General features: G+C 38.5%; 6 protein-coding genes and 1 pseudogene across 12 annotated transcripts; 6 read left to right on the top strand and 1 right to left on the bottom strand.

Moving 5' to 3' along the window:
- Positions 1-2,373: 2,373 nt before the first annotated feature.
- On the top strand, positions 2,374-37,551 carry LOC127417916 (copper-transporting ATPase 1-like). 2 transcript variants are annotated; one of them, XM_051658180.1, is made up of 23 exons: positions 2,374-2,722; positions 6,825-6,951; positions 10,377-10,863; positions 11,597-12,313; positions 14,391-14,609; positions 18,427-18,590; positions 18,678-18,839; positions 20,788-20,864; positions 21,032-21,254; positions 22,431-22,664; positions 22,826-22,917; positions 23,146-23,273; positions 23,865-24,019; positions 24,332-24,466; positions 25,674-25,868; positions 25,991-26,173; positions 27,386-27,596; positions 27,990-28,136; positions 29,262-29,404; positions 29,496-29,699; positions 31,717-31,834; positions 31,911-32,013; positions 36,546-37,551. In XM_051658180.1, the coding sequence occupies exons 2-23, from the start codon at positions 6,832-6,834 to the stop codon at positions 36,817-36,819; spliced, it is 4,491 nt and encodes a 1,496-aa protein (XP_051514140.1). In that variant the 5' UTR covers positions 2,374-2,722; positions 6,825-6,831; the 3' UTR covers positions 36,820-37,551. The 2 variants fall into 2 exon arrangements, with proteins under 2 accessions (XP_051514140.1, XP_051514141.1); XM_051658181.1 differs by lacking the exon at positions 14,391-14,609.
- A 141-nt stretch (positions 37,552-37,692) lies between these two features.
- On the top strand, positions 37,693-41,653 carry sowahab (sosondowah ankyrin repeat domain family member Ab). Its single transcript, XM_051658182.1, has one exon. The coding sequence runs from the start codon at positions 40,116-40,118 to the stop codon at positions 41,577-41,579; it is 1,464 nt and encodes a 487-aa protein (XP_051514142.1). The 5' UTR covers positions 37,693-40,115; the 3' UTR covers positions 41,580-41,653.
- Positions 41,654-52,272: 10,619 nt separating this feature from the next.
- LOC127417937 (growth/differentiation factor 9-like) lies at positions 52,273-61,569 on the top strand. The gene is made up of 2 exons (XM_051658214.1): positions 52,273-52,627; positions 60,638-61,569. Exons 1-2 carry the CDS (start codon positions 52,273-52,275, stop codon positions 61,567-61,569), a joined length of 1,287 nt encoding a protein of 428 aa, XP_051514174.1.
- A 1,582-nt stretch (positions 61,570-63,151) lies between these two features.
- On the top strand, positions 63,152-66,349 carry LOC127418365 (uridine diphosphate glucose pyrophosphatase NUDT22-like; annotated as a pseudogene).
- Positions 66,350-66,392: 43 nt separating this feature from the next.
- Positions 66,393-74,991, bottom strand: LOC127418359 (heterogeneous nuclear ribonucleoprotein U-like protein 2). Of its 2 annotated transcripts, none has more exons than XM_051658952.1 (15): positions 74,881-74,991; positions 74,205-74,757; positions 73,965-74,094; positions 71,769-71,845; positions 71,543-71,682; positions 71,351-71,453; positions 71,022-71,134; positions 70,630-70,893; positions 70,430-70,552; positions 69,753-69,863; positions 69,474-69,642; positions 68,088-68,270; positions 67,887-67,948; positions 67,689-67,778; positions 66,393-67,472 (listed from the first exon to the last, which is right to left on the bottom strand). In XM_051658952.1, the coding sequence occupies exons 2-15, from the start codon at positions 74,743-74,745 to the stop codon at positions 67,428-67,430; spliced, it is 2,151 nt and encodes a 716-aa protein (XP_051514912.1). In that variant the 5' UTR covers positions 74,746-74,757; positions 74,881-74,991; the 3' UTR covers positions 66,393-67,427. The 2 variants fall into 2 exon arrangements, with proteins under 2 accessions (XP_051514912.1, XP_051514914.1); XM_051658954.1 differs by having other exon boundaries at positions 74,886-74,905.
- A 131-nt stretch (positions 74,992-75,122) lies between these two features.
- Positions 75,123-117,483, top strand: LOC127418362 (histone-lysine N-trimethyltransferase SMYD5-like). 5 transcript variants are annotated; one of them, XR_007893416.1, is made up of 14 exons: positions 75,123-75,322; positions 77,700-77,808; positions 77,993-78,132; positions 78,373-78,494; positions 78,711-78,780; positions 78,894-78,998; positions 79,277-79,339; positions 80,307-80,377; positions 81,952-82,058; positions 82,302-82,358; positions 85,658-85,752; positions 86,375-86,436; positions 87,941-88,011; positions 90,203-90,218. XR_007893416.1 is itself a non-coding variant. In XM_051658968.1 (14 exons), exons 1-14 carry the CDS (start codon positions 75,230-75,232, stop codon positions 117,415-117,417), a joined length of 1,224 nt encoding a protein of 407 aa, XP_051514928.1. In that variant the 5' UTR covers positions 75,123-75,229; the 3' UTR covers positions 117,418-117,483. The 5 variants fall into 5 exon arrangements, 4 of the variants coding, with proteins under 4 accessions (XP_051514928.1, XP_051514929.1, XP_051514926.1 ...); XM_051658968.1 differs by lacking the exon at positions 86,375-86,436 and adding an exon at positions 117,392-117,483 and having other exon boundaries at positions 90,203-90,297; XM_051658969.1 differs by lacking the exon at positions 86,375-86,436 and adding an exon at positions 116,300-116,426 and having other exon boundaries at positions 90,203-90,297.
- A 3,584-nt stretch (positions 117,484-121,067) lies between these two features.
- LOC127418363 (GDNF family receptor alpha-4-like) lies at positions 121,068-199,564 on the top strand. The gene is made up of 8 exons (XM_051658970.1): positions 121,068-121,558; positions 185,810-186,085; positions 186,831-186,911; positions 191,967-192,312; positions 194,234-194,347; positions 195,982-196,112; positions 198,639-198,802; positions 199,193-199,564. The coding sequence occupies exons 1-8, from the start codon at positions 121,516-121,518 to the stop codon at positions 199,328-199,330; spliced, it is 1,293 nt and encodes a 430-aa protein (XP_051514930.1). The 5' UTR covers positions 121,068-121,515; the 3' UTR covers positions 199,331-199,564.
- The last annotated feature ends 22,957 nt before the right edge of the window (positions 199,565-222,521 follow it).

Genomic DNA, 222,521 nt, shown 5'->3' with positions numbered 1-222,521 from the left:
TGTTAGCTCCTCTTCTTTCTATTCTATAAATCATATTTCTCTGATATTAATATTAAGAGAGATACAGTACAAAAGAATACAAAAAGATGCAGTCATATTTTGAATTCTCTCAACAACTGACTTTATAATGGTCCTTAGTAAAATCACTTTGTATAGACAATGTGGATTTGTTTGTTCACCAAATGCAAAAATTATTTTGGAGAGAACTACTAATTTCTTGTTCAGCCAACTATCGATTCATAATACATGAACATACATTTTGTTCCCATTTTTTTATTTTTTATTTTTTTTTTTTTTCATGAAGTTAACTGCTATCTTTGCCTCTGAAGTGAGGTATGTCTTGCAAGGCAAACCAGTATGTACATTGTCTTTATATAGACACACAATAGAACTCAACCCTTAACACACAAACCTCAATAATGGTGATATTCAACTCACCTCATTAAGTTAAATGATGAGCTCCTAACATTACCACACAACAACTGGCTAACAGTGGCACCAAAAAACAACAATAACATCATAAATAAAGTCAGCAAACAGCATAAAAATAAGCCTGTTACACTAACCGCATAATTTTATTAATGTTTAATGTATGCTGGGAACTTGCAAATCAGCTAAATTGTTCAATATGATTTTGGGACAACATTTGGGGGAATAGGTCTAACATTTATTTTCACTTAAAACGTTAAAGTCCCGGTATACATACAGTAGGTCAGGCATATGAGGTATTGTTTGAAAGCTTAGAATCTGAACTTTTGCATTTATGTTACACAAAATAACAAAATAAGGCCTGAAAAAATTTGCGTCGCAAATTAGTGCCCCCTAGAGGTAATGGAGTAAAAAATATTCATTTGAATATACAGTATAAGTCTTTCAAATGGTGCAAGTCATATATCAAATGAAAGCTCTCATTCTCAGGAATGTGACAGTTTATTTTGTTTCCCAAATACCACAGTTTGAAAGATTTTAAAAAGAATCACAAACTGAAATATGATTTCTGTAAGTCATCAAGTACAAATACATCTCTTTTATGCACCGATTATTGAATTGAATAATCCAATGCTATATCTTAGATGTACAGAACAAAATATTTCATCCAGCAGGAAAAGCATGCTAAACAAATCGTCATAAAAATATGTTAAAGTTTCATAAATCGTTGCAAAGATGAGGATCTCAACTTTCCAATGACTCCTGGGCTGAGCATCTTGTCCACTCAGAGGCCGAGATATTTAATGAAACAATAAGGGTGATGCATAAACTGAAATTTAGACTAATTGTCTAGACGAGCAAATCTGTGAGGGCTCAAATTTGTTAGAGCACCACCTACATTTCAGATCTGTCTGTTGATCATAAGATTATAAACACATACAATATTATTTATGAATAAATGGAGTAATTTTTTTATTTGGGGGGTTTTCTGAAAAAATTAGATCAATTTTTGGCATTTAGTCCACAGTGTGTGTGAATGGTGAGCTTTTAAATTTGAGTGTGAAAAATTGCAGACGGCAGCCCAAAAATGCAGTTTAACGAGTTAATTTACTGTACTGTATATGCTCTGATATGATATAGAGATACAGTAGGGTCACCAAATCTGACAAATCAGAATAATAGTTGCCTAAATGTGTTATCTGTCTTTTTTTCATACCAAGTTACTATAATGTTCATTAAAGGTGATGTGTGAGCTCTAGTCGTTTCTGTTTTATTAATCATATTTCTCTGATATGAATATAAATAGAGATACAGTACCGTCACCAAATCTGACAACTCAGAATTAATTGTTTCCAAAATGTGTTACCCCTCTTTCTTTCATTCCAAGTTGCTTGAATGTTCATTAAAGTGGCTCAGGTGTTGTGTGAGCTCCTCTCCTTTATATTCTATAAAGCTTATTGCTCTGATATGAACATATATAGACATACAATTAGGTTACCAAATCTGACAACCCAGAATCAATAGTTTCCGAAATGTTACTCCTCTTTATTTGATACCAAGGGACTCTAGTCTCAGGATGTCAGTGTCACAAATGTCAAATAAATAAATAAAGCAATTGCTATTACAAAGTGATAATACACAAAACAGCGAGGAGTCATACGGCTTGTCTAGAATCAAAATTCCATTTTTGAAATGATTAAAAATACCAGTCCAGTGCATTCATTTAAAATGTTTTTCATTTTACTGGAAGATTTGCTTTTGTGCTTTTGTTCAGATCATATTTTTTTAAGTTTACTGTGGCTTATTTATTTCTTCTTTCAGTGAGATAAGACTGTAAATTGACAGCTTATTTTTCATAACAACGCGCAGGTTACGCATTACTAAAGCCCTTGAATCTGCCACGACATCATGCACTACTGCGCAGTTCGCAGCGGCGGTTGATGTTCTCCAACACGCCAGAACATGCGAACGTTTTGCCGAGTGTACCCGTGTGAAAGCGCAGCATTCCGTATGGATTTAATAATCTCCCGCGTGATATCTGTAATGAGTCATAATGACACACTCTCCTGCTATGTGTAGAGATTACGCACTTTTGTTTTTAGTTCGATGTGGGCAGCTTTTTACGACAGGAGAACCCAAAGCTCACCAGAGACTGAGGAAAGTATGTGTTAGCCAGCTAACTGGGGTTGGTGTGGAAAAGTGGCAGTAAAACTACACTAACAAGTGTTAATCACATCCTATGATCCTTTAAACCTCTGCTGCGGTGATACTGGATCATCACATCGCATGAAAGGTAAATAAAAGCTCCTGTCTTGTGCTCTTTTTATCTGCTGTTCATGTTAGCTTGATGGAAGAGGCTTCTGAGACATGTTGCGTGTGGATGTTTTATAACTTCAGAAAATGACTCAAAATCTCTGCCTGACATACTTTTCTAATTTACGAATGAGAAGGTATAAAGTGTTTGTAATTAACATTTTATAACATGCCAATGTTTGATGTCATAACTGATTTGGAATTTGTAGTACTGTTGTTAAGAGTTTATTATTGAGCTCTAATCTGTATAAATAAGTGTTTATAATGGCACTATGACACATGTTATAGTTGTCATAATAAATTATAATTAAGATTTATCATAGAGCTAATGTTTTCCCTTTTAAGTTTTCTTGTGGTGTGACTAAGATGAGATAATGAGATAAAGAATGATATTAAATAACCAGTCCATTTCAAAGTTTGTATTATTATTATAATTTTTTTATGTATAATATTTAAGTTTTTATGTAATTAGAAACTCAGGCTTGTGATTGAAAAACATGTAAATATTTATTTATTCCAGAGTACGTTGCCTTGGTCACGTATTCTGACTTTAGAAGTGACAGTTTAACCCTTGTGCGTCAATAAAACAAAGTTACTCAGAGGTCCTTAGAGGACAAAAATGTCCGCGTCAAAAAATTGCCATAATAATATTATATATTAATATTATTTTCCACTTTCAATGTGTAATGTTTTTTAACCAACATCAGCCCTGATCATAACTACCAAATATTCATTCATTTTCAGGATTTTAACCCTTTAAATGCCAGTTTGTTTATATAATGCCACTGTTGTTTTTTATGAAAAAAAAAAAAAAAAAAAACACAACAAATGAATTATTTTCCACATACTAAATGCTAAGGGTATTTATTTATTTATTTTATTTTTTGGGATTATCACAATCTGGGATATGTCAGTGATTAGCAACAACAATGATTTTGATGCATTATTATTTTTTGTGCAGTGTTAAATAAAAAAATAAAAAACTCACACCAGTACCTTAAAGGACAAAAATGTCTGTGTCAAAAAAACTGCTATGTTGGTGCAGCTATCATTATGAGGACTCTCCATAGACATAATGATTTTTATACTGTACAAACTATAGATTTTATCCCCTAACCCTAACCCTACCCCTAAACCTAACCCTCACAAAAAACTTTCTGCATTTTTACATTTTCAATAAAACATCGTTTAGTATGATTTTTAAGTGATTTGAATTATGGGGACACTAGAAATGTCCTCATAAACCACATTTATAGCATAATACCCTTGTAATTACCAGTTTATAACCTAAAAAAAGTCCTCGTAGACCACTTAAACCTGCCCCCCCCCCCACACACACACACAAATTTCTCAATACACACATACAAAACACACTCTGACATCCATACCAACACACCCACACAATTTTATCTGCATCATTTAATCAATTGGCCTGCAGTGCTCTATAATACAGCAAACAGAAAACAGGGAAAAAAAGCATAATATCATAGAATTCATGATTTTGGGATCAAGTATTGCAGTTTTGATGGGTTTCAATGGGAAAATTTTTGTCCTAAAGGTCCTGAGTGTAACTATTTTGTGTACACAGGGTATTATTGATGTATTATAGGAACTGAGGTTGAAATATCAAAATTCCCCCAAAAATACACACCTTTGGCAAAATTTATGCTGTTGGCATTAACACAGCCAAAATGATAGAAAAGACAAAAATGAAATCGCACAAGGGTTAATTCAAATGCGGCAGTAAAATACATAGTATGTTAGTGGATTAATTGTGCACTTCTATTAAAACCATGTCTTATGAAAGTTACAAGCTAAGTCTTGTTGGTCTTGGTTTAATACATAAATGACCAAAAAGCAATTTTTTTTAGACATCAGCAAGCAGTACCATGGTAGTTTTTGATTCAGTACAATGTTATTATCATCTTATTCATCACTAAACCATCGTACTGTCACAGTACCATTTTTTCAAAGGAAAACTGTTCAGTGGTTTCACTGCAGGTCTCAAAAGCTTGTACGTTAACTTGTACTGCAATACTTTGCTTGTTACCTTGCATCAGACTTTTTGTGATATGTTCATATAAAGGTTTCGCAGAGTTTGCTTTTGCATATTAAATCTACAAGTAAAGACTGTCCGATTTATTTGGTCATAATATTTCACAGTTTTTTTTAAGCAGGGACTAAAATCTAAATGTTTTTCATTTCTGTTCGTTCAGAGCAAAAACTTAATTTTTTCGTTCTGGTTCAGAAGTTCTGCTGCCTCCTTTCCAAAAGGTTATCGTTTAGAACAACAAAAAAAGAATAAAGTTCTTTTTAAAATGACAGTACTCTGTGCTAAGGGGTGGGTGAAATACCAATTGCAGTGTTGCCAGATCATGCAAGAGAAACAAGCAACCTGGTCTGCAAAAACAAGCCCAAAATAAGCCACTTGCCTGACCAAAATAAGCAAAAATAATCAATTATTTCTTTTCCTGTGTGGTGGATTTATCAGCATAGAAATCACAACAAGCAGTTAATTAACAGTTAAGTATAATTTTGTTTACAGATCTGCTTCTCAGTCAAAACCTGCATCAATTCTGCATTAATGCATTACATCTAACAATAATTCAGTGAAGACTTGAAAACAGCTGAGAAATGTACTTTTTGAACATGAAGTGGTGTAGTTCCAAAAATATGCTTTGATAAACCCTTTGGCCTTTAGTTTCATGAAAAAAGTATTGGAACAAAATTAACCAGTTATAACCGGTTACCAGCACTTAAAAATAAAGTTTTTACTCTGGAACAATTGAAAATCACTTTGGATACGTTCACACCACAGCTGAATGTGGCCAACATCAGATTTTTTCACTCACATGTGACACATACCTGTTAAATGGATGACCGTGTGAACCACCAAAAGTGCTTTGAATCTGACATTTTCAAATCCGATCAGGGCCACTTTCATATGTGGAAATAAATTGGATATGTATCAGATTTTTTCCGATGTGTCTTCTGTCTGAACTGCCAGGTCAGATTAAATGTGATTTTTTTACATCAATCTAACTGGACATTCCTCGCTTGCACGGTTAAATTACCACGTGATACGCCTGTTATGGTTTTAAAACCTTTCATTTCAAATAATATCTTTTCTAGTTAATGCATTCAGTTCCTTTTTAAGAAAAGAAAAAAAATTACAGGCTTCAACTGTTGGATTCAGCGGTTCGTTTGAATTTCACATGGTAAAAAATGCGCATGAAAACATGCAGAGTTAGATTTAGCCTATGTTACACGGCTCTTTGCTCATGTCATTCGTGCAGAAAATATAGTTTCTGAATTTTTCAAACAGTATCAAAATGCGAATGCAAGCAATGGTAGGCTAATCTGAAATAATTACAGATAACAACTCAGTTTATTGCCATTTTCCTGCTTTTCTTTGCTCATAATATTACATTCTTGAGCTTCATTGATAATTAAATTCCACCATACGACTGCAAATGACTTTGTTTAAAATAACTTTATCCATCTGGTCTTCCGTCACCTGCTGATATTTAATTAGATAGTCATTAAGTGTCCTATTTGGGTAAAAAATCATTAAAAAAAACTGCTAATAATAATTGAATACGTAAATTCATTATACATATTAAAATAATGAACATGGGTTTGTTACACGCATGCTCAGGGAGTGTTATACGTATGCAGGTTTGTTAATGAGCGTCGGCTGTTCAAACTTGTGTCTGATATGGGCTACATTTAAAATGCCGTGTGAACAGCCTTACAAAAAAATCAGATTTGAGCAGAAAATCAGATTAGGGCCACATTCAGCTGCGGTGTGAACGTAGCCATTGTTCTGGTTTTCGGTTACGTTCTGCTAAAAATTTTGTTCATTTTTGTTTTTTTGTTTTCATTCCTTGAATCGTTTTTAGTCCCTGGTTTTAAGTGCTTAATGAATCATTTTAAAAGGTATGGAAGTGGGCATGAGGCATAACACCTCACTGTTAGCAGTCAGTCAGAAAGTAGCTTGTATGTCCAGTGATTGACACTTATGTCATTTCAGTTATTTGTTCATGTTTTTACATGCCCTTCTATTTTCTGTGATCTTTCAGAGCTGAAATGGCGTTTAACACTAACCTGTGTTGTGTTACTCTGGGGGTGGAGGGCATGACCTGTGGTTCCTGTGTCCAGTCCATAGAGGGGCGGATTGGGGGTCTGCCAGGTGTCATTCATATAAAGGTGAGGGTTTGATGACAATCGGCCAAATGTTGTCTACCGCTAAAGGCGTGCTTGATTGTGAATATAGTAACGGATAATGGGTATTGTTAATGGGTTGTGCCTGCAAAGCCATCAGCTGTGACTGTAGTCACCATATAACACAGCCTTTACTACAAAATAAGAATACTGAGGGCACAAATTTTTAATGAAATGAAATACTAAGATACTGCATGAAAACTAAGATTTGTAGTTCCATATAGAGGTCGATCGATAGTAGTTTCGCAGATTCCGGTAGATGGTGGAAAAGGCAGATAACCGATTCATTGGCTGATAGTTTTAAAAATGGATTTATTGAATGCTAACATTTTTTTTCTATTCTTTCCTTACTGTGACCAATTGATATATGTAAAAATACTGTTTCAGAAGTATAGCCGCAAGACTTTGGCTAAACAATATGTGTTTAACATGATTTTAGTTTGATAAAATCGATAACTAACCATTTTTGTGTAAAGTTACATCCAATTTTACAAGATTGTTGTCATGATGACATAATGGTGTAAACCCTAAAATGACCAAACAATGATTTAATCACCTTTACAGCTAAAATAAAAAAAATTAGTTTTAACCGAAGAATTAATGTAAGTGCTTTTATAATATTATAAGCTTCACATTTCTGCCTTTTAAGCTCTCCAAACTTTGGCCCCATTCACATCCATTGTAAGTGCCACACAGTAACCTCTAACTTCGAGGGATGAATAGAAACTAATTTTTGTGGTAATAACATTCTGCCACAAATGCTGTCAATTAAGTTGAACTTGTACCGAACCCCGAATATTCCTTTAACAGATGTGACCTCCCCCAATTGGATAATACACATTTTCTTCTAGTGAATTAAGAGTTAATATTGGGTAAAATAAGTGTTCATTTCATTTCAGCAAATGTGTGTCCATTTCATTTGCTATTCATAACAACACTGGATTGGCCATCAACCACCCTGGTGTAGATACCAGTATTGGCCATTGAAAAACCCTAATTGATTGGCCATTAATCTTTAATATACAAGATTATTGTTATATCCTGATAGATCTATTATCCAAGTTCACTGATAATATGTGATATGATCACATTAGGTATTTGTACCTCTCAGAGCTTATTCCAGATCTGGTCATATGTTCTGGTTCACTATTAACTCAAGTATGTACTGTTCCAGCTGATGGGCTTTCCCACAATCATAAGGCCGTAATCAGCGTTAATTTCAGCTTTTATCCCTAAAAAAACAAATATAAACCCAGCTGGCCCCCATATTACTTTTCCAGGTGTCCTTTTTCCATGAATCATTGTATGATTCCAGACACCAGGACTCTTTGGATGGCTGACAAAGCAATCTGACAGCAAAATAAGCCGGTAATAACATTTACAAGAGCCTCCCCTCCAGCGACTGTCCCGTAATTGAAGAAATTGATTCGTATGTTGAACTTAGAGACACAACCTAATTGTTGTTGAGTCATCCTGACCTTTTCCTTAAAATATAGTTAGCGCTGCAGACAAGGGTCAGACAAGCAGATTATTTAATAATTTGTTTGTCTTAGATGCCTTTATGACCTTTGAAAGGCAGGAGCTGGCGGTATCGCTATTGACCAATATTGTAAAATGCCAAATACTGTTAATGTCTTTGTAAAACACAGAATCAAATGACATGGCTCTGTCTAAGAGCACAGTCAATTCACTGAAGACAAAAAGGCAGCTTTGTCTAGAATTGTGCTTATTGTGCGGAAACAGACTTCATATGGAAGTCAGGGTTTAAGGGCACATGATGATATGAGTGAATCACCAGTGTAAGCTGCTTGAGGAATCACGCTCACAGCGTGAGACACATTCATTTGCTTTGAAGCTCAAATGCAAGTCTTTCACTGTGTTATGATTTCATGTGAGTTGTATTGTGCAAGCACAAGCACATGTGTCCTTTCTAGTCACTGGAATGCCACTGTTCTACGAATAATTTTTATTGGGTAATGTAACTCTGTGAACTATTTTAGAAGGCGCAGATTGATTTTTTTGTAGCATAGGTGTCTCTGGAGCAGAGTAATGCAACTGTGATATTTGACCAAATTCGCCACAGTCCAGAAAGTTGGAACCATGTAAAACCGCCTTTCGTTACTTAAAGTTTTTATAATTATTGAAAAGGAGAGGATTCACACTGAAATAAGATAAGCTTCTGCTGCCTTGATACATTAAGAAAAGAGAGTGTAAAGATGCCACAAAAGCTGTCATATGCATTTCAGCACCAAAGTAAATGAACAGCGACTGATACAAAAAAAACCACACATAATCTATATTAGACTATATAAAAAAACTGATTGACTGTTCCACAGAGATCAGACATAGCTGGCAAACGTTAACTGCAGTGAAGTTGATTTTTTTTTTTTTTTTACCATAACACCGCGCTTTCTCGTGGTGCTGGACATTCCTTGTGAATGTGATCTCTGACGCAACACTGGACGCTGTGTATAGTGGAACATATGTGACTCAATTGTTTTGGGACAGATTTCTGCAACAGGCATTCGTTTGTACATATAATAATCATTTCATGTAATTAATAATTGTGAATTATTCCTTAAACAGTGATGGTGACAGAGTCTTGACTTCATTACAATGCTTAATTTTGTAACCTTCATATTCACCAGATGAAAAATTTTGGCCACAGAGGAACACGGAAGAATGATAAAAAAATGAAACAATCAGCAACAATGCTGTGGATTTTTGCAGATAACCAATACTTTCAAAAAGCATCTGTTAGCACAGATTAATCTGAAAAATATATATGTCGACATCTAGTTCCATGGTTGGAATGCTATATTCACAGCTATAAATTACCAGTATGTTTTCCAGGCATGGAAAAAAAAATTTATATTTGTTTTGGGGGGGATTTTTCCCCCAATTTGGAATGCCCAATTCCCAATGTGCTTTTAAGTCCTTGTGGTCATGTAGTGATTTGCCTCAGTCTGGGTGGTGGAGGACAAGTCTGAGTTGCCTCCGCATCTGAGACCATCAACCTGCGCATCTTATCACATGGCTTGTTGAGCACATTGCCACTGAGACATAGCGCGTGTGGAGGCTTCACGCCATCCACCACGGCAACCATGCTCAACTCACCACATGCCCCACTGAGAACAAACCACATTATAGCAACCATGACGAGTTTACCCCATGTGACTCTACCCTCCCTAGCAACTGGGCCAAGTTGAGTCACTCAGCACGCCCTGGGATTCGAACTAGTGAGCTAGCGAACTCCAAGGGTGGTAGCTAGTGTATTTTACCACTGAGCTACCCAGGCCCCCTAGAAGTTATGGAAAATTCTTGAATAATTCTACAGTGAATAATATAAAAAAGTTTTTAGTCACAGTCTGATCAAAACATTCATTATGACATTTTTTTTTTAACCTCAGGTGTCTTTGGAGCTGAATAACGCAACTGTGATATATGACCAAACTCGCCACAATCCAGAATCTTTAGCAGAGGCCATTGATGATATGGGCTTTGAATGCAGCCTGGCAAACACTACATCAACACCAGTTCCAACAAGCAAGGTCTTTATTAAAGCAGGCTTTAGCACGGGCTCAATCCAGCAGGCTCTGAGCAGACTTGCCCAGATGAAAGGAGTGGTTGGGACTCAGGAGAGCTCTGATAACCGGGGCCTGACTGTCACGTTTGTCCCGTCTCTGGTCAGCGTGGAACAGGTTGAGGAGTTAATGAGCTGCTTGGTTCCTGATGCGGCCTGCAGCCCAGCAGTCAGTCCACTGGAAGGGCCGACCTCTCGCAGCTCCAGTGGGTTGGAGGTGGTGAAAATGCGAATCGAAGGAATGGTTTGTTTGTCCTGCACCACCACCATCGAGGGCAAGATTGGGAAATTGAAAGGGGTTGAGAAGATCAAAGGTATCACACTTTTTGAAGCTTGAGACATTTGCCTTTATTCGAGTTAAGACTGTGGAATTACGATTCAAAATTAAAATATTCAGTGAATTTACAATAAAAATGCACATTAGAAAGCAAAAACTGTGCATTCGAATTTTAGATGTGTGCCAAGCACTGACAGTAACTTAGGTGAAGGTCTTTTGCCTTTGCGACTTGCTCTCTTATCAGGTTCTGGCAGCTTAAGCGGTGCGATTTAAAACACTGTCAGGAAAGCAGTTAAATTCTGAAAAGCTTATTTCGAAAGCCCACATTCAGATTTAAGAATATGGTAATCACTAATGCCTTGTAGTTCTGTTCCCCTAACTAAAATAATGTCTTTAAAATTGGAATTTTGGTAATTTTTAAGTGGAAAATTCTAATTTGTTGACAGCCCTTGTTTGTGTTAAAAGTCATTTTTATCATGTTGAACTTTCACATATTCTGGTAAATTGAATCTTGCATTGTGAACTCATTAACATTGTGTTGCCAGTAATTGTTGATAAGAAGAAGACAAACTGTGTTTCGCTTTATGCAGTCAAGGTGACATTCCCTTTCTCATATCTTGCTTAAAGGAAAACTTGACCCAAAAATGAAAATTTTGGCATAATTTTACTCAACCTCACGCCATTCCAAATAGGGATTTTACTATTCCAACTACTTGAAATTACATGACCTGAGTATTGATTTATATTTGTTTTGTTCCCTGCTTTTGCAGTCTCTCTAGACTCCCAGGAAGCCACTGTATGTTATCTGCCTTACATCATCTCAGTGGATGAGATTGTGAACCAGATAGAGATGGCTGGTTTTAAGGCCATTGTTAAGTCAAAACCTCGTCAGTTAAAGCTTTCAGCCAGTGAAGTGGAGCGCTTGCTTAATGCTCCCAAACAGACTGCATCCTCTTCAGAGGAGAAGCTTTCAGAGCCATCCACGACAGTGTTTCAGGTTACAGGAATGCACTGCAACTCTTGCGTGGTAAACATTCAGGACAATCTATCCAAACTGCTAGGAGTGAATTCAGTTGTCGTGTCCTTGGAGAACGGACAAGCTACAATTCAGCATAACCCAAAACAAGTCACAGCAGTGGAGCTACAAAACGCCATTGAGGTCCTGCCTCCCGGAAACTTTAAAACCCAGTTGGTCACTCCCCAGAAGGGATCTTCCCCTCGACCACCAGCCGAGACCATCTTGCCTTCTACCAAGCCAAACTTTCTCCAGCCGCTGATATCAGTGGCGGAGATTCATATTGAAGGCATGACTTGTGACTCCTGTGTTCAGTCCATCGAAGGCATGATTTCCCAGAAGAAAGGAGTGAGGTCAGCCCATGTGTCACTGGCCAATCATCAGGGAACCTTTGAGTATGACCCTTTAGTGACCACACCTGAAGAGCTGAGGGAAGCCATAGAGGACATGGGCTTTGATGCTTTTCTGCTTGGTGAGTGTATTCGACGTCCCGTGGTGGAATATCTGCCCTCCTACATATCTCTACTACTGACAGTAATAGGCTGGTTTATAGCTCTCCTTTGTGTTATTTATGTTACTTTTTGGTCATAAATGCCTCTGATGCAGTACTGCAGTCTTGCTCCCAGAATTGTAAAAATGACAGTAATAATCCTGTCATGATGTTTATCTTGTATTCCATTTAGCTTTCATATAATTGTATTCAGTGGATACTTTTTATTGAAAAACTGTATAATTGAACTCTGTCCTGACTGTCTGTATTTGTACGAACATATTCATATGCTGACTTCAGGTCTTTCCTGAAAGTTCCTATTTACCGTAAAAGTGCACTCAGTAATATTTGAAGTATGTCGAAGTGACTTACATTGGCTTACAGTGACACCTACTGGTGTGGATGCTGCATCATTCAAACACAGTAGTTTTCAGTTACCAATGCCTTTGTAGAAATTCACCATGCACAGTAAACCAGGATTAATTTAATCCATGAATGAAAGTGTTAAGTAACAGGACTGTTACTGGGATTAAGCGAGTAGTATCAGATGGTCATGTGATGCTAACATGGCTGCCCCCATGTAGAATAAAAGAGCTTTTATAAGGTTACTAATATGACTGAACTCTCACATGAGTGGTCATGATTTTATACATATGTTTCAAAATGACTATTCATTACTTCAGAAGTAAAAAATTACTGAGTGAACCTTTAATTACCACACTAATGTAGTGTTTAAAGGTCAACCAATATTGGATTTTGCCGATACCTAAGTTGGTGGAAAAGGCTGATAACCAATTAATTAATAAAAAAAAAAATTATAATTGATTTATAGAATGTAAAAAAAAAAATATATATATATATATTCCTTACTTACTATGACAGGCACAGACACAGAGGCTACAAGAGTCCAAAATAAATAAAATCCAAGATACAGTTTATTGTTCAACCAAAATCCCAATAATAACCAGAAAAAATTTGGATTTGTTGTTCAATGCAGGACTTTTAAATACAATCAATCCCGAAATACACCAGAGAGTCTTACTTTGAAATTGCATTTTTCTTTGCATGCTCTCGCTTTAATTTAGAACACTTAATTATCTGATCAAGATAACAAAATGTGCATTGAAGTGAGGATAAAAATATGGATGAATATAGTCAATGATGATGTTTTTATTTCACCTATATAGGCTGCTGTGTTGTTATACTATAGAACCAAGCCGTTCTAACTATAGAATCCTCTAGCGCCGGACAGAGAGGAACAGGGAGTAATAATAATAATAATAATACAAAAAACTATCGCCAACTGTTGTCATAGATATTTGCCTATAACCGATAGTTCCAAAAAGCAACTATTAGTACAGATTAATCTGTAAAACTGATATACCGGTCTACCTCTAGTCTACTGTTTATGTGATTTTGGGCAGAATAAAATAAGCACATTGGGCAGTATCATATTCATATATTTTCACTTGCTCACAAAGACAGGAAATGCTACTGCAACAAAAAGAAATGCAAAATTGATAATTTTTCTATTATTATTTTCATACTCGCACTGCCACAGAGAAAAGTAGTTTGGTCAAGCAATGTTACCTCATAAACTTGTTAAATGCATGGTGTTTTCAGGCAAGCTTCATTTTACCTGTCTAGTCCTCATCAACAGTACACAAAATGCATACTTACTAAATTGTACAGTAAATATTCACAATGACCTAATTATGATAAATTCCAATTAGTTTCTGCCATGACTTTTTAATTGAAGCATCCCACTCTTGGAAAGTCAGTGTTGAAAAGTGTTTTCCCATTGTTAAATACAACATTTTGTTGGCATTCATGTCTGCTTGTCTCATAAATTTTATAATTACGGCATGACTTGAAGGTGGCAATAAATATCACAAGCATCAGGCCTATACTTTCCACTAGACTTTTGTCTAATTAGTGCTCAGCTATTGTTATTTTATATCTTTAGATGTTATATGTTATATGTTTATATGTTCTAAATAGTGAAATCCACTGAAACCAGTCACAGCTCACTGTTAACTTTGTTCTGTTAAACAAACAGAAACAAATTCATTGGTGCCTTCTGTGGTAAAGAGTCCATCAGCGCCTTCTGTCCGAAGCTCATCGTTATCTCCAGTCTGGGCTCCTGTGAAAGAGAATGAAGTGGAGAGTGATGCTGAGCCTTCAACAAATGCAATCTCGAAGTGTTTTATTCAGATCGGTGGCATGACCTGTGCTTCCTGCGTGGCTAACATTGAGAGGAACCTCAAGAACGAGCATGGTAATCTCAGATCTTTTCAAAACAAAACCAATTAACATGTACCGTAAGTACATATACATTTACATTTATGCATTTGGCAGACACTTTTATTCAGCAGTTGAATAGGTATACATTTTTTATTAGCTTGTGTGTTCCCTTGGAATCGAACCCATGACCCTAGCGCCATGCTCTACCTGTTGAGCTACAAGAATCCAATAAAAGTACATTGTGTTAAAACATGGTCATTGTGTAAAACTTAGAGGTCGACTGATGGTGGATTTTACTGATATCGATAACTAATGTGGTGGAAAAGGCAGATAGTTTTTAAAATTGATTTATAGATTGGTAAAAAAAAAATCTTAGTCTTTCCTTTTTTTGTCTTACTATTCCGGTGAGTGTGTATATTGCACCAAACACTTGTTTGAACACAGCGCTGCAACAGCTGGCTGATCAAATCACAGACACGGAACAACAATACCCGGACTCAGTTATTATTATTCTTCGGGATTTTAACAAAGCAAATCTCACACGTGAACTGCCCAAATACAAACAGCACATCACATGCCCCACCAGAGACAGGAACATACTGGATCATTGTTACACAACAATAAAGGATGCATATCGCTCTGTCCCTAGAGCAGCTTTGGGACTCTCTGATCTCTGTCTGGTTCATCTTCTTCCAACCTACAGGCAGAAATTAAAATCAACCAAGCCAGTAGTAAGGACTGTAAAGAGATGGACCAATGAAGCAGAGCGGGAACTACAAGCCTGCTTCGATTGCATGGATTGGAGTGTTTTTGAGGCTGCAGCCACAGACCTGGACGAGCTCACAGATACTGTTACATAATATATCAGTTTCTGTGAGGATATGTGCATTCCTACTCGGACTTATTTAAAGTTCAACAACGACAAACCGTGGTTTACAGCAGAGCTCAGACAGCTTCATTAGGCCAAAGAGGATGCTTAAAAGGGTGGGGATAAAGTCTTGTACAATCAGGCCAGGAACACACTGAACAGGGAAATCAGAGTGGCTAAAACAAGATACTCTGAGAAGCTGAAAAACACGTTTTCAGCTAACGACCCTGCATCAGTGTGGAGTGGCATGAAACAACTCACAAATTACAGGACTCCTACCCCCAACCCTGTAGGGAACCAACAACTGGCTGAGGACCTGAATGTGTTCTACTGCAGATATGAAAGGCCCAATCTCACACCCCACACCCACTCTGACCTTCACTTCACACAAACACCAACACCTCCTGCAACCCCCCTCCTCTCCCCTCCTGCTACTCAACCTGCACTTAAGATCTGTGAAGATGATGCGAGCCACGTCTTTCGGAAACAAAAGATGAGGAAGGCTTCAGGCCCAGATGGCGTCTCACCAGTGTGTCTTCGATCCTGTGCTAACCAGCTGGCCCCCATCTTCACACAGATCTTCAATAGATCACTGGAGCAGTGTGAAGTCCCATGCTGCTTCAAACACTCAATCATTATTCCTGTCCCAAAGAAACCAAAAATCACAGGACTTGTCGCCCTGATGTCTGTGGTCATGAAATCATTTGAGAGACTGGTGTTGGCCCACCTGAAGAACATCACTGGACCCTTTCTAGATCCCCTTCAATTTGCTTATCGAGCAAACAGGTCTGTGGATGATGCAGTCAACATAGGATTGCATCATATCCTGCAACATCTGGACAGACCAGGGACATATGCAAGGATCCTTTTTTTCATCTTTCAACACCATCATCCCAGCCATACTCAGAATAAATTACACCAACTCTCTGTTCCCATGTCTATCTGTCAGTGGATTACCAGCTTTCTGACGGACAGGCAGCAGCTTGTGAGACAGGGGAAACTCACTTCTAGCACCTGTACAATCAGCACTGGTGCCCCCCAGGGATGTGTGCTCTCCCCACTACTCTTCTCCCTCTACACCAATGACTGCATTGCCAAGGACCCCTCTGTCAAGCTCCTGAAGTTTGCAGACGACACCACTGTCATCGGCCTCATCTGAGATGACGATGAGTCTGCATACAGAAGGGAGGTTGAACATCTGGCTGTCTGGTGCAGTCAAAACAACCTTGAGCTGAACACACTCAAAACAGTGGAGATCATTGTGGACTTTAGGAGAAACACCCCAACATTGTCCCCCCTCACCATTCTAAACAGCACTGTGGCAGCAGTGGAGTCATTCAGGTTTCTGGGCACTACCATCTCACAGGACATGAAGTGGGAGACCCACATTGACTCCATTGTGAAAAAGGCCCAGCAGAGGTTGCACTTCCTTCGCTAGCTGAGGAAATTCAACCTGCCACAGGCACTGCTGATACAGTTTTACTCAACAGTCATTGAGTCTGTCCTCTGCACTTCAATAACTGTCTGGTTTGGTTCAGCAACGAAATCAGACATCAGAAGACTACAAAGGACAGTTCGGACTGCTGAGAGGATTATTGGTTGCCCCCTGCCCCCCCTTCAAGAACTATACACGTCCAGAGTGAGGAAAAAGGCTGGAAAAATCACTCTGGACCCCACTCACCCTGCCCACTACCTTTTTGAACTGTTGCCTTTTGGCCGACGCTTCAGAGCTCTGAGCACCAGAACCGTCAGGCACAGGAACAGTTTTTTCCCTCAGGCTATCCATCTCATGAATAGTTAAATTGCCCCACTGAGCAATAACTATGTGCAGTACACAGTTTAGTCTTCTTTATATTTATCCAACACATCCAACCTCTTCTGCCATTTCATTCCTCTAAAAAAAAAACCAAAAAAAAAACCAATAACAACATTTGCACTGTACATAACAGATTTGTATTTGCACTGTACATAACAGATTGTATTAGATTTGCACTACCCGTGTGTATGTATGTATGTGTGTGTGTGTTTGTACGTATGTGTATAATTAGTTTTATTTTTTATTTGTTATTATTATCTATGTCTTGCTGCTGTTTATGTATTGTTTTGTATTGTTGTGTACTGGAAGCTCCTGTCACAAGACAAATTCCTTGTATGTGTAAACATATTTGGCAATAAAGTTGATTCTGATTCTGATTCTGAAAAATGAAGATTTGGTGTATAAAATGGGACTTTTAACTATAAACAAGCCCAAAACTCACCAGAAATCTTATTTTGAAATGACGGAGACTTGGCTCCATTACAGTGGTCTATATTTAAGGATTTACCAAATTAAGCTTTTTAAAGCCTACAGTATATTTTCATCAAATGAAGGATTTTGTGTATATGCATTTCACCAGATGAAGTTTTTTTTATTATTATTATTTATTAAGACAGTGTATGTGCTAACAGGGCATCACCTTTTTCTTTGCAAGCTCTCACTTCAATTTAGAAGACTTGATTATCTAATAAAAACTGCACTGAAGTGAGGATAAAAATATGGTTGAAGATGTTCAATGATGAAAGATTTAGATACAGCAAAGTCCCACAAGCGGTCAGTGATTGTTTTTATTTCACCTCTAAAGGCTGCTGTTATACTGTAGATCCAAGCCACTCTAACTGTAGAGGGAAAAAATCTATAGTTCCAAAAAGCAACTACTGGCACAGATTAATCTGTATAACCGATATATCTGTCTACCTCTAGTAAATAACTGGTAGAACAATTAAAATTAGAAACAACAGCTCTGATCCAAACCTTAGTGAGCTGAAAAGGCAGTTGATTCCAATAGAGTCTGACATTATCATATTTCTTTAAGGTAACAAGTTACAACTATGTAGTCTGGATATTGCACACACAAATTATGTAAAATGTTTTGAGCAACCTATGAAAATATGAAGCCTGTTTTTAAAAAAGTATTATTCAATTTAATTAATGTGCTTTCCTCAGGCATTCACTCCGTTTTGGTGGCGCTGATGGCCAGTAAAGCCGAGGTTCGATACAGCCCTTCAATCATTGATCCTCAGAGAATAGCGGAGTGTATCAGAGAGCTTGGTTTTACTGCCACAGTCATGGAGGATTACGATGAGTCGGATGGAACCTTAGAGCTTGTGGTTAGTATGTCAGCAGCTGCTCATGTTGATTTTTGACCCATTTTTCGTCAAGAAAATGTTGTGGACAGTTTGTATTTTTGTCAATAGGTCAGAGGGATGACATGTGCCTCCTGTGTTCACAAAATTGAGTCAAATTTAATGAAACAGAAAGGCGTTGTCTATGCTTCGGTTGCCTTGGCAACTAATAAAGCCCACATCAAATATGACCCGGAAGTGACCGGGCCCCGAGATGTAATCAGATGGATCGAGGTGATTACACAAACACATGCCATGTTCACATGAATACATTTGTTTATAGGATGTCCGTTCCAAAACTTAATGAGTAGTCCATCTAGACAGCATTTTACGGCTTCTAAAATAAACATTTTAAGGCAGCATCACATTTAAATTTAAATGAACCATTTTACACTATGAATATACAGTTATATTAGAGTATTACACTGTTCGCTTGGCAAAATGCTACTTTCAAACTGTAATGTGAATCAATTGTATGTCACAACTCTAGTGTGCTTCATGTAAAGAGCGCTATTTTTGTGCTACATATGTTGCACGGAATTGCTGTCTTTCTAGAGTGTTTCATATCAGTCCCCTAAAGCCGGTGCCACACTAGCCGATTTTTCCATTGATTTTCAGGTGTGATTAATTAAAAGTAATTGTCGGCCAGGTGGAGGGTGACGAAGCGTGCAGCGTCTGTCAGCGGAGGTCGTTAATCACTTGCTGAGTTAAGGGATACAGCAGCGGGAAAAGTGGTTACAACATGAAAGAAAAACATTTTCTGTCATCGGGGCGGGCTCTTGTGTTCTCTTCAAGTGACCAATGAGCTTCTTTCTTCACTGAAGAACTGACGTCAAGATGATCTGAATGTTTTCATCTGCGATCGCGCTCAGCTACATATCATCACAAATGCTGATTGTAATCCAGAGTGATTCTGTCACCATGCGTTTTTCCTGCGTTTTCTCCTACACTAAATGACTTATGAAATACGAAAAAATGGAGGCACAACAGTCTTATTGAACAACAGTTTTATTGAACGTAATGTCTTAATGAAAGCTACATATGGACATGCGCATTCTACAGCAAGCATCGAGGGGATAAATATGCAATCACACACATTCACAAAGTAAAGTTACTCTGTGAATCACCTCCTAAATCACTTTTTTTACTATGGCTTATGCTCATGTGGTACTCCTCTTGTTATTTCATGAGCTCCACGTGACAGGGAATCAGAGAGAGTTGAGTTGGTTATGTTTGTCACCCCTTCATCATTCTTAATCGGCAAAGAGACTGAGATCTCAGCAAAACAGTTGGCAAGTGTGACACCCTCGGCCAAAATCGAGTTGTTTTGAGTGTGCTAGTGTGACGCAAACTTAAAGGGATAGTTCACCCAAAAATCTAAATTCTCTCATCATTTACTCACCCTTATGCTCTCCCAAATGTGTATGAATTTCTTCTGCAGAACACAAATAGAATATTTCAGCTCTGTAGATCCATAAAATGCAAGTGAATGGGTGCCAAAATTTTGAGGCTCCAAAAAGCACATAAAGGCAGCATAAAAATAATACATACACTTCAGTGGTTAAATCCATATTTTCAGAAGTGATATGATAGGTGTCCTTTTTTGCTAGAAATTCTTCTATCTGCTCAGTAGGGGGCGATATGCGTGAAGAATACGAATCACCAAAAACACAAGAAGAAGAATGTGAAAGTTAAAGTGGAGATTGACTGAGGATGGAGGAGAATTTATAGTAAAAAAAGGACTTAAATATTGATCTGTTTCTCACCCACACCTATCATATCACTTCTGAAGACATGGATTTAACCACTGGAGTCTTATATATTACTTTTATGAGGCCTTTATGTGATTTTTGGAGCTTCAACATTTTGGCAACCATTCACTTGCATTGTATGGACCAAAATAGCTGAGATATTCTTTTAAAAATCTTCATTTGAGTTCAGCAGATGAAAAAGTCATACACATCTGGGATGGCATAAGGATGAGTAAATGATGAGAGAATTTTCATTTTTGGGTGAACTATTCCTTTAAGGCCTAGAAGACAGCAGACAGCAAGACAATTCACTAGGTTTTGGAATGGAACTATAGATTGAATTACCGATGAGAAACTGTAAAACCCAAATCACTGTACTGTAGCATGTGTTCTTAAATAGAGTTTATGAAATTATTCCTTTAAATGAACAGAGTATGGGATTTGAGGCCTCTCTGGTGAAAAAAGATCGTCCTGGAAGTCACCTGGATCATAGCCGAGAGATCCAACAGTAAGTAGCACAAGCAAATCAGTGCAATGAATATCTCGAAGAGATCTGTTTATAAAATGGTTATCTAACAGAAAATTCTGAAATTTCAAAATCACAAAGAAATGTTACAGAGAGGTGAAAGTCTCTCTATTGCCTGTGTACAAATATTCTTTGCTCTTTTCTCCCAGGTGGAGAAGATCATTCCTAATTAGTTTGTTTTTTTGTGTGCCTGTTATGGGCATGATGATCTACATGATAATAGTGGATCACATGATTGACATGTCCCATCACCATAACGCCACAGCCGAGGACAGAGAAAAGTACCACTCCACCATGTTCCTAGAGAAACAGCTTCTTCCTGGTCTTTCCATCATGAATTTGCTCTCATTCCTCTTCTGTGTACCTGTGCAGGTTTGTTACCTCTTATTTGCAGGATTTACTTATGCACTATGTGAAGAAAATGTTTCACAATACATATTTAAAGGAATATTTCACATAAAAATAAACATTCTGTGAATATTTACAGGCCCTCATGTTACTCCAAACCTGTATGACTTTTTTTCTTCCGTGGAACACAAAAGGAGAAATTTCGAAGAATATACTGGTTGCTCTTTTCAGTGCAATTAGAATGAATGGGAACTGGAAATTTTTAAAGGAATAGTTCACCCAAAAATAAAAATTCTCTCATCATTTACTCACCCTCATGCCATCCCAGATGTGTATGACTTTCTGTCTTCTGCTGAACACAAACAAAGAGTTTTAGGATAATATCTCAGATCTTTAGGTCCATACAATGAAAGTCAACAGGGTCCAAAACTTTGAAGCTCAAAAAAGCACATAAAGACAGACTCCAGTGGTTAAATTCATGTCTTCTGAAGCGATATGATCGTGTGGGTGAGAAGCACATAAGTCCTTTTTTACTATTATTCTCCTCCCTGCCCAGTAGGTGGTGATATGCCCAAAGAATGTGAATCGGCAAAAACAAAACAAGAAGAACACTTATGAGAGAAGAGCGCTTAGGGGGGCTGTTTTAAAGTGGAGATTTATAGAAAAAAAAAGGACTTAAATGTTGATTTGTTTCTCACCCACACTTATCACTTCTGAAAGCATGGATTTAACCACTGGATTACATTTATGCTGCCTTTATATGCTTTTTGGAACTTCAAAGTTCTAGCCACCGTTCACTTGAATTGTGTGGACCAACATAGCTGACAAATTCTTGAGCAAACGATGAGAGAATTTTCATTTTTGGGTGAACTATTCTTTAAAGCTTCAAAAAGAACATAAAAGCACCATAAAAGTGGTCAATATGACTAATATTCCAAGCATTGTGTTAGAAAAAGACTTAAATTTAAGTCATTATTCATTGAAAATCATTCTGAATAATTCCTTTAAGAAGCTGATCCGGTTCTCAAGTCAAAACAGGTATGGAACAACATTAGGGTGAGTAAATAAAAACACAATCTTCATTTGGTGAACTATTCCTTTACGTTTCATGTTCACCTAAAATATGCAGTTGCGGCATTTTTAATGAAAGATCTCTTTGTAGTAAGTGACCATACCTGTTTTACACCTTTTTGCCTGCAGTTTATGGGTGGGCGGTACTTCTATTGTCAAGCCTACAAAGCTGTAAAGCACCGGACGGCAAATATGGATGTGCTCATAGTACTAGCAACCACAATAGCGTTCACATACTCTTTGGTGATTCTACTGGTTGCCATGCTAGAGAGGGCAAAGGTGAACCCCATCACTTTCTTTGATACTCCGCCCATGCTGTTTGTGTTCATCTCGCTGGGCAGGTGGCTGGAGCAAATAGCAAAGGTACTCATCCTGCTTATGAATGAGTTTGCATAAAGAACGTGAACAAGCATTTCTAGTTAAACGAGCTATTCATCTGCCTGCTCATAATTAACGGTGTAAGTTTCCAATGATTACTCTGCCCTTATTTTAATTGAGTTGTATTGTTTTGTCTTTAATCGCAGAGTAAGACCTCTGAGGCTCTGTCCAAGCTGATGTCTTTACAGGCAACAGAGGCCACAGTTGTTACACTGAATGGTGATATGTCTGTGTTAAGGTTTGTCATCATTTCACTGTTTCATGTTATTACAGTGCTTGAAAACTAAAGCCTAAAACCAAAGACTACCTTAAAACATATTCTTTTGCTGCCTTACAAGCACTGGTATTTCCTTCAGGATATGCAAAACCAGTGTTTAGTTTGTGGTTGATTTAAACAGAAAGCACACTTCCTCCACACATAATAATGTGAACATTCTCTCTCTCTCTCTCTCTCTCTCTCTCTCAGTGAAGAGCAGGTGGATGTAGAGCTGGTACAGAGGGGGGATATCGTGAAGGTTGTGCCTGGAGGGAAGTTTCCAGTAGATGGCCGAGTGATTGAAGGACACTCCATGGCAGACGAGTCTCTCATTACGGGTTAGAATGGACATTTTTTCTACTATCTGATATAAATACCATGAAGGGATTATTAGTGTTCATACATAGGATTAGTGTCTTGAACTAACCCATTACCTTGAGAATAAAAAATTCAGAGTGTAAAACACCTAAGCGATCTAACTTGATTTGTTGTACCTGGTGAACAATAAATTCTATGGTCCCATAGATTTACATTGAAGAAGGGACCCGAGCCACATCTAGGGCCCAGAATATAGCAAGTCTAAAATGACCTTTGACCTTGGGCCAGCAAGCAACTACTTAGAACTGCATAACATTGCTCTGGCAACCACCAATATCACACTAGCATTTGTGGCAACAATGTTTTTAACTGGCAAGCACCACGCACAATTTCTTGTAACAATCTACAACAAAAATGTAACAATCTTATTTTGTATTTAGTTCCGTCCAGTGGATTTTAACCACTAGATTTCTAGCATTTTAGATTTGTTTGATGGAGAAGAACCCATGGATTTTCTGAACTTTTCAAAAATGTCTGTGAACTGTTTCCATTTTCCAATTTGTACAGTCACTGGATTGTTGTGGTATAATTGTGTCTTTCTTTTGTTGTAGGTGAAGCCATGCCTGTCACTAAGAAACCAGGGAGCACAGTTATCGCAGGCTCTATTAATCAGAACGGCTCTCTATTGATCAAAGCCACTCATGTGGGCATGGACACCACCCTCTCTCAGATTGTCAAACTGGTGGAGGAGGCACAGACTTCAAAGGTGCGTTTGTCACTTTGCTAACAGAACATGTTACTGATCAGACATCCATCATGCAATTTGCCAATAATAGCTTCACATTCTTTAGATTATTACAGATAAAAGCTTTCTTATTTTGTTGTAAGACACAGATGATAGTCCTTATCATTGTACTTTTGTTTTTACCTCTAATAATCTAATAATCCAAAAAGAAAAATATTACAAGGGATATGAAGTGTATGGTACTATGACAGTTTTCCAGTGTATATTTTTAACCAGCACATCTGAATTCACCTTTGACATTTGCATAACCTTTTTTGAGCTTTTCAAACCCAGGCCCCGATTCAGCAGTATGCAGATAAGATCAGCGGCTACTTTGTCCCGTTCATTGTGGTAATCTCCGTCCTGACTCTGGTAGCCTGGATTCTGATCGGCTTTGTGAACTTTCCACTGGTGGAACAATATTTCCCTGTGAGTGTGCCTTCTGCTTAACTGTGCTTGAATGTGCTTCTAAAGTTAAACAAATCTATCTGTTACCCTTCTGAATCATTTAAAAGTGTTAGGGTTAGCATTTTATTTTGCCCTGAAGTCCACTTATAATGTTAGTCAAGGTTTCTTAAATTAAAAAATGGTCCAAAAAAAAACAAAAAACAATTGGTCAGTGTAGTTTTCTGATCCCTAAAAGCTGTTTTGCTACTGTTAAACAGAATTCTATTTGTAAATGACCTCTGTTATGATTGGCTAACCTCTTTGCATGTTAAACATTACGTTGTACATTTTATTTCAAAAGAGTAAGGACAATCCTGTACTCCAGTATATGTGCACATACTGGCGTGCTGTGGTTATTTTCTTATGAAATTGGACCAGGGCCTCATTTCCCAAAAGCATCGTAAGTTTAAGTAGATTGTAGAAGCGATCGTACGGATCATCTTAGAATTACGGGCTGTTTCCTAAAAGCATTGTAGCTTGAAAAATGTCGTAGATTTACGAGTGCTGTGGAGTAATTGTAGAGCACTTAAGAGCATCATAATGACATAAACTTATGCAGACACTTGCAGGACAATTATGAAATTACACTTAATGCAAATAAATACATTTAATGTTAAGATATACAGTACAGTGACCATGATACTTTAATCTTTAATGTAGTTTATTTATATTTAAATAGATTATAATTATATTGTCTGCCTATATCAGCTACATAAGCCTATTTTTATTATATGATAATATAACATTTTATAATTTAAAATGAAGGCATAAAATGATAAATAATGATAAAAGCAAATCAGCATAAATCTACTTACTTACATGTATTTGTGTGCAGGACCACATAGGCTAGTTGGTACAAAGTGGTCGCATGATTGCATTACAAAATTTAATTCAGAGAGAATGGAGATGTTATATTTAAGGGGAAAACTGTCTATCTTGGCTTGTCTTCCCACCTTCCTCTTCTACAACATCCTCATCTTCCTGTGGTTGCCCACACCACAGCAAATGACAGATTGTAGCCTACTGCACAACATTATCAAATGTGCATGTTAAAAAGGAAAGAACGTTCGTAACTTCGCACGTAGCAAACGCTCTTAAGAACTAAGAGTCTCCGTTATCGGGAAACGCTGCCCAGATTTATATTCTCTCTTTGAATGTCTCTTGAAATTGAGAATATGTCTCTATGCAGGGTTATGATAAGAGTATCTCTGAAGCAGAGGCAGTCATCCGCTTCGCCTTCCAGGCCTCCATCACTGTGCTCTGCATCGCCTGCCCCTGCTCACTGGGCCTGGCCACCCCGACTGCGGTCATGGTGGGAACTGGGGTGGGAGCCCAGAATGGAATCCTCATCAAGGGAGGAGAGCCGTTAGAGATGGCACACAAGGTCAGAAACCAGTCCTGTCTAGTCAGTTTAATGTTTTTGTGTAGCTACGATAGTTCTATGAGGATTTGTCATGAGATGTCATGAATTGAAGGACCAGTTTTCAAATTTGTGTGTGCTTTCAGATTCAGTCCGTGGTGTTTGATAAAACTGGCACCATCACATACGGGGCTCCCAAAGTGATCCAGGTGAAGATGCTGGCGGAGGGGAATCGGATGCCGCGCTCTAAACTGCTGTCGATCATTGGCACAGCTGAGAATAACAGTGAACATCCACTGGGTTCTGCCATCACCAAATTCTGCAAACAGGTCCGTTTAATTATTATGGGTTGTTCCTCATTTGGTAACAGTGTATTTGGGTTTTGCAACAAATCTTTATCATATTATTTGCAAATTGTGTTTTATTACACCCACAGCTGTATGATTCTTGCAGAAAATAATTTGCCCCTTAATAATTATTAATAATTTGGTTGCCACTTTGAGTTCCATTATAAGTAGATTTCTGTCAGCAAATTTGTTTTTATAAACTGCAGTAAGTGACACCATGTCACTAATGCTGATGATGGATCCTAACTTTTATTTAAATTGGAATGTTCCTTTTAATATCCAAATTGTTAGGGGGCCTGGGTAGCTCAGTGGTAAAAGACGCTGGCTACCACTACTGGAGTTCGCTAGTTCAAATCCCAGGGCGTGCCAAATTGGCCCGGTTGCTAGGGAGGGTAGAGTCACATGGGGTAACCTCCACATGGTTGCTATAATGTGGTTCGTTCTCAGTGGGGCGTGTGGTGAGCTGAGTATGGATGCCTAGGTGGATGGCGTGAAGCCTCCACCTAGGTGCTATTTCTCCATGGCAACGTGCTCAACAAGCCACGTGATAAGATGCGCGGGTTGACAGTCTCAGACGAGGAGGCAACTGGGATTCGTCCTCTGCCACCCGGATTTAGGCAAATCACTATGCAACCACGAGGACTTAAAAGCACATTGGGAATTGGGCATTCCCAATTGGGAGAAAAAAATATCCAAATTGTTGTCATATATCCTAATATGACCTTTAATGGAAATGTTAAAATATTTTCTTTTGTGCAAAATTTACAGTGCACTTAAAATACATATTTCATTTCATTTCTAAATTTGAATACCTTTTTAAGCCAGATTTGTCATTACTGCAATGTACGTGCATGCATGATTAGGGTCATTAGATGCAGTAAAAACACAGCAAATAAAACATGGTTAAATAATATAAAATAAGTTACCAACTTAAACCCAAATCTGTATTTATAAAAACTCTGTAAAAAATGTACAGTAATAAATTATATTAATAAAAAAATAAAGTGTCCATATACACAAGCTCTTTCTGCAGTATTTTCCAGTGCAATTAATTTTTTGGATATTTTGTGTAGTTGACAATTTAGCTATTTTAAAGGACAGTACCTGTGTCAGACTCAGTACTCTATCGGTATCAGTATTCACGGTGCACTTCTGATTTGCATGAGACATTCACAATGCCCCCTCTGTGTTCAGGAGTTGGGGACAGACTCTCTCGCCACCTGTACAGATTTTCAAGCTGTGCCAGGATGTGGCATCAGGTGTCAGGTCAGTAACACAGAGAACTTGCTGCGGAGAGAAGACAGTGACAGCGAGGATAACCAGCGCAATGCTGTCCTGATCCAGATCAGTGATACCAGAGCCCACATCAGTGATCACCCACTCATCATGGACCCACAGCCACTCAGTGAGTGTCACATGACATAATCCCCATGGTTTGATTGGTTGCAAATTAAGCAGAAAGCGCTGTCAACTTTAGAAGTAAATTGAAATCACGTTTTTTTTTTTTTACTACTCTAATTAAGTGCCTCACCTCAGAAATGTTTGGTAAAGCTTTCCCTCCATTCACAAGATAAATCACTTAGTTTAAATGTTCACCACCTTTTTCTTGCTGTTTTAGTCACAGCTTAGAAACATCCATTAGATGTTTTTAAAGGCAATTTGTAAAAAGTATAATTTATTTTGTAATGAAAATGCATTGCAAGGGTTAAATTGCATTCTGAAATCAGTATTAAACATTCCAAGAGCATTGGCTTGAAGGCGTCTGGTAAACCGTAGTTCATCTGTTGTGCTGTTTCAGCTGTGGTACAGACTGCCTCATACACAGTGCTGATTGGGAACAGAGAGTGGATGAGGAGAAATGCACTGCAGGTGCGAGCAGATGTGGATGAAGCCATGACGGAGCACGAGCAGAGAGGACGCACCGCTGTGCTGGTGGCTGTGGACGGTGAGTGCAGAAAAGTTTTTTTTTTTTCATGTCCACCATACTTTGCTCAGTGGAAATGATAAAGCATTAAAGATGAAGTAGCCTACTCCCAGTTTAATGTTCCATGTGTCTGGAGGCCAACTGTATTTGCCATTCATGAAAGCTTTTGATAAAATAATAGTATGAAAAGTTGTCAACCCAAATAAAGTGACATTTTTACAAGCTTGTAAACAAGATGTTTGGTTAAAGGGATAGTTCACCCAAAAATGTGAACTATCATCATTTACTCACCCTTGTCCCATCCCAGATGTGTATGACTTTCTTTCTTCTACAGAACACAAATGAAGATTTTTAGAAGAATATCTCAGCTCGGTAGGTCCATACAATGCAAGTTAATGGTGACCAGAACTTAGAAGGACCAAAAAATGACATAAAGGAGGCAAAAAAGTAATCCACAAGACTCCAGTGGTTAAATCCATGCCTTGAGAAGCAATATGATAGGTGTGGGTGAGAAGCAGATCAATATTTAAGTCCTTTTTTTCTATCAATCTCCACCTTTGACCAGCCTCAACCAGTAGGTGGCTGAATGTGAAAGTCACTTCCACACCAGAATGTGTAAGTGAAAGTGTAGATTTACAGTTAAAAAAGAAATTAAATAATGATCTGTTTCTAACCCAGACCTGTCATATCGCTTCTGAAGACATGGATATAACCACTGGAGTTGTATGGATTACTTTTATACTGCCTTTTGGGCCTTCAAAGTTCTGGTCACCATTCACTTGCAATGTGAGGACAAACAGAGCAGAAATATTATTTTAAAAATCTTCGTTTGTGTTCTGCAGAAGAAAGAAAGCCATACTCATCTTGGATTGCATGAGGGTGAGTAAATGATGAGAGAATTTTCATTTTTGGGTGATCTATCCCTTTAAGATAAATCACAATTAGGTATGTACATGTTACCATGACATCATTACTTGCAGTTAGCAATTTTCAAAATTGAATCTTACATTTCTTTAAAAAAAAAAAAAAAAAAAAGTGTGCTGTGTTTGCCTCGTAATAACACTGTAATAACTGCATCAAGCAGTGTAAAATGTTAATTTGTTTATGCTGAAGATGTGTCTTTGTGCTGTTCTGTGTTATTCATAGGTGAGCTTTGTGCCATGGTGGCCATCGCAGACATGGTGAAGCCTGAAGCCGAGCTGGCTGTCCATACTCTAACAGCGATGGGGCTGGAGGTCATACTGATGACCGGGGACAACAGCAAAACAGCCCGAGCTATCGCTGCCCAAGTACAGTATGCCTTAATATTCCCTTTAATAATAGTCTGCACTGCAGCAGTGAATTTAAACAACTGAGGCTATGCTGTGTTTATGTGTCCAGGTGGGCATCAGGAAAGTTTTTGCTGAAGTCTTGCCATCTCACAAGGTAGCAAAAGTGGAGCAGCTCCAGCAAGCCGGGAAACGAGTGGCCATGGTGGGTGACGGGGTGAATGACTCCCCTGCACTAGCAATGGCAGACGTAGGCATCGCCATAGGCACCGGCACAGATGTGGCTATCGAGGCTGCAGATGTGGTGCTTATCAGGGTATGGACACTATAGTAACTGGGTTAGATGTTGTGGCTGAAGCCAGTAAAAGTCAAGGCTTCCATATGCAGCAAAAAAGGCAAAAGGTTTAAAGAAATGTTCAAGCTTCAGTATAAGTTAAGCTCAATCAACAGCATTTGTGGCATAATGTTGATTACCACAGAAAATAATTTAGACTCATCCCTCGTTTATTTGGAAAAACATAAACAGTCCATAAACATTAAGATACTGTTTTTACAGTATAGCCATAAGGCGTAATTATGAGTGATACTTAATACAGCTTATATACAGCTGTATCTCATATACAGTACATCCTCTTAAAGGAATATTTCGGGTTCAATACCAGTTAAGCTCAGTCAACAGCATTTGTGGCATAATGTTGATTACCATAAAAATTTATTTTGACTCATCCCTAGGGTTGCAAAGGGGTGGAAAATGTCCGGTAAATTTCCAGAAACTTTCCAGAAACTTTCCATGGGAAGATAAGCTGAGGAATTTTGGAAATATTGGAAAAAACTTTGGGCACTTGGCTATATACTGCTGCATCTTTGTGGCATTCTTAACATAGGTCTTTGCACAGTATTTGCAAATGTACACAGCCTTTCCTTCTACATTGGCTGAGGTGAAATGTATCCACACATCAGATGGCATTGTTCTGTAGAATAAAATTAGAAAAAAGCTTGTAAAAAACACTAATGCAGTGCCATGCACAAATATAAAAATAGTTAGCTAAACAATTGGAATATTCTGGAATGCTAAAAATATTTAACAATTGATGCTGGACAAATTAATAGAAATAGGCTAGATGAATAGATGAACACTCCTCTATCAGCATGCTAAATCAAACTATAACCTACGTTCTTGTATGATAACAGAAAACTGGCTAGCAGAAGGCAGAAGAAACAGCATCACAGTTGAGCTAGCTAGCACCATGATAGCTAGCCTCTTAAATTGTCAATGAAATGGTGTTAGCTAGCTTACATTTAGCATATCTGATTTACTGGCTAGCTAGCTACTGTATAAACACATTTTGATTTAGTATTTGCTAGTTAAACTTCAATACCATAGATCAAATATATTTACCCTAGTAATATCATCAAAACGTACTTGACTGTATGTAGTCCTTGGGCTCAAATGCAGTAGTGTGGCTTCAGAAGTCTTGCTGTAGTAAGTGGCCTGCAGTAAGTAGTGTACTGTGTGCATGTGAGGAATGCACAGGGTAGAAATTCAACTGAATTTGCATTAAATCTGGTTGTTTTAACCAAGATTATGCTGCAAGATGTTTTTTTTTTAACTACATTTAAGTTCCTTGTTATAGGCTAACTTGCATTTTTGCAAATTTCCAGTTTATTCCCATTAATTCCTGTTAATTCCCATGGAAAGTTTCCAACTTTGAAAATTCCTGGAATTTTGCAATGCTACTCGTCCCTCATTTTCTCTAAAATAAAACAAATTAAAATAAATCGAGATTACAATGAGGCACTTACAATGAAAGTGAATGGGGACAATTTTTGGAGGGTTTAAAGTCAGAAATGTGAAGCTTCTAATTCTATAAAAGCACTTGCATTCATTCTTCTTGCATTGAGTATTGTTTGAGTTGTAAAGTTGTTTAGATAGTCATTTTAGGGTTTGTTGACATTACATCGTCATGGCAACGGAGTTGTAAAATTGGCTGTAACTTTACACAGAATATACTATTAAGTGATTTTATCACATTAAAATCATGTATACACTCATATTGGTTACGTCTTGTGGCTTTACTTCTGAAAAAGTGAGTGTTTTAATGTTCAAACATTTGCCCCCAATCACTTCTATTGTAAGTGCCTCACTGTAACCCAGATTTTTGCTTTTTTTTTAAAGAAAAGTACAATTAAATTTTTGTTATAATCAACATTATGCCAAAAAATGCTATCGATCGAGCTTAACTTGTATTGAACCCGGAATATTCCTTTAATCATTCAGCTAGAGATGGCACCGGCTTTTTGATGTGCCATTTTAAACTATGTTTTTCTCTTAGAACGATCTTCTTGATGTGGTTGGAAGTATCGACCTTTCTAAGAAGACAGTAAAGAGAATCAGAATCAACTTTGTATTTGCACTAATCTACAATCTTGTGGGAATTCCAATTGCTGCAGGTAAGCTATCATAGAAAACAGAGTTAATTTCTTGAATTACTGATTGAGTTGCATTAATTGATGCTGTTATATTCAGGTGTATTTATGCCTGTTGGTCTGGTGCTGCAGCCCTGGATGGGCTCTGCTGCTATGGCTGCCTCCTCAGTCTCGGTGGTGCTGTCTTCTCTCCTGCTAAAATGGTAAGCCTTCCCGATTGTTCTACAACCTAAACATCATGAAAAAATTAACAATTTCAGGTTGGTCAGACAGCAACGCTCCTGTCAAAGTGGGCCGTTCTTAGCTAGAATAAGCTGCAGTGTGGACCAGACTTACCGATATTCAAAAATCTATCTGCAGGAGACCACACTGTAAAACAAAATTACAGTTTTAAAAAAAAAAAAAAAACTGGCAGCTGTGGTTGCCAGAATAATTATGTAAAAAATGCAGTAAAAATGTAAACAACTTTACAGTACAACCTGTAAATTTAACAGATTAAAACTTGTTTTTACGGTAGATTCTACGGTGTAGTACCGTTGTTTATATTATTAAATTATAAACTTAATATATTAACCTTCTGAATCTGTAAAAATCTGCTTTTCACTTTATAATGTATTGTTAATCACTGTAGTAATTACAGAAGGGCACATGATGACATGCAGTTCATCAATAGTGGCTCTTCCAGGAGCAATGACCAATAAACATGTAGAGACAGTGCTCAGTGTCACTCACACAAACACTAAACACCATCAGGGTAACACATGTGAAATTAAAATAATGCAGTAAACATTAACTAAACTACATCAAATATAACATAGAACACCCCAAAGTACAAAACTGATATTAAAAATAAGAAGAAACATAACTATTCCCATAAAATATAATTAAATGTAATGGGTCATGCAGGGAATTCTGGGAATTCTTTTTTTACCGTAATTTTAACAATAATTTACTGTAAAAAGTACATGTAAACATAATCTTGTTAAACATAATATAAATTTTAGCCGTTAATTATACGGGAAAAATCATTCTTTTTACATCTAAAAAATTTAATTTTTATAACATTTTACCTTAAAATTACATGTATTGTCTTTTTAAATATTAAATTGTTTTACGTATATTTTACAGTAACTACTTGTTAACTAATTTACATTTTTTTACTGTAGTATTTTTACAGTCTTTTACCGTTAAAATTACGGACATTTTTTACAGTGCAGATGTTTGTTGGTGTCACCGAAATGGTTTAAATGAGCACAATTAATGTGTATTAATAGTAGGGCTGAGCGATATGACGATATATATCGTGGCGACGATATAAAGTCTCAGACGATAGAGATTTTGCTATATCGTGTATATCACGATATGTAAATATTAATGTGCGCAGACTGGGCTTATCTATCAGTGGACAGAGCTTCGTGTGAGACATGGACAGTGTTTAAAAAAGATTTGGCAGCCGCCTAAGCAAATTCAATTACATTAATGTCGCATTTCATAAGTGTTTAATATGGTTCTTATCTGACGTGCGCATCGGTGTATCATGTGAGCGTCGCATGCACCATCTCAGGATCATGCTTCCTGATATTTACAGGAGAGCGCAGAGCGGAATCACATGCACTATTTAATCATTTTTAACCCATATTTCGGAATTTTGGCTATTATTTACCATCGTCATTACAGTTTTTCCTCGATTGATTTTACACATTTCTCCATACTCACAACACTGCTCTCAAAACAATTAACACAGCCATCTGAACACTTTACAATTGTCCTAACCAAATTGTACTTATTTCTTGATTTTCATCAAATTTCTCTGATCCAAGATTCATGCTTTCAAAACAGTTAACACACAGACAACTAAATTAAAGTCATATTCTCAAATGCACATGCCAGGTTGTCAGATCCCTTTATATGGATATCTGCTGTGTTAGTAATGTACACAGCAAAGAAAATGCAATTTACTAAATTTTTCACACAACTATCATTACTTTGCTATATATAAAAAGGGTCAAATATGAAAATTCAGAGCAAACAATAAGGAGGAAGAAGAGGACGAACAAGACAAAGATGAGGTGCAAACTGAGAAGAGGTAGAGTGGGTAAAGGAAGAGGAAATAGGAAGAAGTGATGAGAAAAGGGGAAGGTTTTCTCAACTCTTTCAGGGGTGAGCATTGAAAGACTTGAGGAAAGACCAAATGGAGATGGTGTAATGATGGTGAGCAGAGAGAAAGAGAACAGCAGGGTGGAAGAGTAGAGTAAAGAGGACAGAAGAAGCTCAAATGATGAATGAGAGTCCCTCAGACTGATCATGTTATGAATCACGATCTCTCTGAGTTCGGCCTAACGTGAGCAGATCTACGGTGACTTCAGTTTCAACAAATAAAAGAAGAGGGAGGAATGGCATTGGTCTGCATGCCACAGTCAGTGTCCACAATTACACTGAAAAATGGAAAGCAGCTCTATTGAAATACTGAACCAGTACACTTAAAAACAACCTAATCCATTTATGTTTGAGATGAGAACATAATTATATTGTGTAAAGTCCAAGTAAAATTCAACACAGTCATAAAAAAGTGATTTGATTACATTGATCTGAAATGATCAAATTGATTCGGACATCTAACGGATAGTGTTCACTCAACATAATTTTTACTGCTTTCTCAATTTAGTTAATCCAACACAATTCTTTAGCATTTGGTCACAACTTAATTTCATTGTGTACATTCCAACTATGTTTACTTAATCCAATTGTGTTGGGACTATGTGAAAAAGATTTGTTCCATCAAAGTATTTCTGAAACAGGACAGGGGATTTACATTTCCCAGCATGCTTTGCATGAGACTGGATTGGTAGAGTAAATTTAGAAATTAAGTGTCATTTGAATGTATTTCTACACAAAATGAAAGAAGTAGGAAACTTGTTATTGTTTAATGTTCTGTTATGTTGGGATTTAGATAAGTTTCTGTCATGGTTGATATTTTCCAGTGGTTACCATTGCGGAGAAGAGTGAAGCTAATGGTTAGGTCGAGGATGGGTGATTTACAATATTGTACTTTGCTGAACAGTGTGTGCATATCATGAAGCAAAGACTGATTGAGGATCAGTAGACCCTCCTCAACAGCACCACCCTTGACATACTGAACAAAAAGATATCTGCTATATGCTAATGTGGATTGTTGCTATAGCAGCAAGCTATTAAGTTGAGTGAAGTAATTGACGGATCTAATTTAAGTGAGGTTAACTCAATTCCTTTGGGTTTATGCAACACAAAACATTTAAGTAGAGCCTACATTTTCATTTCATATTAAGGAAACTCATTATGTGGAACTGATGTCCATAATTGAATTACGTAAAACCAACAAAAAATTTTTTTTTCAGTGTACTGTACCATCTGTGCTTACAGTGATGTTTACGTAGTAGGTCTATACAATATAGCAAGATTTTTTCTTCTTTACACTAAACTTCCTCATCCTCTTCCCAGAGGAAAAGCAGTAAAAAAAAATAAAAAGAAATAAATTTTGATACATTTTACGAAAAGGAAAAATGTCTTTATTGTGGATTTTTATGATAAATGTGTTATTTTAATAGTAGAGTTGTGTCTATAGCTGAAAATGTTATGAATTCAATAGAGAACACATCTGTAGTTTGTATTTAAGTATTTAGATTTTATAAATGCATTATCAGAAAAGAATACGGCGCTTCATTATGCAGTGAAATTGAATTGTTCTGCAAAATTAAGTGTCTGTTTTGTCGGCTGAGGGCATTGACAATAGTTTGGAGAAATGTGTAAAACTGATTGAGAAAAACTGTAATGGTTCTCTAAACAAGGTTAATGAATGCAGTGCATTATATCGATGAACAATGAAACCTATGTAGACACCTTAAAGTCAATTCTAAACAGTTCATTTTTGGGAGCATTAGGAACAGGGGGGATTTTATTAGATGGAAGGCTGCCTAGGTTGTATTTTAAGTAGGGATGTCGATTTTACATGTTAAATAACACATAAAAAAAAATAGTGCAATTAATCATGCCCCTGGACAATAATGAGGAATAATGTTTTTTTATGAGTTTCGGTCAGGGGGCAGTAAGTGCAACTCAGGCTGAACAGGCAATGCGCAGCTGTACAGACAAGAAACCACACTTACTGGCAGCAGAAGATGAGGATGCGTTCTTGCATTCAAACAGCTGGACAGAACGCAAGTCTGAATGCAGGGTTCTCGATGTGTTTTCATAAATTTTGAAATAAGTTTAATTTGACACAGCGTCCGAAAAATGACACAACAACCAAAGTGAGACGGTCCAAAAATGTCCATCTGATGCATTTTTACATAGACACATTCTACCTCAGACAGATTGACGAGTTCAGTTGCAAAATGGATTACTGTGGACTGTAGGCTAATGATTCAGTGATATAACTAAAATGTTCAGTGATGTGGAAATAAACAATATATTGTCTTCTAAAACCGCTTTTTGAATTTCCTAATCAATGTAATGTATTTTAATTATCTGAATTATCATATTTATTGTATATTAAATTTAAAACAATTTAAATATAAATATTTTATCATTATTTAGTGATTTGATTTCATTTGGAGGCCTTTCTCTGCAAATATCAACATATGCAATTAATTCTGTTAGTTAATCAGCGCATCATTAAATTAATTCAATTAAATATTTTAGTCGATTGACTTGATTAAAAGATGACTGGATAAAAGAAGACTCATTTACTCTTTTTCAGTTACACTAAACCCAGCGCTGAGACACTGAAAAGGCGATTTGGTGAGGTAAGGAAACAAGGCAGTCTGACGGATGTCAGTGTTCATATTGGGATGGGAGAGCTGCGCCGCCCCTCACCCAAACTCAGCCTGCTCGACCGCATCGTCAACTACAGCCGGGCCTCCATCAACTCACTCCGCTCAGACAAACACTCTCTCAACAGCATGGTCCTCAGTGAGCCAGACAAGCACTCATTGCTTGTAGGGGATGCTAACTGTGATGAGGAGACTGTTTGAAGGTGGAGGGCATATTGCAGGGAGTCGGAAGGGCTCCTGACTTTACCTCAGTGCCTGTTAGGGAGGGAGAACTGCGTCTAAGTCCAAATTTTAGTAGTTTGTTTCTGCTGCTTGGCTTAGATTGAGCTGCTTTGGTTGTCCTTTCAATAGCCATTTGCATCACTATAGAAAAGGCTTTCTATTAGTCTCTGTTTACTTTTAGAGTAATTATACTTGGTGGCCAATTTAAGATGACAATCTAGAAAAGCCAGTTAACAGTGCTGCAGGATGTCTAGGAAAAGTTGGTGAAATCAGTTATATTTTTGTGAATATTACCATTTACTAGTGATTTATTGTGTTTTATGGGAATGATTAAGTGAATATTTATTACATCATTTATTTATATTGTTTTAACATACTTTTTGTGGGACATGAAAGAATGTGAAGATTTATTATATCAGTGAACAAATGAACTCGCCGTTAGTACTGGAACGCAGTACATTCCAAAGAAAGCAACTTGCCTGCTGTCTCAGAGGGAGCAAAGAATTGTCACCATTGTGGTCGCCATCCACGTATAATCAGTAATGATGGGGCCTCAATTTAGTTACCAAGGAAACAAGACGCTAAACCATTCTAAACCATTCAGTCTTTATAAGATGCATATTCATTTTTGTTCTTCAACTTGAAACCTTTTCAGCTGCCTTTGCTATACTGTATTTAAATGTGCGCTTGTAAACTTGGCTTTTAAATGTATTCATGTTTTTTCTTTCTTCACTTTATTTCAGAACCCAGCGCTTTGTGCAAACTGAGATTGTTACTGACATTTTATGAGCAGGATATTTTTGTATACAGCTTTGTGTGTAGTAATGCCCTTAATAGATACAAAAGTATTCGACGTGTCACAGCACAGCCTGAATCAGGCTACTGAAATATTTGCTGGTTTTATGACACATCTAAGCTTTTTAATTATGTTGGGGATTTTTTATTATTATTTTGAGGATAAAATATCCATAAAGTGGGAAGAAATTTGTTCTTTAAAAGGAAGTTTTGTTACAGTGTTACTGAAGGTCAATTAAGCAATGTCTTCAAATAAAATAAGCGCATTAAGAAGTAATGATTTGTTGTTTACACAAATGAATGGCACCTTTTACCATATTTATTGTTTGTTTTGCCTGAACATGAGTTGAAGATCTGAATATCTTAAAATATTATGCACTTGGTTTCACTAAATGTGGTCTGGGACAATTCTTAAAGTAGTTTTACCACGTATTCTTTAAATAAACAGCCAGTTTTTTATAAGCTGACATCAAACGGGTTCTTTATTCTTTATTTTTTCTTAGTGCAATCTCCTGCTCACAAAATGTGTTTTTGCCATGCCTATAACTTAATATGGGTCAATACTGTCGGATACGAAAAAAAAATATTATAAATATTGGCAGATTTGGCATTCACTTCAATTAATACATGTATTGACAACTGTTTTTATTGAATTGCCACCACAGTCAAGACAGTGAGTAAATGATGTCTGAATTTTCAAGGGTGAACTTACCCTTTTGATAGAGTTGAGCGTGTTGCTCTTCACTATGATAAGCTTGTCATTGTGTGTCTGTTTTACAAGGACACTCAGTTCCTCTCAACAATGTTGTCCACACTGATCACTATGGAAACCTGCAACCAGTGCACATTCTGTGCTCTTGATGACTCAATGAACTGAACCGCTTCTTCTGTTTTTATGGATGACTCAAACGAATGGACAAATAATATTTAGAACCTATTTGCTCAAATGAGTCTAACATTAACAGGCATTTTAACTGACTATTATTGTGCCCCTTTATCCACCCACACAATCCTAATATTAACCAACCAGAAGAGGGCCCTACAAACCAAACCATACGGTTTGCCACAAGAAGTTGCATGGTTTTGCTTATGTAACAATTAATTTTTAATTTAGTTAACTAATTGTGTTAACTTTCCCCTCTAAAAAAAATTTACCATAACCACATTTTTCACTAAAATGCAATAGTTAGGCTACGAATTAAGTGATTACTTGAAAAATTATTGAAAATCGTGGTACTTACAATGCTAAGTAAAGATTAATTTATATACAGTAGCACCTTTTAAAAGAGTATTTCACCCGAAAAGGAAAATTCTTTCATCATTTACTCACCCTCATGCCATCCCAGATGTGTATGACTTTCTTTCTTCTGCAGGACACAAATGAAGATTTTTAAGAATATCTCAGCTCTGTAGGTCCACACAATGCAAGTGAATGGTGTCCAGAACTTTGAAGCTCCAAAAAGGATATAAAGGCAGCATCAAAGTAATCCATAAGTCTCCAGTGGTTAAATCCATGTCTTCAGAAGCAATATGATAGGGGTTGGATGAGAAACAGATCAATTTTTAAGTCCTTTTTTACTATAAATCTCCACCTTTGACTAGCCCCTACCAGTAGGTGGCGATACACACGAAGAATGCGAATCGCCAAAAACTTCAAGAAGAAGAATGTGAAAGTGGAGATTTATCATTTTATCAACTTAAGTCTCACAGAGTATAAAGTGCAGCATTAAAAAAAAGGCTGCTTGACAGTTATATTTTTACCGGTTTCACATGTGCTAAATGTCTGCTTACGCCATCTTCGCCTGCAGAATTTCGCCGTGAGAAAGAGTATGTGTTACCACGTCTTAAATCTTTGTGTTCTGCAGAAAAAAGAAAGACACATCTGGGATGGCCTGAGAGTAAATGATATAAGAATTTTCATTTTTAGGTGACCTATTCCTTTAAAACAGTGTTTACAAAGTGCTTTACAGACATAGAATAAAATACAAAGTAAAATGAGAGAAGACAATATTATACAATTAAAATAAAAATGCATAAAATTCAATTTAAGAGAGAAGATAATTAAATAGCTTGAGGTAGGTATTAAAATATTTGAATATTATTAAAATATTAAATATATATTACTTAAAAATAAAAAATATACATCAATTAAAATATTTAAATATAACAGTCATTTGGTACTGACACTTTTAAGCTACACAACATTTTACTTTTAATTTGTTTACACAACAGTCAAGCTAGGCTATTGGTTCAAAGCTGCTAGTTACTGATTAACTAACAATAAATTACGCGCTCAGCCTCAGCTCCATTCAATAGTGCACGCACATCCACATCCTTCAGTCATTGCGCGTTCATGTGTCGGGCATGGATCATCAGAGGGAGGCAACGCGGACTTCAGAGGATAACCGGAAACAGCAGGTTGTTGTTGAAACATCTCCAACATCTCCGCCAACAACTACTGAAAATACACCGGTAAGAACATGGCTTTGACTCAAGATATCATCTTAACATTTTTACTGGAGCACGGAGGAAAAGTAAAAAACTTGGAACTCGTGAGCAAGTTCAAAGCACTCATAAACTCCAGCGATCCCGCGGAGGAGAAACACAACAGAGATCTGTTCAAACGATTGGTCAACAACGTCGCTGTGGTTAAACAAGTCGATGATGTGAAGTATGTTGTTGTGAAGAAAAAGTACCAAGGATTCAAAGGTGAAAATGTATCATTGGATAACAGTTTGTTTGAATTAAAATCACCATGCAGCAGAGCATGCAGTACTTTATCCATACGTGATTCCAATGAAATACAAAATGCTGATATTATTAATAACAATTATTATCATTGCACCACTCAAACTATGAGTGAATGCAGGATAAGTCCATCTCTGAAAAGCGATCGTTCAGCAAAATGGGATGCAGAGGTTATCCATCCTGACTATAATGCTGCAGAGTCTTTGACAGCAAGAGTACTCAGTGTGACAAGTGATGCTAGAAGTGGCAAAACAGGGTCTGTTTTTGCTCTTGTGGCCATAAAATCGCCACCAAATCCACAACGTGAGCTGCAACTTGATGAAAGGACAAAAACAAATCACAAAGCACTAGAGGATTCTCTAGAGCAGCAGCAGTTGCCATTGGAGATGCTACCACCTCCAGTGATGGCTGAAAAAACCATGAAACTCAAGGCCACAGCATGTCATGGTGTTGCAAGAGAAAGCTTTCGGACTCCAAGAACCAAACGAAAAGAGCTAGATGCACCAGGATCGCCTCAATTGCGAAGGTGTAACAAAGTAACCAGACCTGGGAACAATGAGTCTAAAGATTGTGATATAATTCCTTTGGGATCTATGGAGCATGAGTGGCTTGTGAAATCGGCAACAGGATGCTTCCGTCAGATCTATGGCCTTCTGCTACAAGACCCTCAGCTGGCAGAGAAGCGAAATTTCATGTCTGGATTCACAATTCTGCACTGGGCCGCTAAGAGCGGAAATAGTGAAATGGTCTGTAAAATCATTGACGTTTCAAGACAGAGTGGTGCAAAGATCGATGTTAATGCCAAGTCTTATGATGGATACACCCCTCTCCATATTGCTGCCATTCACAGACATGAGTGTGTGTTATCACTGCTGGTGTGTGAATATGGTGCCAACGCTAACATACGGGATAACAGTGGTAAAAAACCTTACCGTTATCTAAGTCAAGATGTGTCACTTGACATCAGAAAGATGCTCGGAGACCCTCAAGTCCTGCAACAGAGTGCCCACTGTTATTTAGGAGATGACCATAGCCTTTCATATTTACCGAAAGGATTCAGCACCCTGAGTAAACTATTTCAGCCCCACATTGCTGGACATAAAAAGAAATACAGACGTCGACAAAGCTTCCATTTCATCAGCAATGACCATGAAGACTCCAGAAAGAACATTGCACTTAATCGCAAACTGTTTTAAAGGGATAGTTCACCCAAAAATGAATATTCTCTCATTATTTACTCACCCTCATGATATCCCAGGTGTGTATGACTTTCTTTCTTCACCAGAACACATATGAAGAAAATTAGAAAATATCTTCGCTCAGTAGGTCCTTAAAATGCAAGTGAATGGAGATTTCTCTTTTGAAGCTCCAAAAATCACAGACAGTCAGGATAAACGTCATCGGTACAACTCCAGCAGTTAAATTAATGTCTTTCTAAAGCAATACAATCACTTTTGATGTGAAAAAAGATCAATATTTAAGTACTTTTTAACTATAATCCAACGCGAGGGTTAGCTTCACGAGAGGGTGGAGTCTAAGCGGTCTCTCGTGTGACGTATTCGCGTTGCCATGATACCGATGTAATCTCACGTTCTCCTCTTGGTTGAGACATCCAGAATAAGCACACAAACGCACCATTGTGAGTAAAGAAACAGATAAATACAGATCTAAACCAAAACCAACCAACCTACTGTACAGCGTTCCTCCTCCTACACACTTGTAAACAGCGCTGCTCTTCTGCTGTGAGGCACTTGCCTCAGTTCTCACGTGTTTCAAATGCCAATGCAATTACGTCACACGCACGTACCGCTCCTGACCGGAAGCATGATTTGGAATGAAAAAAAAAGTACTTAAAAGATAATTTTTTTGCACCAAATGCAATCGTGTCACTTTAGAAGACATTAATGTAACAGCTGGTGTCGTATAGATGACGTTATGCTGACTGTCTGTGATTTTTGGAGCTTCAAAAGAGAAATCTCCATTTACTTGCATTTTAAGGACCTACTGAGCTGAGATATTTTTCTATTTTTCTTCAAATGTGTTCTGGAGACACCTGGGACATCATGAGCGCAAGTAAATAATGAGAGAATTTTTAATTTTGGGTGAACTATCCCTTTAAGGAAGCTAAGAAATATCCCAACTGAAAGTCAAAGCACTCAAAAAGACACAACCTGTTTTATGTTTGATATAATGTGTGGTTAATTTAATTGGAAATTGTACAGTGAAATCCATGCACACTTAGTTTAGTGATAATTATATATTTGTTAATGAGGTCTGTAAGTAGCCTACCATAGCTAGTTAGCAATTTACTATAATACAGCTAAAAGAGTGAATCTTAAAAGAAATATTCTGGGTTCAATACAAGTTGAGCCGAGTCGACAGCATTTGTGGCATTATATTGATAACCACAAAAATATTTTCAACTCATTCCTTGCTTATTTAAAAAAAGAAGCAAAAATCGCAGTTACAGGAAAGCCCCGCACACACATGCAGCGATTTTATCGTTTGATGTCGCTAGTCTCTGTACCGTGAAGTCGCTGGGCGTTTTTCTTTGACAATGAATCAGTTTTCTTGTCCCTAAAAATGCACACACTGCAGGGGAGATTGATTTATATAAAATGAAGCAGTGCTCATTACATCATATCATTAATAAAAGATGAACGATCTATCAATGTACGAATTAAACTCACTCAGACTGCCAACAATTTCTTTCCTGCTCATAATTTGTTATTATATGTACGTTGTTACAAACAAATCAAAGAACAGTGAAATTGCTCGCTGAAACATAACAACGCTGCTCCGTCTAGTCTGCACTCGACGGATGATGTGATCTTCATTGTCACCCTCTTCCATCCTATTGATTGTCACTCCCGAAAGTCGCTCCTCGTTTGCATAAAGTTAAACTGTTCGCCACTTTGTTGCATTGCTCACCACGCCCACATCTAGTCGGCAGAGGTCGCTGTCTCTCGTGTCGCTGGAAGTCGCCAGCTCTCATTGAAAATGAATGAGATGAGGTTGCTTTGTCGCTGGAAGTCACTGCATGTGTGAATGGGGCCAGCCTATGAACATTAAGAAAATATACATTGTTTCAAAAGTATAGCCACAAGACGTAAATATTATACATGTTAACGTTATTATAGTGTGATAATCCAATATATCCAATATTACAACTTTGTTGCCATGACAATGCAATGCCAGTAAACCCAGTGAACGATTTCATTACACTAAAATCATGTACAACAGAGATGATATCACACTAAAGTCATGTTAACACGTATAATGTTTACATCTTGTGGGTATACTTTTGAAGCACTGTGCATTTTAATGTTTATAGATTAGCCCCATTCACTTCTATTGTAAGTGCCTCATTGTAACCTCAATTTTTAAATAAACAAGGGCCGAGTTGAAAATATTTTTTTGTGGTAATCAATATTATGTCAAAAATGTTGTCAATTTAGACGAACTTGTATTGAATATTCATTTAAGGAACCGATCAAGAAACTTTCGCCTCAAAATCATAGAAAGTAATTGAAATACATTACTTTCATGACAATTAAGCACATTTTGCAAAAAAAGAAAAAAGAAAAAAAAATCACATTAAATTTCAATGTATTTCAAAAGTATATATTTAATTTATACTTTTCATTTTTAATTATTTAAGTATTTATACATCATAGTAGTATTTGCTGTACTGCCTTTTTGTAAAGAAAATGTGCTTAAATGTCATGAAAATAATGTCACACTACTATACACTACCGGTCAAAGGTTTTGAAACACGTATTTTTTATTATAATCTTTTTTTTTTTTCACATTTTTGAATAAAAGTCATCAAAACTATGGAATAACATAAATGGAACTATGGGAATTATGTTGTGACTAAACAAAATCCAAAATAAATCAAAAAAATGTTATATTTTAGCATCTTCAAAGTAGTCACCCTTTGCCTAGAATTTGCAGAAATGTACTCATGACATTTTCTCAACCAACTTCTTGAGGTATCACCCTGGGATGCTTTTTAAACAGTATTGAAGGAGTTCCCATCTATGTTGGGCACTTATTGGCTGCTTTTCTTTATTATTTGGTCCAAGTCATCCATTTCAAAAATATTTCTTTATTTATTTTATTAAATTTTAGTTTTATAATGAAATAAATTAATATGTTGGCACAACTGTATTTTTGTCTACAAAACTAATTTCAAACATTTAAGCATACGCCTTCAGATCAAAAGATTTTTAAGATCATGAGAAACATTTCAGTCAAGTGTTTCAAAACTTTTGACCGGTAGTGTATATATTAATTTTGGGTGATTTTTCATGAGATTCATCCAAAAAGTTGTCTTTAAGTTATCTCTCAAAGCACTAAGCTCTGGAAAAATAATTTATGTAATGTAATACTGTACATGAATGTAATATGTTTTAATTTAAAGAAGAGTCTATAGCATTTATGATGCTGTCTGTATACTTTTTATCAACTGAGCTGCTTGTTTTGATGTTTAAATAGCAGACTTAATTTTTCAAACACTAAATTAAATAATATAATATTATTATCTTCTAAACATCAATAAATTCATAGTGTTTTATCTCTGTAGAGGAGCTGAATGAGGTGTCTAGAGAGCGTCCTCTCATGTGTTCTTAAAAATCTGATTTTTTTCCTTTGCATTATGCATGTCTGAAATACTTTTCTCTGCGAAGAGATAAACTGTAGATCAGTTTTGAATATTTGGATAGGTCATGAGAAAATTAGGTCAAGCTTTATGCAAAAAACCATACTACTAATATAATGTATGAGAATAAACCCTCTTTAACAGTTTTAACCTGGAATTTATGTATGCTAGAAACAGCCTGGAAAATATAATGACCCCTTTGTCATAGTCAGGCAGCTATTCAGGCATGATTTCATGGGTGCTGGGGCTTAGCATAACTTCATTCAAAGCCTTTTGTCTGGTGTGCAGTGATCTGTAATGATGTAAGTGCCCTTGCCTCTCAGTCAGAGCTGTTCTTTTCCAACTGCGGGGTTGAAGGTCGGTTTTGAAAGTAAATCATTCAGAGCTGCTTTTCCCAAAAGCATTGGTGCCAATGGTCTCTACGATCAACTTAAGCTTGCAATGCTTTTGGGAAATGCAGCCCAGAGTGGTTCTCTATATAAAAATGGGCTTATCTGAGCCAAATTTGAGCACTTTAACTGTGTGCTTTCTGACTAAGACCACTATACTTCATCTTAAACACTTACAAAGTTAACATAAAATTCCATCTTGCCTCATTTTGATTAGTGATATTAATGTTTTTTTTTTACTGTAGGTGAATAAATGTTCCTCAATGTATCAGTTGTTATATTCTTGATTTTATGTGCTCAACACAATGAAACAGACCAGTAGCTCCATGTTTGAGAAAGTGAAATAATAGTTCTTTGTTGTCCTACTGCCTAATTTATGGGTCTTTGTTCGACCTCCTGGACGTTCTTCTTTTAAATTTCTCGGCCATTATAGGATTCCACGTTCACCCTTAGCATCAAACTGCTTCAACTGCACAGCTGCATTTGACCAGATATCTAGAAATTAAATTGGAATTTGCAGATAAGAAGCCTGATGTGTACTAGTTGTCATGGCACAAATGGACAAGACATTTGCTGCATATCCTTTCAAAACTGTTAAATGTATGTTCAAAACAAATAAACTAAATTAAACAGCAATATGCTTTATTTCTACCCTAATGTTATATTGAAAAATACTCAAGATATAAAAAAGAATGTAAAACAATTAGTAAAACCTAATAAAACCAGCTGATTTCTCTTTTAGCTAATGCCCAACTCAGATGTTTTTCTTCATCAATGTTTTTACCATCTGTACAAAAAGGGCCAACTTTGTAATGATTGTGCTATGCAAACATGACTGACAGAACAATTAGACTTTTAAGACGAGAAAGAGAATTGCATGTGAGGTGCAAGACAACTAAGAGGAAGACCCAAAGTGAGAGGTCTTCCTAAAGTGTATCACAAGAGAACACATTCGATGTGATGTAGATGAGAACTTGTGGTCAAATGCAGAGGACCGCATTGACTAGCACTACTAGCAATTACCCCTTTGAATGGAGTATTTAGCTTTTTTTGCTTGTGCTGACATGGCATTTTTGTTGGCCTATTCTATTCAGAAAAGACAAATGAAGGCATATTGCACCATCACATTTGTGTTTTGTTCATACACTCACAGAGAACTTTATTAGGAACACTGTGGTCCTAAAGTGCCCAACATGATCTTCTGCTGTTGTAGACCATCCGCCTCAAGGTTTGACGTGCTGTGCATTCTGAGATGCTATTCTGCTCACTACAATTGTACAGAGGGGTTATATGAGTTACTGTAGCCTTTCTGTCAGCTCAAACCAGTCTGGCCATTCTCCATTGACCTCTCTCATTAACAAGTGCCACGGTTGAAATCACTGAGATCACATTTTTCCCCATTCTGATGGTTGATGTGAACATTAACTGAAGCTCCAGACCCGTATCTGCATGATTTTATGCATTGCACTGCTGCCACACAGTTGGCTGAAAAGATAGATAATCACATGAATAAGTAGGTGTACAGGTGTTCCTAATAAAGTGCTTGGTGAGTGTATAACTTGAACTAGTGCATCCTGCTTATCCTGTGCATGTTTGTAAATGTTGGTTTCTGGGGAAAAAAAGAAATTTATATATATATATATATATATATATATATTCGGCATCATTGGGTGTGGTGTATATAGGTTGATTTTGAGGCAATTTGATTTAACTTTTATTATTTTTTTAAAATGTTGCAAATTTATGTAGCTATTGTAAATCCCTGAAATTAACATTTCTTTTGAGACAAAATACCTATTTATCATTTTCAGTTTTGTTTGAGGCCATTAACTCAAAATTTTTCAATAACTGTCCAATAAGTGAGAGATAGTATTTGGGGTAAAAAGCCCCCCATTGCAGGGGCTAAAGGCCCCTATTAAACACATTGTTTTTCTTAAGTGGAGGGAATAGATCTGTTATGAAAAATGTTCAAAGTGGGCTCACATTGACTCATCCATTCATAATAAACATTAGTTTGTTTATAGAATACTTGAGATGTAATAAAGTGCCAACTGTGTTTGAAATTAACAGGGAATGGTTGAGTTTTTTCTGAAGTAGTTATTTTGAGTAAGCATCATCTTAATTTGTTACTCAAAAAAGCATCTTGCTGTCTCAAAATGGTTTGCATTAGTTGACAAATTGTGCCCTACAACTATTGCCCCGGTATCTACAAGATAACATTTAAAACCCTCTAGGGGCCTTTTACCCCAAGTTTGTGGTAAAAGGCTCCCTCACTATCTTTTTTTAAAACTGAATTTTAATCAAAACAACTTTCAGTTATTATTTATTTTCACATAAATGATGTTGCTCCATCAATTTTCAATAAAAATAAATAATTTGTATTTACCTTGATACATTTTGTGACCAGAAAACAGCAAAATTTCCTTAAGGGGTGCCTTTAGCCCCATTGAACCCAACCTGTATAAAGTGTTTTATTGGTGTTAATGAATTTTGGAAAATAAATGAACTGATGTGTCAAGCTGCATGTTGCAAAAGACAGCTGAGTGAAGTGCTTGCAGAATGGCTACTCAGAATTGAGAAAAGCATGTAACCAGTTCTAAAATACTTTATTGTTTTTTTGATGGAAATTACAGTTATGGAATTAACACACACACACACACACACACATATGTATGATGGCAGATTCCTATGTCTTGCTAAAGCTAGTCATAGACCTTATTCCCGCTAGCGCCATCTTTGATTTTTAATGGGAATGACAATGAGGCTGTGAGGGATAGATTTACAGTCTCTTCAATGGCACGAACGGTATAAAGCGGTATAAAGCTCCTAGATCACATCTGATTTTCCACAGCTTATGTTGTCTGGAGTTCTTTGTATACTAAATGTTCTTGGACAGGTATTTTTTGTCCATGGAACGATCCAAAAACACTTTAAACTGCAGTACAGCTCATTGAAGAGACTATCTGTCTATCCCTCACAGCCTCATTGTCATCCCCACTAAAAATCAAAGATGGCGCTAGCGTAAATAAGGTCTAGCTTAAAGGTGCAATATGTAACATTTTTCATGTAATATTTGCCTTTATTTGCCAATGTGTGAACGGTTTGTAACGCAACTTAAAAAATGAGCCATTCCCGTACTTCCTAGGTTGCCTATCAAAGCCTGTAGACTGATTTTCATGCGAAGGGAGCGGGTCGCATATGCCGGGAAAATCCAAAGGATGTGAAATTTATGCGCGCTCCCGAGAGCCTCGCCTCAGACAGTAGCTTCTCTTCCGCTATTCAACAGCAACAGACAGTCTGCAACACTAGGTAACGTTATCTTAGAATCCAGCAAACGTCTGGCTCCCAGCACAACACCGACTCCCACACAAACTCCAAGTAAGCCAAAAAACAAAACAAAAAACATTTATCTACTGAATCCAGTCTGGCTAAGCAGGAACGTGATCGTGGTCGAGCGAAAACTAGAGTGAACATCGGCAGGGCATTTGATTCCTGGAGGGACTTTCATTCAGTTTTGGGGATCAAAATCGACCCTGAATTGCCGTTCTTCTTACTGGACAGGTAACTACATAACTGCAAAGCATGTGAAATATAGTGACATAAGGATTGATCTGTGTAATTTTAGCTAACTTGATCTTGCCTGCTAACGCTGACGAATTGCAAGCTATCTTGCTTTGTAACTTTCAAATAATTTCAACGATCTTCTCTTTATACTAAAAGTCAGATTAATGTCAATGTTAATCTGTAATTATTCAGCAAGGTAAACTACAATAACACATGAAATGAATGCTAGACAATGTTCAAGATAATGCAAAAAGACCCATTCATTAGTGTATCGTAACTTGGTTATACAGAAAATACAGGTGCATCTCAATAAATTAGAATGTCATGGAAAAGTTCATTTATTTCAGTAATTCAACTCAAATTGTGAAACTTGTGTATTAAATAAATTCAATGCACACAGACTGAAGTAGTTTAAGTCTTTGGTTCTTTTAATTGTGATGATTTTGCTCACATTTAACACAAACCCACCAATTCACTATCTCAGAAAATTAGAATACATCATAAGACCAATAAAAAAAACATTTTTAGTGAATTGTTGGCCTTCTGGAAAGTATGTTCATTTACTGTATATGTACTCAATACTTGGTTGGGACTCCTTTTGCTTTAATTACTGCCTCAATTCGGCATGGCATGGAGGTGATCAGTTTGTGGCACTGCTGAGGTGGTATGGAAGCCCAGGTTTCTTTGACAGTGGCCTTCAGCTCATCTGCATTTTTTGGTCTCTTGTTTCTCATTTTCCTCTTGACAATACCCCATAGATTCTCTATGGGGTTCAGGTCTGGTGAGTTTGCTGGCCAGTCAAGCACACCAACACCATGGTCATTTAACCAACTTTTGGTGCTTTTGGCAGTGTGGGCAGGTGCCAAATCCTGCTGGAAAATGAAATCAGCATCTTTAAAAAGCTGGTCAGTAGAAGGACGCATGAAGTGCTCCAAAATTTCATGGTAAACGGGTGCAGTGACTTTGGTTTTCAAAAAACACAATGGACCAACACCAGCAGATGACATTGCACCCCAAATCATCACAGACTGTGGAAATTTAACACTGGACTTCAAGCAACTTGGGCTATGAGCTTCTCCACCCTTCCTCCAGACTCTAGGACCTTGGTTTCCAAATGAAATACAAAATTTGCTCTCATCTGAAAAGAGGACTTTGGACCACTGGGCAACAGTCCAGTTCTTCTTCTCCTTAGCCCAGGTAAGACGCCTCTGATGTAGTCTGTGGTTCAGGAGTGGCTTAACAAGAGGAATACGACAACTGTAGCCAAATTCCTTGACATGTCTGTGTGTGGTTGATGCCTTGACCCCAGCCTCAGTCCATTCCTTGTGAAGTTCACCCAAAATCTTGAATCGATTTTGCTTGACAATCCTCATAAGGCTGCGGTTCTCTCGGTTGGTTGTGCATCTTTTTCTTCCACACTTTTTCCTTCCACTCAACTTTCTGTTTACATGCTTCGATACAGCACTCTGTGCACAGCCAGCTTCTTTGGCAATGAATGTTTGTGGCTTACCCTTCTTGTGAAGGGTGTCAATGATTGTCTTCTGGACAACTGTCAGATCAGCAGTCTTCCCCATGATTGTGTAGCCTAGTGAACCAAACTGAGAGACCATTTTGAAGGCTCAGGAAACCTTTGCAGGTGTTTTGAGTTGATTAGCTGATTGGCATGTCACCATATTCTAATTTTTTGAGATAGTGAATTGGTGGGTTTTTGTTAAATGTGAGCCAAAATCATCACAATTAAAAGAACCAAAGACTTAAACTACTTCAGTCTGTGTGCACTGAATTTATTTAATACACGAGTTTCACAATTTGAGTTGAATTACTGAAATAAATGAACTTTTCCACGACATTCTAATTTATTGAGATGCACCTGTATATACAATCAATTATTATAAAACAATAGCGCATCGATATATCAAAATGACAGTTGTGATGGAATCACATCAATACTTAACTGTGTCAACATATTTATAATGTACAGTCTATTTTATAAACAGCTACTGTCATCAGCCACCAAATTTAGCTAACAGCTATTGATAAAGCTAGCTAGCTAGCTAACGCCGACATAGGCTATCGTATAAATGCAGTCAATGTATCATGCAAAGAAAAGTGATTACTTCAATCTACAGTCTCGCATAGGCAGACCTATATCCACACTTTGTTTTAGCCCTGTTCCAGCACTGGAGAGTCAAATATAATATACAGTCTCAAAGTTTGTATTAAAACAATCATAACTGTGCAATTTTAATTACGCTTCCTCACCTGTCAGCATACGTTACGTCATTGTTTTGGTCGATGCTCGTGTCCCTACGGAGTGTGTGCGTGAGTGCGCGCACGAGCAACAGGTAGCTAGCTGCAGTTCACTTAACGGCCACAGGTGTCATTAATAACAAGGGTTTCTGAATCTTACATACTGCACCTTTAACATTTCATGTAGGCTATCCTAAATACACACACTTAAATTATATTTTGACACTTTTTTTAAAGCTTGATTGGAAATGATTCTTAACTAAAGTATTCTGCTCTCAAGTTATATTTACTTTGTTTTTTTGAAAAATGGACCATTTTCAATGTCAAATTTTCATGTCGAAAAGGTTCATGTTTATTTAATGCTTTGTTTTATAGTTTTTAACGTAAAAATTTGTATTTTTATAGTAATGGACTTTAGGGTGTGGATCAAGGCTAAAACAGTAAAATCAGTAGGTGCACAAAAATGCATATAAAAGTACCAAGAATAAATGAAGGCCTGATAAAAAGGTTCCAAGTCAGTTTTAATGTGACCGTCACACAACAAAAAGAAAAACAGTTGAAATCGGTTCGTTTTAGTAAAGATAAATGGGGTTGGCCTCCCCATGCTCCCCTAAATTTATGATTAATCCTGCATTTTAAACAGACTTATTAAGTATATCGCTATTCCTATTATCCGAACTCACTCATTTGTGTTAAAACTAAACCATAACTTTCTTCTAGGCTATAATCATTTGTATTTAGTCATTTTTAGCTATGGGAGGTCCATATTCAGAAGAGTAGGTACATTATTATTATTATTATTAGGCTAAATGAAACCACGTTGTTTGAGAGGTGTGAAACGAAAGCCTTTGAAAAGATGGCTTGATCCACAGTTTGTGTATCTCTACACCGGCTTTTGTGCAAAGAGTTGGCCTTGATTGCGCACACCTGTCTGTCAGGTAAGAGTGACGGAAGTTTGGTTTGGCCAAAGACTCCCAAAGTCTTCACCGGGACTGTTCCCTAAATTGACGGATTGTATTTAAAATGGCGCCGCCGCTTTCGAAAAGTGGCGCGCTTAGTTCCCTAACCAGATTCCTTATCATTATCGCTGTTATCGGCCTGTCAGTTACATCGTGCTACAACTTTGAAAACGAATCTGTCGAGCCCGACGTCTCCCTTCATCATGGCAACATCCTGAGCCCCTTGCTGAAGGCTCTTTCAGAGCAAGATCCATGGGGAGACTTTACACCACGAGCCAAACCTGACTCCAGGTATGTGCGCTACATGAAGAGACTGTATAAATTATCATCGAAACACGACAGGAGTCGCGAGGCCTCTCACCTGTACAACACCGCCCGTCTGATCACACCTCGAGAGGAGTGTCTCGAACAAAACCGAGGTATGCTTCAAATATCAGTGAAGTTTCTAATTGATTCAATCCAATATGCATAGTCTACGTATAATTTCATAGATGTATTTGCTTTAGAACCATGTGCATCAAAATTTTACATTGTTATGAGCCTATTTAGTTTACTTTTGTTCCATTTGAAGTGTCAGGTAGCAGCTGATATTGAAATTGCAACTGATCATACTATTAAAAATAAGGGTAGGATGGAGCTAAAGGCACACCATAAGGTAAGGTGACCAGATTTCTGAAATGAAAAACGGGGACATTTCTACTTTAGTGGTAAATATGTCATTGAAATTGCACATGCTACTTACCTATGATTTAAAAAAGGTGGACAATTCGGATGTTATGCATTTTGACCATGGCGAATGTAGTAATGTGATGACCTGTGGTAGCCTATATCATACTCTGTTGAATATGTCTCAATGAAATTCCGATACGCAGGTAAAGTTGATCATTTTTAATTGTCTTCTGTTACATGTGTTCATTCTTTTCTACACTGTATACAGTAGATGACACTGTCACATAAAAGTGAACTTTAGCATATATAAACAATGATTGAATATAGGAACTGTTGCAGCTGACTCCACAGCACAGGGACATCTGGCCTTGGTCACACTCTTTACATCACTCTTCTTACTCTCTTCTCTTCTCCTCTTTTCCTTCACCTTTACTTGGCGCTTTCCTAAAAGTAAGATGGTAATCTACTAATTTGCTTGCTGGCAAACTGGCAGAGGAATTTCAAAAGAAATGAGCATTTCCCTTAGCATTACAACTGAAATCATAAGAAACACTTTTTCCACATTGTAGTCATGACACAAAGATATTCAATATTGTATAATAATAATAATTATTACACTTTCACCGAACTGTTTCTATCAGTTATCTCATATGGACCTGTTTTTCTTAATTATACCTTTTATTTTGATCAACTCGTATGCATTATGATGCTTTTCTCAGTCACTTGTTTCCCAGCAAGGTGCAATGTAATCTATGCTGTAATGTGCTGATTTACATTTATTGTTGTTCTTTGCAGATAATTTATTATACAGTTCATTTATTTTTCCATGCTATTAATGTTGTATTCTTATTTTAAATACATTAATTTTATATAATACATAACAATATAACTTATTAACTGAAGCTGTTAACAATGGTGATGTTTCTTTTCAATAGACCTTTTTCACAGACTGTGATGATGCATTTCCACCATAATTATCAGCGTAAATCTCTCTTTTTATTTTATACATTTTTAAAATATTGATTGTAAATGTATAACTTCATGCTTTGTGTTATATTACCCTGTAATTAGTTTAAAAAAATGAATTACCACAGCTGTGAAGGGGTTTCTATTACAGCTGCTGAGAGAGTGACAGTAAATTTGGAATCTTCTCCCATCTGACAATCCACCGCCTTAATCCACCGCTCTCTATTCTTTAAACTCTTTTGGAAAGTCATTCGAATGTAAGAGCGGATTTTTTCTTTTGGTCTTGGAGCCAATGGCGTAGATTTGGTTTGAACATTGAAGGGGACCAGTGCCGGTCCTACCCCATTTGGCACCCTAGGCGAGACCCTCCAGTAACCCCCCTCCCACCACTAAAATTATTAGAGAGCTATGTATTACTTTTTACACAAAAAATTGTACAAATTAACACACAATACATCCTAATGTGTGTAAACCCAAACTAGCAAAAACATTCATTATAACAATGTTGGGAAGAAGTATGCAAGTGCATGTTATGGCTTCTTAAGTAGGCATCATAAATGGGTATCACTGTATATAGGAATAACTTTAATGTAAAGTGCACATAAACCAAGACAAGTGGTCTAAGATGTAAAAAAAAAAAAAAAAAAAAAGGCACACTGCCCTAAAGATCTATTCACATTGTACAGTATATTTCACAGCAGGCACATTTATAGGCGTTCATCATTACTGGAGAGTCTGGGGCCCATCAGTTACACAATCTATTGTACTATGATGTTGTAGGGGGTTTAAAATTATTTATTTTATTTATTCATTTTCCAAAAACAGCACCAAAGCATTCATTTCTGGTGATTTTAGGAGCATCATTTTCTTTAGCCTATATGCAGTATATTGTGTAGCATTAATTTCACATTATACAGCACAAGATGGTTTATCAAAGTTACCTTACTCAAAAGCCTGCTGTGGCAGAATCATGGTACAGTATGTTAAAACCGTGGTATTTTTATAATACAATAAGCCTATATCATGGTATTTATATGGTAGGCTACTCCAAAGAACATGTCCAAAAAACATGGTATTGGTTTGGTTTTGGTACTTTTAAGTGCTTTCATGTAATGAGTTTTGATACACTTTTATTTAGAAAGTATCTTTACCTGCAGTCAGGGCCGGTACTGACCAATTTGGTTCCCTAGGCAAGATTTTAGCTGGTGCCCCTTGCATCACAGCCAATTCTACGCACCACTGATCAATGTGTGTTCATACCACTGATCTGTCGATCGATCTATCTGTATTAAAGAAGGGGGGAGGCTGTGAATTAACAATGAATATTATTTCATTGAACTTCACTTTCTCATGGATCAGACAGTCCATTTGTAACTAAGGGGGTTGTTGTTGTTGTTGTTGTTTTTGTTGTTTTTTACATCATTACCATCAGAGTATTTACAAATGAAAACATTAATTTTTAACATGATTCGTTTTATTTCTATATTTACACCGAACATTTTATAACATAGCTCTACTGCTTTCCATGACGGTCTTTATTTTATTTTAATTTTAATAAAATGCTACCAGTTTTTTTTTATTTATTTTTTTACTTTTTCTTTCTACCAGACAATGATGATTCTGAGAAAACGCGCCCGCAGTTTATTGTTGTTATAGTAAGGAATGCATCTTTCATGCGCATCTGATTGACAGATAAAACACGCGCTCTTATTTCAGTGTTGATGTTAATTTTGTGGTAATTATTTTGTGGTTATTGCTTCGTATTCAGTTCAACAGCATTAAGTTAAAGAAGATAAACATTATATTCAACTGAACTGTGCACATGTATATGGCCTAGAAAATATGGCCTAATAAGCTATGTAGTGATGTTGTTGTGGGGGCTTTCGCTGTTTAGTAATATTTCTATTAAAACTATTAAAATAGTATTAATAATAATAAAAAAACAACTCTTTTGGGCGCCCCTAGCATTTGCCTATGCTGCGGGCCGGCCCTGAGGGAGAACAAATGTGGGTCCGGTGGGGGGAATTTCATCACAACACATTACACAGTGCAAAATAACAGTTCAAATTAATGCACAGATATGTAAATAAAAAAGTATATTCATTGCATACTCTTAAATATTTATACACTGAAATGCCTGTCTGCTTTCCTCACTATTAAAAACAACTGATAATTTCTATGGACGCTTTTAACATCTTCACTGACTCCACATATGACTCATGTGATATGTTAATGTTTTCTAAATTCATACAAAGGTTTTGTGTGAGAACACACCTACAGAGTGAAATTGCACGTTGTCAGCCACTGACTGTCTCTTAAGTTTTACTCCTGCAGGGGGCGCTTGACGCTCTGAACGCCGAATCCTCTATGCATCTGCATTAAAATTTAAGAACGCTTTATATCCATTTGAAGACATTTGGATACATGTGCCCCCCATCTCCCCCAATTCTACGCCAATGCTTGGAGCAAATGGGTAAATTAAAATAATATGTGCTGTGATCTCACCGCTGTTGAAGTTTACCCTGCAAACGTTTACTTCCTGGTCCTGTTCTTAATGGCAAAACTGGCACGAACAAGTAATAAGTAAAGGAAGACGAATGACTTGAAGCTGCTATAGCGAGCAGCCCCCTCTGTTGGTCAAAATAAACGGCACACGATTAACCTTGTTGCCGGTAGGCTTCAATAGGGGCTTTCTTGCCATGTATTTTCACTTAGCGGACTGTTTTGAAAGCTCAGTAAAAATGGGGACATTTCCGGGGACAGCTCCAGTCGGGGACAGACCGTCAAAAACTGGTACTGTCTCCGGAAAACTGGGACATCTGGTCACCCTGCCATAAGAACAATTAGCTTTTTTCTGGTCACAAAATATATCAAGATAGCAAAAATATCTATTTATTTTTAGTGAATATTGATGGAGCAACAATTTGTGAATGTTTTGATTAAAATCCTTTTTAAAATTGCCCCCAGGGGGTTCATAGTGATATTGTGTAGAAATGGGGGCAATAGTTATAGTACAAAATTTTTCAACTAATGCAAATAATTGAGACAGCAAGATGCTTATAAGTAACAATTTAAGATGATGCTTATTCAAAATAACTACTGCAAAGGGTGCACCATTTCCTGTTAATTTTTAAACACATTTGGCATTTCATAACATCTCAAGTATTCTATAAACAAAATATTTTCCATTGTGATTTTATCAGTCAATGTGAGCCCACTTTGAAAAAAACTTTTAGCCTCACTTAAGAGAAAAAAAAAAAAACATGTGTTTTATGGGGGCCTTTAGCCCCTCCAACGGGGCTTTTTACCCCAAATACTACCCTTTCACGGATTGGACAGTTATTGAAAAACCTTTGTAATCACTTTAAACAAAACAGAAAATAACAAGTGTTTTGTCTCAAAATAAATGTGATAATTTCAGGGATTTTCTTTAGCTACATAAATTTGCCTCAAAATCAGCCTTTAGCCATTAGACGTAATGATCTAGTGACTGTGCATAGTGGTAGTTCTTGTTGCTATTTAGTGTTTTGGGAGAAAAAACTAAAACAAATGTAACTTTTACCCCGGGGTGCCCTAGTAGTGTCCCCCACCTCATATAGAACAGCCTAATGGGAAAACACTGGCTTTGTTCGAATAGCACACTACCATAATAGTCTTACTATTTCTGCACTATACAGTATGCATACTGTGCACCGTATGCAAATATTTTGTATGCATGGAATAACTTATTGCATTTCCCAAAATGTGAGGTATGCAACAGAGCAAATTGTGCAAATACTGTGATGCATAATACAATGTGCTTGACTTGACCTTCCATTTCCAGTTTGATTGATGGACTTGAATCAGTTGTTTTCACACCAAATTGAATTAGAAGTGCAAAATATGTTTTTTTATTATTATTATAATTTTCGGGATGATAACTGGATGCCACTCATGGAACTAAACATGCACTCCTGTTTGAATTGTTTATCATTGCATAATGGGTACTGTATCGCATAATATTTTTTGAAAATAGTAGGCAGTATTCATTGTAAACTGCGCAGTAAGCAGTATGAATATTAGCCAATAACTATGGAGATGCAGTTAAAATTGTCACTCACATACTGTTCATATACAGCTCATGAGTGTCAAAAATTTACATTTTTTTTTTTAAGGGGTAATATTTGCCCTTTGGCACTAAACCCATTTATAACTACACTTAGAAGAATATTGCATAATATATCTACATTACAAAATAAGACAAAAATAAGAGGAATTCACTAAATATCTTGAGTGTAGGTTAATTTCTGACCCTGATGCAAAAGTAAATGATATAAACTGTGAATAAAATTTAAAGGAATAGTTCACCCAAAAATTACAATTTTCTCATCTTTTACTTACCCTCATGCCATCCCAAATATGTATGACTTTCTTTCATCTGTTGAATACAAACAAAGATTTTTAGGAGAATATCTCAGCTCTGTAGGTACATACAGTGCAAGTGAATGGTGACCAAAATGTTTAAGTTCCGAAAAGCACATAAAAGCAGCATAAAGGTAAATCCTTAAGACTCCAGAGGTTTAATCAATGTCTAGTGATTCAATTGGTTTTGGGTGAGAACCAGTGTTATTATAGTTTTGGATTTTTTATTTCTATTTTATATTCAATTTGTCATTCCAAATTAGTTTGAGTTTTTGTTAGTTTTCAGTTATACTGTTAGTTTTAGTTACATTTGAATTTTCTCAGATTCAGTTTAGTTTTTATTTTAGTTTTAGTATTTTTTTTTTTATGGCTGCCAAAGCTGAGTGTTTACTGGTATCATTTAAAAAGTCTAACATCATTACATTTCTCATGGCAGTCTTGTGTTACCTCTATCTAGTTGTATTATCATGTTTAATTTGGATTGTAAATGTTGCAAATGTTATAATACAGGGTGAATATGGGTAAATTGACAAAGGACATTTAAACTTAATCCCCACTGTATCCATATGAATTTCCTCAAATCATTATAAATCATTATATCATTATTAAACTAATCTTTGGGAAGTAAACAATTAAAGGGATAGTTCACCCAAAAATGAAAACTCTCTCATCATTTACTCACCCTCATGATATCCCAGATGTGAATGACTTTCTTTCTTCTGAAGAACACAAACAAAGATATTTAGAAGAATATTTCAGCTATGTAGGTCCACACAGTGCGAGTGAATGTTGGCCAGAAATTTGAAGCTCCAAAAAGCACATAAAGGAAACATAAAAGTAATGCATAAGACCCCAGTGATTAAATTCATATCTTCAGAAGTGATATAATAGGTGTGGTTGAGAAAGAGATCAATATTTAAGTCATTTTTTACTGAAAAGCAGCAGTCTCCTTGGTGATCATGATTTCAAGCTCGATTACACTTTCTAGTGCCATCTAGAACTCTGCCAACTCTATTAGTAAGTATAATCGAGCTTGAAATCATGATCGTTCCTGTAGACTGCAGTTGCAAGATGTACAGTGAAAAAGGAGTTACGTTTTGGTCTGTTCTCAAAACCGATTAGATTACTTCAGAAGACATTAATTAAACCACTTATGGACCACTTTATGCTACCTTTATGTGCTTTTTGGAGCTTCAAAGCTTTGGACCCTGTTGACGTCTGTTGTATGGACCTACAGTGCTGAAATATTCTTCTAATATCTTTGTTTGTGTTCAGCAGAAGAAAGAAAGTAATTCACATCTGGAATGGCATGAGGGTGAGTAAATATTGAGAGATTCATTTTTTGGGTAAACTATCTCTAACTTTTTGAGGTTTTAAACTGATGATTTTACTTTGGGATGTGTGGCAGAGCTCATTTCATGACCACCGGTGGGAAAAGTAATGGTAAAGAAAATGACAACAAATTTTGAGGTGTAGTACTTGTAAATGTTACATTATGATTTATGTAAAAGTGTATAAGAAAATATAAATATTAGCTTTGTAAATATTTTCTACAGAATAATTTTTCCTCTGTCCCACTTTACTGCTTAAAAAATCTGGAATTTGGTAAAAAGAGGGTCTTCGGAGGTTCCACTTCCCAGTAGTAAGCATTTCTTCATTTTTGCTTTTGACTAAAGTAGAAGACATCCTAAGCTTTCTTCAAAGGTATAATGTTAGGTTATGTGTGTTTGGATCATAATTAAAAGTGTCAAGAAATGGAAAATGTATTGCCCATATTTGCCCTATAGTATATCAAAAACTAAAATGAATTTGAGACAATTTATGTTTTTATTTTAGTTAGTTTTGGAGTTATGAATAAGTATTTTAGTTTAGTTTCAGTTTTTCTTTTTTCTTTAATGAAAATGTTTTTTAGTTTGTTTTCGTTAACTATAATAACACTGGTGAGAACAGACCAAGACATCAGCTGTCTCTTTGACCATGCCAAGCACTAGGAGGTGTAATTTACACTCTTTCGAGCTTGAAATCATGATCGTGCGTAGAGACTGCAATGGCAAGATGTGCAGTGAAAAAGGAGTTATTTTGGTCTGTTCTCACCCAAAATCAATTAGATCGCTTCAGAAGACAGATTGAACCACTGGAGTCTGGATTACTTTTATGCTGCCTTTGTGTGCTTTTTGGAGCTTCAAAGTTTTTGTCAAAATTCTCTTGCATTGTATGGACCTACAGAGCTGAGATATTCTTCTAAAAATCTTCAATTGTGGTCTGCAGAAGAAAGTCATACACATCTGGGATGGCATGAGGATGAGTAATGATGCAGGAATTTTCATTTTTGGGTGAACTATTCCTTTCAACTTTATTTTTCTGTTTCTCAGTGCTGTGTTTTTTCTCTGCAGAATTTTTCATGCAGGATATCTCCTACAGTCTTAATCGAGTGAGGTCTCAGGAGCAATTACTAAAGTCTGTCCTGCTTTACTCCTTCGACCATAACCACATCACCCCCTTCACATCGCTTTGTTATCTCGACGTGAAGGAACAGGAAACCTCAAACGATCAGATGTGTTCTCACCATTTGAGATCGCACCACTCTGTCCCCATGCTCAGCTTCCGTGTCCACACAGAGAGAAGGGTCCGTCGCCGCTGGGTGGAGGTGGATGTCACTTCCTTCCTCCATCCTCTCATCCAGTCCCATAAGAAGGAAATCCATCTGCTTATCAACTTGACCTGTGTTGAAAATATGATCCCCAGACATGGAGGCCAGATCCATAAGAGCCCAGTGGAGTTAACTCACAGGTCTCCATCCCTCCTTCTGTATCTGAATGATACCAGTGAGGTCGCCTACCAGAGAAAGGCCACACAGAGTAGGATGGTAGACCTAACATCAAACCACTGGGATGGAAAGTCCAGATCATGGGAGCCAACCTCACGTAAGAGACGTGGCACATTAAAGAGTACCAATGCAAGTCCAGAAACTAGTTTGGCAGATCTCCTCCCAATGTATGACTTTCCAACAGATGACTGTGATCTCTATGATTTCAGAGTGAGCTTCAGTCAGCTCAAATTGGACCACTGGATTATAGCACCTCACAAATACAATCCGAGGTACTGTAAGGGATCTTGCCCAAGGGTTGTGGGGTTTATCTATGGGTCACCTATACATACAATGGTTCAGAATATCATTTATGAGAAGCTAGACTCCTCTGTCCCCAGGCCTTCATGTGTACCATCAGAATATAATCCCTTAAGTGTTTTGACCATTGAGAATGATGGCTCTATTGCCTACAAGGAATATGAGGAGATGATTGCTACTAAATGCACCTGTCGCTAAAGATTAACTTATTGTTGAATCTTTTATTTTTTTGTGATACATTGCTTTGTAAAATACTGGCCCATTTTTTGCACTAGCCAATCTTAATATGAAGATGATAAATTGTTGACCACATGTATCAGATGAGTTGCAGCAATGCTTTTTTTTTTTTTCCCCCTCAACATTACCTTCTTATCTGATCTAATGTTAAGAATTTACTGATGAATTCTGCATTTCAGTTGTTTTTGTGTTCCTGTATTTTCCTCTTTTTGTTTGTAGGAGTATATTTGATTGGCTTGAAGGATATTTTTTGTTTGATGGAAAATTGTTGTTTTAAGTTATTTTCTTTTTGTTGGTGGTCTTCTCTAGCACTTTCTTTAACATGAATGGCAAACATTTTAAAGCTTCTAGTTCTGGACAGAATATGAAAAGTATAGTTCTATTGTCTTATCAGAACACTTTTACATTGTTTTTTAAAACCCGGGAATTGCAGATGGTTGTCTCATGGGCAACCTCTCTCTTCTTGATGTCCAGAAAATAAGTTGCCCTTTAATTGTGGGCAACTAGATATTGATATGTCTGTATTAACTGTATGAAAGTAGATGAGGATGTGTATCACATATTTATGCAATTTAAGTCCATGTCATTTGGTCAGGCTGGCTTTGGTTTCACAAAAAAAGTGTACAGGAGTAAATAATTCTCATATGAAAATGATAAAAAAATAAATAAAAGAAATACAGCAAACAAACTTGTTTCATTTTCGATGAACAGAACTGACTTGGTAATATCAGTGTTTTTTTAATTAGACTAAAGAAAACCTAGCTTTAAGGTTTAAGTATTTATTATAGTGTTATGTTGTAATAATAAAAAAAAAAAAAAAAGAATTATAATTCTTTGCAAAATTTTGGAAAGTATGTTTTTTTTTTTTTTTTTTTTTTTTTTTTTATGTTTTTGTAAAATAACTTCTATTAAAGTTAACTTCTATTCAAATGAATGGGAGAAATTGGCGCCCAACGATCAACAGATGTAGAAATGAAGTCCCGCCTTACAGTTAACAGAGCCAATCCCCTTTTAGATACAGACATCACCTGTCAATCAACATTAGAACACGCATGCGCATTAGCTATACAAGCTACGAATTATTTATTTATTGCTTGTTTTTTAGCGTAAAATGAGGTAAAGAATCACAATTTATGATTCCAGTATTGTCAGATTTTATTGCTGATTTGAAATATGTTCTTTGATAGTAATCTTGACCAACCGTATTTGAGATTTTGGTCTTTCTCCATTCAAGTAGATAGGAGCTGCACTTGTATGACTGGAAATATTCTCGCGATTTGCTAGAGAGACTTTGGGCTAATTCAACTATTTTGAGAGTTAACACTTTTAATTTGCCTCAGAACTGATTTCAAACACTGGCTGTGTCTCAAAACTTTGTGAGATGTGAAATTAGACATTATTTTTGGGCCTCCAAAATGCTGTGTAGATGGGCAATTCACTAGATTTTGAGACACACACAGCCAATGTTTGTTTACAGATTACTCAATATAATCAGTTACATAATTGCTAGGTCTGAGAAGAGACAGTTTGAAAGGGTTTTCTCATGGATTCAGAGGTGTCCCTGACTGTGCACCATTACAAGCCCTTGGAGAACATAAAATGTAGAAATTTCAGACAGGTAGAGCCTCTTAGCTCTACTTACTACCTAATTTTATGTATTTAGGTACATTTCTAGCAAACTGCATTTTTCTAATTGTTGTGTTATTATAATACATGGCCTCAATATTGATTGAGAGACTATATGGAATTATTGTACTTATTGTACCTCACTGCAACCTCAAAAAAACTTTTTTTTTTTTTTTTTTTTAAAGAAAAGGAGGGACGAATACAAATGATTTTTTGTGGTAACCAGCATTATGCCACAAATGCTGTCGATTGAGTGTAACTTGTATTGAACCTGGAACATTTAAACTTTAAAGAAATTGTGACCAGTTACAGAATCTAAAATATACACACTTTCCCTTATACAGTACATGTAGGCTATTTATATTTTTACCTAAATCTTGAGTTCATATCAATTTGATTATCAAATTCCCATTTATACATTATATTGTAATGTAAAAAGAAACACTTAATTGCATTTGCCCTGTATAGGGAGTCTATTACTCTCTGCACTTCCACTCTAGGTTCAATCTGCAAAATTTTCCAGAGATTGAGAAGCACATTGAAGCCATAGAGTGACAAAAGAACTGTGGCTCTTCAATGGTGCTAAATTCAGATTGCATTCAGCCGTGCTCTCTGTCAACTGCCCTGAATGGTCAACAGATGCACACAATCATCAGTGTATCAGCTCGGATAAAGGACACCTGCGAGAACAAGCCCCCCCCCCGCCCCCCCCAAACTAATGCACTTATATTGTGGTGAAGGAGACCAGTTTAAAAACTGTAGAGGGGTCCCAGAAAATTCCAGCCCCTTAGAGTAACAAAAGATGAGCAATCATGTGTGCTGAAATTACAGTTAGGCCTGACCTGTTATAAAGATTTCCTCAAGATTAACTGGTCATTAGAGGTGGGGAACCTGCAGAGTCATGGATAGGCTGAATCTTCATATCCCCAGGCCTTCCTCGCATAGCCGCTGGGGGTTTGCGCTGTCATGGCAACCTCAGATGGAGAGGTTGTCCTGTTGAAGAGAATTCAGAAGGTGGCAGAGGCAGCAGGGCTCTTAGACATACCTGGTGAGCACCTGGAGCCAAAGGTGAGATACACTAAGAGGTTTGTTGGAAATGAATAGTTGTTACTAACAAAATAGTTCTGTGGTGTCCTTAGTGAATTTTTAAGGGCTTCAACCAAAACTTTTTGGTTGACTTGATTGCTAATTTGAACAAACCCTTAACCCTGAGTGTTAAACTTTGCCACATAACTTCTCACACTGTTACACCCTCTCTACTCCGGATGCAAGTGTCGCATCAATAGCAAATCAGTTCCATTATAATCAGTGATGTTGTCTACACTGACAGTGAACAGATGCCCCCGTTCTATTGCTGACACGCTGCAGAACTGCTCCAGCCACTTTATTATCCCGCCTGTCTAAATAAAAAAAATTGTGCTTTCCAAATATCAAAGTGTGAATCTTATTGTCATGAATTTTATTTGTTATTTATTTAAACTTCTGACCATTACATGAAAGCCAGTTCCTGAAGTTTTTGGTCTCTGGTCTACTAAGTTAAATAATCTTTTGTGTCTAACCATACGCATATGCAGTTTTAGCAAGAAAAATATATATAATAACTAGATAAGTAAAGCTTGTCAAGACAAACTTTGATGTTGGCTTGACAAAGCCTTGTCTGAAAGTTAGTTTTAAAACATTGAAGTTTGAAGGATAGATAGAAAAGATAAAAATAGATAGAGAGAGAGAGACAATAAAGGCTTTGTATGGGTTTGTCTACATTTAAATTTTTGCATTTTTTGACCATTTAAATAGTTTTGGCCTGTTTGAACATTCCTCAGTGTAGGTCAATAGGATTTGGGGGATTTTTTTATTGACCACTGTATGAAAACTGAAACGCTGATCAGTTAGAGAAGTCATAGCAATACGAGTCAGAACAGAATGAAGGTCTGTGCCAAGTTTCGTGGAAGTAGCTTGAACGCTCTACGACTTAACAGTCCAAATATTTAGTCATGGTTTAGGGATTTTGAAAAAACCCTAAACCATGTCTGTAGAATAACAGTACCTTGGTTTTAAACCAGCATAATTAATTATATAAGTAAATGTTTATAGCAAGTTATTCACCAGTTTAACTGTTGCTGAAATCTACTTGAGGTCAAAGCTGATTGGTCTGTGCTATATGTAGTCAGCCTCAGGCCATTGAGGCGCATCACATTAACAGACCTGAATGATTCCTCATATTGTGTGGCTTGTTGAGCAGATGTGTGCTATTATTCATTTAAATAACCATTTTCCCCAAAGACTTTCCACAGGGACTAGAATGTGATGAGATTTGTCCGTGGGCTCTTTAACTTGGGCTAATAAGCAACCACCTAATACACCCTAGTAGCAACCCTCTACAAATCACTCTGATCACCGTAGCTTCTTCATAGACCCTGGCATGTCACATTCTTTGGAAAATGTATGTTGAAACTGCCATATGTTCACACGGTACTAATATCTCCCTGTGCCTGTAGATGGTGTGTACAGCAGTGGGTCATTGAGGAGAGCATATATTTTGAGCTTCTGCAGGGTAAAGAGAGAGCCATTGTTTCAGAAATCTCCTCTATGTGTGCAGAGATCAGTGATGATCAGTATCTGTGATGTTTGTCACTTTACACACACATTCTATCATGTACATGTGGCATACATGTGCTCCATTGACATCCTTGCATGCATTATTGCATTAAAATCAGCTTTAAAATTTCTACACATACATAGTTTTTTACTTTTTTTTTTTTTTTTTTTTTATAGATTTACTTACTCTCGCTACAGGTGAAAGTTCCTCTCAGTTCCTTAAGTAAACCTTTTTTCATGGGAATAGCGCTGAACCACACCAGTGCAGGCCAACCCAGTGTTGAGTTTTATGTTCGGTAATCAGAACTGTGTTGATTTACCCAGACTATGGTGTCTTAATCTTAAAAATCTTGAGGATGAATTGTCTATCTACAAAGCAGTGTCATTTATTCTGTCAAGGGGCTCTTTGATGACAGAGGAAATGAGAGATTTCTACAGACGTGGGGGTCCTGGGGTGCATGAATTCACAGATATACTGTTTCTTAGTCGAGCAGTAAGGTCAACTTGTATAATGCAATGAAATCAACCACACCATCCTTTTGAGCTTTTTACATAATCACTCATGAGCAAAAACATACAAGTAAAATGACAATACAAGTTGGCATAACATGAGAACTGATTACAAGACACTGTCTGAATATTTCAAAAGTTAGGCCTGATTATATCTTAGAATTTCTGACAGCTTTCATAAATCAATGCATTTTTCAAGTTTTAACATTGTAATAACATTGCTCTGGAGATCCATAGTTTGAAAGATCTTGAGGAAATATTAAAATTTAATCAGAAATGTAATATGACATTGGCAAAACTCTCTCCAGGAAATACTTCAATTAGATGAGTCCTTCAGCAAAGGGTGCAGTGCTGCTGTATCAGAGAGTGAAGCCTGATTGCTAATATACTACAGAAACAACCTCTACTAGTAACAATCAGCACAAAGATGAGTGAACACATCACTTGCTATTTGCAAAATGACAACCATGACATAATTCTGAGTTGTCTAGCATACAACAGTTCTCTCTCGTTCTCTCTCTCTCTATATATATATAAAAATCATGAATGTACTGTCTTCTATTTTGTATACTAGTGGGTGGTAAAAGGTTTAGCCATTTTCAATATACACAAAAGTTCTTGTGTTGATTGCATGTAAAATATTTTGCCGAGTTTTCTATATAATGTATTCGTTTGTAAACAGACCCCTCAGTGAATTTGAATACAGCATATTTTCATAGTTAAAATAAAACTAAGAACAAATGATCAAGACCTCTTCATTTGGCGCAAATATGCTCTAACAGTTCTGGGTTTAAAGTGAAAGTCAGTTTTCAAAAAGAATGACACAATCACAAAAAAAGGAACATCTAAATAAAAAAATAAAATAAAACAAAAGCATAGTTCATTGCTTTTGACTAAATCTTGGTGATGAAAGATGGTTAATGAAATTACAAAAACAGATCCAATCATATCATTTTTAAAGGCTAAAGCATTGCCAGCCAAAACAAAACATGGACAGATTTGGGGTGATCATGTTACCCTGCTATAATGATTTTTCATTAAAAACAGCAAAAAAGTGATTAACAAAAGCTGTGCTATGTTGAAAAGCCTTAATTTAGGTTGCCATAATTCTGGTTTTGGTCAGACAAGTTCCACTGCAAGAAGAAAAACAATGATTTAGCCCAAGTATAATCACATTTTGAATGTTGCTTATCCACTATTATAGTCATAAGTGATTGTAATTAATGGGTTTTGCTACTCCAATAATTTCTGTGAAGATAAATCATAATGCTGTGCCAACAGTTTGGGGATGGCCCTTTTCTATTCCAATATGACATTTTGGGATTTCTGTAAAATCAATGTTTTCTCACCTGTCCAGTATATGGTCTATAATACTTCCGGTATCTCTGTGGGTCGCTGCTGCATCCGTAAGACTGACCAAAAGCAGACAGATGCCGACCCTAAGACCATGATCAACACCAAAATCAGTACATCAAATATTTCAGGGTCAATTTTGTTTTTTATATCTAATGGTGTAAGAAATGCTCACTGAAGTGAAATAAACCTACATGAAATTTCTGGAATGAGTTTTGATTGTGTAACTGACAGCTCAATGGTGGTCCTCTCCATCCTTCGACAAAACAATGAGAAAATGACATTGCCTGTTCTTACCTTTGCATTCAACATTATGATTTAAGTACTGATACAATACAACAGCAGAAGTAAATTTGTCAATGCATAGCATCTCTTTCTTTTTTGCATATTATTACCATAATGATGGATGAGGTGTTTTTGGCTTCCGTGCCTGTGCTTTTTGCGTTTGGGAGGTGTGGGTAGATGGCTGCGTGCTTCCTCTTTATAATCTGTTAAGAGTTTCAGGGCCTCGTCAAAGCCAAGCTCCACAAACATAACCTCATCCAGGTGCTCTCCCTGCTCTGGTAGTGTGAAGCTCACTGGAAAACCAGGAAGAGAGACAAAAAATGGTTGCCCATTCCAGTTTTGTCAGCAGTTGCTTTAAAGGAATAGTTCACCCAAAAATGAAAATTCTCTCATAATTTACTCACCCTCTACCATCCCAGATGTGTTTGACTTTCTTTCTTCAGCAAAACACAAACAAAACGATTTTTAGAAGAATATCTCAGCTCTGTAGGTCCATTCAATGAAAGTGAATGGTGATCAGAACTTTGTAGCTCCAAAAAAATCACAAAGGAAGCAAAAAAGAAATTCATAAGACTTGTGTAAATCCATGTCTTCTGAAGCAATATAATGGGTGTGGGTAAGAAACAGATCAATATTTAAGTCTTTTTTTTGTCTAAATCTCCACTTTCACTTCTACATCTGAAAGTCACATGTGGTGCCTGTTTAGTTTCACTTTCACAACTGAAAGTTAAAGTGGAGATTTAAGGTTAAAAAAAAAAAGGAAAAAAAAGGACTTAAATATTGTTCCGTTTCTCACCCACACCTATTATATTGCTTCTGAAGATATGGATTCAACCACAGGAGTCTTATGGATTACATTTATGTTTCCTTTATTTGCTCTTTGGAGCTACAAAGGTCTGATCACCGTTTATTTGCATTGTATAGACCTACAGAGCTGAGATATTTTCCTAAAAGCCTATAAGTCATACACATCTGGGATGGCATGAGGGTGAATACATAATGAGAGAATTTTCATTTTTGGGTGAACTATTCCTTTAAGAAATGGTTCTTGTTTCTACCTCACTGAGAGGTCCTTCATGGAATACTTGTGTACTACATACTGCACACTGTTTAAAAAATAGCATGCAAAACAGTATGCAACAGAAAACATTTGAAACAGTTGTATGCTATATTCTTATCACATGACCTTCCTGCACTGCATGTAAAATTATAATGTGGTTATTTTGCATTTTTATTCCAATTTTGTAAAAAAAGATGTACATAATAAATAAAACATAAAATTGTGGTCACATTGCAAATGGAATGTAGAGCACATTGCATTATACAATACACATTTTGACAAATGTAGTACTGAGAGAAAACTTGCCTACTGTGCACAGCATACACACTGCGTACTGCAAAACTAGTATGAGAAGTACAGCAGTATGCCATTTCAAACTTATGCAAATGAATCCTCTTTTTTCTACAAAAATCTTGTTTCAGTGTGGATGTCTGACCTTTGGCCTTGAGGAGAGACATTTGTGGAATCGCCATGCCCTCCTCCTCCTGGTGCTGTACGAGACGTCTCCTCCATACTTCATCTGATGGAAAAACCACCACTGCTCTTCGCTGGTAACCACGGAAACAGAGCATCTTGTGTCGCTGGGCAGATGGATAAATGTTGGCCTTGGGATTGAGAAGAGGGTCGAGAGTGAGAACATGTATAAACAGACAATTCATTAAGCTGTACCCCACCTTAGCCATCATATTTGGACCACATATGTATCCTTCATTACCTGGTCAAGGATGTAGTTCCTCCACTTGGCTGCAGCTATTCTGATCAGCTGACTGACACACTGAGTGGCCTGTTGCAGCATCAGCTCTCTGTGATTGGCACCAGGGGGCACCTATAAGGGACAGAAGTGATTTAGGCCAATGATAAAGATCCTGTATTTCTTACTACTGCACTCAATGAACACTAGACCAGTGGTTCTTAACTGGTGGGTCACAGATCTGTTCCGATGGTGTCGCGGACAGCAGGGAAAATTGCTAAATGCAAAAAGCAACCATATAAAAAAAAAATAGACTTATCAACTTTTCAAAAGGAAGGAGAAAATGCTTCCCATGTCTTTTGTTGTTGATGTCACAGGCAGAGCGTCCAGTCAAACTTTAAGGTCTTTTGGTGCAAATGAATCAGTCATATGGTAGAAGCTAGCCAAATTAGGCAGATGCCAATATGGACAGGTTGCATTACATGCACTCATCCTCAAAAACCATGATGTTTGGAAACCAAACATGTTAATCGTTTTGCATGTTGTTGGGCTTATGCAGTTCATATATATATATAAAAATGCCATTTATGTTTGACTTTTAAGGACATTATTCTTAAAGCAAAACCAGTTAAAAACCACTGCACTAGAAGTATCTGTTATTGTGCGTCTACATAAAATAATCTTAAACAGTCTTTTCTCACCCTCATGCATTCCAAAATAGAGTTCGTACTAAGAAGATTGTAACGTTTCCGTGGGTACTGGGCCATATGAGCCTGAGCCCAGTGGGTCTTACCAGAACCAGGCATACCAACCATCATCAACACCTGAGAGATGGAAACAGAGATTTAATCAGTGTTTTTAATTTTGTTTAAGGGTCTAGAACTCTTTAAATCTTTCTCACCTCACAGTCCTTTTTAGATGCTTTTGGCAAAGGGGCACGAGTCCTTTGACCAGGAGGAAGGGTAAACAGTGTGCTGAAACCAGCGGGAAAAGGATGCCAAGTAGTCTCTGGGTCTAGATTTATAGAAACCGAGCAGTTTTTGCAAAGTACGTGGGGATAGAGAGCTTGACCTCCAAGAGTAAGAGAAGTCAAGTGAAATGCCACTCCAAGAGATCGTCCGTTCTTGTGAAATGAAAGTGTCGCCTCTCCTTTCTCACTGATGAACTGGGGAAGGAAAAGGACACCAACTGATAATGAGCCTGAAATGAATCAACCCATCAAGAATAATGTTGTGTTTTAAGTATGCATCCTATAAACGACTTTACTGTATCAAAATGAGTTTCGAAACGCACAGCAAAGCAGCTGATGACATCTCCTTCTGAGAAGGGCTCACCAAATTCCTCTTCCTTTCCTCCTGTTACTATTCTCCCCCGCCCATCAAAACCGTACGACAGCTTCACCTCTCCTGAGAGAACGAGAGAGCGCAAAAAAAAAATGAGATCAATTAAAAACCTGGGGATAAGTGGGAATCAAATATTCAGGAGAAAGAATTCTTTATTTCAAATAGTCCTTTATGTTGCTGTATAAGACTTAGTCTACACCAGTACACTTTATACACAGTTTCTATAATGTTTTGATAATAGGAACCCACCAGAATATTCTTTAATTATATTATATTCACCTAACTGAAGGCTTGTGCTGTCCAAAGACCAGCCCACTCGGAGCACGTGCAGATCGGGATCAAAACTTGTGCCTAATGCAGGTGCTGACAGACGCTTCACAAACTGTAGACAGAAATAAACTGTGATTGAATCCAAGAAAGAGAGGAAAGGCTGAATGTTACATTTAGAGGATTCAAACTTCAATTTCACACCTTGGCTTCGAATCCAACCTTTCCTTGACAAAATCCGTGGGTCATTCTACACCCTGACCAGAGCAGAGGGAATTTCTCCCAGAACAGAGGCTGTCCACTGCTTCCATCGGAACCCACTTCAAAATGCAGGTCACAGTTATCTGAAAAACACAAACATGATTGATAAGAGACTTTCTTATATTATTTAATCAATATCTGAGCTTCAAATGGATCTTGATGAACTCACAGAAATCAAGTCGAACATCTTCAAAATCTATTTCAGCATCATCTCCAGTTTCCGGCAGAGGCTCTGGTGTCTTAGCTCTGAGTAAAACAAACGAATAAACAAAAATTAGAAATGCTCAAATCTGTTTTGTACAGTATACTGAATCAGACTACAATCATAACTTCAGACAAAATTACACTCAATCATATAGTTATGGTAAGTTTAACACAATACCAAAAAAATCAAAGGTCAAACCATTACTATAAGTTTCTATATATTAGGGCTGGGAAATTGAACGCGTTAATTTCTGCCATTAATATTTTCGGTTTAACGTGTTAAAAAAATTAACACAATGAATGCAGTGTCTGCATTATTTACTTGGGCCTTCACTTGATAGGAGAAAGGTGTCCCGAGTGTTTTCCTGGCAGGCTACTCAGCCTTACATGCTCTGATTAGGGTGAGAGCGGGGTTAGGGCATCTGCTGTGGCCAGGAACACACCCAGGCATCTTTGTACAATGTGCGAAATTTCACTAATGTTTTTCCCCACTTTTTGCTGTTAAAATTGGAATATATAAATTTTCAGGAGGTACATGCTCGACTCAACTGCACATCCTCATACAGAAACTGATTGTGTGGAGCAGGGCATGCTTAGTAAGGGGTAATGTACAGTCAGACGGTTGTTATCGCACAATAAACCACGACAGGGTGATCAGGACCCCGACATGAAGCGGAAGGGTCTTGAATCACCCTGAAGGGGTTTATTCTGCGATAACAACCTGCGATAACAGCCGTGTTATAAGCGGGATAATGTACAGTCAGTACATTATCCCGCTTATAACACGGCTACAATCCAAATAAATAAATAAATGGACATAAAATATTTATTTGCGTTGAAATTATTCAATTTAAGAAAGAAATCGCTGAACAGCTGGAATCAACTTCTGGTTTGTGTCGGAGTTCTGTTGATGTTTACTTTGTAAAAATGACCATCTGACTCCTCATTATTCAGCCTATTACAAGACTACTTGCCAAATAAATACAGTAAATGCACATGAAACATTGATTTGAGTTTAAATTACTTTTATTAGCTTACTTGTAGAGATCGCACAGTGATCAGAGAAGCAGGAGAGACGGCTCGCAGAACCCGAATGAGCGGTCTGACACGTCTAAATCCCTGGATGTGCTGTTGTTACAGAGCAATATCTAACCGCTGGATGGCACCATTGAAAAATCAGAATAGAGTATTCCAGAGAGCCGTGTAATAATTCATTACACACGACGCACGTCCCAGGCATAACATACACGGGAGTGGATTCACTGAATGGAGAATGGAGACTTCTCCCGCAAGCGGTGAACAAGCCGTGTGAAAGATATGGGTAAGCTGCCATATCTCTTCGCATCGCCCGAAAACGCTCATTCACTTTCATCCGAACCACTGTCAAAAGCGAAACCTGTATGTATATTGTCTAATAATTCATTGGCAATCTACACTTAAGTTTCTCTTGCCAATAAAGTTTGATATGAATTGAATCTGCCCATTTCATCCTATTATTAAAAAAAGACCACTGTAAAACACCAGATGTTCACTGATTTTATGGCATATACTTTAATCAAAGACTAATACCTGTAAAAATACATCTAATTAACTCTCTCTGCAAAAAAATAAAATTAATATATTTTAACATGTACATATTTTAATAATTAAAATAAATGATGACTAACCAATTTCTTGCAAGGTTTTTGAGAAAGTATAAAGTAAATATATTTCTAATTAATTTGGTTATGTTTGTTGTAATGTACAGTATCATGCACCATAATTTAATCACAATTAATTGCGATTAATCAAAGAAAACTGTGCGATTCATTCGTTACAAATGTGTAATCAGTTCACAGCCCTACTATTTATGTAATGCACTAACAAAAAAGTACTACCATGTTCCTATAGTCATGTAGATAATGCCATTGTTCTGGGACATGATAATACCATGGCATTCTATGAAGTACCTTGGAGTTCCATGTAAATACATGAATATAGTAATAATACAGCACCATGGTATATGGCATAATGATCTGATCTCATCACTGTACCATGGTACCGCAACAGCACATTTTGTAAGGGTGATCATAAGCAGGGCAAAATAGTATATATATAAAAAAAAAACTTAAGAAAGAATGGCGTTCTTTCCAATAGCTATTCTAATGATCTACGTCAGTACCTTTTGTAATATATGTCCTCTTTAAACTCGTAATAATCTCTGCCCCTCTCCTCATGAGGCCTCTTCATCTCCATACTTTCCTCCAGGGTGGTACCCACTGTCTCAGGTCCATCTGGTTCTCTGTGGTGTACTGCAGGAGAGAGGCATCAGCATATATGATCATGAACAGTAACGTACCTTAACTGAGGGTGACACCTACAACATTAGTCTTAAAGCATAGGAATTCAGTAAGTGACTTACACTGGTCTTGTTCGTGTGGTGCTACTGACTCTAAAATGGCAGAGACTGATGCTGTGCATCCTGACTCTGCATTCTCCTCCTCTGTAGCAGCGGTTGCCAAGACGACGGGATCTACAATAGCAGCTGACTGTTGTAAACTGCAGTGATCTGTTATAACAGTCTGCGAGGTCAGTTGTTTTATGTCTCTAGGGGCAGTGCATGAGCAAAGCTGCTGTGGGTCAGTTTGTGTGCTTTGATCAGTGTAAGTATGCACACTCTTTTTGGAGGAACTAGTGCATATTGTAGGTGGCTCCTTGCCGTGTTTATATTCCGAAAGTTGCGGCTTTTGCAGCTCTTCTGCAGGCGTTTTATTCATCTGATCCGTCGCTTCACAAGCACTTTCCCCTTCATTTCCACTTTTGAGGGGCTCAACACCGCCTTCAATTGCAGATAAGAGCCGAACCACCAGCTCGGCCTTTAGGCCTTTCGAGTCCAATCCTCTCTCCGTTAACATGGCCCGCAACTCGGCCACTTTCAGCTTTTTCACTTCCGCCAGCAACATTTGTAAATAGACCTGTCAATTCCACATAAAAACGAAAAAATAAATAAATAAATAATAAAACAAATAAACACACACACAACTTTATTCTTGGCTCAGTTTGGTCGAACCCTCAAAACTTTGTGAGGAATCGCTCACCTCACCTCACCCGCCACAACACAGACCGCTGTAGAGAATTCAAGAGAATAAACTGAACGCTGATTGGCTGTTTAGAATAAGCTAATCGCTGATTGGCTATCTGCGTTCTTGCCCCGCCTTCCAACTCTACATTTACATTTGTTTTTGTTTTTATTAAAGGTTTCATGCCTACAATTCCTCTTTAAAGCGTTAAGTTGGTATTATTAGCTGACAGCATCGATATTTTGCTCTATAATATATATATATATATGTATGAATGATGTACAGTGTTGTCATAAAAGGCAGATTTATAAAATGCACGCAATTGGTCAGTCCTGGGGGTTCAGAGGTTGTTATGTAAATATACAACATGGCGGCCCCCATCGACGACATCTTTTCTCGCTGCGTGGATCCTGGCAAAACTAGTAATTGCGTGGAGGTCCGATTTATCGATAATGTCAAGGTATGCAGCATGGTAGAAGTGCATCCGCCTCAGATTATGTATCTTAGTCAAGTTGTATTAGGTTGTTTAGCTTTGCTTATAGAGTTAGCACCCCTCCCATCTCATCCGATGTTATGGATCAGCTGGGGATCATGTTAACTGGGGATGTGCGCGTGCATGTGAATAATTTTACTTGCCTTTTCAGCAGATTCGTTAAATGTGAATTGTCAGTGATTAAAGAAAATACGTTTTACACATAAAAAAAATAAATATTGTTATCATTATTAACCCTCTTTGTTTCATCGTCGTCTGTTCTAATAAATCTGACACCATTTAAGAGCGATTTTAACCGTTTCACAGGGTAACATCTGGTTTCCCATGTTAACGTGGGACATTGGTTTGAATGGGAACTGGCGATTACACTTGTCAGAGCAGTAAATCGCATGTGGAAGTCTTTAATTTGCAACACTAAATCATCATAGGCTGAAATGTGTCAATAATAGGCATATACTCTTAAATTACTTTCATTTATTAAAAAAATAATAATAGTTTGATAAGTTTAAGAAAATTATTGTTTGTGAATAATAGAAATGCAGGTTGGTCTAGTGGTAGTGTGATCGTAATCATACGACAAGACCTGGATTCAGTTCCCCAGTAAACATCTATCAGTTGAATTAAATTGATATAATAATATCCTTTACTTTTTAAAGGTTATGTGCATGACAATGTTGCATATGTATGATTACCAATGACACTGCCAAAAGATGATCTTTCAGAAGTGCAATTTTGTTTTTGTGTGGAGACTGGTGAACATGTACAAAAGCCAAACTGACCAATGATAAATGATCCTCTGAGAAAGCATGAGAAAGTTCTTCAGAAACAATGATTTCGTGTGTTTGGCAAAATCTTAAGATTTTATCTTTTTTTTTTCTCTCTCCCCACTTTTCTCCCCAATTTGGAATGCCCAATTCCCAATGCGCTCTTAGTTCTCGTGGTGGCATAGTGACTCGCCTCAATCCGGGTGGTGGAGGATGAATCTCAAGTTGCCTCTGCGTCTGAGACCATCAGTCCACGCATCTTATCATGTGGCTTGTTGAGCGAGTTACTGCGGAGACACAGCGCATGTGGAGGCCCAAGCTATTCTCCACAGCATCCACGCACAACTCCCCACGTGCCCCACCGAGAGCGAGAACCACACATTATAGCAACCATGAGGAGGTTACCCCATGTGACTCTACCCTCCCTAGCAACCGGGCCAATTTAGTCGCTTAGGAGACCTGGCTGGAGTCACTCAGCACACCCTGGATTGGAACTTGTGACTCCAGGGGTGGTAGTCAGCGTAGAGCTACCCAGGCCCCACGTTAAGTTTTTGTCTTAAATAAATTGTTTGACAATTAAAAAAAAAAAAGCCTATAAACTATAGACAGCGTAGTTCATAATTTTCTTCTCAATAATTCAACCATTCTCAGAAAATTTTATACTGTGATTACTGGCTGTCAGATTCGGTTGAAATTTGATAGATTTGTTTAAAACAATATAATATATTGTGTCTGTGTTTTACAAAATAGTTTTCAGTAGACCTATTAAAAGTACATCATAACCTGCAGTAAAGATACAATTGCACTTGATAAACCAGGATTTGAACCCGGGTCGATGAGTGATGTATCAGCGTGTGACTTACCACTGAATTAACGATCCAGTTCTAACTAGCAGATCACTTTGTTCATTTTCAATGGTAGGAGAAAGTTACTCAAACTGTCATTTTTAATTAAGCCATTATTCATTATAAAGAGAAAAAAAGCAATTGAAAGCTGCATAATAATATACTATTGACACACATCAGCCTATGATGCTTTAGTGTTGCATATAAAAGAATTCCACTTGCGATTCACTACTCTGACAAGTGTAATCGCCAGTTCCCATTCAAACCAATGTCCCATGTTAACATGGGGAACCAGATGTTACCCTGCGAAACCATTAAAATCGCTCTTAACGTGTCAAATTCATTAGACATGATGTCGAAGAAACAACTCTGTTTAATAATGATACCAAAATTTTTTATAATGTACATATCGTTTTTTTCTTTACTCATTGACAATTCACATTGAACGAATCTGCTGAAAAGGCAAGTGAAATTATTCACATGCATGTGCACATCCCCAGTTAACATGCTCTCCAGTTGATCCATAACACGGGCTTATAATTGCATGACACAACCTGCTGATCAATAAAGCATTTATTATTACATATTCATATTCTCTAAAGTGGTGTCAAACAAAATGGGGGGTCTCTCATTTCCAATGACAGACAGCCTTGTTTCGATAGATTAGGTATTTAGATATTTAGCTATTTAGAAAAATAATAGTTTTATTATTAATATTAATGATGTTTTCTCCAGGGAAAAGGATTATTCGCCAAAAGACCTTTCAAAGAGGGTGATACAATTTTTACTGAGCAACCTCTAGTCTCGTCTCAGTTCTTGTGGAATGCCTTGTACAAATACAGAGGTGAGTTAATACAATGCTCTTGATGTTATTTAGATTTATTGCATTATATCCAGATAATAAATCGTCTCTTTAAATCTAGTGTTTGTTTTTCACTTCGAGGTATACCAATATTAGGTACATTATGATCAATTATTGAACTATTTCCTGCGTTATCTGTATCTGCCATGGTTCTTCCCTTATTCAGCTTGTGAATACTGTCTCCGAGCTCTGGAAACAGCAGAGGAGAATGCCAGGAGGTTGAGTGGTCTGCCAGGTCTGAGTGTGCCCCATCCTGAGCTGTGTAAAGTGCGACCTGAACGACACCAGGCCTGTCCACTGTGTCAGGTATGTTCTCATCAGTATGCTGAGATTTGTTCATATAGATCATTGAGATCTACGTATATTAACATCACAGGCATTGCTTTATTATGTGGTTATAGGCAAAACAGCAATTCAGTTGCTCTTAGAAACGTAAATCTTAATTGTGTCCTTTTTATAGCAAAAGTATCTAGATGGACAAACTGACTGCCTCTGCTCCTGTATGTGACTCCTCTCTAAATGGATTTTATTTTTCGCCAACTTCAGGTGATGTATTGTAGTACTGAGTGCCGACAAGCTGCGTGGGAGCAGTACCACAAGGTCCTATGTCTCGGCCCCTCCCATGATGACCCAGATCATCCAATCAATAAGCTGCAGGAAGTGTGGAGGCGAGGCATCTTGAGTACCTAGATATTCTCTCATGTACTGAAAGTATTATGCAGCACATTAAAGACATTATGAATTCCATTGCTTTGTCAGTAATGGATTGCTTTGCTGTGTAGGCCGTTGATGGAAATGCATTCTTTAGCACATTTACCTTGAATTATATGACTCTGCTCTTGCATGTCAGTTGATTTTTAAATCCATTTTTGCATGTTGTTTAGGAGTGTGCACTATCCTCCAGAAACCTCCAGTATCATGCTAATGGCTAGGATGGTGACCACTATCAAGCAGGTCATTGTTTCTTATCTCTCATCTGTTTCCATAACTGTTTACATAAATAAGCTTTCGGTCACCTAACATATTTGTGTATCAATGCTAACAATCATTGTTATATTTTGTGACAGGCTCAAGACAAGGGACGCTGGCAGAGGCTGTTCTCTAACTTTTGTAGTCGTACAGCGAATGAAGAGGAGGAGATAGTTCATAAATTGTTGGGAGAGAAGTTTCAGGTAAATAGAAAGTTAATAATCTTTCCCTTTAATGTCAAACGAGTGTCTTCCATCCCTCATTTGTATGTACATTTTAAAGTGTTTCAGTGCCATGCTATGTGCTGCCTCATCTGCATGGTGGAACTACTGAGGGATGAAGATTTGATTTAAAATATGGAAACTTGTTGGAATTTGCACACTGGTGGCAAATTAGTGATTTAATGATGTGAATCAATATGCCATGCTCTAAACATTGTTAATTAAAAATGCCCAATAACACACTGTTTTGTTATTTTCAGGGACAGCTGAGCTTGCTGCATAATCTGTTTACCACAGCTCTGTACGATGATCGTCTGAGTCAGGTCAGACTTCCATCCATCCATCCACCCACCCACCCACCCACCCACCCATCAAAAGTGTGTATTATTCGTTGTCAAGGCTGTAGGTAGATTTTGGAACTGACACTAGAAGAGTTAACATCTTTGTTATATTTTTAAAAGAATAGTTCACCCAAAAATGAAAATGCTCTCATCATTTACTCACCCTCATGCAATCCCAGATGTGTATGACTTTCTTTCTTCTGCAGAACACAAGACAGATTTTTTAGAAGAATATCTCAGCTCTGGAGGTCCATAGAATGCCAACAGGCAAAACTTTTAAGCTCAAAAAAGCACAAAGACAGCATAAAAATAATCCATAAAACTCCAGTGGTTTAATCCGAGTCTTCAGAAGCGATATGATAAGTGTGAAAGTTTTTTTTACTATAAATTCTCCTCCCTACCCAGTAGGTGGTGATTTGCACGGATAATGTGAATCACCAAAAACAAAAGAAGTCTTCTACTGAAGAGTGCTTGGGAGGGCTGTTTGAAAGTGGAGATTTATAGTAAAAAAGGACTTAAACATTATCTATTTCACACCCACACCTATCATATGGCTTCAGAATACATGGATTAAACCATGATGGAGATTTATCGATTACTTTTATGCTGCCTTTATGTGCTTTTTGGAGCTTCAAAGTTGACTCGCATTATATGGACCTACAGAGCTGAGAAATTCTTATAAAAAACGTATTTTGTGTTCAGCAGAAGAAAGTAAGTCATACATATCTGGGATGGCATGAGGGTAAATAATGAGAGAATTTTCATTTTTGGGTGTACTATTCCAAGTGTGCACAGTAATCATCCAATGCCAATGATCTTCAAATGTGTATCACAATTCTTCACCAAGTGTAATGCTGGAAGAGCATAGTAGAACCACAGAAGGCATGAAATTAAAATAAGTCATAGTACAGATGTACTGTATGTAAAGTGAATTTGTTCTGTGCTGTAGTGGTTCACTCCAGAGGGATTTCGCTCTCTCTTTTCACTTATTGGGACCAACAGTCAGGGAATTGGTACCAGGTAAGATCCAACATATATGCACCATTACTTTGTTTTACCTGTTTTTTAAAGATGTAAACAGTTTGCTTAATACAATGATTACAAGGCAGCAATGTGTACTATATATATATATATATATATATATATATATATATATATATATATATATATATATATATATATATACATATACATATATATATATATATATATATTTCTCAAGCATTCTAGTTTTATTCTTCTACACACAATTCTGCAATTAATTCAGCCCAAACTGCTTAATGTAAAGACTTAACCACCATTCAAACATTTTGTTGATAATTTTTTAACTTTTGTGTGGTGTGTATTACATTTTGTTTGTAATCTTCATACAATAATTTAGGTTTAAAATGTAATTAAAAAAATGGAAATGTTTGTCTTCAGTTGACTTACATGGTTAGAATGTTTGTCATTCAAAATGTAACAGACAATGATGACTTAATTATAATTTGTTATACATATTTGCGTACTGAATTTTGATTGGACCTGTTTTCTGCATTTATTTGCCTACTGAATTGTGCAGGTGGATCTCATGAAAATTACATTATCATGGCAACATTTTGCAAAAAGAAATTATGTGGTTTGTTACACGTTTTGCTGCAGTTTCCCGGTGAAATGTCCAGCAGGTGGCATCAAAAGTGAGTGAAATGGTGTCGTAATCCAATGAGGTTTTAAAGATGAATGTTAACTTAAACCTAACCAGTAGTGTCCTAAAAGCAAATGAGAGGTACACACAAAACAGACATCCTTACCCCAAACCTAACCAATAGTATTCTAAAAAATCCATTATGAAAAGCATATTTTCTGAAGCAACCTCATCATTTTGTGTCACTTCTATGACACTTTTGTCTTGCATATCAGCTTGTGTGCTTGGCTGGGCTCGAACTGCAGTGTCCCAAGCTCCATGTCCAACACTCTATCAGGTGAGCTACCGCACAAACTAATCCCATCGGAATAAGTGTATTGTAGGTGGGTCTGTAATACAAATGTTTAAATGTATCATTTTTCAAATGACACGTTACAGTAAAAGTGTTTCAATATCATATAGCAGCGTGTGAGTAACAGAGTGAAAAATAAGTCTTTATAAAGTCAAAATCAGCCATTGTTCTCATGATTTGTGTAAAAGTGAATGAAACACAGTTGTTGTAGCACCTCTAGTGTTCATTTCACCAGAAAACTGCAGCCAAACGTAGAACGCTGCACGTAAAAGTCAGTTTGCAAAAATTAGTTATAGTAATATTCATTCTATGATACTAGGTTGCAATTGTGATTGTTTTTTTCTTTCTTGTAATTATTTAACCATCCATAGCCACCTTTAAACTGCCAAGACGTTGTTGTAATATTTGTTGATTGTGATACGCAGCTGATAGAAAACAAGACGCGTGCTGAGTGTCGTAACATTACCATTTCATTTACACAACCAAAGCCTAAAACCTAAGCCTACCTAAAAATTTAACACACTTATTGTGCTGCCTTGCAAGCACTGCTATGTTCTTTGGGAAATGAAAATCTAGTGTTCCTTAATTGATTTTAAAATGATTTGCATCTCTGTGTAGTTCTCTTAGTCAGTGGGTGCATGCCTGTGATGCACTGGAGCTTCCCGGCCAGCAGAGGGAGCAACTGGATGCTTTTATTGACCAGCTCTACAAGGACATTGACAAAGGTCATTTTTCCTTTTAGACTTTCACCTGTTTATAGTTTACACATACACATTGCTCCATTTACCTGAACAGATTTAATCCATATATACTTTTTGACACTCGCTTCCTCAACTGCACATGAAACAGAGACACATTTTACCACTTAGACAGCCATCGATCTGTGAAAAATATTATTGTTTTGTGCAGAACTGTGAAATAAATCAGAAAGATGAAGGGTTTCATAGATCATGTTATTTCTTTTACAGAAACCGGTGATTTCCTCAACTGCGAGGGCTCGGGTCTTTTCCTGCTACAAAGCTCCTGTGAGAATTGTCTTTGTTCACATTGGCATATGCTTTAGTTTATACAGCTGTGCTATTTTAATTTCACATAGAAGTTGATTCTGAGTGGTGGAAAGAATTGCAGGTCACCTTAAAGGAGTACTGCCCTAGAAAGCCAAAATGCAGTAACTATGGCAACACCAAAACTGAGAAAAATATGCTTCAAGTTTTTTTGACTATCAAGCCAAATGAGCAGCCGCATCTCTTCTTTTTTTTTTTTTTTTTCCCAATTTGGAATGCCCAATGAACTCTAAATCCTCGTGGTGGCGTAGTGACTTGCCTCAATCCAGGTAGCGGAGGACGAATCTCAGTTGCCTCCGTGTCTGAGACCGTCAATCCGCGCATCTTATCACGTGGCTTGTTGAGCGCATTACCACGGAAACATAGCGTGTGTGGAGGCTTCACACCATCCACCGCGGCATCCACACACAACTCATCATGCGCCCCACCAAGAGCGAGAACCATGAGGAGATTACCCCATGTGACTCTAACCTCCCTAGAAACCGGGCCAGTTTGGTTGCTTAGGAGACCTGGTTGGAATCACTCAGCACGCCCTGGGATTCGAACTCCAGAGATGGTAGTCAGTGTCTTTACTCGCTAAGCTACCCAGGCCCCCAAGCAGCCACATCTCTACATTAGGGACAAGTGGGACTAAGCCCCACCAGAGGTGGCGCTGTTGTGCAAATTGCATGGCATCATCATACATCTATTTTAAGAAATAATATATTTTCCGCAACTTAAAAGTGTTTTATGTCCGTTATACAAGAAAAAAGTATATATTCTTTTGAGAAATTCTATTATTATTAAGGTATGTTGCATAAAAGCCATTTAATCGTTCTCATTTGCTATGCGTAGGGCTAGCCCTTCATCCTCAATGTTAATCAATGGCGATCTGGAGAACGTAATGCGTATGTGCAACGAGCGTTCAACGATGGCCTGAGGGGCTAGTTTGCCTTTGCCCCTGAGCCAATCAAAAGCTTTGATCATATTTATGTTGACTGTTGACATGAGCTTCGGAAGTTACCGCTCTTGACTGCAGACCTGCGTGAAGTTCATTGGTAAGTTTTAAAAGCAAATTTGTTTCTAATGTGCTGTTGGTTGGATTAAAGTGCACCGTTCATAATTTCATTTAATTGTATGCCATTGCGTTGAGGTGTTGTGTTATAGGTGCATTGGTTTGTATTAGATTACAATGACTGTTAAATATTGGTTTTGATTTGTTTTGTTATGCTGTTCATTTGAGTTTGTGAGATAATATGCAAACCCTTTGACGATTTGCCTATTTGTGATTTACTTTCACGGTCACTTGAGCTTTTTGACGTGGATGTGCATGTCTTAAGCCCTATTCGGACGGCAATTGTTTCTCAGGGTGACGTATGTAAAAGTACATTTTCATGGCTCCTCTGTGATAAAACTCATGCGTTCGGACAACAATTAAATCATGGGGACAAGCGAGATTTTTGTCGATCACATGATTGCAGTTGTGCTTGTTATATGGAAAATTCATCAATCCACAAACTGTATGTTTGAAATTACGCTAAAGTGAAAATAACATTTTTAAAGCATGAGAGAACCATGCTGCAAAGCACTGCGGACATTTACAGTGTACATTTTCACATACGGAGCAAGCCAAAATTCTTGTGAAGAGCAATTAAACGAATCAAGAAACTGTAGGGACAAGACTGTTTATCAACGCAGTCAAATAAATCTGTCAATGGGGGTACGCAGGTTTCATCACCCACATCACCTCAGTTTTGCCACTTACCATAGCTCCTCAAATGAAATTTACCTTAAGTTACCTTCTTGCCTGTTGGTAGTCATCTTTTAAAACCGGCTAAATGTATATCTCAGTGGTAAAAGACGCTGGCTACCACCCCTGGAGTTCGCTAGTTCGAATCCCAGGGCGTGCTGAGTGACTCCAGCCAGGTCTCCTAAGCAACCAAATTGGCCCGGTTGCTAGGGAGGGTAGAGTCACATGGGGTAACCTCCTCATGGGCACTATAATGTGGTTCGTTCTCGGTGGGGCGTGTGGTGAGTTGAGCGCGGATGCTGCGGTGGATGGCGTGAAGCCTCCACACGCACTATGTCTCCACGGTAATGCACTCAACAAGCCACGTGATAAGATGCGCGGATTGATGGTCTCAGACTCGGAGGCAACTGGGATTCGTCCTCCACCACCCGGATTGAGGCGAATCACTACGCGACCACAAGGACTTAAAAGCGCATAGGGAATTGGGCATTCCAAACTGGGTGAAAAGGGGAAAAAATCCAAACAAATAAAAGAAAAAAAAGTAAATGCACATTATTCTTAACGGGGGAAACAAACACCTTTTGCACGACTATCTTTTACTCAAATTGTTATTCTGATAATATAATTGGTAATGAAAACATTTGCATTACATTATAAGAGTTTAAAATTCTTCACTGCTGTGTGAAGAAGCATTTTCACTATAGTGAATCCCACTGTATATTTGCTAGAAAAAAAATTCCAAAAGAACAAAACCCCACACAAAATACAAATAAATGCTCAATCAACAAAAATGGAGTACACATCAATATACAAATAACAGTGAAACCTTTTACAGTGTGTTGGTCGAGTGGCCTTTTGTTCTCAAGTTGTAGGCCTGTGATATTTTGATCTGATGTTGCTTTGGATGTGATTGATTCCTGATTCAAAACCTCTTCAGGTATTCAGCTTTTTAACAAAACTAAGCAAATCGCTAGTGCATATCAGTGGATCTAAGAAACGAGTGAGCAGCTGATTCCATATTACGCAATTTCTATGAATCAGAGATCGGACCACGCGTCTGTATGCGGGGGCACGTGGTCTGGTGCCACTCTCGTATATGCCGCCTCTAGTGTCCTCAACTGATTAGAGCAAAGCATAATGACACTCACTACATAGAATGTGTCAAATGGATCAAACAAAAACCGCATCGGAGATGGATTGACAAGCAAGCTTTTTTTTTCCTTCTTTTTGGAATTGAAGGTGCCGGAACGCTGTTCCGGACTGTACCAGCCCAATTTAACCCCTGCTCACCCGTAATTGTGGTTTCAAACCAACATGTCTGTCTTTTTTCTGTGGAACACAAAAGGAGAAAATCTGAAGAAGCATGTAATTAATAATCATTGTGAAAGCTTTCGAGCTTCAAAAACATGCATAAAGTAGTCCATAAGACTCATGCACTATAGCCTATTCCAAGTCTTCCTATTAACAAACAATGCCTGTCTCCTTGCTCTACAAAAATTTATGATGTAATGTAATTTCTTGTGTTGTCAAGGTAACCACAGCTGCGTTCCCAATGCCGAGGCCTCATTCCCTGACAACAACTTCCTCCTCCACCTCAGCGCCCTAAGTGACATCAGCCCAGGAGAGGTGCATGTTGGATAATAGATGCTAAAAGCCGACCTTATGAGGGGGGCCCATAATATTCTAAAGTCTTGAGTGTTTTTCTGTCATAAAAATTATAATCTACACTCTGAGAATCGGAGCAATTTTGACAGTTTGTCAGGTAGATTGAAATGACCTACATCTGCTGCTTGCTGTTCACGTTGCAGAGATGTATTTATTTCATAGGTCAGATTTGTTTATTTTAAACTTCTTAGCTAGTAAATGACAGCTTATTATGATGCGTTAACTTCACACTGTAGTCAACAAAGAAAGCTTTTCAAATGTTGTGTGTACACATAATAACAACTCATTTAAATGGTTATACCATTCAGTATTTTTTCTTGTATAGTGATCATTGTTTCCCTTAGGCCCCACTCCACAGGGTAAGCCTGGCCCGCACAACTTGGCAACCAAAAATTCAAATTCTGTTATCATATACTTTGTTGTTCAAAACCCAGATAACTTTCTTCCATGAAAAACAAAAGGAGATATTATGCAATGATGACATCTGGCACCATGTATTTTCATTGTAAGGAGAAAAGATGAAAGTGAATGGTGACTGAGACTGACATACTGACTGAGATCTCTTTTTGTGTACCATTCCAAGGAAAAGTCATTTGGGTTTTTGACATGAGTGTGAGAAAAGGATGACAGTATTTTCATTTTGGGGTGAGTTATGCCTTAATGACCATAGATATTAGTAAACAAAAATATCAATTTTCTCAGAAAGACACAATTTTGAGGGGAAAAAAGAAAGATTTTTAAATGTTTATTTTTATTCATTTTAAACATTTTTTTTATTTGCTTTCTTTATTGATGGATTGATTCCACCTTGCTCTTGCCATTAAAATAGCATTTTTTAAATAGCATATATGGCACTAAACAATAAAAATACAATAAAGAACAAATACCATAGACATTAGCAAACAGAAATTACAATTTCCTCAAATAGATAACCGCTGACACACCTGACTACATAAAAGAGCTACTAACATTTACTATTTTTCAAATAGATGCTAGTAACACCACATGGCCCATAAATGTGACCTATTGTGTTTTCAGAATTCGACAGATTTAAAGGTTTAGTTCGCCCAAAAATGAAAATTCTCTCATCATTTACTCACCCTTTTGTCATCCCAGATGTGTATGACTTTCTTTCATCTGCTGAACTCAAATGAAGATTTTTAGAAGAATTTCAGCTCTTTTGGTACATACAATGCAAGTGAATGGGTGCCAAAATTTGGAAGCTCCAAAAAATCACATAAATCAGCATAAAAGTAATCCATAAGACTCCAGTGGTTAAATCCATATCTTCAGAAGTGATATGATGGGTGTGGGTGAAAAACAGATCAATATTTAATTTCTTTGTACTATAAATTCTCCCTGCTCATTCTTCACTTTCACATTATTATTCTTGTATTTTTGGTGATTCACATTCTTCATGCATATCACCCCCTACTGGGCAGGGACAAGAATTTATAATAAAAAAGGACTTAAATATTGATCTGTTTCTCACCCACACCTAACATATCACTTCTGAAGATATGGATTAAAACACTGGAGTCATGGATTACTTTTATGATGGCTTTTTGTGCTTTTTGGAGCGTCAACATTTTGGCACCCATTGACTTGCATTGTGATGACCTACACAGTTGAGATATTCTTCTAAAAATCTAAATTTGTGTTCTGCGGAAGAAAGAAAGTCATACACATCTGGGATGGCATGAGGGTGAGTAAGTGATGATAATGAAATGAAATAATAAATGAAATGATAGTTCAATTTTGGGTGAACTATCCTTTTAAAGACATGAGGAATCACATTTTCTTTGATATTTTAACAGCACAAACATACTGTAAGTTTCAGAACTCAAACCTTCCTCACTGCAAAAAGAGCATTTATTGAAACCAAGCTGACAAAACGATGCGTTCTCTATCTCCTCCACATTGTGGTGGCACATAAAAAACTGTTTAACCAAAATTCTGAGAGTTTTCAGACCTAGTGCTCAAGGTTCCTGCCAATTTGTAAAATCTTTTTAAAAAGAAAACTGTTTAAAAGTATTTCTAAAGAGACACAATGTATAATTTAATGCCTAGTCATTATAAATGCAACAGAGTTGGTGCGTCGTTGATTGTCTCGTCTCTCTCTCTCACGATTCTCCCTCTCCTCCTGCAGGAAATTTGCATCAGCTATCTGGACTGCTGCCAGCAAGACAGGAGTCGTCATAGCCGGCACAAGATCTTGAGGTAAACAAAATCAATCCCTTGTTTAAGCATTCTGTGTGAAACAGCCCAGCTGAGTTTACCTCCAGAGAGAATCAATGGCCTTGGTCCCTGGCAGCAGCTCTCGGCCTGGAAAACCACAGGGGCTGTTGGGTTGCTGCTGGGCCTCTGCTCGCCTATTGATCATTTACCTGTCAATCGACAGCTGCTATGCTGCCTGGATTAACTAAAGGAGGGTTTGTTTGGAAACCCCACTTGATCTGTAGTCACTTTATTCCTGTGAAAAGACTCACTTGAAGCATTGAAAAGAACCGCCGACCTTCTTAGTTGTGAGGTCGGGATGAAAAACAGACCCCCTTTGGAATGGATAAATATTATTTATTACTGTAATGGAATAGAGGTGGATTGGAAGACAGAGCTGCAGATCTTCAGTGTGTTCTGATTCAGTGTAAATAATGGTTGTATCCTCTAAACACTTGGGTCTGAAAGATTAATGGTGCTGAAATGTTCAATATTGAGCATACACAGTGGATTAAACCGATACACTGGTGTTTCCTGCACAGTGCATTTAAAAAAATCTTGTATCTTTATCCTTTTATTTATTTGCTTTCTTCTTACTTTGACTGATTCCACCTTGTTCTGGCCATGAAAATAGCCTTTGGGGCTGATATGGTATTAAACAATAAGAGAATACAAAGAAATTACACATTTTCTGCACTGCTAAAACTCCAGCCAATGGTGAAAGAAAATGAATTCAACTCAAAGAGTTTTAATTGAATGTAATGAGATGTAAGGACTAGGTTGCATGAAATAATCCAGATGAACAAATAGTAATAAATAGACAACTCGTCTTTCTGTTGCTTTGTCTTCACCAGCTGCATGCAAAAACAAACGCAATGTGAACAGTGTAGACTGATTCATGAACAAATAACTCTGAGCAGATTCTTTGTAATGAATCGGTCAAAACGATGGTCGAAACGGTAAAGAAAAAAAAAGAAAAAGTTTGAATGATTTGCTTGCTGAATTTATCAGAATGGTTACTGCTAATAATATCTGACTCACTCACTAACTGGATGTTTATGACAATGTGTAGTTAAAGGAACAGTTCACCCAAAAATGAAAATTCTCTCATCATTTACTCACCATCATGCCATCCCAGATGTTTATAACTTTCTTTCTGAACACAAAGTTTTTAGAAGAATATTTCAAGTGAATTGTGACCAGAACTCAGAAGGTCCAAAAAGGACATAAAGGCAACAGTAGTAATCCATAAGACTCCAGTGGTTAAATCAGTGTCTTCAGAAGCGATATAATAGGTGTGGGTGAGAAACAGATCAATATTTAAGTCCTTTTTTTACTATAAATCTCCACTTTTGACCAGCCCCAACCAGTAAGTGGCTGAAGGTGAAAGTGAAAGTCACTTCCACATTCTTGTGGAAAGTGTAGATTTACAGTACAAATTGACTAAAAAATGTATCTGTTTCTCACCCACACCTGTCATATCACTTCTGAAGATATGGATTTAACCACTGGAGTCATATGGATTACTTTTATGCTGCCTTTATGTCCTTTTTGGACCTTCTGAGTTCTGGTCAGCATTTACTTGCATGGTGAGGACCGACAGAGCTGAAATATTCTTCTAAAAAATCTTTGTTTGTGTTCTGCAGAAGAAAGAAAGTCATGCACATCTGGGATGGCATGAGGGTGAGTAAATGATGAGAGAATTTAATTTTTTTGGGTGAACTATCCCTTTAAAGGTGAGGTGTGAAATTTTTGGACATTAAAAAACTTTTTCCTATCCAAGCTTAATATGCAGAAACAACTATACAGTAAGTAAGCCTTTCATAGGTTGAATGTTTTTCTTTTTTTTGAAAAGTATAAACACTGCGACTGTGGTGCGATCAAATCATTGCTCTGTTTGCTTGAGCATTTTGACCAGCCCGACATAGCAACAATGGTGTGAGTTTGGGGTGGAACAAACTGTTTCGTGACCAACTGCAGACGAAGGAGTATTCAGGAAACTGTTTGAAAACAGTGATTATTGTTGCAATTCTGTTTGGTGATGCTAGTGGCGCAGAAATTCACATTTACAACATTGTTTTAATAATAATAAAAACACACTTTAGTTTTGACCAAATATGGTCAAAGTATACTGTTAAAACAGAATTCTGTAAAAGACATTGAAACACCACAAACATTTTCCTCCTAATTTCAGGGAGAATTATTTATTCATCTGTTCCTGTCAGAAGTGCATATCCCAGATGAATGACGCGGATGTGACATCAGAGGATGAAGAGGAAGTGGAAGAAGGTGAGACGGAGGGAGACGACATGGAGGATGAAATGACAGATGTGTGATTATGCTCAGGTTTATTCGGCCCACCCAACCCACGTCAGCTGCTTATATGTGGACAGTTCCGACACCCTGATCTGGTTGTCACAGTGTGGAATATCTACACTATAAACAGTATAGCAGTATAAAGAAAACAACACTCAAAGTAGCAGTGCAGTTGTTTGGCTGTCATAACCTTAATATCAAAGCCTATGCAAAATATTAGCACAGTGTATTTTTTTCATGTGCATTCTTTTTTTTTTACGACTTTATTAGGTTTTTAGGTTACAGAACACGAAACAGCCACACACACAAACACACAAAAGAAAAAATGAAAGAAAAGAAAACACAGGTAAGACACGCACATTTTGTGAAAATCTTCAGGCAACAATCAAAGACAATATAAAAAAAACAACAACAAAAAAAACAATTAGGGGGCTATTTACCATGTCCTGAGAAAACCTATGTAATTGTTAGTATGGCTATTAATACTACTATCTTATGCCTCGCTTTATGATTACGTTCATTATAAATTTAAAAAATCCAGGTATTTTCCCCACTTGTAGTAATAATTCTCTATCCTCCCATGCATACTAAAGGAGAGTCTCTCGTAAGCTGCCACCCGTACTAGTTCTGAAAACCACTCGTAAGTAGATGGTTTTCCAGGCGATTTCCAGCCTCTCAAAATAATTTGTCTGCCCAGCATGATACAACACTGGATCCATTGAGATTCATATTTCCTAATGTGACTTAAAGTTCGAGGATCACCGGGAACATACAAACTGGGACAGAAGTCGAACTGGGTCTGTGATATCTCAGATATATTGTCATGCACCTCTCTCCTAAAATATTGAACTTCTGGACATAACCACAGGGCGTGAAACAAATTCCCCTTCTCCCTTTGGCAATGCCAGCAGTCTGGACTATCCCCTAGACCCGCTCTGAATAACCTACTAGGCGTCCAATAGAACCTATGCAAAATGTTAATTTGTAATTTGTGTAAAGACGTGTTCTTAAATCTCTAGACATCTGCTTGAGGTTCCAGATTATCTTTTCCCATCCTTTTTCTTCAAATATAAAACCCAAGTCTTTTTCCCATATTAATTTTAAGGTAGAACTAGTCCTATGGTCCATGTAACTAATAAGCAAGGAATAATATTTTGATTCCTCATGACCAGAACCCAATATATTGAGAACTGTCTTAAAAATGTTTATGCCAAGAGGAGGATGGACAGGAGAACCAAAAACGCTTGTGAGCATATACCTTAACTGCATATATCTCCAAAACTGATTATTAGCCAAGCCAGATTTTTAAGTCTGTCAAAAGAGATTAAGGCATCCTCCTCATAAAGATCATCTAAGATGTATATGTTTTTATCTGACCATTCCTTCCACAATACAGGGGATCTACCTATTACCAAACCTGGATTGGCCCAAATACGTGCCGACAGGCTTAAAAGGGGTCAGCCCCTATGCAGCATGAGACCTTTCTCCATACATTTTGAAGATGGGAAATAATGGGATGATTACGCCATGTCAGGGCAACATAGTTATTAGTAAAGGAGTGCACGGTATGGATGGACAAACAGATTTTTCCATAGCTAACCATGGAGGAGCTCGCTCCAGAGTTAGCATCCGTTGCCCCTGGTGTCTCAAACTGAATGCATAATAGAACAGAAATAGTTTGGGAAGACCAAGTCCCCATTCCAAGATGCATTCGGGGTTTCCTGCCATTACAAAGAAATTTCTTACAAATCCTGTTAAATCTGCTAAAATATCTGGAGTGAACAGAGAGAGGGAGGGAGCTGAATAGATAGGTATTTTAGGTATGCAATTCATTTTTAAAACATTTACTTTCCCCAGAGTGAAAGAAAGAGGGGAGCCCATCTCAGTGTATCTGCTGAGATATTTTCAAGCAGGGGGTCTAAGTTAACTTTAATGATATCCTTAAACTGATGTGGAAAAGTGATTCCTAGATATTGTATTCCCCTGTCCGGCCATTTGAATGCGCCAGCCTGAAACAATGACTTTGAACAGTATGAAGTCAGGGGGAGAGCCTCTAACTTTGTCCAGTTGACCTTATTCCCTGACAGTTTTGAAAAAGAATCAATAATATTGAGCAATACTGGAATTTAATTAGCTAGGTTAGTGATGAATATTAAGATGTCATCTGCATCAAGGATAAGTTTATAAACCAAACCTCCCACAACTACCCCGGGAAAGCTGGTGTGCTCACTTAATGCTGCTGCCAAGGTTCTAAGGCTAAACAGAAAAGTAGAGGGGAGAGAGGGCACCCTTGTCTTGTTCCTCTGCCCAGTTTAAAATATGGGGAAAAAAGCTGCTGTTTTAGATAGATAGCACAGCCTTTTTAAAGTCTGGCCAATAGTTTACTTCGTAGTTTAATGCGATTAACATTAATGTCACGAAGCGCAATATTAGAAATTGATAGTAAATAGTCAAATTGGATGCAAATGATGATTCATGTTGACTTAAAGTACTCAAGACCAGTTAACTTTGTAATCTGCTGGTAAAATCTTATGCATGATTGGGTTAAATCAGGTAGTATTGGCTTTACCATCATCCAATCATCTTTCATTTCCTGGAGTCGATACACCTGCAGTTTGTCATTGTAATTGTATCAAAGACTGCTGGAGTCTTGAGTGCTTTGCTCATCTCACTGATGGCAGATCTGTCGTGAATTGTTGCCAAGCTGATGAGTTTTGCCCCACGATTCTCTTTTTGATGTCAAGTGAGGACGATCTGCCATGTTGCAGAAGGTATGAAAATCCTGGCAATCCCATTTTATACCTCGTCATAATCCTCCAGCTTTTAATACTCTCATCCGCTGTTTATGAAATTAATCTAGCAGCACTCACTTTTGCTCTCTTCTTTTCACGGATGATGTTATTGACAATTTGTACGTGTCTTCCTCATCAGTCACATCTGTCAAAATAATTAAACATTGAGTGGAGCAGACACTAAATAAAGCATAATCAGGATCCTTTTCAAAGCAAAACTAAGCATACGTCTTCTAGCTTTGAAGATCTCAAACGTTTTTTTTTTTTTTTTTTTTTTTTTTTGGACAAACTACTGCTGTTTTTAGTGGTACTTGCATCACTATCAATAGTTACTCATACGCCTACTTAAGGTAAGGGATTTGAATAAACCCCTGACCCATAAGTATTAAAGAGCTGTTCACCCAGAATGGAAAATTCTGTTACTCTAGAGGTCAGTTTTGCCAATAATGATAACAAAGTTGGTGGAAAAGGCAGATAACTGATTAATAGTGAGATAGTTTGTAAAACACATTTATAGAATGTTAAAATTCCTTACTATGAGCTACAAGAGTCCAAAATGAACAAAACCCCAGTTGCAGTTAATTGTTCAACAAAAATCCCAGTAATTACCAGAAAAATTTAGATTTAGTGCATAACCTTCCACTTTCATCTATAAACAAGCCCAAAACACAAAAGGGACTCTTATTTTGAAATGGGGACTTTTTATAGCCTATATATTGACCAGATGAAGGTTTTGTATACATGTACAGTAATGTGCAAAAGTCTTTTGCACATTATATTTTTACAAAAACCTTTGTCTTAAATGGTTATTTTACATTTTCTGCTTTAAGTGTATCAGTAGGGAATATCAATTTTAGATTTCAACATTCGTTTGCAAATAGAATTGAATAGAAGAAGAACAAGGAGCCCTACAACAGATGGTATGGCCCCCATAGAGCCAGGATTTAAACATTTTTGAGTCAGTCTAGGATTACATGAAGAGATGGAAGCAAAACAGCCTAAATAGATAGAAGAACTGTGGTAAGTTCTCCAAGAAGCTTGGAACATCCTATCTGGCAACAACCAAGAAAAACCAGGTGTACCTAGGAGAATTGGTGCTGTTTTGAAGGCAAAGGTTGTCACACCAAATATTGATTTAATGTTTTTATTTTTTAGGTTTACTGGAACGAACTATTTGAATTGGGTGAACTAGATTAATTGGTAAAACCGATATGTTGGTCTACCTCTAATTTACTCTCAGGCCTTTCCAAACTTTTTTTCTCTGGGGAACAAAAAAGAATATGTTTTAATGAATATCTCATCACTGTGAAAGAGCTTCTCTCAAGTTATACGAGTTTGGAACGGCATGAGGGTGAGTAAACTTGGACTGAATTTTCTATTATATAATCTAGTTATACTCTAGATGTGCTATTTAATTAGCTTTATATTACTGAACCAGTGATTTTTGCATACACTGTTGGCACAATTCTCTCCCCTCAACTTTTTCTTTTTCTTTTCTTTAATTAATGATTAATCCTTATTTGGGATTATTTTTTGGGATGATCTATCTGCAAACAATCTCTGTATTCTGAACCCCTATCTGCCTCTGCTCCTCCAGATGTTGTTTCATTAAATGAGGCTATAATACAAGTTGGACATCCTGTTAGGATGAAAGAGAGGGGAATTACATGGCAGAAGGGAAAGACACCTGGGGTTGTGCCTGTGAGGAATAATCGCTGGATGCTGCTGGCAGCACAAAGCCAGCTGGGTCATGACAGCTCTGGCCAGCAGCACCACAGGAGCATGTCTGAGTCTGCTTTGAAATATTCTTTCAGAATGGCCCACTGTGAGTAATGCCACACAGCAAGTAGACTTCCTTCTTCACAGAGCGAGAGGGGTCAGGGAGCGTACCCCTGGAGGAACGGGTTGATGTAGATGTTAAGTTTGGGGAGTGGAGGAGGGCAAATCTCAAATGAAAGATAATTATGACTACAGAAAGAAAGGGGCCTTTATTCTGACGAACCCCAGGCAAAAATGACAGAATTTACATTTTAAAAAGTGATTTTAAAGGAGTCAGTAGCAGGCACATTATGAACACTTTCAGCTCACACAGACGCTGAAATAACGTAATTTACACTGTGTGATTAAAATCGGATTGGATATATTTGAAAATATACCTAGGCCAGAGACTTATCTATTTTTGCAAAGTCGGTAACTAATGAATATACATTGTTTACACTTCAAGATAATGCTAATGAGTGCTCCCTTTTTAGGGCGTAATTGACTTGCATACAGCATGTTCTTATTTGCACACATTTGTTACACTTCAGTGCATTAACATAAATCCCTGTGCTCGTGCTTCCTTGAACAACACTGCCGGAAAAAAAATATGCTGAACTTTGTGAATTTTGGTGTCATGTTAGCATTGCACACAAAATAGGAAGGAAGGCTTGCTAAGATGTAAAAAAAAAAATTGTGTGGGTGCCATGTTTGTTTGCATCTATTAAAAAGTTAAATAGCTGAATTAGAAAATCTTGCTGTACTTTTAAATAGCTTTTAGTGTTTTACAGAACTTTGAGGGAAAACTGAACACTATTTCAGTCAGCTGCTTGCAGGAATGGGCACAGTCACTGTGCAGTGTAAAGGCAGACGAGCTGTCATAATTAGGTATGCAAATAATAAAATGATGCCATCAGTGTTGTTACATTTCGAGATATGTGAACATTATAAAATGTATAGTTCCAACTCAAAATTCGGATTGCCCAATTTTCAGCAGTCTTGCTTCTGGAATTGTTTTTTCCCATTAAATTTTTTTTTCCATAGGGAGTTCATAAATCCTTCAAAAAACAGTTCTAAGTCATGAACCAAACCAACCAGCTCAGATGTGAATCACAGCATTACAAACTTTAATTTGAAACAAAAAAGTATTTGAAAATCAAACAAAAAACAAGGGCACAAGACTGTGTTCTTAAAGGAATATTCTGGGTTCAGTACAAGTTAAGCTCAATCGACAGCATTTGTGGCATAATGTTGATAACAACAAAAATGTATTTTGACTCGTCCCTCCTTTTCTTTTAAAAAAAGGTTACATTGAGCGTGTTGCATCAGCTGCGTGGGAGACCTGGGTTTGGATCCCACTTTGAAACTAGGGAGTTATCCCACTCGCATAATCAGTGACGAGCATGATTTGGAGGGTGCATTTTCCCCTCAAATATTACATTTTTACCCCACTGATGGTTAGGTTTAGTTTTAGTATTTGGGTTGGTGGGTTCAGTTTATAAAATATGCATTCCTTTTAACTGTATTAAAGCCTGTACAGTTGAAAACAACACGCTTCACAACTCGCTTTTGGCACCCCTCCGTGGACATTTCGCCTAAAATGGAGCTCACATGTGCAAGCTCAACAACATTTACCGCTTTGGCCACTGGGGACAGTGTTTTACATTTTTGGAAAGCACAGACCGATTTTAGCTAAAGAAAGTCAGTCTACTGTTTCAGATTTCACTGTGTGATCAGTCTGTATGTTTTGGGCTGAGTAATTGCAGAATTATAATATTTAGGGTTGTTCTAAACCCATAAGATGGTTGGCAGAATGATATCCTCAGTCACCATTTGCTTTCATTGCATATTTTTTTCCATACAATGAAAGTGAATGATGGCTTAATCTGTCATACTACCAAACATCTACTTTTGGAAGTTTTATGGAACGACATAAATGATGACAAGATTTGCACTTTTGTATGAAATATGCCTTTAATAATAAAGGTTAGAAAAATGTCTTAGCAGAATTTTTTAGCAATATCCATACAGTGCTACCTTGCAAGTGCTGTAAATATCAGTCTGTAAGAGTAGCATACACTCTGTGTCCTGTCACTTGGTGAGACAGGCTTAGTACGCATTATTGCAGAGTTTTTTATTATTGTTTTTTAACATATGTAGATGATTATGCAGACACTGCACAATGAACAACTAATTAGGGAGCTGCTTTGTTTGGAACCATTTCTCAAGTTGAAGTATGAAGCACATGGAAACCATCAGGAGTGAGCTGCCCAAATCTGTTAGCGCTGTGAAAGCCATGAGCGCCCAGGAGGGAGATTGTAAAGCAGAGTGACTTACTGCTCCTGTCCTGCATAGCTGATGGAAAGCTCATTTGCACAACTACCCAGACTCAGTTGAAATAAACACTGAGACTAGTGCAATAGAACTGAGTATGAATGTCTAGCAATTGATACATGGTTTCACGTCTGTTCTGGATGGCTTAATTTTCTTGAAACAAACCATTTCTGAAATATTCTTACAATTGTGGACGTTTGTCAAAAAATTCACAGGTGGGAGATCTGCCTTTGACTTTCTGCGTTCTGTAGTTTTTAGTGCAAAATATTCTGTCATCGTTTCACCTTTCTCTCCTTATTTTGAACACCAAAAGAGATATATTGTTGACTGTTTGAGCTGCTGTTTTGCATATAATGAGAGTAGGCAGTGATTTGTACTTCGAAGCTCCAAAAAAGCACCATAAAATTAGTCCTACAATTGAATAGCTGAACAGGCAAGAAGTCTTATTCACTGCTAATCTCTGCTGCAGCTCTCAATGACATTGGTTTTCCACGTTTGAAAACTGTATGTGGATGTGTGAATGAGGGCAAGATTATCAGTGAATAACTACTTACATTTTGGTATTTTCCTCATGCAAAGCTATTGTATGTCTTCAGAAGACTTGGAAAATAGTGCAGAAGTCAATTTATGGTACTTTTATGGTGCTTTTTTATCTTTTTTTGAGCTTGAAACGACATGAGGGTGAATAAATTATGAGACCAATTTTATTTTAAGAGTCTAACAAATGGATATAGGCACTTTACTGTTTTTTTTTTTTCTTTTTATTTGAATAGAAAGCCAAAGAGGAGGTTAAGAGGCAATTGTGTTCCATTTCTATCATTTACACAGTAAGAGTTTTTTTTGTTTGTTTTTTTTTTTTTTTTGTGCTTAGTAAATGCACAAAAGATTGTTGATTTCCCTCACATTCATTATTCTGCTTTCTCAACAGTGGCTTGAGACCTTTTGAAATATGTTGATATTTGCTGAAGTTGTCCAACCCTATCCAAATTTGAATCCCAGGCAATCAAAATAAAGCCTAGTTTTTCAGAAAGAACTGGAATGTGCCCACCCAGATGATTTCATCCACATAGGCCATAGCTGTCCCTCCCAGACCAAAAATGTGGTTTGACACATGAAGTGTAAAAAGGAGTTGGAGACGTGCCGGTCATTTAGTGGTCTATCTTCTTATCTGGGTTTCTAATTCTTACAACAGGTTCCTTGTTAAATGAAGCTAGTCTTTTTTTCTGCTTGGCATTTTAAAGTCAGCCGATAAAAAAACGGAGGGACACTGAACAATTATGTTTAACCGACTCTGGGAGTCTATTTAGGTCGGTGAGATATTCCACAAAGATAAGATATAACTCCCTTCTTGTCCTCGGGCGAGCCATTTACTGGGTTTTTATGTTGCACAAAAGGTCATTCATGAAGCAATCATTTCAGAAATGTTTGGCCCACCACAGAATTAACATGGAGCTCCAGTGCAACAATTGTTTGATTTCATTCGATTTTGACTTACTGTTGAAAGGACAAGAATGAGCCAATGGAAATGGCATGAACAGTTCAGTAGATGTCACTCTTGACTGATGAACAATTAACTGATGTTAGTAACTTTATGAACATAATACTCCCTTCATCTGAGGCTATAACAAATCCCAGACAATAGACTTCTGAAAAAATTTGCGAAACCGCCATAATGCTCAGGGTGGTTTCTTACTGGCCCAGGTCAATGGAGCCCACCCCCAAGTCTCTATGATATTTTGGGCCCTAGAGATTTCTTTCACCTGTTTTATAGTCTGCCGGGCGAAAATGGTCAGATCATTTAGAAAAGTAATAGCACACCTCTCATCAACAAGCTAGACGATTTGAGGTATGACTCATGTCCATAGCAAAAACAGCAGGATGAGTTACACACTGAAAATGTAACACTCAGGGTTAGGGGTTTTGAAAAATCCCTAACTTACGTATGAGTAATAGCAAACATCAATAATGTGCAGCCTGATCTCATGAATATTACTTGACCATGGCAAAATTTTTGCAAAAAGAAATTATGTGCAGTTTTCACTGCGGTGTTCGAGTGAAATGTCCAGTAAGGGGTGCCAAAAGCAAGTGATATTGTTCTCTAATCAGACAAGGTTTTTAAGGCAAATGTTAGAGGGAGGTTTTAAAGAGCAAAGCATACCTCCCTAACCTAAAACTTTAGCCTAAACCTAACCAATAGTGTCCTAAAAGCAAATGAGAGGTTAACAAAACAGACATCCTTACCCTAAACCAACACCATAACCTAACTGATAGACCCCTAAAAGCAAATGAGAGGGAAACAAAACAGACACACTTAACCTAAACCAACACCTAAACCTAACCAATAGTGTCCTAAAAGCAAATGCAAGATGAAAAGCAAATTTTCTGAAGCAGTCACGTCAATGCATGTCACTTATTTGACACTTTCATCTCACATGTCAAATTGCGTTTTTGACTGGAGATCGAGCCTCGATCTTCTGAGCCCAAAGTTCAACACACTATCAGGTGAGTTACCGCACAAGCTAATTACTTTGGAATAAGTGTGTAAATGTAGGTTGGTCTGAAATACAATCATTAAAATGTCTTGTTTTTCAAATGATGCATTTGAGTAAAAGTGTTTAGATACCATATCATAGCAGTATGTGAGTAATAGAGTGAAAAATAAGTGTTTATCAAGCCATAATGAGCCGTTGTACTTTTGATTTGTGTGAAAGTGGATAAAACGCACAGTTGTTGTAGAGCCTCTAGTGTTCATTTCAGCGGGAAGCTACAGCAAAACATAGAATGCGGCACACAGAAATCAGTTTGCAAAAATTTAAGTTTAATAACGTTCATTCTATGAGACAAGATTGATAATGTGCCATGTGTGGTTGTTGAATATTGGTAGTTGTTAACCATCATTAACAACTACCATGGGCAAAGAATAGTTGCCCTATATGAATCCAGTTGCCTATATATAGAATATACTGTGTATCTGAAACTACTTGGGCTCATTAACGAAAAGTGCTCTTTGGAAATAGGAAAAAGATTAAAGCCCAGCCTCATAATAACACAAAAGTGGATGTTTCTCTTTTAAATGGATATCTTTGTAAGCCATGCCTAGTTTCCACTGATTAACTACTCTTATATGATAAGAGCTCACGTCAACTAAATGTGGTGACACTGTCTTATAAAGTCACCTTAATTAGGAATGCTTTGTGTGACATCCTGTGGATAGAGCCGCTTCATGAGTGCACCTGAAAAATTAAATTGACTTAATTAAAAGGCTTTAGATATTTTTAGAAGCTTTAGGATTGTATTATTCATCAAAGTCAAGGCACATTCATTACCAGCCTTTGCTCTGGAAAACACGTGTGCTCTAGTTAGCATTGGATATTGATTGATGTGGGAGCCGTTAATGGACAAAGCCATAGCTGTGTTTTAAGAGCAGCTGTAGCACGCAATAACTGTGAATACTTTTCACCTGAAATTGATGGCAGGGTTAAGCAAAGGACTTGTATGATTTGTAAACAGTGACAGTGTCAGGTTTTGGTGTATTATGTGGATTCCAGGGTTGGGGAAATTTCAGAATTGGCTCCCTTTCATTTTCCAAGTTTGAATTTTAATTGAATTGGAATCGACAGGGAGAGGAATTTCTAAATTGCTATTCCAAAACATTCAACACAGGTAATGGCATGTGAAATGAAGTGTTCTGTCAGTGTTCCTGATCCTGATTTTTGTGCTTTACATTCAAGCACTTTTCAAAATCCTAAAACCTGTTTATTTTCAGTTTTAACTTAGATTTGGAATCCCAGATTTTCAATGTACACTCAGACTTTTGAAACCCACTATATAAAATAAATACACATGTCTTTAGGTGACATTTCAAACATTTATTATTAATATTATCAACATCTAATGTTTCAGGAATGTCTAAGGTTTCTGGAAGTACCCCATATGTTGTGTGTATGATCGCATATTTATGGATAATTCATACTTATTAAAAATTACACTAACTGTGCAGCAGTTATATGAATTTCTTTCATTTGCATTCTATTTTTATTCTACTTCCTAAAATTCAAATTCAGGATTTGATTTGGAATTTAAAAGTCATTATTTCAGTTCTGAACGTTGCACAACCCTGGTTGATTCTGTTCATAGTCTAGACAAAACAGCCATTAATCATATGTAGTTTGATTTCACCGTGGCCAGAAATATCATTCGTGGGCCGCCTTCAGAGTTTATCATTTGCATGACCCACAAGACTTCCCTTGTCCCCAAGGGCATAGCAGCACTCTTTAAAAAGTTGATTCGGTCCCCCACAATTTTTTCAAGTTAAACCCATACCGAGTCCTAAAGGTGCATTTGTATACAGTATGTTTCAGAATTCTTTGCATTTTGTTACTTTGGGCTGATTGAGTGACCATTCAGCCAGTCGCAGGTGAGTTTCATGAGCCGAAACAACCCTTACGTAATAGGCTGTCAGTCTGTAATCAACGCGGCTCCGTTCATATCTGCAAAGTTGCTTTCAGCAATGCTCATTTATCCATGTTTTTACCTGCACTGATGTTAACAAGAGTTATTTATCAGCATATCATTCTTGATTGGGAGCATTACATGAAATGCACTGCAGAAAAAACAAAACGAAGGACAATCCTTCTTTTAAGCACACATTGTAAGTGGAGTTTATATTAGCGCCAGATTCTTCATTAAGTTATGCTTTTTACATTATGTTTGTGAGGTAAAAGTTTGATTGGTTCTTTTCGCCTATTTAAGCAGATTACTAGATCTGTGTTAAATATGTAAACTATTTTTAATATCAGCTGCAGTTTTTTACCTCTATGTTGGTGTGCAGTCGACAAACTGTATGAAAAAGATAGATCTGCTGTGTTCTTAGTACACATGCATTTTACTGAAGTCAATAGATATGTAGACACGCTTTTTTATACATGAAAACGTATGTATTCACCTTAATTATTATAAGACTATTATTGTTGTCTTTTGATTAAAGTCATTCTCAGCAGCTCGCAAACTGTTGGTCTTGTTGTAGGTCTGAAGACATACAAAAGAAAAAAGATTAAAATTGTCTTTTGATCGTTGATTCAGTGACTAACTTATTTCACACGAGATATCACCAGGTGGCATCACCAGAAATGGACACTGAATCATTAAATGGATCTGAATTAATTTTGGTGAACATTGTCAAAACACTTGAGCCACTTGGATAAATTTAAATCCCACAATGCACAAGCACAGAGTAAAAAATAATATTGTGCACATGCACAGTTGGCATTATTGTAATTGATTAAATAATTTATTCAGGACCAGCTAGTGCTCAGTCTTTCATTGTAATGTGTAAAACAGAAGTACGCCCCTACTTGTCCCTAGTCTACTTGAATACCATTTTGTCATTCTTGGAACTGGGAACATGGGAATTATCCTTCCTGTCGAACTATTAATGGACATACCATGGGGAGGTCTGAGATGCCCTTGGGATGTTTAAGATCAGTGGAAAGGCTATACTTATATTTATTAGGAAGAGAAACAGATCTCTCATTAGAATATTTTCAGAGGGGACCGCTGTGTTTCTGGTACAGATTGGCTCTGCCCTCCAGTTATTCTCACTACATCATTACATTTGTGGCTTTGAACCACTCTTCCCCACAATTTCAACTTATTACACATCAAAACATGCCACATTGTGGATCAACTTTCAAAAGCCGTCTGTTTTGCTGAAATATTTTCTGAAAATGTGCTTTTTTTTCAAGAACATGGTTTTCTCTCTCTTCAGTTTGCATGACAAACACTTTAGGATTGTTAAACAAATGAAATGATGGATATTTGGACTGTGTTGTTGGAAGCATGTTTTCATTCTAAACAGCATTGTACACACCAGAAACATCAAAATTATGCATTCCACTAGCCATTTACTTGAGGCTGTTGATTTTGAGTGCAATAAAGGCCTCTCCTCCATGCTCTGTGTACTAAACACGCACACCAACAGACAGACAGACATGAGAGAGTTGTCAGCTTGCATGTCAAACAGTTTTATTCTCATACATATATCCTCATGTGGTGAGTGACATTTCTATTTTCTTCTTTCCTTTACTTAAAAACAATCATCAAACTGACAATAATTCAGTGTGACCTTTGGGAAAATGGAAGCAATGTTTGATATTGTATTCATATATTCATGATTTCATAATCAGGATCAAATACCCGCGGTTCACGCTGATTGAATTAAAATCGACGTAGATTGTGTTCCCTATTTTAAGAAAAATTGCATTGTGTATGTATGTAATGTCTGATGAAGTGCTATAGATTATAGAGAAAACTGCAGAAAGAGATGTGTTTATGCTAATTATAAGGAGTCTCATCATGTTAATACAACCATTTAAATAAACCATCAAAAAATGACGGACGATTACTTGTTAAAAGAAATATACATTAAATAAATCAGGTATGACCCGTTCAACAAATTCTTTTTTTTTTTTTTTTTTTTAAGTGAAATGAAAAATATGCATTTTTTTCAGTTCTCATTACATTTCATTACAGTCTGCAAATGTTGTTGAGAGATTCAGAGGGAAAGTACAATATAATTCAGTGTTGACTATGGCAGGCAAATGCACAAAGGAAAATCAATTTGCGATATTCAGTAGTATTTTTAAATGGGTCAAGACATGCCTTTTTAAAATTATTTTAATATGTTCCTTGGGGTTCACTTATATTACTAGTAAAGTTTTTTAAACAAACAAAAAAAAAACAGACATACAGTACATGATTACTTTCCACTCTCATTCCGGCCCTCTGTCAGAAACACTTTGTTTTGGTGCTGCTTCTCCTTTAAGACTTGAAAGTAAACGCCCACTGTTGTGATTGGCTCTCTGCTCTTGACTGACCACCTGCTCTCTAGTTGTCATCTCGCTGTTCACCGCTACAGGATGGGGCTGCGGAGGTGTAAAGGTGAAGTAGGCATTGATGTGTTGCTGTGGAGGCGGTCAGATACAAATGTCTTCCACAGTGTGACATCACAGTGTGGAGGAAGTAGAGAACAAGTCCTTTTGACAGCTTGGTTTCAACAAATGCTCTTTTTGCAGTGAAGAGGAAGTTTTGAGTTCTGAAACTTACAGCATGTTTTTTTTATAGTACAGTGATCTCTTGTATGTCAAAAGATGAAAGAAAATTTAAATCCTCATGTCATGACCCCTTTAATAGTCACTTAGTTGGTGCTGAACGAATACTCGATTAGTTGATTGCTTGTACGTATGTTCACATAGTGGAGACCAGGGATAGATGTCACACATTTTACTCTAGTGAATATTTCTCTATAGGTTTATTTTTTATAGTCAGTTTCTGTATAACCACATACCTCAAAGTCTTGGCTAAAAATAAAATTTTCACTGTTGTAGACCAAAAAAAAAAAAGATACAGTTCATTTAATACATATTGACCTTTTTGTGGCAACGTGCCCCTCTATTGCTCCCCACTATGAGGGGTAAGTTAAACAGCTTATTTTAGTCAAATCTAAACAGTAAAACAATTAGGAAACAATTTATGAAACAGCAAAAATGTGAAAGGTAATGTATATAAAAGCAAGCGACTGTTATAACATTTTTAACCTTTCATTTATAACATTTTAAACACTAAATAATGGTGGAAATGTTTAACACTTGCCTAGATAGAAACTGACCCTGAGAAATATTCTCTGGACTATAAAGTGTGAGAACTAAAACATAGGTCTTCCCATTTGATATAAGAACTGTGAAAAGCTGTAAGTGAAATCTGGAAATTTAAGAGTAATAAGCCTAGATAATTTTGATTTGACTATGTTAAAATGAAATATCTTCTTTGAAGAGATCACAGACACTAATGATCTGCCAAGATTAACTTTCATGCACAGCAGTGCATCTGTGTTTACACTCATGTTAGTGTCAGAACATTTTCATTACGTCTTTTCCTGCACATTCATTTAAAACGTCCCCAAAAATCAACTATATGATCTATAGGGAGGCTCAGATCTTACAGGAAGTTGGCAGGGATGAGAGCTGGAGATATGATGAAAGCTGCTTTCTGTGGCCTTGGAAAGCCATGCACGCAGGAAATCACACACAGCGCTCCATGAACAGGCAAATACCTCAGGAAACATCCAGCATTTATTTCACATAAACCTGTTTAGTGTGACACTGGATAATGCAGCTTAAGTGACAGATGCTTCTGTTTAATTCGGCAGAAGTGCTTGGACACTTTGTGGGGTTTACACTCAGGGCCGTTTGAAATCCTGATATTTTCTGCGACCCCAGCCATGCTGACATTTCCTTCTCCTTGTGAAATGCTTCCTCTTTCCCCAGAGAGAAGATGTAAACTAAACCCCATTACTTAGCTGTGGTTCGTAAGCAGCTGCAGGCTCTACTGTCTGAGGAAATAGTGACTGGTTGATTTTTGCTGGTTGAACAGCCCTTCAGGGAAAAATGGATTCTGTGCAGGTCATTTTTTCCCAACCAACTGTTCGGCTTTAGGGCCATATGGACTCCTTAAATTGCCCATGTGTGGCCTTTATGTAGCGTTGACATTGGGGGTCACACTGCTCCAAGTACCACTGTCACTTGAGTTTGTCATTGCCAACACAGTCTCATGACAATTCGTAATAATTAATTTAATATGTCAAACTGTACAAAAACATACAGCTTTTAATCACATACACACCAACCAATCTACAAAAACAATTTCAAATCGATATTTTTACACACATCAATTTTGTTCTAAACTACTATATAACACTTTCACTTAATAAAGGAAATGTTAGTGAAAGCATTTTGGTACTCATTATGCAATAAAAAGACTGTTGTATGTGAGTAACCTTATAATTATATGCTTCCCTCATCTCCTTCCAAACTGCCACAATTTCTTTAGGATTATTATGGTTATAGTTAGGGTTTAGGTTTGGGGTTTGGGTTAGGGGTTAAAATTACTATAAATCGTCAGAACGCTACTTCAAAACCCCGCTGTTTCTCTTTTTTCCATGGTGCACAACAGAAGTCGAAAATTTTGTACAAGCTAACTCGCCATCTTGTACTCTTCTTACATCTTCTTATGAGATTGGGTTGTCATTGCTTTGTACAAACAACATATAGCTAATTTAAAGGAATAGTTCACCCAAAAATGAAAATTAATTTACTCACCCTCAAGTTGTTCCAAACCCGTATGACTTTTTCTTCTGTGAAACACAAAAGGTTGCAAAGCTACCAACATCACCATAAAAGTGGTTCATTCAATTCAATGACCCCTAACATCATTGGTTCCTGAATGTCTTGTGATGGATCATGATGTGACACATTAAGCACAAATGAGATTGGAAAGTTATGACAAAAGGTTTTCAGCTAATAACAACTTAAATTTTGGCCTGTACCTCACAAAAAGCTATCGCATGGCTTCAAAAGACATGGAATATAGCGCAGAATTCATATGGACTATTTTTATGATAATTTTAGGGTGTTTTTTTGTCCTTTTTGGTGCTTGAGCATCACAATCCCCATTCACATTCATTGTACGGAAAAGACCAGGGTGAACATTCTGGAAAATATAATCTCTTATGTTCCCATTTAGCCATTTAGGTTTGTAACAACATGAGGGTGAGTAAATGAAGAGAATGTTTTCATTTATGGGTGAACTATTCCATTACATCATTTGCTGTAGACAGAAGCAAATCTAAATTGCCGTCAAAGGTTAATATTTCCATCCTCACCGGCTGAGTCAAAGAAAATGTTTCATGGGTTTTGTTTTCATTTCAACCTGACCACTGAACCATCTGAGAGAAAACACACACAGTCTGAACTTGTAGGGGGTCAGGATATTTGAACATGTGGGTCCTGGGATGTTGTGGGATGCAGGGTTGATCCAGCAGACCTTCAAAGCCACGGCTCTGTGTTGTGTGTTGGCAGAATTGTGTTTTGCACGGCTTGTGTCCCTTCTCAGGCTCACTGCAGTGCACACACACTCAGGAAACCACTGAATTATAGATGCAGAAACAGGAAATTCATTCCTCCCATAACCACTGTCTCTCAGACCTTTGACCTAATCAATTAGCTAGGCTAAAGAAGGGTTCCTCTGTATCACAAGTCATTTTGGAGTAATGGCTGGCCACTGTTGTAAAATGAAAACCAAAAAATAAGCTAATTCAAATCGCCTGAGCCACAAAAATGGGTAGATTAGGTCTGATTCCCTGTAATTTCTTCAACATGGATGTTGCGCTTTGCATGATTACGTGTTAAATTAAGCATCTCATGTGCACAGCTATATTAATAAATTAACAATTAACGTAAATCCCTGAGACCCACAGAGTGCATTTACAAATGTAGACACACAGATTTTCTTAAAAAGGCTTTTAATAGGAAGTGTACAAAAATCAATAAGCCTTGAATTTCCCATGCGGTTTGTTTTTGTGCCACTGTGAGAAGCTTGATTTTTGTTCTGCATTCTAGCTATTTTAAAGGGATAGTTCACCAAAAATCAAACTTCTGTTATCATTTACTCTCTCTCATGTTGTTTACGCAACCTTATCTTACACCAAAACCATATGACCTTTCTTTGGAGAACTTTAAAGATGATTTTTAGAAGAATATCCTGGACACTTGTTTTCATATATTTAAAGTAAAAAGGACCAGGGACGTAAAGCTCCGAAAAAAAAACAAAAAAAAAAACATGAAAGTATAATTAAAGTAGTTCATATGACTCATGTGCTTTGTTCCATGTCATACAACAGCTTAATGCGAGTATCAGACTGAAATATGAGCTGTTATTGGCTGATAATCTTCCCTGTTAACTGTTAACTGCTGCAACTGGATCAAGTCAGTAAGAACTCAAAAACTGGATCTGTCCGATTTGTGAACAAATCATTCAGACTGGTTTTGTGAATTGGAACAACCAATTCATTGAAAAGATCTGATTCAAAAGATCACGAACAGTAGGTCATGAAGCTGACATAGCTACTTCTCTCATGAACCAAAGAGGGCTAGGGCGGCTGTTGAGATTTTCAGTGCACTGAAGCGTATGGCTTCAGAAGACTTGGAATGTAGTGCACAAGTCATATGGACCGCTTTTAGGCAACTTTTATGGTGCTTTTTCTTTCATTATGGAGCTTGACAGTCCTAATATTTATTCAGTTTCATTAAATGGAAAATAGTGCATATTCTTCAAAAACTCACCTCTTTTGTTCTAGAAGAAAGAGAAGTCATACAGGTTTGGAATGAAATGAAGGTGAGTAAATAATGACAGAATTCCTTTGAGGAAAATCAGCCCCTCAGTTCAATACTCTCTCTTTCTCTATATAGTAAGGGGTCAAGGCCCACAGGATTCAGAGACCAGATGTAAATATCTCCAATCTATTCCTATCTGAGGGAAATGGTGGTCATGTTTTACAGAGAAATAATAAGCCACTTTTAAGCCTAGTACTGCAATGCAGCTTTGAAAAGCTGGACAAACACTTCTCCAATGACTCTGTTGAATGAAAGGGCACTCTGTGGTTTAAAGGAAACATAATCTGAAATGTTTATCGCTAGAATGGAGGAACTGGTTTTTCCATGTTTTCTGTAGGTTTTGTACGGGTCTTTTATCTTTGATATGAATACTTGGCATAAAAGATCAAAGCAACTGTTGATACATCAGACACTTGACCGCATGTTAATGACACATAGACGTTTACATCATGCAAAGAGAATAAGGGATATCATGTGGGGTGGTGTTACAGTCTTTATGTACAGTATTTATGAAAGATGAGCTAATATTCAGAGCTAAAGGCTGTGAGGTGCACTCACATTCAAAACTATTCTAATAACTGTATTTCATTTTATTATCACAAGTGTTGAGGCTCATCCAATGTTAAGAGTTTGAGGATAATTCTAAACTAATGTATTATCCATAATCATAACATTGGAGAGTTATTCTTTACAGACCTTCAGTCTGAGTGAGAAGCGAGCTGATATCTATAAAGTTTTATTGGTTGAATTCAGTAGTAACTTTGGTTAATCCTCATCATAGCAGGGTGTTAACAGTAAAATTGCATTGAAATGCTCTTTATATGTTTACATGTATAACCTTAAAAAACCTCAAAAGATTGAGGTAAAACATTCAAAATGTGGGTTTCAATCCTTTTACATGGGTTCCAAAAGTTTGAGATAATAAAAATTATTCTATTTTGCAATGTTTCTTATTCAATATTACATTTGCTTACAAATTATATGACTAGCATGACAATTTGAGTGAGTTTGAACTTAACATTCTATATTTTAGCATTAGTGAATGCATAAGGTATCATAAACTAACAATGAACAATATTTTATTACGGTATTTTTTCATCTTAGTTAATGTTAATTTATGAAAAGAGAATTGTACATTGTTAGTTCATAATGCATTAACTAATGTTAATGTATGCAACTTTATATTTTAAAAATGTTTACAGTATTAAAAAAAGTTCTGTTAAATTTACACTAAACCAGTGGAGGACTCGGACTAAAAAGTGGCCCTGGACTTTCTGGCCCTGTGCGGCCCACCAAACCTGGCCCACAACACACTACACCATTACACACCGACTCATTGATTAGGTTTTCCAGCTCAATTTCAATCTTTTGAGTTAAAAAAAAAAAAAAGGGAAAAAAAAAGACATTTCTGCTGACTGTAAATGTCCACTGTAAATGTGACGGGTGGATTTTTTTTTAGAGAAAGCATAATAAGCACTTTATAGCTCAGATAATAACATGTCCAAAAACTTTTTTCCCCACATACAGATGTTAGGTTAAAATGTACAGGAAAGGTGTTGTGACAAGTCAGCATTTCTTCAAAGTTTTTAAAGATCTTAATCACATTTCAACTTTTTCTAGAAGTGCAAATAAACTCTTGTCTTAGTTAATATGAGGTTGTGGAAACAAGTATAATAATAATATATTATATATGTATTTATAGCTATACAAGATCATAAAATGTGGTTTAAAATAGTTAGATTAAGAAAGTGTCACGCAGCAGGACACTGATGACAAAGCTTACAATTTCATGTTAATTACTCACATAACTACGTGTAAATGTTTATTTAAAATTAAATAAAATGAATGAACAAAGTTGGCCAGAATATGTACATATATAAATATAAACAAATATAAATATACAGGTGCATCTCAATAAATTAGAATGTCATGGAAAAGTTCATTTATTTCAGTAATTCAACTCAAATTGTGAAACTCGTGTATTAAATAAATTCAATGTACACAGAGTGAAGTAGTTTAAGTCTTTGGTTCTTTTAATTGTGATGACTTTGGCTCACATTTAACAAAAACCCACCAATTCACTATCTCAAAAAATTAGAATATGGTGACATGCCAATCAGCTAATCAACTCAAAACACCTGCAAAGGTTTCCTGAGCCTTCAAAATGGTCTCTCAGTTTTGTTCACTAGGCCACACAATCATGGGGAAGACTGCTGATCTGACAGTTGTCCAGAAGACAATCATTGACACCCTTCACAAGGAGGGTAAGCCACAAACATTCATTGCCAAAGAAGCTGGCTGTTCACAGAGTGCTGTATCCAAGCATGTTAACAGAAAGTTGAGTGGAAGGAAAAAGTGTGGAAGAAAAAGATGCACAACCAACCGAGAGAACCACAGCCTTATGATTGTCAAGCAAAATCGATTCAAGAATTTGGGTGAACTTCACAAGGAATGGACTGAGGCTGGGGTCAAGGCATCAAGAGCCACCACACACAGACGTGTCAAGGAATTTGGCTACAGTTGTCGTATTCCTCTTGTTAAGCCACTCCTGAACCACAGACAACGTCAAAGGCGTCTTACCTGGGCTAAGGAGAAGAAGAACTGGACTGTTGCCCAGTGGTCCAAAGTCCTCTTTTCAGATGAGAGCAAGTTTTGTATTTCATTTGGAAACCAAGGTCCTAGAGTCTGGAGGAAGGGTGGAGAAGCTCATAGCCCAAGTTGCTTGAAGTCCAGTGTTAAGTTTCCACAGTCTGTGATGATTTGGGGTGCAATGTCATCTGCTGGTGTTGGTCCATTGTGTTTTTTGAAAACCAAAGTCACTGCACCCGTTTGCCAAGAAATTTTGGAGCACTTCATGCTTCCTTCTGCTGACCAGCTTTTTAAAGATGCTGATTTCATTTTCCAGCAGGATTTGGCACCTGCCCACACTGCCAAAAGCACCAAAAGTTGGTTAAATGACCATGGTGTTGGTGTGTTTGACTGGCCAGCAAACTCACCAGACCTGAACCCCATAGAGAATCTATGGGGTAATGTCAAGAGGAAAATGAGAAACAAGAGACCAAAAAATGCAGATGAGCTGAAGGCCACTGTCAAAGAAACCTGGGCTTCCATACCACCTCAGCAGTGCCACAAACTGATCACCTCCATGCCACGCCGAATTGAGGCAGTAATTAAAGCAAAAGGAGCCCCTACCAAGTATTGAGCACATATACAGTAAATGAACATACTTTCCAGAAGGCCAACAATTCACTAAAAATGTTTTTTTTATTGGTCTTATGATGTATTCTAATTTTTTGAGATAGTGAATTGGTGGGTTTTTGTTAAATGTGAGCCAAAATCATCACAATTAAAAGAACCAAAGACTTAAACTACTTCAGTCTGTGTGCATTGAATTTATTTAATACATGAGTTTCACAATTTGAGTTTAATTACTGAAATAAATGAACTTTTCCACAACATTCTAATTTATTGAGATGCACTTGTATGTAAAACAAAATAAACATACCTCTTAAAGTATGTTTCCGCTTTGCAGATATTTTGCAGATTAATTGCTCATATTCTCCCTCTGTGTGAGCTTGTTGTGTCTTTATATCTGCAGTGATTTAATTCCTTCCCCAGATTATTCCTGAGAAAAAGTGAAAAGCCCAATGCATTGACAAGCGCTGTTTCTGCTATCCTTTAAACAAAGTAAGACTCAAAGACTCAAATAGCCACAAAGTAATATTTTTCATGACTTATTTTCTACATTTGTATCAGGCGGGAGCATTATTCAGCAAGCTGTACTTCAGTTCAAATTATGCCAATGACTATGTACTGCTCATAGCTTTACTGTTTGCAAATTTTATATATGCTGCTGGTATTGTATTATTATTGTTATTGAAGTTATTTGTCATTTAGTGATTATTCAGAGCTCATCTTATACTTAATATGTTGTCTTTGGTTGTCACCATTACTGTGATGTATATGTAAAATAATGATGTCCACGCGAGGTACAAAGTTAATTAGCACTTACGGATATACGCTAAAGTGTGTAAGTATTTTCAAAATAAAAGTTATTTCAGTTTTTCAAAATAAAAGCTATTGTATTGACTTTACCTTACAAAATATTTGAATATTCACTCTGTAATGGGGTCCACACGGGCATGTTGGAGCCCAGGGCGGGCCGGCCTGGCCCAAATTAACCAGCGGCCCGCTGGGAAAACAACCGGTGCTCCCAATGGCCAGTCCGCACCTGCAGTAAACTGTGGTTACCAAAAATTCACCGTATACAGTGTCAAATACAGTGACCATGCTTCAGGCATTACAGGATGCCATTTTTATGCCTGTAAATATTACAGTTCACTACCGTTTATATTATTAAATTAAATAAACTTAATATACTAACCTACTGTATATATCAAAATCTACTTTTCACTTTAAAATGTATTGTTAAACGCTGTAGTAACTACAGAAGGAAACATGATGATTTGAAGTTAATCAAAAGTCGCCCTGGCTTCCAGGAAAAATTACTAATACACATGTAGAGACATTGTACAGTGTCACTCACGCAAACACCATCATGGTAACAATTGTGACACTAAAATAATGCAATAAACATTAACTAAACAACCTAAAATGTAACATAAAACACAATGTACATAACTGATATGAAAAATAAGAAGAAACATAACTTTTTCCATAATGAAATGTGATGGTCACGCAGGGAATTCTGGGAATGCCCGAGTATTGTTTTTCACCATAATTTTAACAATAGTTTACTGTAAAATTGCATGCATTCTCTGATAAACATAATATAAATTTATTTTCCAGGTTCCATGTTTATTTCCAGGTTTAAATAAAAAATAAAATATAAAATAAAAAACATTTCTAAGAATTTCAAAGTGGTGTCAGACATTTGGACCCCCTCACTGTATATCATTTTGCGCCACACAAATGGCCGTTTAATGCTCTAGCTAAGCATTCAAGAACATTGTGGTGAGTATGCTGAATGTTAAAAAAAAAAAAAAAATGTTTATGTTATTTAAGCATATTGGTGAACTAGACACTGTCCTTCACATTATGCTTCTTACTCATAAATGAGACTCCTCATGAAAGAGGAGTTCTAGGGACTGGTACTTTTAACAGAGGTGTGGGACAGACACCACAAGCGAAAGTTCCCCATTATTTATAATGTCTCTTAGTCAACAGTGTGAAGAGTTTTACAATTAGATTTCTGCAGGGCACAGCAGCACAAACTCAACACTTACAAGACACCATCCAGTCGCGGTCCTGTCTCTGTCTTATTCGATATTGACTCACCTGTGCGTACTGTAATTGCAGTTTTTTTTTTTTTTAACATCTATTTGCTCTTGAAAACCAAAACACCATTAACAAATTTTGTGGACAGTGCTTATTCCTCCTGTGCTTAAGAGGCTTCACTTAAACTCACATCCGTTCATTGCCGGCCATCTATCTCTGGAGCCACACAGACATTTTAATGGCTGCCCTGATATTTAATGGGGCCAGTCACGGCGAGGATAAATATACATTCGGAATGATAAAACACATATTGGAGCAGCTTTTTACACATATAAAAGCTGCCCATGAAATGCTGAGAATAATGCATTATTCAAGGATGATGCCCCTCTCTGACTTCAAGGTAAAGTAAACCCAGGTGGTGTGTATCCATGAAGACGCACATGCAAGTTATTCTAAATATTTCTTGATACAGTGTCTAAATGCATTTTGTAAACCTCTTAAAGATGGTTGTATGAATGCTTTGTGTGTAGAGGGTTCTTGAAGCTGACAAGCTGACCATTTGGTCACATTGTCACACTCCAGGATGGCAGACTCATTATAAAATGCAAATGTTATCTTTCTTCTTAAACCAACATCAGCGAAAAGGTGTTTTGCTTGTTATCAAGTCTATTAAAAATGGCGAGTTAGAATGTAGAAAAGAGAAAAATATGCTTTGAAATGACTGCAAATGTCTTATAACTTGACAGAATAGGAGCAAGTATTACCAAAGTTCAGCTTTGTATTACAAAGCAGAACAGAGAACATTGAGTTATGCCGATATTTGTTAATTTGAAAATCCACAAAACTCTTCCAGCGGATTTTGCCATTTCAGTAAACCCACCAAGAAAACAAACTGTTCTAGTGTTATTGTTCCAGTGTTTGCTTTGCACTTGAGGCTTTTAGTTCAGCAGTCAACCCTTTCCAACCAAACCCCCGACCTTTTTCCCCTAATTTGTTTAATTAGTGCGCCTCATAGAAACCCCCCCCCCCCCCCAATCCCTCCAGCTGTGAACCAAGTCAGGTCAGGTCGGTCATTCCATAGTGACTGCTACAGAATCCAAGGAGATGTCCTGCGGTCAGCCCATGTTTCAGGAAACAGCACAAGCGATGGGCCTTGACTGAGATCAGGTTCTTGCCCCTACTGTTTCCCACATGCTGCCTTCGGCTTGCTCACTGGGGTTATAAAACAATTATTATTTAATTACTTATTTTTAAACAATACACAATCGTATTTGATCAAACTACACAATGATGACTCTAAGACATTATAGATATTACAGTTTTATCTTCTGTTAATGCCTGATCTTCTGTAAAGCTGCTTTGAAACGATGTGTGTTGTGAAAGGCACTATACAAATAAAAATGACTTGACTTGACTGCTGAAACACATTTGATAACTTATAGACCTTAAAATCCTTGGCTGTTGACTCAGGTGCCATCTGACTATTTTTTGCCACCAGGGGTGTTAGTGAGATCAGTGATAAATGTTAGAAAGTAACCTTTTCACCCCCAGTAAAGAGCCAAAGAGACAGTGAAGGTCCCATTATAAAACCAAATGATCTTATGAATCTAGCACCTGGCACTGGGATAGGAATCTGATCCATCTGGTATTTCACTGGGACGTGACTAATCTTTCATTAAAGGGGTGATAATGGGTGAAATTTTATGAGTCATCAGAGGCAAGACCAGCTTTAGAGGAACACCATGTGAGAAGTCCATGAGGCATTAGTACAGTGCAGTCCAAAAGTCTGAGACCACTAGTGAAAATGCTTCTTTTTTGCATTTTTTTTTTTCAAATTTGAGGGTCAATGTCGTGATGCTCATTTTAATGCCCGGATCTATTAAGTTATTCAAAAATACATAAAAAATGCAATTTTCATAAAATAATTGTTTAAATACACCTCTTCTATCATTCTGAGTTCAAAGTAAAAAAAAGAATTCCTGGGACTTTGTGGGAAAAACGTTGGCAAGAGTAGTACAAAATAATTTTTTTCAAATTATATTTTTAAAGAAATAATGATTATTTCTTAAAAAAGCAGTGAAATAAATTTGTTTTAAAATAATATCAATATTTGTTAAACCTTGTCCACCAAATCAAAGTCATGGGGTTTAACTAACACGGTTGCCATTTTGTTGTCATTTGACAACAAAACAAAACAAATATAAAACAGAGAGCCCCTTTAGACCCTCATGATGACTTTGTGTGATGTTTTAATACATACATTTTTGATTCATGCATATCAAGAATAATCTCAGTGTTAATGTATATGACCTGAACAAAATGTGCATTTTTATAAAAATGTTAAAACCTCTAATTATACACACACACACACACACACACACACACACACACATATATATAAATATATATTCCAAAGAGCATCTCCTTTTATGCAAAGGAGTGAACATGTCACAAACTTGCTTACATTTAATTAAGAAATAGTGCAGAAATGTAAGTGCAGCGTAGTTCTAGCCGGAAGACTAGCAGCTGTACATCATCGCACCATTAGCTAGGTAACTCCTAGCCAACCACATGTAAGCCATTGCTTTATAAGTCTGCTCACAATCTATCACATTGCTGTTTCAGTGTGCTAACATGGCAACCTCCACCACCCCACCACCATCAGTTGAGTCCCGTCCTGCACGGGGGTAGGCTCCTCACCCCTGCCTCCAATCTCCGGCAGGATATGACGGTTCCGAGTACAACTTCTTCGGATCGCCAGACGGGGCTTACGCCAAAGAGAGACATTACATTTCTGTTTTATATTCATCAAATAAATGTCATCTTAAATTTCACTCAAGTCTGCAAGTCTTCTTGATAGAACTGGAAATATTTCTTCTGTGCTTTACATCATAACTTTTATTTGTTATGCATTTTTCCAAACCCTAAAACTTTTTTAGCATTATTTCCAGGTTCAAATGAAACAAAAATCCTAGATTTCAATGTGGTCTCAGACTTTTGCACCACATTTTTTTTTGCCTGCAATGTTAAATGAGTGATTATGTTAATATCTTTATGTCAGATAGAGGAAAAAAATATGTCTCTGTACCAGGATGTGCCTTTTGCCCTTGTTGCCCTTACTTTTTTTTTTTTTAACTGCATCTTCAGAACAGTAGTTAGATTACAGAAATATACTGTATTTATCTGTGCGTGTGACTGCATGCAGGCCACGCTATATTTAAGGACAGACAGAACCAATGCATCGTAACCTATTCTGCACAAATGACATCCACCATCTGTTGTGGTGCAAGTGAGAGGTCGATTATGTATACGGCAATCCCACCTTGGAATCTCTTTGAATTGAAACAATTCTTGCTTGTGGCAGGTGGTTAATGCCCTTCTCTAAAACATCTCAGCCTGTTAAAATTCAGAGATGAATCTCATGGTTTCACAGCTAAAGTGGAGGATGTGGGAAACAATCACTCAGAGTTTTCCCTTTAAGGCACTTTTACAAGCTTAGTGATGGTGCTGCATGTAATGGCGTCAAGTAAATTAAATTCATTTTGGCACGTGATAAGAGTGACAAATAAATTTGAGTGAGAAACATCGTATGAGGAAAAAATAGAGGGCAAAGGGTTCACATAGTGCATACTGATTGTGGCCACTCTGGGTGTCACAAACAATAAGTGGCTCAATTGCGGAGAGTTTCGCTAAAAAATGTGCTTTATGTTTCCACAGAGTGTGAAGTAACACAGTGGGTGTAAATGATCCATTGCAATGACATCATCGTCAGGGGACAGAAAGAATAGCTGCAGACCTTTTTAAACAAGGCCAGTGTATGGACTAATGTGAGGTACTGAAACATATGTGTTCACACTTCTAATTATAAAAGAAACATACAGTATATGTTATATGTCTGTTGCAATACAAGTTTAACCATGACTGGTTGGAATAGCTGCAGAGGGCAAATCCCTTGTGATATTTAGCACTTGAGTATTATTGCCTTTTTGTTTCTTGTGTAATCCAAATTTTGTGTCTCTCTATATGTTGTTTGTTAAAAAAGCCATTTGGAATTCACCCATTGTTTTGATATATATCGCCAGCTCTAGTATTTCCGTCCTTAACAAAACTTTGATGGGGCATTGCGTTTTAAAAACAGAAGCTGAAGACAGAATTAGAAGAGCTAGATGGCATTATATGAGTCCCAAGCCTTCCTCAGAGAGGTGAAGAGGATTAATTATCTATCACTTAGTAAAAAGCTCTTCAGACAGGGTGTCTCTTCAGGCTGTGTGATGCTTAGCACGGCGTTTGTCTGTTTATTCTTTCTTTGCGGCACCCTTAGTAGACATGACAAGGGTCAGGGCAAGTCAAAGCTTGGGTAGGGACAAGAAAAAGACCACACGTGATCCTCCAGTCTAAATAAAACAGACCCTCCAAAAGACCTTCTGCCTTTGAGGCAGGATTGTGCTTCCTTGCAATGTTTAACTGTGCATTTAAATCACCAATCAAACATATAAATACACATATACGTAATTGCAATTTTGTGTTCTTATATGCCTTTTAAATTGTAAAGTTGCCATACTGCACTTAACTAATGATATTGTGTCCAGTTCAGAGTTTGCATGTTTAGCCTTGTCTGAACTGAATATCAAAACATTTGCATTAATTTTACCACTGCAGTCCAGTAGTCTGCATATAACCTGATTTGCTGTCACATGACCAGTGTAAATCTCAGAAACTCTCCACTGGTGAGTGCAACTGGATTGAGAAGAAAACGCAATAAGTGCTCTGCCAACACAGTCAGCTGCCTAAGGAGGCGGCATTTTAGGGCATCACAATCACGCCCCCGAATGCTGTTCTAAAAGGTAAGCATCTTATATGTTTTATGTATCAGCATGCATATAGTGGGCATAGCTTTGTTATTTAAAGGAATATTCCAGGTTCAATACGTGTTAAGCCCAATTGACAGCGTTTCTACCTTTTAAACCCTCCAAAAGTTGGCCCCATTCACTCCCATTGTAAGTGCCTCACTGTACCTCGATTTTTGATTTGTTTTTCTTTTTTTTAAAGGAGGTTAATAATCAATATGCCCCACAAATGCTTTCAGTTGACCTTAACTTGTATTGAACCTGGAATATTCCTTTAAATAGTTTGTAAAATAGTATGTCAAGGGTGACATAATTTCTAATTGGTTTTTGGGCTGGGCTGGGCATCTACTGTATGTTGACACTAGTTCAGTTACACCTACAGTAGTTTTTGGGCAACGTGCGGCAGCTCAAACTTTGGAATAGAGCTAAGATGTTCTTGCAATGTTAAGTTCTCAGTCCAGTTGCCCTTTGAGCAACCTTTAGTATTTCATTTCTCTACATCCCGCATTAAAACATCTTTTTACTGACTTTCAAAGTCAATTGCAAATATTTTTTATACGTTTGTTTCCTCATCTGACAATGCAAAGCCATATTTGCTTTTATGTTCATTACCTTTAAACACATCCTTTTTAAAAAATGTTGAATATGTCAATGCATTCTCTCTTTTCAAAAACACAAGTCATGATAATCCATGTCATGACATATATCTTGCTCAATGGGTGTCTCTCAAACCCTAGTGAGCTGCCTATGTAGACAGCATTTTTGGGCATTGTATTGGCAATTATATGCACTCAAATAACACGCACACACTAAGCCGATTTCACTCGGAAAGTTCCTATGATGTCCAATAATGTTGTCTGGGTAGGCAGCTTATTTGGTTTTGAGAGAGTTGTCTAGGTAGGCTGTGTCTCCTACTCTATTGAGCTGCCTAGCTAGACGATATTTTTGGACATTATAGGCATCAGGGCCATTTCTGAGCATATGGGGGCCCTAAGCGAAATCCTACTTGGAGGCCCCACAGTTAACTACACAAAATGCAAATTTTTTATATTGAATTAACAAAGCATTAACAATAAATGAACAATAAATAGCTATACAAATTAACACCAAATGACTATAAATAACAGTAGGCCTATACAACGAGAAACAACTTCAAAACATTAGCTAACTAATTGTTGCAATTTAATGCATGACAACGAACAAACACCATCTATACAGGTATATTCATATCTTACCAGTTGTCTGGGTTAGAGGTCTGCACGGGCCTTAAAATGAAGCCCGAACCTGACCCGTACCCGAGACCTTACCATTTATGTGCTGAAACTTCACCTGGGGCAGAACAATCTGGAATATACGATAAGCCTGTTTATTTTTTTCATTAATTACAAACCCAACCCGAACCTGAAGTCCTACTTGAAAAACTGACCTGAACCCGGCCCGAAACCCGTCAGGTTCTCGGGTCCCGTTGGCCCTGGGTCGGGTTGCAGACCTCTAGTCTAGGTGTGTTTATCCTCCTCTTCCTTTTTCGCTTCCAACTTGTAGATGTGTGTGTCTGTCACATCTAGCTATAACTCTCTCCTTGCAGTTATATTCTCCCTTCCCTTTCGGGCCACAAGGGGGCGCACTATAACAGTCTAAATTAGCTATAATAGCTGCCTTCTTACTCGCAGCTTTTAGTATATTTAAAAATAATAATTAAAAAATACATAAAAAAACAACCTTGCTTTGCAGGGCCCCCTGGTGGCTCGGGGGCCCTAAGCGGCTGCTTATACCTATCCATGGTTTTCCTGAGCAACCACTGGGCGGCGTCATGATGATTCTAATGCCTGTTTTCTTTGGTCTCAAGACGACAAGTAAAAACTCTCAAAACGAGCGATCCAGACAGAAAATGTATTTCAGGCTCAACTTGTGCAATTGTTGGATGTCATAACAACTTATAATAATTAATGATATCAACATAACTCACCTCTGACCATCGCTTCATGTCATCTACACACTCAGGTGAGGCACTGTCTATAAAAAAACGGTCATTTCGACTCTGTGAAGTATCGGCATGTTTTTTTAAATTTTTTTTACAAATGTCAATGTTGTCTTAGGCTACCTTAAACATTACATTACCCGCTAAAATATACGCTGATGCAAGTGAAAGCACTGGAGATCGGTAATTGAAAACAGTCGAATCGTGGAACACTTCCGAGTTTAGGAAAAAGTTGGATAGCTAGAAACGGCCCTGATAGGCATGCTCATCTCACACTGGGCTCAGCTATCTTGAAATGCATCTTCCCCCCAAAAATTTTGTCTTAGTAGGGAGCTCACTAGGCAGCTTTGAGACGTAGTCTGAGTGTATGGTAGTCTGCCATTTCAAACACAGTGACTCACAACCCAATGAGCTCCCTACCTAGACAGCTTTTTCGGGAATTATAGCCGCGCTCAGTTTACACTCTCGCATTCAGCTCAGCTGACTCTGAGCGCGCCTTTGATGCCCCAAAACGCTGTTTGGGTCTACAGCACACAAATGTTTTAAGACACAGCCCGTGCTTCTCGCTCCGAGCTCTTTCAGCGCGCGCTCCTCTCTCTCCTCAGAGTTTGATCTTCACTCAGTGAAATCTGCCCCTTCATTCACTCGTGTTCTTGCCCTCAGAGGGAACGAACGTCCATACAAGGGACGAAATAATGGCGCAGACGGAGAACTTTAATTAACGCGTTAATTTAATCTCAAGGTTTATTTTGTTTTAAACTGTCCTGTTTGACAGTTTGACACTTCGCGGAGCGGTGCGCGCGGCTGCACTAGATGTTCCATGGACATTAATCTGCTTTATTTTTTATTTTTTATTTTATTTATTTTTTAACCATTTTTAAGAGTCTTAAACAACATTAATTGATATGTGCTCTGCCGGTGATAGGACTGTTTTTCTATCATGGTAAACGCAGATATTAAATAACACGATACTTGACACGATATTTGGAGTCAGATTTCATCCGAAAAGCGCAGAAATGGATCTTATGGGAATCTACCTGCTTCACCTCACCTTTGCCGGTAGGTACCGTGCTCCATGAGAGCTTTCATCTTCTTTTAGTTCAGTTATAATTTAAATGTACCGTCATCAAAGTTGCACCACCGAGGGAGCTGATACAACGCGAATAGTTTCTTAATTAGGCCCTTTTTTTTTTTTTTTTTCACGTGCACTGCACATAAGCATCAGCTTTCTGTAGTCACGGCACGACTTTTGATTGATTTATGTGAATGAATCAAGCTATGACAAATGTGAACACGATACCTTATTTTCAGTTCATTTGAGTAATGGCGTTATGAATACATCTGGTTTGCATTATTAGGCAACTAATGACTTGCTTGTTTTGGTGTGAAAGGTTGCCACTAGTATTTAATCTGAAACACAATTAAAGTTTTAATAGGCTTTATTGGCATTTGTTCTCAAAAATATAGGATAAACATGCATGTATGAAAAAATATGAAAAAATCTGTCTGTCTGTCTCTCTATCTCTCTCTCTCTCTCTCTCTCTCTCTCTCTCTATATATATATATATACACACACACACACACATTGTATATACACAGTATATAATTATACATAATTCTATATATCCTTTATCATATATGTATGCATTGGCTTAAGGAGTCAGAGTGATGAGCTGTTGCTCTGTGTTGGGTTCATTTTATGTATTTATTTATTTTTTGGTCATGGAGCAGTGTGCACTACTTTTGTTTTAACAACATCCATAAGAACACTGATAATGTAAACGTTGTTGCTTCATACAGGATGCAACTTGTCTCTGACCTGAAATTTGTAACCTCAGTTGTTTGAATAGCCTGTGTGTTTTAGCTGATTGGATTTGTGCAAAGGATGTCCCAAAATTGCTGCTAATATAATTAGATTTTCAGGTAGACTGTCATTTGTGTGTGTGTTGTGTCTGAATCAGAAGATGTATGTGTGGCATTATAACAAGTGCATTTACATGTTTTGAAAAATGAATTCACAGATGAAACCACAAGTAGCACAACCTTGGCTTTGAGACACATTTTCCTGACATCCACTTCATATGATATGATTACCTCAAACAATATTGTGCTTTTAAAAAGCAGTGCAGATACTTTAGTCATCACCAGTTATCTAAATATGGGGGTCTTGCTAAATGGACTCAGAGCTGTCAGCTTGATTGCTCATCACACACACACACACACACACACACACACACACACACACACATACACACATGCACACACATACACACATGTTGGTGCGGTTATCATTATGAGGACTCTCCATAGACATAATGATTTTTATACTGTAAATATAGATTATGTTCCCTAACCCTACCCCTAAACCTAACCCTCACAAAAAACTTTCTGAATTTTTAAATTTTCAATAAAACATCATTTAGTATGTTTTTTAAGTGATTTGAATTATGGGGATACTAGAAATGTCCTCATAAACCACATTTATAGCATAATACCCTTGTAATTACCAGTTTGTAACCTAAAAAAAAGTCCTCGTAAACCACTTAAACCTGCCCACACATACACACACACACACACACACACACACACACACACACACACACACACACGTATATAATTTGGTAGTCCTTGATTAAAGAGTTTATGTCTAAAGAAGAGTGGATAGCATTTAGTTATTATATTTCGGGGGTTTGTATCATTTCATGTAGAGCATCAATTTAATATGCACCCACAATTTGCCTATTCATCTGTAATTTTAAGCAATCAAATATTATTCTGTAAACAGTACAATCTAGAACAGTAAAACTATGCCAAGTTATTGTTGAATTACCTGAAAGGAGAAGCAATATCAATGGTCAGCAAAATGGAGTTCCTTTAAAATGTTCCAAAGCAGTGCATTAAAATCATCCCACCAATCACAGTGATGCAGAGCGCGACAGTGACCACCCATTTTTTAAGTGGCCTTGGTTCCAGAAGTATTTTTCCTATTCATTTTTTTCCGTAGGCATTTCAGAAAATTCTTCAATAAAAACTTCTAAGCCTTGAACCACACCAACCAGCTTAGAAGCATGATTAGAAGCAAAAAAATAAAGGGTTTAAAAATATAATCATAGACAGAGGTACAAGATTGTGTATTTAACAAGATTTATTATGTAATTAACTACTTAATTAACTGCGAGTGCTGTAATCAAATCAAAAACAACTATACACTGAAAACCATTGCCTAGAAGTCATGGACTATGGTTTCGTCCACAATAATATTTTTTTGTTTGAAAATACATTGATTTTGATACGTTTATGCCTCTCATCCACTCTGAAATGGCATTTTCCTTCACCGGAAAATGGTGAAATGGCATTTTAGACATTGAAACCCGCTCTCCATAACCCAAATGTTTGGAAAACGGTAACGTTAGGAAATTGAAAACTGAGTTTCAAACGAAAATGGATTAGTGTAGATGTGGCCTAGATGTATAAAATGCTGTATATTTAAAGTTTATTGCAAAATATTCCCCAAATAAGTTGCTTCAAAGTGTAGGTAGTCTCAAATATGCCATTTGCAATATTTTGTGGGAGTGGGCGGTCACTATTAAGATCACTTTTGAGACCTTTTGCCATGAGTGTCTTGCTCCCACGAAATGCTCAGGGTCGGACAGCAAATTACTCGGGGTCACCCTCCTGCCTCCATCTGCTCCAACACAACGGTTTCTAGTGTGTTTGTGTGTGCACGTGTCTTTGGAGTGCGGGGGAGTTGGAAAGATGGGGCGTGGCTAATTCGACGGCTAGTCAGGTGGAAGTTCCAGAACAGCTAAAATCGCTTACAGCACCTTTGAGAAAGTAAACGGAGTCAGTTTTGATTTCATGCTGACTTTAACCTCCCTGGGAGGTCTGTCTTGAAAGGTTTATATGTTATTGCTAAAAATCAATTCCTCCATGGTGAAAACAAATGGAATTTTCATGTCTTCCAGAACTCAATTCAAGTCTCAAACCCGATCCCCTCAATTATGAACATCAAGCAAGACCTGTCAACCCTTTGTCACATATTACATCAATATTTGTGAACTCAGAATATAGGCCTTCACTGCTGTTCCATAGGCAATTCCACTGTCACTCAAGGGGACTGAAAAGCAGGCAGTTTGTCAAGTCAAGTCATTTTTATTTGTATAGCGCTTTTCACAACACACATCATTTCAAAGCAGCTTTACAGAAAATCATGCATTAACAGAAAATGAAACTGTAATATCTATAAAGACTTAAGGGGGTCGCACACCGGACGCGTCTGGCAGATGACATGGCACATTCTAAAATTAGAAACAATAGTTTTCTATGAAAGTACGCACACCGCCGCCGCCACTCGGCACCCAGCTACTACTCCGGATGCTGCTCAAATTTCTGCCACGCCATGAAGCGCAACTTACATATTTTCCAATAAATTTGACTCAAAACATTATCAAAGGACAAAGATTATTTACTCTAGTGTTGTTCATTCTTGAAGAAGGGAAAAACCTTGGTAACTTCTGTGTGTACTGTGTGCTACCTGAACTGCATCGACGTGACCTGTGTTTGATACCTGTGCAGTGTCCTAGCCGTGACGCGGCATGGCGCTTCTTGTCCAGTGTGCGACTGCCTTTAGAGTCATCATTGTGTAGTTTGATTAAATATGATTGTAAATTTTGTATAAAAATAAATAATTAAATAATAATTGTATTTAGAACCCCAGTGAGCAAGCTGAAGGCGAGTTTGTCAGTAATAAGCCACGGTAAAGGTGGATTCATGCTCAGAGAGCCTGTAAATTATTAACTCTATCAATGTCCATTAGCCAAAGCCATGACTGACATATGCTAATTCTGACCTTGTTGTTATCCTTCAAGGCTAATATCATTATCATTATTAACATGAAACCACGCTACAATTGATCATTAGTGGTTCAGGTTATTAGAGCATTATACTTAATAGCTTGGGCAACAGTTGAAATGTGCAGTTCAAAACCATAATTAAACTGCAGAATTCCAGCTGATAGCTTGATGATCAGCCCCTCTTGCTTTACCAATTCACTCAATGTTTCTCACTCAAGGCTGAAATGCACTCAACAGCTGATCTCTCCTCAGAGTCTGACATACATAATCTTCATTCAAAGAAATTCTTAAAGGGATAGTTCACCCAAAAATTCTGTCATCATTATCTCACCCTCATGTGTTCTGTATGACTTTCTTTCTTCTGTGGAACACAAAAGGAGATGTTAAATTGAATGTTAGACCCAGTCACTATACACTTTCATTGTATGGAAAAAAAATGCAATGAAAGTGAATAGGGACTGAAGCTAATGTTCTGCCTAACATCTCCATTTGTGTTTCACAGAAGACAGAGATTAATACAGGTTTGGAACAACATGAGGGTGAGTAAATTATGGCAGAATTCAAAATTCAAAACTACCCCTTTAAAGGTGTGTAGGTTACCACTAAAAATCAGTTTAGCTGTGGAGATTTTAAATGGCATTTATACAGTACTTCTGGAGCCCAACTGTTCTGCAACAAGAGACAAGAACTTATAAAATATATCAACACTAGACTATAGAATAATAAAAGACTAACAGACAAAAACCCTCAAAACTGTTACAACTAGGGATGGGCATTTTCAAGTAATTTTGTAGTCGAGTACTCTAACCCACAAAAAAATAGTTATTGATTACTTATAAATTAAAATGTAAGTAAAAAATAACAAGTATGACACACACAGTATGTGAAATTTATATTTTGTTTTATTAACAAACATTACCAAGAACGGTCTCAAAATAAGCTAACTTTAACAAACTATGCCTTTCTATTGGGGGAAAAAATGAAATGAGCAATAGGCATTAATAATAAAAAAATAATAATAATTAAAAAAAACAGCAGTGAAAAAACAACAACATTTGCACTCACCCTGAGCTTACGTAGAAACCAACACTGACAGCATTAAGGTAATGCACATATACATACAAATTCGGAGTCTACATTAAGGCTATCACATTTGTATCATTTCACATGTTATTATTATAAAAACAATGGTTAAAGTTGGCTTTTATAAAATGTGCTCTGTCGGTGTTCAGGGATTGAACGCACATACCGTACACATACTGGTCTGATAAGCTTCCGAGTTTCTCAGACCACTTCACATTATCTTTCCACCATAAAAGCAGATCCTCATTTGTTGGTTTGCATAAATCCAACAAGAACCGAATACTAATAGAGTGGAATTCAATAAGAATCAAAATATCATAAATATTGCCACACTTGGCTTTGCTTGAATGCACAGACGGCATCATAATTCCTTCTCTTATCCAACACCTCAATGACACACATCCACAGTGCCCCCCAGTGGACTCAATTGTAAGAGTGAGATTTGGAGAAAGAAGGGGGAAAGTACAGTATAATTCTGCATTGCCAACAACAGGCAAATGAGCAAGGGAAATCAGTTTGCAATATTCGAGTAGTGTTTATAATAGTCGACTAGCTGGTGCAGAATGATTACTCGATTAGCTGATTATTCGTGCACATCCCTAGTTACAACGCTGACTATATTTGAAAATGTATATCAAGCTGCAGAAATATGTAATTAGGTTAGTAGCATAACTTCACATAGGTTAGTTGCTCCCCATCACTGATGTGTCCTTACAGACTAAAGGCCTGAACATCTACCTTGCTGATTAGCATGCTGGACATATAAAATCTGAATTAAAGCTCTCGACTGGTTACTGCGACCTGAATGAAAGCAGTGTTCATGTGTAAAGTGTAACAGGATATGGTAATAAAGCAGTTGCATGTTAACAGATTTTCATAGGTATTCATGGTAGAGCATGGTATGCATTGATATTATTGAGAGAAATGTGTAGGCTGTTTAATGTGACAGACTAGAGGAATAAATTGGTAAAGAATGGTATTACATATAATTTCATGAATTTTATGTATTCTATTTTCTGAAGTTCCAAACTAAAATTCCAATATCATTATATTTTTATAATAGTTGTTAGGTAAACAAGTGAACAATATAAAACCACGCTGGCATTAAGGCAAAGGTTGCCTGCAGAATGTAATGAAGATTTTAAATCAAAAGTTGAACTGTATTCTCAGGACAAGGGTATTTTTTTTGGAAATGTCAGTTCGGGGCAGGCTGTCACATTTTTATTGGGTCAAGTTGTTACATATTTTAAAACATGATATAAGGCATTCATATAGTGCGATTAATCTTATGAAAGATAAAGTGCAAAAAAATAAATAAAAATAAAATAAATAAATAACACAATTAATCATGGCTCCTGTCCGTATGTAAATTCCATAATAACTAAAAAGGAACATCCTACCATTGGACCAATACAAGCTTAATGTACAACCTTGATGTGGCAGTAGGGGGCAGTCAGTGCTCCAGCTGTACAGGCAATACGCTTGGTCAAACCAATGAGAGCAACTGGCAGCACAGCCTTCAACAGATGACACGCTCTTACACTCAGAGACAGTTGGACTGAGAACAAATACACTTTTTGTATTGCAGAAATGCTTAACTTGTCTGCTGCCACAATATATGCATATAATGTAATGTACTTGAATGATCTGAATTATAATATTTATTATATACTGTATATTTATAATTATTTTAATTATATGCACAATTATCATTATTTGTTGGCCTTTCTCAGTAAATATTGATTAATTGTGGTTAATTGCAATTCAAATCATGTAATTAATTTGATTCACAAATTTAATCGATTGACAGTCCTAGTTAAACTTATTAATTATAGATTCTGTTGGCTTAAACATTTTTTATGTTTTTGTATGCTAGTTTTACATCATTGGTTTGTGTTTCAGAATTGTTTTAAGGGTAAACAATTTTGTGTGAGCCTTTACAAAAATTGACTTTCAAAAATAAACCTACACTGTGCAATATTTATTGGAATAAAAAAGGGTGACAACTAGATTTCCCCTATAAGTAAAATATATATATATATATATATAAAAAAAAAAAGTAATAACAGCAATATCAATAATTTGACAAATGTATGACAATACATTAATGGACGACAATGGAAGACAATTTACCGACTGCAGAGTGAAATGCCTTTACAGACAACATTACTGTCTCTATTTATTGCTGAAAGAATATATTACTCAGCACTGCTGCTAATACTGTATGTGTGAATTTACAAGGGTCAAAACCCATGATCTTTAAAGATGTAGCATTTATACAATCAACAGTAATTTTGTGCTGCTATAATGTATCTCATATCGTTATAATCGACCAGGCGTTTTTATTGTTGGACTTTTACTTCACATACTCGCTGATGGCCAAATAGCCAATTGATTATGGTAGTTATCAGACTTGCTTGCAATGAATCATCCGCTTTCATAATACCTTTTCTCTTTCTGGGCTGAACGCATTGAAGTCTTTAAGCAGCAGGGGTGGCTTCAGATTCAGAGTGCCTCTGTATCATTTGCACTGGCAGACAGGGTGTTAAAAGTCACAGAGGCAGAATGGGTTGTAGCGTGGGCTACCTACACTGCCACTTCTGTTCTGCTCTTTTATGCAGAGCCTTTAAAACTGGTCTTATGTTTAATTATAGATGCTCTAGGCCCCACAGTTAAGCGGGCTCTCTGCCATTCATCTAATGTCAGTCAGTTTGATGGTTTTGACCTTTCATGCTGACATTGTTCAATTCCTCACATTATCATCTGCCTACAATATTAAACTGTAATAGCTCCAAATAGTACATAATATAGGGAGTCAGATGGAGGCACATTTGAGAACTTTAAGGTTCCTTGGTTAGGATTAATCTTAGTGGCAGGTCATTTAAAATGGTTGCTGAGCAGTGGAATGGAAATTAGCCCGCAGCCTGAAACACTGTGTGTAGTGGGATATTTGTTTTGGAATAAAAGGTTAGATCACTTTCCCCACCAGTCCTGTTAAGAAATTCAGGAGATGGCCCCAGGGTTAGATGACTACGGTGTCCTCTAAGGGCGAAACAGAGGCTCATTAATTGAGTGATTGTTGACAGTTACCTTGGCATAGAGAGATTGACAGATAGAGCGCTCTCCTGGAGGACATATACGATGGCTACCTTGCATGGACTGCAATTACTAACAGTTGGCCCATTAAGACAATGTGCAAACTAAAAATTGACATGTAAACAGCATTGTCCAATAACTTTAACCTGAAAAACTGGCAATTTGGAATAAACAATTAAGAAATGGAGTATTCAGATTTTAGTTGCAGTATTGAAAACGTCCTGGTTACTTTCGTAACCTCCATTCCCTGATGGAGGGAGTGAGACGTTGTGTCGATGTAGTGACACTAGGGGGTCACTCTTGGGAGCCCCAAACACCTCTGCTTTTTTGAAAAAAGGCCAATGAGAATTGGCGAGTGGAATTTGCATGCCACTTCCCCGGACATACGGGTATAAAAGGAGCTGGTATGCAACCACTCATTCAGGTTCCCGGCCATTTCAGCGTGTAGTTCAGCGCTGTGGCAAGAGGGACACAATGTCTCTTTCCCTCCATCAGGGAACGGAGGTTACGAAAGTAACCAGGACGTTCCCTATCTGTCACTAACTCGATGTTGTGTCGATGTAGTGACACTAGGGGTCCCCATACAAAATGCCACAACTATATGAACTGTGTTACATGAACTGGTGGTGTGTGACGGCAGACCGCTGTGTGCCTCGTAGCCAGCACACCAGGCCATCACGTAACTTCCCCCAACGCTCTTATGAGCGTCGAACGTTCCATCAGGAACAAGTCGACTGCCCAACTATAGGGACAGGCTAGCCCAACCGAGGCATCTTTCCCTCTCTTTTCTCCCCAAAAAGAGTGGAATTTGTTAACTGACTGGGAGCCATAAGTGTCTGCGTCAGGGGGTGTCCCTCCCAAGGGGAAGACACCACGGAGACCACACCCCACCCAAAAAGGGGGGGGGAGTATTTTGAGTGGAATAGGTCACATGGTCTTACCGAGTCTTGTCGGAAGTATGTCATGTGGAGAGGTCCCATGGTAGGTACTACCCAAAGGGGGAGGAGTTTCTACAGAGCATGGCGACCAAGGAAGATGCAGTTTGCCGACAGGGAAACGATTTTGTGGAAGATATCACATGGGGTCGCCTTTGTGGAACCAGCACATGTGGAGCACCTACCTCAGTACAGGGGCTCATTAGCGCACGTACTGGGCCGGTCAGCGAGTTTCTCCGCAAACTCAACTGCCAGAGGGCTAAGGAGGAATGTCATCCAGGGATCACAGTCTGTGAACACGACTGGGAGTCAAGAGCACATGTCTTCACCTCAAGAGGGGGGAAAGGTGCTATGCGCAAGCGGTACACCCGGCCAGTTGTCCTGGAACTTACCTGCTCGTGCCTGCCAATACACGGGACGAGACCGGCTCAACCCGGAGATTGTAGAACCTCGCAAAGGTGTTGGGTGTTACCCAGCCCGCTGCTCTGCAGATGTCTGCCAAAGAGGCGCCACTGGCCAGGGCCCAGGAGGCCTCCACACTCCTGGTAGAGTGGGCTCGTAACCCCGCAGGGGGTGGCACATCCTGAGCCTGATATGCCATCGCGATGGCGTCAATGACCCAGTGGGTGATCCTCTGTTTGGAGACAGCGCTTCCTTTCCGCTGTCCACCAAAGCAGACAAAGAGCTGCTCGGAGCTTCTAAGGCTCTGCATGCGATCCAAATAGATGCGTAAAGCTTGCACCGGACACAGCAACGCTAAGGCTGGGTCTGCCTCCTCCTGGGACAGCGCTTGTAGGTTCTTTTAGCGCCTTGGCTTGGTGTACTTGCAGGAGAGCCATGGCATGCAGGGCGGAGGCGGCTTGTCTAGCGGCACCGTAGGCCTTAGCCGTCAGGGATGATGTAAACCTACAGGCCCTGGACGGGAGCTTCGGGCGCCCGCGCCAGGTGACAGCGCTCTGCGGACACAAGTGCACCGCGAGCACCTTATCCACCTGGGGGATCACCGAATACCCCCTGGCCGCTCCACCATCGAATAATAATAATTAATAATTTTCTTTATTTATCACACATATACATTTGCACATATACAGTGAAATTCTTCTTTTTCACATATCCCAGCTAGACTGGGGTCAGAGTGCAGGGTCAGCCATGATACAGCGCCCCTGGAGCAGATAGGGTCAAGGGCCTTGCTCAAGGGCCCAACAGTGGCATCTTGGCGGTGCTGGGGCTTGAACCCCCGACCTTCTGATCAGTAACCCAGAGCCTTAACCGCTGAGCTACCACTGCCCAACTGAAGGTAGCGAGAGCGGGGGAGCTGAAAGACCGGGACCGGGCAGTAAAAGGTGCCTCCCACGATCTTGTCAGCTCCTCATTCACTTCCGGGAAGAAAGGAACGGTGGTGGAACCAAGGAACCAATTTTCGAGCCACGAGGGTTCAGGGGAGAGTGGAGGGTTCCACTCTAGCCCGATGCTCGCGGCCACCCGGGAAAACATGTCCGTCATTTCGGCGTGCTGGGGAATGGGAGGCCGTGGGGGGATACCCGGTGGAGGTGGTCCCATTAAGGTCCCCAAATCGCCCCCAGTGCTAACCGACATGGCCTCATACCCGTAGGTAGAAGGACCGAGGCGGGGAGCCGCTGGGGTGGCTTGCTTTCTTACGAATGCAAGCCGCGACCGCAACGTTGCCATGGTCATGTTCTCACAATGAGGACAAGACCCATCCACGAACAATGTCTCTAAGTGGGCAGCGCCCAGACATGTAAGACAGCGATCGTGGCCGTCAGAAGCAGAGAGATAACAATCGCAACCAGGAATAACACACAAACTAAAACGCATCTTTAAAAAGACGTTCCGTGTGTGCCGCTCTTTTAGAAAGAAAATATACTCTTTTAGAATATACTCTTTTAGTTGTTCTCCCGAAGCGCCCAGGGGCGTTCTCTGCACTCCACGAGTGCAGAGGGGGAGAAGCTGCTGAAATGTGCCGTAGAATCCAGCAGATGAGGTGAATGAACTTCGCGGATGAATTCAGCTTCAATGAATAGAACCGCTCGGCTCCGAAGAGAAAATCTGAATGAGTGGTTGTATACCAGCTCCTTTTATACCCGTATGTCCGGGGGAGTGGCATGCAAATTCCACTTGCCAATTCTCATTGGCCTTTTTTCAAAAAAGCAGAGGTATTTGGGGCTCCCAAGAGTGACCCCTAGTGTCACTACATCGACACAACGTCGAGTGAGTGACAGATAGGGAACATGCAAACTCCATAATCAGACTGTAACAAGTTTTTGTGTCATATTTAAAGACACATAAGGCAATCAAAGCATTTGATAGTTCAGGTTTTACCTTTTTTATTTCAGTAATTCCACTGCACTGTTCCATATAAATGCAAATGGGTTAAAAAATAAATAAATTATGCAGGCACAATTATTTTGTATTTATTAAAGCATAAATTTAATTCAGTACAACAAATTTACTGAATTTATACAATTATGTATACTTACAATTGTACTATACAAATTAGGGCTGAAACAACTAATCGATATAATCAATAATTATCGATAATGGAAATCATCGACAATGAATTTCATTATCGATTAGTTGGATATTTACGGTAAGCATGGAGAAGCCCCGTCAGTGACGTCACTTCACAGCCAAGTGAAAAATGTGTTGCATTATGAAACTCGTGAAAAACAACGGAGATAAGTGGAAGCGGAAAAAACACAACCCAAGTTGTCCAGTGCACGAGAGCACTTTATAAACACTTCACAGAAGATCATAATAAGCATACAGTTTAATGTGGAGCGGTTAATGCGTCAGGTGAGTTGACAGAGTGATTGTGCTGTTTGATGCGCGAAAGTTGTTTTTCTCCAGCGCATCACTTACATTTTACTGTGATTTTCTATGCGAGCGCGCACATCCACATAAATCAAACCGATCGCAGTGAAGAAAGGGAGCTCTGCGCAATCATTTAGATTAAACTGTCGAGCATCATACCACGATTTCAGTTTCAATGTAATCAATTGTGCATCTTTCATGGATATGAGACTGAAGTCTCAGCAGTTAAGGTGTGCCGGTTTTTAAAGTATTTCTCCTGCCCATGTAAGCACATGTAATACAGTGAGCACCGGGATGAGTCTTTTCAGCGTGAGAGTGAATTTGCACAGGGTTTACAGATGACTGTACTTTATTAAACTGTATGTAATGCTGAATATAATATATAATAATGCTAATGGTCCTGATATTTGAAAGTCCTCCTGATAATGTCACATGTAATGTCTGATTTCATAAATTTAAATAAATTCATAAATTTATAAAACATTATTTTACTGGATGAGCATACACAATTTTTTAAAAGAATAGTTTAGAAACATGTAATCAGTGAAAATAAATACTATGATATTAAAATACTTGTATGTATGTAATCAGTGACAGTGTACAGGCATATGCATCTAACATAATTATGTATTTTTCAGCTGGGCAGAATTATTAATATTTCTATTAATACATTTTTGACCCACTCCATGACACACTCCATGCCCTATGGATCATTTTACTCTTTAATGATGAGCATTTTTTGTTAAGTTTTACAGGTAAATGAACTGTTTCGTATATGTCCTGAAAGTAATAATAATAATAAATTTAAACTTAACTTTTCATGATTCAGGCTTTATTCAAAGTTTTGTGAGGGTATAGAATCACAAATTCAATAATGTAAATCAAACCAAATCCTTACACCCTTTATCATATCAGTTTTTTGAAAAATCATATTTAAATAAAATACAGGTAATAAACTTACAGTTTTTATCCGATTAATCGATTAATCACAGAAATAATCGAAGATAAATCGATTATCAAAATAATTGTTAGTTGCAGCCCTAATACAAATGTACTTTAACCTCCTGAGACCCGAGCATGACTGTTGTGTGCATTTTCCATTTTCCTTTTTGATTTGTAACTAGTGGCCCCTAATAAAAATGCTTTTTTTTTTATTAATTTTTTTTGGAAGAGCAAATAGTTTTCCTAAAAATGTATGTCCTCATATGGGGACAGCGGGACTATGATGTGACATTTTAAATAATAACAAACTATAGAAAGTCAGATTTTTTTTAAATCAAATTGTTTATTACGTTTCCAGGAGTGTTGGTTATTCATGTTTTTTGAGAAGTTACAGACATTACAGCTGATTTTGGGTATTGGGCAAAGCACAAATTAAAAAACTATACAATTAAAAATTGTTTGACTTGATCTGACTTTCTGTTACAATGTTTTTTGTCTACTTTGGCAACAAAATCTCATTGTTCTCTCTTTACACAGTCAAACAAACAAGTGATAGCCAGTGCTGAAGCATTTTACCAATCAGAAATTAGCATAATGCTTATTCAAAGGAATGGCCAGCATCGTCCAATCACTGCCAACAATGTTAAAATAAAATTTTGTTTAATAAATTCTGAATGTATGTACTGATTACCATTGTGCCATGTCTGCCTACCATATTGAGTGGTTCAAACATCATCTGCAGCCTGAAACTGAAATTTTGACCAGATGTTTGGAGTGGATGCACTTGGCTGCATAGGAAAGCTATAGGATGCTCCCTTGCTCCCAATTTAGTGATTGACTTAACCTCCATTGTGCTAACTGTCTGCACTGGTCTCAGAACAGTTTGAAATGCACCTTATTTTCATCCTAATTCCGTATACAGCCTGTGAAAACCAATTTTTTCAGCTTTTGGACGAACCCATTCATTTTTGGGTTGTGAATAATGGGGAGAAATATGCAAAATTTTAAATAAATAATGCCACAATGCAAATAATGGCCCTAAAAAAGGCTGTGTTTTCTTGATACAAAAAATTTTGATTTTGAGGTGAAATTTGACCCAGACATTTTTTTTAACATATTCATGAGATTCTCCCAAACACGAATTGAATTAAAAAGCTGGAATAGGAATAGAAAACAGCTCAGTTAGAATGTAGTCTTGTTTAAAATAAGGCCAACAGTCAGAAAATTGCATTTCATGGAGATGTAGCTGGTTTCTCTGTAGCACAACTTCAAATAGAGGGCTTTAGCTGTGGGTCAGTGTAAGTGGCAGTTTAAGAGGAACAAACAACCATTGCCGGAGTATGTGCTTGAGTCTGATAGTGTGGTGAACACCGGGGGGGCTCATGTATTTTTTCAAGGCCCTCTGCGGGATCTTTGGGTTTCTACAACCATCCAAGTGCTGATTCAAGGCTAGGTTTTCTACCGATAGCCAAAGTGGTGGGATCTTTGGTCTCAGAAGGATTTGAGATGGTTGTCATATATTTTTATTTTCTTGCAATGAAACCCTCTACAAGCTAAACCACTCCTCAAGGTCAGCATCCATGGAGAGGGCTTCTTTTGTTGACCATTGACCAGACAGTGGTGGTTTTTTCTTTGGCTGGTTCCTGGGGGAAATATTCTCTTAAATTAGATGTCAGGTCATTTTCTCAACAAGAACCCTGTCGATTTTCGGTAGCAGCCAGGAACTCTGAATGTCTTTCTTACATGTTTTTTTGGTATGTGTGTTTTGTGTTTGTCTGTCAAAGTGGTTTAGATCTGTTGACTGATTATTGCCTTTTAGGTTTTTCTCCTGAAGAGCTGTTTTCTTATGGGCTTCCCGGGAGACAGCCAACTGCATTGACTCCCACATTACCTTCAGCACATTCAAATTTTGATTGTTCTCTTTTCTCTCTCTCTCTCTCTCTCTCTCTCTCTCTTTTCAAGATTTGCCCCTTTTCGGCTTAAGTGCTCTGATATTGCAGTCTAGATACTTCAACACTTTGCAACTTGAATACAAGACAAAATGTGTGAGAATTGACTTCCTTCAATTTATTTATCAATGCAAGACATGCAGTCCAAAGAGGGTTGGCCATATTCAGAAGAGGTAGGGCCATAGTGCAAACTCTGTCAAAGAGAACGAGAGAGACAAAGAGCAAGTGAGCTGAATTGTAGGGTAAAGAACTATGAGGATGTCACTGGCAGGACAGTGATGGATGTGGTTGTCTGATCTCATTGTAGATGCAACACAGCGTTTATGACAGCCAGGATGAATGAGCTCCTTTTGCTGAACAGCTAATCACATGCTACGCATGCATTATTTTCCTTTTAATCACTTACTTTCATAAACATAAATTCTGGTTCAATACCTATGGCATTTAATTACAATGACTACTCAGAAGTATACTTATATGTGGAGATGTAAATTACAAAACACCAGCTTATCACCAAGTGCAGATACAATACAGTGTGCATTTCCACTATGATATAATTTCTATTGTTACAATTGTTACATTGTCGGTGGGCATTTTAATCAATTTAATTAACAGGGTGGTGTGGCTGGGCTGATAACCCGAAAGGTTATTGGTTTAAACTCCACAAAGTGTTGATCAATGAGTACGGATGGGAGTCGTAAGGAATTTATGAAGTTTTGATGCCAAATGAATAATTATTTTAGTACTTCTGAGAAAGCAATAACAACCTAGTCTCATAGAATCAATGTTAATATAACTATATTTTTGCAAACTGTTTCATGGCAGTTTCCTGGTGAAATTAACACTAGAGGCGCTACAACAACTGTGCGTTTTTTCTTCTACACAACTCACGAATGCAACGGTTGTTTATAACTTTATTAACCCGTACTTTTGGCACTGTTACTCACAAAATGCTATGTTATGATATCAAAACACTTTTATTGTACGCATCATTTGAAAAACTATACATTTAATGCTTGTATGACAGACTCACCTACATTTACACACTTATTCCAACATGATTAACTTGCGAGGTAGCTCACCTCATAAGTGTTGGATTTTGGACTGTGAAGTATGCAGTTCGAGACCAGTCAAATATGCAAGTCAACATGTGAGATAAGAGTGTCACAGAAGCAACACGAGATGACATGCTTGCTTTCATTTCTTATTTTATTTTTGGGCACTATTTCTGGGATGTCTGTTTTGTGTCTACCTCTCATTTTATTTTAGATCACTATTTGGTATGGTTTAGGTTAAAGTTTTAGGTTAGGAATGTACATTTTACTCATTAAAACCTCCATCTAATATTCACCTTAAAAACCTTGTCTTATTATGACACCATTTCACTCGCTTTTGGCGCCCCCCGCTGGACATTTCACTGGGAAACTGCAGACAAACATGCTGCAAGGCATGTAATTTCCTATTTGTAATTACTAATTGGTCCTATTTGTCAAAATACAATAAAAATAAATACAAAATGAAAACTGTATTAGCCATGCAAGAAAAAAAAAAAAGAGTATTTCAATATGGGGCTTTGTCTGAACCAGCAGAAGAATTTATAGACGTTCAAGAAGGCTACATCAACACAAATCAGTTTTCAGTTCTCAAAAGATCATCATTTTCTTAAGTAAGGTTAAGGAGATCGTTTTCAGCTTTAGGATGAGAGGCATAAACGTAGCATAATTAATGCGTTGTTAAAAGAAAACGTATTAGTAGGCCACATCCACACTAAAAATGCATTGAAAATGCATTAATTTTGATACATTTCCGCATCTCATCCAGACTAGAATGCCTCTTTTCTCCACCAAAACAGGAGCATTTCGAATACTTCAGGAAACTGAAAATGGAGTTCTCAAACAAAACGGATTAGTGTGGCCTGAGAAAATAAATTGCTTTTAGTATTTTTCTTTTAAGTGGAAGGGGTTCTGAATGGAGCGATAATTTATACATACTAGACCTCTTTTAGTTTGCCTTAAAATTATGAAGAAATGCACTGAAGCTTTTGTTCGACTAAGGTGTACGTTTTATGATATTTCTACTGTTGGTGCACATGCCTGAAATTCTTTACCTAGGAGATCTTGGCTAGTCGAAGACCATTAATGATTGGCTTACCTGCTGATGTGTCATCTGCCCGAGACTTGACAACCTTCCGAGACGTCACCCTCAATGATCTAATTTTAAAATGATGCTGTGAATAGTATAAACGCAGGCTTTTATCAAGACACGTAAGTCCAGGTTACTTCAGGGGAATTGTCCCTGTATTAAAGTACTTAAGTACTTAATAAGTCACTTGAGATAAAAACGGCTACCAAATGACTATACTTACCAACAGTGTTGGGTAAGTTACTTTCAAAAAGTAATCCACTACTTATTACAGATTACTTCTCTAAAAATCGCAATAGGATTACTTTACTGATTACTTCATGGGAAAAAGTAATCAGATTAATAATTACTTTACTTAGAAGTTACTTACTATAACCAATCAAACCTGCGAAATATACAAATGTGACACTAATAGCTCTTTTAGTACTTTAATATTGACTGAAAACAACAAAATTACAGTAACATGACAAAGACAACAACTTGGCTAAAGAGTTCCAATGCATTTCTAAAAATGCAACTTACCTTTCTTATCTCAAATATGCTGTAGTAGTATTTTCAGGTGTGTGTGTGTCTGTGTATGTGTGTGTGTGTCTGCTATCTACAACCTTCTTAGCTGTGTGTGGCATGTATGTGTACAGTATGCTTGTTTCCCTGTGTTTGTGTTGGTGTAAAAGACATAAAAAGAATACTAATGAAATGAAAACATTTCTGAAAACATATTTGCAAACAGCTTTGATAGTAAAACCACTGTGTATTTGAATGCTTGTTGTTTCTTTTCGGTGTGCATATACAGGTCTGTTTGTGTGTGTACATGTGCAGCATGTGTGTGTTTCCACAACTTTACAGCGAGTGGACTATTTCTACCTCCCTGCTTGTGCTCGGACGAATTGAGTATCCTTTATTACTTGCGCATCTGTAACGCTATTGCATTGTGTTTGTGTTTTATTGTGTACAGTACATAAAGAACATAAAAGAGCCGTTTGCTTAGTGACGTCTTTTTCAAGATGCCGTTCTGCAAATGTTTCCACCTTGTGAACGATATAGCCCTCTGTCAGGTGGGAATGAATGCGGTTTTCCATATACGCCCGAAGCCGATCCCCTCTCCTCCCGTGGCAGCTGCAGAGGGACACACGAGGGAGGCGCACGAGGATTGGATAGAGCACAGAGATTTGTGGAGGATTTGTTCCTCCCTGCCTTACGTGCCTCTCTTCTCCAGCCAGGGCTGGAAGCATGCTAACACAGTGCTCGCTGAAATTGAGAGTGAGCTCATGAAAACTTGAAATGCTTCGCTTTCGTTTTCAATTTGAATAAACAACTACACTCCGCTGCATCCATACTAATGCTGCTCAATCATCTGCAGTCGCCTCAATACGTGTCCTCTATGCTATGGTGGTTTGTTAGAGCGCATGCTCATTAGCTGACACAGCCTCACACACAAAAGTACTAACATAGGAACGTAATACATTTTAAAATGCATTCTACTTAATATTATTGTCTTAGCAATAAATGTGTAACCCAAATAACGTCATTTTATTCATGTCTGTAACTGTAATCAGATTACTTTATTATTAAAGTAACGCTTCACATTACTGCGTTACCGCAAAATGTAATTACATCCAACACTGCTTACCAATCAGTGTGTCCATAAATGTTGAGAAAAATATCCTTGGTGAGTTCTTGTCTCAATTGCTCAGATGTACAACTAGATGAATTCGATATCCAGAGGCATCATGGGTTCAGAAAGCTCTCTAGACACTACACAAATATTACAAACTATATTTAACCCAGTGCTCCCTTCGTTTTTACTGCTAGTTCTTTGGACACAGGGTCTCAATGATTTTTGAGAAAGAGACCTCTTGGGTTCAATGGAAATGCCATAGTACCTCATATTGCCTCATAGTGATGATAAAGGTCTGAAAAAGTGGGTGCTTATTTTCCACTGTTCTGGGAATGGAAACAAACCATTACCAGTGCAGTAGACAGGAACCGGTTAGAGGTCACCTGCTTCACTGAGATGCTGCTGGATTTACAACATCTGCTAAGAGTCAGGAAGGGCTGCCACCTTTGTGCTCCATGTTATGATTAATATGGCATCTAACTGTAAAAGAAAGCTGTGCTCCAGGGTTGAGAAGTATAGAACTAAAATAAGTGACACTACTAACTTATTCAAAAACCCTCATTGTGTTTGTTGCAAAAACTGTATGGCTCTGATTAAATTTTATATTATATCTAGGGATAGACGATATAGCGACCATGCCGATTAATTGGATGATATTTGGCCATTTTGCGACTATCGGCATTGGCCGATAACCGTGTTCACTTGGACTACTAACAGAAGTGTTTACTTTCCAGTTACTTGTCAGTTTCAAAATTTACCAATAGATTTGTCAATGTTTAGTCAACACTTCCTGTTTTCAAGGTTTTTCGTTTTCAGATTTATACAAATATGAGTAAATATAGAAATTTTGTGTACATCTGATTTGCTATTGCTAATTTGTATTAGGCCTATGTGATGCTCCTGTTCTACCCCCTCCGTACGGGACTCGAACCGGCGTCTCCGGCATGGGAGGCGGGTGCGCTAACGAAGAGGATAAAGGCTACAATCTCTAGCTTCAGTTGCTAGTGCACCTCTTGAGGTCAGGAGAGTGAGGTTTATACACATTGCACACCTGGATCGGTATCGGCTCTGATACTGAAGCTTTTAGATGGAACGGTTATCGGTCCGACGAGCCCGATCCAAATCCGATACTGTGTGTTAGTCATGTTCATTACTGTCAAGCTCCAAAATGACATAAAAGAACCATAAAAACACAATTAAAGCAGTTCATATGACTTGTGCATTGAGTCATATCGCATGTCATATCCAGCGCGTCAGTGAATGGAGCTGCTCTGTTTACACACACAGACTCGCGGCTATTTTTAACCTTCACGCGGTGCGCAATATTTGAGCACTACTCAAGAACAGCATCTCACATGTAGATGCTCAATAGTTCGGTTCACTTATAATATACATTTAGAATGGCACCAGAGGTGCATTTTACCAGAATTTGAATAAGAAGTGAATTAAACTACTGTGAACTTGCCTACAAACAGACACATACAGGACTTCCTGGAGAGTTCAGAATGTCAAAATAAAAGCATGAGGGTTTAAAAGTTAAAGGTGCACGATTGAGATATATTACTATATATTACTATTATAATATATTATTATTATTATTATGATCATTTGTTTACAAATTATAATAATATTTAAGTTGAATTGGTTCCAAAAAATAACTATGTGAATGAAAAGTGGACTGATATCTTAACAACTAAATTGAACAAAAAAGAGATCTGAATCCTTTAAAGTCCAGATACAACACTCTTAAAGATTTTCTCGTCAAAAAACAGTAAAGAACTGGCAGCAGGGTTGCCAGCATGTTGCTGTAAAATTAACGGTGTCTTGCTGTTGCTGAAATTAACAGCTATATACTGTTTTTACAGCTACAGTATACAACTGTAATTTAGCAGCATAAAGCTGTCAAATTACATACTATCTACTGTTATTGAAATTAACAGCTATGTTCCCAGCATGCACTGCGGCAAGAAGAGATTACTTCGATTTTTTACTATTTACTGGTTTATTTTGATGTTGTTTTCGTTGTAGTCTAAGTTACTTGGATTTTAATGTTCAGCTCTTACTTTTTTACGTAAAAGTTTGTTAATTGTCACCAGTGTTGCGTTTTGTATGCCGAGAGTTGATATCTGTGTGTCTTGCTAACAACTCGAGTTATGCTGTTAGTTCATCAAAAACATCAAACACTCAATTTGCTGATATCATTTTGCTGAAATATCCTTGCTTTCATGTGTAATGTATCACTATTGCCACATATAATGCCATTTGCAAGGTATGAGCAGACATTCAGTCTGACCTTAGGTTTTGTTTCTCAAGTAGCACAGTGCAATAACTTGTGTTTTACTTAAACATAAATTGACTGATTGGAAGAACATAATATAATAATAAAGAAGGTCCAAGGTGCCAGCTCAAGAGATCACTAATCACCATAATGGTGACTTCAATCAAAACACAACTATTGATAACAAAACAACAACACTAATTAAACAAAGACTTCTAATGAGTCTGAATAAATAATTTTGTACGTGTTGTTTAAAACATACGTTTCAAAATGTCACTATAGCTTTCACCAAGATGATATGATTTTAAATGTTCATTTTCCCTTAATGCCTTGCATAGAACAGCTATTTACTGTAAAACTAGTAACTTCACAGTGAGCCTGCTCTTGCTCTCCCAGAATGCAACATTTTTAACAGCAAATGTACTGTATTTAAGAATCACAGTAGATTACTGTAAATTTACAGTTGGTCAGTTGTCCGATTGAACGGCCTTTTCTGTGGTGGAAATGCACGGAACAGTTTGAGAATTCGCACCGGGCCAGGAACCCGCACCTGATTGACAGGCTTTTCACCTGTCAATCATTTTGCTTGTCCTCATAGTGTTGTATTTGAAGTGGATCATTGAGACTCATAATGTTTGTCAGTTGAGGGGGCTATTGTGCCACTGTTGAATTTGACAGCCAACAAACAATGCTGCTCTTTTGCTTGGTTTTGGTCTCTAAATTATCTTTGGAGGGTGGAGTTTTGGAATGAGCGGTGTGTGACTAATTCATCGGCTCAGTCACGTGAAAGCTTCAGAATGCTAAAATCGCTTGCAGCAGCTTTAAGTAGCTTTGATGTACTGTAGTGTCTTTTTAGTGGTTTGTAGAAGTGATTGAAAAGAGGATTGGATTATTTTTTTTTTTAACCTATAAAACAAAATGTATGACTAAAATAACAAAACTAGGAATTAGGATTGGGAAAAAAATATATTTTCTAATTAATCGTAAACTTCATTTGAACATTTAAAATCCCAAGATTAATCTATGCCAAGTTTAGTACCGAGACCCCTTCACTGTGCATTGAGAGTAAAATTTTGGTTTGACTCATTCCGTGTAATGTGTGTCGAAAGACGAGATCCATGCAATCTATATGTCAATAATAATGTCTTTTTTAAACCATTTTTGTTCTTTACAGTCAGTTGTTTATTAAAAACAACAAAAAGAAACATTTCATTCTAATAAAGAAGCCTTGTGACTCCACTCTCGTTAGTATGTGCACAATCAGTTCCATTATCGACTAGTCGTGTTAAGGGTAATAATGTATTATTTGGCTCTGATATGTTCACGTGACCCTGATCAGAAGTGTTTCAGAGGGATATACGAACGCTAAGCGCAGAACTTCAACATGGTCACTATAGACAAATAGACAAATAAATAGGCTAAAAAACTATAACATGTATTGCACAAAACTATTAAAGTAAGAAAAGTAAGAAATAATAAAGGCTCCAATACAGAGCAGCACAAAACCGCATCCTGAACGCAGAATGACGCAATTCAATGTAACCGAGTTCTTCAGGGTGATCCTCGCTGCACATTCTAAAGCTCAGAATTGCCTTTTTACAGCAAATATTTATTTAAGCTGTGTCAGACAGATTCAGTAAAAGACTTTAATCTCTCCACAGCACCTCATAAATATGGGAACATAACTTACAGCAGAGGATTTAACATCCGACAGAGATCATCTTGAAATGTATTGTTGATGTGGAGCTTTGCTGTAACAACAGTGCATAAAAAGACTACACCTAAAGCACAAAAGATACAAAACTTCTTGCAGGTTTTACACAGCAATCTATCATCACGCTGTGGGGATGGGGGCATGGTCATGTGTATGTCTGTGGGAGAGGGAGAGCGGTAAGGCTCCTCACCTGGGCTGTTAATTATCATTAACACCTGTCTCTTGTTATAGTGATGGTGGAGGGAGACCTGAAAAGGCCGACAATGCACGTCAGTCGGCAGAAAGAGAGGGACCAGAGAAAAATGTTCCTGTGTGTGCGACAAGACTGCTTGACTTGTTTGTGTGTGTTCATTTGGCCACTGAGTGCCCTTTTGTTTGAGTATTGTGAACGACGCTGAAGTGTAACAAAATACTCACGTTGAGTGTTTCCGCTGCCTCCTGACTCCTCCATTTGCCCATAAAATACGAAAGTTGTTACACGCAAAAATGTAAATATATAAACATTTCACGGCTCAAATGGCCTGGATTTATTTTTGTTGTTGTTGATGAATAAATGTCGTAACTGGCAACATCGTCTTTTAAATTTCTCTTTCAATGAATGGAAAAAAAGATGCAAAGAAAGTTAATCACAATTAATCACTGAGACTGTCATTCTGCTTAAAATCTCCTTTTGTGTTCTATGTAAGAAAAAAGGCACATAGGTTTGAAGCAAATGAGGATGTGTGAACGATGACAGAATTTTCATTCTGGGATAAACTATCCGTTTAAGTAGTTTTTAATTTGGTAAGCTACGGTTTCAAAGTACCTTCCCAACACTGCAGTGCATGTTAACAGTGCACGCAGCAATTCCGTTAACTTGTTACCAAATAATGCTTCTTTTCTGAATCACACTCCAAGTTAGTCAACCATTTTATTTTATTTAAGTCTGAGAGCGTTTTACTTCAAGGTCATGTTATGCACTCACTGTAGAATTCCTATTCCAGAGATAAGTAATATAATTGGGTTTTCTCTACATAACATTTATGGGTTCAGAAATGGAAAATGTGTCATCTATCGCAATCTATGTGTCCTGTAGTCTGTGTGTTGTGCCGTGCTAAACGAGTACTTGAGATAAAATTAAAGGTGCACTCAGTAACTTTTGTCTTTGTATAATCTTGGACTTAACACTGACACCCAGCAGTTTGGATGCAGCATCATTTAAAATCAATAGTTTTCAGTTACAGATGCCATTGCAGAAATTTAGTTTTCAGAGTCAGCCATGATTATTTTAATCAGTCAGTGAAAGTGTAAAATAACAGTACAGTTACTGAGATTAAGCGATTAGTATTCCACTAGTCATGTGATTCTAACATGGCCGCTCCCATGTGCGGACCCTCTCCATGTAGAATAAAACCGCTTTTATAAGGTTACTGAATAGGGCTGCAACAACGATTATTTTGTTAATCGATTAATCTAACAATTATTAGAACGATTATTCGACAATTCAGCGATTATTGCAACGATTAATAATTAGCTCTTGACGGATTATTCAGCTTGTGCGCCGACTTAAAAGGTTGTATTAAATGTGCTTACTAACAATAAAGAGGACAAAATCATCTTTTAAAAATACCTCTAAATGACATTCACTGAATTAAAGGGAAAGAAATACTTTTTATTAAGTTTAATTCAGTAAAGCAAATCCTATTGTTATCAAGTGTTTTTGTCTTGTTTTCCATTTAAGATTGTCTAAAAATCCTTAAAACAAGATACATTTTCTTGAGAAGTAACATATTGTCAAAACATATAAAATCAAAATGTATATTGCAATACAAAGCTGCGTATTGCTTCAAAGTTTTCTTCACGAGAAGAAATGCACAGTGACATATATTATGATTCAATAAGTCACGAGCCATCACGTTATAATCTAGCTGTATTAAGCGTGTGCTCTCGAGGGATGAATGTCCCCACAACAGAGTGTGCAGTTTCAATCTCTCCCCCTTAGATCGGGACATTCGTGCAACTCATAGATGAGGCGCTGACCGCACAGAGAAATGCCAGTTTCGGAGTTTGTAGTTATTTACATGATCTGCTTCCGTATTATTTGAACTTTAATAAAGCTATAACGCATTAAACATAACTGCATTTAAGATGTAACATCAGGGTGTTTCCTTTAAAGAGCTCCAGCTCCCCTTATTCCACAACGAGAGTGTTCTGTATTCACTTATTTTGTATTTTTGCATTAAATTTCCTCATACTTTGCGATCTACATCACTTGAAGCTGTTTGGAAAGTTTAGAGTGCATCTGGACTGTGAGCTGTGTAACTCGTCCTCTCCTCAGTCAGGCGTGAGCTGCAGTACTGCTCTCACACGTCATCATTACAGTTTAATGTGATCTCATGTTACGTTAAATGGCATCAAATGACTATTCAACAATGACATTTTTTGTCGACAATTTTTTATTGTCGACATTGTCAATAAAGTTGACTAATCGTTTCAGCCCTATTACTGATATGACTGGAGTCTTCATTTTAATGTGAGTGGTCATGATTTCCTACATACAGGTGCATCTCAATAAATTAGAATGTCGTGGAAAAGTTCATTTATTTCAGTAATTCAACTCAAATTGTGAAACTCGTGTATTAAATAAATTCAATGCACACAGACTGAAGTAGTTTAAGTCTTTGGTTCTTTTAATTGTGATGATTTTGGCTCACATTTAACAAAAACCCACCAATTCACTATCTCAAAAAATTTGAATATGGTGACATGCCAATCAGCTAATCAACTCAAAACACCTGCAAAGGTTTCCTGAGCCTTCAAAATGGTCTCTCAGTTTGGTTCACTAGGCTACACAATCATGGGGAAGACTGCTGATCTGACAGTTGTCCAGAAGACAATCATTGACACCCTTCACAAGGAGGGTAAGCCACAAACATTCATTGCCAAAGAAGCTGGCTGTTCACAGAGTGCTGTATCCAAGCATGTTAACAGAAAGTTGAGTGGAAGGAAAAAGTGTGGAAGGAAAAGATGCACAACCAACCGAGAGAACCGCAGCCTTATGATTGTCAAGCAAAATCGATTCAAGAATTTGGGTGAACTTCACAAGGAATGGACTGAGGCTGGGGTCAAGGCATCAAGAGCCACCACACACAGACGTGTCAAGAAATTTGGCTACAGTTGTCGTATTCCTCTTGTTAAGCCACTCCTGAACCACAGACAACGTCAGAGGCGTCTTACCTGGGCTAAGGAGAAGAAGAACTGGACTGTTGCCCAGTGGTCCAAAGTCCTCTTTTCAGATGAGAGCAAGTTTTGTATTTCATTTGGAAACCAAGGTCCTAGAGTCTGGAGGAAGGGTGGAGAAGCTCATAGCCCAAGTTGCTTGAAGTCCAGTGTTAAGTTTCCACAGTCTGTGATGATTTGGGGTGCAATGTCATCTGCTGGTGTTGGTCCATTGTGTTTTTTGAAAAGCAAAGTCACTGCACCCGTTTACCAAGAAATTTTGGAGCACTTCATGCTTCCTTCTGCTGACCAGCTTTTTAAAGATGCTGATTTCATTTTCCAGCAGGATTTGGCACCTGCCCACACTGCCAAAAGCACCAAAAGTTGGTTAAATGACCATGGTGTTGGTGTGCTTGACTGACCAGCAAACTCACCAGACCTGAACCCCATAGAGAATCTATGGGGTATTGTCAAGAGGAAAATGAGAAACAAGAGACCAAAAAATGCAGATGAGCTGAAGGCCACTGTCAAAGAAACCTGGGCTTCCATACCACCTCAGCAGTGCCACAAACTGATCACCTCCATGCCACGCTGAATTGAGGCAGTAATTAAAGCAAAAGGAGCCCCTACCAAGTATTGAGTACATATACAGTAAATGAACATACTTTCCAGAAGGCCAACAATTCACTAAAAATGTTTTTTTTTATTGGTCTTATGATGTATTCTAATTTTTTGAGATAGTGAATTGGTGGGTTTTTGTTAAATGTGAGCCAAAATCATCACAATTAAAAGAACCAAAGACTTAAACTACTTCAGTCTGTGTGCACTGAATTTATTTAATACACAAGTTTCACAATTTGAGTTGAATTACTGAAATAAATGAACTTTTCCACGACATTCTAATTTATTGAGATGCACCTGTATATTGCAAATTACAGTTCATGTCTTTAGGAGTTAAACTTTTTAATGAGGAAAACATTACTGAGTGCACCTTTAATGGTTTTTATTTGTTTGGAATTTGATATTCATTACATTGAAAGGAAAGTTAGTGTATAATTGTGTTTCTGTCTTTTCTGTCACAATATTTTAGCTGTTCTAGTACAAAATAGTTTTGTATCTGTCATTTTAGACCCCCACCTCTTATCCACAGCATGGCTTGTTAGAGCTAAATTAGCTGGAGAAAGAGAATGTCAGTAAACATTTGACAGCTCTGTGTGAATAGTTTTTAAGGCTAGTGGCACAGAGCCAAGGACCTGCCTCTAGAGAGCATTTGCTCCATATTAGACCTATTTACACACTCTTTCACACATAGAATCAATGGGAATTAGGTTTAACTTTAAGTTAAACAGTCAAGTGAAACCAGAACCACTCTTCTAATTGGATTTCCAACAGAGTGAATGTAAAAGTCACATCAAAATTCACCTTATTGACTTTATTATTTTGTCTTTGGTCATATTGTGCATGATCAATGCCAGTTATTCAAGAAAGGCACGGGATGAATTACGCACCAAAGTTAAATACATTCAGTTAGAGGTTTGTTCAAATCAAAATTACAGTTACAGTGAAACTTGCCTAAGCACTAATTAAGCACTTTTCATGATCCAATCAAATTAATTTTCAGTTTCACTTGGAAATGTTACAATATGCTATGATAAATGCATTGCAAATTGCTTTTTTATGTTGACTTTTCTGCTAATTAAGTTTTTCAGATTAACCTGTCATCATCTTCAACTAGGTCAAAAATAACAGAAATCACATTCCAACAAAATGTTCAAATGTTCACCATTTCAACAAATCATTTACCATGAGAATAAAAATGGAGGAGTATACATCTAGCTGTGGTGTCTCAGTACATGTCACACCTAATAAGTCTGAGCACTTGTCCTGTTTGCTAATCCTTTGACAGACTTATCATGCAGCTTGGTGAGGGGTGATGAGACACTGGCAGTCGACTTGGCTTCTCCACACTGAAAAATGCATATGAAATGCATGAAAAATATCTCCAGTATAGCACGTAGCTGCAGAGGAGTGATGCCAGTGCCATATGTTTCAAAGGGCTATGGAGGCATTTTGGAAAGTAACATATGCAGCTGCTACTGCACATTACCTGCTGTGGCAGAGAGATACAGATGCTCTGTGGGCATCTGATATGAAGTGACAGAGAAGTAGATGTTCAGCTGGGGTGAAGAGTCAGCATATGGTGCAATGTTTCCATCACACTGCCAGAGGGCTGTGGAATTATTTTGTCTCTGCTTTGGCTACCAGTCTTTACACTTCAGGCAACAGAAGCATTTTTATTTTTTCCTAGAGTTAAGTAAGGGTTTTGTGGGCGTCATTCTCTGCAAGACCCAACTGTTCTTTTGGAACTGGTCTCTCTGTTTCTAATGTGAAAGTTGGTGAGTAAATGTGTAGATAGTGAATTATATTTTAGTGAGTCTGAAATGACAGTGACAATGACATCATACATGTCCGCCCACTTCTTTCACAGCATATGTGTCATTTATTCAGCAAATGGATTTTATGATCAAGAGATGAGCAATATAGGTCTCAGTATACTCTACAAGGGAGTGAGAGCTAATTTACAGCTATTTATTTCTAATAGCAAAACTTTAAATGGAAAGTAGTAGTAGAATAGTATTTTTGAAAAATATGTTTGAAATCATAGACACTCAGAGGAAGGGTCTAGTTAAGTGTATTTAAATAATTTTACTAATCTAATAAAGCAAGACAAGTAAAATAAAGTAGACTTTTGCATTTTATGAACATAATTTTTCATGAATTATGTTCATAAATGTAACCATCAATTTAGACTTGCAAGCACCTGAAGGAAATGAAACTGTGAAACGGTAGCAGTGATTCCCAGCATGTCCAACTAGTGCATTAAAGGGATAGTTCACCCAAAAATGAAAATTCTCTCATGATTTACTCACCCTCCTGGCATCCCAGATGTGCATGACTTTCTTTCTTCTGCAGAACACAAATGAAGATTTTTAGAAGAATATTTCAGCTCTGTAGGTCCATACAATGCAAGTGAATGGATGGCAACATTTTAAAGCTCCAAAATCCACAGGAAGGGAGCATAAAAGTATTCCATACGGCTCCAGTGGTTAAATCCATGTGTTCCAGTGGTTAAAACCAATATGTTCAGACACCATATGATAGGTGTGGGTGAGAAACGAATCAATATTTACATGTAAGCAATTTAAGTAATCATAAATACTCCTCCATGCCCAGTAGGGGGCAATATGCACAAAGAATGCAAATCACCAAAAACAGAAGAAGGAGAAAGTGAAGGTGAAGGAAAAGGACTTAAATATTGATCTGTTTCTCACCCACACCAATCATATTGCTTCAGAAGATATGGATTTAACCACCAGAGTCACCTGGATTACTTTCATTTTGCCCTTTTGTGGATTTTGGAGCTTTAAAATTTTGGCACCCATTTACTTGGATTGTGAGGACCTACCGAGCTGAGATATTCTTCTAAAAATCTTCCTTTGTGTTCAGCAGATGAAAGAACACATCTGGGATGGCATGAGGGTGAGTAAATGATGAGATAATTTTCATTTTAAGTTAAAAAGCAAACTGTGCAGTTGTTATTATTTGAAGAGGTTTGACTCCAATGCGATAATTATTTGTAAATTGAAAAGACTACCTTTTATGCTTGAATTGCCACAATAATAATAATAATAATAATAATAATAATAATAATAATAATAATAAAAACACCTATGGGAAATTAACTATTGGTCTGAGTAAACAGGTGAGTTTTCAGTCTACACTCAAACAGAGAGTGTGTTGTTCTGAGTGTCCCTTTGGCACAGCCAAAAGCTGCCCACTGGTCTGCCCAGCGGCAGATCTAGAATCTTTTTTTTATATAGGGTAGCAAGGGGGTGGCATACAGACTATGAGGGGTGGCATCACCAAAGCAAGTGCCCATGCGTAGTTCTTAAGGATTAAGGTACCAAGCTTAATTGCAACAAGTACTAGTTCATTAATTGGAGTCACTATCAAATTACAAATATCCATTAATTTGTGATACAACTGCACTTCCACAGGAACCACATGGTAACCATTTTGCTACTGATTTGCCAACATAAAAAAAATAAAATAAAAAAAATAATAAAAACATTGCATAACAATAAAAAAAAAAGTAACATAATTTCTATCTCCAGAGCACAAAGACATTAACCTAGTTTCCATTCACTTTTTGTTATAGACAAAGTGAAAATATGTAAACAATTGTTCACAAAATTTGCTGTCTTACAATACAATTTTTTCTATTATTTTTGGTAATTTATTTAATTTAATACAGGGAATTTTGCCAGCATTTTTTCCAAAAGTAAGCAAAACAATAATTTTATAGAATTGGGCTATGTTAGTGTTTCAAAAAAGCACACTGAAGCTTTTCTCCTAGTATTATGTATTTATTTTTAATTTAAAACATCTTTGTGCATAGAAATGATATGTTTTTTTGTATTGTGGTCTAATTCCATGACTGCTGTCTATTATTTTGAATGGTGTGGAAAAGCAAATGTAATAAATAAACGGATGGCTACCGCGATTAAATTAACCACAAAGATTGGCCATTCATTTGTTCTCAGTGCACTTGTCGATGACAAGTGTCATGACACAGATGTGTTTGCAGCATTGGATCTGTACAGGTATGCCGTTAAGGCCAATCATAACAGTGTGAGTAATGCTTCATGTACAACTAATTGTCTTTCAAGGATGCATACCTTGTTGTCTTGATTAACACAGGCTAACGATTGGGGTTAATTCTGTCATGTGACACTATATTTTTGCGTTAATGCCAATTTTCTCGACAAAAAGTGTTTCCAACCCAGTTTCCATCAGCTATATCGGTAAAAGTTTTCCCTCCATGTTCATGTGTCATGTTTTCATTGGTTTATTGTTTAATTATCCTGTTAGAGTTCTGTTTTTCATTGGTTAACTTGTTTGTCTTGTTCTCCCATGTCTTGTATTTAAGCCCTCATGTTTGCCATTGTCCGTTGTCAAGTATTGAATGTGAGTGTAGATGTTTTTGTCAAGCCATGTTTTTGTCAAGTCAAGTTTTTAGCCATAGTCAAGTTCATGTTTATGTTTTATGTTTCACGTTTGTAGTTAGGGTTATTGGTTATCACGTTTGTAAATAAACTGCACTTGGATTCTTCATCTTCACGTCATCGTCTTCATCATTGCCATTGCCAGCACTATGTTACAGAATACTTGACCAAATAATGAACCCAGCAGTTAAGCTCATATGGCTACGTCAGGGGAATCGTCCCCTGGAGGATTACGTAGAGGACTTTTGCGATCTGGCCTGCCAGGCGGATTTTAATGTGGTCGCCCTCAAGGATATTTTTTGGGTGGGTTTGAGTGAGCCAATCTCCATTTTGATGCCTTCCCTTGACGCAGTTCCCTCAGCCTCGCTCAGTATATCGACCTCGCCCTGCAGATCATTGGTTCCACGTTCACTGTGGGGGAGGTGGCCGCCGAGCCAGAGGTCCACGACATGGCCGCCGACGAGCCAGAGGACCACGACATGGCCGCCGCTGAGCCAGAGTTTCACGTCATGGCCGCCAAGCCAGAGTTCTTCATCATGGTCGCTGAACTAGCGCCATCTTTTGCCCCGAATCATCAGCCTGCTCCATGCCACGTCACAGCCACACCTGAGCAGTTGGACTTTGAGATGGTTCCCACTCTTATACCCACCCTTAGTTCTCCTGAGCAGGCAAGGGGAACTTTCGGCTCTCTGACCCTGCCTGGACCCTCCGAGCCCTGGAATTCCCCTTGGCCTGTCAGTCCCTCGACATTGCCTCAGCTCTGCGTTCCCTCGGCTCCACTGTGGTCCTTCAGCCTGTCGGCTTTGCCAGGGTCCCTCGTCCCTCCTTGGCTCTCCGATCCTCTGGCTGCGCCTCATCCCTCCGATCTGTCAGCTCCACCGGGGACCTCCTTCCCTACGGCTCCACCTTGGTCCTCAGTCCCACCGGCTCCACCTCAGTCTTCCGATCCCCCAGCTCCCTAGTTAGGGTTATTGGTTATTACGTTTGTAAATAAACTGCACTTGGGTTCTTCATCTTCACGTCGTCATCTTCATCAATGCCATTGCCAGCACTACGTTACACTTAGCTTGAGATAAAATTTGCAATCTGAACTAAATGTCACCAACTTGCAGGCCAAATTGTTTTATTTTGTTAAGTGTACCCATGAATGGAGAGTGCATGCATATCCCATGTTATTCTGCTAATAAGGTCCTGTAGGCCTATCACCTTTGTAACAGCTGGAATAAGCCATTTGAAAGGGAACATTAACACAAAGTTACTCCTAAATAAAAATTAACTGTAGGAAAATTGTACTATGGGGGGCAGTGCTGCGAAACTCATGAATATTAATTATTTTATGCACAGTAAAAGATTCTTTTAAATCACCTGTTTTGATAAACAGTCATTCTTAATGACTGATTCAAGCACTCAAATATTTTTTAATTTCATCTCTACAACTGCCACTATCAGTCATGGGATGTTTTTAGTCAGTAGATGAACACATTGATAACACTTCAATTAAGAACATGACTGATTGGTCTAGTGGTAACTTTTTGCCTCTAGTTGTTAGAGGTTCCATGTTCTAATTTGCCCAAATTTAACTTTTTCTTTTAAACCAGGATTGCATCTGCACTTTAAAAATAAAATGCAAAAAAAGATGCTGGAAGACGAGAGTAGCGGAAACAGACACATTTATTGAAAGTTCTGTATTTGAAAAAACTGTGAACTCCGAAGCTCAGACAGCGACAATCACAGACAACCACAAACTCTCCACTCCAGCAGCGGGAACCCATAAACCAGAGCACAGGTGACCGAGATGGCACAGCTCATGAACACTCGTCACACAACCCAGCCATGGAACACTCAGTTTATATAGGAAGGAAACGCTGGTGCGCCACATTAATAATCAGCTCAACTGGTTACCCCACACCTGAGAGCAATTAAGAGAGAGGGAGAAAAAGACAACACACATGCTCTATATACACACACGCAAACAATATTTTGCTTTTCTTTCCACTGGAAAAGAGCACGAGCTGCGGAAAACACTGCTGACACTAAACAACACTGATAACATCTGCAATGAACACTTATCATAACATTCAAATAACTAATTCCAGTGCTGGATCACCAATCAAAACACACACACAGAGATCAGATGAAATAGAAACTCCTACTCAAGAACAAGAGATGTTTCATCTGGATTATACACATACTTGACGAAAGTGCTGAGGACATGTCTCAAATTGATAAATGACGGCAATGTATCTAAGAATCATATAGTGAAGACTTGAAAACAACTGAGAAATTAATCTTTTACCACTTTTTTCTCCATGTATTTGCTAAACAAAATGCAAGTTCCCAAACACTGTACATGTGCTGCAGTACCAAGTGCGCGATTGGCTGCTGCTTTAACCAATCACACGATTGACTGCTGCTATAATCAATCACGTGATTGGCTGCTGCTGTAATCAATCACACGATTGGTCTGTGTAGTCATTTGTGCATTCAGTGAGAGTCTAGGTAGTTTGAAATGAATAACCCCTACACAATGTCAACATCTTACATTTAGGTTTCATACATTTGTATACTTATACTGGGGTGGCAGATGGGGTGGCGATACCTTTTCTTAGGGTGGCAATTGCCACACGATGCCACCCTGGTAGATCCACCCCTGGGTCTGCCAGTGTTTGGGTAAACCAAAGACAGTGCCTGTTTTAAGCAGTGGACTTTTCACATATTAGTTTGTAGATATACCCTAGGTTTTACATATAAACCTATATAATAAATGATTTTGTTCAGATAATGTAAAGAGGGAGTCATACCTCACTGACGGTTTAAAATGGCATGACGGTCTCATGTATGCTCAGCTTTCAGCAGATTTACACAGCCATAAGCACGGCAAGGCCAAGCAGCGCTATCTTTTGACATCATGAGAAAAATGAGATGGCCTTGGCGGTCCTCATGATGAGAAGCCATGAAATTACCACTGCTTAAATCATTAAAATAGCCATAAATTAAAGCCCAGCCTGAGACAGATGAAGAACATTGAAGCTATTTTACAATAACGCAGGTATAGGAAGCTACATTAAAGGGTTTTTTGAAAGCTACTCTTTCTTTAAATGAGATAAACAACAGTCATGGTACCATTTAGAAGAAGTACCATTACTAACAATTACTGTGGCAGTACCATATTACAATGAAGGCATTGGGTGGTAATACCTACCATATCTAATAACTTCCATACATACCATGGTACTGGTATATATCTCTCCCCTGGTTACATGGCACTCCAAAGTAACTTTTTGTTAGTGTAGTTAGCTACATTATAAATTACAAGAAGTATGTGGTTACATGGAATTTATTAATCACAAGATCATATTATTTAAATTTTAATATTATTTTTTATTTTAAAGTCAGAGCTGTAGTTATCTTGCACAAAAACAATGTGTATAATTGTACAAATATTTTATTTTTATGCATTTGGCAGACACTTTTATCCAAAGCGACTTACAGTGCCCTTATTACAGGGACAATCCCCCTGGAGCAACCTGGAGTTAAGTGCCTTGCTCAAGGACACAATGGTGGTGGCTGTGGGGATTGAACCAACAACCTTTTGCTTACCAGTTCAGTGCTGTAGTCCACTACACCACCACCACTCCTGCATATAATATAATAGTTATAACAAATATTATATTATAAATATTTCTGTCTAATTTAAAATTAACTATCTAATCTACCCAATACTTGTGTGTAGTGTGTATTTATTTATTTATTTATTATTTTCTCCCCTTTTCTCCCCAATTTGGAATGCCATCAATCTGGGTGGCGGAGGACGAATCTCAGTTGCCTCTGTGTCTGAGACAGTCAACCCGCGCATCTTGTCATGTGGCTTGTTGAGCGCGTTACCACGGAGAGTGCATTTGGAGGCTTCACGCTATTCTCCGAGGCATCCACGCACAACTCACAACGTGCCCCACTGAGAGCGAGAACCACATTATGGTGACCACGAGGAGGGTACCCCATGTGACTCTACCCTCCCTAGCAACTGCTGTCCCCTTCCACATAACGCGGCGGTCAATGCGGCCCCATTTCGCGGCCGGCCCACCGGGAAAAGTCCCGGTTCTCCCAATGGCCAGAACGCCACTGCCCGAGACAGACGTTTTGTGTAGATCAGACAAAAGGGAAGAAAAGCCAGTAATGAGGGAACTCTCAAGTGCTTGCTGACAGACTGTGCACCGTTCATTAACTTGTCATATTTTTCAATGCCAAACAAACCACGTTCACACACCGGCACATTGCTACTCTATAATTAGCTTGAATGGCTGTTTTTGGATGTCTCACTACAACCTTCGTAAAACACAACCAAAGTGCTCTGAATCCATTAATTGTTCATAATGAAACTTTCTGAAATGTCATTACAAGCCCATTGATGTTGAACGTGGCAGAGTGCTTTAAATGTTAGCCATTAAAAGGCTGTAATTGTGAGGCAATGCTAGCCAACATTGTTGCAATTAACAACTTGCCATGTGCATTTAAGTAAGCCACTTTTGAACATAATGATACACCTATTTCCTGAACACAATGGATGAATCAACTCTTCGGATCATTGCGTATTTATACAGACATGCCTGAAATCCATAAGCAAAGAGGGAAAAATCTATCCAGACATACTGATGGACTGTTTATTTCCCCATTTCCTTCAAATTATCCATTATCCATTCTAATTTTACAAGAATGTTTTCATTACCAATGAAGCTACAGTATTTACCATATTTGAACCTGGTGTCCAAAATCTAAGACAGGTGTCTTTTGGCAGTGCTGCCCAATCTGTCAAAGACTTAACAGGCAGTGCTTTTTGCGTACCTCTTAAGAAAACATGCTTCCATGGCACCATAACTTCATACCCATAAATCATCAAAACTAATTCAAGTGACCTTTAGACATAACCATATTTAGTGGCTACAATGCTTATTTCTTGAACAAAATTAATCATGTTGTAAAAAAATAAATAAAATAATGGACATTTATAAACTAAACTAAATTGAAAACTTAAAAGGTTTTCAACCACTTGCAAAGGATATATCTGTGCTGCCTTTAAAAAAATGATCAGATGAAGACATCATAGTAGACATGATGTTACGCAAACATTTGATTGTGACGATCCTGGATGCCTTCCTACCTCCGTATGCTGGAGGATTTTTTAGCTTTTGGATAGTCTTTGTTATAAAGTTTTTTTCTTCTGAAGGGTTCGTTACATAGAATAACACTAGCTCACCTCCTGTGCATGGTGAAATTTTAGATTGTGATTGGTTGCTGTATGCTAAAAATATGAGCTGCTTTCTTATTTTAGAGAACTGTTATAGTGGTCACTTGTTTGAGAGAGAGAGAGAGCGAGAGAGAGAGAGAGAGAGAGAGAGAGGGGAAATAAGAAAAATGAGGAAAACATTTTAAAGTTTCATTTTAACTTTAAAAGTAGGAAATTATTCTTTTTAGTAGCATAATTTTCTCCTGGGATGTTGATTAGAAAGATATTCCTGCTTTCTTACCAGACACTGATTGCTTTAATACAGTAGTTTTGATAAGAGCTTCTACACCATATCCCTCCACTCACATGTGTTTTTATGTTGCCACTGAATATAGTTATCTTGATTTCTGATGGCTGTGGGATTCAAGTGCTTTAATGCAGCAAGTCATGATAAAACCTGAGAAATGTGTGTAATTGAAGCCATGTGGAATGCCGTGCAATCCCAAGGGACCGGTGTGACGGATAATGTGCTCTGAAACATCTCCGTTCCCTCTGTCGGATGACCTTATAGACGCTTAGATTGGCTCATATTCTCTCTCGTTTCCGCTCTATTTATATCTGTTATTTGTTTCGGTGTAGTTCTTTTACAATTGGTTGTCACCAAGAGCAAACTCACAAGATTCTGTTATAGATCAGAGAAATAAACAAATGAACTATGTATTTTCAACACAACGATTTCAGAGAAACACGACAACTTATATCAAGGTTTCTTTTTTCTTTCTTTTTTTTTTTTAACTAAATATCAATGTTATTTACTAAACGTGTTTCTTTCGCCAAAGGCCCTGGCAAATTTAAAGGGAAAAAACTCTTTCATTATTTGCTCATCCTCATGTTGTTTCAAACCCATTTGCAGTTATTTTTTTCTGTAGAACAACACTTTTCCATACAGCAGTTTGTGCAAAAGGGAAAACATAACACCATAAAAGCACCCTATAAGAAGTCCATATGACCGTGTACAACATCTGATCCAATTTTCATGAAAGCTCTAATTCTAATCGCAATTTTCATGCCAGCGCAAAGCACAAGTGGGTGTGGGTGGGAGTTTTTGCGCTGTTGTGGGTGTATGCGTGCAAACTGTGGGTGTATTGAATGTTAATGAAGTGCAGCAAACCACAATTTGTTATTTTCCTGAGAAATATATCATTGCGTTAAGATGTTTGAGAACCACATCTTAAATCAGCGCAAAGTTTAAACTCAGTTCCTGCATTTGCAGTTTGGAGATTCCACCAGCAGGTGGTAAGTTCATGTCCAAACTCTGAAAATATAGTGGAACATCAAATTATGTCCATGACAATCAGAGTTGTAGCTGTCTTAAATGAAACAAAAATATATGAGATTTGTGTTAAACTATCAATAGGTCATGGTTTATTTTTCAATTATTATGTTTAAATTTACAATTGTATTTATGATCTAATTTGTAATTGTATTTTTCCACCTGTTGTCATAGATGTGAAGCTGCAGAGAGTAAAATGTTTGGAATTGGAGTTATTATTGTTTGACTACTTCGTTATTTTTATTTTTGTTTTGTTAGAAGTGTAATTTCAATTTAGAAATATTCTTGGTTTATTTATTTCATGTTTCAATAAATTAATTATATTTTTCAAAATCAAAATAGACCGGTAGAAGTGAAGTGCGTAATCACTGTTAATACTATAGCAATGATTTGTGTGTCAGTAGATGAAAATGATTAATAATACATACATTCTCTGTAATTTAATGGAGCCTACATCCAAATTCTGATGAGAATCACATTTTCGATGTGTAAAAAAGGAGCGTATCACTGTCATAGAAATATGCCTTACATTCATCAAGGATGCAGTTAATGCACAAAAGAACATCATTTTCAATTATTCTAATTCATTGCATACAGTCAATTTCAGTAACGTGCACAGACCTTAGCAGGGACAGGGGTGGAAAGATAAAAAAGGGCACTGTTTTTAAAAAAAAAAAAATTTTTATGAGTAGTAATTATAAATACTTAACTAATTTCTTTGCTTTTTGAGTATTTATTTTCTTGTGTATATATATATATATATATATATATATACTGTACATAATTTTTTCAATGTTTCCTTTATCACAAATAATAGCCTATTCTGTTATATTTCTCAGAAAAAGCACCATGGTAATACACTTGTTTATTTGTTTATTTTCAGACATGGTCTGTGATAACCCAATGTTTTTGACATGTGTCATAGTAAAACCATGGTATTTTTTAAAGTACCTTTGAGTACCATGACAATATCATGAAATATGAACATGATCAATCATTCAGTACCATGGCATTACCCTGGTAACGTGGTGCATGGCGCGAAGGCACGATGAGAAAGTGTTAGCGCGAGGCGATCGACTGTGTTCCGCGAATGCTACAGGGTCCTTGAATAATGTATAACGTGCAAGGAAGAGCAGCCAGTGGAGTTTCTGGTGCCCCCCTAGCATATGATGGTGTCCCCCAGGGACTTGGTGCGTAATATGCGTATAGGGAGGGCGGTACTGTGGAAGCTTAATAGTATTTTTCTGAAAGTGATTAGTCTAATGGCTTATTAGTTTCAACAAAACCAAACTGGCTTTGGCTGAACCTGACAGCTCCTTCAGTTTATGTCAATATTCTATCAAAGACGAATTTAATTTATATCACTGAAAGCACCGTGACTGCTCCCATTATAATGAATAAATCTGTCTACATTAGTGGTATGCGATGTCGGAAATGTGGTAGCAATCGAATATTATTCTTTTGATGAACTAATAACAAAATACATGGAGTGGACTTTTTATCTGACCTGTTACTCGTCCGAGGTAATGGCACTTTGATGTTCCGGGGTGAATTAAAAACTGCATTTTTTGTTTCCTTGAAGGGCATTGCTGCGGGAAGGGATGCCACTCGAAAGCTCGTTCAAACAAAAGTTTGCACACCTACTGCCCCCGTTCTGTGCATGTCACAGGTCCATTTACACTACGAACTTCTTATGAATGTGCTGTCTTTGTTTATACCACTGGTGCTTGAGGGAATGGACTATACAATAGGATGCAGACAATGGAATAAACAGAGAAAACCTCTTGACCTAGTCCATTTGAATGTTGCTCAGGCGATTTCGCCAAACCCACTTTTGCCAAGACTTAGCGCATATGTCACGAAACACAAGAGATCCAATCACAGAGGCACAGTTCTCAAAGTTTATTAGTAACAAGGATCAAGTATGAGGTGAAATAAGCACCGGAATGGACCCAGCACTGACAGCAGCATGAAGAAGAGGACTGTATAAGTGGAGATGCATGTGACGTGGTCGTGGAGATGTATGTAGAGCGAGGAACACCCAGGCAGAAAGCAGTCAGTCCAATGGCAGGTGATGACACAGGAGATATTTGAGCTGGTGTTATGGTTCAACTGGTTTTCATGTTAACTGGTGAACTTCTTCCGTTTTACACCAGATGTGAACGACTGCCGGTTGATTCCGAAAATCATGCTTCTGACTCAATATTTTGCTCTCCATTAAATGTAAACTTTCTAAATTATGCTGGCATCATTGTACAGATTAAAATAAGTGGTATTATTAGATCGAACGGCAGAAGCACGCAAGATAAAAAGTAAAAAAACACTCGCAGAGGCAGGAGATTCGAACCAAATTTGAACTCGCCCATCAATAACATGATTAGCGCAACACTATAGTGCATTATCACTTTGAGCTACTAGATGGCGTTGTGTAACTGCAGCATCTTTGTATTCAAATGTGTGTGTTTTGGTTTGAAATTGTGCACATGATCCAGAAAAGTGTCCATGTTAACTTGTGCCTCATGTTCACACTGTGATGGTCTTGTCCGATTATGACATTGTATGAAATAGGAACGTCATTTTCTCGTCGAAACACAGCACCCAAATATTTTGCAACATCATAAAATCAATCAGTCATTGAATGAACAAACTGCCAACATTATTAAAGCCATACTGAGTTTGTTTGTTATTAGTGCGGACATGCTCAGTTGGCTATTAGATTAACAGTGACATTAATGTAGATCAGAATCATAAGATCAGAAAAACAAGTAGCCACAATTATCCATTGTTGCCCACTGTCAAGGAATTTACCTCACTGTCATTTCAACATTTCAAACTTCAAAAAGGGGTATTGATTAATTTTATACTCAGATGAACTTTCAAAGCTCAGTAGGGCTTGTGGAGAACATTCTACACACAGTGGGTGAGTAAAAGTGGGGATGGGGATGTGTCCATATTTATGTCTGAATATATTCATAGAGAACACTTTACCCTCAAATACTTGTTTTCCTCCCCAGATTGGATGTAGTTATGAACTGGGCCAGTGGCACTGGCAGTGTTGGCAAGCCACCAGATCAGGATCTCTTGCCCTGCCATCCTACAGCTGTGTTTTTTTAAATTCTGTACCACTATACAAGAATACAGTTGCCAATGAAATGGGTAACATCTGTGTGCAGTCTTTTGTGTGTGTGTGTGTGTGTGTGTGTGTGTGTGTGTGTGTGTGTGTTTATTTAGTTAACTCAGGAAAAGAACAGTTATGTGGTAAAGGAGCCTGATTAAAATGGTTTCAGCAGATTATCACATTGCCTATTAAAAGTCTTTAGTGATAAAATGAAAAGAGGTAGATGACATGACACACAATACTATTCCTATTACATTGGAGTTACTGGCCATGACAATGTGTTTTAATTGGCTTTATTTGAGCAAGACGTTTTTTACATTTGGGGTAGTAAACTGTCATTGACAACAATATTTGGGTGCAGCGTTTCGACAAAACAATTACGTTCATATTTCATATAGTGTCATAATCGGACAAGACCATCATAGTGTGAATGTGAGGCACAAGTTAACATGGACACTTTTCTGGATCATGTGCACAATTTTACATGACACACACTCATTTGAATACAAAGATGCTGCCAGCTCTGAATGCCATCTAGTAGCTCAAAGTAATAATGCACTATAGTATTGTGCTAATCATGCTGATGATGGTTGAGTTCGAATCTCCTACTTTAATGTGTTTTTTTAATGTTTTTTTACATAACAGCGTTCACAGCTGGTGTAAAATGGAAGAAAGTCACCAGTTAACATGAAAACCAGTTGAACCGTAACACCGGATGATCCAAAACCCCAGGCAGAATGCTTATGTAATATATTTAAGATACAAATGTTGAACTGAGGTTGGCTAACGTGCTAAAGTTAGCGGCAACACATCATGTGTGTTTGAAATGTCACTTCCGTCAGCTGTTAAATGGCGAATGCTTCCGTGTAGTAAAAAACCATTAAGTGTTCCGTTTGGGATGATACTACACTTTGAAAATTCATACACTACATGGCTGAGTGCATAGTGTATATTGTAAGTGTATAGTGTATAGTGTGTAATTTGGGACCTAGCTAAGGAACAGGTGCCGTCGGTCAGATGATGAGCAGCGCGAACAGGGTTCCTATGGAAGCGCTGATCCCACCTGCCGGGCGGCACCTGTGACACACGAGGGAAAACAAATAGAACAAGCCGGTGAACTCACCAAGACTGTGACAGCATGCTCGCATGAAAATACCACAACAACATGGCCATGCCCAATGCCTTTGCGCTTATGACTTAAGGTATAGCGCTGCACTAAATGCTAGTGCTCTTAAAATAGGGCTCAAAGTCTTCTTAAGCCATATGTTAGCTTTACTTGAAAAAATTACTGAAATTTAAGGAATTATTCACATTTATCCCTCTTTTGATGCTCTATTTGCGTTTAGATAGAAAAAAAAAAAAAAAAAAAAAAATGCATCAAAGCGCCGCACCAGGTTTGACGCCACTGGATATTTTGTTTCTCTTAACTAAATGTGGCAGTTTGAATATACTGAATGACATTTGAGAGAAAATTCACAACTTCAGAATACTTATGAATACTTGCAATAAAGCAAAGTCATATGGACTACTGTTCTAATGGTGCTTTTTTTGTGTTCTTTTTGGAGCTTGACAAATGTCTCTTGAGCTTCACAGAAAAAATAACAGCATACAGGTTCGGAATAGGGTTGCGTGGTATACTGGTAATAACAAAATATGTAAAATGGTACAATATCATCTTGCTAATTACGTTACCATATTACAGTATGGTGCTATAAGCAGATTTGTAATGGATGTGACATTATTTTAGATTAAATCAATGACAATTTGACAATTAATCAAATTCATATCTTGATATGGCCAAGTGTGACCATTAAACAGTGGAAGGATGTCATATAGGGCAAATTCCAATCGAAAGTGATCATCCCTATGCCCTACTCACTACGAGGGACAGAGCTCTTGATATGGGTTCTTTGACAGGAGCATGGCATTACAGTTTGAATGTACCCTTCACTAAAATCTTGTGAAAGGGTCCTTTGTGAAAAGATTAAATTTCTTACTTTTGTTTGGAAAGACTTTTCGAGTGGTGTCCCCCTCCTGAAGTGCCCTTCAAGGATGCAAAAATGCCATTTGGAAAATTAAATAATATGCAGCTTCAGAATGAACGATAGGTGCTGCTGTGCTCTCTGTCATACTTCACACACATTCGCAAACAGATAGCATGTGATGCACATAATGCAGTGTGTTTATTGTATGAGCGGCTGTGAACACAAACACAAACTTCTACAGTGCAGTTCTGAGATCTCAACTCGTGGGTATTTCAGCATTTCATTTAAAATGCGGAGCTTATTAAAAACTACCACATAGGAGGAGCTCAAAGGTCAGTCAAAATAAAAGTTCAGCCAAAATAAAATCTTAGTTTAACTGGATGCGTGAAATTGAAGACATTACGACAGAAAAATATTAGTAATATATAGAAAACAATTATATTCAAAGTAATCCCAATAATACTACTAATAACAATGGTTTAATGGTTTTATTATTTCTTTCATTATTATTTATAATAATAATAATCACTGTTATTACTAATTGGCCTATATCTTTAGAGCGAAAAAATTCAAACTTAAAACACATGGACAAAAGAACATTCTGAGGTCACATGCAAAATTTCATACATTTTTGATGTTGGGGCGCTATAACTTAAGAAAATCCTATTTGTGCCACTGTGTTTAAGGCAGTTAGGGTTAGAATTAGGGTTTGATTTAGGGTTAGGTTTCCACAGGATCTTTCCTATCAAATCTGATTATTTTTGTAATTTTTCCATATGTTCTTGACCCCCGATAATTGCCGCCATAGAGGCTATTTATTTGTTGCCAAAGTATAGATTTATTGTCGATACCAAGGTACCAGGGCTGGTATCGTACCAAAGCCAAAATTACAAATTGATACAGTGAGTAAATAATGAAAGAAATTTCATTTTTGGGTGAACTATCCCTTTAAGTAAGTTCAGGTGAAGAACTGGGATCAGCTGTCAGTAAATTATGCAGCCTCTAAAAACAACCATTAGACAATTATATGCGGCTGATTTGCGATGTTTCTGGGTTGGTAATGTTTTATGCAGCCTGGCCAGCAGCTCAGAGGATGACAGAGATCAATTTTTGACAGACCTCTAAGAGTCTCATCAGTCAGAGCACTCATCTGTCTTACTGATGTGACACTTGCCATGCACAGGCTTGCCCTCTGCTGCTACAATTGCCCTCGGTGACAAAGAGCCTGTGATGAAGTCTCTCAGCCTGCTTCAGATTCACACCAGTTCCATTATCTACCATGACAGCCCATTCAGCTCACTTTTTGAGCACTACACATGACAATTTGGAGGTGAAATGGAATACCAGTGGTCAATTCTATAAACACATACAGAAATCAGGGGTCATGTGATTAAAATTTGAGCTAATCACCATAGACACAGCAAGAAATAGTCCTGGAAACAGCATTTTACATATTTGAAAAAATGTCCAGTTAAGAAGTGGATTATTTCCAACATGATCACATAAGAAATCGACTTGTGCTTCCGAAAGTTCATGCACCCTGAAATCAACCCCATTCAGTCGAATATTGGCAAGTGTCATCCCTCATCAGACATTTTAACATGAATTGTGAATACATTTCCCTTTAGCAACACTGATAGCATGTTGTGCGAGCGACCTCCAAGACATGGGTTCTGGTCCTGTGGGAACCAGGAAATAATTTTGTTCACACATGCAATGGTGAGCGCAATTCAGAAATTGCATTTTCTCTCTAAAATTACATTTTTACTCCACTGATGGTAAGTTTAGGTTTGGATTAGGGCATATGGTTAATAAAATCTGCATTCCTGTTGACTGTATTAGCCTATACCATTTACATTTAAAAATACAGCTCACTTTTGGCATCACTCTGTGGACATTTCACCTGAAAACTGGAGCTCACACGTGCCCATACATTAAACAGCACTTCTAGTTTCAGCCACTGGGATTAGTGATTCGAATTTAGGTAACATTTGAAAACATTCAACATCTATATTTCTGGCTATTTAGTCTATCATAATGATGAAGCCAATAACCTGTTTATAAACGGAGTGCTGGCATGAGCATATTTGCATAATAAAGAGGCTGAGCTCAATTCTTACCCTGACAATCGCTCATTAATGACATTAGTCTCTCGCTGCCACACAACAGCCGCAAAAAATTAGATGAGTCACACTCTTCCTCTCTCCCGCGCACAGTGAAGGACAATATGCCAATAAGTTAATTGCAACCATTATCTACCAACAGGTTGTGTTGCTACAGAATTGTCATTGTACCCTGTCTTAAGATAAAAGCCTGTTGTCGGGGAGTTGTTGAGCCTGAATTTAAACATAAAAGAATGTCTACACCTGATTTTAACAAGACGTTTTTTATTTGTTATTATTAATGCTTGTTTTATAAATTGGCAAAATGGTTCAAATTAAACACTTGCTCACTCGGAACACAGTCTCTTCTGAATGAAAAATATAGGCCCCCAAACATTTTATATACCCTGACTGTAGTCAGTCAGCCTGATCTCACAGTGAAATCGGAAAGAGTAGGTCAACATTTCTTTAGCAAAAATTAGTATATTCAACTGAAATTTAAAACACTGCCCCCAGTGGCCTAAGCGGGAATTGTTGTAGGGAGTAAAGGCACGTGAGAGCTCCATTTATGTCCAGGAGAGGTCGCCAAAAGCTAGTTGTGAAGCGAGTTTCTTTCATCTGTACAGGATGTAATACAGTGAAGAGGAATGCATATTTCATAAACTGAACCCCACAACCCAAACCCAAACCCAAACCTAAACCTAACCAATAGTGGAGTAAAAATGTAATGTTAGGGGGAAAAGTGCAACCTCTGAATCATGCTCGTCACTGATTATGCAAACGCAATTACTTCCTGGTTTCAGTGTGGATAAGCTCCCAGGTCTCTCATGCTGCTGATGCAATGCACTGCCGGTAGAGCCACGTGGGACAGTAAACACACTGAAACTGATGCAGAAATGTCTGCTGGCGATTGCCGCATGTCAGTATGTCATTTAGCTTGGCTAAATGGTTGGAATGTTGCTTTTCACCTTTGGAGGAAGTAAATTGTGTGTAACTAATTGCAATCTTTCTGCGTTCCTCCTCCACAAGGCAGTTTTCAGGTTCTCTGTGGTCAGTAAAAAAAGAATGCAGTGGTTTGAAGAGTTATTTGCTTTATGCGCCTGTTGTCCTGCATCTTGTGGTGCTAGACTTTGGCAAGTGGCCCAGAACTCTAACTGTTGCGATGCAATTTTTTAAAAGTAAAGCTATCAATAACCTGTAGATAACCCTCACCCCCACATGGCCAATTGCAATTTAATGAGATTACATTTGTCTTTTGATATCCTCCATGCAGTGATGATGTTGAAAGTTGTTTCAAATGCAGCATACAAAATCAGATAAGTTTGCTAGTCTGGGTTGCCGGAATGAAATCTTGAATCACACTATGAGTAGTGTTTTTTGAATTTTTCAATATTCTAAATATTTTAAAAATAATGTATACTTACATGAGTGGACGAGTATACTCATATCAGTCTTAGAAAAGAGTGGCTTAATTCTACATGGTGCTGGGCGCATATTCATGAGCGCCGCCATATTGAGATCATATGACTAGCCAGATTTTATATGCTTATCTCCAAAATACCCTCTAATTGGGCACTTTTACTCACGGAATAAACTAAAGGAATGTTCCGGGTTCAATACAAGTTAAGCTCAATTGACAGAATTTAATATAATGTTGATTACAACAGGTAACAAGTTTTGACTCGCCCCTCGTTTAATTAAACATCGCTGTTACAGAAAGGCACTTGTGTGAATGGGGCCAGTCCACAAACACTATAATACACACTGTTTCAAAAGTGTACCCACAAGACATAAACACTATATGTGTTAACATGATTTTATTTTGATACAATCTCAGTTCTATATGATAAAATCACCTGTAGGGTTTATGGGCGTTGTGTCGATATGGCGGTGAAGTTGTAATATTGGATAAAACTTTGCACTGATAAGGTTAGTAAGCGATTTTAGCACTCTAAAATGATGTTAACACATAAGTTTTACATCTTGTAGCCTTACTTTTGAAACAGTGTGTATTTTAAGGTTTACGGACTGGCCCCATTCACTTCCATTGTAAGTGTCTTACTGTAATCGCAATTTTTGAAATGTGTTTTTTTAAATAAACAAGGGACGAGTTTTGCTTTTTTGCAAATATTATGCCACAAAAGCTGTTGAATTAGCTTAACTTGTATTGAACCCAGAACATTCCTTTAATCATGATCACCGGTAACTGGGAACATCTATATTTGCAGGATACTGCATCTATGTCGCTTACTGTCAGCACAAGATACACATTAATATTACTGATTGACCTTTAAAAACACTTGATTGTGTACTGTACATTTGAGTTTAAAACAAAAGATGGTGCATCATGACACGTAAAAACAAAAACGTTCCAACGATCAACGAAGCTGACTGCAGTGGAAGACAGTTTGCAGAGCAGTTCCCTATCTGTCACTCACTCGACGTTGTGTTGATGTAGTGACACTAGGGGTCATTCTTGGGAGCCCTCTGCTTTTTTGAAAAAAAGCCAACGAGAATTGGCGAGTGGAATTTGCATGCCACTCCCCCGGACATACGGGTATAAAAGGAGCTGGTATGCAACCACTCATTCAGATTTTCTCTCCGGAGCCGAGCAGTTGTATTCAGTGCACTGAATTCAATTCCCTCCAAAGACACACCTCAAAACTGCTGGTTTTACGGCGCATTTCAGCGGCATCTCCCCCTCTGCACCCGTGGAGTGCAGAGAATGCCCCTGGGCGCTTCGGTAGAGCGAAAATAAGAGAGTATATTCTAAAAGAGTATATTTTCATTCACAAAAAGAGCAGCATACACACACGGAACATCTTTTAAAAGATGCCTTTCCGTTTGTGTGTTATTCCTGGTTGCGGTCGTTATCTCGCCGCTTCTGACGGCCACAATCACTGTCTTACGTGTCTGGGCACTGCCCATGCGGAGACATCATTCGTGGATGAGTCATGTCCTCATTGCGAGAACATGACCATAGCAACGTTGTGGTCGCGGCTTGCTTTCATAAGAAAAGCAGGCCACCCCAGCGGCTCCCCGCACCGGTCCTTCTACCTACGGGTTTGAGGCCACGTCGGTTAGCACTGGGGGCGATTTGGGGACATCAATGGGACCACCTCCGCCAGGTATCCCCCCACAGACCTCCCATTCCCCAGCACGCTCGCTTGCCCCGATCGGGCCTCACATGAGACCGCTGGCCCGTCTCAGCACAAGTTCAACTTCTCGTTCGGAGCTCGGGAAGATGATGAGTTATCGAGCGCAGCATCGGAGAGCGGGCTCATCCAGTCTGACGCAGAGGCTTTGGCTGGGCTTCCTCCTTCGGGAACGGTCGCCCAGTCTCACGCCGACATGGAAATGATGGACATGCTTTCCCGGGCGGCCACGAGCGTCAGGCTAGAGTGGAACCCTCCACCCTCTCCTGAACCCTCACAGCTCGATGATTGGTTCATGGGCTCAGGGCGCCGCACACGGCCACGCCCACGCCCCACCACCGTTCCTTTCTTCCCGGAAGTGCATGAGGAGCTGACATGGGAGGCACCTTTTACTGCCCGGTCCCGGTCTTTCAGCTCCCCCACTCTCACTACACTCAATGGTGGAGCGGCCAGGGGGTATTCGGTGATCCCCCAGGTGGATAAGGCACTCACAGTGCACTTGTGTCTGCAGAGCGCCGCCACCTGGCGTGGGCGCCCAAGGCTCCCGCCCAGGGCCTGTAGGTTTACATCGTCCCTGACAACTGTGGCCTGTGGTGCCGCTGGACAAACCACCTCCGCCTTGCATGCCATGGCTCTCCTGCAAGTACACCAAGCGAAGGTGCTAAAATAACTGCATGAGGGTAGTTCTGACCCGGGATTGATGCAGGAACTGCGCTCAGTGACTGACCTCACTCTCACGGGTCTCTCGGGCAGGTGATGTCCACCCTGGTGGTCCAGGAGCGCCACCTTTGGCTAAACTTGTTCGAAATGGGAGAGGTGGACAAGGCACGGTTCCTTGATGCCCCCACTTCCCAGGTTGGCCTGTTTGGTGACGCAGTTGAGGACTTTGCACAGCAGTTCTCGGCGGATGAAGAAGCAGACGGAGGCCTTACAACATATCCTGCCCCGGCACGGCTTAACACCCCGCACCCTGTCTGCTCGTCGCCAAGGGTGTCCTCCTGCAGCAACAACACCGGCTCCGCCGCAGCCTGCCCCCATGGCCCGGCTCTGGCGTGGAGCCCTCCGCAGGAAGCAGACGCCACCTGTCTCGCGGCCGGCCGCTAAGAAACCAAGGAAGGCTTCGAAGCGCCCCCCGAGATGGGCGACACAGGTCTGAGGAGACCCACTTCTCTGGGGCTGGAATCTTTTGTCGCCGCATGCCCAGGAGGCTGCGGCACCCAAAAGCCTGACAAAAGAATGGTTCCCTCGTCTCCTGGGTCACATATTCGGTGCGCACGCCCATCTTCATGACCACCGTCCACCGTACCATTTTGGCAGGTATGGCGCTCCAGCGGCGGACCCCCTGCCCCTGTGCGCCCAGCTGTGGCACAATCACGCCCACATTGGATTGGTTTCAGTGGATTACGGGGACGAGATTCCTCCATCCCCCTCCTCGGCCAATCTTATGGTGGGCGGCAGGAGCCAGGTAAGTGCTTCGATGTCCCTGGACTCAACACGGCCACGCGGCTCGAGTCCCCTCGACATGGCACCTCGAGCTCTGCCCCGCCGCGAGGCCCCACCCACCGCTATGTCCGACATGATCATTCGCTTGGTCCTCCTCGCCCGGAGTTTGGGCGCGCGGCTTGCGATTTCCAACCCTTCGCGATGGCTGACCCGGACTGTCTGACTCGGCTATGCGATTCAGTTCACCAGGCGCCCGCCCAGGTGAAGGGGGAGAACACCGCTACCTTGCGTGCATAAATTGCTACCCTTCTGTGCAAGGGCGCGATAGAGCCTGTCCCTCCAGCCGTGATGAATAAAGGGTTCTAAAGCCCTTACTTCATCGTACCAAAGAAAGGCGGTGGGTTGCGACCAGTCCTGGACCTGCGAGTACTGAACCGGGTTTTGCACAGACTCCTGTCCAAGATGCTGACACAAAAACGCACTCTAACGAGCGTCTGGCATCAAGATTGGTTCACGGCGGTAGACCTGAAGGACGCGTACTGCCACGTCTTGGTCTTACCTCGACATAGACTCTTCCTGCGGTTTGCCTTCGAAGGCCAGGCGTACCAGTACAAGGTCCTCCCCTTCGGCCTGTCCTTGTCCCCTCACATCTTTACGAAGGTCACAAAGGCAGCCTTTGCCCGCTAAGGGAAGTGGGTGTCCGCATCCTCAACTATCTCGATGACTGGCTAATCCTAGCTCACTATCGAGGGCGTCCTCCTCAGTTCGGTGCTGAACTGTCGGAAGGCGTTCAGACGGAGGACAGCGGTTCCACTGAAACTTTTTCAGAGGCTTCTGGGGCATATGGCATCCTCAGCGGCGGCCACACCGCTCAGGTTGATGCATATGAGACCGCTTCAGCACTGGCTTCAAACTCGAGACCCGAGATGGGCATGGCGCCGCGGGACACATCACGTGGCCATCATGCCGATCTGTTGCCGCCTCTTCAGTCCTTGGACCGACCTTGCATTTCTACAGGCAGGGGTTCCCCTAGAGCAGGTCTCCAAGCGCGTCGTGCTTACAACAGACACCTCAAAGACAGGCGGGGGCGCCGTATGCAACGGGCACACAGCCGCCAGCTCCTGGACTGGCCCGCGGCTGCGTTGGCACATCAACTGCCTAGAGTTGTTGGCAGTACTGCTCGGCCTGCAGAGGTTACGGCCATTGATCCAGGGCAATCATGTGTTGGTCTGGATGGACAACACAGCAACGGTAGCATACATCAACCGTCAAGACGGTCTACGCTCACAACTAGCCCGCCATCTCCTTCTCTGGAGTCAGCAGTGCCTCAAGTCGCTACGAGCCACTCACATCCCGCAGCGGATGCGCTGTCATGTCAGGTTATCCTCAGGGGAGAGTGGAGACTCCACTCACGCCTGTATGCCTTGAAGTGGCGTCTGTTCGCTAAGCGGTGTTCTTCCCGACGTGAAGACCCCCAGAGATGCGCAGTCGGATTGGTGCTTCCCTTGTCGACAAACTGCGTCTTCCTTGGGCGGAGGCCCCTCTGCCCCCGGTCACCATGCTCTGTAGAATCTCCTCCCCCTTCGGGTAGGACCTATCATGGGACCTCTCCATATGACATACTTCTGACAAGACTCGGTAAGACCATGTGACATATTCCACTCAAAATACCCCCCCCCCCCTTTTTGGGTGGGGTGTGGTCTCCACGGTGTCTTCCCCTTGGGAGGGACACCCCCTGAAGCAGACACTTATGGCTCCCAGTCAGTTAACAAATTCCACGCTTTTTGGGGAGAAAAGAGAGGGAAAGAGGCCTCGGCTGGGCTAGCCTGTCCCTATAGTTGGGCAGTTGACTTGTTCCTGATGGACTGTTCGATGCTCATAAGAGCGTTTGTGCTTATTATGCTCATAAGAGTGTTTGTGGAGGTTATGTGTCGGCCTGGTGTGCTGGCTACGAGGCACACAGCGGTCTGCCCGTCACACACCACTAGTTCACATAACACAGTTCAGCTAGTTGTGGCGTTTTGTATAGGGACCCCTAGTGTCACTACATCGACACAACGTCGAGCGAGTGACAGATAGGGAATGTCCTGGTTACTTTCGTAACCTCCGTTCCCTGATGGAGGGAACGAGACGTTATGTCCCTCTTGCCACAATGCTGAACTACCCGCTGAAATGGCCGGGACCTGGTCTCGGCTCCTCAACACAAAACCTGAATGAGTGGTTGCATACCAGCTCCTTTTATACCAGTACGTCTGGGGGAGTGGCATGCAAATTCCACTCGCCAATACTCATTGGCCTTTTTTAAAAAAAGCAGAGGTGTTTGGGGCTCCCAAGAGTGACTCCTAGTGTCACTGCATTGACACAACGTCTCGTTCCCTCCATCAGGGAACGGAGGTTACGAAAGTAACCAGGACGTTTTTCTGCTATTGTGTCATATTTTTTAAGTAACTCTACATACATCACAATTTATATGGTATAGCAGAATATGACACATTTCTACCATTGTGCGGCATATACTGTCATACCGCCCACAAATAGTCTCAATTGTTTACTCTCAATAGTCTTTGGAGTAAAGCAACAAAACAAATGTAGGCTTTCATAAACATGCACGAACAAATCCTCAATCAGGTGCAATGAAACTTATCTGATCTAAAGTCCTGAAAGAAATCTGGTAGCTGAGTAAACGGGAATTCAAAAATGTTTGTTTTCAATGGGGGGTTTTGGGTTTCTATAGGGAACTGCATGCATGCCTGCCTTTATGTGAGATTATGAGAACACGCCTCATACTATGTCCACAGATAAATCACCAGCCAATGTTTTGTTGATAAAAGTGAGTCATAGGGAACAGGCATCTACCACATGCAAAATGTATGATTAAAGGAAGGCCCCTGTGTTCAATTCATAAGGACAGACCGATTAGCATTTGCTTTCCAGAGTGATCAACATTAAATTAAAATGAAATTGACAAGATTCAAGATCTATTTTATACAGTCTGTTAGAAAACATTAGGTAGCCTTAATGTTATTCCCATTCCGCTTGCATCTGATGCAGTGCTTGAATTGGAAGAAAAAAAGTGCAGGTACTCTCCTTGGGGGGGGGGTTGTTAGTAACATATTGTAACTAACATGTTAATGTGAAAAACAAAACTGTTAATAATATGCATTTATTTACATTAAAATAGTATGTAACTACATTAAAAAAAAGGTTTTTATCAACATTTTTAAGGTCTGAGGGCCTGGGTAGCTCAGCGAGTGTTGACGCTGATTATCACCCCTAGAGTTGCGAGTTAGAATCCAGGGTGTGCTGAGTGACTCCAGCCAGATCTCCTAAGCAACCAAATTGGCCCGGTTGCTAGGGAGCGTAGAGTCACATGGGGTAACCTCCTCGTGGTCACTATAATGTTTGGTTCTTTCACTCGGTAGGGTGCGTGGTGAGTTGTGGATGCCGCATTAACGCGCTCAACAAGCCACATGATAAGATGCGTGGATTGATGGTCTCAGACGTGGAGGCAACTGAGATTCGTCCTCCGCCACCAGGATTGAGGGGAGTCACAATGCCACCACGAGGACTTAGAGTGCATTGGGAATTGAGCATTCCAAATTGAGGAGAAAAGGGGAGAAAATAAAAAAATGTAGAGAGAGCGAAATCCACCACCAGTTGAGGAAGAAACAGCTACAGAGGTAGCTAGCTAAGATATCTAGCATAGTTAGATGGCAAGTCAATAGCCAAACAGATTATTCATAGGCTTTTGTCAATAAATAAACTGGAGTAACAGTGGAATTTTAAGTTACTTGTTTTTTTGTAGCAGAAGAGACAGCTGGGGCAGCAGAAGAGACAGTCTCACTTGACTGTCATAGAGGGACAGACATTCAGAGAGGGGCAGCAGGGCAGGTACTTCCCATAGGGGCAGCAGGGGAGACAGCCTACCCTGAGGGAGGGACAGCAGGTGATTTTGATAGCAGAGAAAGGTGCAGTAGGTCAGAGCAGTTTCAGTTCAGTTTTTGAACTGCATTAGGGTGTACTCACACTAGGCGATCTGTACCGTGCCCAAGCACGTTTGACCCCCAAAGTCCAGTTCGTTTGAGTAGTGTGATCACACCGTAACGTGCCCGGCCTCGGTATGCTGAACCGTGCCCAGGCCCGCTTGAAGAGGTGGGCTCGGGCATGGTTCAGTTGGACTCATTTAGTGTGATCACTAACCGTGGCCAAGCATGGAACTCGAAACATGACGTCAATGATGCGACTTTTTAACAAACATGGTGGCAGAGGTGCAGTGTTTACTGGACATTTGGGCAGGCGAGAGTATACAGGAACAACTGGATACAACACAAAAGAACTCTTGAGATATTTGGTAAAATTCGTGACTATCTTCGTGCTCGTGGATACCAAAGAAACATTGAGCAATGTCAAAGCTGAAAAAACTGTGGGTTCAGTATCTGAAGGTACGGGATGCACTCCGTAAATCTGGCAGCTCATCGGACGGAAAGGATAAATTCCAGTGGTACGATGCTGTCGACAATTAGGCATATGAGAGGGCCGTGTGTCACCGCGCCCCAAACGATTCCAAATAAGCCACAAAGTAAGTAACTTTACAATGATGGACTACAATGTGCTGTGCGAGAGCGATTTTCTTCCTGTTTTTTTCAAAACAAAAAGTCGCATCGTAATGACATAAGTGTGCTCAGGCCTGGAATGTTAAATGCAATGTGAGTGCAGGCCAGCGGGGGAGTGGGGAGGGGGGACAATCGTGCTTGGGCATGGTACAATGCAACCGGGCCTAGTGTGAGTATGCCCTTAAATTCTGTCTCGTTTATCATGCTTTGTGGGTGTGACTTTTTTTGCCTTTTCATCACCATTCATATTTATACAACCAATGTGTTTATGATTAAATTACTACTAGAGCACAAAATTGTTTACAAGAGCACAAAGTTCTTCATAGATTTAGCATCTTAATTTTGCTCTCAAAGTGCACCAGATTGATGCATTTAACTTTAAAATGTACACAATTTTCTTATGGGGGATCATGCCCTCTGACCACCCTAGAGGGTCTGAGGTCCACCCACCACAGTCTCACAAAATCCTGTGGGAAACACTGTTATGGCTAAACTATTTATTAAAGCAGAGTCAGACTCTCCACAACACCTCTCAAATAAACTGTTATGCATAATAACAGGAACACTGATCACAGCAGAGCCGTCTGACAGTGAACAAACGGCGCTTGACGGCTGTAGCAGCGGTGCATTAAAGGACTAAACGTAAGGAATTAAAAAGACAAAACTTCTCAGACAGAAAACCTGTTAGTGTGGAACTTTGCACAAATGTAACTTCCCATATTTATCTATTAATCACTGTAGCATTAAGATAAACATGTATTTTATTTATTAAAATTATTATTATTTTTTTTTAATCAGGGAGACGATTTTAAAATCGAGAATCACGATTTGTAACAGAATCTATGTTTTTTCCACAGCACTAGTATTTCCCCTGGAACTGACTTTTGGAAATTGCTTCTCTATCATTGTACAAGCAAATCTGTCTTTGCTCTGGGCTGTATTGATGTGTTGCATACAGATCGGTAGAGTTGTAATTCCTAAAATTTTCTGAACATCTTAAAATGTTGTGCTGTCTCAATTTTCTATGAGCAATTTATTTCTCTTTGATGTCAGTAAGTGGTTTTTGTGCCAACTGAGTAATTTTTGCCTGCGCTGGTCTTTCAGCTTTCGTGTGGCGTCTTGTATTTTCACTTGTTAATATTTAAAGCCCTCAAACTTTTGATTGGGTGTTCTAAATTTAAAATACTTTCTTTCTGCTTTGTGCATAATTAAACTTTTTTTGTGTGTTGGTTGAAATGTTTTCTCACTGACTTAGGAAAAAATTGTCCAGTTTATTCTCGGTGCTTGATGTACAGGTCAGGAATGTGCTGCTTGGCCTTCATTAGCCACGACCTCAAATATGAGCTTTGAATCCAACCTCTTTCAAGATTCATGCTGTCTTTAAGTTTTAACGAATACTATCATCATGCCTCAGCGTACAACTTCTCATACTTATGATGCCGACAATATCTTGGCAGATATTTATTTCTCAGGCTTTAGATGCTTCAACTTGCATCCCAATCTTATGTTCTTCCTGGTCAGGTTGTTTGGAAATATTTAATACATTTTAAAAGTTAAAAAAATTAAATAAGACTTGTAAAACATACAACAACTTGTACCATATGTAACCAAGCAGAAATCTACCAGTTGAGCTGGCAGTGGACTTAACGAACTCACATGAGGTAGGCCTATAAGCGGTAATCCAACTATAGCGTACATTTACATGCCACCATTCAGCAAATCAGCAAATGGGCCTAATGATATGTCACCTAATTAAAATTCATAAGCCATGCTGAGGTTTACTGTGGCTCTGGACTAAATGAGTGTACAAACGGTAAGAAGTAATTCTGCTACGGCTAGCGCAAACTTACCTGTCTGCAAAGCCAAGCTGATGAGTTTAATCATGTGTTTGTAATACGTGCCAAGTATAAATGTAATCTTTGTTTCCATGTTGATTTCAAAATTTTTTGAAAGACATTTATAGCATTTAAAAAAAAAAAAAAAAAAAAAGACCAAATTGTGTTGTAACCATCAATAAAAGGTATTAAAATACTTTCATTGCACCTTGAATACATGAGAGTGTACACAAATTAATCATAATTTTTTTTTACAAATATCATGACTTTTTGAGTCAGGACCATCAAGAAGTTTTCTTAGGGTTACACCATATTACCATATGATATTTATAATGATTTTTTTATTAAACATCTAGTTTAAAGTCTTGAGGTTCTTAAGGGGTTCTTTCTGTTTTTATGTTTTTTGTCAGATGACAACAAAATCTACATGTTGGTTATACCACATGACTGATTTGGTGGACAAAAGTTTTTCAAATATTAAATTTAAATATAATATTTTTCCTGCTTATTTTTTTAAAAATAAATATGAATAAAAGTCTGCCAACATTTTTCTTCTTTTTTTCTTTCAGTCAGCTTTTAACGACACTTTGATTTAAAAAAAACTACTGATTTTTTTTTGTACTTAAAAAAAAAAAAACTAAAAATTACTGTCTCTGAATGGTTACATCACATTACATTTTTGACTTTAAGATCCAGAAAAAAATATCAGAATGACTTTGAACTCAGTAATTAAAAAAATGTTCATCATAGAAGAGGTGAATTCAAGTAACTGCTTTGTGTGAATTGGATTTGTAATATTTTTCAATAATTTAATAGATCTGAACAAAAAAAAAAAATGACATTGACCCTTTTAACTGTCTAGAAATATTAAATTTAAGTTATTAAATTCAATTTAACTTTCAAATGTTACAAACTTAAACCCTTACAAAACTTTGAAGGTGTACACAAGAGGACAAAAGAAAGTAAAATCGAAAATTATACTCAAGGTTACAGAAAATTTTGAAACGCTGTTTCCATCCAAAGCAATTAATCATACGAATGAATGAATCTCGTCTGTATAACATTTAACCCTGTTTAACACATTCACTCTGTCTGTTTATAATTTAACTGACATTCAAACCTGCAGAACAACATCATTTTCTTTGCTCAAAGGGAGCTTTCTCTAAAGGTATAAAGGGGCTCTGTTGCTGTCGTCTTACCAGAGTCCATTCATTTTAATTTCTACTCTCATCCTTTCTGAAGTGGGCCATTAGTTTGGTGCATCTGGGTAACTGATCAGCTAATCTGTCTTTGATTTATGTGCAAGGAGAAGTGAGGACTTAGCATTGGGCTCTGAAGGAATTGATTACTGACATGGTTAATTGGCTAAACCTATCGGTACACTGAGACAGGCTTATTGGAAATGTCAAATCAAGCTCTTAATTTGCATTCATGATGTATGATGTCTATTCTGGCTTCTGCCAATGCAGCTTTAGCTCACTCACTTGGAGAGCTATGGAAAGAGGCTGGGGTTTCTCACTACCCTTGTAATCTTGGAATTGACCATCTGTTTTCCAAGAGGTTTGTTTGTAGAGAAACACTGCTAGTCATAACAACTAGTTTATGGACACTCTTTCATTAGATTATTCCAATGGGTCAAGGTTTGGCTGGTTAGCATGGTCCAGTTAGCTCTTGTTGGTAGCCATAACTAAATTTGCCAAAATAGTAAGTTTGACATAGTCTTTAAAATATTATGAATCTAATTTGCATGTGGTAACTCTGAAATCAGACCTGATAGATAACTCACTATTAGCTTGGATGAGATATAGGCTAGTCCATGTAGAATCATAAGCACATGCTGATTTGGAACACAGACTATACAAAAGTACCATTCATCTTGACAATCACAGGCCCACTTTGGGGTCTCTCAGAAAAAGCTTGCCATTTTTGGATCAATAGAACTCTTGCTGAGCAATTTTGCTTCTCGGTTTATACAATGGACAGAGCACCAGCTGCTTGAAATATACTGTTTTTGTTAGTGTGTGTATGTGTGTATGTGTGCACTGTGCACTTAAGTGTAGAAGCAAAAAACTACCTGCATTGTTTTGCTTGTTGAAAGTCGAGTCTGTAAGCTTTGAATTGGCTTGATGTGTTGTAAATGACAACTATTAACTACAATAAAAGTGACTATAGTGGAACCTGATTACTGTACATCATGGCCTTTTAAACTGAATTAATTATTTGTATCAAATTACAGTATGTTACCCTATTTTACATGTCAAAGCTAGAGTATGTGGCTGCAGTGATGTTAAGCTTTAACTTTGTCTGAAGCAGTCCATTCAATTGTGTTTTTAAAGATAATTTGTCTAAGAAAAGAATATTATTTAAATGCAAAAATGTTAGCATACATTACAGGATGCTTTTATACATGAATGTAGCACATTGTTTAAAACCAGTGCTTATACTAGGGCTGCACGATATGGAGGAATAATGCAATAAGCTGTTGGAAAATGCGATATGATAATCCTATGATGACGCCATCATAGCGTGCAGAACCCCCACAGCCCAAATAAACTGAAGTTTATTGGAATAAAAAAGGACCATCTATCCTAGAGGCCACAAACATAGTTGTCTTTTGTTCCAAATTGTAAATAGACTACGTATAATATGTAGATTTATCATTGGCTATGTAACAGATATTAAAATTAATCTTCAGTTATTTTTATTTTTTGTAAAAAGCATATGAATAGAAAGTGAATTTCATTATATTGTGGGATATCCTAATATAATTTGTGTTGTAAAATATTTTATTTTATTTTTACACTGTAACTCATGTTTGTATTAATTTCAAAATTAGTTCATTCAATGTGGGATTTTTATTTTGAAAAACATTATGTTCAGAAATGCTTGCCGTAGACTTTGGCTTTCTGCTTTGGTTTAATGTGCTGGTTGTCAGTACGTGCTGAACTTGAGACAGAGGAATGATTTCACAGGACAATCCATTAATTTGATAGCCTTCGATATAGCCACACAGATGACAAATTCAAACAAAAAATCTTGTATTCATGCTCTTTAATGATGCATGTGACAGATTGCGTTAGCTGCTCATTTAAACAGAGCGGGGTGACACTTTTACAAGTGCAAAAAGTAGAGCAAAAATACCATAAAAGTTGTAGAAATAGACTTGTGCACTCAAAGTCTTCTGAAGTCATACGAGAGTTGTCTAAGGAACAGATCAAAATTTAAGTCGTCATTCACTGAAAATCTTGCGCTCTGACAAAGCTTTCAAATCACTTTCAGCTTCCGCTTATTCAAACTCAACGTTTCGTAATCTGTTATGAAATAGACAAGAACCAATAGTGTGTGGAATTATTGACCTCAGAGACATGCCAAGTTTGAAAATGAGCAAGCATATTACTTAATTGTATTACAAATAAGACAATAATATATGTATTTTTTTAATTTACAGGCTCTTTAATAAAAGCAGCCTATTATACTGTAATAATAATCATAATAACAAAAATAATAAAACTACTGCACACTCAAGCTTTGCATGCAAAGCAAATAAAATGGGTTCACTGGCTGGATATTTAGTTTTTAAGTGTGAAAAATGGAATGAGCATCAGTGTTCAGGTGCAAATTATGTTTGCTGGCAGTAAACATTCAAAGCTCTCAACATTCAAGGGTTCAACATCATTTTCAGGGAAAAAATATAAAGCTTTTACGTTAGCTAACAAAAATGATTAGATTATCTCACGACCTAGTTGCTAACGTTACATTTTCACCTTCACACATCTCTCTCTGCACTCGTCTACATAAGCAAACTGCCTTTCTAAGTGAGTGGCTGAAAAGTGGTTGGATGAATAGGCATTCAATGGAACCCGACAGACGCGTCTTCAAGCAGAGAGAGCGTATTGGACATACAATACTGTGGCCTGTATGATTACAGGTGTGAGAAGGACAGATTTTGAGCGAAACACTCCCTATAAGTTCAATAATACACGCAACATATTAGCCTCCTTTGAAAACATCTCTTTGTTGAAATTGTTTTTCTCTTTAATTTGAACATGTAGGGCTTTAGAGGAATGTTTCGGGTTCAAAACAAGTTAAGCTCTATCTACAGCATCTGTGGCAAGGGTTTAAAAGCAGAAATGTGCTGCTCATATTTTGGTTAAAGCACTCATTTTCAATCTCTGTTATGCATTACTGTTAAGTTACTTTTGTAATTCTTGTGATTTTTCTATGTAAATGGTCCCTTTTGGGCATCCTTGCAAGTTATGGGTTTATTGACTTTAATTGGTCATGACTGGACATTAGTAAACAATTATATCACACCAGTCTCAAGTTAACACATATATTGATTTGTGATTATATTTTGGAAGCAGTGTGTATTTTAATATTTATCCCAGCGACTTCCATTAAGTGTATTTCTGTAAAAAAAATAATAATTGTCAAATCATTTTACAAACTGAGATGAGACAAATTATTCTTAGTAAATAGGGTCAATTTTAAATTAATGCAACTTTAAATTTCACATATTATAAGGAGATATTTGATATTATATATAGTATTAAAATAATATATTATATAATTATTATTTGATATAAAAATTATATATTATATATTTAAACAAATACCTATAATACCTATAATACCTTTAATTATGATTTCATGTACAGTATCATACAAAACAATTAAAAGCCACATAAATGGTGCTCTGTAACTATATTTATACTCTCTACGAGTGTCAGATCTTTGGGTAATGAGGAAAAAAATCACATTCATCACGGTGTGCAGTTCTAGTCATTAGAGCAGAAATTATCATCACACATTACAGAAGCCAGTCCCAAGGGCCAGTTGCTCAGGGCTTAACAAACAAGCTCTTTACGTCTATCCCATATGAATCAGTTAAAACATGGCTCCTTCATGGCCACAATTTCCAGTCATTAACGAAAATCTCGAAAAAAAAAAAAAAAAATAGAACTAAATTACACATGCATAAGGAACAGAAGTTAAAACGGCAAATGTGGCGTTTCTCATTAATATGCATCTTAGCCTGGTGAGAGTGGGAAAACAGGAATGTATAATTGAAATAATGAATTGTCTCATTGCATTTGGTTTGATCAGAGTGTGGCGTGGCTGCTTTTTTTAATCCGTTTTCCCGCCCTAATCCCACTCAGCAGCACTAATGTTGAACAATGCTCCAATAAGATATAGAAGTCTCATTTTGCCTGCTGTCATCTTGATTTATTCTCATGTCTGTACTAGTCATGATACATCGCCTTCTCATCCACCACAAAACTGTCTGCATATGGTTGCATCTGTTAGAGGACTCTTGAGTTTTTTTGCTTACAAAATATCAGCCCACAGGTTCTTCTATTCCCGACTGTGGCAGAAAAACATCAAGCTATCACAGACATGCACACCAACGGATGAAAAGTCACGTAAAAGTCATGCAGTGCTATTCAACAGTAAGCTTTTAATTTAGGTTTGGTCTAAAAAAAATTATATATATATATATATATATATATATATATATATATATATATATATATATATATATATATGGTTCTGATTGAACTTTTTCTTTAGTTCAGAACACAAGCACATGCATAAATCTGTTAGATGTTGAAATAATGCATTTTCTCATTTTGTCTGAATGTAGTTCGGAGCCCTTTTCTCCTACAATTTAATCAGTGGATGAACAGATGGCGTGGCAACCTGTACTTTCATTTAATGTATCTGTCTGACACAGGAAACAACTCTTAGTTTAATGGAAATGCTGTAAATCTGTCTCTCTTGGCAATGCAAATTTATATCTCCAGAATTAGAAACTTGTCATGTCACGACATCAAATATAAAAATAATTTAAGTGTCCTAATTAGCTGTTTTTTTTGTTGTTTTTTTTTTATAGAATAAATGTAAATGCATATGTTAGATGTGATCTGTGATTGGTTTAAATATTTACCACATTCTTTTTATGTAGCAAAACATACAAAATGAGTACATAACAGGAGATACATCAAGAGGGGTATAAACTAAGAAATACATACATAAGCACTTACATAGAGAATACAATAAAGTGTCAAACACCGACATATAAAAAAGGAATACATAACAGGAGAACTACATACATAAACAATGTATAACATTTATAACATATTATACAGAGTGTGAAACACATGCACATAGAAAACAGCACACAGGGAGATTTTAGACTTTAAATATGTTATATTGTACATATGTAACAATTAAAAGAAGGGCAAGGAGGAGGCTGGAAATGGCTGAACAGTCAACATAAACTTTAATGATATAAATGAACTTTAAAACAACATAAAACATAAGGACACAGACACATAGATAGCTGTGCAGTGTGTATAAACCTCACTCTCCTGACCTCAAATGGTGCACTAGCGACTGATACTAGAGGCTGTAGCCTTTAGCCTCCTTGTTAGCACACCCGCCTCCCATGCCGGAGATGCCGGTTCGAGTCCCGTACGGAGCAGGTAAAACAGGAGTGTCACAATGGTGCCGTGACCCGGATGGGAGTGAGGTTTAGGGGGGTGAGTGTAATGGTGGCCAGCTGAAAGATAGCTGTGCAATGTGTATAAACCGCACTCTCCTGACATCAAGAGGTGCACTAGCGACTGACGCTAGAGGCTTTAGCCTCCTTGTTAGCCCACCTGCCTCCCTTGCCAGAGACGCCGGTTCAAGTCCCGTACAGAGTGGGTGGAACAGGAACATCACACACACACACATGCAGCGCGGCCGCGTGCGTCTCTCTCTCGAACCGGCATCTCTGGTTCCCCTTTAGCTCACTCTCCCGCTGATCAGCTGATTCAGTGCCGGCCGTGTACCCTCATGGCCCGACCACGCCCTCCTCCTCATCACGGCATATTAACTAGGTCTACGGGTTAGGATATACAGTATATGATGTATTACCAGTTAATTATTATAAAGAAAGAGACAGATAAGAGAATAAAGGGAGAGAGAAAAGTGAATGACAAAGGAAATGTAATATGAAAAACGTGTTGTTTAGTAATCAGTGTCATACCAGATATTTAGCAATGCAAATCAGAACAAGTGAAGGCATAAGTTACACCCCCCCCCCCCCCCCGCAGAATCTGTAAGATTTCTGTTGATTTTTTGTATGACTGTATGATTGTTTTTTAGACTTCATCAGAAGTTTTTCAGACATCAACCACAATGGCACAGAATGTTTCAGTAATCTCAAGCACATCTTGAGATTTAGGCCTCTCAAGAACATTTTATTGACATAGTTTGGCCTTTAAAAAAACATGAAATGTCTTGGCAAGTGTTGTTTTTTGTGTGTGTGTTGATTTCCTATTGAAACAGGAAGTTGGGACAGGATGGATCAAACGGACTCATCCCTATATATAAATATAGCCAATAGCCTTTATTATACATCATACATCTAGCCATGAGCCATAATTTGCTGTTTGCTAATGCTATGGTGAGGGGACTTTCTCAGTCATGCAATATGAGTCATAAACCTTCTGGTCCATTTTCTTGGAAGAAAAATGTGTATATCTTATAAAAGTTTATTTGGTCATTTTTTAGGAGTGCGTTAGCATAAAGATGACCACAAAGTTAACATACATGGACTGAAAGTCACAAAACTCTCATTTTGATTTCATGGGATCTTTATATAAAATTGTAAACATAAGAAATACACCAATTTATATAGGGTGTACTGTAGTATAAAACAAAACAATTTAGAGCAGCATACATCTGTAACAGACAATACTGTAGACCAGCAGGCTATAGTTAGTTAAATTCAATAATTACATGTGAACTCAAGGTGGAATGATTGTATCCAATGAAGTGCAGGTGTTTGAGAGTGGTCTGTGAAATCTGATGGATATTTGATAGGCGTGTTACCTGGAGATGGAGATGTTTGTGTCTGCTGATCTCTGTTTGTGATGCTACAGTAATACTTACTAGCCACCCAAGAGCGCATTTTTGCTGGTTGTTTTCTCTCCTAAAGATCACAGACAGATAAATTTTTTTAGTGGAGACTGGGGAATCATGTAAAACATTTTGTACACTCAAACTTTTTTATCTCAAACTTTGATATAATATTCCCATATTTATCTGCTGCATCTTAAATTAGTTTTGAAATCTACTGTGTCAAAGTATCGGATCTGTGGGGGGCCTGGGTAGCTCAGCTACCACACCTGGAGTCATGAGTTCGAATCCAGGGCGTGCTGAGTGACTCCAGCCAGGTCTCCTAAGCAACCAGATTGGCCTGGTTGCTAGGGAGGGTAGAGTCACATGGGGTAACATCCTCGTGGTCGCTATAATATGGTTCGCTCTCGTGGGGCGCGTGGTTGCCACGGTGGATGGCGTGAAGCCTCCACACGTGCTATGTCTCCGCAGTAACGTGCTCAACAAGTCACGTGATAAGATGCGTGGATTGACGGTCTCAGACGCAGAGGCAACTGAGATTTGTCCTCCGCCACCTGGATTGAGGCGAGTCACTACGCCACCACGAGGACTTAGAGTGCATTGGGAATTGGGCATGCCAAATTGGAGAGAAAAAGGGGAGAGAAAAAAAAATTATAATTTTAAATCTATGATGTATTTCTAAACTGTGCATTTTAATTCTTGTTGAAACAAATGAGTTTCCAAAACATTCCTTTTAATTTCTGGTTGCTGAGTTTCATTATTAACTTCTGTAAAAATAATTAGTGATTTCACCTTTGTAGCTAATTTCTAATTGGTTAAACTGATGGTTAAATTGACTTGGGAAATTTTACAAGAACTCTTTTATTAAATTGAGACTGTGTACTCTAGCTTTGCAGGTATTGCTGTCTGCAGGGAGAGACTGTCTAATAGCTGGTGACACGTGTTCCAGTGATGAAACCTGCAGCCCACGTCTCAGGACCCTGCGTCAGTGTGTGGCGGGTAACGGCAGCATGAAACTTGGCCCTAGAGCCCGAAGTCAGTGTGCAAACGCAGTCTCTGCCCTGCTGTCCAGCCCTCTTCATGGCTGCCAGTGCAGACGAGGCATGAAAAGAGAAAAGAACTGTCTCAGCATATACTGGAGTCTACATCAGTCTGGCATGCATGGTGAATAACACTTTATATGTTAAGGTGTTAAAGCCACCCTTGAGACAGTCAATTATTTAATTTCAATTATAAACCCTTTTTTCCTTGTAGAATACATTACATTTCTTGTATTTCGAGTCAAATAATTAACAATCTCATATTTTCCCTCTCTGAATATTTAAATAGGACAAATAAATTGGATGTACTATGTAGGCACACTAAATGCTCCTACCCCAATCCTCCAAGAGCATTTATGAAAAAAAAAAAAAACAGGCCATTCAGAGACCGGCCATGTTTAGGTATGAACACCTATTCGGTATTTAACAACTTGGTCCACCCTGTTAATTACGGCAAAGTTTTAAACGTTTTTTTAATTCTAACAGTTTCTTAACCAGATTTCAGCTATTTTTCTGTCACTGAACGCAAAACAGCTGCATGACATGGCATAATCATAGCCAATCATAACATATTTGATGTTTATTAGGGGTGGGATTTTGGACCGTTGAGATTTTGCAGTAGGCGGGGCTATCAAATGATTGACAAAATGTCCTTTTGTTGTCGCTTGTCGTTGCTGGCTAGGACAAAAACATTGATTAACATGGAAGACATACCTTTTAAATGTTCACTTTTATCCTGTTGCACTACAGTTTGACAAAACAAGTGGACTTCTGGGAATAAAATATAATGCTACTAAAGTTATATTGTTCTTTAAAAAAAACATACCAATACAATTTAATTGCTGAAACTACAATGTTTGTTTTTGCAGGTCTAAACCTGGTTGAGAACTATCCATATGAAACAGTGGAGAAAGGGTATGACTATGTCCGTCTGGCCTCCATCACTGCCGGTGAGCTTATTTGTTTAATGTGACGCACCAGCCTTCAACCTTGACTTGATACTTTCAAAACAATGCTTTATTAACAATAGGCCTGTAATAATATAGCAAAGATACAATCAATTCTGAATATGCTTTTGAATGAAACAGAGACTTTTGTGAGAAGAAATATAATTTGTAACTTGCCGTACGTGTCAAGGAAGCAAAACACTTGGAAAAAATGTAGTAAAATGTTGCTTGAATATTTCATACTGGTGTATTTCTTTATCTAGAGCCTTCTTGTATTGTGTCTGACTAGAATGGAGCCCAGGGCTTTCATAAAAAAGGCAGGGTTACAAAAAATTTAAATAAAAACACAGGGACCCTAGTACAATAATATTCATTCCCAAAAATGTCATGGTGTCCCAATGTCTTATTAGCATCACATTAAAGTGTAAATGGGGCTCCACTGTTGGTCATTGTGTATTAGCTTCATCTGATGTGTATAAGACTTGCTCTGAAACTTGTTTCCATTGTCATCTCCTTAAGTTATACACTTGTTTTTGTTCAGTTGTCCCATGTAATTAGTTGTAGACTTTGTGTTTGTTTGTCAAAGCTCCTCTTCAGTACAGGAGTTTTCAGTCAACTCTGCAAAAATCAACAGAGCTGTTTGGTGAATGATGTCAACAGGCTTTGGCTGCATTCTTGGCTGTTCTGCGATTATTAATCGTAATGAAATCGAAAGAGACACCAAAAGATAGGGAGAGGAGGGCCTGATTGAGTTTAGGTTTTACTGACTGCAGCATTAACCATTTTGTGTGCCTATCCGCTTCCTCACAGTGTGGTTTGATGTTGCCCATTCAGTTTGATGATGGCGATCAAAAGGCTAAAATGATTTCTTGGAACAACCATTTCCAAAACATTCCTTTTAATTTGTTTTTCTTCAGTTTAATTCTTGACTTACCTTCTGGAAAAATCATTTTCGTAATTATTATTATTATTTTTTTTCCTATCTGGTTTTGCAACTTAATTCGTGACCTATTCTCTGAAAACAAGTCTTATATTGCACAGATTTGCTTCTCAAGTAAATATCTTGTTTTAATGATGTTTAGATATTTTACTGTAAAATAGGATAAAAAATACTGATTATGAAAGTGGTGTTTTGCAGTACGTCATGAAACATTGGCAGTGTTCATAACCAATGTTCCACTTTTGTTCTAGCTGAGCAAATCCTATTTCTATTGGGCAGAACCTTCGGCCACGGGAGCAGAATATTATATATATATACATAATATCAGATCTGTGCATAAGACTTTGCAGAGTAAACGCAGTGTACACAGCATATATATTTTATATATATTTTTTTAAATTAAGCATTGTGTATATATATATATATATATATATATATATATATATATATATATATATATATATATATATATATATATATCACACACACACACACACACTACCGTTCAAAAGTTTAGGGTCACTTACTCATTCTTTATTTTTTATTTTTTTCCTTCACATTTTAGAATAATAGTAAAGTCATCACAACTATGGAATAATAGAAATGGAAATATGGGAATTATATTGTGACTAAAAAAATCCAAAATAAATCAAAACTGTGTTATATTTTAGCATCTTCAAAGTGGCCACACTTTGCCAAGATTTTGCAGAAATGTACTCTTGACATTTTCTCAACCAACTTCTTGAGGTATCACCCTGGGATGCCTTTTAAACAGTATTGAAGGAGTTCCCATCTATATGCTGGGCACTTATTGGCTGCTTTTCTTAACTATTCGGTCCAAGTCATCCATTTAAAAAAAAAAATTTTTTCAAATCAAATTTTTTTTTGGCAATTAAATTAATATGTTGACACAATTATATTTTTTGTCTGCAAAACTAATTTCAAACATTTAAGCATACGCCTTCAGATCAAAAGGTTTTTAAGATCATGAGAAACATTTAAGGCAAGTGACCCCAAACTTTTGAACGTTAGTGTATATATATATATATATATATATATATATATATATATATATATATATATATATATATATATATATATATACACACACACACACACACACACACACACACACACACTGATCAGCCACAACATTAAAACCACCTGCCTAATATCGTGTAGGTCCCCCTCGTGCCACCAAAGATCTGACCAATCGAGGCATGGACTCCACAAGACCTCTGAAGGTGTCCTGTGGTATCTGGCATCTGGCACCAAGACGTTAGCAGCAGATACTTTAAGTCCTGTAAGTTGCGAGGTGGGGCCTTGTTGGTCCAGCACATCCCATAGATGCTCAATCGATTGAGATCTGAGGAATTTGGAGGCCAAGTCAACACCTTGAACTCTTTGTCATGCTCCTCAAACCATTCCTTAACAATTTTAGTGTGGCAGGGCGCATTATCCTGCTGAAAGAGTCCGCTGCCATCAGGGAATACCGTTGCCATGAAGGGGTGTACGTGGTCTGCAACAATCTTTAGGTAGGTGGTACGTGTCAAAGTAACATCCACATGAATGCCAGGACCCAAGGTTTCCCAGCAGAACATTTCCCAGAGCATCACACTGCCTCCGCCGGCCTGCCTTCTTCCTATAGTGCATCCTGCTGCCATCTCTTCCCCAGGTAAACGATGCACACACACCCAGATGTCCACATGATCTAAAAGAAAACATGATTCATAAGATCAGGCAACCTTCTTCCATTGCTTCATGGTCCAGTTCTGACGCTCACGTGCCCATTGTAGGTGCTTTCGGCAGTGGACTGGGGTCAGCATGGGCATTCTGACCGGTCTGCGGCTACGCAGCCCCATATGCAGCAAGCTGCGATGCACTGTGTGTCTGACAGCTTTCTATCATGGCCAGCTTTAAGTTTTTCAGCAATTTGTGTTACAGTATCTCTTCTGTGGGATCGGACCAGACAAGCTAGCCTTCGCTCCCCATGCACATCAGTGAGTCTTGGGTGCCCATGATCCTGTCTCCGGTTCACCAGTTGTCCTTCCTTGGACCACTTTTAGTAGGCTCTAACCACTGCATACCGGGAACACCCCACAACACCTGGCGTTTTGGAGATGCTCTGACCCAGTTGTCTAGCCATCATAATTTGGCCCTTGTCAAAGTTGCTCAGATCCTTACGCTTGCCCATTTTTCCTGCTTCCAACACATGAAATTCAAGAACTGACTGTTCACTTGCTACCTAATATATCCCACCCCTTGACAGGTGCCATTGTAACGAGATAATAAATGTTATTCACTTCCACATTAAAAAATGTATAATATCCTATTATGGTATTGAACACACCCCTTTATTTAAAAAGTTAAATATTAATGTAAATGTAAACATATTAAATAAAAACAATGGCAACACTCTAAACACTGCTTCATGTTTTAAATTATTCAGGTTAATAGGTATAACAATAAAGTTGCCAAAGTACTAAGTGCACTAAGAACAAAGTAGGCTAAAATAGCAGAAAGGTCAGTGGCTTTCTTTTCAGTATTGTTGTTTGATTAATATTAATAACAGACAGCGGCAGATCTATTAGGCTGCATTAGTGTGTTTACACTGCAAAGTCTTATACACAGATCCGATAATTTTATTTTATTTTTTTTTCTCCATCTTTTAGAATGCCCAATTCCCAATGCGCTCTAAGTCCTCGTGGTGGCATAGGACGAATCTCAGTTGCCTCCGCATCTGAGACCATTAATCCACTCATCTTATCACGTGGCTTGTTGAGTGAGTTACTGCGGAGACATAGCACGTGTGGAGGCCCATGCTATTCTCTGTGGCATCCATGCACAACTCACCACGCAGCCCACCGAGAGTGAGAACCACACATTATAGCGACCACAAGGAGGTTACCCCATGTGACTCTACCCTCCCTAGCAACTGGGCCAATTTGGTTGCTTAGGAGACCTGGCTGGAGTCACTCAGCATGCCCTGTATTCGAACTCGTGACTCCAGGGATGGTAGTCAGCGTCAATATTCGCTGAGCTACCCAGGCAACCCCACAGATCTGATATTTTGATACTTATTTGTTGCAGTTGTTTGTATTCAGGTAAAGAGACTGTTTATGTTAATCACTCGTGAGACAGCATTGAATATGAAGCACATTTAACCATTCAGGCACGCAGCAACATTTCCGCATTCATCAATAGCACTCGTGCCTCATGGTAAAAGCAGTATGTATTTCATTCAAAGCTTCAGCTCCATACTGGAAAAAAAAGAGCATTCATATGGACTCCAGTTGAAACTCAGAGCATGCATTTAGCTCTGAGTCAGGACACTTGAGTCATACACTTGAGTCTGCAATCTGTGCGGATGTTTTTTCTGTCAGCACAGAAGGAACACTAGAAGTACGTGGCCACGTGCGTGTGACTACCTGACAGATATTGTTGAATTAGCTGTCTTGAGAAATCACAGCTGTGTAAAGTTGGGAATTAAGAACAGGTTCTTATTTAGAACCATTTACATTTTTTGTGACTTTTGCTTCCATTAACGATTTTCGAGCATTCGCAATTCTGCCTATGCTTATGCAACACCGTGCTAAAATAAGCTACTAAATCAGCAGCTTGAAACATACAGCGCAACCAGTGTTGTCCAATTCCCGAATAAAAGACTTTTATGAGCCGGTTCATTTGAATCTACAGTGCGAAACGTACAGTGCGACTAGTGTAGTCTAATTCCCGAACGAATGACTCATATTCACATATGAAATGATCTAAACATTTGGTAACAGACTGATGAGGGCAGATGATCCAATAAGAATTACATTTCTTATCTCCAAATATGTCCTCCTCAAAAGTACTAAGAGAATCATTAATGGAACCATTAAGGAATCAGAACCAGAATCATAAAAATTCTTTAAGATTCCCATCCCTACCTGTGTTTTTTTTAGCCAATCAGAAATGCTTTCTGCCTGTGAATCATCTTGCTCATTTGGGGCTGCTGACATTGGGTTGGCTGACATGTCGTTGGAGAGGAAATCATTTTACATAAGACATTACTTAATAATATGAGGGTTCTTTGCTGAATGTAATGTGCTTTGAAGAAAATTTTTAACTCTCTGCAGATTCCGAGGTTGGGATGACAACAGTAAACCGTTGCCTGGATGCAGCCAAAGCTTGTAACGTCGACGACGTGTGCCAGAAACTGCGCACCGAATACGTGTCAACATGCATCAAGCCGTCCACCAAGTCGGGACTGTGCAATCGGTCGAGGTGCAACAAGGCCTTACAGCGGTTCTTCGACCGGGTTCCACCAGAATACACCCACGAGCTGCTGTTCTGCCCTTGTAGTGACATGGCCTGCTCGGAGAGACGCCGGCAGACCATTGTACCTGGCTGCTCTTATGAGCAAGAAGATAAACCCAGCTGCCTCTCCCAGATGAGGATCTGCAGGGCCGACTATGTTTGCAGGTCAGTTTCTGACGCCTCTACCCTCTCCAGGCTTGGACAGCCACGTACAGTGTGGGTGGCAGGATAAACAACAACTCACCTTGCATGCACTCTCTTCTATAAGTAAAGAAAACCTTGGATGTTGTGTAGCTGTCTAGAGAAAGGAGAGTACTTTTCTATTACGAATGTTAAGAAAAGAGCTTTTCTTCACATTTCCTCAAAATACTGAATTGGATAAATCTGCAACAGACAGACAAATCGTGTTAAAGGAATTAAAGGAATATTCTGGTTCAATACAAGTAAAGCTCAATCGACAGCATTTGTGGCATAATGTTGATTACCTCAAAAAATAATTTTGACTTGCCCCTCCTTTTCTTAAAGAAAAAAAAAAAAAAAGCAAAAATCTGTGTAACACTTCTCAATGGAAGGAGGAGGCAAGAAGCAAGGTTTCCTGGTTCAGGTAGACGTTTTATTCCCTTCTGTGCAACAGATTCACTCTTTCAGGGTTTTCACTCAGTTCAATCATTCACTCTCAAAAATAAACAAACTTCTTCACAAAACATTCAGTAGCTTCAACATGTAACGGAAACAGTTTGACCATGCTGCACACTTGTTTCTCTCTCTCCCCGACTGCTGGCGGTGTGGCTCTTTTAAGCCGCTCTCCCTGTGCTCACTGAAATTAGAGACAGGTGTTAGACATAATTTAGCTCAGGTATAAGCACCCTTACCGCTTTCTCTCTCTCCGGAGAGATGCTTGACCACGCCCCCGCTGCCACAATCTGGTTTATAGTGAGGCACTTACAATGGAAGTGAATAGGGGCCAATTTTTTTTTTTTTATGTTAAAATACACACTGTTTCAAAAGAATAATTTTTGTGGTAATCAACATTATGCCACAAATACTGTCGATTGAGCTTAACTTACATTTAATATTCCTTTAAAATTGATGATTGCTCACCCTCTTTTGTCTTCTGAAACCTATATGACCTTTCTTTTTTCTGTGGAACACAAAAAGAGACATTTTGAAAAATATACCAGTCACTCTTTCCCATGCAGTTACAATGAATGCGGACTGGAACTTTTAAGCTAAAAAAAAAAAGAATAAAGAAGCAACATAAAAGTATTAGAAAAAGGTTCCATGCAACTACGTATATTCCAAGTCTTCTCAATCCATATGATAGCTTTGAGGAGGAACAGACAGAAATTTAATTTGTTGTTTAGACAAGGCTGTACATTCTTCAAAATGTATCTTTTGTGTTCCACGGAAGAAAGAAAAAATATGGGTTTTGAATGATGAGGTGAATTAATGATGACATAATTTTCATTTTTGGGTGAACCTTTCCGTTAAAGCTATGACAACCTGAAATGTGTTTAATAAGCTCAACTGGTAAAACCGTTCCTGATAAAATACCACAATTCTGCATTAAATTTTGAGCAGTACAGATTAAATAAAGCAGGATTCAGTCCTCATTGGGCCTTTCATCAAGAATATTACTTCCAGCTTACACTAGATTGAGCATTCTGGATCCTTAGATGACATACAGTAGTGTCACACGTATTGGTGTTCAGTCTCTCAATATAAATAATGTAGAGAAAACTATCTGTTCATGATTAATTGGTGATAGAGACAAATAGAAAGAAAAACTAATCAGTTCTGCTCTAAAACAAACAAACAAACAAAAAAAAACTCATTACTTCCAATGAGTGATTAAGTGACTCAGTGGTGAGTGAAGTTACACTAATCAATATGGTATGATTTTTAAGATCACTATTTATTAAAGGCATTGTCATGGCCAGTGGTATTTAATGCATGTCAGTAATCATCATTGCTATGTCATAGCTCATCAGAAGAGCCATTTACAGGCACAGACATTCACTGCTGTCTGCTTGGCTGCTGTCCATACATAATATGTATTACATACACGGTACTGCTTGTCCTGCAGGTCCCGTTTGGCCCAGTTTCAGTACGACTGCCAGCCAGACGAGCAATCTGCCACCAGCTGCACGCAGGGAAACTATGCAGCATGTCTTATTGCCTATACTGGACTGATAGGCAAGTTAGTTTTACCTAAAAATCATGTCTAAGTTTTTGATAATTTTTTTGCAAAACCATATGGTAAAGGATGTGTACAGAGTGCATGCAGTGAGAGAACAACACGGTAATCTTTTTTGTAAGGAAACAGAAAACAAGGGCTCATAATGGGGATAAAAGGCATCTCCTGAGGCCACGCCCACTCTAATCCATTATCTTTTGCAAATGTTTTCAGTTTCTTAATGTCCTAGTTTTCTAAAAAAATATGTGGTTCAATAGAGCGGTTTCGTAAGTCTCAGTTTTTGGTGGAGGAAAAGACCGTTCCAATGTGGATAAGAGGAATAAGGGGTTCCTCTTTTTCACTCTTCTTCACACTTTTGGTGCAATTAAAGGAGTCTGAGTTTGGTTCTTGTAGAAGGGACCCTTTCAAAAAGAGGAAGTGTTTTAGAATGTTGCATTATGCTTGTTCAAATATACTGAGAAAACATACTTTCCTCTAAATATTTTTTCTAACAACATTTTATTTGTCAACATAACACCAGAGATTTTAAAATAAAACTTGGAAAGAAACAACACAGGCTACAAAAATATCTTTTGGGGTTTTATTCTGACTGCTGTCCCATAAAAAGAACAGCTGTCGATGGGGCCGTATTGAAAAAGCGAATAAAAAAATATCAAAATATAAACTGTGAAGAACAATGTACCAAGTGAGAATAAAAATAATTCGCTGAATTTCAGCACAATGAAAAATCTGTTCAAAAATGAAAAATGAAAAATCAGAAAAATCATCATGTTCAGATCAAAAGAAAAATTAGCTTAACCATATGCTTCAACACATACTTAATACATGCTGATATCACTCACAGCATTTTATGCATTTAAGTACTTGCTTAAATCACTCAAAGCAGCTTATGCATTTAACACATGCTTAAATCACTCAAAGCATTTTATGCATTTTTAACCAGGCTTTAAGGACATGTATAACAGTTTAAAGCAATCAAATTCTCATTACACGTATTCACTTAATTGGAAAACACTCTGGGCTATAAATCATTAAATAAGACATGATTAATTCTAAATTTACATTCCTAGTCCTTAAATGTATGCCAAACGTGGTCAAACTCCACACATGCAATTCAAATGCATCCTTCAAAAATGATCCATAACAAACACTCAATATTAACATACAACTCGTCTGAACACATATTTAATGCAATTTAAAAGCATTTAAAGTTTTGTGTAAAATGTGATATTTACCCAAAGAATTATCAACCGATGAACAAAACTGGGAGCTCTCTTGCACAGCGTTTGTTTTCACGTCTCTAGAGTATTGGAAAGCGGGTGTTGCAAAAATCTTAAAGGGGCATTTCCAATTTATGACTAGAGTTAAATTATTATATTATATTATATTATATTATATTATATTATATTATATTATATTATATTATATTAAACACTTCCATCGCATAAAAAGTATTTTTAAAAAGTCACCATCAAGGGTTCTTGAGGTTTAAAAAATCTTTTATATGTTTGTAATATTTGGATTAAAGGAAATTTCTATGCAATATTTCTTTCTTATATAGTATACTGTATTGATGATTGTGTTGTGGGAAATCACAAATGTTTATGCTCACACAGGCCTTTTGATATTGCAGGCAGCCCAATTACCCCAAACTATGTGGATAACTCCACATCCAACGTGGCTCCCTGGTGCTCATGTTCTGCCAGTGGCAATCTGAAAGATCAGTGTACAGAGTTTCTGGACTATTTCACAGACAACATCTGCCTCAGTGAGTGAATGCTGCTCCCGTACATCATCTGTATAAGCTGTCATTTCTGTGTTATGAGCATCTGACTGGTGAAAGAACCACTGTGTGTGCAGAGGAGAGGAAAATAAATTTCTAGTTTACGTTAGTTAGGTTATGTTTGGTTATGACTGAACATAGTCAATGCGAAAACTGATATTTCTCATAGTCAAATGCAATACTATGTAAATGCTATGCTAATGCTAAAAACTAGAGAAAATTCTGCTTAAATAACAGCAACACATCACCTTGATACTGAACATATTTCATTAATACCTGCATGTTTGGATGGATATTTACATTTACATAGCTTGCTCGCTGTGAGCAAAGGCCATTTTTACATGACCATGTTCATTGTCACATTCAGTGCAAATGAAGGCCATTGCAGTTGGTAAGGTGGGAAAATGTATTCAAAGGGTGGAGACATTTTCTTATCAGGAGACTCTGGTATGAATGTAATTGTATTCAACTGCCCATAAAGCCTTCTTTAATGAGGTAGAAACTTGTATTAAAGTTGAATGTCCTTCACAGTAGCACATTACAGTGCGTGTCTAGTGTGCTCTTGCTATTAGTCATACTTGCTACTTTCTTATGTCAGATCAAGCCAGCACACCCCTTCCAAACAGAAATCCAAACCGTCAGTTCGAAAATTTAAAAAATCACCTCATCTGTCTCTCATGGCTTGTGTCTTGAATTTCCATTTGAGTAGAAGCAGGGCACTGTTTTTGAAAAGCATTTTAAAAATATCACATTTTCAAATGATCTGTCTGTGGTTTGAGTGGGGATCTTTTAAATCAGATTAAAGTCTCAATAGCGGGGTTTTATATGTGTAGAATGTACAACTATTGTATATGTAGAAATATGAGCTATAGTTATTTTTTTCTCTCTCTCTCTCTCTCTCTCTCTCTCTCTCTCTCTCTCTCTTTCTTTCTTAAAAAAATTATATCTCAATTAAATTCACTCAGATTATGCCAATAGCTGGGTATCCATGCACATGTTTTTATGGGCATTTTGGGATATTGCATAAAAACTGCTGGATGGAAACACCATGATGCAAATAAAATCTCCAAAAATAAGCATTAAAAACGTATACGGTTGCTTGAGGTGGATACATGTTTTACTCAGTTAGAAGAAATGCGCATAAACTATGATGGAAACACGAATAAACTCCTGTTGAATGTATTAGGAATACAAGATGCACACCAAAAAAGTCATGTGACTGAATAATTCTTTCATAACTGGACTAACCAGCAAACCAACCATTGCATCTGAAATGTTGCTCTGGTCATCCTGAAATAACGGTGTCCTGAAAAATCCAAAGTCTGCAAAGAGTTTCCAGAACAAATAAGTCAAAAAATATCTTATAGATCTGCATGGAAAATTCTTAAGGATGGATGAACGCACACACGTAGCACTCTTAGAACTGTGTGACCTGTTGTTGCTCCAAGACATGAGACACGTTCTTTACAGTGTTTTGTCTGTGTGCTCTACACCGCGAGTATTTTGTGAATAAAAGGGTCACAGTGGCTACAATGTATCTAGAAGTCCCGATTTTGATCTTTTGAAAACATGGAATTGAAATGGAGCATTTCTTTTTTTTTCTTTTTTTTTTTTTGCAATATTATTTGCATTTTTTAAATTCACAAATTAGATTAAAACAGCTACTGATTCTGAACACAATTTTAGGCTCACAGATGTAAAGTTCTTCAAAGCTGATTTGACATGATTAACATGCTTTTCCTTCTGTATCTGGTCCAGCCTGCCCATTTAAAAAAAAAATAAAAAAAACTTAAGAAACTCAGGCACAATTTATATTTGTTACAAAACTAATTTCGAACATTTGAGCACAAGTGTTTCGATGAAAATGTTTTTAAGTTCAGGTCCCTTTACATTTGTTGTGTTTTGAATGTGGTCCTCTTGAAGTTCAATTAAGTTCTAGGCCAATATTCATTAAAGACTTTAGCAAGTTTAAAGAGTTCTCTAGAGTGCAAAGCATATAGTTGTTCCACTTTATTTCAGAAGCCTCAAGCATACATGAATCCCTTGAGTAATATCCAGCCCCCTCTCGGCCACACATCTCCATCCCTTTCCCTGAGTTTCTGAAGGTCCTTATGTATTATATATCATGATTCATCAATAAGGTCAATATTCTACTGAGTCCTGTTCAAACAGAGATCTCTTACTTCAAGTAACTCCTCAGACAGCCGAGTGGCCTCTTGGAGTGAGGAATGGGAGCGGATGAGACTGATGTTTGGTCAAGCCACTCATCTGTGAGTTAATGAGAGGATGTGGAGAGGCAGGTGCAGCCACGTGGCCTGAGTGGAATACTGAGTGCTCGGAGTCTCTATTCACATCCAGCAAATAGAAACCGCCAAACTGCTCTCACAGACCAGAATTCAAATAAGCATCTGATAACAGAACCAGTGGCGAATGGAAATCATGTCTGTTTCTTTAGCCGAGTCAGAATGTCTTCACTCAGAGCTGTTGGCCTCTTGTCTGTTACATGAATAGGAAACGCGCTCCAGACATTTGGGAATGAAATGGACTTCATGCCCACTCCCACCCAACCGGCACGGCTAAATCCTGTGACGGACAGAGGGGCATGGCGGACAACTCCTGTGTTTGTCACCATGGATACTGAACAGAACGTTCTCAGCCCAGCCAAACCCACACAGGTGAGATTTAGAGATGGGGAAATGTTTGGTTTTTATTGTAGTGAGGCCTCAAAAGGACAGACCTCTTATGATAAGTTGTCGATTTCTCTAGAATGTATTTCTCTGTTTGCTGTCACACAAAGCAAACAAAATTATATCAGCTACAGTAAGATTCAAAGATATGGTAACAAGCATGGTAAAAAACTATAGTAATACCATTGTATTTTTTGTGTGTGTATTTATAATAGCAATAAGGTGCAATAGACAATAATTTGTATCATGGCAACAGCAATATGATAAAAAATTACCAATGTTCAAGGGCAGTTCGATGTATTTAGAGTTTTGAATTTCTATTTGTATTTTAGCAATATTAATTAAAATCTAGTTTGATTACGTTTTTTTGTTCCTCAGGACTTAAAGGTGAGGCTTTGGTCCGACTCCACTGCGTCCTTTGACACACACCAAAATTCAGCTCATGTTTTTGCTGCGGTATCTCTGCTTGTCAGCATTTGTGTGTTTCTAAACTTCTTACTCAGCTGCGATCAGTAAGTGGATCAAAGGACGTTTGGGACATCTATTCTGACAGGCCCATGATTTTGGACCAACTGCAACATTTCTTCAGCTCCAGAGCTGGAGAAACCGGCCATAATGGCCTCATTTCTCTGACATTGAAGTCATCGTGTTATCTCTGTTTTTGTGGAATTGCCTGTGAAACCTACGGAAGGGAATTTGCAAATCACTTTTGTAGAAATGAATGTGGTTAGTCGAACACAAAGGCCAGTGGAAAGCATACCTGTACATATGTACATAGCATCACACAGAGTCAGTATGAAACTGTGCTGTTCATGAAGAGTTTCAGTGTAAAATCATATATATATATATATATATATATATATATATATATATATATATATATATATATATATTGGGCTGGTTTGGGAGGGGGAAGGATTTCAAAGAACTGAATCCTCTGAGTTTCTAAAGTCCAAATTACCTGCTAGCACTCTGAAATGAATTTCTGATGAAATCTGGAAAGGAGAGAGGGGAAGCTCTTTCTTTCTTTTATAGTTCCTCATGCATCCATTCAACCATTTAGACATCCCCTTCAGCAAAACAGGGATTTAATATCATTCTGTTCAACTTGACTGAGGATAAGACACAGGCTATTTCTGATCAATAATGGAGTGGGATATGCCTTTTGGTGGAAGTAAACAATATTGTTCCCAAAGCTCATAGCAACAGTCCAAATGCAGAATGTTTTACCGGGACATAAGCTATCCCTGTTTCACCTGACCACACTTCAGAGATTGATTCAAGACTCAACAATTGTCTTAATGCATCACAGCACTTGTGTCCCAGAACAGTGAGTCTTATTCACCAACCTTGCAAACATATGTATTCGTGCGTAAAACCTATGTAAAGCATTTTCAACAGTGAAGTTTAAAGCACATTATGCATATTACTAGCTGTGGACACGTGCCCACAAATTTCGAATAATCCAGATTCATCAACATAAGAACGAGGGTAAGAGCAAATTTATGTGCGTTCTCACCTGTTGTAACCTGTTTGGTGGAAATTGTTGTGTTTTCTGCACACATACGTGAGAACATGCTATAAAAGTATTCATGAATGAGACCCAGTGTCTTTATGTCTTATATGGCATCTTTATTAGGCTATCAAAGCAAAATTGGTTATGATTATGAATCTGAGGGCAGGTTGCATAAGATATGGGGTAATATCTTTGCTGAAAAGACCATCATTGTTGATCACCAGCTTTTGTTGTGTTTTGGGTGCTGGTCCCCTAGCATGGGATGCTGGTGTATTAGGCTTTTAAACTAATTAACCAGCTTCATTTGAAAGACCAGTCTCGTCAACCAGTGTCACCAGCTACGTTTTGCTGGTAAAAAGCATGCCTATTCTGGTCCACCATCTAGACCAGCACCAAACCTGCACTAGCCACCATAAACCAGTCTAGACCAGCATGGGAATTGCATGCTGATTACACTAATATTTTTTAGTAGGGATATGGGGTAAGATGGGCATTTTGGGTATGCAGCGGTCCAGCATCAGCCCCTGATAAGAAAGTCTTTGATATTTCTAAAGGAAAGCTGTGAATCTCATTATGGAACATTCTTTGAGGCATCATATGTCACTAATAAAAAATGCTGGTTCATATAAAGCCTGTTTCTGTACCTTTGTGACTCGAAAATGTAAATTTAACTAACTGGCACAAAAATGTGGAAAAGTTAGTCAGGTGAAACTCCACTGGGTATGTGTCAAAAACATGCTTGGGGCCAAATGTGTGGTGAAACGATTCTTTGCCTGACAGAGAGATTGTTTATGGTCAGGTAAATCAAGTGAACTTTGGCAAGGGGATTATTTGTATCTCAAGAAAGAAAGAACATTTCATCAAAGCCTGAGCATGCTAAATCAATTTATTCTGCATAGATAATATAGACATTGCATGTTAAAATTAGTTTTTTTCCTCATCAATAGCAGCATACAGCTTTTTGCACTTTTCTAGTCATATAAGGAATCCATAATGAGGAAAACAAGTGTTTTTCTCCAGATATTACAGGGATAGTTCATGCAAAAATTGAAATTCCCTCATCTTTTACTCACCCTCATGCCATCCCAGATGTGTATGACTTCCTTTCTTCTGCAGAACACAAATTATGATTTTTAGAAGAATATTTCAGCTCTATAGGTCCTCAAAAGTAAGTGAATGTGTTCCAAAAGTTTGACGCTCCAAAAAGCACATAAAGGCAGCACAGAAGTAATCCATAATACTCTAGTTTTTTAATCCATATCTTCAGAAGTGATATGATAGGTGTGGGTGGGAAATGGATCAATATTTAAGTATTTTTTTATATAAATTTTTCTCCTTGCCCAGTAGGGGGTGAAATGCATTAAGAATGTGAATCACCAAAAACACAAAAAGATGAATGTGAAAGTTAAAGTTATTGACTGAGCAGGGAGGAGAATTTATAGTAAAAAAGGACATAAATATTGATCTGTTTCTCACCCACACCTATCATATCACTTCTGAAGACATTTATTTAACCACTGGAGTCTTATGGATTACTTTTATGCTGACTTATGTGATTTTTGGAGCTTCAAAATTTTGGCACCCATTCACTTGCATTGTATGGACCAAAAGAGCTGCGATATTCTTGTAAAAATCGTAATTTGTGTTCTGCAGTAGAAAGAAAGTCATACACATCTGAGATGGCAAAAGGGTGAGTAAATGATGAGATAATTTTGAGGTGAACTATTCCTTTAAAATTTCAAGATGTCTTTAGTTTTGATTTAAATATAAAGGAAAAAAAAATATGTAATGTTTTGAAGAGGATTCTGATTAAAATAACTCACTTTGAAGATCAGTCAGCTACTATCATCATGGTTTGTTACTCAGTTACTCGGGATATTAAGAAAACTGCAGCTCGTTTTGGCCTCATTCCATGTTATGAGGCAGCTTTGCCATACCAGTCCTTTTCAGCAATATTTATTGATTAGGTCTCAGACACAAATATGGATTTCTTTAATCAAAAAAGGCGCATATCCATATTTTTTTTTCATCTATTTTTCCAGTTCATTAGAAGTCTTAACTTTTTAAATACAGAAAGGAATCTTTTATTAATATTTATGTTTTTGGCCAAAAAAATAAGTACATTTTCAGAGAAAAGCAAGCAAAACACCACAGTCTAAATACTTGGTAACATTAACCCTTGCATGGCGTAATTTCACATGTGTTGAAAACTCACATGCACCCCACAAAATGTATACTCATAATTTATACTCATTCTGCATCTGAACATGTCTGTGCTATACTGAATGTACACTAAAGGAACTACAGTATTTTGGTTCCTTGTGATTTAGAGCAGAGCACACCACACTCTATTTTGTTTGCTTTATCTGACATTTGAAAACAGGCTGCAACGCCACAACAACTGCATCGCAAATTAGGCTGGTTGCAAAATATTTACACTAAACCCAGATAATCACAGTGCAAGGGAAAAAATCAGTTAAATCTATTTGCCGAGCCTTGTTAAATGGGGTTCGTTTAAAAAAAGAGCCAGAGGGCCCATCCCAAAAGGGCGCAGTGCTATAATACAGCCAAGCAACTCTCCCGCACACATCCTTCCATTTTCAACCCCAGGCCGTTCATTGATCTGTCTGAGTGTAGACCCACACCATCATGCAATGATTCATCTCAATATGCCACCGACATCTTTATCAAAAGTAACTGTTGGGTACATTTATCTGAATTCACACTGAAATGAAGTATTTAAGAAGGTTTCAGAAGAGCACTAGGTGTAAGTACCCAGGTCAGAACAGCACAATAACATACTACTTGAACTATTTCTGCTGTATATAGTGTATACTTTGGACAGTATGCAAATATGTTGTGTGATTTATTTTTACACAATATTGAATTAAAATACAAAATAACTGTATTTCCAAAATGTTAATTGGATGACACTCAAGTGCAACATGAAGTCATGTGACAACAATGTAGCATACTACAGATTAAAATGTTTATTGTGGATTAATGCCTGCTGTTCATGCCAACTTACTATTTTCAAAATAATAGGCAGTTTACACTATATTTAAACTTCATTCAATAAAGTTTAACTTAATATGTGTGAGATTAATGCATGTTTGCATATACTGTATGCAGCACAGTTTTACCCTTTCTGCTTTGCTTTAAATAGAAATAGGCTCAGTAGAGACACAGGGTGACAGGTTATACGGCTGACATTTATTCTCTTACATATCGTGTAAATCCATGTACCCTTTATCGTTAAATTCCATATATTACTTCACAGGGTGAAATATGGGTACTTATGTAGTGTGGCTGCATCTGTTAAGTTAATCTCACAGAGAGAATGCCAAAATATGTGGGGTTTCAAAATGAATGGTTTACAAAGCTCAAAGGTGTCCAATCCTCTGACATCTCTTGTGTAAATTATGGTCTGTAGCCATTCCATGGTATTTACGATTTCATCATGGTTATCACAGAAGACTATAATGTGTCACCACACACAACAGCGATCAGTTTCAAGAGCTGCGATCAGGTCCCTTTTGATGTATCCATGACTTGATTTTAATTAACTTTCAAGATGGTTCCTACAGTATTTAGATCCAGACTGATCTCACAGTGAAATCAGAAACAGTAGGTTGACTTTTTTGGGGGGGTGGGTGGTGGCTAAAATCAGTCTGTGCTTACCTAAATGTGAAACACTGCCCCCAGTGACCAAAGCGGTAAGTGTTGTTAGGCGTAAGAGCACATGTGAGCTCAATTTTCCACAGAGGGGCGCCAAAAGTGAGTTGTTTTCAGCTGTGCAGGCTGTAATACAGTGAAGAGGAAACTGTACTCCCCAACTCAAACCCCAAACCTAAACATCAGTGGAGTAATACATTTAATGTTAGAGGGAAAAATTAAACCTCCAAACTGCGCTTGTCACTGATTATGCGAACATGATTACTTTCTGGACTGATCACAGGATCTGAATGCAGGCCTCTCACGTTGCTGTCGCAACACACTTCCGGTTGCTCCACAGGGGAAGTTTAACACACAGGAGCCGATGCAAAAATTTTGAATAGGAGATGCTGATTGTCAGTGAGTCGTCATAATGTTGCCAATCCTAGGGTACCGGTGTCATGATAAATTGTGTCCTCCTAGTGTCCCCAGGGGGTAACCACTCAGGACACAATGGTTTTTCCATCATAATTGCTGGTGGTCATATAAGATTCTAAGGTGTGTAAATATGTAAAATATTTTGTAATATTGTGGTTTAGTAATTCTGTAGAATATGGAAGCTAACTGAAATACACACAGAACAAGACATTTTTAATTTCACGACCAATAGCTGTGGTTATATACTATTACGAGTAACAAGTTATTTAGAAGTCATTAAATGTCATAATTACAAAGTTATAGTGACATACATCATAAAAGGACTTTGTAGGATTTTTACTCAGGCAGTGAATATAGTACTCATTAAAGTCCTATGAGCCAATGGAATCGCTAAGACGTCAGATGCAGACTCTATTTTACGGGCGGACACAATTCATCACGACACCGGAACTGACGGAAACAACATGCCAACTTCACATGCGTTCATGGTGTAGAGCCTAACGTATCCTGTAATAGCCTGGAAAATGTAGTAATCACTGAACTAAAATGGAGCTGGATAGTACAAACTTAAAACTGAAGTGTGTAAATTTTTTCTATATTAAAATAACAAAACAACATTTCCCATCATTCTTTATGGATGCACAAAAAGGTTAATATACATAGATTAATCATTACTTACACACATAAAACACATCCTCTGCTCTTCTTTTTGTTGCATTAACACACACAAAAAAAAAAAAACTTTGCAGGCCACGTCCACACTAATAGATTTCCATTTAAAAATGCATTATTTTCGCTGTTTACGTTGCTCATCCACACTAGAATGGAAAATGGAGACTTTGGAAACTCTCTCCAAAATTTTCAAACTCAGACAGATTAGTGTGGCCTTAGATAGTAAGTGAAAAAAGAGAGAAACAATATAAGGCCATATCCATGCTGATCCATCTTCATTTGAAAACTTGTTGAAAATATTTTCAGTTTCCTAAGTCATCATTTTCCAAAGTATGTAATAGAGAATGTTTTTGAAAGGAGGAAAACGCTGTTCTAGTGTGAATGAGAGGCATAAATGTAGCAAAATCAATGCGTTTTCAAATGAAAAGATATTAGTGTGGATGTGGCCTAAGATTTTCCAATGAGTCCATTTTTTTATTTTTTTATTTTTTATTTTTTTATTGAAATCACTTTGGACGACTTCCAAACTCATAAATAGGAAGGTATTCCAGGAGGACTTGAAGGCGGCAGCATTATTATGTGTTTGTAAGTCACGTGGCTTTACGTTTGACATTTCATTTTGATTGTGATGGAAAAACCAGACGCTGCCATAAGCATTTGGAGAGATTGTTCTGATAGATGATAAACATATCACAATATTCATAACTTGTCTAAAAATGTCAGCTCTGTTCTTAACACACAAATGTCCTGTTCTTTTAAAAATCTAGAACTTCAATCCTTACACTGCTGCATTTTACACTATCAAAACCCCCCTTAACTTGGCAATGCCATGTTTCCTGCAGCATCCTCATTTTTTCTAAAGTTCACCCCAAACTAATTATAAATCCCACACAATCAATAAAAACAATCGAGTAGCCTGCTGCCAGGGTTCTGGGGCTGGTTGCATAAAACTGTTTAAGACTAGTCTTACAACTTTGTTGTCTAAAATTTTGCTCTTGAATTTTAGAGTTAGTTGCATAAAAGCTTAGATCGGACTAATTTAAGACCAAAATGTAAGACAGAATGCCCCTAGGCTAACTTTTGTTTACATTCCATGTTGCCATGGACAATAATTGTCAGCTGAGCCAGTGGGGGATTCAGTTGAGCACTAAAGGGGCTTGAATTGAGACTTTGTAGAAGACTATGACTTCTACAATGGTAACACAATTCCTTAAGTTTTATTTGTATTATATGGGTTAAAATCACTAAATGTGTTCATTAAAATCGATTTTGAAGGATTACATTCTTCTAATTGGCAAATAATTTCAGCAAAGGTGTTGACCTCCCATGTCGGCCATTTTTTTTAAGCTGTTCAGTGCCTTACTTTTCCCATAATGCAATGTGAATTAGACTGTCTAAAGACAAATGTGAGCTTGTTTTATGCAATAGGCTTTCTCTGGTGTCTTCAGCTAGTCAGGCTAATTGTCAGATGAAGTCTTAAGTTAATGGCTATGTTTATGCAACCGGCCCCTGAAACATTTTGCCATAACAACAGCATCCTGAAAATCTGTTTGTCTTACAAGAATGTTTTGTCTGTCTTTTTCCCAGTGGTGCTTTTGCATTCAGTGAAGGAACTCACATACACAATTTCTACTATTTCCAAAGCCCGCTTCATTCGAAGAAGGAATTATGATCGATTTTCTTCTCATTGCTGTAAACATTATGACATAGCAGAGAGCATAGTCATGCTGTAAATCAAAAAGTTCTAGCTCTAAAGCTCAACTGGCTACACCAATTAGGCTAACTGGCCACCCTTGTATCTTTTAAGTATTTATGAAATCACCTGGTTTTTATGTAATTTTTAGAGTTGCTGATTGAAACCCCAAAAAATTCTCAAATACAGATATATGGATTGCTGTTTTCAGATACAGCTGGCTTAAAAAAAGACAAAAAAACATGTGCAATTACACTCCACGTTAATGTTAATGGATCTTTAAAAGGGCTCTGAGCACATTCTGAGTTTGACTTCTCATGTTATGAGACCACATCTGGGTTTTCAGACTTTTATATTTCACCAGCCCAGCAGTGTATCAGTGCTATTGGACACAGCAAGGCTTATGAATATTACCAGACTGAAACAAACCTTTGAACCAAATACTCTATATTATGTATAATTTCTTATATATTTCAAGTGTATAAGCAAAAGCAAAGTTTTTTGGTGTATGTGTGCACTCTAATGCCTGTGATTGGAGATCTTTGTACAAATTTCCACGCTGCAGAACTCTAAAAAGTAAAATATATTAGCTGGATTGTTGGACTGGGCCTGTCCTACTTTGTCTAGAAGTCCTCTTGGGAGCCATGTCTTGCTACTCGGGAGCCCTTCCACCTGAGACCTCAGACACGTCTAGGGCCTACGTCCTTCTGCCAATCCACTGGAAAAGAAAAACACAGTGACCCCATTTAACACTATTTCAAATCTGCAGAAGAAAACAAGGAAAACAACCTCTGAGTGTCAGTGTGTTTACTCCATGGTCCTTAAACTTACTGAAAAAAAAAAAGACAAAAATAGTCTTGATCTATAGATAATATTATTTTTTTTAAGACACCATGAAACCAAAACATCCTGGTTATTTGCATAACCTCCATTCCCTGATGGAGGGAACGAGACGTTGTGTCGATGTAGTGACACAAGAGGTCACTCTTGGGAGCCCGAAACACCTCTTTGATAAAAACACGTCTTTGATAAAAGGCCAATGAAAATTGGCGAGTGGTATTTGCATACCACTCCCCCGGACATACGGGTATAAAAGGAGCTGGTATGCAACCACTCATTCAGGTTTTGTGCTGAGGAGCCGAGACAAGGTCCTGGCCATTTCAGCGGGTAGTTCAGCGTTGTGGCAGGAGGGACACAACGTCTCGTTCCCTCCATCAGGGAACGGAGGTTACGCAAGTAACCAGGACGTTCCCTATCTGTCACTCACTCAACGTTGTGTTGATGTAGTGACACTAGGGGTCCCTATACGAAACGCCACACTGTCTGAACTGTGTTACATGAACTGGCAGTGTGTGATGGGCAGACCACTGTGTGCCTCGTAGCCAGCGCACCAGGCCGACACGTAACCTCCCCCAACACTGTTATGAGTGTCGAATGGCCTTTCGGGGACAAGTCGACTGCCCAAAAGATAGAGACAGGCTAGCCCAGTCGTGGCCTCTTATCCTCTTTTTTTTCCTCTCCCCCCAAAAAAAGGAATTAACCGACTGGGGCCACCAGGTCTACATCGGTGGGGTGTCCCTCCCAAGGGGAAGACACCATGGAGACCACACCCTGCCCGGGGGGGCGGGGTATTTGAGTGGAAATACATCACATGGTCTTGCTGAACTTTGTCAGAAGTATGTCATGTGGAGAAGTCCCATGGTAGGTCTTACCCTACAGGGGAGGAGTTTCTACAAGCATGGTGTCTCTGGGGGGCCTCTGCCCAAGGAAGATGCAGTTTACCAACAGGGAAACATATTAGCGGAAGATATACGTCGCATGGGGTTACCTATGGGGAACCACCACATGCGGAGCACCTACCCCAGTACAGGGCTTAGTTAGCACATGTACTGAGCTGGCAGCGAGTTTCTCCGCCAACTCATCTGCCACAGGGCTCGGAGGAAATCATCCAGGGAAATCATTTGTGAACACTACTGGGAGTCAACAGCGCATGTCTTCAGCTCAGGGGAGGTGAAAGGCTCTATGCACATCAGCGATACACCCGGCCAGCTGTCCCGGACTTACCTGCTTGTGCCTGCCACTACACGGGACGAAACTGGTTCCACCCGGAGATTGTAGAACCTCGCAAAGGTGTTGGGTGTTTCCCAGCCTGCTGCTCAGCAAATGTCTTTTAGAGAGGCGCCACTGGTCAAGGTCCAGGAGGCCGCTACACCCCTGGTAAAATGGGCTTGTAGCCCTGCCGGGGGCGGCACGTCCTGGGCATGATATGCCATTGTTATGGCGTCAATGAGCCAGTGGGCTATCCTCTGCTTGGAGACAGCGCTTCCTTTCCGCTGTCCACCAAAGCAGACAAAGAGCTGCTCAGAGACTCTAAAGCTCTGTGTGCAATCCAAATAGATGCGTAAAGCGTGCACCGTACACAGCAACATCAGGGCTGGGTCTGCCTCCTCCTGGGGCAGAGCTTGCAGGTTCACCACCTGGTCCCTAAAAGAGGTTGTGGGAACCTTGGGCACATAGCCCGGTCGGGGTCTCAAGATCACGTGAGAGTAGTCCAGACCGAACTCCAGGCATGTTTCGCTGACAGAGAACGCTTGCAGGTCTCCTACCCTCTTGATGGAAGTGAGCGCAGTCAGGAGGGCAGTCTTCAAAGAGAGTGCCTTAAGCTCAGCTGACTGCAGGGGCTCAAAGGGGGCTCTACGTTGACCCTGAAGAACTACAGAGAGGTCCCATGAGGGAACAAGGCGCGGTCTGAAGGGATTCAACCTCCTGGCACCTCTCAGGAACCTGATGATCAGGTCGTGCTTCCCTAAGGACTTACAGTCCACTGTGTCATAGTGTGCCGCTATAGTGGCTACATACACCTTCAAGGTGGAAGGGGATAGCTGACCTTCCAACCTCTCCTGCAGGAAGGAAAGCACCAATCCGACTGTGCATCACTGGGTGTCTTCGCGTCAGGAAGAACACCACTTAGCAAACAGACGGCACTTCAAGGCATACAGGCGCCTCTTAGAGGGGGCCCTAGCCTGAGTGATCATGTTTACCACTGCGGGTGGTAGGCCACTTAAGTCTTCCACGTCCTGTCCAGGGTCCAGACATGGAGATTCCAGAGGTCTGGTCGCGGGTGCCAGATGGTGCCCCGTCCCTGAAAAAGAACGTCCTTCCTCAGGGGAATTCGCCAAGGGAGGCTGTCGCGAGGAGCGTTAGGTCCGATAACCATGTCTGGGTGGGTCAGTAGGGTGCTACAAGGACGACATGCTCCTCGTCCTCCCTGACCTTGCACAGGGTCTGTGCAAGTAGGCTCACTGGGGGACACGCATATTTGCGAAGTCCAGGGGGCCAGCTGTGTGCCAGCGCATCTATACCGAGAGGTGCCTCGGTCAGGGCATACCAGAGCGGGCAGTGGTAGGATTCTTGGGAAGTGAACAGGTCTACCTGTGCCTGCCCGAATCGACCTCAAATGAGCTGGACCACCTGAGGGTGGAGTCTCAACTCTCCCCTGAGGTTAATCTGCCGTGACAGCGCGTCCACTGCAGTGTTGAGATCGCCCGGGATGTGAGTGGCTCACAGTGACTTGAGGTGCTGCTGACTCCAGAGGAGGAGACGGCGGGTGAGTTGTGACATACAACGGGAGCGTAGACCGCCTTGACGGTTGATATATCAAATCAAATCCAAATCAAATCAAGTCACTTTTATTGTCACACAACCATATACACAAGTGCAATGGTGTGTGAAATTCTTGGGAGCAGTTCCGAGCAACATAGCATTCGTGACAGTGATGAGACATATACCAATTTACAATAAACATCAGATTAACACAACACAATTTAAAGTCTAATATACACCTAATTACACACAACACAATATACAAATAATAACATAAACTGTACAGTATACAATACACACAATATAGATACATATTATTCATTAAAAAAAGTATATGTAGTATATATAGAATGTATAGTAGGTTGTATTGTACTGTATTGACATTCAGGCTGTCGGTTGATAGTAAGTTGTTAAGAGAGAATATACTATAATAATAATATAATTTGTGACAGTCCGGTGTGAGATATAAGAGTAAGAGTAATAAAGTGTAGTGCTGATGTATTTTGATCGTGGGAGATCAAGAGTTCATAAGTCTGATTGCTTGGGGGAAGAAGCTATCACGAAAGACGGCTGGTACAGGTCCTGATGCTGCGATACCACCTGCCTGATGGTAGCAGTGAGAACAGCCCATGGCTCGGGTGGCTGGAGTCTCTGATGATCCTCCGAGCTTTCTTCACACACCGCCTGGTATATATGTCCTGGAGGGAGGGAAGCTCACCTCCGTTGATGTGTCTGGCAGTTCGCACCACCCTTTGCAGTGCTTTGTGGTTGTGGGTGGTGCTATTGCCATACCAGGCGGAGATGCAGCCAGTCAGGATGCTCTCTACTGTGCAGATGTAGAACCATGTGAGGATGTGGCGGTTCATTCCAAACTTCCTCAGCCGTCTCAGGAAGAAGAGGTGCTGATGAGCCTTCTTCACAACGACTTCAGTGTGGATGGACCATGTGAGTTCCTCAGTGATGTGGACACCCAGGAACTTGAAGCTGCTGACTCTCTCCACTGGTGCTCCATTGATGGTGATGGGACTGTGTTCTCTGTCTTTTCTTCTGAAGTCCACCACAAGCTCCTTTGTCTTACTGACGTTGAGGGAGAGGTTGTGCTCCTGACACCAGTGTGTCAGAGTGTGCATCTCCTCTCTGTAGGCTGTTTCATCATTGTCAGTGATCAGACCTACCACCGTCATGTCATCAGCAAACTTAATGATGGCATTGGAGCTATGTGTTGCCACACAGTCATGTGTGTACAAGGAATACAAGAGTGGGCTGAGAACACAGCCCTGTGGGGCTCCAGTGTTGAGGGTCAGTGATGAGGAGATGTTGCTGCCTATTCTAACCACCTGGCATCTGCTTGACAGGAAGTCCAGGCACAGTGAGCTGTTTAAGCCCAGAGTCCAGAGTTTCTCATCAAGCTTGGAGGGCACTATGGTGTTGAATGCTGAGCTGTAGTCTACAAATTCTCACGTAAGAGTTCTTTTTTTCCAGGTGGGAGAGAGCAGTGTGTATTGTAGATGCAATGGCATCATCAGTGGAGTGGTTGTTGCGGTAAGCAAAATGCAATGGGTCTAGAGAGAGAGGCAGCACAGAGCAGATGTAATCTCTGATTAGTCTCTCAAAGCATTTGCTGATGATGGGGTCAGAGCAACAGGACGCCAGTTATTTAAGCAAGTGATTTTGGATTGCTTTGGTACAGGCACAATGGTGGACGTTTTAAAGCATGTGGGGACTACAGACAAAGAGAGGGAAAGGTTGAAAATGTCCGTAAAAACACCAGCCAGTTGGTTTGCGCATGCTCTGATGACGTGGCCCGGAATGCCATCTGGACCCACGGCTTTGTGGATATTCACCCGTCGGAAGGATCGGGTTACATCCGCTACAGAGACGGAGAGTGAATTAACCTCTGTAGCTTCGGCCGTGAGAGCTCTCTCCACGAGGGCAGTGTTATTTCCCTCAAAACGAGCATAAAAAGTGTTTAGCTCATCTGGGAGAGATGTAGCAGTGTTCATGGTGGAGTTGTATTCCCTTTAAAGTCCGTGATGATGTTAATTCCCTGCCACATGCTTCTAGAGTTGGTGGTGTTAAACTGTCCTTCAATCTTGTTCCTGTACTGACATTTTGCTGTTCTGATAGTCTGCATAACTGGCTTGTTTATGCTCCTCCGCATTCCCGGAATTAAAAGCGGAGGTCCACACATTAAGTGCCGCGCGAACATCACTATTAATCCATGGCTTCTGGTTCGGATAGATCCGCATTGTTCTGGTCGGAACGACGTCCTCTACGCACTTTCTGATGAAACACATTACGCTACCAGCGTAAAACTCGATGTCGAACTGCTGGGCAAAGTCCTCGACGGTGTCGCCGAATAGGCCAACCTGGGAAATGGGGGCAGCAAGGAACCGTGCCTTGTCGGCCTTTCCCATCTTGACCAGGTTGAGCCAAAGGTGGACATCGGCCACCCGAGAGACTGCGCCGTGACCTTTGTCGCCCGGAAAGCGAGGTCGGTTGCTGAGCGCAGCTCCTGCATCAATCCCGGGGTGGAACTACCCTCGTGCAGTTCCTTTAGCGCCTTGGCTTGGTGGACTTGCAGGAGAGCCATGGCGTGCAGGGTGGAGGCGGCTTGTCTAGCGGCACTGTAGGCTTTGGCCGTCAGGGACGACGTAAGCCTACAGGCCTTGGACGGGAGCTTTGGGCGCCCACGCCATGTGGCGGCGCTCTGCAGGCATAGGAGGCACTGGGGGAATCGCCGAATAGCCCCTGGCCGCCCCACCATCGAGGGTAGTGAGGGCGGGAGAGCTGAAAGATCGGGACCGGGCAGTAAAAGGTGCCTCCCACGACCTTGTCAGCTCCTCGTGCACTTCCGGGAAGAAAGGAACTGGGGCGGGGCGTGGCTGTGAGCGGTGAGCCCACGAGTCCAGGAACCAATCATCGAGCCGCGAGGGTTCAGGGGAGAGTGGAGGGTTCCACTCTAGCCCGACGCTCGCAGCTGCCCGGGAAAACATGTCCGATGTTTCCACGTCAGCCTGTGACTAGGTGACCGTACCCAAGGGGGGGAGCCTAGCTGAGGCTTCCGCGTCCAACTGGATGAGCCCGCTCTCCGATGCTGTGCTCGAGAGCTCATCACCTTCGCGGGCTCCGAACAAGAGGTCGAACTCGCCGTGAGACGAGCTGGCGGACTCATCTGGAGTCGAGCTTGCTGGGGAATGGGAGGTCCGTGGGGGGATAACCGGCAGAGGTGGTCACATTGGGGTCCCCAAATCGCCCCCAGTGCTAGCCGTGCTGGCCTCATACCCGTAGGTAGAAAGACCGAGGTGGGGAGCCGCTGGGGTGGCTTGCTTTCTTACGAAGGCAAGCCACGACTGCAACGTTGCCATGGTCATGTTCTCGCAATGAGTACATGATCCATCCACGAACGCTGTCTCCACGTGGGTCACGCCCAGACACGAAAGACAGCGATCGTGACCATCAGAAGGCGAGAGATAACGACCGCAACCAGGAATAACACACAAACGGAAAGGCATCTTTAAAAAGATGCGTCTTTAAAAAGACGTTCCGTGTGTGCCACTCTTTTAGAGAAATATACTCTTTTATTTCTGCCGAAGTGCCCAGGGGCGTTCTCTGCAGTAGTGCAGAGGAGGGAGAAGCCGCTGAAATGCACCGTCAGATCCAGTAGAGGTGAATGAACAGTCAGCTCAGTGAAAATCGACCGTTCGGCTCCGAAGAGAAAATCTGAATGAGTGGTTGCATACCAGCTCCTTTTATACCCGTATGTCTGGTATTTATTGGCCTTTTATCAAAGACCAGAGGTGTTTCGGGCTCCCAAGAGTGACCCCTAGTGTCACTACATCGACACAACGTCGAGTGAGTGACCGATAGGGAACTGGTATTTGTGGCCTCTTTAAAATGCTTTCTTGAATAAGAAGGTACACTACCCCAAATTATTAGTATCACCTGCCTCCAATGAGCAATAGTAAGTTGCTTTCATAAACATCAACTGGTTGTAAATGAAGTGGTTGGGATTTATTCATTTTGAAAACATCTTAATTGCTATCATCCATGGTACAAGCTGTGCAAGCATGCTTTTGATGGGCTGTGAACAGGGTTGGGGAGTAATGGAATACATGTAACGGGATTACGTATTTAAAATACAAAATATAAGTAACTGTATTCCACTACAGTTATAATTGAAATAATTGGTAGTTATAATACAGTTACATTAAAAATGTATTTTGATTACTGAAGAGATTACTTTGCATTTTATTGTCATTTATTTCATTTAATATTTAGTCCTTTCAGATGTAAAACATTTATACATATTAAATGATGCGATCCAAAGTGCATTTGAACAGCGGTGAAACACTTTCATATATCTGTTGTATAAACAGATAAATAAGTTTGAAGTAAGTTTGGAGCAGAAGAAATAAAAATAAACCTTGTGTAAATTGTCAGCTTTACGCTAAGCTAAAATGCAATTTCTAGCCATTTTACATGCACAAGTTACCAGGCACAATCATATTTTTTTATCAAGAAAATTCACGTTGGATCATAATTACTTCTTTTCTAGTAAGACCTTTGATATTAGGGCAAAAATCTTATTCTTGATAATAATGTTTGTATTGTTTTCCTGTAAAAATGTCTAAAAATCCTTAAAACAAATTCAATTTGATTTATCTTGTTTTAGAAACAACACTGCATAAGATATTTAGGTTTTTCAGAAAATTTATTTTTAACATGTGTATTTCTTCTTACTGTACTGGCAGAGTTTTTATAGTCAAAACAAGTGAAAAAATCTACCAGTGCTGAAGAAGTAATCCAAAGTATTTAGAATATGTTACTGACCTTGAGTAATCTAACAGAATACGTTACAAATGACATTTTACAGCATGCATTCTGTAATCTGTTGTGGAATACATTTCAAAAGTAACCCTCCCAACCCTGGCTGTGAAGTACAGTAGCAACATGATCGCACAGGAAATCGATTATGTTGCTACCAAAGTACAAATAAACCGACATAGACCCAATTCTGCATTGTGTCTGTTAGTTACCTTGGAGATCCAGGTTCTCGTCTTGCTTTAAAATGTCTGGGTTATGTACATAACCTCGGTTCCCTGAGATGAAGGGAACGAGACAATGCATTCTGCTAAGGCATATGTGGAGTGTCCTTCTACACAACCTAGTTGAAACCTCTCTAAAATAACACCAATATTCTAATATTGGCTATGGTGTTTGAGCCCCGCTCTTTTAGGCGCGAAGCTGTCCACTATAAAAGCAGGTGCGCAAACACCATTCCTCAGAATTTTCTGTCTGAGGGACAAAGAGCGCATCGCTCGCACCTCAAAGAACTCTGAGTCTTGTAGTGCAGCCAGCATTCGCAATGTCTCGTTCCCTTCGACTCAGGGAACCGAGGTTACGTACGTAACCGAGATGTTCCCTTATGACTCAGTACACTTGATATTGCGTTCTGCTAACACATATGGGGAACAGAATCCCATCATGCCGCACTACATGACATAACCTTCCAGAGAGGAAACATGATGCCGCAGTCCCGCGGGACAACGACCGACATGAGTATGCCGTAAGTAAGTGACCCTCATATTGGGCCAGGAGGAGAGCACTCAGAATGGATATACTGTATGAACTATAGTCATATAGTATTAATTAACCCCTTCACAAACCCAGTCAGGAAGGAAGTTTATTTATAATGAAAGTGCTTGTAACTTTATGGTAAATGCAGGCATACTTAAAGGGAGGGGCACAGGTAAATGTTTGGCAAACGAAATAACAAGCGCTCTATATAGAGAGGACTTGTGAAGAGAGAGACATTACGTCTAGGTTGTAAAACCTTGCGAATGTATTTTGAGAAGACCATCTTGCTGCAAAACATATGTCTTGTAAATACACACCGTTCGTCCATGCCCATGAAGAGGCCATGCCTCTAGTTGAGTGTGCTATAACACCAATTGGGCAATTCACACCCTGTGACTCATAAGCCAGAGCGATCGCATCAAAGAGCTGGTCAGACAGTCTGAATTGATGGGTGCACTCCATGTATGTGTGTAGCGCTCACACAGGGCATAACAAGTGTAAGGAGCGTTCCTCATCCGAATTAAATGAAGGAGGGAAAAAGGCTTGAAGGTGAACCACCTGCACTCAGAAGGGCCTGGTTAGAACCTTAGGCACATCCTTTCCTGGGTTTGACAGTGGCTTTGAAAGACCAAACTCCAGACATGAATTGTCGACTGACAGTGCTTGCAAATCATTGACCCATTTTACTGAGGCCAAAGCCAGCAGAAATGCGGTCTTAAGCGAAATCACACACAATTCAGCATAGTCCAGAGGCTTGAAGGGAGGCCCCGCGAGTGCTTTTAGGAACAAAGTTAGGTCCCAAGTCGGGACTGTAGCCGTGCAAGGGGGATTTACCTGCCCCACCCCCTAGGAATTATAATTGAATCATGTTTTCCTATAGAGGTGCCGGTTTCAAGTGCGTGATACGCAGATATAATCGCCACATAAACTTTGAGCATATACGGAGTGAGCCCTGTGTCCGATCACTTTTAAGAAATGTACGAATTTCAGTTATGGGGCAGTTCACTGGGTCTTTGCCATGTGAAAAAACACCAATTAGTGAACACATTACATTTCAGTGCGTAAAGGCATCTCATGGACGGTGCTCTAGCCAGTAATATGTAATATGCTGTGCTCTATTCAAAGGCCAAATGTATGGGCTTTGCAGCTCTGACTGGGGATGCCAAACTGTGCCTTGTGTTTGAGAGAGAAGATCTTTCTTCAGCTGTATATCCCATGGAGGCCCGTCCAGTATTTCTACCATCTCCAGACACCAGGACTGATTGGGCGCAATTAACAGAAATGTTTCCATGTCCAATCAGACTTTGCTGATGACAGAATGAAGGAGGCACACTGGGGGAAATGCATACTTGCATTTCACCGGCCATAAGTGGGCCAGCGTGTCATGGCGACATATATACACCGGTACTGTTGTGTTTTCCGAACTAATCAGAAAGTGGTGATTTACAATATTGGAATGAAAAGCTCTCAAAGCTAGAAAGACAGCCAGTAGCTTTAGGCTGTTGACATGTACTAGCTGTTTCACACCTGTCCAGGTGTCAAAAGTCAGGCGTCCACTATAACCTGTGTTGGAATGCATTTGTGGTCAGCACTTTCCTTCTGAAAACTTGACCAGCATAACACCCTGTTGGTAGGAGGCTGGCGCTGTCCATGGTGCTAGAGCAGCCAGACAGCGGCGAGTCACCGCGATGCACATGAAAATGAAATGACTTCAGTGGTAATGTGTGATGAGTAGGAGGGTGTGGCTGGGCCGTAACGATGGACGCCCGGTGCTGAATCAGCCCAATCAGCCGGGAGTGCTCCGTTTTGGCATAAAATGTCTAATAGCCTGTGATTGTTCCTGAGTCGTGATATAGCGCTCCGCAAATCTATCCACAGAGCCTCTGAAAAGGCCGGCTTGATACGCCGGAGCATCAAATAGAGCAGCTTTCCCCACCTCATGCATTTCCGTGAGGGTCAGCCAGATGTGACGATCCAAAAACACTGTTTTGCTCATTGACATGTCAATGGCCTGTGCAGTGACTTTTGTGGCTCACACTGTCTGTAGCGGTGCGGAGCTCTTTGAACGTCTCTGGATCGTAGCCTTGCTCATTCATTTGTTTGTGGAGCTTAGCTTGGAAAACTTGGAGCACCGTCATCGCATGGAGTGCTGAACCAAATTGGCTCGCTGCTGAGTATGCTCTTCTAGCCAGTGCGGATATTAGTTGACACAGCTTAGAAAGATGAACGGGGCGTGAGTTCCACGCCCTGCTACTCACCGGGCAGAAATGTGTCGCTACCGCCTCTTTCAGGGGGGTAGTTGAGCATAACTTTCGTCTTCCCTGTCGTCCACTTTATTGAGAAGAGTGGAATCGCTGTGCGAGTGAGCTGAATAGGGCACGCGGCAGGATTTTGTCAGTTCATTATGAACATCCGGGAAGAGCAGGGCAGATCTGCGGAATGCGTTCGCTTGATGGCGTCCAGACTGCATGAACCATTCATCAAGGCGAGATTTCTCCAGGCTTCTCTGGAGATTACTCGAGACCGAGCTCTTCGACCGCCCCTGAAAGGACACGAAGCATCTACTTTTCAGTAGCGCGTGCATGCTCCTCGCCCTCACTGGGGGAAGGGGTGGCAGTGTCATCCACTGTCCACTCGCCAGATACAGCGAGAGACATAACATCATCATCCCCAGTGTCAGAACTGTCGAACGTGATGAGGCAGCGTGCTTCTACAGAGGGCTGAAGCTCGTCACAGACATACTGTATCGGCATAGACACAGTACATGGAGATTGAGGGGCTTGTGGGCCGTGTGCCGGCACGAGGTCCACCTCAAATTCATCCTGCTCGACCTCGCAGCCCCGCCGTGCCTCCTCATGTGATCCCTCGGGTGTCACAGAAGAGGCGGGTGTGAGGGCGTGTGAAGCTGAACAGTCCCTCAGAACGAGTGGTGCTCCTCTCGGACATTTCATTCAGAAACTGGAGCTCACACATGCTCATACATTGAAAAACACTTTCCGCTTTGGCCAATGGGAGCAGTGGTGCGAATTTCGATAAGCACAGGCCGAGTTTAGCTTAAGAATTCAGTTAAATTAGCTTTACAGTAAGTTAGGAGGTCATATTGGAATGATGAGGTCAATTGGAGTCATGCTGGAATGATCATATTTATGAGTTGAGCATACATGAACACCTCTGCAAAAACGTAATTATCAGGAGGATAGCTGTACAGTATGTGTAAACCTCACTCCCCACTTAAGAGGCGCACTAGCGATTGACACAAGAGGCTGTAGCCTTTAGCCTCCTCGTTAGTGCCTCCCATGCCTGCTGACATCGGTTCAAATCCCCCTTCAAGAGCGGGTCAAGCAGGACTGGTTTCAGTTGTGCCGTGACCTAGATGTGAGTGAGGTTTGGGGGTGAGTGTTACGGGAGCCAGCTGGTATGTGATAGCTGTGTAGTATATGTAAACCTCATTCCCCTGGCCTCAAGAGGCACCCTAGAGACTGACACTAGAGGCTGTAGCATTTAGCCTCTTCGTTAGCACGCCCGACTCCCATGCCGGCTGACACCGGTTCGAATCCCGCTCGGAGCAGGTCAAGCAGGACCGGTTACACAAGCACTGGTCCCACACCAGTTTCTGGTTTTAAAAGGAAATTAGAAAAACTCAATGCAGTGACTATTTAATGGAGTCAACTACATCAGCATAGTACGATAATGAGGACAGCAACTTCTATGCATACTTGTTTAATAAAGAAGTAACATTTCTGTTGATGTAGGAGGTATATTGGCTAGTAGCAATTTTGTTTGCACAAGATGGTCTTTGAAATTAAATACTTCAACACTGCATCTTTACTGCACTTGGGAACAATATCTATCAGCTTGCTATTGTGCCATATATGCTGGCTGTTTCTTTTCACAATGGTTTGCTGCAAATGCAGTATTCTCACTGAAGTAGATGCATTCTCTCTGCTTGACGAACCCTCTCCTCCTTATCATTAACTAAATACAGTAGTTATAGTCCCTCTGGAAAATTCCTCTTTCAGATCTTTTTTGTCCTGTATTGCTCAATAAAACCATACCTGAGTGACAGCATAGAAGGCATTCACATAACCGCAGACGGAGTGATTGTGCCATTACTTATTGTGCCGCAATATCTGTTTGTTTGGGTTTAGTAAGCCCAAGGTCAGATGTGCCGTTGTTCTCAATAACTGCCAAAATGAGGTAACACGGGTCAATACATGGACCAAATAGAAACAGAAGGTGGACAAAGAATATTTCAGCTCCCAAAGGCAGAGAATGCGCAGATGGTTTTTGCTCACCTTTGAGGGAAGCACTTTGTTTCATGATTGTGTTAAGTGCCTCTCTCTCCTATTATATAACTGCTAATTGGAATGCACTCTGGTACCGACTTGAACAGACAAACAGGGCTGAGAGATGTCAACAGCACTCGTGATAACAGAAAAAAGGGTGCAGGAAGCACCTGACTGAGAGTCAAAATGAGCAAAACTATTCAGATCGCTCACAGAAAATTAATGCTCTCGTCTTAAGGTGTGTCAGCCAGTTTGGTTTGTTTTTTCTGCATACAGATGAAACTCTGGTGTCTAAATAGATTTTGGCTTCTGTTTCACTCTTTAATATTTACTTTTTTGTTGTAACTCTTTTCCATACCTTTTTCACTGTACTTATCGCCATTGCAGACTCTAGGCACGATCACGATTTCAAGCTCGATTACACTCTCTAGTGCTTGACGCATTCATAGAGCGCTAGATGGTGCTAGGAGGTGCAATCGAGCTTGAAATCATGATCGCCAAGGACAGGAGTGTCCAATGTCCGGCCCATGGGCCATCTGTGGCCCTCCAACTGCTCTGATGCGGCCCAAGAGATATTTTAGAAATAGAACAGAATTAGGCCCGCTATGGAGAAATTATATGAAATTCATATTCTGGACACTGGATGTCACTATCACGTACAGCCACTATTCACAGTGCATCGTCTCCACCAGTGGGTTCTCACTGGCAGAGTTCAACAGGAGTTTGGAATACTCCTTATTTCCAATGATGAAATGCCACGCAGAAAGAATGATGCATTTATTAATGGATTGGCATCAGGGGGCCTGGGTAGCTCAGCGAGCACTGACGCTGACTACCACCCCTGGAGTTGCGAGTTCGAATCCAGGGCGTGCTGAGTGACTCCAGCCAGGTCTTCTAAGCAACGAAATTGGCCCGGTTGCTAGGGAGGGTAGAGTCACATGGGGTAACATCCTCGTGGTCGCGATTAGTGGTTCTCGCTCTCAATGGGGCACATGGTAAGTTGTGCGTGGATCACGGAGAGTAGCATGTGCCTCCACATGCTGTGAGTCTCCGTGGTGTCATGCACAGTGAGCCACGTGATAAGATGCACGGATTGACTGTCTCAGAAGCAGAGGCAACTGAGACTTGTCCTCCGCCACCCGGATTGAGGTGAGTAACCGCTCACCACGAGGACCTACTAAGTAGTGAGAATTGGGCATTCCAAATTGGGGAGAAAAAAAAAAAAAAAAGGATTGGCGTCAGGTTAGAGACATTACTCATGTACTTGTTCTTGTTAAAATGTCCCGATAACTCGCATCATTAAACTGAGTAGAGAAGCTGTTGTGCAGGTGGCTGTACAGTTTATTGAGTGCGCACAGAAACGTGCGAACCGAACATACTCTTCCAGAACGTCCTCTGTAGTACTGGGAAGTATAATCAATTGGTTCGTTCTGATATTTGGTTGAAAAATGATTCACGGGCTTCCCAGCGCCATTTGAGTGAGGACACACTGTAGGAGAGAGCGCTTAAAACACTTTTGCATCTGTGCCTGATGCTCATGCTTAGCTTGCATATGAGTGTTTGTAAAATAAATTGATATGCAATAATTTTGATCAAAATAAAATAGTATTTGTAACGCAAGTAAAAACAGAACAGAAGCTATAATTGGATAGCTATAAAGAGTAATTTCTTGAAAACTAAAGAGTAATTTGTTGCATCACTTCATAAAAGAAAAATGTAATCTGATTCTGATTACTGTGATGAGTCACACCCAACACTTATAGCAGCTCTATATGTGCTTTGCAGTGCCACTGAATGGATGTCAAAAAAGATAAAAATGTGAATAAGTGAGTAGAATATCACTGTTCCATTATAAGTGTTCTTTGTGAGTGAAATACCCTATCCTTTATTTACATGTAGGGCCTACACATTACACAAGCATACCATAGAGCACAAATTATGATTAACACTTGCATAATATTAAGTGTACAATATAAAGATTATGCATATTGGCAGTCTAGTAGCTTCTAGCCCTTTTTAAAATTATTACAGGAATGCAGCCTGTGGACTGCAGCACCTTATTTTTTTCTGCATTTGGTCCCCGACCCTAAAAGTTTGGACACCCCTGGCCAAGGTCATTGTTGATGTCAAAATTTATAGTAAAAAGGAGTTATATTTTGGTCTGTTCTCACCCAAGACCAATTAGATTGCTTCAGAAGACATGGATTTAACCTCTGGAGTCATGGATCACTTTTATGCTGCCTCTATGTGCTTTATGGAGCTTCA

The sequence above is a fragment of the Myxocyprinus asiaticus genome, chromosome 27 (assembly GCF_019703515.2).
Source record: "Myxocyprinus asiaticus isolate MX2 ecotype Aquarium Trade chromosome 27, UBuf_Myxa_2, whole genome shotgun sequence".
Classification (NCBI taxonomy): Eukaryota; Metazoa; Chordata; class Actinopteri; order Cypriniformes; family Catostomidae; genus Myxocyprinus; species Myxocyprinus asiaticus.
Note: the sequence above shows the minus strand (reverse complement) of the source record. Positions and strands in the feature narration are given on the sequence as shown.

Coding starts and splice junctions, on each gene's coding strand:
- LOC127417916 (XM_051658180.1), top strand. CDS start 6,832: ATGGCGTTTAACACTAACCTGTGTTGTGTTACTCTGGGGGTGGAGGGC. Junction 10,864..11,596: donor AGGGGTTGAGAAGATCAAAG/GTATCACACTTT, acceptor CTGCTTTTGCAG/TCTCTCTAGACTCCCAGGAA. Junction 18,591..18,677: donor ATGGAACCTTAGAGCTTGTG/GTTAGTATGTCA, acceptor TTTTGTCAATAG/GTCAGAGGGATGACATGTGC.
- sowahab (XM_051658182.1), top strand. CDS start 40,116: ATGGCTTTGACTCAAGATATCATCTTAACATTTTTACTGGAGCACGGA.
- LOC127417937 (XM_051658214.1), top strand. CDS start 52,273: ATGGCGCCGCCGCTTTCGAAAAGTGGCGCGCTTAGTTCCCTAACCAGA. Junction 52,628..60,637: donor GTGTCTCGAACAAAACCGAG/GTATGCTTCAAA, acceptor TTTTCTCTGCAG/AATTTTTCATGCAGGATATC.
- LOC127418359 (XM_051658952.1), bottom strand. CDS start 74,745: ATGTTGCTGGCGGAAGTGAAAAAGCTGAAAGTGGCCGAGTTGCGGGCC. Junction 71,454..71,542: donor AGGTTGGATTCGAAGCCAAG/GTGTGAAATTGA, acceptor TTCTGTCTACAG/TTTGTGAAGCGTCTGTCAGC. Junction 68,271..69,473: donor GTCTCTCCTCAAGGCCAAAG/GTCAGACATCCA, acceptor CTGGTTTTCCAG/TGAGCTTCACACTACCAGAG.
- LOC127418362 (XM_051658966.1), top strand. CDS start 75,230: ATGGCGGCCCCCATCGACGACATCTTTTCTCGCTGCGTGGATCCTGGC. Junction 77,809..77,992: donor TGCCTTGTACAAATACAGAG/GTGAGTTAATAC, acceptor TCCCTTATTCAG/CTTGTGAATACTGTCTCCGA. Junction 88,012..90,202: donor AGCCGGCACAAGATCTTGAG/GTAAACAAAATC, acceptor TCCTAATTTCAG/GGAGAATTATTTATTCATCT.
- LOC127418363 (XM_051658970.1), top strand. CDS start 121,516: ATGGATCTTATGGGAATCTACCTGCTTCACCTCACCTTTGCCG. Junction 194,348..195,981: donor TATACTGGACTGATAGGCAA/GTTAGTTTTACC, acceptor TATTGCAGGCAG/CCCAATTACCCCAAACTATG. Junction 198,803..199,192: donor GCCCAGCCAAACCCACACAG/GTGAGATTTAGA, acceptor TTTGTTCCTCAG/GACTTAAAGGTGAGGCTTTG.